General features: G+C 41.7%; 11 protein-coding genes and 1 pseudogene across 22 annotated transcripts; 6 read left to right on the top strand and 6 right to left on the bottom strand.

The window, feature by feature from the left end:
• Window positions 1-19,878: 19,878 nt before the first annotated feature.
• On the bottom strand, window positions 19,879-23,157 carry gfi1ab (growth factor independent 1A transcription repressor b). Its single transcript, XM_075484909.1, has 6 exons — window positions 22,708-23,157; window positions 21,944-22,132; window positions 21,062-21,435; window positions 20,646-20,783; window positions 20,334-20,499; window positions 19,879-20,182 (listed from the first exon to the last, which is right to left on the bottom strand). The coding sequence occupies exons 1-6, from the start codon at window positions 22,817-22,819 to the stop codon at window positions 20,004-20,006; spliced, it is 1,158 nt and encodes a 385-aa protein (XP_075341024.1). The 5' UTR covers window positions 22,820-23,157; the 3' UTR covers window positions 19,879-20,003.
• Window positions 23,158-25,118: 1,961 nt separating this feature from the next.
• evi5b (ecotropic viral integration site 5b) lies at window positions 25,119-74,336 on the bottom strand. 7 transcript variants are annotated; one of them, XM_075484902.1, is made up of 22 exons: window positions 73,120-73,357; window positions 64,025-64,056; window positions 63,321-63,553; window positions 48,264-48,453; window positions 45,045-45,269; window positions 44,779-44,853; window positions 44,524-44,649; window positions 44,276-44,419; window positions 43,789-43,878; window positions 43,433-43,530; window positions 43,196-43,256; window positions 43,049-43,102; window positions 42,006-42,038; window positions 41,456-41,608; window positions 39,162-39,293; window positions 38,902-39,042; window positions 38,527-38,685; window positions 38,060-38,206; window positions 37,767-37,862; window positions 32,765-32,860; window positions 26,561-26,838; window positions 25,119-26,329 (listed from the first exon to the last, which is right to left on the bottom strand). In XM_075484902.1, exons 3-22 carry the CDS (start codon window positions 63,470-63,472, stop codon window positions 26,185-26,187), a joined length of 2,595 nt encoding a protein of 864 aa, XP_075341017.1. In that variant the 5' UTR covers window positions 63,473-63,553; window positions 64,025-64,056; window positions 73,120-73,357; the 3' UTR covers window positions 25,119-26,184. The 7 variants fall into 7 exon arrangements, with proteins under 7 accessions (XP_075341017.1, XP_075341015.1, XP_075341016.1 ...); XM_075484900.1 differs by having other exon boundaries at window positions 64,025-64,053; XM_075484901.1 differs by lacking the exons at window positions 64,025-64,056; window positions 73,120-73,357 and adding an exon at window positions 74,040-74,336.
• Window positions 74,337-76,321: 1,985 nt separating this feature from the next.
• rpl5b (ribosomal protein L5b) lies at window positions 76,322-83,217 on the top strand. Its single transcript, XM_075484910.1, has 8 exons — window positions 76,322-76,427; window positions 76,907-76,976; window positions 77,068-77,183; window positions 77,483-77,617; window positions 78,233-78,435; window positions 81,957-82,134; window positions 82,734-82,822; window positions 83,060-83,217. The coding sequence occupies exons 1-8, from the start codon at window positions 76,425-76,427 to the stop codon at window positions 83,157-83,159; spliced, it is 894 nt and encodes a 297-aa protein (XP_075341025.1). The 5' UTR covers window positions 76,322-76,424; the 3' UTR covers window positions 83,160-83,217.
• Window positions 82,876-92,550, bottom strand: dipk1ab (divergent protein kinase domain 1Ab). The gene is made up of 5 exons (XM_075484908.1): window positions 92,286-92,550; window positions 85,022-85,156; window positions 84,825-84,932; window positions 84,571-84,747; window positions 82,876-84,485 (listed from the first exon to the last, which is right to left on the bottom strand). Exons 1-5 carry the CDS (start codon window positions 92,337-92,339, stop codon window positions 83,673-83,675), a joined length of 1,287 nt encoding a protein of 428 aa, XP_075341023.1. The 5' UTR covers window positions 92,340-92,550; the 3' UTR covers window positions 82,876-83,672.
• On the top strand, window positions 92,046-148,926 carry scinla (scinderin like a). Of its 2 annotated transcripts, none has more exons than XM_075484907.1 (18): window positions 92,046-92,419; window positions 138,608-138,745; window positions 139,687-139,876; window positions 139,983-140,137; window positions 141,490-141,651; window positions 141,780-141,929; window positions 142,040-142,126; window positions 143,227-143,359; window positions 143,565-143,653; window positions 143,751-143,957; window positions 144,053-144,186; window positions 144,872-144,962; window positions 147,245-147,415; window positions 147,512-147,686; window positions 147,776-147,891; window positions 148,027-148,104; window positions 148,190-148,250; window positions 148,324-148,926. In XM_075484907.1, exons 3-18 carry the CDS (start codon window positions 139,699-139,701, stop codon window positions 148,491-148,493), a joined length of 2,157 nt encoding a protein of 718 aa, XP_075341022.1. In that variant the 5' UTR covers window positions 92,046-92,419; window positions 138,608-138,745; window positions 139,687-139,698; the 3' UTR covers window positions 148,494-148,926. The 2 variants fall into 2 exon arrangements, with proteins under 2 accessions (XP_075341022.1, XP_075341021.1); XM_075484906.1 differs by having other exon boundaries at window positions 138,586-138,745.
• LOC142400918 (uncharacterized) lies at window positions 124,461-128,054 on the bottom strand (annotated as a pseudogene).
• A 176-nt stretch (window positions 148,927-149,102) lies between the features above and the next one.
• LOC142400991 (retinol dehydrogenase 8) lies at window positions 149,103-155,778 on the top strand. Its single transcript, XM_075486227.1, has 6 exons — window positions 149,103-149,307; window positions 153,967-154,128; window positions 154,301-154,480; window positions 154,556-154,649; window positions 155,131-155,314; window positions 155,432-155,778. Exons 1-6 carry the CDS (start codon window positions 149,211-149,213, stop codon window positions 155,666-155,668), a joined length of 954 nt encoding a protein of 317 aa, XP_075342342.1. The 5' UTR covers window positions 149,103-149,210; the 3' UTR covers window positions 155,669-155,778.
• Window positions 155,779-156,231: 453 nt separating this feature from the next.
• On the top strand, window positions 156,232-158,825 carry dr1 (down-regulator of transcription 1). 2 transcript variants are annotated; one of them, XM_075486226.1, is made up of 4 exons: window positions 156,232-156,530; window positions 156,891-157,130; window positions 157,223-157,386; window positions 158,044-158,825. In XM_075486226.1, exons 2-4 carry the CDS (start codon window positions 156,911-156,913, stop codon window positions 158,188-158,190), a joined length of 531 nt encoding a protein of 176 aa, XP_075342341.1. In that variant the 5' UTR covers window positions 156,232-156,530; window positions 156,891-156,910; the 3' UTR covers window positions 158,191-158,825. The 2 variants fall into 2 exon arrangements, with proteins under 2 accessions (XP_075342341.1, XP_075342340.1); XM_075486225.1 differs by having other exon boundaries at window positions 156,232-156,821.
• A 2,996-nt stretch (window positions 158,826-161,821) lies between these two features.
• On the top strand, window positions 161,822-238,660 carry gng12b (guanine nucleotide binding protein (G protein), gamma 12b). The gene is given in 4 exon segments (XM_075484897.1): window positions 161,822-161,980; window positions 168,929-168,991; window positions 235,173-235,293; window positions 235,407-238,660. Coding segments are annotated over 4 exon segments (396 nt in total). The 5' UTR covers window positions 161,822-161,894; the 3' UTR covers window positions 235,533-238,660.
• Window positions 238,661-239,165: 505 nt separating this feature from the next.
• Window positions 239,166-241,228, bottom strand: gadd45ab (growth arrest and DNA-damage-inducible, alpha, b). Its single transcript, XM_075484896.1, has 4 exons — window positions 241,073-241,228; window positions 240,525-240,626; window positions 240,220-240,427; window positions 239,166-239,958 (listed from the first exon to the last, which is right to left on the bottom strand). The coding sequence occupies exons 1-4, from the start codon at window positions 241,120-241,122 to the stop codon at window positions 239,845-239,847; spliced, it is 474 nt and encodes a 157-aa protein (XP_075341011.1). The 5' UTR covers window positions 241,123-241,228; the 3' UTR covers window positions 239,166-239,844.
• A 1,628-nt stretch (window positions 241,229-242,856) lies between these two features.
• Window positions 242,857-256,705, top strand: sec16b (SEC16 homolog B, endoplasmic reticulum export factor). 4 transcript variants are annotated; one of them, XM_075484892.1, is made up of 24 exons: window positions 242,857-243,336; window positions 243,756-244,014; window positions 244,294-244,385; window positions 244,483-244,585; window positions 245,504-245,718; window positions 245,805-245,956; window positions 246,680-246,741; window positions 246,906-247,044; window positions 247,185-247,415; window positions 247,928-248,025; window positions 249,204-249,285; window positions 249,404-249,521; window positions 249,606-249,717; window positions 249,926-250,031; window positions 250,128-250,265; window positions 250,377-250,490; window positions 252,246-252,330; window positions 252,839-252,998; window positions 253,129-253,286; window positions 253,396-253,424; window positions 253,622-253,717; window positions 253,786-253,878; window positions 253,971-254,085; window positions 254,432-256,705. In XM_075484892.1, exons 2-24 carry the CDS (start codon window positions 243,785-243,787, stop codon window positions 254,446-254,448), a joined length of 2,745 nt encoding a protein of 914 aa, XP_075341007.1. In that variant the 5' UTR covers window positions 242,857-243,336; window positions 243,756-243,784; the 3' UTR covers window positions 254,449-256,705. The 4 variants fall into 4 exon arrangements, with proteins under 4 accessions (XP_075341007.1, XP_075341009.1, XP_075341008.1 ...); XM_075484894.1 differs by having other exon boundaries at window positions 242,857-244,014; window positions 254,432-254,480; window positions 254,712-256,705; XM_075484893.1 differs by having other exon boundaries at window positions 242,857-244,014; window positions 254,432-254,480; window positions 254,652-256,705.
• A 1,187-nt stretch (window positions 256,706-257,892) lies between these two features.
• Window positions 257,893-261,308, bottom strand: znf648 (zinc finger protein 648). The gene is made up of 2 exons (XM_075486224.1): window positions 261,276-261,308; window positions 257,893-261,047 (listed from the first exon to the last, which is right to left on the bottom strand). The coding sequence occupies exons 1-2, from the start codon at window positions 261,276-261,278 to the stop codon at window positions 259,578-259,580; spliced, it is 1,473 nt and encodes a 490-aa protein (XP_075342339.1). The 5' UTR covers window positions 261,279-261,308; the 3' UTR covers window positions 257,893-259,577.
• Window positions 261,309-267,657: the final 6,349 nt, after the last annotated feature.

The following is a 267,657-nucleotide window of genomic DNA, read 5'->3' as shown; positions in this document are numbered from 1 at the left end:
TTTATTACCTTTTGTGAAACGTGGGCTTATCACCTATTCACAAATGCACTCACCGAAGTAGTTACCTAATTTCCTGCAGTGTTGGTGGGGAAATCCCACTTATTCATATTATGTTACCAAATTAGAAAGGTTTTTTTACATGCTGCACTGATATCTGGAATGTGTGTTGAACGAGTCCTTTTAACATTTAATTAAGTTTTACAGATTTACGACATTGCAATTAGCTCATAGTTTCCACCTGAGGAAATCCTATTTCTCTTTTTCATCAACACAGTTCTGGTAACCTTTTTACATGCCCGTCACTCTGCAAAGCAAACTATTGTTTTGTTTGTTTAATTCTATCAATTAACTCGTGCTCTCCATCTCACACGTTAAATCCTAATGAATAGATTAAAAAGTGTAGTCTTGTAGTCTGTCTCACTCGGCTTTCATTTTACAGAGCAGCACAGTTACAAAGTACAGCTCAACCATGAGAGGAATATCAGTTAAGCAGACATGACGCTCATTGTACGACATATATATATCTCAGTCAAGTCCTTACTCGAGCTTATTGTGACATGTTGTGTTTTGTTGAAGGAAATGAGAAAATTCACAAAATCTACACTTTGTTGATTTTTTTATTTTATTGGGTACATCATGTTTGATAAGATAGCCCTGCGATACTTTACGTTCTTAAAGCTTTTTTGGAGTACTTTTACATTGGGCTCCAATGAGGGTTATTTCTCGTCCCTCAAGGAAATACAGCATCCCAAATGATATTTGAAGGTTTTACTTATATATATCGATTATACTGAGACCTTAAAAACTTCTACTTTTGTGTGGACTACAAAAATGGCCGAATATGAAATTAAGTCAGCAGTAGCACACATGTATATCTGATTTGTAGTTATTGTCCTAAAAGAAGTCAAACTGTTGTTAGATTCCTAACAGATGAGTTTGGAAATGGATATTATTTGACAGAATATAAAACATACAAATCCACCCATGAGATGTTTGAGGCTGCAGACTTTTCTATGTAATTAAAAGTTGTAGCCCATGGTTGACAGACGGCCAGGGATTAAGACCAAATTTCCACAATTGCTTAATGACAACATATTGTTCCTCTGTGTAAACACAAAGGCTTCAAAGGCTGGGATCCTCTTTTCCCCTCAACGTTTTTGTGCGCATGTAATATAATAGAAGTACAATCACTGACTTCCTGCTCCATCCTGACAGCATCAGCACAAGAGCAGCTCAAGTCCTGATTTTCTATGAATAGGTGTAGAAGCTTGTTTGAACGGTTGGATTTAGCAGACATCTGCTGTTCAGGTTTGCTCTCTGTATTGCCGTGTGATGAAAGATTCAGACAAAAGCAACAAAGCAAATACAGAACACACACTGCCTCTCATTTCATGTTTGTCCCTGATTTAGTTGTTCTTAATTGCTGGCTGATGAGATTTTGTTTTGACACTGATGCTGGGTTCAGGAAATACTAAAGTAAGTAACCTCTAAGATCAGAATCTGATTATGACATCAAAGCCTCTCTATACCTTCATACACATACATTTTATTGTGCCAGATCAAATGAAGGATTTTGTAATTCATTGGAATACAAGGAACTGTCCGAGAATTTTCACACTCAAACGCAGCCAGAAGAATGCCTGGAGACTGAAAGGTCACTGGCCTGTTTTCCTGACCAGCAGGAAACAGCGTGGGCCTTTGAATAACCTACATTAGTGAGGGTATTGATTCATTGATTTAATTTACAGTAAAAAGTATCAATGGGTGAGTTAAAGGGATAGTTTGCCTCTTTTGACATGAAACTGTGACATCCCATATTAGCAATATCATTTATTAAATTTGACTTACCCCCTGCTGCATCCTGTGAGCCGAGTTCCAGCCTTGTTTTGGCGTTTGACGAAGGTAGTCCGGCTAGTTGGCTGGGGCCACAAAAATAAAGCGTTTTGCTTCTCAAAACAATATGTCTTCAAAAGAGTAATACATTTGCATCACAACGATGCATCACACAATCAAAACGAGGCTGGAACTCGGCTCACAGGACGCAGCAGAGGGTAAGTCAAATTTAATAAATGATATTGCTAATATGGGATGTCGTACAGCTTCATGTCAAAAGAGGCGAACTATCCCTTTAAAGCAAAGCTCGCTCTCTAACTCTGGAGGGCACTGCTTGTCTGGTTGGAGAAAGATATCATGGATGCACACACACAGCAGTGAAGAGGTTATCAGGATTTAACCTCAGTAAAAAATGCCACAATACAATCCATTTTATGACAAACATTTCAAGTAAAAGTTATGCAAAATTATATCTATATAAATATATATCTATATCTATCTATTTATATAGATATAGATATCCATCCATCCATTTTTTATACCTGCTAAATCCAATTTAGGGGGTCGTGGGGGGGCTGGAGTCTATCCCAGCTGTCACACATATATATATATATATATATATATATATATATATATATATATATATATATATATATATATATATATATATATATATATATATGTATAAGCAAGTAAAAGTATTCTGAATGAAGTTCTTTAAACATGGCTGATCTTAGTCATGATTAATGCTTTCCCACCACTCACTTTAGTCCATTAAAAAAAGAAAACCACTTCTAATGGGCATTCTGTGCAATATTTGTTTTTATTGTGTCCCTCACCTTTTTACAGAGTTACACAGATAGCAGTGGACTCCGGGGCGGATCCGCCGTCTTGATTAACCGCTCACCCCGCCTCCCCACAGTGTTATAGGACCCGTTGCTGACTCTAGGCGGATCCGCACATTTTACACGCTCTTTTCAAACCTCGGCTTTAGCTGCATTCGGAGTTGGGCAGTGACACGCCCCGTCCCCAAACAATGTACTGTGAAACAGCGGAAGCGCTGCACAGTCTAGGCGGATCCGCACCATTCTTTGTTACACTGTCATTAGAAGTTGGAAAGCAAAAGCGAAACTTCTCCTTCAGCAGATCGTACACTGTAAGTAAACTGTTAATATGTGCTTGTTTATGCAGATGGAAAGCGGGTGAATCTGTCTCTATGATTTAACTTTTAACTTTGTAATATAGCATAGCGATATAGCATATAGCATAGCGAGCGTGGTTAGCTAGCTCACATAGCATATTGCCGGTAGGTAATGTAGATTTGAGTTAAAGCTATGGTAGGTAATTCTAGAGAGCTAGCAAGAGAGCTAGCAAGATTCGAAAGTGGCCCCTCCTCTAAGCTCCACCCCCCCCTCCCCATTCCGTCAGTGCTTCATCCAAGGGAGTAACTTTGATTTTGACATTGGTGGGGACACAAAAGTGCTCCACGACAGTTTTTTTTTTTTTTTTGCATTACCAATCATAAGTTAATGGCATGCAGATGCTGTTAACGAGCCATCCTAATGTTTAGGGAGTTGGTCTTTAAATCACAGGGTTGCAGGCTCAAATCCCACGATTAGGCTACCTCTCTTTACACCTGGAGTGACCTTGAGCAAAACAACGAACCCAACATTGCTCCAGAGACTGTAACCAATAATGTGTTCTTATAAGTCGCTTTGGATAAAAAAAGTCAGCTAAGTGTTATGTAATGTAACTCATATAATGCAGGGCATCTGCACATTTTTTATCAACAAATTTAATGACTTTTAAGACCTTTTTAAGACCTCTAAGAATAAAAATTAAGACCATTACCACGGCAAAAATATATATAAAAACTACACTCTAGGCTGTTCGGTGTTGAAAAAAAGTCCAGTGTGAAATGTGTGCTTCAGTGATACTGAATCAGTGTGTCAACATGATCGCATAAGATTTGAACGCACAAGGGAACACCACACACTACAGGACAATCGTGCCCAATTGTCACACCTCTGCGAAGGAGTGTGTTTTCGCTGCCATTTGTCTGTCTGTTTGTCTGAGGCTCTGAGCAAAATAAATCCATAATTGAACCTAATTTTCGAGTTATGTCTACTGTGCTTTTACAACTAGCAAAACAATTTTACTACCCAAGTTAACTTAAACCAGAACTTTGGACAACTCACGTGAAGCACAGACTATGGACAGTGACTTTGCATTGCATAAACCACACAACAAAATTTAATTTCCTTCGGGATTAATAAAGTATCTCCAATCTAATCAAATAAATAAAAACGAGCACAGACCGCTCATACAGTCAATGGCACGAACCCATAGAAAAAATACACACTCACCCACACATCACACAACCTGACTATCAGTAACCTACACAAACCCACACACATAATGGCTCGGCGGCCAGCAATCGGATAAACCAATGAAGTGAATCAATCCTGTGAAAGAATGAAAACAAGTGAATGAAACCTGCACTCACCCATTATGAAGTTAACTCTGCCAGCCCCATAATCTTCCCCCTGCTCAGCTAACTCCTTGACGTCGGGTATGTTTGGTAACGTTACTGCGGCCAGCATTGGCAACGAGGCTGCTAGACTTGCTAAATCGGTAAGCATTAGGCTACTGAAGAAAGCTAGTCTTTTTAGCTACGTTATATTATCATCTTTCTTCTCGGCTATAAGTTAACCTTTGTTTACGGCCACTGGCCCTAACCTGACGCGCTAGCTGTCAAATCACCGGAAGTTTTCACCGGAAGTACTGGCGCACACACAAAACGTCAGCGGTCGCCATTATTGTGCACAGAGCGATAGAAAATCGTCTCTCCAGACATATCTTTCTTTCATTTCGCCCAGATGAAATTTAATGCCACTCTTCGAAAATCGGCGAAATTTAAGACATTTTAAGACCTTAAAAAAAGTATTTTTTTTTTAAGACTTTTTAATACTTTTTAAGGATCCGCGGAGACCCTGAGTAGGGGGCTGAATATTGGTAGGGACGTGACCCTAGCGTCCCTACCCAAAATTACGCCCTTGGCTTCATCCAAAGCCGGTAGAACCGCGTGCGCGCACGGAGCAGGGAGCCGACAGAGGGGGGCGTAGGCAGAAAGCGAGGCATCTGATTGGTTTTTTGTAGGCGCTCCAGTCAGCTTTTTCTCAGTCCTGCAGCTGCCACAGAGGTCTGATTATTTTCGTCCCTTTTTCTAAATACATCTTGTATAGATTTCTCTCAGGATAGACGGACCATTTCACCCAGTATTACAAAATGTGTTTCTGAACAGGATTACCAACCATGTCTTTAACCCTGGTAGTTTTGGTCACTATATCATTCACTCATCACTCATTCATCTAAGTTGACTATACACAGGTTATTTTTGTTAGTCTTAAACTGCATTCCTATATTTAGAAATTCTATGTCTGAAGTATGTGACAGATTGTCTATTTTGGAGTGCATCACTATGTGTATCCTGTCACATTACAAATTGTGATTATGATGGCGGACGATGATAACTTAATTGAAAATCTCCTTTTGTGATTACAGACTCTGTCAGAAAAAAATCCTGTCGCTCGTGCTTCCACTGAACATGATGTCTGCAAGCATGCCATCCGGGGGTTCAACTTGGCAGCAGATAGGGGAACCTCAAGGAGACGCAGAACACACGAGGTTCACCCTGCTGACGATGTCTAAGCACAGCACATCACATATTATGACAGTTCTTTTTTTTTTTTTTTTTTTTTTTCATTTAAATGAGTATGTGAGTATTCATAAATAAATGTAAGAATTTCCATCACATTTTTTCATGTTTTTTTTTGTCTATTATCTTATTAGTGTTGGTCAATCTGGTGTTTGTGCCAGCTCTTTTAAGTGAACTCAATTCCACTTAATTGGTTGTATCCAACCAATCATATGATCACAAAGATCATACTATAATGTCCCATATATCTCCAGGGAGGTTGGTGGAGGTTACTGTCCTGGTATAGAGGATGAGGGAGGCAGGGAGAGCAGTACAGCACAATGGATAGCAGATGAGATGAAGTACCCAGAGAAAACCCATGCATGTACAGGGAGAACATGCAAACCACATACAGAAAGACCCCTGGCTGGATTCTAACACCAGCAACAGTACTACCAACTGCACCACTGTGCAGCCTCAAAACTTTAAGGCTTTAAAATGTACTCGTAATAACCCAATTTTAGGTCTTTTGCAGCTTCACAATAAATCATTTTCCGGCTAAACTGGTGGTGTACTGTTCTCTCTATGTGTTTTGCCCTTGCGTGAACACAGATAAACAGCCAGCCAAACTCCTTACTCAAAGAGCCAGGAAGTGAGCGGCTTGCTCCTTTAATATCTACTCACACAAGTCAGCATTTCTGACTGCATTGAATTTGGTGTAAAACTAGAAAAGACAGATACAAAAAATGTCTTAATAAACAGCCATGTAAATATCAGTATCAACGTTCAACTGCTTAATATTAACTCAACAGGTATTAGCACAGCAGGCTAGAAAACGAGGCAAATTAGCAGGTAAGTATACACACTGCTGTCCCACAAGCCACGAAATTATACTGTTACTTTTATACACAAAATACTTAAAAGTCCTTAAAGGTAGGGTAGGAGATCCTGGATTTTGAGTCCAGCGAAGCTGCATTTTGAAAATACACAGGTCAAAAGTCCCAACCCCTTTCTTCAGACTTCCCCCCGAAGCCACGCCTCTACAGTGTTGCCAATTTAGCGACTTTGTAGCTAGATTTAGCGACTTTTGGCCATCTCTGGCGACAAAAAAAATAATCTAGCGACTTAGCGACTTTCGGGCTCAATCTGGCTGAATCTAGCGACAATTTAACTTGTTTTGTGAGTGACAAATCAGTTGCCCCGCGACACCATACAAGCCGAGACAGAAGCACTGCAGGACTGCGACAACCCGGCATACCGTCATCTCCTGTCAAAACGGCAGTTTCAAGCTAGCTACAACGAGGGTAGGTTCACTTCCTGTTTTCAAAACAAAAGCACCTTTTTATCGTAATGGCTTTCCCTATGACAAAAGGCAACGGGTATTTTATTTTGTCAAAATAACCGGAAGTGCGTTGCTCACTGCGGCTAGCTTTAGTAGCACCAAATTCGTGGGAACAAAATTGTAAATAGCCGGTATTTTGGCAGGTTTTTAACACGTTGGGGATCTAAACGACTACTTTCTGGCCTGAAAAGTTTCAAATGTTGCTAAAGTTTACAGAGTTTAGAGCTGAAATCAGCTTCAGACCGGCTGATTTCGGCTCCGGTAGGAGCGAAAATATATAATATGGGCGTGGTTACGTCACTTATGACGTCATGACGCAATCTAGCGATTTCTAGTGACTTTTCAGAGAGCCAATAGCGACTTCTTGTGATTTTTTATTTTGCAACACTGCGCCTCTAGAGTACATGAACGCGCAATGCTTGTTCACGAGCACGAAGGTGCACGAGCGCCGTTCTGACAGCAATCATCGATTGGTTTAGCTAACTTTTGCTAACTTTTTCTCATGGCGGATTCACAGGTAAGAAAATACCTTTCAACATCATAATGAACCGTTTAATAATGCTAGGTGCTAGCCAAGCTGGCTCTAGTTTAGCTTCCTGCCAAGCTTCTGGGCACGCGTAATTCGTTCACGAAGAAGGGTACGCGCACTGGGGGAAGGAGGGGGAGGGAGGAGCAGATTGCAGTTTGATAGACGCATCAGAATCCAATCATCGTTAACAGTCCGTTCAGTATGATTGGATAGTATTTTTCCTGGATTGTTCGTTCTAGATTTGTTTCTCTGCTCAAGCTGCTACCCCCGCGACCCGATCCCCGGACAAGCGGAAGATAATGGATGGATGTTCGTTCTAGAGGCCACTAACTTTTCATTTTTGTGTCAAAACTTTTTATTAATTGGTTGCAGAGTATTTCAAGCAATATGTAAAAAAATGCTCCAGAAAAAGAACCTGACTTTCTACATCCGATTCGTCGCGAGATTTTCAAAATAAAGGCGCCGCAAATACATATAAAGAAAGAAAACTGAATCAACATTTCAAAGTCGTTTTGAGTGTCTTTTAAACATATTCAGGGCAGAACAGGTGGGATTTTTATGGAGTCATTTCTAGTTGATAAGCAAGTTTTTATCTGTATCTACTTTTGTTAATAAATTCATAATAAATGAAGGTTCTGGACCAAATGAGTCCACCTCCGTTTATGAAGGAGACTCCAGTTTTGTGATGAATGTTACATGAGTTAGGCCTGTTAATGTATTCTTAAAAAAAAGAGAAATGTTACTTGTTTAAGTTAGATAACAAAGGAATATTATTTTGATTTAGTATTTATACTATTTTGGTTAATTATTTATATTTCAAGAAAATGTTTTTTATTCTTATGTTGAATTCAACTGAGGTTAAAAAAAAGAGAGAGAAAGCCTGAGAATTTTATGTTCAAGTTAAGGATATTAAATAAAATGATTTTTATGTAATAACCACTGTGTTGCTCTACTTTTGGAGAATCATCGCACGCGTTGTATGTGTGAGGGGGTACTCGGGGTGTGACAAGAAGGCTCAGGGGGAAACACTGATATAAAGGACAAATTTGGGGGAGTTTTTGAAGTGAACAGCAATTTTTTACATTAGCTTTGAACCTACGGATTTTAAGCAGTTTTCCAAAGTTGCATAGATCGAACAGTAAAAGTAATAAGAGAATAATTGCATCATGTCTGTGGTATCACTGTGTCAGGAGATAAAATGTGATGCATATACTTTTTACACATTTCATATAAAGCAGAGTAACAAGTGACTACTCAGATACCTTGACTGAAGGTATCAGTTATCATGAACGCACATCCTGAGCAGTCATCAGATCAGGTGGAGGTGCATTATGGCTCTTTGAGTACACTGTGTGGGCATATGGGGAGCGGCTGGCAGTGTTCAGAGGCATATCCAAGGTCACTGATATCACATATCCATTTATATTTCATTTGCTGAACTACAACAACACATTTGTGCAACAAGGTGTCAAAAAGGTCTTTCTTCAGAAGATTAGCGAAGGATAATATCATGATTAACATTGTTTGTTTTACAAGTTTTCTTTTAGATTGAAGAAATGAGGAAGACTGACTATCATTTCAGCGGTGCAGCAGCTGCGTGCAGTATTTATGGAACAGTCTGAATACAAACAGGCACCAATCCTATGAGAACAAGATAAAGCCTCTCCATTTTCCCCTTCCCATCTGATATTTCCTTGGTGACCTCTTACAGAGCAAGAGGTTTTAAGTGAACTATTTATCCTGTTGGCTCCCCCTGGAGACCTCTGAGGACTGCTGCACGCTGTCCCGACTGCCTCAAACCTCTCTAAGCCTTGCTGTGCTTGTCAAGAAAAAACGCCGTGTTCAGGGCCTCTCCCACGGGCCCCGCTTTAGCAACACTGCTGCTTTCTATGCCACAAAGGCGAATTTGATTTTCAGAATTTTTTCTAAGTCCAGATTTGCTTTTGTGATTTTCTTCTTTACTGTTTGATCTCAAAGATTTCAAGTGAAGTCACTGTCACATCATTTGAAGGGTCAGTTCGAGCAAATCACACATACAGTACATGCAGGCTTATACACAGTTGCTCAAAAGTCTTTTTAAAATCTGTGTATCTATTAAAATACCCAAATGCCTCATTTTTTGATAAGTGACACGCAAAAATGGATGAACGATTCACCACTCTTGTTTGTTGCATGTGTTCATCACCTGTGTCCCTTGCCAGTGTTGCTTGCTGGTACTCCTTGAGTCGTCCCAGTTTATAACTCATTTTGTTTTTTTAAGCTTTTTACTGAACTTTATATCAATCCTTCGTCTTCTCTCCACCTTTTTTTTTCTCTCTTGTACTCCTGTTTGTTGCATCATAATCTTAGTAAAGCTCGCTTTCTATTTTTACAATCTGCCTCCTGTGTCCAACAGTTGGACATCCTCACTTTTTACTAAACACAAAGCAGTACAGTTCAAAACCAACCAAAATAGACAAAGTGGACAATGATTTTGTTTAGTGCAGCCTGGTGGCTTTTTATGTGTGTGTGGGAAAGGACTGAGACCTATAAACCTTGGCTAATATCGGAGTATTTTAAGCGAAAAAAACCCAACCTCCCAACAGAATTTCTTCCTCTGCCTGTTTTTGTCTGTCTGTAGATCTTGGGCTGCCTGCTCCTGCTACTTGCCCTCAGCTCATCTACTCCCATCTGCATGAATTATTATTGATAATTATTTATTTAATTTCATCATCAAATATCAATCGGAGTCAGTGTAATAAAGTTTACTGTATGAAACTTAAATGTAATTTAAATGTAAAGCAAAGGGAAAAACCTCACAACTGAACCAGGCAGTACTGCTAATTATCTTCTAAACATCTATTAGAACTATTTATATAATTATCTGAATCTTAAAGAGTTGGTTTCACGAAATAAACTAAAGCAAATTTCGAATATATCAAAAACAAATATGTCTGGTTGTAAATATTATGATTGACCAATTTGCTCCTGTTTGGCCTACGATGAGGTTTTGGGTTTTAAAGCATTTGTTGTTTTCTTGCGCTCTTTTTATGATATTTACCTGTATATTATCTTGTGTGCAGTGCGTGCGTGTGTATTGTTGTGTGTTGTTGCTGCTCACCTGAGCTGCTACCTATCTTGGCCAGGACACTCTTGGAAAAGAGACATTAAATCAGAATAAATTAAGATATTTAATTTCCGGTTTAAATCAACTTTACAAATGAAAATGTTATGAAAATAAAAGATCTTTATGTCTATTCTAGCATAGATAGTTTAACAATTTCAGTCTCGGGTTTAGGAGGAGCACTATTTGATTTGATGAAAAAATGTAAAAATATATACAGTATATAAAGGAAATATTATCTGACATCTTAAATTCTCAGATGGTCTTTTGGAAAGATTTTTTCTACAGATTCTACATGTTTTATCACAGAAATTCCACTGCACACATATCCTAAACAATGTTGTTCCCCTGTGTGAGGTGCAATACCAGATCTTAACAGGGGTCACTTGTGTTTTTGCCAGTTAAGGGGCATTGTGCTTAACAGCAAACTCATAAAAAAAGAACAGTTTTAGTTAAATGAGTATAAAAGACATCATGCTGTGTTGCTCCATAAAAATATGAATTTAACTTGGAATAATCCATCAAGGTTGCTTCTTTGGTGGAGATCAATTTCAGTGCATCTATGCAAAAGCTCAATAAAACTGAAACCGTTTGTGGGAATAAATGCCTGGTTTGTCTTGTAGTCAACACATACATACTAGTCCTAGTTTAAATTCCTGTAGCTTAGATTTACATTTTGTTTTAGAGTGGTGCTAGTCTGGAAGTAGATTCAAGAAGATGAATATCTCTCGGGGGAAAGAGACACCCAAGTGAACTAAGAGCTAATGGAGATGGTGGTCTCACCAGGGAAAATCTTGACCTTGGACCCTTTTTGTAAAAGCTTTGCCCCCTGTAGCAAACAATTGCAGGGAGGGGCTTTGCCAGTGAGGTCTGAGTGTGTGTTTAGCAAACATCTGTTTTTTTTGCTCTGACGAAGGCGATTGCAGTAAAGTAGCTCAGTCTTTTTCACATCTCTCAACATGTTGTAAAGCTGCTTTATGCGCCAGTGTACGATGAGTTGAAAGCTTGGGGACAAAGGCCCGGGCCAGACGCCTTTGTCTTTCCAGAGCTGCTGCATCTGTTTGCATCAACAGATCCATACTCCCCGTACCATGCATGCAGACTTCATCACCGCCTGCTCAACCTTTTGTAAATCGGAATTTTGATGACAATTCCCAGTGTCAAGTTGTTCCCAATCAATACACACAAAGCGGACACCTTAATAGACACAGATAACTGCTGCTTGTCTGCTGTATCTCTGGGCTGTAGAGACTGACACCCTGTATGAATTTGATCAATAAGTGGTGCATGTCCTGGCTCACATGCTCGGCCCGGTGCACTCTACTATAACACACAAGGCTTGGTTTCCCCCAGCAGCAGGGCAAAACTGCCCAGCAACTCCCCAAGGTGGACAAATCGGAGATGTTACATGTGAACTGGCTGTCAGAATGATTTTGTCATCCTCTCTCCTCTCCTGTGTTTAAAGATGCTGACACACTGTGTTTGGGTACCAATGTCTTGTTGAAAGTGATGGAGGCTTTTAGCTTCTTTTTTTTTTCTAAACTCCCTTTATCCCTTTAAGTGTTCACTCAAGTGTTAATTTCTGTGTCACCTAGATGTCTCCTGGCACTTTCTTCCCACTTACAGCTTCCATTCAGGTCATCTGATCTGGACCCTCCTCTGAATACTCAGACTTTACAGCTTAATTATTAGAATTAAAACCTTTAGTTTAATTTTTTTAGAGACAGAATTTATGGTGACTTTTGTAATTTGTTAATTTAGCAAAAAATCAATGGACTTGCAAACTTGAGAGTCAAACCTCTCAAGATAGGTTTGACTCAGTTATCAGTATTCTCTTTGCGTTTATCTTGGATAAGTGAATATTATTGGTGGGAAGGTAGTTCAGAGTCAAGATGACATACAGTGTAAAGGAGGCAAGATCAGATTCAGCTTACGGCCATTAATGTTTCAGAGGATGCTAGAGGGAAAATGGGAGAGTCACTGCACTGCCGGGATCCATTTCCTTTGGCTGGGGCTTTGTTATTTTGGATCAGTCTGTTGCAAAGCGACTTTTCTCTAAATTGATTGGCAATTTACTGGCACTTGATAAGAAGAAGTAGAGATATTGGGTTAATTTGATGCTTTAAATGCATCATTTTATTGAATGGACCTGTAATTCATTAAAGAACAACACCCTATGCTATTGAAATAAATGTTTTCTCCTGTGGGATTTTAATCATTGACATCTTCTTTGTAAGGCTAAAATTTTCTCATTTCATCTTCCTCAGCCATGGCCCAATGCAGACCTCTGGGGCTGTGGAGGTACTTACCATCCACTCCTCTATGCTGTGATCCCATAGTGGTGTTACTCCTGCTTTGATCCTGCTGCAGTCTGACACATGACTACATAGACCCCTGAATGGGCATTAGTTTAGGCTTCAGTAAACCCAACATCTGTGCCTCCCAGCACTGCCACTGCTCAAATCATTCATTAAATCAGAACACAAAAAGTAACTTTACTTGAATGCCTCAGCATAAATATTTCATTGTGGCTGAGAATAAATCTTTGTCGTTTTGTACAGCTTCCTCTGGCTGCGGGCTTCTCTTATAGATCTTCTTTGTCTTTCACTTACTTTGCTATTTAGATACAAGCACATGCTTGGCTTGGTCATTTGTGAAATGGATCTTATGAATTTTTTAGAAAGATTCATAGCTACAATCAGACCTGGTTAAAGGTATGACTGTTTCACAAAGTAACATCTTGTGCTGGCACTCACGAATCATCTTCTGTTTGCATAGATTATATAAGCAGGAAGAGGTTTTTTGTGTTATTTTGACAGCGGCATTAAACTTTCCTGCATTATAACACATGTTCCTACCTGACTCACATTTTGGCTACACAGTTATGGGTCACGGTTTGTTTATTTGTGAATAGAATTCCTACAAAAGTGTTCTGTGTTTTCATCTTTTACTCTGCTGCATTGTAAGTATAATGAGGCTTTTGACATGGATTCACAGAAAAAAATTAATAAACTTCTTAAAAATAAAAAAAAATAGCTTTTTGAATCAGTTTGTAGATATTAAATCAAACTTGGTCACTTCAGGGCATGAATGTTTTAGGTCAGCCTTGTGCAGAATATTCACAGTACACCATTTCCATTATTTTGAGTTTTTAGGTGGGCTCTGTTTTGAAATGGTCTTCAATAAATCCCCTGACTTAGACTTAAACTGGACCATTGATGACCATTTCCATTCATTTCATTTAATTCTTAGAGCTATGTACTTCTAGATTAGCGTCTATAGTTATAGAAATTATTTCAGAACGAGGGACATTTGAAACAGTTTCACATAAAGCTTGAGGTACAGACTTGTGCCCTTTAAGTGTTGGGACAGCCCCAACTTTCAGCTTCACTTTCTCCATAAAGTCAGCATTGTACTGGGCCTTGTTCAGAAAAACGTGAAAGGTAGCAAACAAATCAAAATATTTTCACAACTGCGTTGGAATGACCAGCGAAAACTAAATGCATCCACTGATCCAAGATTGCTGGGTCTTTAGGGAAGTTTGGAAGGGGGGTCAACTTGCCCTTGTAACCAAAAGCACACCTTCTTAAAGACACCTCTGAAACAAAAGCAAAGTTTCGCATTCTGAGCGGTGGATCACTCATTCCCTGCAGTGCATAAACTTCTGCTTTCAGAATGATTATGGTGAATGACTTGCATGTTGTAGCAATCATGGATGTGCACTGACCAAATAAATAAATTGAGGAACAATGATGTAAAACTGGCTTCCTTTGCTTTGAAAAAGTCTCACAAGCAAGAGTTTGAGATAAATTGAAGTCCTTTTGCATAAAAATACTAAAACATGTGTTAGCTGTTTTTTTTTTTTTTTAGCTTTGAGAGCGATTTAAAGTGATGCAATATCATTTTAACATTGCAGGTAAGCCAGAAAACATGGATTTACATGTCACTGAATGTTTAAGACCCAATCCTTCCCCTTGGCTCTAACCCTTGTTTACAGGAATAAAGTGTCCCTCTACTTTTGGGGATCACAGAGTTGACATTTGGATTGCTAAATGACCCCTCTCCCCAAACAAAAAAGGGCACCTGTAAAATGTAAGTCTAGGGCCAAGCGACTCCAACAGACCTCTGTAGTTACCCTGTGGTATTGCACAAGGATGTTTGCTGCATATGCTTCAAAGGGATTCAAATATATACAAGTCCTGTCTGTAACAAGACAAGTAATATTGTGCCCAGGTTCAGAGGTGCTCCAACCCAGGTATTATTTTGCTTTTCGAGTCACTCAGATCTTTAGCAGGTGAAACATCGAAAAGACTGCAGCCAATACAAAACTCTGCGACCGTGTTTAGAGAAGTGACCATGTTACCCCATAGCTTTTGCTGCCCTTCACTGGCTACCTGTTTTCAAATTGATTTTAAGATTCTCCTAAGGATCCTACATTTATCTGCAATCTCTGGGGCCCCTTTTAGTCTGATTGCTGCTTGAGATCATCTGGGAAAGCCCTGCTGATGGTTCCTAAGAATTTTTGTGTCAACAATCGATGCTACTTTTGCGGCCCTTCTTTTGATGCTATGTATGTTTTGTATATGTTTTAGCTTTCATATAAAAAAAATAAAAAGGTGCTAGATTAATAAATCTTTTAAACATCATCTTTTACAGGTGCCCATTACACCTTTTCCACGGCATTTGAAACTTTTCCTGAGTATCCCCAGAGCTCATAGACAGGTTAATTTTGAACTTACAGTTTTATTGTTGTGGGTTTTTTTTCAGGTGTCAGTAACAAACTAATAGTTTGAATAATTCACAGCCATTAGGTGTGTTGATCTTTGTGTATTTAAACATGTATTTAAACAAAGCCTCTCAAAATAGTGATCAAGTTAGAAATTAGAAATACTTCAAATAAAAGTCTGACTTGATGTGTGTCAGTATTTTGAATTACTGATAGTGTGTTTCCATCACTACCAACCAACACTACCAGCTGCAACAGTATTTTACTGCACAATTCAAAGCACTGGAACACCATCGACACACTGAAAAGCTGCACAGCTCTGATACTTATCACTTGTGTTTCCATTTTGATGTGTGTCTTCTTTCCTCCTAAAGAGAAAGGAATCTTTTTCTGTCGAGACTCTTAATCCAGGGATCCTTTTAACATCACCTTTAGGATTTATATGTTATTAGATGCGGCTTCAGATAAAAGACAAAACCAGGCCACCAAGGTCAAAACAAGGTGCAGCAGCAGATAGAGTCAAAAGATTAAATACTGAGGGTAAAATCCGCCCTGAGAGGAGGGGGCTTGTGACTGAGAGACAGAAGTGCAGCTTTTTTGTTCCTGAGTGACAGCTCACATCCAAATAGTCTAGTGATATGTAATGCTAAATGAACCGAGTAAACATGTCTTTAAACAAGAGGACAGCCTTATGGACCCTTCTGCCCTCTCATCAAACCTGTAGGTTCCCATCCCAGTATACTCTCCATACAACCTCCCCACCCCACCCCGATGAGCCCCTCCTCTTCCATGGACTCATGCTGTTAAGGGCCTCAGACCTCAGAACAGAGCAGGCTAATGGAAAGCTTTCAAGGCGGCCAGAGAAAAATGTCGGCTTTCGTTTTGCCCCCACCATCTTCTGATGTCAGTGGTGTGTGTGTGGCCACGGCCTCAGCTACACACACACACACAAACACCCTGGGACATGATATTATAAACAGGCCTGGAAACTGAAAACAACAGCACTGTCCACACCCTCCAAACACACACACACACACACACACACACACTTGCATTGGCCTCTGTGAATCTGTCACATTATTCTGACCCTAAGATCAGTTTGTAATGCTGCCATATTATAATATCACGATTAGGATTTTGGATCAAAGTGATGTGTAGTGTATCAACCTGTAGTGTTTTCACAGCCACGAGACATGCATTGCAGCTATGAGGACAATACAAAACGGGAGCTGAGTTTGTTTGACCATCTTCAAATCAAAACCATTGGTGCTCAAATGTTTCATTTCTGGAGTTCTAGATTTGCCAATAACTGCATAAAAATCTGCCCTAAATAGCCATTTTGTAGAGATTTAAAGACTCTAGATTTAAATGGACTTCAGCATAACAGGGTCATTATTGGAAGACATAGTAGTGTTGTTGAGAATAAGAGGGGGGACCTTTCCAGTCCCAGCCAATACAAGACTACTAATATGATTAAGAAGATAACTAAGAACTAAGAAAACTTAGTTGTGGAAGAGAACAACTTTAGAAACTTTAAACTTTCAAAGCAGCGGCTGGCCCTGAAAGAATAGGCTTATTAACCCAAAGGGGTCGGCTCCTCTCACACGTGTTCAGCCTGTCAGCTGCCTCGCTGATGTCTCTTGTTATTATTTTCCTCTCATCCTGCTGCCTTTTCTTTTCAGCGTCATGAATAATTTGTGTCTACCCCTTGTTGCTTGATGACAGCTGTACAGTTGGTTTGCAGTCTGTTTTTCAGATCAGGTGAATAATGAATAAGGCTGTGCAACAAAAGAGCTGTGTCCTATATGAGCCCAGCTTCTCTCCTTCTGTCCTGGCTCAGTTGGTGTGTCAACGACCGGGTAGGAGGAGACAGGTGAGAAGGAAAGTCGCTTTGATGCAGAAACTTCCCCAAATGAAAGCGTAAGCAAAATGTATGTAAACAGTTTCCCTCCTTATCTGTTCGTCTTTCTTTGCTGCCCTTAATCACTGATTTTCCTCTGAAGCTTCCCTTCAGAAATCCTGCATCTCTGTCAGGTTATCTCATTTTGCAACTTGTCAAACCTGTGTGAAATATGCTGAAGAGAGCATGAGAGCAAATACCACTTTATTATTACAATATACACAACAGGCCTGCTCGCCCTCAGGGAAATAATCACATTTGTTCTCTATCTTCTTCCACAAAAAGTGAAACACCATCACCAGACACTGCTAGCTGCCAGCTGCGTATATGTTGTCTAGATCTTTTATTTTTAAATCCATGAGGTGCATCTTTCTTTCTTTGCTGTGCCATGTCACACATTACAGATGTAATCCTGGAGGTTGCTTCTGGTTTGAAGAGCAGCTTCCTGACCCGTTATGATTTTTCTTGACTTTTTTTTAATGTTTATTTGAAGAGTTTTGCAGGTTTTCGTGCCACAAAGGTCTGACAGTAAAACTCATGATAAGAATACAACCACTTTATGGCAGAAAATCTAAATCAAACACCAAAGTGGGTCTCTTGAATCGCTCTTTTATTATTCATGTTTAATTTCGGATTAATAATACATAATCCAAAACCACAAAAACCCAGTCCTGGAACTTTCTAATTGCACATCTATGTCAGGATAAATCAATCTATTCTCTGCATGTACAGACAGTATGTATGCGTGGTCGTCTGCACAGATGATGTGCGTTGTGTCTTTTTTTCTCAACCGTGTGCACCGATGGGCTGAGGTGCAGGCCTAGATTTGAGCCTCAGACTGCAACGTTCTGATTACTCGCCCTCTCAAATCGATCGAGCCGAATTCTATTCATATTTGATATGCCTCGGGGCAGTGGGGTAATGGTTTAAAAAGAAAAAAACATCCACCCGTGCCCTTGGAGGAAATCTGGTCAGCTTAATGGCTTATTTGAAGAGTTTTGCTTGAGATTGCACTTGGTGAGCTTCTCTCAGAGGAGGAGCAATGTTTTGGAAGACAGAATTCCACATACAAATTATTTCTTTTGTAAGCCGCTGTTCAGCTGCTTAAACAAAGTTTTTAGGACAACTATCCATACTACGGTTACCTGCTCTGCCCTGCAGTGAGCCATCACACCTTCACTTCCCTAAAAATAAGTCGTGGTCAGACCTCAGAGTGTTAAAGGCACTTAATGGTAAACTCAGCTTTATTTCCGTTTGATAAAATCCCCTTGTGACCAGTTATCTTCACTGATGCTTAGTAATTTCCTCTCACTTTAGCAACAGTTTGGAATGCTTTTTTTAATCTTTCTTTTAACTGGAACATGGGGTTTTCTAACACTATGTTTTACTTCACGTTGTGCCACAACAGCTCTGATAAATCCTGCTCTCAATGAGAATGCCTTTTCCTGTTCTCCTTTGGTCTGCTCATCTTGAGGTTTAAAATATTCAGTATTTTCGCAGGCCTGGATGTTGCATGATTTGGTGGGAGGTGAAGCATAAAAAGAAAAGAAAAAAATCCCTGTAAGTCAGTGATTTCAATCAATTTTGGGAGAGGAGGACTGGCTGGTTGTTCTTTTTGTTTTTGCTTTGAAGTTATAAAGAAGAGCACGTTCACATAGGCCAGTAAGTCTGACATGTGATCTCACCAAACCAGTTCCATCAAAGTATTCTACCTTCATGTGGAGAGGAAACACGAAGAACATCACCTATTTTTTTTTTTATTGTTGTTATTATTGCAGTGGGATCAGGATTTATTGTTTGCCAGATAAAATCATTATGAGCTGAGCATTTATCTCAGAATCACAGCTGCTGCACCAAATGCCGTTTCTGCCTTTTTAACCCGCCCCCAAAGAACATCAATGAGGGTAAAAGGTATTTGGTTAACGGTTAGATCTGTTCAGATTGTTTTAGGTCCAAACACCAGCCTGCAGTGGTCAAAACAAACAGCAGCCTCTGGGCAATCACAATCACGGCAGCAAGATGGTGAGACGTCCCTCCTGCAGGTTCCACGAACCTGCACTAACAAGCACTAAAGAGCACTTATAATAATAATAATGATGATAATGATAACCGACACATTCGGGAAAGTTTCTCTGTAACTTTGTTTTTGAGTGAAATTAAATAATGGAAGAGAACTAGATCATTTCACTCTTTTTTTTATTTAAACATTTGGTTTATTCAAAGAACAATCCACCACAAATTCAAGTCCTCTTGGGGGAAAGACGTGTTTATTTTGTAAAAAAAAAAAGAAAAAAATAGTGCAAAATAGACGATGGAAAGTAAAGAGCGGGGGGGGGGGGGTCAATCACACGGTGTGAGCAGCTTGTTTTGCCCACATCGCTGAAAATAAAACACCAACATTCTCTGGTGAAACGCAGAATATTATCTGATGCATCTATTGTCCACGGTACAGTTATTTCTACTCATGTTTCTCATAAGATAACTGCCTTTTTTCTCTCTCCCTGACCGTCCAAAGCTTATCTCTGGTTTTCTGGACCTTTCCAACATTGCGCAGAAGGATGGCGTGGTTAGTGTTGCTAATGTCTGTTCACCGCGGGCTCGTGATTGTATCCTGCTTCGTAATTGTTATATAAGAATAATCGTTATTAAATATGCTATATTTTCAATACACTTGGAAAAACTTATTATGGATCACATCATGGATCACATCGTATCTTGATCCATAGACATTTTGAACTTTTTGAGGGCGAAACGCCTCATCTAATGTCTTCGGAACAGTTTTTCTCCTTCTCTTCCAGAATATAGAATAGGCCTATAAACAGCCTTTAGTCAGATTACATAAGATGCTCTGTGCAGTGATTGTGTTGGGTCTTTTATTTCAGTCCGTGCTGCGTCTCTTTGTGTCTCCTCAGGTCCACTTTTCTTTGGAAACCTTTCCCGCAGAGGTCGCAGCCGAAAGGTTTGAATCCCGTGTGCTTCCTGCTGTGTGTGATGAGGTTGGAGCTCTGACTGAACGCTTTTCCACACACCTGACATTTGTGCGGCTTTTCACCTGAAAAACAGAACGTTAAATTGAGGTCACTTTTTGTTAAGCATGAGATAAATTTCGTTTTCTAACCAAACGAAAGGAACAGATAACTTTTTGCACCTAGATTTTTTTTTAAGTGTCCCAATTTGGTCTGTCTTCCTCCTCTCTAGCCTACCTGTGTGGATAAAGGTGTGTTTCTTCATGTCTGACTTCTGGTGGAACCTTTTGCCGCAGAAGTGGCAGGGGTACGGCCGCGTGTCGGAATGAATGAGCAGGTGAGTCGACAGCGTGGACGAGCGCTTGAAACTTTTCCCGCATATTTTGCAGTCAAAACTCCTCTCCTGAAACGTGAGCAAGAGGTCGTTTGTGTCGTGATTTGGAGTCGGCTCAGAATCCAACCCCAACTGCAAGGCGGGCTGGCGGCAAGTTGCACTCAAAACTAAATAAGTGTGAGTTGCAGGATGTGGTGTGAAGTGTGTTAACTTACCTGAGAGTGCACGGCTTTGTGTTGCTCCAGACTCACTGAGTGTCCGAAGGTTTTGCCGCAGATTTCACACGCGAAAGGCCTCGTGCCGCTGTGCGATCTGCGCACGTGGACTTCCAAACCGTGCGGAGTGGAAAACACCTGATGAGCGAACAATAAAATTAGTTTGAAGCAAGATTTGGAAAATAAACATGATCATGTAACTGGATAGTTGGGTCAAATCCCATAGTGAGGTCAGAGGTCAGCCACAAAGCAGCTGTGAGCGTTTGCTTAGGCCATCATTTAAACTTTCACTTGTAAATCAAACTATCTCAAATCATGGAGTTGAAGTGTTATTCCTTGTAGTCTGATACTGCGGAACCTTTTTTTTTCTTATTCTTATCCCTACAAAGTACAACTTGTGTGGGCAGCTTCCTCACCTTACTGCACTTGACACACTTGTAAGCACCATTCAGGAGACCAGAGCAGAGTAGGTCAGACTGGGCCTTCACATCGTGAGTTTTTCCATGCAGGCCTGTCTCAGGAAACAGCAAAGCGGCCGAGTGTCTCCTGTAATTTCCGTAAGGCTCCTCTCCCAGAGCTCGGTCTGCGAACAGAGCCGGGTAGGTGCTCCTGTCCCCGTAGATGGCCATCGGCGCCGGGCATCTGTCCAGCTCCCTGCTGGGATGGAGGCTCTGCTGTACCAGTGGCCTCAGCCCCGGTCCCGGGTAGCTGCTCCAGGCGTACGGCCGAAATGGAATGTTGAAAGGTTGAGTCTCATCCACCAGAGGAGAGAGGGATTTCTCTGAGTCAACTAGAGGGTAACAGATGAAACTTTAATGAAACCAGCGATACGGCTGAATGGGAGCATTTCCAGAGTCCCACGGGGCCACAGAGAGCTAATATAAGGAGTCATAAATGCCCTCCCAGAGAATTCCCAAATGATGATTGTTATGGAAACCAGAACTATAATTTAGAAATAAGAGGATACATTTATTATCATCAATCAATAATGGAAGATTGAAGTGTTTTCATGATTCATGAACAAGTAAATTCAGTGAACACATTATGACAATCAGATTTTAAAAGAAGTTATCTAAAAGCTGTGGCTAATAAATGGCATCCACAGAATGCTGAAAATAATGACTAGATTTCAATTATCTTGTGAATTTATGCAATGCAGTCGGTTGTATTTGGGAATCAAACCTTTGTTTCTTAAGCTCATTGTCGCCTCATGAACGCTTTAACCTGTCTGCTGTTTCCGACTTTAATGTGTCCATTCAGTGCTCAACACGATCGGAGATGTGTCTGTGTGTCCGTACCAGGAGATGCAGAGGGGGACGGAGGCCTCCAGAAATCCTCATATTTCGGGGAGTGACCGCACAAACTGTTCGCGCAGCTCAGCGGAGATCTCGGGGTGAAGTCAGCAGCGTCGCCCGGGGGAGAGTCCGGGGAAAGACCGTACCCGTCCACCGACACGTCGGTGTCCTCCTCTGGGAGCTTATCTGCTTCTGAGGGGACCCAGGGAAGACAACATCTCACTCAGTAAGGTCACCGTCATGTTTTTAGAGAGAGCGAATTCATTTTGAAGCTCGCGGTATGGTCGCTATTATTTAAAGGCCCAAATGAAATGTTGAATAATTTCCTTATTTAAAGAATGAGTCTCTACACAAAAAAGGACCTATCTTGTTTATTTAATGGTGGCGCAATAACAGACTAAAATACAAAAGATTAATATTTTTTTTATTTTATTTAGTTTCTCAATCTATTTGCCACATTTTTCTTCCAATGTGACAGTTATTTAAATCTCAGATCTCTGTTTTTGACAGAAACGAGCTTTCAGGCCCTTTCAGAAAGCGGCACCCTATTTTCTTTTTAGTCCTAAAATCATGTAGCCTAACAGCCCACAAGCTCTGGTCTTTTGATTCAGAGCTGATTGTTGAACGTATTTTTGCTGCTTTGACTATAAAATGTTTGCAATTATTGTGATCAAAATATAGATTTCAGTTTTTAGAAAGTTAGCCCCTTATGAGGTGTTTTACACAGAGAACAACAACACAGCAGTGAAATGCATCGCTTTACGTACCCGAGCATATGTGCGCCAGAATCGTGTCCAGTCTGCTGCAGTCATCCTCAAAACTTCGGGGCTGGTGATAACTGTGCGCCTTCTTACTCTTCACCAAGAAGGAGCGGGGCATCTTTGAAGTGAGAGCGCACAAATGACTGAGTTTAATCCAGCTATTGAAAGGAGGAGTCCCGCTGCTCGCTCAGAGATTTGGTCCGAAATGCGGAGGAGATTTTGCTCCAGACTGCTTTAACAGATTTTAACCTGACAACGGAGCATGCGCGCACCATCCATCCCGTTTGCCAGGTGTTAACCAGACAGGTGTCACACAACCCACCCCTTCAGCTGACTGGTATGTAAAGAATAGCAGTGTTTCATAGCAGGTAGCCTATAAGGAGAGCAGTCTGCAGCGGGGGCGACTTCTTGTCACGTCTCTTCAGCGCAAATTCACTCATCTCAGTACAACATGACGGAGTGTTTTATCTCTGTCCTGCTTCTGTTACAGGAACGGCATCAGAGGAATGAGCAGCTGATGACTGCATCTGAAAACAAAACTTTTACAATAAGTGACTTTTTCTTTTTCAGAGCCCCCTCCTCCCCGATTTCTTAGTTCTTGTCTGCGGAGGAGCTCTCGGCAATCTGGAGAGGTGATACATGCTGTATCGGTGACTTTCTCAATCTTTGATTGGGGGCAGGGGGAGAGGAAATACGGAGGCGCACCTCAAGGTGTCTCGCTCAGCGCTCAAAGGAGTAGGCTACGTAGTGGTAAAATAAAGAGGTGGGGGGAAATCTGAACACACTCCGTTCTCTTTTTTTTCTAGATGTCAATCACTTGTCGGTAAATCCTATAAAGTGCACCTGAGTCGCTCATTGTGTGCTCCGGGCCACATGACCAAGTGTTTTGGAGCTTTGTTCCGGTCCGCTGGTCAGTTTGCTGTTACTATGAGACAGTCATTCGGCCTGCGGTGGCAGCTTCACGTTGCCCCAAAATGTTTCTGTTCAGCCAGGACTCGCATCAGAGCCAGTTTGGCGTCATGAGTCACACGACCTGCTCCTTTTAATCCCACCCTGAAAAGTAATGCTGAATATGTCATTTATTACCAGTTAGTGTAAATGAAATTATTTTTATCTTCATTTGGCGCTCAGGCCATTTGTATTTATTTACTCTTAAAATTCAATCTTGGACCAATACCTCAATGTGACACACGGGGAGTTTTCCATCGACACCTTCAGTCAATCAGCTGTTATAATTATAATATAATAGTATTCCGGCAAAAAGGAAAGAAAAATATATTAGAGGGTTCACTCTCAGTTTTGAACTCTTTGACATATAGTGACGTGGAGACAATAAGGCTCTATAGCCCAAAGTCAGTCAGTGCGTTTGTACTGAAAGTTACAGCAAAAGGACAGGAAATCAAAGGGCCACTTTTCCCGGCTCGATTACAGTCACGGCCGTGGCATCCGGACACCGTTTCGGTGGAAGCCCGAATTGATAAAAGCAGCAGCAGCAGCAGGCCCAGGTAGAACTGTCATTTAGTAAAAACTAACAACCGCAGCCCTCTGCCATGGCAACAATCAAATACACACACCAGACTAATAATAATAATTATAATAATAATAACCTACAAGGCTAAAGCTTAAATTAGTTTCAGACTAGTCGCAGGCATTTAAACCATTTTATTTATGCGATCTGGAAGTAGTAAGTGTGGCCATTTAACATCGCAATTGTTTTTTTTGTCATTTCAAAAATTTATACAGATGTTTTCTTTCTATGAAATTCACCTGTAAAAACGCGTCTAAATGTGGAGACACCAAACGATTTCTCCGTCCCACGCGGCGCAGAGCTCTGATTTCCTCCCTCAGCGCAGGACGGACACATTACTGTAGAAATATCTGATGTGGCCTCACACCCGTTTAGATAAATTACATTTTCTTTCTAGGAAAACTTTCCGTTTATTAAATGAATATTCAAATATAAATATAATGACATAATATAATCAAGCGCGTGCACGCGGGACAGCTCTAACCGACTGTTAGTTCTAATTTTGACATGGCAACATGATGATAAACTGGTTCTCGCTGCGTGTTAACACCATCTTCTGAATACCCGCAACTAAAATCTGAGCTCTCTGGCCACCACATGCCGTTACTACACCAGACTTATTCAGAACTCTCCTTCATCAGCATTTAGTGATATACAGACCTGGATAATCTTTCGGTGCTCCGAATCGCTCTTAAAATGTGGTTTTCTGCATGAAATGATTAGTAGTTGAGGCTCTGAAAACCGCGAGAAATCACTTCCTGAAAGCAGTCAATCTTAGCAAGAATCTTCAGAGGAAGGCAGCTTTCACATGCACTATCCCACATGCGCTCACAGTCATCTGGCATTTCAGCCACACTGCCATCATTAAAACAAAGACACCAGGCCTAAAGTTTATCAAAAATTTTATTGAGAACTCATCACACACACACACACAAAAATCTCATGTAGAGTGTGCCGACTGCTCCATAGTGTTTCCGTTTGTCTTTACTGCACTACTGACTCACAAAGTGCCATAAACGTGTTCCTCTCCCATTAAACACACAGTGTCTTCATCAACAAGATATTGTCAATATCAGCATCTCAAAGTCCGAATCCTGTCCATTTCCTGGACACGACGGCTGCATGCTGGAGGACTTCAGCCGACTTGGATTTCCAGGTCCGTGAAAGCGGAGTGGAACTGGCTTCTGAATGAACACGATTCCGAACACAGTGCAAGCTATGGTGAGACTTTGCAGCTCCTGATGCGTCCTCAGATTGTGCATTTTTGTCGTGGCATCTCGCTTTTATTCAAGTTCCCCTCAAACTGTCATCCATTTGCCTACAAACTTGTTTTACATCAAACATATGATGGATATTATTCATGCTCGACTTGTCAGCAAATGTGCTCAAATGTCTCATTTCTTCTCATCATGGCTTCACTTCAGGGGAAGTCAGCCATGCTTTCAGAGAACTCAGTACAAATCCGGCAGAAGATAAGACGCAAATCTGCTCCTTCCTGCACAAGCTGAAGGACTAAAAACAGGTTCTTAGTTTTTCTTCATTTATAACTTATATCCCTTTTTTCTCTCAATAGGTCAATATATCAAAACATCAGATATGCAATAATACAAGTTTTCAAGTTCAAAAGAAGTGGGGGTAGGGGGGGAGGGGGCGACAAAATACATTTACATATCTACATGTGTGCAGATGACACACTGACTGTGGTACAGCATGTGCTAAGGCCCAAAAGTCATCAAGACGTTGCTGGCTGGTAGAAACAGCTTTAATACCAGGTTCAATATCAAGCTAATCCAGACAACACACACACACGCACACACACAAACTCATACATTTCTGCCTCTGCATGATGGACACTTAGTAGTAACGGCATTGATACACTTCATATATTCATTTATAAAATGCTTTAAAAATATAAAAACGGGTTGGATGAAGTGTGTGATGTAGCATAAAATGTTTCATTGCACAGTCTCTCTCTCTGTGTTGTACCTGTAGGAGGGCTCAGACAGAACCCTTTCCCCTCCACCCCCTCCTGTTGAGTTTGATACACTCCACGTTGTTTTATTCTCTGCTGAGCTCCAAACTGACCTCATTTTTGTCAGCCTTGGTGAAAAAAAGAAAAAGAAAAAAAAAATACAAAAAGGGGGGTAAACAAATAACCTATAAATCGGTAAGTGTGATTTGCATGATATGAAATGATGCAATTCCTTTTTTTGAAATTCAGAACTCCCGACCGAGACCTCTCATTTGAAATGGCTGCTAGAAACATCCTCTCTTCCTCAGAGAGTGCCGACAGCCCCCGTCTGAGCACTGAAGCCGGTGGGCGTGACTCACACAGTGGTGGACTTGTGGCTGCTGCTCTGAGGCACAGACAGCCGCAGGGCCTCCCCGTCGTCCTCCTCCTCCTCCTCGCTGTCAGTATCCCCGAGTTTGGGGTGCAGTTTGATACGTCTGCCGCTCCTCTGCTGGGGGTCCTGGAGGTTGGGGTCCTTGACTCCATCGTCATCTGAAGACTGGTAAGACTCAGTGGCGCCCATGTAGTGATTGACAATGTGGATCCCATCAAAAGTGGGCTGAGTGCTCAATCCCCTCTGTCCTTTTAAGCAGCAAATCTGTGAGAGAAAGCATGATGAGTGTTACCTACTTAATAATGTCAACTGTCCAATAAAATGCTCACAACTGCTGATTGATGGGTGCAACCTTGCAGTAGGATTTAAAATTGGAGAGGGTGCAGTGTTTTGTCATTAATGAAACTGTGGCGGTCGATCTTTGACAGCAAGATGATCAGATGGCTTTCACATGTCTAACATGCAGGAAGTAACCAAAACAAACAAAACAACAACATGTAGGAGAGATGATCTGAACCCATACAGCACAACAACAGTACACAAACATAAATACATGATCTGCTTTATCCATATGATGCACATGAAACTGCTATTTCTGTACAGCACTAACAGGGAGAACAAACTGCTTTCAGACATTAAACTGAAAGACGAAACAAAGCCTTTTGACCACCATCCACAATTGATCACCATTTTGTCAGTCAGGTATCCACCTCCACAGTGCATCCTGTGTGAATGCACTACAGTGCCTTACTCAAGTATTCAACTTCCTTCCAACTTCTTTTTTCTCATTTTGTTACACTGTAACCTCTAATATAACTAGATACATTTTGGGATCTCATGTAAAGGACCTACACAAAATATTCGAAATTGGTTAGGTCTTTGTTTTTTAAGAATTTTGATAATAAATTAAAAAACAAAAAAACTCTTTGAGAATGTCTCTGTAAGCTTGGCACATATATCCATCCATCCATTCATTCATTTTCTATACCCACTTAATCCAACTCAGGGTTGCAGGGTGGCTGGAGCCTATCCCAGCTGTCATTGGACAAGAGGCAGGGTACACCCTGGACAGGTTGCCTGTCCATCACAGGGCCACACACAGACAAACGAGACAAAAAACTCCTAGGGTCAATTTAGGCTACGGCTACACGGAAACGAAACAAGTTTTTTTTTTAAAACGGGTACGAAAATTCTTGCAACCACACGGCAACGCTGCTGTAAAGACTCAGGTCCAGACGAAAACGGACGAAAACGATGAAACGATGCAGTACACACGCCACTGTGTCACGCCACGCTGTGAGACAATAGAGAAGAGAGAAGTCTCACAGCGTCAACGTTTGACTGACGCAAAAACGTTTTCGCTGTAATAATGGAAACGAAACGACCTCGTTTTCAAACTTTCCCACTCTGGAACCCGTTCTCAAAAACTATCGTTTTGGGGTAGTGGGAACGCCGGCTCCGTGTGGCCATAACAGCGAAACGATAAGAAAAAGTATCGTTTACAGTGAAAAACGTTTTCGTGTAGCCGCAGCCTTAGAATCACCAGCATGTTTTAGGGCAGTGGGAGGAAGTCAAAGTACTCGGAGAGAACCCACGCATACACAGGGAGAACATGCAAACTTCCACCCCAGCCGGAGCCGGAGTAACCAGGAACCCTCATGCTGTGAGGTGACGGTGCTAGCCACCACACCACCGTGCAGCCCCGCTTGGCACATCTAGCCTCAGGGATTTTGGTGCATTCCTTAAACAGGCTTTCCTCACAGATTTGTCTGTATTTAACATCTGATTACCCATATCCCATACCCTACTGTTGAAAAACATCATGATGCTGCCATTGCTGTGCTTGACTGTGTGGATGTTTTTTCTTGGGGTAATTGGTTTGAGCCACATGTGATGTGTTCTTCGATGAGCTAAAAGTTCACTTTCTCATCTCAACTTACCAGATAACATTCTTCCATTTGGGGACTCGCTATTGCCTACTCATAAGCTCAAACATGCTCTTTTGTTTTCTTCTTGAAGCAATGGAAACTATTCTAACAACAACATCTAGTCTTGCAGTATTAAGAAGAAAAAAAAGAAAATGAGACAGATACTGGCATCCGTGTAGATAAATTGTCCTCTACAGGGAATCAGAATACAGCAGGAGGACATTCGAACATTTTTTGAGGAGATGTTTAAAGTGACATCATGGCTCTGTGAAAGCTCTCTGGCTTTGGAAACCTGGTTCATTGAATGTTCTAAAGTTGAACCAGAGCTCCTTAGTCTTCAGTGTGCTTGGGCAGTGAAGACTCTGGGGTTTGGATTCAAAACAGAGGGGGTGAATACATATGCTATGAACTACTTTTTTCTTTTTATTTCACTTTATTATAACAGTTTGTACAAGTTTATTACATAAAATTCAAACTCTTTAAATAACATGTTGCAAATAAAATAAAAAACTAGAAAGCTGCAAGCAGCTGTATGCGGGACCGAGGTGTGCGTACGTTGAGTTATGCGCTGTACGCCGTAGTAGCGCAGCTCTGCCCACACGCACGATACCCTCTGCGTACGTACGAGCACATAATAACCCCAATGCGGAGGGGATTTTGAAAATTTGTAGGGGGTGCTACTGAGCCATTTTTCTCCGCCCACACACGATACCCTTTACTAGTGCTGGGCGGTATACCGGTTCACACCGAATACCGGTTTATAATTTCATTATGATATGAATTTTTAATATACCGCCATACCGGTGTATTTGATTACACAACGGGGGAACGCTGCGTCGCGCGACATTGTTTGAGACGGGCCCCTTTTCAGTGTTACGCTTCTAAACACACGTTTACTGTCTATTTTTAACGCTATTTAAAAAATACTCGTATTCGTTAAGCTGCATTTCCTTTCCCTGCTCTCTCTCCTTCTCTGTCAGTCATGCGTCTCTCTCGCATAGCCTACTCACACACACACACACACACACACACACACACACACACACACACACACACACACACACACACACACACACACACACACACACACACACACACACACACACACACACACAGCCCCTCCCCTCCATGCACACCGCGTGTGTCTCCATCAGCGAGATCATGCCTGGAAGCTTGCTAGCTTCAGCGTCGCGTTAGATTAGCTCAACCGAAAGAAGACGGCTGGCGAAATTCACAAAAGGTTGGTATCACGTGCAACTTTATAAAATCACACATTAAAAAGTCCTATAAAAATATTTTATATTTTTAATACAATGTTGTCCCGACCCGACCCATAGCAAACAAGCTATTACGCCTTCTTTATAAAATTAACTAGTCGCAAGTTTGCCGTAAAAAAAAAAAAAAAAAAAAAATGTAATTGGGTTGTCGAGGTCAAAACACTAGCAGCTGTGAATCAAATAAAGTAGGTTTTTTAAACTCTTACACTGAATGTTTGCTGCTTCAATCCAGATGAGTATTGAAAAATATTTTCCACGATTGAAAAAGAGACGTGCGTGTTGAGGATGAGGAGCAGCCTGAACCGGAGGTATCAGTCTGAAACAGCTGAACAGTCCGACCAGTGTAATTAGCTATGTTATTAATTTGTTTACAATGAAGATGTGAATATTAATACAATAAAGTTCTGTGTGACCAATTATTAACAAAGGAATTATTTTGAAGAATTTTTTTTTTAATTTTTAATTCTGTTCTCAATCTGTAGAAAATGCTGTGAACACCTAATTATGCATGAAAAAAAAAATACCGTGATATACCGTGAAACCGTGGTCATACCGCCCAGCACTACCCTTTACATACGTACGAGGTCATCAGGGTGGACGTGTGTGCCAAGTTTCATTAAGTTGCGATGATGATAAGGCTTTCAAATCACAAACGCCATCACATGATTTTCACCGCCTTGCCACGCCCACACCATTCAGAGTTTGGAAAAGTTTCTTAAGATTTTTATTACCCCCTAGCTTAAGAGTAACCTGGCCAAGTTTGGAGTGGTTACCATTAAATCTGTAGGAGGAGTTTGATAAAAATTCGAGTTGTTGAAAAAAAAAAAAAAAGACGTTTCCGATCACCAGCAGGTGGCGCTGTAGGTGTATATCACTATCTTATATGTGCGCGTTCAAGCTGCGTCCAGCTATCACCATGTGAAGTTTGGGACAGATTGGATAATGTTTGTGGGAGTTATAAGCGACTTCATTTTTTATGACGAGTCAGAAATTTGAGGCGTCGCCACGGCCACGCCCTTTGAGGTTTGAAAAAGTTTCTCCATGATTCCCCCCCCCCCATGTCTTAAGAGTAACATGGCCAAGTTTGAAGGTTTTTGCATGAAATCTGTAGGAGGAGTTCCATCAAATGCGAGGTGTGGGAAAAAAAAAAAAGAGTTTTCCTACCACCAGCAGGTGGCGCTCTGATAATATTTACGCGTTCAGGCTGGGTCCAGCATTCACCGTATGAAGTTTGAGAAAGATTGGATAATGTATGTTGGAGTTATAACCGACTTAAATTTTTGTGGCGAGTGATGGCGAGTCATCGAACTTTGAGAAGTCGCCACGTCCACGCCCTTTAAGTTTTGAAAAAGTTTCCCCATGAATTTTCCCCCCCATGTCTTAAGAGTAACCTGGCCAAGTTTGAAGTCTGTAGCATTAAATTTGTAGGACAAGTTCGATCATATGCAAGGCGTGGAATCGGGCAAAAGTGGCGCCAAAACGCACTTTCCAGCCACAATGACCGCCTTCCTGTGGGCGTGGGATCATGGCGGTATGAGACTTTTTTGTGCGTCTGGGCAAGATGAATGAGTGTACCAAATTATGTTGACCCACGTGAAACTAACCCCAATGTGGATACCATTTTTAAGTATCGTAGGGGGCGCTACAGAGTCAATGAGCGACTCACAAAAATATAAAGTTTAGATTCTTTCATGTCGTCGACTGGCAGGTGGCGCTTGCAAAATTTCCTGACTTTTCGCATACCTTTTGCAAAGAATAAGAAAGAATAGTGGAGAAAAATAATAATCCTTACAGATACAATAGGCTCCTTGCAGTTTCACTGCTCGGTCCCTAAAAAACACCAAGGGGGGCAAGGAACTGTATGTTCAGAGAAGCAATGGTATAATATGGCTTTGTATAGTTATGCTGCTCATGTGGAAGATGGTCCCAGATGGTTACAAATTTAGAGAAGTGATTGTTTATTGGAGATGAAAGGTAGAAGACAAAACATAACTGTGGCTCGTCAAATGAGGTTTTTAAGTACAATTTTTGATGCCCATAAACTGGATTTTTAATTCATCTCAACTATATTCCCATAGTATGATCTGTCAGGTGAATAAAATGGAGCTGCACACAGCCACTTTCCAGTCAAACAGAAGCACTCAGAACTGTCTCTAACGTCAACGTTATACTGCACAAAGTGGGCCAATGAGGTGAGGGTCAACACAGTTTCTGGTTTGAACTTTTGGACATCACGACACATCTGAAACAACTCACCTGGATAGGCCTGCCACGCAACAGACAGACATGTAGGAAGAAACGCATTCAGAGGCCAGTATCAGAACACAGCACCCAATATACAGCACAAAAACAAGTCTGTGTTTACCTGCATCTGTGTAAAGTCTGCAGCTGCCCTCCTACTGTTTTCATCTTACCAACATCTGCAGTCAAAATTTCCTACTACATGATGAAGGTTTTACTTGAAATGGTGAGTTGGGGGAAGATGGCGGGATTTGTTATTTTAGCCTGTCAACTTTCAGGTTTGTTCACCGCAGACACTCGAGTTAACACTATTTCTAGCAGGTCACTCTCCAAACACAGAGGTGAAGCAACATGTCGGGGAAATGACTAAGTGCACAGCTTCTTTTTCTTACCATTTTCTCAGCCCCTGACACTGGTCTTAAGAAAAAAAAGTCAGAACTAAAACAAGACTAAAAGTAAATGTCTGAGGTAAATGTCAGGTGATTTTATCACTGCCTTACTCAAATGTAAATGTCTTTCAGCATGTTTATACTCCGACTGTACATCCTCTTTGCATCTTAGGTCTATGCTGTAAAAACCTTAGTAAGCCGTCCTGTGTAAACACGAGTAGGTTATGTTTGTGAAGGTATCTGCAAGAGGTGTGCAAAGGCATCTCCGCACAGGAAGTCTCTACCAAAAAAAAAAGAAGCTGCAAACAGATTAGCATGATTCGTTAGATCTGATGCTTTTTCTTTGTGGTCTCACCTCGTGTTTTAGCTCTGTTATCTGATCTTTGAGGTCACGGATGTACTGGCTTGAGTCTGTGTGGTTGAGCTGGCCTTGGACCTTTCCTTCTTCTTTCTGATGGGAGATGAGACATTACTGTTAAATGGCTACAACACTAAGAGGCATGCTGAGGAAGATGAAGTGTTTTCACAATCAATGAAACCATCTGCAGTAAGTAGCTATCAAAATAAATGGCATAAAAAGCACACATTTGAATAGCAGAAGTTTGTGGAAATTGCAAATATTTGTCTTGTTATGTTAGTGGTGGCAGACTACTATACAGACAGGATAAGCAGTGGAAGGCAGAGTACCCCCTCAGCTACAAACATAACATCACAAAGTGGCGTGCTTGTATGGTGGGTGACAGATGTGTGGGGAAACACAAAACAGTGTCATTTGTGCTTGATTTCCTCCTGGGGCCCAGGGGATGAGGCTGGTTGTTGGCTCCAACAGTTAAACAGCCCATGTGATGTTTACCTTCCTTAGTGAAGACATCTGCCGGCATTAGAGACAAACACATACTCTATTTGAAACCTCCATCATTCTCTGCCAGTTTAACAGCATGAGAAGCGGCAGGCGCACAGAGGAGTTCAAAACACACACCGATGCAAAAAAGGAAGATGTGTGCGGTGCACACAGCAAGGGGTGGGGTGTTGAGGTAAAGAGGTGACACTGAGCTTTCAGCGACTGGCCAACACCCCAAAATACAGATACGTTTTTTGATTCCTGTGGTGAGGCGAGGCTGAAATTTGTGGGTCCCAGTAGGCTTTTTTTTTTAAATAAGGAGAGGTCTAAACAAGTGAGATTATTCCAAGAATCAGTTGTTTTTGAGGTTTAGCAGCTCCAAAACACTGTAACGAAAAAGGCAGGCAGTTAATAAGACTTCCTCATGTTCAGCTGTGTGAATCACCAGGTGTCAGGCTGTGGCCAGGGACGTCAAACGTCTCACAGAAATGTGCTCCTCGTGTCCCTTCACTCCCAGACTGTTGCTTTGTTTAGCAGCACTGTGCAAGGGGCGCATTTTACGCCTTAAAAGGTCCCCTTTTTCTGAATACATGTTTAATATGTTTACTGCACTGGCAGCATTGAGTCGAGTATCTGATAATCTGGCAAAACATCCTATTGTCATCTTTGCTTTCTGAGCAAGTGCACACTGTCACAGCTCCGGTAAGAATTTGACATGAAATGCATTAGAACTGACATTTAACTGAACACAGTCAGCATATTTGAAAGATTTTGACATTTTTGCAAACATCTCCATTGTTGTGGCAACAGCGTTTGGGTTATTCAGAAGCTGCAATGATGTCAGTGAGATGGTGTGAAAACTCCCAGCTGTGGTGTGAAAATGCATGATTCAATTTTTCGCAATAAACAAATTGTCAGTTGAAGCTATCTTGGTGAAAAAATAGTCATCAAAAATATATCGATTAGAGCGATGAGACAGACACAATTTCCACATAAGTATGATAGTGCAGGTTAAACATCACGAATGTTTGGGTTTTTTCTTAACAGGCTGCAACATTCAGCACAAATCTCTGAACATGTCATAGAAACCTCAAAATAAACCATGCATGTCACCTTTGGTAGTCTCAGCTACAAAATGAGAAACCACTTCCTACCATGCCAGGAGACAGTGAGGCTGTGGCATTTTATAAGAGGCCATAGCTGTGATATACTGAAAGAGTCCTACACATAAACCTTTCTAGACATCATAGTTTCAGTGACAATGTTTTCCATTGTCACTCAGAGGTTGTCATCTTGTTTTGCCCTGTGCTAATGAAATCTCTGCAGGACAATCTGGGCTGATGTTTAAACGCATGATGTGACTACATAAACCACCGCTCTTACATTTATCAGGTCACAGCCTAAAAGCCATCAGGCTGATCTTTTTTTTTTTTTTTTATTGAACCCCCCCCTCAAGTAGAGAAGGTAACCAAACCACAGACCGAGAAGCCAAAACTTGCACAGTGATTTAAAACCCTGCCCATGAAAAACAACACGTTTAGTGTGAGTGAAAGTACGGTGTAAATAATGTGAAAGCCTTCTGCATGTTACCGACATACTCAACTGAGAGTTGATCATGCAGGTTCTGAAAAGTATGAGGGTGGTAGTTAATTTTTGTGCTGCATGTTTTTGCTCTTTCACTTAGTAACCAAACCTCAAACCACACGGTGTGATTGTGAGTGCGCCTGTGAAGGAGAGGGGGAAGATTTTTTTTTTGTCATACTTATAAATAGCTTGGGCCTCTAGTTTAGACCCTCTGAAACACTTTAAACTCAGAGTCAAAGCTGCAACTGTACTTTAAAAAGTCTTCTTGTCAAAACAGTTTCTAGGTCGGCTTAACCAAAGTGATGGTTTGACACTTGATTAAAGCAAGTGATATTCCCTGTATTAATTTTCACGCACTGTTACTTTTTGATTCATAAAAAAATTTAAATAAAATAAGTCCAAAAGTCTCGGCACTCTTCTACTCACGTGTGGCAATTTAATCAACTTGGAGCAGTGAACAGTTGCTCAGATCTGTCAGCTGATAACCATTTAGAGCACATTAGTTCTCTGAATCTCCGCTCCTCTAAGCAGCTGACAGCAAATGTGACATGAAACTATCCGATGCCTATAGAATAGGGGAAAGTCAAAGAAAGAAAGTTAAGGTTTGGTATAGCCACCGTCTGACAAGTGATTTCAGCAAATACCAGTTCAAAAGGAAACTCGCAGATGAAACTGGGAATAAATAATAAAAAAAAAACAACACGAGGCAGAAGAGCTACAGGAAGCTTTGTCCGATGCAGGCGTGCACAAACAGGCTCTACACTGAGAAGCCATCAGAAGGAAACCTTATCAGCTGCTTCTACACAAAAGTCAACACAAAAGTCGACACTAGATGTACACAAATCAAAAGCTTGATAAGGGGTTTAAAGTGAGCGCTGAGATTAGAGTTAAGTGGAGTTCTTCGTCACAATCTGAGAACTGTATGTAGGTCTTAAATGAAAAGACTTGAAGCTAAAAACAGGCTCACTTCTACAACAAAAGAAAACCTCAAAAATCAGCTATGAAAATAAATGTGCATGTGAACATACCTGAACTTCTATGGAGAGAGCTTACAGATGCAGGCACAAGCCCACAAATATCACACCTTTAAGCAATCTAAAAAGAAGAAATACTCTTAGATAAACTTTAGAAAAAAAGACCATGAAACACCACCACAAAACACTTTTTCTAACAGCTTTTTGTTTCTGCAGAGGGTTTTTGTATGCTTGAGTTTTAATTGTGAAATAATTTCTGGACTTGCCAAAACAGGATCAACACATGATTTTTAACAGGCTTTCAGACATTTTAGGCTGATTGTTTGGTCACTCGCAAGCACTCTCGTAGCACATTTGAAACCAGAAACGCTCAAAACAGGTGCCACTGATAATAAATGGCCTAATTGGATTAAAGGACAAAAATGAAAAAGAGGAATTCAAAGCGCTCTTACACGGCCGAGGTTGATATATCAAATCAATCCCGATATGACAGGACTTGAAAATGGCTGATCACTCAAGAGTCTCAAGACTCAAGAGCAATATAAGAGTCTGAAAAATACTAAATAAATTTAAATGTGGCTACACACATCTCTAGTAAGTACAGACTGGGTGGGAGGTTCTATTACTGTACTAGACTCAGCTTCTGGGATTTATATTGTTTGTTCATCAGTTTGCAGAGATATGTTCCACTGACTAGAGACGATCACTCAGCAAGCTTACCAAGTTATAAAGAAATCATGAATATTTCCAAAATACTGACACATAACTATCTGTATGTGGGTTCAGTGCCAAGCCATTGTGGCAGACGCTTACTCATTTGAGACAAAAAAAAAGAAAAGTCTCTTGCTTGTTTAAAAGCATTCATGTATTAAACACGTTCACAAAAGATTCACAAAGAAGGTCATGTGACATCAAATGAGAGTATTTCAAAGATTTGGAACAAAGCAATGACACCGAACTAAATTAAGAACCTTTCAATGGCTCTTATAAAGTCTTAGTTTAGAACAACCCAATTTAATGCAAGGACTCGCATGGTCACACACAGCGGTACGTCTGTTGCCACACCCAGCGCTAATCAAGTGTTGAGCAAACAAACAAGCTTGATCCAAACCAATTTGGGTTTTTAGATCACCGTCTGTGTTGACAGCTGCTGGATGTTGTCACTAAAAGAATAGGCCTGTATTTCTGTATTTTCTGTGGTCAGCCTTGTTGTTGTGCAGCATTTCACACTTGTGTTTGGGTAAATACTGGTTCCTTCATCTCTGTTAGCTGAAACTTGTCCATACAGGGAATCAGTGGATCAGTTAAGCTGCTTTTATCTTAAGTGCCTGTATAAAAATAAAAGCGAAACGCCATATCTTAAAACCAATAAACTAGGGACGAAATAAAATAAAGCAACAGTGTTTGCAGAGCAGGATATCACAGATACACACTGCGCTGAAAATAGTATTACTAAATAAACAACAGCTAACAACTTGACAGAAACCATCAGCTGATGTACCTCAGAGGTTAAATCAAACCCTCCTCCAGTCTTATAGAAGAAAGCTGTGGTTTAACCAGATATGACTGACGATGGTGTCTCTTTGGCAACGCAAGCAAACAACACAGCAACTGAAATCAGATTCAGATCATTCTATTGAAACTGTCTGATTAATGGAAAAGGAAATCCAACATCTTTTCACCCATCATGCCCCTCCTTTTTTTCCATCCATAATCTCTAGAAACCATTACTGGTCAAACTTCAGCTGCCACGTCCATATAATAACCTTTAGAAATAAATAAGAACTCTGTATCTTATTAATGAAATTAACTGCTTTGCCAATAGCACACTTTGCTGTAAGTGACATTTCCCTTTGTGGCAAAAAAAAAATAAAAAAAATAAGTGTGTTGTGGTTTGTGAAGTAGTTAAGGAAATCCAACACTCGATGCGGAGGCAGGCATGTGAGTCGGGACTTTACCTGAATCTCCAGCTCAGAGATCTGCTGCTGGAGCTCAGCCATAGCAGCAATGTTGTCAGCTTCCCGCAGCCTGACTGCCATCACCTCTTCCTTGCTCTATAGAAAACAAACCAATTTTTTTTGGTGACATTTTTCAAGTTAATGCAAACTTTGACTTTTTGCTTTTTTTTTTTTTTTTTTTTTTTTTAAATCCTGGGGTTGGACTTCAAAGATTATGCCACAAAAGAGAGCTATAGTGGTTTGCCCTTTCAGTAGCAGTGTTGAGTGGTGCAGATCAGCAGCAGAGTTTGTACCTTGCATTCAATCTCAGCTTGTCTGCGCTTGATTTCTTGCAGCTGTACATGCAGATCTTTGTTCTGCACTGTCAGAGTTTGCACACGTTCTTGCAGAGAGCGACTCTCCTGCTCTGCCCGACGCAGCTGGTTACTGTGAATCTGATTCTGAAGGAGCCAAGAGACACACACAGAGACAGAAAGTCGGGGGGGGGGGGGGGAATGCATCACACTTTAGCTTCTGGGTTGTATAGAACAGATACCTGCTGCCCTCTAAAGGAGACTGTTTGACATTACATGTATATAATTCTCTTCTTTTATTACACATCCTGTACGTCCACCTTATTTACAAATGTGCCTATACTATACAACACCTTTAATCACATATGATTACTATATAACAGGACATAAAAGCTAAGTAGAAACTGAAAGTATAGGACAAGGAAAAGGATAAAATGCATGTTGTTAAGAGGGATTTGACCTCTGACCTGTGTCTCCAGCTCCAGCATCCTCTGCCGTGTCTCTCTCAGCTCTGCCTGGGCCTCAGCTTCACGCAGCCTCACGCTCATCAGCTCATCCTGCAGCTCACTCAAGGTGTTCTTTTTCGTGCTGTCCTTCCAGCGACCAGCAGTGCGTGCCAGGTGGCGCTGAGGAGACCGTTCAAAGTTATTATTTTTTTTACTATCACTCAGTAAACAACAGAATGCTTGACTTTTTCCCTATTAAGTGTCAGAGCTCTGGAGCAAAAAGGGTGCATACAGCATCTACATTCTGCATCTGCAGCTATTCCATAATTTTGGTTTAGATCAGCCATTTGGTTTCAAACATTTAGTTTAATATTGGGCTGTAATGTTGGTGCTCACCTGCCAGTGTTCTTCCAGATCTCTGACCTGCTGCCGCAACTCTTTCAATCCAGTCAGAGCCTCCACCTCTCTCAGCTTCACCCCAATAAGCTCTTCTTGGAGTCGCACAACATTAGTGTCATCTGGTAGTGATGAGTTCCTCTAAAGAAGATGGGAAAGAAAGATATGGAATGATGGGGTACAGCTAGATCATGACTATTATTATTGTGTGCTGGTTATGTTCCAGAGTGTACCACACCAGAGTGTGTGCAGCAACTTACCTTCTCTATATCAAGGACCTTTTCTTGCATTTCCTTGAGGGCGCACTGCGACTCTGCCTCCTTCAGCCGGGCCTGCACGAGCTCCCTCTCCAGCTGCATGACAGACTCCTCAGAGAATCGAGGGGGTCCCTTCTGCAATCAAAATAGTGACAGTGAGCAGAGACAGCAGAGCATGGCAGAATACCTGTGTGTCTTTACTTCTAACAAAATGTTTGCGCCTCAGACATGTAAATAATTCCAATCTGTTAAACAGTCTCAGCTAATTCCACATATACTCTAAATACCTCTTTACATCCACCATTTAGCCTTTCACTTTCACATAAATAATTCATGAGCACTCACTGTTAAACAAGACACCAAATTATGTAAAACACAGTAATGCCGGCACATTATCATCTGAAATCCAACCATCAATAATTGATAATATGAAGTCATCAGATATGCACAGAGAAGATTCTGTGAACGGCGGGCCAAGTGTGATATCCACCAGCTGGTGAAACAGCTGCTTACAAATTCATGGATGCATTTCTGAGAATGCTGGAGACTGTAAACGGTGGCAGAACTGTGTAGCACCCTGTGTCCCAATTTGAATTCATGCATGTCAAATCAGATTATTACCCACAACCAATGTGCAAAGTGAGAAGAGAAAAGCCCCACTCGGCTACAGCTTGGGATTTGTTGCTGAGATTCACGTGCCAACTAGGCATAAGGAGGCAGATAACCTTGACACATCCAAACTCTAAAGGCCAATGTAAGATTTCAGCATCAGTGGACTGACTGTGCAAGGCTGGTTTCATACTATTAGTTAGGTTGTATTGAGGAGTGAAAATGGTAAGGTCACGACTAGGGAAATCAAGCCGATCACGTGGTTTCAGACCTGATCGAAATCGGACGTTACATCCCGATCAGCAATCGGATATATAGCCTATCTAAATATGTATATTTATTCTCATTATTATTTTTTCTAATCACAACTATAATATTTAAAAAACAAATGGGGAAAAAAATAAAAAAATCACAGCTTAGTATTTACTGTTATGTGGTGGTACAGAGTCAGACCGTCTCAACCATAGACATAACATACGTAGACGCCTCATAGACTGATGCTGCCTATTGGAGCTGACGCATCAGCACGGCCGCCATCTTGGATGGGTCTCCAATCCCCCCACATTGCATTTATTTCGACTAAGGAAGGTGTTTATCCCCAACTACAATAATCTTAACTCCCCGAATTTTTATGTCTTTGGTCTCAACTCCACACAGAAACAACGCATGCGGCATGTCACTTTGCTGCGTGCCGTAAAGCGAAGCAGAACACGGCAGCAGCTTGAAGCTGGAGGCGCGAATGTCTGCGGGGTGGAGGTATTTTAAAGTGGATGACAAAAACGTTGCGATTGCAAAATGTGACATATGCAAACTTGGGATTTCAAGAGGTGGCAAGGACATCACTAACATCCTTGATGAGAACAGGAACAGGCTCAAATAAGGTAGAGATGTTGGTTTTTATCAAGAAAAACGTACATTTCTTTCTGTGAAGCCAGAGGAGGAGAGTAAGAATTAGGAGTGCAGTTCCCAAAAGCACATTACTGGCCTTACTTTATAACACTGTGGCACTTTTATTTGCTTATTTATTTACATGCCTGCCAGGTATTTCAAGTTGAGCTGCTGCTCGTTTTTATATTAGACATTGTTGCACTGAACTACAATGTGAAGAATTTGTTTATTACTTGGTTACTTTTTTTGTTCAAGCTACCTCACAGAAGTGCTCTGTTTTAAATGATAAAATAGGTGAAGAAAATAAATAAATAAATCAGGGACATCCTGGATCTGTTCCTTCACCATTCTTAATTTTTTTTAATGTACTGTTGAAGTATCGGATTGGGATTCGGTATCGGCAGATACTCAAAATCAAATGACTCCAAAATGATTAATCTATTTCTCTTTAAAACAACAGTTTTTGTTTTCCTGGCAGTGGCTGTGTTTGTAGTCTCTACAGTCAGACTATGACATTAAAAACATTCTGTTACTGCACAGTGAGTGCAGGATAATAAGCACATATTACTATATGTGCTGACCCTTCTGCACATAGAAACCATGAACTGGCCCTTATGCATAAACGTGCACCGGCCCAGGTATCAATTTTAACAAACTGCATGATCTCAAAATAATCAGTCTGAGATTTCAAGCACTGCACCTCACAAATTTGGGAAGTATCCCACATGGATCCTGTTATACATTCGGCAGGACCAGAGCCAGTGCATCCTGTCAGCAAGGAATTCTGCAGCCCTCCTTACCGCTTGTGTCTGCTGCTGATGCTGAAGCTGCTTGATGGTTTTCTTGGCCTGCTCCAGCTGAGCACTGGCTTCCTCGCTCTGTTGTTTGACTGTGGCCAGCTCCCGCTTGACCAGGTAGTTTTCCTCTGCCTCTTGAGCTCGAGTCACTTGTCCCTTTGGACATAAGCAACCGAGGAGTAGTGGAGTGAGCACGACAAGACGTGAAACGAAAAGGCGGAATGATGGGGCAAATCAGAGAAGAAGTGGGAATGGGGTTTCTAACATGACATGCTTGTTTTAACTCTTAGCATCCAGTGATTTATAGTAATTCTTTAGCTTGTTTCAGCACCATTTGTGATTCTCATATTCTGTCACACATACCACGATGTGACCTTCCATGCACTTATTTAACAATGTAATCAGATATCATAATCTGGATTTGCTGCATTCATTCGATTCAGAATCATTACTTTCCATCATTGTGCTCATCATAAGCATGCAATGCAAAAAAGAAATAGGGAAAGAAAAAGGGAGGCTGCAAAATAAAGTAAAGAGAAAATGAAGAATATACCTGAATCAATCTATCTGCCAAGGAAGCACTTTCCTACAAAACAGAAATATCAACAGAGACAACAGAGAGAGACAATCCAGAGGACAGTTAAAAGCACACAAAAGAACAACTGATTGATTAAAAGAAGAACTGCAATGTTCGTTTTTTCCTCCACAAACTGTTTTTGACTGACTCCACAACATTCATATTTAGAGGTTGAAAAGGAACATTGCATGCAAGAGTGGTGGAAAGGTGGTGACAAAGTGAAGAAAATAGCAGTGCTGATAACACGCACAGGTTTCAGACAGGACACAGCAGAGGAAAACCCTGGTTAAAGGTGAGCGTTAAGAACGCTACAAAAACAGTACGTAAAGAGCTACAGCGAGAATTTAACTGGGCAGACACGCTGGGTTTCGAAGAGCTTCATCCAAGCTTTTGAACAACTTTCAGTTAGTGGAGAGTTAAAAAGGTCATAGAAGTTATGTGACAGAGATGCACCCAAGAGCAGCAGCCTCGTGTTAAATAACTAACATCTTTAGACTACAGTGTTGCACCCTGTAGGAACACGCAGCGCAGTCAACACCTTCTCTGTCCACGGCAGATGTCATGCATGGTGCTTTACCTGCCAGTGATAGTGCCCATCAGAGACACAATGCGGTGCACAACAACACAAACAGTGCACCCTGGCATGCAGTGCTTTGAGTCAGCTTCAAGCATCAAGCAGCTTCATAAAACAGTGTCTGTTTAGTTAGTGACAACAGGTCAATTTGAAAGAAAATGAGCCACAGACAGTCACCATGGCAACATGAAGTCCAAACGAGCAATGTTTCTGACTTGAACTACATATCAGAAAACTCAACATACAGGTCAGGCTTTCATGTAGTGTAAATGGGCAACTTTCATCAAACACGGGCCAGTTACTGAAAGACAAGACTCCATCATTCGGAGAGATGTATGGCGTATGGATGTTTGTAGGTGGATGGATTAAGGCGAAGTTAAAGAGCAGATTAAGTGTGTAATTTGTCTGGTGACAGAACACCAGTGACAAAGACTGATGCACTCACTTTCTCTAGGGTGTCTATCCTCTGCTTCAGAAGGCGATTCTCTGTCCGCAACCTCTGAAACAACCATTTACAAAACAAATTAGACAGGATAGCCACAAATTGCACATGTTGGAGCATTTGAGACAAACTTAAAACACACACACACACCTTTATCTCCACCTGTTCTTCCATCTCTTTTGTTTTGATTGTAGTGTATTCTTTCTCTAGTCTAAGAAAAAAAAAAAAAAACACAACAGGGATAAAAAACTGAAGCCCCTAATAGCAGAACATTTTGTTAACATCGTGAATACAGAGAACTTTGGGATAGTATACTTGAACAATAAATATTTAAGATTATACACATAGAAGGAGATTAACAACTTGTGACATGGCAGTTGTGCTTACTTTTTCATCTTTTTGGCATTGTATTTAACTTGATACGCAAGCTGGATGACCTTATCTGGTCCACTGTCCAGCTGATGTGGGATGACTTTCTGAAAGTGCTGAAGCAGAGGAAAACAGAGGCAGGAGAAGTGTCACACAACTACACAACCCGCTATTTAGTCGTTGGGTGTTTCTTTGACCTCAAAGCACTACATTCAGCACGAGGTATGAGCTGGCTGGACGTGTCTATCAATTAACTGGGTGTAGTGGAGGTTCCTCCCTTGAGGGTTCAGTTGTGAACCTAAGGTGTAAAATGCACCTATGGTGCAAAATGCACAAAATAATCTGAGTATTGAGTTCTGTTATGGGGGATATACCTGTAACATGCCCTCCATGTCGAGCTGGATGAGTTCAGCCTGGTTCATCTGAAGGATGGCCAGCCCTACACGGAAAACAATCTCTAAACCCTGAAAACAGAGAGACCACCGGAGATCGGAGAAGGAGTTTATGCTAAGTTTAGTGTACATTTAAAAAAAAAAAAGAGGAAGAGAAATAAGCATTAAAATGAGCCCAGTGATTAAAAAAAACCAAAAAACTTGCACATTCCTTTTAAGCATGGACTGTAATATCTGATTTCACCAACAGGTGGCACTATTGGATTACCTTTTTTCAGACAATTAACTGTATTTTTAGTATTTATTTCATATAAGTAACTAACCTACAGTGCAAACCTACAATGCAAGCTCATTAAACAGAATGACAGATATGCAAATAAAAACTCATTCTTGATAAACTAGCACAATTAAGCTGACAGAATTTCTCATTCAAAGCAGGAAATGGCTCCTCAGAAAAGCTTTAACTGACCTCGCACATAAAGATATCGAAGATCCTTGTTGCGACGGGCAAAGGAAAAGAAGTAAGGAAGATGGTGAGGAACCATGAGGAGGCATACATGGAGGTATGAAAGCTCTGAGCCTGGAAATGTATGTGCAGCTCTGGGAGTTGCTCCTGTGGGGTGAGAAAAATCATACAGATTCAAACAATTCCTATAACACAAGAGTAATTGACAAAGTGTTATCGCTTCATCTGGACACTCAGTATGACATGTTTACCTGGATCATGCACTCAAACTGGTACATGCAAAGTCCCAGCTCAGCCATACTGGGTTTGAAGAGTTCTCGTAATCTGTAGTCTTGCATCAACTTCACAAACACACAGAATGCCTCTTCTTCTGGCATCTAAAAAATACCCACAATGGATCAAACCTTAAGATCTGAGTCTTGTTCTGACACGTGTATGACACTTTTTGCTTAGAGCGATGGATTTCAGAGAGCTCGCATGCAAGTGGGGGTGAGTAGCATTTTTACCTGCATGAGCAACAAACCAACAATGAATGCACTTCCCTGACAATAGCCAACCTCACGGTCCACCAGAGAATATGCCTGAAATAAGAGGAATCATCTTGAGATGGAACTCACCGAAGTTGAAGAGCACAAGGTTTTCTGAGGGTCAAGTATGGATTTACATAGCTCGACTTACATTTTTGTAGCTTCAAAATGTTTCATGTCAAAACTCAGTTTCTGTCATCTGAAGACATGACTAGCAGTTCATCAGCAAACCAAAGGAGATATACCTTCATGACATTAAACAGCACTTCCTGGCCCAAGCTGTCCTTCTCTTTGAAGAAGTCGTGTTCAGGATAAGTGCGAGCGATGTCTCTGCGAATCAGCTTCTCGCATGGCGATGTCATCTTCAGAAGTTCGGAGTACTGATCCTTGATGGGCATATTCTGGGCATTACACAACAGCTGCCAGACAATTGCCCGAAAGTGGTGAGGAATCCCTTTTCTGACGAGATCCTGTGGAGAAACAACAGATACTTTTTCTGAACGGCTTCTACACTGTATTGGCGTGGGTGGAAGGTGTTTACATTTTCATGCAACTCTCAGTCATTATCATAATAATGTACAATAAAATAAGTTTAGTTTTCGACATCAGACCTCTTCAGCAGATAATAGGATGAAGTGAAACAAGCCCTTGTAGTAATCTGACTTCCATTGTGCCATTAAAAATACATTTTGCTTTAAAAATCACAAAAACTTAACTGCAAGATATGTTATGGAAATAAAACATGAGTGTGCAAATATGTGTAAAACTGACATTTGATTCCTTCTTCAAACAACTTGTATATTTCCAGTCCCCTCAGAGGAATCTGTGAGTGTTCCAGTGCCTGCAGCAGGCACTTTGAACCCCAAAAGGTTTTGTTTTCCCACCACACTGTTTATTATTAAAACCTCTCTCCAGGGTTGTGGAGTGCTCTGTTCATTTGGCCGAGGTGTGTTCAAAGTCCTTCAGAAAATCACGACTTTGTGAAATTGCCGTTATTCTAGCTTTGTTTTAAAATGCATAAAGAGGAGGTTCAAATGCACATACGGGGCTCTTCCTTTTTCACATCTGGATGTGGACAGAAACTGTAAATGCATAAGGAAACACAAGCCTGAGGAGAGAAATAACACCTTCTTTCAACAGGACAAAGCCATGCGCACACAATATTTTTTCTGCTGTTTCAGTACGTGTGTGCGTCTCATAATAATAAGTTTCCACTGCCAAGTATAATCTCATCAGTGAGGGGTTTCCAGTTTTTTTTTTTTTAGAGGAGGGGAGCCTTTAAAAAAATACAGATATTTTTGTCCGCTCCGTGGGGCACAACTCCACTATGCACAATACTGAGAACAGAGGAAAACTGTAAACATGCAGCGGCAGAGATGGGGGGGTGGGGGATCACGAAACTGATGTTCAAGCATGTGAGTGTGTGTCTGTATGCATCTGGTCAGTCCAGGGTGCATCTGGAGCAGAGGTCCACCCACACAGACTTCCAGCAAGGGGGATCCCTCTCCCCTCAGCAGAAGTTAGACCAGACAAAATGAGCTTTGTTCTGTAGTGGAACAACGCACCATCTCATATCCTGACTGATGAACAAAAGCTGCATTCTGGACCACGACAATACTTTAACCACTTCTACTCTACCCCCAACAATATGAAACATGCACAAACACTAATAAAAACAATACCAAAAATCTGCAATTATTCAGGTACAACACTAAACTAAATAGTTTAATCTTTGATAGCAGCAGCTCTGTCACTATCAATGAAATACTGGAGAAGCTGCTGAAAACATGAACACAAGCAGAGAAAAATCAAGGCTCCTTCCTTCATGCAACAGAAACTGTCAGTGGGGTTGCATGGCACTGAAAGGATCGGATAATTGGCTAAATTACAATAAGAATGAGTTGAGCAAGGGTAATTATCCTTGGATATATGGCCGTGAATTAATCAAATCAGAGGCACAAAGCATGTCATGAAGAGCAAGATAAAAGATACGTCCCTATACATTTAGTTTGTGGTGAGAATGCGTATTGCACAAACGCGATGCACAACGGCGCATTCTCCATCCCGTTGTTCGTTTCTTTCTGACGGCGACAACAATTGTAATATCGTCTCTTCCGACTTCCGGTTCACAACCACAGGAAAAAATCTCGAGCATGCGCAGAACGCAAAGTCTAATTCACCACGTACTTCACCCGTCTGCAAATACGTTTAATTTGACTTTCAACCGAGTTATCTCGGGGTCTTACTCCGATCGCGAGTAACCCGATCCGATCCAATTTCTTGTCAGATTAAGGTGTCTACATGCACTTGTCTACATAAATCAATTTATTGTAATTTAGCCAATTATCCGATCCTTGCAGTGCCATGTAACCCCACTGTGTGTTTCTCAGTAAGTCAAGGTGAAGAAAACATCAGTCAATACGATTAATACCTCAGCCTTGCTGCATTCATCTGGTGTTTACTACTTCTTTTAAATTACGTAATGACACAATGCATGTTCATGGGCCATTCGCAACATTTCCCCATTGACACACACAATGACTCCAACAACAAAACCCCCACCCCTGCAAAAGATGTTAGTCTTTCGCTCCCACTGCATACAGTATGAGGATCTTTATCCTTAGGAACTTTATGTCCACACGGATGTGAATTATAACACATGGGCTTTAAGAATAAGTGGCATGAGAGACACATAAGCACATGGCACAAAGTCTCATCAATTTTGATGCTTCATGGACTAAAACAATGTCTGCAGTTACAAGGTTACAGCTTGACTTGCATTTCCTTTAAATATGCATCGTCATTGAACAGGAGCCTGCATTAAGCAGTTTAACATCCAGAAGCAACAAGTTCTCTGCCCATGACCGGGATAGAATCATACCATTTACACCAAAAGTGCTCTGTGGACATGCAATTTAAATCAGAACACCACTGACAGTGACTGGGAACAGGATTATCTCAAGACTATGGAGAGTAACTGTAGAAACAAGCACGACTAAAATTAGCACCAAATGTCAAGACCTGAAATAACAACTTCAAGCACAACACCACAGGGTCACCCAGGACAAAGATAGCCGCAGAAATGATCTCTGACTAAGGTAAACATTCTTACAGTTAAAGCCATTGTACTGTTTGCCCCACAGCTTCATGCAAATGCCTGTGAAATGCAAGTGTATCACAAAGGTTGTGAAATTTAAAACTACATCAGTATGATTAGAGCTTCTGTTTCTCTCATTGGGATCTAAAATTCTTCTAAATTATTAATCTTGACAAATGGGAAAATAACTAAATCTCAACAAATCTGTAAAATGTGAATGAAGTGAGAGCTCCACAGATGCCTTAGCAGACAGGTTAAATGTGTCTCAGTAAGCCTGTTTATGCAGTGGAGTTCGAGTAAGCTCTTAAGCAGTACCACACGAGACCCGGCTCTCGCCTCACAGGTAGTCACCGTTCTCTAGTCTCACCTTAAGCTGCTTCTCCTTCTTCTTGCGCACCTCCTCCCACTCATTGACAATTCGACCCCACAGGATCCACGTGTCCTCCTCCAGATGGGAGAGGTTGGAGGAAGCAGAGGAGCTGGACACTAGGGAGGAGCCACTGTTTCGCCGGGAACCGTTCATGGAGCGTAGCGACTTGCTGTCTGTCTCCAACAACCTGTAGTGAAAGTAAGAACACTTCAGAAAAACTATTTTACCCACTTACATCCTTACTATTTTTATCTTTTCTTATCCGAGATGAGCAATCCTTTCCAAACACTTTTGAACAGAACATTTTTTTATTTTTTTTTATTTTGATGTAATAGAGCAACACATACACAGAGAGCTTTTTAAAAACATATACATCGCTTCTGAGTCCTGAGGAGGACTGTAAGAGTTGAATTGTAAATTTCTCTCACATCCACAGAAGAGAAATGAGAGCTCCTTTGCATGACTTTACTGTAAACAACCTTCAGACCTCAACCACAACAAGTAAACTGCAGCATCACCAAATACAGCAGGGGAGCCAGGATGACTCTGTTCTATATAGAATCAGTGACAGTTGTAATTAAGGCAAAGACACTGATTGCATCCAGAGTTCAAATCAAAGCTTTTCCAGGTCAGTGCTGAAAGTAAAATCATTTATTTACAGGAAAATTTATGATTCAGTTTTATGACTAAAAAGATAAACGAGTTCATCACAATAAGCCAGAGAAGAACCAATAAATTAATTAATTCAAATCTCAAATGATTCAATTCTAGATTCTTAAAAAAAGCCCAAATACAGAATAAATAAAATCTTCGTCAGAGAAAGCTGGACCATAACCTATCGTGGGTAGTACAAAGAGTTGCTCCTCAACAAAACTAAGGAAATTCTTAGAATTGTGGACGTTCCCGCTGAAAATGAACCAGTAGATCATAGTCAAGATAAAAGTTATTCATAAAGAGTCTTAAGCCTTAAAAGAGCTCTGAAGGTGAAAATGTGTTAAGCCCCATACACACACGTCGCTGCTATTTACTCGCTCAGCGAGTGAAGTCAATAGAATGTCTACGTGTTCACGCGAGGCGAGTAGGCGAGGAAAGTACAAGCGATGCGATGTGGGCGGATTCCGAGATGAACATATTTCAACTTCGAGCGATGCGAGTAAAGCGAGTAGCCAATTAAAATGCAGAATACAGATTATTGACAGGTGACGTTCCCCCAGTTTTCTCCAAACAGTGGCCACCCAACTTCTACACACCAAGTCAGCAAAAGCACCCAAGCGAGTGGCGAGTAGGCGAGTGAGCGAGTAGCGAGTAAATAGCAGCGACGTGTGTGTATGGGGCTTAAGGAGTAGGCAGGATGACTTTTAAGAGGCTGTGGACTCCTTTAAGAAGAGAAGAAAATAGTTAAAAGACAAGGAGGGAGAAAAATCCGCACCAGGCAATGGATGACAGTGACTTATTGAAATAAGTAAGAATTAGATCAGGCAGGGATTTTGTGTGTCAATCAATCAATCAATAAATATAGAACTTTGTCAAGCTAAATGCAACTTGTTTTACAAAATAATGAAAAGGGCACAAGCAAGTAATGAAACTAAATATGTAAATGTAAAATGACATTTATAAGAGTAATTTACAAACAGCTAAATACTCAGCAATTAAGCAGCATGATAACGCAAACTATTACAGCACTTTGATAACACTAGCATTCCTAATGCTGCGTGTACACCAAGGGCGACCTACGCTGCCTGGTAGCGGAGGTAGCTGGAGAAGCTTCGCTTGAGAATTCGCTTTGTTCGCTCGTGACGTCACATTTAGAATGTTCCATTTTTAAAGGCCCCGCGGCTGTGCAGCACCCCCGCGAAAAAGAACAAAGGAGGAAAGAGAGGGCAGGGACACGAATAAACGTGTTGTTATTTACAATTTGTTATACAAGATATACATCACGTTACAAATTATGTAAAACTACATTAGGTACACCTGAGAAGAGCAGGAATAGCAGAGGCAGCTGTGAGAAATAAAATAAATTCGAAATAAAATCCAAAATAAAACTTAAAGCTGCCGTCGGCAGGTTTTCAAAATTCCGAGTCTAAAGTCGGAAAATTCGAACTGATACAACTTTCAGGTCCCTCCCCCAACCTCTACCAAGCTCCAAACCGCCCCCCAAACCCCTCCCCCTCTGTGGACGAGGTTGTGCACGTGAGTTCACAGTGTGCGCGCACACAAGCACAAGCACACCGTTGTCTACCATAAAACAAGAAAGAGATTCATATAACAGCTGTAAATACCTGTCGAGAAGAAATATGGCCAAGTCTGCATCTAACTTGAAGCCTTTGAGGTCCCGTAGTTCTCTCCACCTCTCAAATGCTACTCCAATGTTGACCCGAGTTTTATTCCGCGCTCGGTCAATTTCTTTTCTTCGAACGTCCTTTTCTGCTTCTTTTTTCCTCTTCTTCGAAATTTTGGATGTGTACGCAGTAGTTGGCAAAGGTGGAATGGGAAGATTTGGGTTTTTCGGCTGCTGCGCCATTTTCGCTAAGAAGCCGATATCAATCTGGTCTCTGACCGGGAGAACTTTGTGCGTGTGAATGGGGGGAGGGGGGCGGGCTCGATAGCAGCGTGTGCACAAGCTGTGATTGACAGGTAGCGGTTCCTCCCCCCTAAGGTGATTGGTTAAAAACAGCCGGGAGCGTTCCATTTTTGCAAGCACGATTACAGGCTTTAGAGGGAGCTACAGAATTCGGGATTTTTCCTAAACAGCCTATTTAATATTCTACTTCCAGAATCCCATGACAGTTCAAGCTAATATGACTAAAAAAAAAGTTGCCGACGGCACCTTTAATTGCAGTGAGAAAGGTATGATGTCGTGGGGTTGTACAATATCTGGTGGGCGGACACCGCGGCGATTAATTTTTCAGTAGCCATGTTTAAAGGACGTAGGAACTAGGAACCAAAGTTTACACGTCTGTTTCCGCGAACCCCGCGGATTGTCGGACCCCTACAATCTGTGGATTGTCATTGGTTTTCGCCGAACCGCGTCATAGCTCATTACCATAATATTAGCTTGAGTTTATTCGCTGGAATTCGCTCTGGTCGCTCAGTTCGCTTCACCCCTGACGAATTCGCTCTGGTCGCCCAGTTGGCTCACCCTCCATAGAGAAATAATGATTTCCAGCGCTCAGTTAGCATAGGTCGCTCTTGGTGTACACAAGGCATTAGAATCATAAACTACAAACTTTACAGCTCGGTTCTTTTGTGATGGGGATGCAAATGTGTGTGTGTGTGTGTGTGTGTGTGTGTGTGTGTGTGTGTGTGTGAGAGAGAGAGTGAGGTTCAGCCCCACCTTCTCATTAAGATAAGACTTTTAGTTTTTTTCTTGCTCAGAATTGCTCAAAGATCTGGATCACTCAGTAGGGTTACATGGCACTGAAAGGATCAGATTATTGGCTAAATTACAATAAGACTGAGTTGCTCCTTATTTGAGCACAGGTAATTATCCTTGGATATATGGCGGTGAATGAATCGAATCATAGGCACAAAGCATGTCATACTCTGATACGATAGGTGGCGCTGTACCCATTTCAACTATTGCTAATAGAGCCACTTCCGGTTGACCGCTTCACCACCACCACCAACAACAACAACAACAACAACAAACTCAGGTATTCCAGAAAATGGCGAACGAAGAGCAAGATGAAGCTACGTCCCTCTACATTTCTTTTGTGGTGAGCATACTTATTGCACAAACGCGATGCACAACGGCGCATTCTCCATCGCGTTGTTTGTTTCTTTCCGACGGCGGTGACAACAATTGTAATATCTTCTCTTCTTCGATTCACGATCCCGGGAAAAAAATCTCGAGCATGCGCAGAACGCAATGTCCAATTCACCACGTGCTTCACCCGTCTACAAGAACGTTTAATTTGACTTTCAACCAAGTTATCTCGGGGTCTTAATCCGATCGTGAATAATCCGATCCGATCCAATGTCTTGTCCGATTAAGGTGTCTACATGAACTTATAACTCAGTCTTATTGTAATTTAGCCAATAATCCGATCCTTGCAGTACCATGTAACCCCACTGAGTGAAGATAAGTCTTCAAGACAGAAGTTTTTTAGCTAAGTGAGCGCTTAAGGAGCGCTCTGAGAGAATTTCTGAGAGTATGATCCATGGTGTCTGCTCATTAGCCCTCTATGGCATGAATTTTTATTTTTTTGGAAAAAAAATATTTCACCCCATTTTGTGGGAGCTTGGAGGTCCCTGATAACATATCCATTATAAAATCTGACCCCCCCACCCCCCCGAATCAGATTTGGGTTTGTTGCCTCAAGGCAACACTGTGCTATAAGGGTCCTAAAACTCCAAGGTTTTTGTGTGATTATGAGAAATGTTATACAAGTAAAACAAACAATATATTCATTAGAAAACAACTTTACTTTCAACATTGTGTGTGTCTGTGTATGTGTATAACAGTGTTAGAGAGAGAGAGCGTGTGTGTGTGAGCTACATGACATTTTGAAGTCACAAATATGTGAGAAGAACAAATATTCAGAAATTAATACTTTTAACCTGGAAAATGTATTTCCATTTATCTTCTATCTACAGTTATTTCTTTCTTTCTTTGTGTGTGCATGTCTCTATAAGTGTGTATGTGAGTGTGTGGGTGTGTGCATGTTTATGTGTGTATTAAAGCCTGTGCATATGTGGTTGGGTGTTGGTAATGCAAGTCGGGATATTGCCATTGCAGTCTCATTCTGTGTGGATTCTCAAGAAGCAGTTGCTTGTTGATGTGAAGCAGAGATGGCCATCACACTTCTGGCACTTGACTTTTGGTGTACCGGTGCATTTAGGGACTTAAAATCTCCCCTTCTGCTCATAATGGCTGGTTACCATAGTGATGGTATACCAATACCACAGTGATGGTAATACCAATACCATTACCACAGTGATGGTAATGGTAAGCCCACCATCCAGTGGGCTGATGTAGGGATCCACTCTTCCTCACTATCTCCATTGTCACTGTAACTCTCAAGCTCACTGTCCTCACTGTATGAGGCAATGGCCCTAACTCCCAGAACATTCTCCTGCTGCCCATAAAACATTCTTGCATCCATCTCCTGTACTTATCAATGGATGATTAAGTTAAAAACATGATTCTGATCATTATTTTGCAACTAAGAACATATCCACACTGTATAATGATATTGTCTGAACAAAAGTGACCTAACTGCACAGTGTTACCCTGAGGCAACGAACAAAAAACCTCATTTTTAGAATACAAATAAAGCTAAAATAAGTGTTAAAATGATCAAAAATACTCCTTTACATGTTCATACACATGAATATATTTTTTATTGTAAGATACTGGTAATTTAAACATGTTAAAAAGTGATATTCAACTTACCAATTTGTGGCAAAGTGCAGGTCGTGGCTCTGCTTCCTAAAATGCCTGCCCTCCCCTCAGAGACAAGCTCACATGCACTTCAAAGTCGCTTATTATTGGACACAGGCATATCTGGTGGTATTTAAAAAATATTTTTCCTCCAAAACAATTAAAGGGACACTTTGGGGTCCAGTTATGTGGTTCGTTGCCTGAGGGCAACACCATGCCATAGAGGGTTAAAAGACTAGATGTGACTTTAAACAGGGATAAGCCAAATACTTAATTAAAGGGGAACTGCGGTATTTTCAACATTAAGCCTCTTTTATGAGTCGTCTGCAATGTTTTAGAACCCCCCTCACCGCTTTTTTGAATTTTACTGCTGTCTCCGGTATTTGCCTAATTTTGATTCTTCTCAACCTGCTTCAGAATGGCAAGTCATTTGCATGTCCTAAAAGGTCCGTAAAAGCACCATAAACGTCCGTTTTCAAAATTATCAACTCACCGGAGTGGTTACTGGTGTGCACTGGTAATCCATATCAAATTTCGTTGCGAAAAGTTGCAGTGTTTTGCCAATCAGCAAACAGTTGCGAGTGGTGACGCAGAACTCACGCGCGGAGTCCATTGTAGTCCATATAATTGTAGTTCAACCGCAGCGGAAATAAACATGGCGACGGAAGAACGCTAGAAGCTATCCATGAAGTTGTCTCAACTCTGGAGATCATTACACAATTAAAACGAGAGCAAGAGGAATGCCTCGTCAATTTTGTTAGTGGCAAGGATGTCGTAGCTCTCCTTCCAACTGGCTTTGGGAAAAGTTTGATTTATCAAATGGTACCGGTATAATGAAAGCGGATGTGGGAAGCATGATTCGCGAGCTAGAGCCTCGCGAGAGTAAGCATGAACCTCGGCGCATAACCAACGTCATTTCTAAACATTATGATTGGTTAAGGGAACTCCGTTACTCCAATGAATTTAAGTTGCTGGGTAAGGTCCCGCCCTCCATGGAAACGGATTCCTCTTGGGTTTTCCCAGACTGTTTGACAGAGTCAACAGCCGGCTTTCGCCCAGGCTACATAAAAGAGGCTTAATGTTGAAAATACCGCAGTTCCCCTTTAATATAAAAGCCAAAAAAGGTTGATATTGATCAGATCAGATTGAAATTTTACACATGAAAGATACAACACTCCATTAAAGAAGTCAGCTCCAGTGAACTCTACTGGCAGCTGACCTCTCCTCTAAACCAGCCACACCGTTGCCACAAGTCCTTTTGATGTGTAAACAAACTTGTATCTTGGAGTTTGTAGGAGTGGGCTGCCATATAATTTTTTCTCCTGTTTTATTAGTCTAGGGAGGTAAGTGGTTGTCTTTTGTTTTGAAGTTGCTTTGTTTAGGTCAGCTTCCCTCTTGAAGATAGTTTTGTTTGTTTGTTGGGCCTTGGCCCATCCTGAAGCCTAGTAGTCGTATCTCCAAGTTGATATTATATTTCTTATCTGAATTATAAATAAATTTCATGTTAAATTCTAAATAATGTCTCCATGGCTGCTTGAGGGTTGAGGAAAATGGGTCACATTTATGTTGTGCCTCGGTTACCCCTAGACGGGACATAACACTCCCAAACTGTGAGGCACTGAGGAGCTCGTGACATAGAGACAAAGGCTCAGACATCTGATCTTGGAAAAAGACTGAGGCTTTTAAACAAGAGCCTGTGACAACACTGAGCATGCTCCCTGAATGGCTAGGGTTACAGCCAAATTTGGGTTATGTGGGAGGGAGTGAAAAGGATGGCAAGAAGGGAGAAAGAAACTGCATGAGAGCTTCTTCACTTGGTATTTAGCTTTCACATTGAGTTAAAAAGTTTATAGGTACATGTTATTGCTAGAATTTTGAAGAAACTGATATTTTTAAGCATTTCATTAGCTCATGAAAAAATAAAAAAAAACAATTTCAGTATTATGCTGTTACACATGAACTTGAACATACTTTGAGCTCTGCTAATAATTCACCACTACTCAAACACGGGTCTCAAGCTTTGTGAATACAGAATAAAAATGGAACTCAAACTAATTATGTTCATCAAGTAATTTGTAGTTAACAAACAGGCATTTCGATTGAATTTGAAAAAAAAGACTAAAAACAAAACCATTACAAATGCCCTTTTTTTCCCCCATATGTTAGTTCTTCAATATTTGTTTTTTTTATGTCAACAGATCAAGCCATGAAATAGTACCACCTTACCATGATAAACTCATGATGTACTCCACATGTCTCCGGTTTCTAAGAATGCTGAAGCAATGGCATGTCTGATTTACAGATCGTAGCAGTCAACGCAGGATTGTGTCGTCTGTGTGACGCTACAGAACAAATGCCCATGCCTTTTATCTGCTCGCTGGGGTTCAAAGGCCTCACCACACACACTTGGTAAGTGACAACAGTATATGCCATATAAACATGAAAACCAAAGTCCTTCCTGTTGCTCCTGTCTTACAAGTACTTTGGTGACATAAGGATAATATTTTGATTCTCAGTATGTTGCTATAGTACAGTTCAGAAAGCGATATAAAGAGACATGACACGACTCTGAAGAATTCCATTAAAACTGGACTTTTGAAAATAAATGTGAATCAAAATTCAGTCTGATTTTAGTCTGACCAAAAATCAAGCATCATAAAACCAGATTAACACACCAAGATAATGCAGTTGGAGTTTAAATCACTCCCACAGCAGGTATATACTCAACTAGACTCAAATGGGTCCAGAGTTCCATCTTTCATACATTCATACAGCCCAATTCCAAACAAAGCCGCTCCCATTCACATATGTTTGGTTTCTTTTGTCAGATGGCACATCAGAAACTGTGCCTGAAAATCAGCCCATAAAGACCATTTGTCAACTCATTGTTCAGACTGTCATTCAGCTCAAATGAAATCCTGATTTTAGAACCTCAGCATCATTCGTCCAAATTACCATTCAGGTAACTGATAGACGACGTCTGTGCAGTGTATTCAGCCATTCCTAAATGTTTGATGACCTCCCATAGAGAAAGTTAGAAGCAGTAGAATGTCTTGAACTTACATCAACTTACGTCAACTTGCGTCGAACGTACTTGGGTTGATAACTCGATTTCGCTCCGGTTCATGTATACTTGGACAAAGACAGCGGTATATCTAAATGGCAAAGTGGATATGTAGCCATAGCTAAACTCAGCTGATTGTTTGCTGGAGTGGAGAAGGTGTCAAATGGAAGAGGTCCGAGTGCTTCAGACAAGACATAAGAAGGAAGACTTGTTTCCATTTGACAGACATTTCATACATTTATCTTTCATAAAGAGGAAACATCACAACAAAAGTAATTTGGCATTCTGGTGCAGTAGTAGTTGTGGGAGTACCCACGAGCAGGCTAACTGTGAATTCTACAGAGCCATGTCATCTTAAATTGGAATTAAATGTGACACAGTCTCTGATACTCAGGTGCCTGCTTGGTTTCTACACAGAGTACACAGCCATTGGTGAGAGACACAACAGAGAAAGAATTCCCAAAGTTGGCCATAGATGGTCTATTGCATCATCCTCTAACAGTATGTTGATTTGATGTGAACAATGACCACCTAACAGACAGCTCACTGCACTGTTCTCAATTTACAATTCACTCTCAGTGCTTAAATATATCTACAAGTAGGCGTGCTGTGATATGGCTTTTTAGAGCTGACTTTTGAAGCCTGAAATAAGTTCCAGGTTTTGGTGCATGAAGCATTTCTAGCGAGTTATCTGATCAACTCTGACTAGAAACCAGTTTAACAACAAAACAAGGCCAATTGAAAACCTGTTCGGACTCTATCTCTGTGTGATTGTATGAGCAATCTGTTGTCACAGAGATAGTCCGTGTCCATAAAGTCAAATCCTGGATGTTCACCACTTTTTATTTTAAACATATATTTTGGCATGCCGTTTAAAAATCACACCTGTGTCCAGCAATTAATCTGGTGGTGTGGCAAATCGCAGCACAGTCCATTCACTCCATCCGGTGTTGTATCGGAATAAACAATAATACAATTGATTAAAGTTTGGAATTTGTTTTTCACCACAACAGTACATTAAAATGTTATGTTGTGTTAAGAGCATAAGAAAAGAGTCACACTCAATGGGTTTGCAGCCTTGGTAAATACCAATATTAAATTAGAAAAAAGATGAAAATAAAGAAAACGGGGCGGTCTGTGGCGTAGTGGGTACAGCGAACCCCCCATGTGCAGAGGCTATAGTCCTCGCTGCAGCTGGCCCCGGTTCGAATCCCGCATCGGATGGCCCTTTGCTGCGTGTTATTCCCCCTCTCTCTGCCCCCTGCTTCCTTTCTCTCTCTCCACTGTCCTGTACAATAAAGGCATAAAAAGCCCCAAAAAATATTTTAAAAGAAAAGAAAGAAAAAAATAGTAGAACAGTAGTTTCTTACTTTTCACAGCACCAGTTTATAAAGTACAATTATATTTATGCACAACTCTGTCTCGTAGCCAGTTATGTGTGAATCTGCTGAAGTGGAGCTTCATTCTACTGGCTGCGGCCTCACTCAGTGGGGTTACATGGCACTGAAAGGATCGGATTATTGGCTAAATTACAATAAGAATGAGTTGAGCAAGGGTAATTATCCTTGGATATATGGCGGTGAATGAATCGGATCAGAGGCACAAAGCATGTCATACTCTACGATAGGTGGTGCCGTACCCATTTCAACTATTGCTAATAGAGCCACTTCGGGCTCTATTAGTTGACCCCTTCAACAACCAATAAAAAACTCAGGCCTTCAAGAAAATGGCAAATGAAGAGCAAGATGAAGGTACGTCCCTCTACACTTCGTTTGTGATGAGCATGCTTATTGCACAAACGCGATGCACAACGGCGCATTCTACATCGCCTTGTTTCTTTCTTTCCGACGGCGACAACAATTGTGATATCGCCTCTTCCGACTTCCGGTTCACGACCCCGGGAAAAAATCTCGAGCATGCGCAGAACGCAAAGTCTAATTCACCACGTGCTTCACTCGTCTGCAAACACGTTTAATTTGACTTTTAACCAAGTTATCTCGGGGTCTTAATCCGATCGCAAGTAATCCAATCCGATCCAATCCAATTTCTTGTCAGATTAAGGTGTCTACATGCACTTAGTAACTCAATCTTATTGTAATTTAGCCAATTATCTGATCCTTTCAGTGCCATGTAACCCCACTGACTGTTTCTTGATGGTGGCTCAGCATTACCCGTCACACACACACAGATATGCAGCTCTGACAGAGCAGAGACCTTGTTCTTTCTTTTAATGAAATCAGCAGACTAATTTGGTAAATCCCCACCTGACTTTAGACCACGCTGGAATCATGAACCAATAATATTTTACCTAGGACATAAAGTTTCAGGTACCTGGCTAGAAAGGGCTGCTGCTCAAACCTATTCAATTCAATTCATTTTTATTTATATAGCGCCAAATACAACAAATGTCATCTCAAGGCACTTAGATAACAAAGTCCAATTCAAGCCAATTGGAATTCAATTCATTGTAATCATAATTATTCATAAAATAATCCAATTTGTTCATATAGAGCCAATTCAAAAACAATTTCCTAGCTAAGGAAACCAACAGATTGCACTGAAAACTTTTTCTTTTTCGGTCCAATCTCCCGTCCTGAGCGTGCCTGAGGCGACTGTGGAGAGAAACAACTCCCTTTTAACAGGAAGAAACCTCTGGCAGAACCAGACTCAGGAAGGGTGGCCATCCGCCTCGACCAGCTGGGGTTTGAGAAAACAGAAAGGGGGGGGGGGGGGGGGGGGGGGGGGGGGGGGCGGCACTGTAACACCATTCAAAGGATATCTGAGGATATCTGTTGGAACAGGGAAACACGAGTTAATGACCACAATAATGTCACATATACATAAAGAAAGTAAAGTGAGGAAAGGTGTGACAGATGAGGCCCCCCAGCAGTCTAGGCCTATAGCAGCTTAACTATGGGATGTTTCAGGATTACCTGAGCCATCCCTAACTATAAGCTTTATTAAAAAAGGAAAGTTTTAAGCCTGGTCTTAAAAGTGGAAAGGGCGTCTGCTTCCCGGACATTTACTGGCAGCTTATTCCACAAGAGAGGGGCCTGATAACTGAAGGCTCTGCCTCCCATTCTACTTTTAGAAACTCTGGGAACCTCAAGTAAACCTGCAGTTTGGGAACGAAGTGCTCTGTTAGGAAAATATCTTATAATGAGATCTTTAAGATATGATGGAGCTCGGTCATTAAGAGTTTTATATGTAAGGAGAAGAATCTTAAATTCTATTCTGAATTTAACAGGGAGCCAATGAAGAGAAGCTAAAACTGGAGAAATATGATCTCTCCTGTTAGTTCTCATCAGAACTCTGGCTGCAGCACCTATGTGTGCAATGCCCTTTGTATGCAGCATCTGAGAATGAGGTTGCACCGAGATATTTTCAAAGAGCAACAGACAATGAAAAATGTCCAACATTGAACAATCTAAACCTTCATCCCTCAGACAAAAACAAAGTAGCCAGTGGTGTAACTTTATCAGTGAGACAGCACCATCTGCAGATTATGAAGCTTTAGTTTATTGTTAACTGAACATTAGTTAAGCCAGTGGATGAGTCCAAATGGTACCAAATGGTACTTTAGCTTGCATGCTCACCTCATCTCATCATCCAAGCAAAAGTACCATTTTCAGCCAGTGGCAATCGACAAGATTTGAACTTTTTGCTTAATGAAACTAAATTTGTGCAAAGACCAACTCAAAGGCACAAAGCAGATAATTAACTATCTTACAACTTTGTATTTAGGTGAGCAAAAAACAATGACAGAAGAAGAAAGTCTTTCAGCCAGCTAAATGCTGGAACATCCGAACCCAGTTTGCTAGTTTGCAAGTTGTGACCTGTTGGATGTCATTCAGGTGTCTACGTGCAGATAAGAGGGGGATGGTGGGGATTTACAACATGACTCTGTGCCACAAGTACTGTGGCTGTGTAGTGGTGAACATAAACTACACATGCACAAAATAACAACAATTAGAGATAAACATTAAAATTTGCTCAATATTTGTGAGAATGTCACTGCAACATTCGCACACAGGCCAGCAGTAACCTCTTGAGGAAGTTTGTGAAGAAAGCGACTCTACAACATATCTGAACACCAGAATCATTCTAGTGCTGGTAACAACCTGACTAACATGTGGCCCCAACAACAAAATATAAAGTGGCCCCTTAGTCACACTCATTTTTAAAAATTGAGGTATAATGCCCACTTTATGAAACTTGTATTTAGTCTATCATAGGCTATCAGCACGCTAGTTAATTAGTGCTCCATAAAAACAAGGTTTAATGACTACGCTAATAAAGAAATGAATGGTCATATTTAGAGAAACTGAAATGACAATAAAATCCAATACATCCCACCAAATAAGTCTCATAATATGTGTACAGCTAATTGGAAAGAAAACTCAACACGATCATATTCATCGATACAATCGATTTTTAGCCTATAAAACATGCCATAATGCCATTTTATTTTAAAGGAAGGATTTAATATTCAGGGATTAATAATTAATAATAAAACCCTGTTTCAGCTCATCTTTTTTCTCTCACAAAGCCATTTTCTACTGTCATTGTCCCTTTAAAAAAAGGGCCTCACAAGAATCTAAAAATATTAAATAAAATATATCGGAGCAGATAAACTTCAGTTTTTATTGTAAATGATGGATTTGCTCATATATCAAAAAAACATTTTGTATCTTGGTAATGCTTGAAAGGTAAAAACATGCATGTGTCACATCAGGTCTAAATGGGTTAAATAGATGAGCTGCCCCTGGTCCAGAGACAGTGGTAACTGACTTATTGTACATCAAAGTGAAATGACCGTGGAAATGTGCGGTGCCTCACGCCAACTTTATGGCTTGCGTACGTACTTTTCTACGACACTCCTGTCGACACTTAGAGGAGATGTTGGGAAACTGTTATAATAAATAAATGTGAAAACAATTAGTCCTCAGACTGAGTGATGTGCACATTTGAGACACATGACCAATTAACACTTGTGAACAATTAACACACCCATGTGTCTGCAATTACACAAGTGGATATTAAAGCATGCGCAAATTGGTGCAATGTATACCATTAAAAACAATGGCTGCTTTAGCGTTATTAGAAGACATTGCAAATGGTACGATTTGAAGAGAGTGTGTGTACAGAGGATTTGCTGGCACATGATGACAACCGGCTAATCAGCCGCTTTTGAGGGAAATCCTCCTGCAACTGTGCGCAGAGCTGCAGCCAGCGTTGGAGGGCAACACAGAGGCCAACCGATTGGGACTGTGCCAGTCGACCCTGAGCAGAGCCATGCCAGCCAAGTGGGACGGAATTATATGCATCTCAGCCAGGTATATCAAATTCCCATACAATGCAGTTGAACAGGCCAATATTAAAGCGCAATTTGCAGCGAGAGCTGGTTTATCGGAGCCATCGGCTGCACACATATTGCTATAAAAGCGCCATCACATGATGAATTTGTATGTTAACAGGAAACATTTTAATTCGATCAATGTACAGATCATATGTGATGCGCAAATGTAATTAACCAACTTTCTATCCCGTCTTCACAGAATCATTACTAGTTGGTGGTTAAAGTTAGTGCCTTGCTGTTTTTTGCTGGTTAAACTACAGCTTAAGATCTTTCTAACAAGCCCCTGATTGTCTCTGTGTGCAAATGTTGATAACCCCGTGCATTAAGTGTGAAATCCCTTAATCAGCCTCACCTTTTCTCCGGCGCACTTCAGCACTAGGTTACTGTATGAACACGTTTGTTGTGAGTTACACAAATACATAGGTATTTACCTTGGGGGTAATCAGAGTCACCCACATGTGCTCCCACATCCACTGAGAGAGCAGTGTCACCCATAGTTGCGCCGACTCTCTGTTCAAACAGGGTGGGCCCCTCTTCTCCTGTCCCCCCTGTGTTGGCCACACTTTGGCGGTGGGCAGCCATTCTCCGCTTCACATCCACCTTAATATCGGACCACTTCTTTTTCACTTCTGCTTGTGTGCGCTTCTCTGACCCCACGGCACTAACAGCCTCACACACAATCTCCAACCCACTCCTCTTGCGTTGCTTATGCCAGAGGACAGTGTGCCAAAATGCACATTTTTGGGTGCCTCCACTTCATAGAGTAGCACCTCCTATTCGCTTTCCGTGAAATTCTTTTTTTTCCCGTCTTACTCATTCTTTTTAAAAAATGTTCTGATTGTGCAGACAGGGGAAGCTCAGGTGCAGGACTAATTTAAATATGTGCATATTTAAGCAGGGGCGTGGTCAGGGAGGGGTCGGGTACTCCAACATGTGCTCTCAATTCCACGTTGATTGGGATGTAAAAAGGAAATGTGCTTGAATTCATGCGTACGAACAGATTCATACATATTTTTGTGCATAGGAGGGCTTTTGGGTTTGAGCCATGTTTCAGAAGGAAATCCATGCAAGTCTTTGTACATGAGGCCCCAGCTCTTCTGATTATCTGCACACAAAGTCAACTACTTCTGTGCAACTACTATACATATAATATTGAAATTCTGTTTGATGCAAGTCTACACTGCATATCATCCACCCTTGATTCAGACCTTTCTAAATTGACATCCAGGAGAAAGGCCCACTGCTTACCTGTTTTGCTCCTCGAGCTTGGCAAGCAGCTCTACGTCATCAGGACTGAGCTTTACCGGCGTGGAAGGCGAGAGGGCAGGCGAGGACAGAGATGTGGAGGAGGAGTTGGTGGTGGTCTGTAGGGATGTGGGCGTGGCCACCTGGCTAGCCATCTGACTGACCGTGAGGGACACCGAGTTCTTCACCCATGAGAGAGTAGAACTCAGCTTTCCAGCAACCTTGTCTGTCGCCACCTGCATAAGATGAAGAATTTGCTTGATTGTACCACAATTATTACCTTGAATAACTGTCTTGTATCCCAGTCAAAGTTGATGAGTAAGTGCTGAATCATGGCTAATTTTAAAGTGAAATCATCTCTTTTGAACAAGACATTTCCCCAATTTTAGCAATTCACTACAACAGTACATTAGTCCGTTGTTTTCTGTCAGATCTGATTTGTCAGCTTTTTAGGAAGAGAGTCATGACTTGAACAGGACACATCAGCACAATGAATTACATTACTGCCTTTCCTGTTAATACTATCAACAGTAACAAGAAGATTAACTCACACATGCTAGGATCTGTGCTCAGAACTGAGCAACTTACACCAAAATACAGACTATAGCAAAATAACTCACAAAGGCTTGTTACTAAACAGATGTGAAAAAGAACTCATACATGACAGCCTAAACAGTTACTGCAGGGAATCCTCTACACATTCTTACCTGCTATTCCAAATAATCCAAACTTTCAGCTGCTTTCCATGGAGAAAAAAAAACAGTTTTTAATAAATATATTTATATAAAGAGTGACTTTAAATCTATGTATTAAATTCAACACCAGCTGAAAACCTCCAGTCTTTTTAACCTTCGACCGTCTTAAGAACACACAGCCATCTAAGTCATATGCTGATCAGACTCGAAGGAAGGGTCAAAGTTCTCCAGTAAAGATAGTCCTGCTCACATCAGTGTTGACTAGGAAGTGCATGTCAGTTCTGAGGGAGAAAAAAAACAAAAAAAAACAACCTCACAACCTGTAACAAAAACTGGCACTGCCTTCGCTTTCACCCAAACAGGAAGCCTGGATACTGCTACCCAGCAGGAACCAACTATTTCATAAACTGCACAATAAAATGATGAGTCATTTCTCAGAGAGTATCTGATCTCCAGAAGACCCAAGATAAAGCACAACAATGGAAAATAAGACTGTGGAACCCATACAGTCAATTGTGTGTAAATAATGCGTTACCAACAAGCATTTGGTGGGAGGTATTTGTGCTTTACACTAATAACTTCACCCAAATGCTTGTTTATTAACAAAGAAAGTCTCCATCAGGTTCTTACAGATTCTAATCACATCTTTTAAGTAATAGTCATTACACTGCAAATTCTCCAGTCCAAAGCATTCATAATTAACTCATCTTTGCAGGAAATCATGCAAAACTGCAGGCCCCAAAAGTACAATTTATCCATATCAATATGAAGCATCTTTCAGCAAACATTTAGTTTAAAGTGTGACATTTAGATTTACAGTCGAGAAAGACAATTCAAATAATTAAATGAGTCAATCATAAAACAAAAATATTGTATTACAAAGAGTGATCAGAGATCTCTGGGGCTTTTCTGGAATGAGGAGAAGCAGGAAGTTGGTACACCAATGTGATGTCCTGATTCCATTACAACACCCAGCTCCTGACCCGTCACTGAGAAACTCATAAACAATATACAGCTACACTAACAGACGCTTATCCTGTAGATCAACAGGAGGTCACACAGGGATGCTAAACACGATGATATTTACCCTAAAGATGATTCACCTTGCATCAAAGTATAAGACCAACAAATATCTACAAAATGAGTGCACGAGATCAAGTACAGAAATATTCCATAAAAATATACTTAAAAAATAGATAGTTGATCAGTATATAAAGAATTTAAAGGAGGGAAACAGTGAAAATTCACAGTCACAAAAAGGACTGTTAGAAAGTGGTCACATGAAGCTGAAGAAGCCTTACAGGGTTGTTTTGATGCAACTGATTGGATTTCTCTTTGTAAGCCACATGGAGAGGACATTAATGCCATGACTGAGTGTGTGACTGACTATATAAACTTCTGTGTGGACAACACCATCCCCACCAGAACAGTGAGATGCTTCCCTAATAACAAACCCTGGATCACCAGTGAGCTAAAGGAACTATTGAACAAGAAAAAAAGAGCCTTTAGGGACCGAGACAGGGAGTTACTGAGGAGTATACAGAAGCAGCTCAAAGTCAAGATCAGAGAGAGCAAGGAGGTGTATAGAAAGAAGCTTGAGAGTAAACTGCAGAGGAACAATATCAGAGATGTGTGGTCAGGAATGAAGAAGATCACAGGCCTCAAGCAGAGGGAGGATCGGATGGATGGAAGTCTGGACAGAGCAAATGAGCTGAACACATTCTTCAACAGGTTCAGTTCAGGAACAAGCTCACCATCCTCCCCTCCTGTTCCCAGCCAAAGAGACATCCCACCCTCCTCTGACCCACAGCTTTCCTGTAACATCTCCACCTCCACCTCAGTCATGGATTCTTCTGCTTCCACTAGTTTGTCTTCAACCCAATCAGGAGATGCTGCTGTCCCCTTTGCCTCCCCCTCCCACTTTTCTGTTTCTAGAAGTCAGGTGAAGAGGCAGTTGGAGAGACTGAACCGGAACAAGGCTGCAGGTCCAGATGGTGTCAGCCCCCGAGTCCTGAAGGCCTGTGCAGAGCAGCTCTGTGGGATTCTGCAACACCTTTTCAACCTTAGCTTGACCCAAGAGAAGGTACCACTGTTGTGGAAGACATCCTGTCTGGTTCCGGTACCAAAGAAAACTCACCCTTCAGACATCAATGACTACAGACCTGTTGCCCTGACATCCCACATCATGAAGGTCCTGGAGAGACTCCTGTTGACCCACCTGTGTAAGCAAACCAGCACATATCAGGACCCCCTGCAGTTTGCTTATCGCCATGGAGTTGGAGTTGAAGACGCTATCATACACCTGCTTCAACAAACCCACTGTCATCTGGACAAAGCAGGCAGCACTGTGAGGATCATGTTCTTTGATTTCTCCAGTGCATTTAACACAATCCAGCCTGATCTGCTTCGTCTGAAACTCCAGAAGACTCAGGTGGAGGCCTCAACAATCACCTGGATTAATGACTACCTGACAAACAGACCACAGTTTGTCAAACTGAAGAATTGTGTGTCTAACCAGGTGATCAGCAGCACAGGAGCACCACAGGGGACTGTACTCTCACCATTCCTTTTCACTCTGTACACTTCAGACTTCCAGTACAAGTCAGACTCCTGTACAAAAATATTCAGATGACTCTGCAGTTGTCGGGTGTATCAGAGATGGACAAGAAGCTGAGTACAGAGAGCTGGTGGACCGCTTTGTGGCATGGTGTGGGAACAATCATCTCATCTTGAATGTTAACTAAACAAAGGAGATGATTGTAGATTTCAGGAGAAACAGGGTCAGATCGAACCCCGTTTCCATCATGGGAGAAGAAGTGGAGGTGGTTGAGGAATATAAATACCTTGGTGTTCATGTGGACAACAGACTGGACTGGAGACACAACAGTGAAGCAATCTACAAGAAAGGACAGAGCAGACTGTACTTCTTGAGGAAGCTAAGGTCCTTCAAGGTTTGCAACAAGATGTTGCAGATATTCTACAAGTCTGTTGTTGAGAGCGTCATTTCCTCTTGCGTCATCTGTTGGGGCAGCAGCATCAGAACCAGGGACCTAAAAAGACTCAACAACCTGATAAAGAAGGCTGGTTCTGTTCTGGGGACGACTGTGGAACCTCTGGAGACAATAATGCAAAGAAGGATTTTGCATAAAATCAAGAGAATTATGGACAACCCTGAACATCCTCTCCATGAGACTGTTATCGGAAAACAGAGTCTCTTCAGTTTGGATGCAAAACGGACCGCTACAGGAAATCTTTCCTGCCCACAGCCATCAGCATCTATAATAACTCCTTGATTTAATTGAGCTACATCAACATTTAATTTCCCTCTGGGATAAATAAAGTATTTTTGAATTGAAAATTGAATTGAATTGAAAATTCACACATGCAGCATCAACTGTAAACCACTGATAAATATATGATAAATAAATCACTGTAACTGTATTACAAACTTCTACTTTCCTAACTAACAGTAACTACTGGAACTACCAGTTCCAGGTTAAATTCTCATGATCTTGCAAACCATTGACTCCTAAAGCACCAGACAACCACAAAACAGGATTAATCCCTAACCGCAACATCAATATGTGAAAAGAATTTAAAGATTTCTTCGCCATACATCCCTTTACAGTGATCACACAACTACGCGCAGGTTGCTCTAAACATCTTACAAACTTGTACAATCTGTTTTGACAGTCAAGACAAAAGATTTAGGACCCAGTCATCACCAGTTCCACTCATATAATTGTAAAGCACAGAAACAAGCCTGTTCAGATCGTTCCAGCTCCCAGTCTCCTTATTATCATGACTGTAGCGCATGAACAAATATGTACTTCCATTTGTGCAGCTTATGTCAGTTGGGTAGGGAGTCCCAGTCACATTGTAATAAGACCATGGCCGTAAGTGTCCCTAACGGCCTCTAAATAGGCGCATTCCCACTGTAGGAACCTTTTGCAGTTCCTATAACCTTTTCAGGAATAGGGCCGTTTATCCCCCGCATTCGGACATACAGGAACTAGGGACCACGGTCCTCAGTTCCTATAACCATTTCAGCTAGTCGACTAATCTAACGACTAATTTTACGATTAATCTAACAATTGAGGCTCAACTTAAAAAATGATTTATGGAATTTAAATTGTCAACTTGTAATGCGTGTTTACTACTTGGAACTGGTTGCTACTAGATCGTGGAATTTCGACAGTCAACAGGTAGACTAGAACTACATATAGGCAGAGTATAAAATCCACCGTCCGGTGTTAGCAAATAGATAACACAGAAGAAACATGTCGGGACTGGTAGCGCTAACAGCTTTAAACTTGGCAAACACGGGACCTGTTCTAGTCGTAATTAAAAGACGTAAATTTTATGCCGGGAATATAACTAGACAACAACTCAACAGTCTAACGTAGCGTTTATTCAGAGAGGATCTTTGGTTTAGCCAACTGCAACTACTGCTACTGCTTGATAAATTAACATCTGACGGAGGTGTTTGGTGGTCGGTAGCTACGCCCCTTGTCATGCTATCACAGCTGAAATGTTTACTCATACAACACGGACACAACCGGCGGGTGTTTATAAGTTAAACTTACACGTTGTCTCCTTTGTCTGCAGCGCTCTGCTCTCCTTTCTTCCTTCATGAAATGAAAAAGTATCTTCTCCTGACTCTCTCTGTGAGCTCTTCCAGCCGCCATGTTAGACGCCCGATGTGATCGTCCATGATTAATATCACCATTATGCAGACCATAAACACGGTGGCCTCCCCGCTCTCCATATTAGCTTCTTTGTGGTGTTTTTTCTTCTCTCCTTACTTTTACCGGGTTTTGTTTTGTTTTGTTGTTGAATGTGGCGCTAAACGGCTAACATAACACGTCACTGACGCAGACGGCTGCGCGCAGCACATCAGTCCCGACCTGGTCCCGACTCATGAGAGTTCATCTAGTAGGTCGTTTTGGAACGGGGACTTCAACCAAAAAAAATAAAAAATTTGCGACGCATCGACGCGAATTATTCATGGCGACGAATTTATGATGTCGAATAAGTCGAATACGTCGACTATTTGACCCAGTTCTAGTCCTTAGAACTGCTCTGTCCGAATGCAGCTAATGTAACCTGAGCCATCAGTGCATTCACAGCTGTATCTTTACTTTTAATTGGTTCAGCTTGGACACATGTTAGCACCAGCTGATAGGTCTTTAAATCAATCAACTGTGTAGATTACAATGAAATGAACTCATTCACCCGAACAGCACACTATATTCAGGGATTACAGTCTCACTGATGGTCATATAAATCAAATTTCCTGAAATGGAAAACTAAATACCATATTTTAAGATGATATAAAAATACAACAAATGCCATCTGTGAGAAAAGGATTAACTGTGTGTGTTACGAACACAAGGAAACAAAAACTGCTGATTCTAAAAAAACTCAACTTCCAGATTTGTATTTTCCATTTTCACCCCACCCACAGCTTTGTGCAGTTCTGACTCAGGCCCACATATACCCCTTTAAAGAGCAAAGAAAAGAATGTCAGGTCAAGTGGGTTGTTTGTGCAATTTACTTCCAATGACGGGCATCGATCAGAATTAGCAGAGGAGAGAAAAGATGGACATGGACAGTAAGCACGCTAATGAGTTGTGTTTCTCTAGCCTGATCTACATATGCTGTTAACATATCAGATTTGCCTATTTTATGAAATGTTGAAAAAACAAATCCCTGTATCTCTCAGCGTGGATATTTTTTTTGGCGTACCTAGACTTTAATCAACTCAGGCCAGGATAAAAGAATGCAGGTGCCAATGGTCAGGTGGCCCTGGATTACATTTCGCCCAGGCAAGCCGAGCCGACTGAAGCAAGGCTACCCTGTAAATCCTTGATACAGAGATTGTTACTGCTTTTGTTCGCCAACAAACTGAAAGGGGCCCTGAGATGCAGTGGGCATAGCTAATGAAGCCCACAGCCTGGCAAGAAGAGAGCCTCAGCAAAATAATTTCAAAGAAATTGGGGAAGTGAGAAAGACCAGATGCAGAACTGAGGAGCATTTCCTTTCTCTAAACTTATGATGCACGATATGTAACGGAAACTTCACACTACTCTAAAACAACCCAGACTGGCACAAAAATTAAAATGTTAAATGCGCTCGTGTAAAATTAAACCCTCAACTGCCAAAATTCTTATAGTCAAGTAATAGCTAAATAATCTAAAAATGTCTAATTTATAATCTTATTATATTATCACATTTGCTTTCATTGTTGACTCATCTTCGTACATATTTGGTAGTGAATAAATAAGTAAGTAAAGTTTATTAATATAGCACCTTTCTCAAATAAATAAAACAATAGAAAGACAGTAAATGACATAAAAGAACCATGCTGTAAAACCCTCTCACTCTGAAAGTCTTCAGCTGCTTTTTAAAGGAATCAGCACAGTCAATAAAAACGTGGAGCGTATTGGTGAGCCAGACAAATAAGAACAAACTATACACACCATGATCCTCTTCAGGGAAACACAACGTCTCTCTGCTGCATGAGAGGCCTAAACCCACGCCTGGCTTACACACTCAAACTGAGGTGGAAAGGCCTTTCACTTCACACACAGGGGAAACTCAATTTTTCCAAGGGTACAATCAACTTTCAATGGTCCTGCTGAAGGCTATTCTAATAAGGCATACACGTAAAGAGAGCAGCTGGCCTTAAGTCAGTGTGGGAAATTGAACGTACTAGCATCTCTCTATTATAAAACAATAATTACAAAATTTAAATGTCAACCGCAGCTCCTTTTATTTGTGGCAGAGCCAGCTGTAGTTAATATAATTGCCAGCTATAGTTAAAATGGCATTTGGCCATACACAAGCTACTTATACATCCAAAGCACTCCAATGCCTTGGCTATTCTTTAGCATCAGCATGTACAGGCCATGTTTATTCTCCAAAGGTGGGAACAGCCGGTCGTTTATACAATAAAGTGAGTCAAATGTTTTTCATCTCAAAACTGTTTTCTTTAACGCTTATGCACATCAAAAATCTACAGAGTGAAAGACGCTTCTGTAAGATTTTTCTATCTACATCAAACTTTTCTGTTGCAATTTCAAATTACATATTTCAAAACTTTAATGGAAACATGCCGGCTAACTCTTAATAGAAAGCAATCATCATTTTGTTCTAAGTTGGGCAGTACTTGTCCTCAAGCAAGTTGACGAACCCCCTGACCACTCTATCAAATTGTTTCGCCTAGGGCTTCAAAAGATGCATAATGTTACATTTTTCCCATATGTTGACATACTGCCATAGTTGACCAAACCACAAAGGAACTGTCTCTTGGGTCTGGTGTCCTAAATAGGAGAAACGCAGCCATATGAAAGAAAGAATACCAATTGTTACAAGATTTCAAAGGTGCAACAATTCTATAATGCTACTTTGATCAGTGCAGACTGACCTCACCCAGGTCACCCAGGTGACTAACACTTGCTAAGATGAACTAATTTTAACCTGAATGACACACCACTGCCACTCTCATGAAAATGAAAACTGTACAACAGACGGCTAACTAGAAGAAGGTGAGGAATTGTGATGATATTTAATGAATATTCTTTGATTTTGTCTTTTTTTTGGTACTAAAAATATAATAAAAAGCTAATACAAATAATTTTCTTTTAACAACATTACATTAGTTTAAGATGAATATTGTACTTCAGCCTAAATAACGGGAATGGTGCATTTTTATATTTTGTGAATATGTAGCAAACAGATGGACAGAACATTAAACATGTACAACCACATCTATTGCAGCTACTAGTAACAGATTTACTGTTACTTCGTTCAGCATCTCCGATCCCCACTGATGCCAGGGGCCACAATAAAGCTTGTGAAACTTACTGAAAAGTACTGACTTGTGTGTCCTCTGACCTGACTGGCTCTTATCTCACAAGTTACTTACAAAAAAAAAGTTAAGACAAGTTGTTTTGCGTTAATTTCAGAAGCATGTGGCACAGCGACTGAATTCAGACAACAGAAACTACAGAGTTTCAGCAGATGTCATTCTTATGCAGCCGTGTACGGAAATCTAATATCCTTGTCAAATGAAGGGGAAAACACAGGAGCACTAATGGTACGAGCGCATTTCTACAGGGTGAAATTTAAAACATGAGCTGAATGTTTTGTTTTAGGCAATAGGTAGCAATACCCTATATTCATATGACCTAGCCTAGGACCTCGGTTTACTTCCAACACTTATAAAGACTTCCAAACAGTGGAGTAGTTGTATGATGTATCACTTTAACAACAAACCCCATTTATTCCTTCCTCATAGTCTGATCAACAACCTGGGACAAAGCATTGAGTCATGTCAACTTACCAAAGAATAATTTACTTCCACCACAACATAGGCCTACATAATGCTTCTCGTTAGCTCTCCGAACATCTCAAATATATTCGTCAATCAGGAGTTTCCTTGTCCTTTAGTAATCAACCAGTCCAGTAAGCACTACTTTCAGGAGCTTTGCAGGTGTTAAACTAAAATGGGTTCATCGTCGCCTACATCATTTGCAACTCGCCTTTCTACTTACAGTTTGAGTTAAAGACGTTCTCACGTCCACCACTGTGCAGTTTAAATTCTTTGCTTAGACGACACATCATGCTCCTATCTTTCCAAAACATTTTGCTCTACAAACAGGGGACCAATGGATTAGCCGCTCAAGTCCACATTCCTTTTATAGCTCGTCTGCGTTGTAAGCTGAAATGGGGATCTAGCATCAAATTCAACAGTAGTTTATGTCTTCCAGAAAGCTCTAACGTCGACGAGGTAGACGACATAGCAGTTCAGTGTTCATTCGACATTCAGTTGTACGGTGTTTTTATTGCAGGCGACACCCGGAGTCCTTTATTATGAGTTCTATAGATAACCATGAACATTAGCTACACCAATGACAAGCTACAATAAAAACTAATATTGCGACAAACCATGCGTATAAGTTAAAATATGGTCGTCCCTACTACTTAATTGCAGTGTCACACTATTAACTTTGATGGACAGCGTCAAAGCTTGTAGTCGTTTGGTAAGTTTGAGTCCATTCCAGTAATTAGACAGAGCCCGAAAAAAAAAGAACATCCTTTACCTTGCCTCGTTTTTAACCAGCCACAGCGAACGTCCCCTGCTTCCCATGCACGAAATTATTTTCCTGCTATTTTGAGGGGAAAACGTGACTGGCTTGCAAAAAGTTTGCGCGTGTACGTATAAATATGAACCCAGATAGCCTGGCTAGGTTTGTTCTTGAAAGCTAGCCAGCGTTAACTTAGCTTGTTCCCATTGACTCTCCAGTACAGCCCATGCAGCCGTAATACGTGTACACAAATGTCTGCGAACCTCCGACCGATGATGACGGTCTAAGTGTTTACATCGCACAGAGCATGCGCAAACCTGGAACAACACTATCACCAAGTGTCCCGAGTTAAGAACTGCACTTCAAAGGCTTCATTGAATCTTGACATTCATTCGGAAAAATGAAGTAGTATCCTATATCCAAATAATGCCAAAAAAGGTATTATCAATGGCCCAAAGAATGAAGGGAGAGTTTGAGGAGTTGGATTAATGTTAAAGTTAAAGTTATCCACATTCTTGTCGGACAGCTTGGTTTATGTTTTTGGAGTGATCAACAGTACCATACCATCTCCCATTACATCCTTCTAACTAGTGTCCAGCCACAAAACTATGGTACCCTCTAACCCTGCTTGTCTCGGTAGTTACACTTGATGGGAAATGTTATTTAGAAACATGACCAATGATTTCAACCAATTTTCAGGAAATAGAATGCAAGTAAAGGAAATCTTTTACACAAAGCTGAACACCTTTGAATTTATTTTCAATTTCACCAGATATAGGACTGGATATTATCTCAGTTTATCAAATGTTTACTTTCAGTTAGACTGAGCCAGCACATCGTGGACTTTTAACTAGAAAAAGATTCCTGTAGCACACATTCTCGTCTCTGTATACAGCGCTTTACCCACTCAATATCTGGTCATCAAAACATCTTACCTGAAGCTCATTGCTGGGAGAGAAATAAACTGAGATATATTTCTGTTATAGCAAAGTTGATTTGGAAGTGAAGGAGCTCTTTCAGTTAAGGCATGTTGTCTTCATGGTAAACGCAAAAAATACAAGAAATCACCTCCTAAAAATGTTGTTGTATGGCTTCACTGAAAACCTATTAAGTTATTTCAATGTGTGACAAAAATAAACGGCTAAAAATATCTATAAAGTGTTAGTAACTGACTAAAAGTGTCCCAACATTGGTTTAATTAAGCCTGCTTTCACTCAGCACAAAATGTCGAAACAAAATCCGACTATGCCGAATGCCTCAATTCACATACCAAACAGTCATAGAACCTACTTTTCAGGTTATCATGAGAGGAGTGACGCAGATCTTTTGTTGGCTGGCTGGACACTCCTCTGCACATAGAAGGAACTGAAAAGCAGATGACGTTGTTGGAAACACCACAATGACTGTAGCCCTACGAATCTGGTACATCTCATGAATAGTTATGTTCAGCACTGAGCCATTTTATGGGCAACAGTTCTTTAGGCTTTCTGGGGGTCTCATGGAGCTTTTCTGTGGATATTGGGTTCTTAAGAACTGGACTAAAAATGAGTGAAAGCATTTGAATAATGCATATGAGAGTGTTGTTGGAACATTTTTAGTCAGTTACAAACATCATCTAGATTGTTTTAGCTGTTTAAAATCAATCAGCTATTAGTTTATTTGTATTTAAATATATGTATATTTAAAATTAAATCAAATCATGTACTGCATTTCTATTCATGTTTAAACATTTCTATAAATCACAAGGTTCAAGGTAATCTTTTAATCACTGCACCTGTATCCTGGTTCCCTGACAAGATATAAACAAATGACCAACATGCATGGTTTTGGACTGTGGGAGGAACCTGAAATACCCAGAAAGAACCCACACAGGCATAGAGAGAAAGTGTAAATTCCACACAGGAAACTCCCAGCCTAGAAAAAAATCAGAGCCCATCTTGCTGTTAATAATGATGCAAATAAATGATAATACGTATATAAATTTAAGTATAAAGTAAGTTAAAATTATTAAAGTAAGATTATTGCACGTTGAGTTAAAAATAGTCATCACTGTAATCTGATTCTGGCAGGTCTTATGGGTTATTTTCACTAACCAGGACTTTGTTTCTAAAAGAGGCATCACATGTGTTTTCTCAGTTAAGAATTCTATTTATTCCATAAATTTATTCACATAGCACCTCTGATAAAAACATCAAACTTGCTTCATGACTAATAATACAACACAAACAGGACACACATATACATACCTCAGTCACTACATTCTTCTCCTATATAATTTTAAATGTTAAAGGAATTATTATCTTTAATCATGACTAACTAAGATGTGTGATACAACTATTATTGGAAGTGTATTTCTATGTTAATTGAATTAATCATTTATGACATAAGATCTTTTTGATAAAACAACACAATCTTTCACTTCTGCCGACAACCAACTTCCAGTCTAGGACTACCCCAATTAAGAAAGATTTTGTTGTTTAGCTTTAATTTGCAGATTGCAAAGGTAACACAACTCCCTGTTTTTATCCATAACTTCATGATTGAAGTGACCATCATAATTGTGCCCACACATGAAGCGGTATTAAAGATTTATGTGAGACAATAAAAAAGTAAATGTATGGTATCCTTTGAGTTTTCAGACACGTGGGATGCCTGTTAGTATTGGACTTGGAAAAAGACCTTCTCTGAGAGAAGAATTTTAGCTACAGTCCATATTCTTAGCAAGAGGAGCACATCAAATGTTGCTATACATGTAATTAAAATAGGCTCTTTTCTATTTTGAGTCCTAGTTAAATATGGCACTATGATGTGTTCTATAAACAATTCATTTCTGAGGATGGTTTTCATAAAGTGCGTGCAAACGATGAAGGAAAAACATGCAGAAAGGTCTACATTCTTGTGAATGACAAAAAAGTGTGAAAAACAAAACAACCGTGTGTCCCAGTAACAGACTTAAAACCTGCAATATGATGGGAAAAAAAGTAAAAAGTTCAAGTAGGCTACAATTTATGTAAAGAAAACTGTTGAGATCATCAACTGAAAGCCAAAAACATACATGATACAGATAAAATGAGAAGTTTCTAAGTTGTTGACCTGCCTGGAAAAGTTTAACAAATGTTGACTTCCTTCAGAAAATGACCGCCCCAGATCGGTAGAGGGCAGAGTAGTAAATACTTTGCTGCGTGGGCTCATGAGGGCCCATCCTGTGCCACGGTACTTACTGAGCATGCGCACGACAATCTTCCTTTTTCCATTGCAGCGGAGTCAATCCCCAGTCTTTGGCTCCGGGCTCCTTCATAAGGAGACAAAAAGACTGCAAAATGGTTTGTAATTCGTCCTCATATGTGTCTATATGCATACCCAACACATACATTTTGGCCTGCGTGGTGTCAGTTGGGTAAAAACATGCTGATTGTGTGCCGATGAAGATAGATTCAGTCCTGCTAATGTCTATTCGGGTCTGCTTAAACGTGGCCTACACGCATCTTTCTCAGAGTTCATGCTTCCTGTTGTCCGCAAATTGCTATACTGTAGTGTTTCCATAAGTGATTAATCATACAACCCCTAAGCCCACTTGCCCTGACTTTTTCTCCGAAATAGTTTACCTTTAAACACATTGTCAAGCCTGCGTAGCAGGTGTGCTAACACTTCTTGTCCATTTTCAATGGCTACGGATGCTAATGTTAGCCTAGTGTAATGTCACGTTTTATCAGTCACAATTCAGCTGTCCATAGACACAGTGACGTTGTGAAGATTTTATGTCACTTTGTATTGTGTGTCAATTTGGTTAATCTCTTTGCAGGGTTTTGTTAAAGTTGTAAAGAACAAGGCCTACTTCAAGAGATACCAGGTCAAATTCAGGAGGAGGAGAGGTAAAACACCCAGCATCGATCCTTGACAAACATCTCATGCTTTGGTAATGATTGTCATTCACTAAGTAACTTGTGTTTGTATCTTAACCAGAGGGAAAGACTGACTACTTTGCTCGCAAACGCCTGGTTGTTCAAGACAAGAACAAGTACAATACACCGAAGTACCGCATGATTGTCCGTTTCTCCAACCGGGACATCGTTTGCCAGGTAAGCATCCGGTAACCTGCTTTCATCCATAGCAGCGGGGCTTGATTTATAACGTGACTCAAAATTTTAAGCAGACAATATTGCTTTAACTGACAGTAATCCCTGTGAGGACGACTGGTTAAAACTAACCCAGTTTACTTTAATATGGTCAAAATCAACATGGTAAAATACTGGTCTCGGGTGGTGTTGGACTTTCATGGGCTGCTGCAGCACAGCGTCAGTGTGTCCCGTGTGTTAGATATTTTTTTTTGCAGTGATATTGTTCTGTAATCATGCACATACTTGTGATTGTGTTGCAGATCGCCTATGCAAAGATTGAGGGTGACATGATCGTGTGTGCTGCCTACTCGCACGAGCTGCCAAAATACGGGATCTCTGTGGGTTTGACGAACTACGCAGCAGCCTACTGCACTGGTCTGCTGGTGGCCCGCAGAGTACGTATACACCTGCTCGTACATGCCGGGCTACTTCCTGATGTTGGCAGATTTTGTAGTGTCCTGTTTTATGTAGAGATTCAAAGTTGAGATTCGTCTCTTCAAAAGTTGCTTAAAGGTAGGGTAGGAGATCCTGGATTTTGAGTCCAGCGAAGCTGCATTTTGAAAATACACAGGTAAAAAGTCCCAACCCTTTTCTTCACTTTCCCCCCGAAGGCACGCCTCTAGAGTACATGAACGCGCACGAGCACGAAGGTGCACGAGCGCTGTTCTGACAACAAGCAGATTGCAGTTTGATAGACGGCATCAGAATCCAATCATTGTGAACGGTCCGTTCACAATGATTGGATACTGTTTTTCCTAGATAGTACGTTCTAGAGGCTACTAAAACTTTTCATATTTGTGTCAAAACTTTTAATTAATTGGTTGCAATGGGGCTGTGAAGAGTATTTCAAGCAATATGTAAAAAAATGCTCCAGAAAAAGAACCCCTACCCCACCTTTAAATTGGGTTGTGGCGAAGTTAAAATGGTAAAAACTTGAGTTTTAGGCCTGCTGAACAAGATGACTTCCTTGTGTTTATTAAAGTTGTTGCACTTTCTTTTTTTGTCCTCAGCTTCTGAACAAGTTTGGTCTGGATAAGGTGTACGAAGGCCAGGTGGAGGTGACAGGTGACGAGTTCAACGTGGAGAGCATTGACGGTCAGCCAGGCGCTTTCACTTGCTACTTGGATGCTGGGCTTGCAAGAACCACGACAGGCAACAAGGTGTTCGGTGCTCTGAAGGGTGCTGTGGATGGAGGCCTGTCCATCCCACACAGGTAGCCTGCCAGACATCTTGGGCACAAACATGCTTTGGTTTGATGAAGTGCAAATAATGTTAACAGAGGCCTTGTCCACAAGAACGTGGGTATTTAGACAGTATCATCTCCTTCGTTTCCCAAATAATTCTGTACAATCAACACCGCCTAAAGAAAAGAATAAAATCTATACCCACAAAACATAACCAGAACAACACATGTTCCACAGTGACAGCTAACTGTACACGGGGTACAAGTTGCACATATTTGCTTTATTTTCTAAAGCACTTGTCTTGACAAACCAAAGGTGTCGGTCATATGTGATCTCATCTGTTAAACGGTTCAGTGTGCGCATGATTTCTGGCAGCAAAGATGTCATCCTTTCTAACAGTTGTCTCAAGGCAACGCAGCCACTCAAAAACGCCAATTTTCAGGCTTTTCCAGCAAAAAACACTTTATTTTCACATTTGTTCCAACCAACTAGAGCTCCGGACAGGTGTAGTTCATATCCCGGTGACGGTGGAAGCTGTTCTTTGTTGGTTTACATAGCTGTGACAGCTGTAGTTCATGCTGACATCTCTGTTCTTTAATGTAGTTGGCGAGTACCTGTGCATTTATGTGTAAAAAAGTAAAAAAACCCTTTTAACAAGGTTAAATAAATCGCTATCAGGTGTTTTTAGAATGATTTGCTTTCAGGTGCAAACTCTACATTGCATATGGATGTTTGGAAACGCATTCACTGTCAAACACTTTGTTTGTGTGGTTGAGACGAGTGTGATTGTTAGGGTAGCATTAATCTGGTCTCAAAGTATATTAATTGAAGACTGCAACTGTGGCTTAATTCTGGCAGTTTCATAGAGTAGTTTAAAAGCTACAGATTTATTAAGAAACAGCATTGTCAAATGTAGAAACCCTTTTTGTTTCAAGGTACTCTTGTTCTTCGTCACACTGTGAGCCTCTTTCATTACTTCAGTTCAGGCACTTCTCAGTATGAATTCCAAAATTAGAATCAATCTGAATGATAGCTGTCGGTCTGCGTTATCTGAGGTTTTACTGTTGTTGGCTAAATGGGACGATTGATGGCGCATAATCTAAAACTCAACTTGGCTTTTAGTTTTTAGTTAAATATGTCTTCTTTCCAGAGTACTCATGTTGAAATTAAAGTGTGGAGGTACCCTGTTATAATAAATCTGTATTAGAAAATCCTGTCAGACGGTGAGGGTTTCTCAAGTAAATGCAGACTCGGAAAGAAAGGTTGGAGTTGTATTGTCTGCCAACTCTGTACGAATCATGCGGTTGGATGTTACGGTCACTGTAAATGCTAAAATCACAGCTGTTATCTGGATAAGTTGTGGAGTGTCACCTAATGCTGTTGCTGAACAGTGAGTGTAAGTAATGCTTGTTTTTGCTTTCAGCAGCCATCCTTGACCACAGGAATAGTTATTTCGAGTTTTTGAAAATATGAATCAGGTTCCAAAGAAGAACAGTTGTACTCATTGGTTGATTGCAGATTTAAAACTCTTCCACAAAGTTTGCGTTGCACATACGTATTTTTCTATTACGTATTTTCTATTATGCATATTTTTTTTGAGACGTTGTCTCAGAGCTTGTCAGTGTGAAGGGGGGCTGTAATATCTGGGTCAGCCAGTGGATCCGGTCCACAGTGTCCTTCTTGGACTGGATAGTGTAGTGGTAAAATTGCCACCTTTCATGTGGGTGACCTGGGTTCAAATCCCCTGCATGAAAGGTACTACCTTCAGTAGGGGTCCTTAGGCAAAACCCCGTTACCCTACTTGTAAGTCCTTTTGGATAAAAGCGTCTGCCAAATGCATAAACATAAACACTTATTTAGTGTGAGTATTTCTTACGATGTCTCATTTGCATCAGAAGAAGCAACTGTAGCCCCTTTCACACTGAGACCCGCTACCTTAGCGGGTCCAAATTGCACCTTCGACCCACTTCGAGCAATGTGAACGCTTGACGTATTAGGTGACCCGTGCCGCCTGAAGCCGAGTTCAGGGGGCGTTGCGTTGCATATGGCGTGATCTTTGTGCCACCAGGTTGAGCGCGCAGTGACACTGATTTGAGGGCACAGATCTATCTGAAGGAACAATAATTTTAAGCGTGTGCGTATGAATCTCACACACACTCGCTCATAGGTGCTCGGACACGCGCTCAACTCTGACAAACTGCTCGCTCGAACGGCTCACTCTGCTCGCGCTCGGCTGCATGTATCCCTTTTCCAACCCAGTTTAGACAGTCAAAAATGTCTCGAACTTGATGTAGGCTAAAACAGAGTGAAACTTGTCCTCACCTGTCACTGTTGTTCTGAATCAGCTGTCCATTCTGTCTTTTAAACTCCTCACGCCACGCCCGCGTCAATTTCTTTCACACCAAGCTCGGCAAAAAGACTAGGGTCCGACGCGGGTCGAAAGTGAGTTGACACGGCAGCCCGGGTCGTCAGTGTGAACGCAACAGCGGACACGCTAAATTCATGGATTAAACGCGGGTTATTCGGCAGTGTGAAAGGGGCTAGTGTGTTTGCTCACCTTGGAGACCTGAACAATCCACAGGGGAAGTGACAGTGAGTTGATGAGCTCACCATTTGTTATAAAAAGCTCTACAGGTTTTGATTGTAACCCTTTTTTGGATGGGCTGAAGAGCCCTGCGGTACAGGAAACTACTATGCGGAGTTTAAAATGCAAGAGAAAATGAGGACATGGCTGCTTTACAGGAGGACTCCAGACTTGTTTCAGCTGGTAGCACCAGTGTTAAGTGCTGAAAATATTCAGAACATCAGCACAAATTAAGATGCATCGCCTAAATCGACTATTCACACCACAATCAGTGCATCCATCCCTGCATTGTTTTGGCTTCACGCATCTGTGCTTTACAAGCGTCTAATATTAAAAGGTTGCAGTCAAGCACTCTTGACACAAGCATTGCGGATTCCTAATTTTGTCTTCAGCAATTTGGGACTCTGTGTCATAGCCTCTAATTAGTTCTTCTCACACACACATATGCATACACACACGCCAACTGTCACTCCCTACTTGTTTTTTATACGTATCAATGCATTTGAACAAATTAAGAAATTTGACACTTAGTTGCGGGTTGAATGGTGCTGCTGGTCATCTGTACTATTTGCAAAATAAGACTAGGTGGTCAGTCTGCTGCCCTGCTTCAAAGAATTTAAAGCAATATTTCTTAGTTATATTGTCTTTTCATTTGAAAGACACAATGCCGTTAATCACCTGGTCCTCTAATGTGAAATAAATGCAAGGTGTTCATACTACACTTGGCATTAAGATGTATTTTATTGATACACTTATGCACAGCAGCCATCATGATGCTTTTTTTCTAATTCGTAGAGTTTGGACAGATAACAGCTGCTGTCTATCGTTGCTCTCTGCCAATATGCAAAGAGCCTAAATAGTGTGCACGAATGGTCCCTACGTGTAAATGTAGAAAGGTTAACATTGATGTGAGAGTTTTCTCAGGAGCCCCTTTTGATTTATTTTTACTTTTGCCACCTGCTGCAGCACCAAGCGGTTCCCTGGATATGATACAGAGAGCAAGGAGTTCAACGCCGAGGTCCACCGCAAGCACATCATGGGCATCAACGTGTCCGAGTACATGAGCTACCTGATGGAGGAAGATGAGGATGCCTACAAGAAGCAGTTCTCCCGCTTCATCAAGAACGGAGTCGCCCCAGATTCGGCAAGTCTTTTGTGGATTATTTAATTACGCTTTTAGTCTTTCCAATTGTCATCTTGCATTGATTTATGAACATGGTGTATTTGTAGTTATGTTTTAATTTCCTTTGCACAATAAAGGTCTAAATAAGGGTTTAAAAAAGGGTCAAATTAGATATGCCAGCTTCTAAGTTGTGGACTAAATGGTTTGGACAATCATTACTCAATTGTAATAAGAAGTCTCAGAATAGAGCCTATCACATTGCATCTTGTGTGTGGGTGGCTTGCGAGTTTTAAGCTACAGTTGTTGACACAAAAGTTGAGATTTATGAATCTCAACATTCAATCTTGACTAAATTTGTTCTTAACAGTCAAGCTTGGAGAAGTGGCTCTGCGCAATGTTGGTTGAATATATGTACATGGACTGAGTGGTATTATGTAAAAAATGTTTTTCAGACCTCAGTCTTTTTTTGGAACCTACTATTTATCCACACCTGCAAGAGAAATGTAGTACTTTTGATACTATTCAGCTTAGCTGTTTTATCATTTAAAGAATATCTTTTAAGAACAAGATTCAAATGTGAGGTCAGTTTTTGATCATGAGATATTTTTTTTTCTTTCCAGATCGAGGAAATGTACAAAAAGGCTCATGCTAGTATTCGTGAGAACCCCGTTCATGAAAAGAAGCCTCCCAAAGAAGTCAAGAAGAAGAGGTAAGGGGATAGTAATGTTTCTGTGTTGGCACTGATGCTGCTGGGATTTATTCTTCGGTCTTAGAAATACCCTTAAAACTGAGGAGGAACTTTTTACTTGGAGCTTTTGATGGTTTAGATGGAATTTTGTGACTGTTCTGGCCCCTTTTTTTTTTTTCTGTCTGAATAAATTTTTTTCCAACACCTCTGATGCATGTAATTACTAGAGTGAGTACTAATTATGCGTTTGTGACGCAGGTGGAACCGTGCCAAGCTCTCTCTAGCCCAGAGGAAAGACCGTGTCGCTCAGAAGAAGGCCAGCTTCCTCCGGGCTCAGGAACAGGAGGATGCAGACTGAGGCGTCGATCTGCTCTGTTCCAAATGCAGAAATTTGTTCTAATAAATATAGAAAAGGAGTCTGTGCTCTGGTGTCCTTTTTCCACATTGCTTTTAATAATCAACTTTTGGAAAAGTATTGGGAAACATGTCTTTTTTTTTTTTAAAGTGATTTCATATTATCATTGAGTTGTGCAGTGGAAGTGACCACCACAAACCATGTTGCAATTTAACATGGTCTTAGAATCTGTGACAGTGGTCATGAGTCTGTGAAATTGGACTTATGGTTTGCACAGGCAACACAAATTAATACAGACAGTCCAGATTCCTTAGTCAAATTTTATTTTGCCTTTGGGGAAAAAAAGGCTTCTTCCCTCTGCTGCAATAACTATCTCTATTATACTTATTCTATTATTATGACTTTCCTACCAGCTGTAGAACTACCTCAGAATACATCATTTACAGAGATTAGGTGGGATGTGTCCATGAAACAGTCCATTTTAGAGAAACTTGTGTGCAGTACGGACTTAAAATTTTAGGAATCTTTAGTATGAGAGATTTTCTTCCACAGCAATGTTTTTAGATTGTTCAGAACAAGGGAATGCTCGATTTCCATTTGTTCTGCTGAACCTTTGAGTGTAATACAAGCATACAGCTGCTTCTCCAGTTCCTCCCTCACGTCGGATGGAGCACCCCTCAGAATATAATCCTTGAGAGTTTCACAGGCTTTCGCCAAGTTCGGCCTCATGACCTCGGGTGTGCAGCGATGCTTGGTGAGGTCACAAGAAGTGAGGCAGTCTGCCCCATAGAGACAATCCTCATCCACACTACAGCGCTGCAGCCTAATTCTTTCCTGAAAGGTTGCTTCAGGAACAATGAACCGTGCATCCATCACCTTAAAGTCATGGTGGTCATTGTAGCCAAAACTAGTAGTGCTCGCGTCGCATATGAGGAAGCTACCAAAAGTGCCGTGGAAAACATCCTCAACCAGCTCCAGCAGGCCGATTGAGATCTTGGCCTTTTGTGGCCATGATGGGGTGAACCACTGGTCCATTCGTCGGTGCAGACCAGCAGGAATCCACATTTCGATGATCCAAGGCAGACTAATCCCATACAAGGGAGAGTATGGCACCTTCTCTATCACATACAGGTCTCCACAGAAGCCCAGTAATTTGGGTGTGTGCCCTCTGTCTTGCAGCACCAACGCTAATAGGAACTCATTGAGCTGCAGCAGGGCCCATGTAGAGCGAGCCTCTGGCAGTGAGATGTGGCCGTCCTTATTGGCATCTGCAATGGACAATACTTGGGTTGCCAGGTCTACAAGGTTGGCCCGATCCCCCACTTTAGCCTGTAAAGAAACAGAACTTTTTAATACAAACCAATGTTTTGAATGTAGAACTCTCAATAGTAGATTAGAACAAAGCCCTCCTGACTTTTAGGTGGTTGATTATCATCTCTCTGAACTTTTCTACTGAGGTTCCCTTGGTGGGCTTGTTGAAGGCTGCAGCCTCCCTTTTAGGCTCTATCTCACTTCCCAAATTGTAGTGAGGGGCATCCTCCATCTGGCACTTAATGACTCCTTCTAAGTCCCCCCAGTTCCCTGAATACACCTAAAATCAAGAAGCAGAGCAGTTGGATCAATATCAAAAAGTATAGCAAGGAGTGTTATTTTTTAAAAAGAGCTGACCTGGCTGTTAGGATTGGCAGTGAAGCACTTTCCCAAGTAAAGTGTGTCTTTCTCACACAGGCTGCTGCAGGCTGAGCCATCAATGACTCCCTTTCTGTATTTGTCACACTGAAAAATAAAAATGAATACACATATCACAAAAGGGACAGCAATACAACCAGAGTGCCATATGATTGGAAGGGAAATAAAGTACTCACTATTGAATTTTTGCAGTCGTGCCCTCGACAAAGCTCTGTGTAGGATGAGTACTCCACATACACTATCCAGCTTCCCACAAACACTGCCAGCCACGAGATGAACAGGTACTTCATGTGCAGGTAGGAAAATCTGGCCTGTTGGCAACATGTTTCAAAGATTTAAAGAACTGCAGATTTAATATCTGCTTTAAAACTAACAATCAAATTGGGTTGTAGAATTATTGTAACACACTTAACATCACATAATTATATAGAAAACAGATGGCATTAAGCCATTTAATTTGACAGCTAAACCTTCTGTTTTTGTAAAACATTTAGAAGATAATAATGGAATAGAAGAAAAAAAAATAAGGAAAAAAATCGTATACATGCACAACTCTAAATATGTTAATGAGTCTGCAGTGCTGGCAGAGCTTATAATCAGCTGTTGCACCTGGCTGATTGACAGGAAACATGCCTCCAACAAGAGAGCTGTTAGTTGAAAACAATGGAAAAGATTGTCAAGCTCTTTCAAGAAGGTGATTCAACTCAGGATGCTGCAATAAATTTTGTTTGTTCCCTGTCAGCTGTGTCTAAAATTTGGAGCAGGTACAAACAAAATGGGAAGGTTTGAAAGGGAAACGTACAGGTTAACCGGAAGAATCAGAATCTTATTGCCAAGTAGGTTTTCACATACAAGGAATCTATGTAGTAGAATAAAAACAAACAAACTAGACACTTGAAAATAAAAAGAGTATAAAACTAAAATAAAGGTAAGTCAGATTTACAGCAGAGATGTGGAATATTTACATAAAGTAATGAGTAATAATAATAATCATGATAATATATTATTATCATGATTATTACAGAGTATTTACGCAGTGCAAGCCAATGGCAAAGTGGAATTTTTACAATAAAGATGCATTTTTAAACTTTGTAAAGTGATGGGAATGTAGTTCTGCTGTGGAGCTGGGGGTCAGTGTCAGTGAGGCTCTTTAACGATGTTGATAAGACTCACAGCAGGCAGGAAAAATTTGTTTTTGCGTCGAGCGGGACCGCAGCCTTCTGGGGAGGGGGAGCACCTCAAAGAGTTTGTGTCCAGGGTGGGAGGGGTCGGCCTGTCCAGGGTGTATCCCGCCTCTCGCCCATTGACCGCTGGGATAGGCTCCAGCCCCCCCGCGACCCGACCGACGGATTCAGCGGTATAGAAAATGGATGGATGGCTGGCTTTAAGGTCTTGGAGGCGTACAGGAAGTGGAGAGAAAGTAGATCACCACCGATCACCCTCTCAGCAGAGACGATGATACGCTACAGCCTACTCGGGTCCTTTGCAGTGGCAGCAGTGTACCATACCGAGATGGAGGTGGTGAGGATGGACTCAGTGATCGAGGTGTAGAAATTCACCATCATTGTCCTTGGCAGGTTGAACTTCGTCAACTGTCTCAGAATGTATATCCTCTGCCGGTCTTTCTTTATTATGGAGCTGATGTTGAGCTCCCACTTGAGGTCCTGTGAGATTGTGGTTCCCAGGAAGCGGAAATACTCCACAGTGTCCATGGGGGAGTCACACAGGGTGTTGGCGGCATGTGGGGCTCATCTCCACTGTCGAGCGAGAGCATTGCGCTCTAGGTTGTTCTGCCTGCACCAGGTCACCAGATGATCAATCTCCAACCTGTAGGCAGACTTATTCCCATCAGAGATGAGTCCAATGAGGGTGGTGTCACCTGCAAAATTTCAGGAGCTTAACAGATTGATGGCTGGAGGTGCAGGAGTTTGTGTACAGGGAGAAGAGCAGAGGGGAAAGAACATAGCTTTGGGGGGATCCAGTGCTGATAGTCCGGAAGTCAGAGACATGCTTTCCCATCTTCACATACTGCTTCCTATCAGACAGAAAGTCAGTGATCCACCTGCAGGTGGAGTCAGGCAAGCTGAGAGAGCTTGTCCTGCAGAAGAGATGGATGATGATGTTGAAGGCAGAGCTCAAGTCCACAAACAGGATCCTGGTGTAACCAAGGCGGATGTTAAAGCGTCAGTTGGATGAAAGTACCAGCTCATCCAATAAATCTGTGTGTGCTTGGGCATAAACCTGAGGCTAAATTGTTGCTGACCATCAGCCCAGCACCTTTAACTGAGGCTTGCTGTCATATTAATGTGAAAATGTAGCTAATTAGTCAAGTGTTTTGAAATATATCATGTGGTCACTCGTATTTTTATTTTTGCCCCAAGGTGGTTGTAGAACAACTTCCAAACATGTAATGTTTATATCATACCCTTCTGAAGATGTTACATTTACAGTGTTGCCTCCTACAGTTGCATACTTATGGACCTTATTGACAGAGAAATATTGATATTCATTTATCTCTAGCCACCTGTCATGTTTAATTTAGAGGGAAGTATCTGATTTTTAAGCACTTCTTGCTCCTGTTTCCAATTCAGCAGCTAATGTTGTCCATCCTTCCATCTAAAAGGCAGACACATACTTTGAGCAAAGATGATGAAAGTAAATCAAGACAGTATTGTTAAAGGTTGTAAAATAAAACAATGTCCTAAAAGACTCTCAGGTGACAGTTTTCTGTGTATGTATCAGCAGGAGTGACCTCTTTTAAAACACAGGAACGGGAAGCTATATTAATTAGAAGATAAGGGGGGAGAGTACAACAGCCGAGAAAACACTAACATTGTCTACTTTTAAAAATATCTCTTACTGTTTTGTACCTGTGAAGACAAAAAGTAAACTATCAAATAACTTTGTAAAAATAAATATCAGAATAATAAATATATAAACCAACCAGCATTGATTAGATGCATTTGACTCTACTTACCTCCATGCTTGGTTGCTCCTTGGACCATCAATAACAGAAAAGTATTGGGGTATTTTATAGTAAAAATCACGAAAAGCACAATATGATGAATTTCAATGATTCCATCTCTTATTTCATATCATTTGGCCTATTTGTGTGGTCGGTCAGTTGAATAGAAAATAGCTCCACACTGAGTTAATTAATGCAATTCCTTGAAAGTGAGATGCTTAATAATTCACAGTAAATGTTTGAAGTGACTCCAGACTTATTATCTTGTATTTTGATTTTCCTCTTAATTCCCCAGCTGATAAAAGATACAGTCTGCTTCCGTCCATCTTGACATTCCTCCAACTGGAGTGCATTAGTGAAAAGTAACATTTTTGTTTTCATTTGCAGTGCTGCTCCCCAGTTTTGACAGTGATGGACTAACTAACTTCAGCAGCTTTCATTTCCAGTTTATTTATTGACATAAGTCTCCCTATCTCACTCTGTCGCCTGTCTGTTTTTGTTTTCTTTTACACTAAGCACATCTTCTTCCTTTGATCCTCCAATAACAGTTTAAAAACAGCTTCTACTTTTTAAGAAAAGTCAGATACATCATTTGAATCTTTCCAAATGGAACTCCCACCCATTTTTGTTTTCACCACCACATGTATTGGAGAAATCTCCTCTCAGGAAGCCTCTACAAGTCACTCTCTAATCTAATTTCTCGATGTTGAGTGGGCTCTTATTTCAAGTTATTCTATATAATCTTTCAGTTTCAAAGAAAAAAAAGAACGTATTTTCAGGACATTGCCACTGGACCATTTCTGAACACACTAAAGCTGTATGAGTTGAGTTTTCTAGCCACTCGGGGGCAGCATATCACACTAAAAACAATATTAGCATGTTGTTTGGTGACAATGCAAAAGTGAAATATGCAGTTAATGTGATTGCAGATAATTCCCATGCACTGCAAAGATGGAATTTTTTCTTCTTTTGTGCCGTGACCATTTATATAGCGCCAAATTACAACAAATGTCATCTCAAGGCACTTAAATAATTGGAATTCAATTCATTGTAATCATAATTAATTTCAAAATAATCCAATTCATTCATGCCAATTCAAAAACAAACATAATGATCTGATTCTCTGCTAAAGTTGCAATGGATCAGTTCAACTTTGTTTTGTTTTTTCCCAGTGGTGATATTGAATGAATATGAATTGAATTAAAGAATTTTGTGTATTAACAGGATTTTCATTGAATTTTGCAATTGGGAATTCATTAATTTGTAAAAAAACAAACCAAAAAAAACATTTTTAACTGTGATCCACTAACATACCTTCAAAAAGCCTTTTGAAATTGTACTTTTCTAGGGATGCACAGATGTATCGACCTAAAATTAATATCAGCCAACATTCAGCTCAGTGTCTTTCAATTGGCCTAATGGCATTAAAATCTTTTTTTTTTTTTTTTTTTTTTTTTAATCAAACCTTGTGCAGAGTGCAACACATTTAAACAAATAAAAAGGATAACATCAAATAATGGTAGCAGCTGATATTTATCTGGTGTGTCCTGGTTGTAGATTATTGGCTTTGGCCTGATACTGACAAGATTTATTTTGTTCCATTTTGTTTGGTACAAAACAAATTCTTGTCAGGCCATGTCAGCACTGAAGAGTTATTGAGTTCGCAGTGGCTTAACTGTGAAACAGTTCTTTTTTTAAACACAAAGGATATTTTATATTAAAGATCAAGATAAAGTTTTGTATAAAATACTAAATTCAAAACATAGTGAAGAAAAGCTGAAACACTTCAGTTATTAACAGTTTCTGACAGAAACAATCAGTAGTGGCCAAATTATTATCTTTCACATTAGTATCTTCTTCTTCTTTCAGCCTCTCCCGTTATCAGGGGTTGCCACAGCGAGTCGATTTTGCATCATTGACTTGGCACATGTTTTATGCTGGATCTTCCGCATTAGTATAATTTTAGAATTTCACAACTGGTGCATCCTTAGTGTCTTTGTATGTTAGTTCATTTATACCATCAGTAGATGGAACACAAAAAGATCTGGTACTGATAATCTGTTCAACATTTGTAATATGAGTTTGACTTCTCCTGCTGTATCTATTGATTGGTTTACTTACAAATCTGACCATGACTGTCTGCAATAAACTTAACAGCACTGGTCACACAAGTAAGTGCTGCGTGTACCTCAAATCAAATTTTCTGTAGGTGGAATGTATCAACAGCAAAAGCATTATGGAAATAACACTCTATGGGGGAAACAAATATATGGTTGGGTATTTTGTAATCAATATTTTGTGGCTTTCATTTCAGCTCTAGCCGATGCATTTGTATCCATGGGATTATATATTGACCCGTGAGTGAAGAGAATTACACAAACATGGCTAATGAGGCAGTATTGATTGTGGCTTCTGTGACAGCTATTAATTAGAGACTGAGTGGGTACTGTGTACATATGCTGAGATGGGTGAACGGAAACAGGTCGTCTTTATCTGGGTGATCTCCCTCCTCTGCACTAACCCACAACCCTGGGAGAGAACTTTGTATTCAACCCTGAAGGTTCAGTTGAAATTACATGCAAGCAATCAAGGACATACTGTACTGTTACAAAGCACCCCCTGATGTTCAAGTACTAAGGCATAGAGGAGATTAAAGCTGATCATGAGCAGCACATTACTGTTCTGACACTTGGTTTTTGCAGCCTGTACACCACTCATCCATTATGTATGATTATAAAGCAATCCCTCAGAGGATGTCGTTTAATGGGCTGCTGTACAGAGCAAAGAAAGGTCTGAAAGTAGAGAATCAAAAGATGGAGAAGACATTTATTAGGTGTTCGTCTCATCTGATGGATATGTTGGCATCATGTTGCGCATATAAAGAGTGGCCCAGCTAAAAAGGTCCTGGAAAGAACCAGCTGACAGAAGAGTCCAGCGTGCTTCCTTCAGACTCTCAGATGGAAAAACAACACCACACTGTCTGAACAAACACTACTGACCTGACTCATCACAGTTCACATAGGAAGCTGAAAATGTAATGCTGTCTTTAAACTGAAACATCCAAAAACATCATGAGACTTAGTGGTTTGGTCTGCAATGAGGATAGAAATAGAAAAATCTATGATCAAGTAGCTTAGTGTTTTATCATTCACATAGTAGATGCATAAAGACTACAGCATCCTGGTGTTAAAATGCAAAATTCAGAATATTACAGTAACTGATGACATAACAGAGTCATTAAACAAAAAGGTATTAAATGGCAATAGATATTTAAAGCCAAGCTTATAAATTTGAGCTTACTGTTTTGAACTGGTAAGTTTTTCAGCCACTTTACCTTGATATATGTTTGAAGCATCTCGTCAGTATGAATTAATCTGTAGATTATATATACCTTCATAGTGCCATGTTCCTGATGGCCATACAATATGTGAACTGGATCTAAATGCCCTGCATCAATGGATTCAGTTTTTGTATTTCAGTGGAAATGTGGAAATAGCCTCTCTCCAAGGATCACTGAATGACACTTCTTAAGCTGTCACTGGTAGGCTGGGGTGGCCTAGAAAACTGAACGATGCTTGTAGCTGTCCCTGGGGACAGGCTGTCTTTTCCTCCTTTCACTGCACTTGACAGTTTTGTCCCTAATGTGCATACACACAGGAAGCGTGCAACAGCAGCTGAGATGTAACTACTCTGACTCAAAATGCTTCAGTCGAATGCTTTAAATTAGAAAAATCATCAGTAACAATAGTCTGAAGAAGAGAGCAGGGTTTCAAAGCCAAAGAATTCATGGTCAAGTTTCTACCTTTGAAATAACATTTGTGGATGCTGCCACTCAAGAAGTGGCACAGACCTCCACCTGTCCTTGAAGGGGCTTCCCCCACGCTGTTTAATCTTACAAATGAAGAAACCCACCGGGAACATCACCTAGTTTCACTCACATCAAACTGTTTCATAATGTTCTTCAACAGTTTTCCAGCAGAGCTTATGACTTTATACAAATTTTGTATGGAAAATTCCACAAACAACCAGCTCAAAAGAAACTCCAAATCAAAACTATGGTGAAATTAAATGATTTATGCCATATGGTGATGGTAAACTTTTACAGCGTCAGGAACAGTCTCTTTTAAATGTACGATGCACAGCTAGATACACCATGGAAGTGGTTGCTACAGCAACCGGGATCCGGATGATGGTTGATTCCCGTGCAGCCGTCGAGCGTCAAGTGACTTTATGAGTCATTCTGAGAAACCTCTTGATTATTCTGTCAATTGCCACCAATTCATGAGCAACGCAAAAATGCAAAAGGCTAAAAAACAAACAAACAAAAAAAAAAACATTATTGGAACAGTGATCAACCGCATCATCGCTTATTTAGCCAACATGTATCACAGTCCAGTGTACGGAAGCAGATGCTTAATAGACGGAGTGGATATTAACCTGACACCAGAGTGAAGAGGATTCTCCCGCGAGCTTACCTGGATGTACAGACCCTTTCTGAAGAACCCCCATGGAAACAGACCTCTTGCCATTGCAGACGCAGAACATCTCACGACTGCTGCCGACGAAATGAACTCGGCGCACACTCCACATTCGTATCAGACAACCCTAGGTGAGTAAACCGTGAGAAAATGTGATACAGAAAACATGACTGATCCCGTCAGCAGCACTGTGGATGTGCGTTCGGACGCAGCGACGAAGCAGACAGAGCTGCGCTGCCAGCGGCAGCAAAGTCAGACTCTTGTGGAGCCAAGATCACTCATGGGGGGCGTTTTGCACCAGTTACAACAGGAGGGTGGCTACCTGTTTGTACTCCTCAGCATTTGTATTGAAAAACACTTTTTTAAAAAAATCATTATTTTTCATTTACTTCAAATGAACCACAGCTAGGTGGTTCATTTGAAGTAACTCCAAAGCTAACTCATGAAATCGCAAATGTTCAGGAGGATGTGTCGCATGTGAATGTTTTAGGCCCATTGTTTCCTTTAACAAATCTTTCTGTTTTATAAGAGCAAACAGACAAATATTTTTAATGCACCTGCACTGCCACAGCATTTTTTTTTTACTGAGTGATTCAAACTGCTCTTTAGTCTTCATTCAACTTTGTTGATTGGCGTTTGCTTTGATAAATACATGTTGCTCTTCACTGCAAAGAAAATGTCTATTGATTGTTCTGAAAGACACCTTCACTTACAGTAACAAGACAATGTGGAAACTAGTCCAGTAACATACAGGCCAGTGAAAAAAAATGTACACTCTTACTCAATTCAGAGGTTGTGTGTATCAGGACATGACAAAAATCACCATCATCACCAGGTCTTAAAATGAGGTAAATACAGCCTTGAATGAACAGCAACATGTGACATATTACAGTGCCATTACTTATTTCAGTCATTCTTTTGTGGATTGGCTGGTGTGTTATGGGATCATTGATGCATGCCCCAATTTTGGTCAAGCTTTAGTTGTCTGACAGATGTCCTCATACTAGAATACTTTCGTATACAGAGGAATTTTATACATTAATAGGAGTGTCACAAAAAATAATAGAGTAAAAGAAGTGAATGAGGAAATATAACGAGGGATTAATTAAATATTAAACATGGAAATAAGAACATGCAAAATGTAAAGGAAAATAAAATAATAAATACATGTGGAAACATTTTTATAATGATTTTTTTATATAGTGTAGTTCATTTATTTATTTTTCCTTGTTTTTTCCGCATTGACTTTGCTTATCCATGTCTTGAATGGTTTTGCTGCTGCTTTTATCATATTTGAACAGCTTTTGCTTTAATATATTCTGTGCTGCTATTTCTCAGTTTCGTTTTCTTTTTCTTCATTGTTTTATAGTTATTTCTCAATAGATTTTTGACATTTCAATTTCTGTTGTGTTTGACATTTCTTATTGGCTTTGCTTTTGCTTCTTGACTGCTTCTTAATTGCTTCTTAATCACTATGACCTTAGCGTTTGTTCTTTGTCAGTTGCTCTTTCTTTTCCATTCCATGGATTGCTTTTTCTAGTTCCCCACCTCTGAAAACTTGAAATTCAGTTATCAACTTCAAGTCTTGAACCAACCAAGTACCCACGAGGCTGCACCCACAAATTGAGCAACAATTTCAGTGCAAGTAAATGCAAAATATGTGACGTGTATAACATTGTGTTTCGCATTATTGCTTGCAGCTGCATTAGGGTTACACATTAGGGTCACATAGGGTTACACATTGAAAGTTTCTGTTAAAGCTTGGCTGCACACACAGGGGAAGTACATTATGTTCCTCAAGAACTGCTACCATAGTCACACAGTTTGAAAACTCATCCTGGGTTAACCTGTCTATTGGTAGGTAAAGTCTAGGGGTTAGCTTCATTAGTTTGAAAGCTGAGGTTGCTGGTTCAAGACTAGGCTCAAAATTTTTTTTTTCTTCTGAGCAGGACACAAGGAAGGGAAAAGCAAAAGCCATTCAGAGAGGAGAAAGACAAAAACAATTGATAACAAAGGCGAAAATAATAGCAAAAGTGATACAAAATGGGGGAAATCAATACAGAAATAGAAATAGCAAAAGCTATGCAGAAAGATTAAAGTAATCCAGGTTTGCAAGAAAAGCTATTAAAAAAATAACAAAAACAAAAAGAAATAGAAAAAGTAGAATTCCTCATAAATAAGAGCAAGCATTACTGACTCAGCTCCAGTGGAATCTATGCAAGCCAATACCATCTCATCCATGAGTTTCAAGATAGAGTTGCATACCTCAGATAATTATCAAAGTTTTCGCCACATTTTATTCTTCCCATCAGGCTCATCTTAGTCTCATTTGTCCAAAGAATGTTGTCCCAGATCTGCTTTGGCGTCTAAAATGTATTTTTCAGAAAGTTCAGTCCAGTCAATTGGTCTTGGGTCAATCTTTGGGTCAATTGTCCAATTATTATGTTTTCAAAGAGCTGTCATTCCTGAAGCCTTTGTCAAATATAGTTGTGAAAACTTAATTTAAAACTAGACTACAGAATACAGAAAGTCTGTAAATTTTGATCCGCCCTCTAGACGGTTACTGCTTCATATTCTTCGCCACATGGTTTAAAGGTCAAAAGGAGACAGAAAATTTTGAATTTCTGAGATGATAAGAGCAGCTACCCTGCTTATGAGAACTGTAATCTTTCTTGGCTGTATTGTAAAGCACCAAAGACTGTCACACAATACTTCAGTTCCCCATTTTTACCACCTTGCCGCAGTCTTTCCATTCTCATTGGAGAATGAGACAGATCTCCTGTGGTGTTCCTTAGGGGCAAGTCTCACAGCTCAGAGAGAGACTTGTCTCATCAGAGGTGGAAGATAGAGAAGAAGCTGTTAGCTTCCATACCAATTTTAGTCCATGAATCATCTTATCTTTCTATTTAATGCATATTTTATAGGATTTAGCCTACATCTGCATCCCATGTATGGTTTTTGATTCTAGGGAAGCAGAAATAATACTTGTAGCATCCTCTAAAACATGTCCTCAGATCAAGAGTTGCATGTCAACGTAAAAAGCTTAAGCAGTAAATATTATTAAATATCATTTTGCACCAAAGACTCTTTAAGTTTTACAGGATTTCTAAAATTCTTGTCCTGTTATATTTCAAATGGCTTCTGTGTTTCATTTTGTTGTGAGATACAAGTCCCTCTGCTGCTATCTTCTAAGAAAATGAATGAGTGTAAGTCTGCATCTCAAGGGAAGGAGTTGGCAGAAGGCAGTGAGTACTGGCTCATACGGCACTTTAGCAGGTGCAGCACTATTATTTTCATTCATCACAAGTATTGCTGGTGTTAAAAGTACAAGAGAGCAATTTGTGTTTACAGTTGGAAATAGCATATACATTAGTACAAAAATAAAGGATTCGTGCAGTACATCAGAGCTGTTATAGGATAGCTGTGTTGTCCATTCAACAGTCGAAAGGACAGCAACGAAGCAGGTAAGCATATTGGATTTAACAGGAGCGCAGTTTCAGAAGGAGAGCAGTTAAACGAGGCTACAAAAAATATGGATAGAGATGAGGTATTTCCTGCAGTTATGTAATGTGGAGTACCTCGAGGCACTTTGAGTGGGCAGATAAAGAAAATGCTGTCTCTATGAAAGAATAAAAAAACAAAAACCCTATTGGTGCAGAGACAAAGCTGGTGGCACAGCCAGTGTGCACTAAGAAAATGGCCATTTGTAAATACTGTAGATCTATTTCAGTGCCTAATTATGATAAATATAAATAAATATGTGCCAAATCTAATATGTTGAAAGCTTTCCCCCCTACAAATGTAACCTCTCAGACTTAATTCACTCCCAGGATTTATCATCTAAATCAATTTTACCATTCATTAACCACACTAATCTCTATTTAGTCGTACAGCCCAAACCTGCCCATTATTATTCTATTTCATTATTATTAGGGAAATTATTCCATTATGTACTATCAAAACTCTGCTATCAATTGCTGGCTGTGGTGCAGAGGTCCTGAGTCCGCAGTCAGGCAGGCAGGCAGGCCGGTAGGTACGGCAGGTAGATAGCTGTTGCGACCAGGGCCGATGGGGGACCTCTGGAGGTTGCAGAACTCCGGAAGGTGGTCGGTTGCTACCTTTATTTCTGGCACAAATGGTGCAGGCGGACACATACTCCCTGGTATCTGTTTCAAGGGATGGCCACCAAAAACAGTGTTGAAGGAGAGTGATGGTTGAACTCCAGGATGACAAGCAAACTTAGCAGTGTGGACCCAATGGATGATGGTGGAGCAGGCTGCTGACCGTACGACCTGACGACCAGGGGGTCCATTGCCAGGACCTGGGTGTGCGACTAACTCCTGGCAGATCTGTTTCTCCATCTGCCACAAGACCCCAACCACGTGACAGGTCGAGGGAAGAATCCAGGCTGGTTCTTCTGACTCCTCTGTAGCGTTCTTACGATTGAATTAATTTAATATTTAATTACCTTTGTTGGGGGCACCACCTCCCGTTTGTTTTAGGAGGAAACAGAATTAGGAGTTATCCGTCTCAAGGTTTGCTACTTTGAGAGTTTGCGCTTGAATTGACTGAAATTACCTCAAGAAACATTCAACACGACTAGTTACTAAATATGGGTTATTTATTGAACACTAAACAGAAACAGAAAGCTTAAAGTCGCACTCAGAACATGGTGTAATAACGACTTAATGGTACCTGGAGTAAACATCTGGTAATAGAAGATGGTTCATGACTTGGGGTAAAGGCAAAATAATAGAGAAATATGGGGAAACTAATTCTAATTCTAGTTCTAGTTCTAGTTTTATTTCTTATCGGCCGTTGCTCAGTGGTTAGAGTTGGTCGTCCAATAACCAGAAGGTTGGCGGTTTGATTCCCACTCTTGCCACTCAAAAAGATTGGTGAAACTGACAGCTGAAGGGGTGTCAGTCCACCTCCTTGTCATGGCTTAGGTGCTCTTGAGCAAGGCACCGTACCCTCATGCTCCCCAGGCGCTGTGAATGGCTGCCCACCACTCCAGGTTGGCATCCAGTGTGTGACCCTGTGCCAACCTGGATGGGTTAAAAGCGGAGGACAAATTTCGTATGTATGCATGACAATAAATCTGATCTTAATCTCATCACGGCCTATGGCTAAGTACTGATAGGAGTTAGTTACGGTTGATAAATTAATGGTCATTTTAATTCAACATTTACATAGACACCAACCACAGACACATCACTTCCGAGGCCGGCAGAGATCGGATCTTACTTTGAGTTGCAGTTTGGCCCTCTCGTCAAACAGCTTTCTTTTCCTTTCTTTCACCAGTCGTCTGAAAAAGACCCTGAGCGTTTATTCCCAGTCCTCACTTCTTAGATGACGTGGTTCGTTCATTGGATCAGCTGGAGGGCGTTGAGTAAGATGATGGGGGGAAGACTCGCATCTCTCTTGGCCGAAGATGTCAAAAGGGTGCCAAGTAATGTCGATTAAAATAACGGCAAAATCATACGGCAGATGCGTTTGAAATAAACTTTATCAAAAAGGAGAAACTTAATTAAATGAAGTCACGTGGTCTACCAGAAGTTTACTTTGTCTGAGTGACAGTTTGCAGCAGCTAGACGGATACGAAGTGAAAACATAAAGCACGAGAAACAAAAGATGGCGCCAAACAAGACAAAAACACAAAACTTTGATCCTTTTCTTGTGAATTTTCATTCAGTCTGTCACATATAATTTCTTTGTAAGAAAGTGTTAGCCAAAAAGCAAGAGAAACCTTCTGGCATTGTTCCAGAGTTTTTACTAGTGAAGGCGGACTGTTGCTCGCAACTCTCAGCCAATGATATGTCCGCACCCTTATAGTTACGATTCTGGGCGTAGCGACTTGGCTTTTAATCTTAGTTAAACTTTACCAAGATAAAGACTTAAAAAATAAAAAAAATAAAGATTTCTCCATTTATTTATCCCAATACACATTCAAAGAGTTCTGAAACCAGTACATAGTAAAATGATCTAAAACAGACATGAAATAACGTATGGTCTAAAGAAAGCATTAGGAAATTTCATATTATTCATATAATAAGATAACTTTTGATTACAGTGAGTTTCAAATATGTACCAACTCCAGGTTGGAGTCTGTCAGTGGGTCTACATGATGAGATTAATTCGATTATAGCTATAGTCGGATTATGCTCCTTATTTGAGCAAGGGCAATTATCCTTGGATATATGGCGGTGAATGAATTGAATCATTGGCACAAATCATGTCATACCCCGGTACGATAGGTGGCGCTGTACCTATTTCATCTATTGCTAATAGAGCCACTTCTGGTTGACTGCTTCACCACCACCAACAACAACAATCTCAGGCATTCGAGAAAGATGGTGAACGAAGAGCAAGATTAAGCTACGTCCCTCTACATTTCGTTTGTGATGAGCATGCTTATGGCACAAATGCGAAGCACAACGGCGCATTCTCCATCGCGTTGTCTGTTTCTTTCCGACGGCGGCAACAATAACAGTAACATCGTCTCCTTTAACTTCCGGTTCACGACCCCAGGAAAAAATCTCAAGCATGCGCAGAACGCAAAGTCCAATTCACCACGTGCTTCACCGTCTACAAGCACGTTTAGTGTGACTTTCAACTGAGTTATCTCAGGGTCTTAATCTGATCGCGAGTAACCCGATCCAATCCAATTTCTTGTCAGATTAAGGTGTATACATGAATTTAATAACTCAGTCTTATTGTAATTTCACCCTTTATCCAATTTTTACAGTGCAATGTAACCCCACTGACTGATAACATACACATGTAACTTAAACAGAATATTATCCAGTGGGTTTGGGACCAAACTCCCGGCTGGTTCTTTCTGTGTGGAGTTTGCATGTTCTCCCCGTGTATGCGTGGGTTCTCTCCGGGGACTCCGGCTTCCTCCCACTGTCCAAAAACATGCATGTTAGGTTCATTGGTGACTCTAAATTGTCCTTAGGAGTGAGTGTGAGCGTGCATGGTTGTTTGTCTCGTTTGTCTCTGTGTGGCCCTGTGATTGACTGGCGGCCTGTCCAGGGTGTACCCCACCTCTCGCCCATTGACTGCTGGGATAGGCTCCAGCCCCCCTGCGACCCGACCGACGGATTCAGCGGTATAGATAATGGATGGATGGATGGATGGGTTTGGGACCACTGGACCATTGTAAAACACACATTACATTGTTTCAACCATGGAGTTCAGTTTTCCTGAGTATCTGATTACAGAATGATTTTTAGCTTAACGGTTTGGTACTACTGACCTCTAGATGGCACTGTGGCTCCATAGAAAAACAACTGATGTTATCGCATGATATTTACTTTCTTGGCATACCACGTACAACATTGTGAAAAGTCTTAAAATGAAGCTTGAGATGTCAGTGAGAATTTGTGCCAAAGTATGAAACATGCTTAATATAATTCCAATAATCTGGTTTGATGGTGACTCTGAAAGCATTGTTATTTTCCAAGAGTGTGGAATGGCTTGACCAAGCCTGGTTTCTGTCTGAATTAGATAGGTGTCAATTTTGATTTACAAGTTTCAGATAAGGCCCATCTGGTATGAGCTCTTTCCCCCGCTCCGCATCAAAAGGGAAATCCTTGTATATTCCAGGCCAATTATTTGTTGGCATAAACATGTTAATCTTTTCAGGCTATCGTGACCAAAAGGTGAAAGGTGGCGTGGGGGAACATTTTTCCACCCCTTTCCCAAGACTGTAAATTAGGTGATAAGCCAATACACAGAAAGCAGGGAGTGCTAAAAGTTTGCAAAACCAAGAAACTTTTGGAGTTGCTTACGGTTTGACAGAGTCGGACAATCTGCCACAGCCTTAACCTTGTCTGGATCCATCTTAAAGATATATAGGAAGGTTATAGAGGACGCTTGGAAGATTTCTCGGCGGTTCTCCAGGCCGAACGGCATTACCAAGTACTCAAAGTGGCCTAAGGGTTTGTTGAAAGCCATCTTCCATTCATTCCCCTAACAAATTCTGACCAAGCGGTAAGCGTTGCGTAGATCGAATTTGGTAAAGATATTCACCCCCTGGATGGGTTCAAAAGCTGATGAGATGAAAGGTAAGAGATATTTATTTTTGATGGTGATCTGGTTAAGGCTCTCATAGTCAATGCAGAGTCGCAGACTCTTATCTTTGCTTTTGCACAAAGAAGAATCCAGCTCCCACAGGTAAAGAAGATGGCCTAATAATTCCGGCTACCAGAGACTCTCGAATATAGAGCTCTATAGCCTCATGCTCAGGATGGGGCAAGTTATAGAGTCTGCTAGACAGCAGGGTCTAGGTAGAAGATCTATTGTACAGTCATAGAGGCGGTGAGGAGGTAGTGATAAGGCCCTGTCTTTACTGAAGACTGTGCCGAGGTCATGGTATTCACAGGGAACCAAATATAAATCTACCGGAGGAACTAAAGTATCTGATGGGGTTTGACTGGAGGGCTGATTTTAAACAGTTCAAGAGACAGTAAGTGCTCCAACTTTCAATCGGGCGGTCTGACCAGAGAATGTGTGGGTTATGTAAGGCTCACCAGGGAAAACCAAGGATTACTGGAACACTAGAGACAGGGAACAGGAGGAACTCAATTACTTCACTATGATTTCCTGAGACAATGTGATGGGTTTGGTCTTGTGAGTAATTGTGCTCAAAATACCTCCATCCAGGGCGGATACCATGATAGTATAATAGGCAGGGGCTCCAGGAGAAGATGAAGCAGGGAGGCCAAACCGGGGTCCAGGATGCTCTGTTAAGCTCCCGAGTCCACTAAAGTTAAAAACTCTTCTGTGGTGTTGCCCAGTTGAATGGTCACCAGAAGGGTTAGATGAGGAGGAGTTTCTTTTTGTCTCTCTTTCTTTCTGTTTCTCTTTGTCTTTTGGCCACAGTGGACAAGCAGGCAATGAAATGTTCCTTTGAACTGCAGTAGATGCACTCATTAGCCTTTAGCCAAAGTCGCTCCTCAGGACTAAGTCTCGCTTGTCCCACCTGCATGGACTCGGGAAATTCCCCAGAGGAGGGTGAAACAGTTATGGCAGTTCCACTGGGGGTTAGAGAAGTGGAAATATCATGGAGGGCCCGAAGAGGAGGTGGTTGATAGGGGCGAGACTTCTTTTTCGTCCTACGCTCAGCTGGCCGATTGTCAATGTGTATCATCAAGGTAACAAGATCCTCAAAAGAAGATGGCTCTTCCCTAGTGTCATGATCTGTGTCTTTTGGTATTTTTTTATTTTGTTTTTTCCATGTTGTGTATTTCTATTCTGTTGTCGTTAGGTTTTTTTTTTCTGTATTATCTCAGCTCTGTTCACTTCCTCACTTGTTTCCCGAAGTCTCTCTTCAGTCTGTGTTATTTTCCTCAGCTGTCTTCACTCATCAATCACCCTCCTCTGTATTTAAACTCCTGGTTAGTAACAGTTGGAGTGTGAGACTTTATCCAGATAATGATCAAAACAAACAAACACCACAGCAAAGCATGATCGTGACAGTATGTCCTAAAGCCAAGAAATAATTCTCTAGATTTTGAACTCTACTATGAGGTAATACAATAGTCAGGTGGTGAGGTCACATATCATATGGGCCCAACTGCAGTGAGTGGTCATTCCTCTCGTCCCTTTGTACTTTATGGAATGAAAGAGAAATTTATGATAAGTTTCACTTTTCATATAGATACAAACAGAAAAAACATTTGCACTTGTGAAATGTTGCTCTGTTAAGACCTGCACTGCAGAGAAGGTGAGCAAACTGACTTACATTAGTTTTGTAAGTCTTCCCCCTTATGGTGAAAGTTCTGTATTGCAGATTTACAGCCAGGGCTTCTAACCTCGCTGGTCTGAATGCAAGATACAGTAACATTAGGAATTTTCACAAGTGGAAAATATCAATTATTTATTAGATAAATAGGGAAACATTATTTATTTTTCTCTCTGTAACATAAGTGTGTCTGACTACAGCTCATTGCTTTATGTTTTCTAAAAACTCTAAAGCACATTATTCAGCCACACTGATGCTCTGGGCGACACATGCTTTCACTATGAGCACACAAAAGTTTCAGTTAATCCCACATACAATGCACTGCTGCTCAGAGCTTTAAGTGTGTATTAATCCACAGCTGAGAATAGTCCCTACAATATCCGAATTTCACTATGCAATCATCTCAACCAAAAGCATTCATGATAATGATATAATCATGACATCTGTAGAAAAAAAAAATGTATCAGACTAACTCACCTTGTTTTTAAAGTTTTTGTCTATGTTTCTGTCAGGTGGGGGTTTTTAAGGGAGGACACGGATTTTCCAAAAGTAAAAATAGATTTATTTAACAAAAACAAAGTAACAAAAGGAAAGCGCGGCTGAGCCGGATACAAAAACCTAAACTGTGGAAATATCTATGACGAAACAAAACAAAAGCATGGAAACTTATCTGTGGCGTGGCGTGGATGGTGACGGGGAAGGATCTCACAAGAACTGAAAGGAAACCTGGAAACTAAATACTGTGGATGGTGATTAAGGATGGAGTGCAGCTGATGGGGAAAACACAGGTGAGGGACGTGAGGCTGATTGCAGGGAAGGAGAGGGTGGCGTGACATGAAAACTAAACAAGACCTGAACCTAAAACATGAGAAAAAAAACTAAACTAAGACATGAACTATAAACCAAAACATGACCTAAAACTCGTGACATGGCGTTACAGAGCCCCCCCCTCAAGGGTCGGATCCCAGACGACCCTAAAAAAAAAAAAAAAATTCTGAGGGTGGGAGGGAGGGGCTCGAAACCGGTCCGACGGGGACCAGACATCCAGGCTGCGTGGATGCAGTGGCCAACCAGGCCTGCAGCTCGTACCGGGTTCGGGCAGCAGGAGACGGTGGTCTGGCGGACGCCCAGACCTCCCATGGCGTGGCGGCAGGAACAGGCGGTGGTCCGGCGGACGCCCAGACTTCCCATGGCGTGGCAGGAACAAGCGGTGGTCTGGCAGACGCCCAGACCTCCCATGGCGTGGCGGCAGGTGACGGCGGTGGTCCGGCGGACGCCCGGACTTCCGTCGGCGTGGAGGCAGGAGGCGGTGGTCTGGCGGGCGGCCAGACTTCCCGTGACGTGGCAGCAGGAGGCGGTGGTCTGGCGGGCGGCCAGACATCCCGTGGCGTGGCAGCAGGAGGCGGTGGTCTGGCGGGCGGCCAGACATCCCGTGGCGTGGCAGCAGGAGGCGGTGGTCTGGCGGGCGGCCAGACATCCCGTGGCGTGGCAGCAGGAGGCGGTGGTCTGGCGGGCGGCCAGACATCCCGTGGCGTGGCAGCAGGAGGCGGTGGTCTGGCGGGCGGCCAGACTTCCCATGGCGTGGCAGCCGGAGGCGGTGGTCTGGCGGGCGGCCAGACATCCGTCGACGCGGCGGCAGAAGGCGCCGGTCTGGCAGGCGGCCAGACATCCGACGGCAAGGGGAGAGCCCCCCCCTTAAGGGATGGATCCCAGACATCCCCAATATCTGGGGGTGGGAGGGAGGGGCTCGAAAGGCCTGCTCTGTGGCCTGCTCTGTGGCTGTGGCTTGGTCGGGCCCCGCGGCCTCTGTGGCTGTGGCTTGGTCGGGCCCCGCGGCCTCTGTGGCTGTGGCTTGGTCTGGCCCTGTGGCCTCTTGGTCTGGCCCTGTGGCCTCTTGGTCTGGCCCCGCGGCCTCTTGGTCTGGCCCCGCGGCCTCTTGGTCTGGCCCCGCGGCCTCTGTGGCTGTGGCTTGGTCGGGCCCCGCGGCCTCTGTGGCTGTGGCTTGGTCTGGCCCTGTGGCCTCTTGGTCTGGCCCTGTGGCCTCTTGGTCTGGCCCTGTGGCCTCTTGGTCTGGCCCTGTGGCCTCTTGGTCTGGCCCTGTGGCCTCTGTGGCTGTGGCTTGGTCTGGCCCCGCGGCCTCTTGGTCTGGCCCCGCGGCCTCTTGGTCTGGCCCCGCGGCCTCTGTGGCTGTGGCTTGGTCGGGCCCCGCGGCCTCTGTGGCTGTGGCTTGGTCTGGCCCTGTGGCCTCTTGGTCTGGCCCTGTGGCCTCTTGGTCTGGCCCCGCGGCCTCTTGGTCTGGCCCCGCGGCCTCTTGGTCTGGCCCCGCGGCCTCTGTGGCTGTGGCTTGGTCGGGCCCCGCGGCCTCTGTGGCTGTGGCTTGGTCTGGCCCTGTGGCCTCTTGGTCTGGCCCTGTGGCCTCTTGGTCTGGCCCTGTGGCCTCTTGGTCTGGCCCTGTGGCCTCTGTGGCTGTGGCTTGGTCTGGCCCCGCGGCCTCTTGGTCTGGCCCCGCGGCCTCTTGGTCTGGCCCCGCGGCCTCTTGGTCTGGCCCCGCGGCCTCTGTGGCTGTGGCTTGGTCGGGCCCCGCGGCCTCTGTGGCTGTGGCTTGGTCTGGCCCTGTGGCCTCTTGGTCTGGCCCTGTGGCCTCTTGGTCTGGCCCTGTGGCCTCTTGGTCTGGCCCTGTGGCCTCTTGGTCTGGCCCTGTGGCCTCTGTGGCTGTGGCTTGGTCTGGCCCCGCGGCCTCTTGGTCTGGCCCCGCGGCCTCTTGGTCTGGCCCCGCGGCCTCTTGGTCTGGCCCCGCGGCCTCTGTGGCTGTGGCTTGGTCGGGCCCCGCGGCCTCTGTGGCTGTGGCCTCTTGGTCTGGCCCTGTGGCCTCTTGGTCTGGCCCTGTGGCCTCTTGGTCTGGCCCTGTGGCCTCTGTGGCTGTGGCTTGGTCTGGCCCCGCGGCCTCTTGGTCTGGCCCCGCGGCCTCTGTGGCTGTGGCTTGGTCGGGCCCCGCGGCCTCTGTGGCTGTGGCTTGGTCTGGCCCTGTGGCCTCTTGGTCTGGCCCTGTGGCCTCTTGGTCTGGCCCCGCGGCCTCTGTGGCTGTGGCTTGGTCGGGCCCCGCGGCCTCTGTGGCTGTGGCTTGGTCTGGCCCTGTGGCCTCTTGGTCTGGCCCTGTGGCCTCTTGGTCTGGCCCTGTGGCCTCTTGGTCTGGCCCTGTGGCCTCTTGGTCTGGCCCTGTGGCCTCTTGGTCTGGCTCTGTGGCTGTGGCTTGGTCGGGCCCCGCGGCCTCTGTGGCTGTGGCTTGGTCGGGCCCCGCGGCCTCTGTGGCTGTGGCTTGGTCTGGCCCTGTGGCCTCTTGGTCTGGCCCTGTGGCCTCTTGGTCTGGCCCTGTGGCCTCTTGGTCTGGCCCTGTGGGCTCTTGGTCTGGCCCTGTGGCCTCTGTGGCTGTGGCTTGGTCTGGCCCCGCGGCCTCTTGGTCTGGCCCCGCGGCCTCTTGGTCTGGCCCCGCGGCCTCTTGGTCTGGCCCCGCGGCCTCTTGGTCTGGCCCCGTGGCCTCTGTGGCTGTGGCTTGGTCTGGCCCTGTGGCCTCTTGGTCTGGCCCCGCGGCCTCTTGGTCTGGCCCCGCGGCCTCTGTGGCTGTGGCTTGGTCGGGCCCCGCGGCCTCTGTGGCTGTGGCTTGGTCTGGCCCTGTGGCCTCTTGGTCTGGCCCCGCGGCCTCTGTGGCTGTGGCTTGGTCGGGCCCCGCGGCCTCTGTGGCTGTGGCTTGGTCTGGCCCTGTGGCCTCTTGGTCTGGCCCTGTGGCCTCTTGGTCTGGCCCCGCGGCCTCTGTGGCTGTGGCTTGGTCTGGCCCCGCGGCCTCTGTGGCTGTGGCTTGGTCGGGCCCCGCGGCCTCTGTGGCTGTGGCTTGGTCTGGCCCTGTGGCCTCTTGGTCTGGCCCCGCGGCCTCTGTGGCTGTGGCTTGGTCGGGCCCCGCGGCCTCTGTGGCTGTGGCTTGGTCTGGCCCTGTGGCCTCTTGGTCTGGCCCTGTGGCCTCTTGGTCTGGCCCTGTGGCCTCTTGGTCTGGCCCTGTGGCCTCTTGGTCTGGCCCCGCGGCCTCTGTGGCTGTGGCTTGGTCGGGCCCCGCGGCCTCTGTGGCTGTGGCTTGGTCTGGCCCTGTGGCCTCTTGGTCTGGCCCCGCGGCCTCTTGGTCTGGCCCCGCGGCCTCTTGGTCTGGCCCCGCGGCCTCTGTGGCTGTGGCTTGGTCGGGCCCCGCGGCCTCTGTGGCTGTGGCTTGGTCTGGCCCTGTGGCCTCTGTGGCTGTGGCTTGGTCTGGCCCCGCGGCCTCTTGGTCTGGCCCCGCGGCCTCTTGGTCTGGCCCCGCGGCCTCTTGGTCTGGCCCCGCGGCCTCTTGGTCTGGCCCCGCGGCCTCTTGGTCTGGCCCCGCGGCCTCTTGGTCTGGCCCCGTGGCCTCTGTGGCTGTGGCTTGGTCTGGCCCCGTGGCCTCTTGGTCTGGCCCCGCGGCCTCTTGGTCTGGCCCCGCGGCCTCTTGGTCTGGCCCCGCGGCCTCTTGGTCTGGCCCCGTGGCCTCTTGGTCTGGCCCCGTGGCCTCTGTGGCTGTGGCTTGGTCTGGCCCTGTGGCCTCTTGGTCTGGCCCCGCGGCCTCTTGGTCTGGCCCCGCGGCCTCTTGGTCTGGCCCCGCGGCCTCTGTGTAGCGCTCAGGCCCCGCGGCCTCTGTGGAGAGCTCAGGCCCCGCGGCCTCTGTGGAGAGCTCAGGCCCCGCGGCCTCTTTGGAGAGCTCTGGAACGGCTGGGGCCGGGGCCAGCTCTGGAACGGCTGGGGCCGGGGCCAGCTCTGGAACGGCTGGGGCCGGGGCCAGCTCTGGAACGGCTGGGTCCTGGGGCTGCGGTGCTGGTAAGGAGGAGGAGCTGTACAGCGCAGCTACCTCTTCTGGCTCCAAGCCGAAAATTTCCAGTGAGGCAGTGCGCTGTACAGTCCTGACCTCCTCCCAGATAGCTGACACCGTGGGTAAGTGCTGGAGGACCCGTTTTTGCACAAAGAAATCCAAAACGTCATTGGAGGAGTTTAGTTTCTCCCACGGATGCGGATTTTCCAAAAGTAAAAATAGATTTATTTAACAAAAACAAAGTAACAAAAGGAAAGCGCGGCTGAGCCGGATACAAAAACCTAAACTGTGGAAATATCTATGACGAAACAAAACAAAAGCATGGAAACTTATCTGTGGCGTGGCGTGGCGTAGCATGGATGGTGACGGGGAAGGATCTCACAAGAACTGAAAGGAAACCCGGAAACTAAATACTGTGGATGGTGATTAAGGATGGAGTGCAGCTGATGGGGAAAACACAGGTGAGGGACGTGAGGCTGATTGCAGGGAAGGAGAGGGTGGCGTGACATGAAAACTAAACAAGACCTGAACCTAAAACATGAGAAAAAAAACTAAACTAAGACATGAACTATAAACCAAAACATGACCTAAAACTCGTGACATGGCGTTACAGTTTCTCTTGCATTTATGAATTACACTCAACGTAAGGTATAAGAAACTGTAAAAATTGTACAAAAAATCCAGTCTACATTGATAATGTTCTTTTCAATAAAATGATAATATTATCACAAGTGTATTATCAAAATTATATCAATATTTAATTATTTTAATATCATGATTTTGTCTGTACAGTTTGATCGTGACATCAAAACTAATAATTTTTTTTTGTGTCTAATCAACATTCCTCTAAATCAAATGCCTAGCTGTTTGGGAGAAATTATACAGCTATTCTTTTAGCGAAAGGGGCTCATGGCTGCGTTTTGTAGAGTGAGTTTTTCACTCACACAGATGGCAGCGACCAACTGCAAATTTCTGGTCTGAGCAAGTTGAAGTTTAAAGTCTTTCCCGAGGGCACTCGAAACCCCAACCCTCATGACTGTACTATGTTTCTATAAAAGTGGGACCAAACTGTAATTATCTGGAACTTTTTCACATTGGCTCAGGGCTGAGTGTCACAGATAAGGGAATCAGGAATGTTTGCAAGATAAACATGTCCCAATCTATTCATCAGACTTGTTGACAAGAACAAAAGTAGAAAAAAATAGAACATGATCAGCCTTATTTTTTAAGCACATGAACTGATTGTTGTTGCATAGAGTGTGTCCAGTGAAGCATCTTTTATTTGTCAGTGACAGGCAGTCACAATGCTGCTTGGGCTAAATTCAGTTGGAACTGGGAAATCCTGCTCTTACACAGTAAGAAATACATAGAGAAAGCAGCTTATTCATGTGTGCTGACACAGCAGTCACCAGTATATACAGTGCACAACATGTAAAACTGAATTGTAAACCTAAAATCTGTTCTCAATAAAAACCTCAGAACATTGGGCCTTGTAAGAGCCAGTTAATGGGGAATTCATAGAATAGTAATTTAGATTAAAAATGTTTAAAAATGCTTAACTTAATTTGAAGAAATTCATAGTTATTATATTTTCTAGAATGCTTAACTTACTATAGTAGTAGTTAGTGTAAAAAGATGCTTTTATTGTGAAACGTAATTTTGCTTCCTCTACGTAATGCGTAATTTTGATATTGCCTGTATCCACGTTCAGGGTCAGATTGCAGTTGGATACGATGGAAGCAACACAGTTTTTTGACCGATCTGTACCTTTTAATTTCTTGTGTAAATGTATTTTTTCAGTTATCTTAGTAAACATCATAAAGGAAGACTTGGTTTCAGTCGAGTTATTCAAATACTGGTTGTTTGACAAGCTGCAAAGGTGGTACAACGAACTTTGAGGACACAGAGTGCCACTACATAAAGTCAAAAAACTAGCTAATGGAGCCTCGCTGCCTGGATTGCCTAGACAACGAGGCCGAGGAGAAAAGAAGCTTGCGCCTGGCCGGGAGAAAAAGAGAGTGAAACGGGTAACCCTTTGAATGATTCTCCTGGAAAACGAAATAACGAAAAGGCTTCTTTATCTTTGAATATTGTGAAGAAAAGACGACATACGGCTGAGTGAAGGAGCTCCGACGAAAATTAAAGCGGCACAATGCAACTTTTTCATGGTCATAAAATTGCTTGGCAATCATCAGATTGCTTGGCTGACCCGTTCTGATGAAAACGGTGACATTTCCATCTCCATCTGGGGTCCGTTTCACGTAGCATGTTCAACCAACTCTGAGTCTATTCCTGATCTCTGAGTTGATCTACTCTGAGATAGAAAACCCTGAGTTTTCGGTTCCACAAACGCTGATTTGAGTGAGGTTAATCAACTCTGAGTAAGTTCACCTTGAGTTTAGCGCGTGCACCACAACTTTAAAAAGCCAGCATCAATGGAGCCCCGATTCGATGAGTCACCTTGGCAACGGGGAAGAGGAGGGGCTACGTTTTTCACCAACCTCGAATTGGAAATCTTAATGCGCTCATACGGCGAGTTTCAATACGTTTTAGAAATAAGTGCAACACCGTTGCAGCAGCAAAAGTGTAAGTTTAAATGTAGTCCTTTGCAATCACAATAATATTACAGGGAAACTGCTTGAATGGTAGCCCATTCATTTATTTCATTTAGGTGCAATCCCGCAGGGGAGAAGCGCTTCTGGCAGCAGTTTAAGATGAAATATAAAAACATTGTTCAAACAGGTGAGACCTCGGCATGGAGGTACCTCATTTTGATCATGTTTTACACTGTAAAATAAATATTAAGTGGCTATTTGACTGTGCAGTTATTTTATTCCCAACATAATGCTGTTTTCACACACATAAACTATGTCTTCTCATCTATACCATCCCTCCATCCATCCTGTATCTATACACCGCTGAATCCGTCAGTCGGGTCGCGGGGGGGCTGGAGCCTATCCCAGCGGTCAATGGGCAAGAGGCGGGGTACACCCTGGACAGGCCGCCAGTCCATCACAGGGCCACATAGAGACAAACGAGACAAACAACCATACACACTCACAGTCACTCCGAAGGACAATTTAGAGTCATCATCTATATCATGTTCTGTTAAATAATTAAGCCTATTTAAACTAACACAGACTTCTACTGAGCCAACAGAAAGAAGGCAGATGCCCGTAAAACGGGTGGTGCCCAGCACCACCACCCCTAATGGAAGGCCAGTGGCTGAGGGAATCCACCCCCAAGACACGAGTGCCTTTATAAAATATAATAGGCCTATATATGTCTTTTTTAAGCCTATTCATACAAATATTTATTTGTCTTTTATGTCTTTTTTTTCTTTTGTCCCAACACATTCTGATGGTGCCGCTCAAAAAGATAATTGTCTGTAAATGCAAAAATCTATGCGCGGTCTGATAACCATCTCCGACGAATATTTATTTCTCTGCGCAATAATGCTGCACCTTCATCCACGGGATCGTTGTCAAAAGGACATGTTCGTGAAAAAAGTTGCCTCCTACTGTGCCTAATGGACTTATAGAAGTAGAAGAACTCGCTCTGCTGACTGAATGAATGAGGAAATCAAATGGCGTGTGTGGCTGAAAGAGGGCGGAGACAGAAAGAAACTCGAGGTTTCTTGAATAAAACCTGGTCCCGACCAGGTTAGGTTCAGAGAGTCTGTTACTCCGGTAACTGACCGTGAGGTTAACTTACCTCTCTTTGTGAAACAGGCTAGAGTTACCCCTCTTTCTCGGGGTTGAGTTACCTCCCTTGGTGAAACGGAAAACTCAGGGTTTCCCTCATTTCAGGGTTAACCTACTCAGAGTTTTCACTAAACCTGCTACGTGAAACGGACCTCTGGTGGCCCTAGACCGAAACAGCGCTTGCAACTTTGCCTGTGGCGCCGCGTGCTTTGTTTACCTCTGGAAGTCTCGCGACACACGAGAGCCGAGAACTACTGCTTCACGGCAGGTCGTAAAGGGCTCTGAGCCGAGCCAGGTAGCCTGATAAGACACACCCCCTCTCCATTAGCTGTCGACGGCTCTCCAACTCTCTGCCAGTGTCTTGAAAAATAAACCGTAAATTGCCTCTGGTGGGTTTACGACAGTCTGGCTAGACTGTCGCCTTATTTTCTACGGAGCTCCCCCTACAGCTTTGGGGTGTGTATTGCATGGTAAACAAACCCCGTATTACTGAAAGTTGCATAGCCCTGCTTTAAAGTAAAAACCTCTCGGTAAAATTCCACTGGACCCAGTTTAATTGTCCGAGATAACACGTGTGCATATCAGCAACGGATTCGGCCAATGTGGAGCTTTTTGTGAGAATTGTGGACAGTTTGTTTGCACTCAGTAGAGAAGAAAGGCAACTTTGAAATAAGTGCTTTAAACTTTGTGCCTGCTTACTGCACATTAACTCCGCGATTAAAAGATGGCTGACGGAGATGACACATGTGGCGAGGATAAAAGGGAACAGGGAAGAGAGCGCAAGCTAACCGAGAAGGGGAAGGAGGAGAGATTACAACGGTTCCTAACATTGAGAAAACGAGAGTTAGCAACTCTAACCAGCCAAATTAAAGAGATAGAGGCATTGAAGTGTGACACTGACACTCAAAATGTGGAAAGTGTTCATCTTAAAATGGAGAGTGATTTTGCACAGTCTTTAAACGAGTTTAATAAGCTCAATAGTGAAGTTTGCTGTCTGCTGTCTGAGGATGAAAGAATGCTCGACCAAAATAATTGGTATGAACCTAAAATGGATCAGATAACAGGCTTCATGAAAGAAACTAAAAGATGGCTGGCAGAAGTGCATGATTCCACAGAGAAGGAAAACTTGCTCTTAGATGAACAAGTGATAAATGAAGAAGATACTGTTTTGCCCAGTGACAGCGTTTCACAGATAGGGGCCAGTAATGTTGCAAAGGCACACTCTTGTGTCAGTAACACTTCCAATACTTCACGTGTATCGTCCACACGATCTAATGAAACGCGCAGAGGCGCTGAAGAAAAAACAGCAGCTTGAATTCGAAGAAATTAGGATTAAAGCCGAAAAAGAAGAATTAGAACTGGAGACAAAGTTAGCTGAAAGCCAAGCAAAAATACAAGTGCTTAAAGACTACGAAATATTGGAATATGGCAGGAGTAGTCACGTGTCAGTGCAAAAACCAATAAGTGGGAACATAAAGAAAGAAAGAGTAAGCATGTTGCTACCGCAACACGCTACAACGAATGTTCAAGCACCAAGACAAGTGCAGCGCTCACGAATACCACAACAGCCACAACCAGTCTCCAGTCCTAGAACACAAACAGGGAATGACATTGTGTCAGTCATGCAAAAGCAGAACGCAATTACTGAATTGCTAGTAAAGCAACAGCAGCTTTCACAGCTACCGACAAAGGACATTTCCGTGTTCAAAGGTGATGCACTCCAGTTCAAGTCCTTCATGAGAGCATTTGAACATGCCATAGAGCAGACAACAGACAACGACCAAGATAAACTATACTTCTTGGAACAGTTTACAGACGGTGAGCCCCAAGAGCTTGTTCGTAGTTACGCTCACTTGGCACCAAGCAAGGGCTACAGAGAAGCAAAGCGACTTCTGCATAAGCATTATGGAGACGAGCTTTGGATCGCCAGTGCCTACATGGAGAAAGCTCTCAAATGAAGGCAGATGATGGGAAGGTGTTAAACGTTTATGCAATGTTCCTGATAGGATGTCGTAACTCAATGGAAGACATTGAATTTTTAGAAGAGATGGATAATCCTACCAATCTGCATTCATTGATATCCAAACTGCCCTACAAAATGAAAGAACGTTGGCAAACAGAAGCTTTCGACCTCAAAGAACGACGTGGTTGCAGGGCCAGATTTACTGATTTGGTGAACTTCATAGACCGCCAAGCTAAGATAGCAATGGATCCCCTCTTTGGTGATATTCCGGATGTCCGCCCAGCCACAGCTGTAAAGACAAACCAAAATCAAAAAGGAAAGCAGTCTGTGAAAAAGGAGTTTCGTGGAAGCAGTTTTGCAACCAATGTTGTCCCTGAAGCCAAAGAGCCTCAAGAAAGGACTGCCAAGGTCAAGCCTGCTAGCAGTGGAAAAGCGGTGAACGCCTTTGATAAACCCTGTCTGTACTGTCAGCAGTCTCACTCTCTTGCTGCTTGCGGTAAGATCAAAGGCCAGCCCCATCAAGACTGAGTGGAATTCCTGAAATCAAAGGGTCTATGTTTTGGATGCTTGATCCCTGGCCATCTCAGCAAATCCTGTAAACGAAAATTAGAGTGCAAAGAATGTGGATTTAAGCACCCTGACATTCTACACAAACAGAAGGATGACAGTTCTGCCTCATCAGGGAGGAATGATGGCGCTACTGGTGAAGAGGTGCTAGCCGCTGAGGTTCCCATCACACAAGAGTCTTGCGGCCTCACAGGGGCCGGAGAAGCTGAATGCGTGCTGTGGATAGTTCCGGTGAAAGTCAAGTCGAAGAATAGTGACCAGCATGTGGAGACTTACGCCTTTCTAGACCCGGGAAGCACAGCAACATTCTGCACGGAAGACCTGCAAAAGAAATTGAATGTGAAAGGGAACCCAACCAGAATACGTCTCAGCACCATGGGTCAAGATGCACCAGAAAAACAAAAGCTCATGAACAGTCTTGTTTTATCTGAGCTTAAAGTGTGTGGGCTGGAGGACAGTATGTACGTCGAGTTGCCCAAGGTGTTTACTCACAGCAGCATACCTGTTCATGCCGGAAACATACCCAAGCAGTCAGATATCCAACAGTGGCCTTACCTTAGTGAAGTAAGCTTGCCAGAGCTAGAAGCTGATGTAGGCCTACTTATTGGAGCAAACTGTTCAGGAGCAATGGAGCCTTGGCGCATCATTAACAGCCAAGATGGAGGTCCTTACGCCGTCAAGACAGCCATCGGCTGGGTCGTGAGTGGACCTACAAGGAAAAATTAAACTGAGAATGAACAACCTCATGCATCCGTGAACAGAATCTCATTGGTGGAAATAGAGAACATGTTGATCCAACAGTACAACACTGATTTCCCGGAACGCAATTATGATGACAAGGAAGAGCTGTCTCAGGAAGACAAACAATTTTTGCGGTCTGTGGAAAAGACAACAGTTTTTGAGAATGGGCATTACTGTGTCGGATTGCCACTCCGAAATGAGAAGCTCCAGATGCCTAATAATCGTTGTGTGGCAGAGCAACGCATCACGTCATTGGAAAGGAAGTTCAGGAAGAGTCCAGAGTTTTTTGAAGATTACAAGAACTTTATGGAAGCAATCATTACCAAGGGCTACGTGGTACGGGTTCCAACACACCAACTGACCCGAGAGGACAACAAGGTGTTCTATATACCGCACCATGGAGTCTACCACCCAAAGAAGAAGAAACTTCGGGTGGTATTTGACAGCACATCCTCCTACCAAGATCGGTGCCTGAATAGTGAGTTGCTCCAGGGGCCCGACCTTACCAACACGTTAGTTGGTGTCCTCCTCAGATTCCGAGAGGAGCCTGTGGCAGTAATGGCAGACATTGAATCAATGTTCTATCAAGTTAATGTGCCAGAACATGATGCAGACTTACTCCGCTTTCTTTGGTGGCCCAACGGCAGATTGGATGAGCCCATGGAGGAATTCCGGATGGCAGTGCACCTTTTTGGAGCCACTTCTTCTCCAAGTGTGGCCTCGTATGCACTGAGAAGAACTGCGGAGGATCACAGAGACACTGCATCTCCAGATGCGATTCAGACAGTCCTGCACCATTTCTACGTAGATGACTGCCTGAAAAGTGTAGCCACAGAACACGATGCAGTGAGACTGGTCAAGGATCTTCAAGCTTTGTGCAGCAGTGGAGGATTCACCTTAACAAAGTGGATGAGCAACAGCAGAAAGGTGCTAACGTCTATCCCTGCAGAGCACAGAGCCACTGAAGTCAGAGACCTGGATTTACAACACGACACTCTACCAGTGGAAAGAACACTCGGTGTGCAGTGGGACACAGAATCAGACACTTTCACGTACAAAATAGAGCTGCAAGACAAGCCAGTGACCAGAAGAGGAATCTTGTCAATCGTCAACTCCATCTACGATCCTCTTGGCTTTCTGGCGCCGGTTATCTTGCCTGCTAAGCTTTTGTTGAAAGATCTCTGTAACGAACATCTCGGCTGGGATGAAAACATTGACGGAAAGCATGCTGAAGAGTGGAGCAGATGGCTTGAAGATGTCACTTACCTCTCCAACTTCCATGTGAGTAGATGTTTGAAACCCACCAACTTCGGATGCACTACTGCAGCGCAGTCACATCAATTTTCAGATGCCTCAGAGTACGCCTACGGCACTGTGTCTTATCTACTGCTGGAGAATGAGCATGGCGAGAAGCACCGTGCTTTCCTTATGGGAAAATCAAGAGTGTCCCTTAGGTACTCGATAGTAACCCTTTCCCTTCTCTCGGTTAGACCGATTGCAACATCTAAAAACGGCACAAAACTGAGGCATTTTGGGCAAAAAAGTGGCAGACAAAACACTGTGTTTTCAATGGGACCCAGCTCCAGTTGCCCACCACTTAGGTTCGCGCGCTTAGAAAATACAGAAGTGACGTCAAGTGAAACCCAGCTATTGACTTTCAGTTCCGGGACAGCTGTTTAAACCATAAATAACACCATAAATTTTACCATAAATATTTGTTTTACTCAGTAACGTGATGGGTTTCAAATGTAGCGAAGTAAAAGTACTTGGGTCAAAATGTACTCGAGTAAAAGTAAAAATTACACATTTCAAAAACTACTCAGAAAATTACAAATTACTCATAAAAAGTACTCAATTACAGTAACGTGAGTAAATGTAATTCGTTACTTTCCACCCCTGCTGTTCACACAGTCAAAGTTGAAGAAGGTATGGCACCAATGAACCAGCTACTTACCTATCACTCTGATTGGAACAAACTGAAACGATCAGTGGCTTGGATTGTTAAAGTAAAGGATGCTCTGAGGGAGCGTAAAGAAGAACGCAAAGAGGCGTTAAGAACAATCAGCCAAACTGAACTTGACCCTGAAAAACAAAGAAAAAAGTTAGAACAACACATGAAGAAATTTCAAACTGAAAAGATATCACTCACTTTGGATGATCTGGACGCTGCTGAAGCAGAAATAATACAGTTCAGTCAAAGACAGCACTTTGAGGATGAAATCATGGTCCTGAGGAATGGAAGCCAGCTCAGTCGTAACAGTGTGCTGTATAAGCTTGACCCGATTCTTCAAGACGACACCTTGAGAGTAGGTGGAAGACTTAACAAGTCTGCTATGCCAGAAAGTGCCAAACACCCAGTGATTCTTTCTAAACATAGCAAAGTTGCTACCTTGATCTTGAGGGATGTACATCAGAGAACAGGCCACTGTGGACGCAATTATATGTTGGCACAAATTAGACAGAGATAATGGATTCCACAAGCCAATTCTGCAATCAGAAAGATCATCGGTCAATGCACGGTGTGCCGTCGGATGACTGGCAAGGTTGGTGAGCAAAAGATGGCAAGCTTACCTGAAGATCGCCTCCTCCCAGACCAACCTCCTTTCACGAACACCGGCGTTGATTTCTTCGGCCCGTTTGAGGTTAAACGGGGCCGGGGTATTGTGAAGAGATATGGGGTAATGTTCACGTGCCTCACTCTCCGAGCTGTGCACATCGAAGTTGCTGACAGCCTCGACACGGACTCCTGCATAAACGCCATTCGTCGCTTTATATGTAGGAGAGGTCAAGTTACCACCATGAGGTCAGACAATGGCACAAACTTTGTGGCGGCTGAACGAGAGCTAAGGGAAGCCATCCAACAGTTGGATAATGAACGAATTGAGAGAGTCCTGCAACCAAAGGGGATAAAGTGGATATTCAACAGCCCAGCTGCCTCCCATCAGGGTGGGGTTTGGGAAAGACAAATTCGCACTGCCCGAAGAATCCTCAATTCCCTACTGAAAGAACAGTCAGTGAACGACGACTGTCTCCATACAGTAATGTGTGAAGTTGAAAGTATAATCAACGGCAGGCCGCTCACAAGTGTTTCAGATGATGCCAATGACATTGAGCCTTTAACCCCGAACCATGTACTGCTTCTGAAGGCTCAACCAACCCTTCAGCAAAGATGACACCTATACCAGAAGAAGATGGAAGCAAGTCCAATATCTCGCCGACCTATTCTGGACTCGTTGGACACGCAAATATCTTCCACTTCTTCAGGAGCGACAGAAATGGCTGAAGCCTAGAAGAAACTTAATGGCAGGCGACGTAGTGCTTCTGGTGGACAGTTCCTCTCCTCGCAACTCCTGGGTCATGGGGAAGATAGTTGAAACACTGCCAGACTCAAGTGGAGCGGTGAGAAGAGTGAAAGTGAAGACCAAGACCAGCACGCTGGAGCGACCTGTGAACAAGCTATGCCTGCTTCAGGAAGTTACGCCAAAAGACTAATGAAGAACAAGTTGATATTTGTGGACATTCTTTAGTTTAGGATTTTGGCTCTTAGTGTTTTAAGTTGATAATTGCTTAGTTTTCCAGCCTAACCAATTAGGGGCCGGGTAATGTAAGAGCCAGTTAATGGGGAATTCATAGAATAATAATTTAGATTAAAAATGTTTAAAAATGCTTAATTTAATTTGAAGAAATTCATAGTGATTATATTTTCTAGAATGCTTAAAGCTGCGGTCGGCAACTTTTTTTTAGTCATATTAGCTTGAACTGTCATGGGATTCTGGAAGTAGAATATTAAATAGGCTGTTTAGGAAAAATAACGAAATCTGTAGCTCCCTCTGAAGCCTGTAATCATGCTTGCGCTCCCGGCTGTTTTTAACCAATCAAGTTAGGGTGGAGGAATCCTACCTGTCAATCACAGCTTGTGCACACGCTGCTGAGTGTGAGTCTGCCCCAGCTTGTGTGCGCTCACACTGGTGTGAACTCACATGCACAACCACAGCCCTTTTACAGACAGCCGTTCCATTTCCTATTCGCCCCATTATAAAAAATTTGGCTGCAGTTCAGTTGATTTTCTCTGGGGGTGCTGGCGAGCGAGTGCAGAATGACCATTTTCCATAGGGCTGGCGCTAATAACTCAAAAAATGTCCCCGCTAGCGGCTGAAACCTGAAAATAATACTGTGATTTCTGACAGAGGGATGTGGATTTATATTGAAAGTACAATAACCTGGGAGTTATAGCTTTCTGTTTTCTTACAGGTCTGGCATTTGCGAGTCAGTATCCGCTAGCATCTAGCTAACGGAATCTGAAGAACGCACGGCTGATTACGACCGGCTGCTTTACGGCACTCGTCCACTGTGCCAGAGTGCTAACCTGGTGCCGCTAACAACAACCAAAGCTAAACCAGAGGCTAGTCAGAGAGTATGTAAAAGGGCTGTGCTGAAATCTGTAACTATTTGAGCTAACCCCTCTCTGCTAGCTCAGCGCTAGGACTGACCATGCCGTAAAGTGATGCCACATGCGTGACGTCACTCGGGATGCAATACTGACAATAAATGTGTATTTTAAACAAATCTAGTGAGTCTAAAAAATCAAACCAAGTGCTGTTTGAAAGGATAATTTATCCTGCCTTTAGGAAAATTAAAATGAAAAAATATAAAAAATTATATCCAAAGCAATGGCTGGATCTAAGGTGGATTTCATAGTACCACCATAGAGTTCGGCGTGCTCTGCACTGCTTCGTTGGCGCCCCTAGAGTGCAGTACCACCCGGAAATAGCCGCCAGTTTTCCCTCTCCTCATAATAGAGACTCTCTGGCACAACCTCGTCCACAGAGGGGGAGGGGTTTGGGGGGCGATTCGGAGCTTGTTAGAGGTTGGGGGAGGGACCTGAGAGTTGTATCAGTTCGAATTTTCTGACTTTAGACTCGGAATTTTGAAAACCTGCCGACTGCAGCTTTAACTTAGTATAGTATAGTATTAGTGTAAAAAGATGCTTTTATTGTGAAACGTAATTTTGCTTCCTCTACGTAATGCGTAATTTTGATATTGCCTGTATCCACGTTCAAGGTCAGATTGCAGTTGGAGACAATGGAAGCGACACAGTTTTTTGACCGATCTGTACCAAGCCTTTTAATTTCTTGTGTAAATGTATTTTTTCAGTTATCTTAGTAAACATCATAAAGGAAGACTTGGTTTCAGTCGAGTTATTCAAATACTGGTTGTTTGACAAGCTGCAAAGGTGGTACAACGAACTTTGAGGACACAGAGTGCCACTACAGGCCTCATGCAACAACCATTCGTACTGACAGATTTGTTCCTAGGTCGTTCATACGAGTGATTTAAGAGAATTTGCGCATTATAATAATAATAATTATATATTTTATCACCAATTTTTTGTATTTTAAGTTTTCTTTCAGGTACGAACAGAATTTACGAGTGATCCAGACCTGTCGTAGGAGTTTTGTTATTCAAGTCAAGTTTGCTTGACAAATGGATTGTAAATTTAATTACTTTGACATTATTCTGTTTGACTTAAAGGAGCCATGGCATGAAATTTTCACTTTTTAAGGTTGTTTAACATTAATATGAGTTCCCCTAGCCTGCCTGCGGTGCCCCAGGGGCTAAAAATGACGATAGACCTAAACCCTGCACTGGAAATTATTCTCCGCCTTTGGTAATGTGACCATGCAGGTGGCCTGATCGGGAAAGCTGCCTCATGTGACATCGAGGTTATTTCCCCCTAGAGCCCATATATGGCTATGCCCAAACTGCCTTTCCCCGCCCACAGCTCTTTGACCAGCTCATTGCTCTGTACATGGATGTAAAAAATCTGTTTAGAGCTCCTGCATCAGAACCTCTAAAGAACCAGTGGACAGATTTTGTTTTTCTGGGAAAGTGACGACAGAACCGAAGAGATTTGTGTATGTGTGCGCCAAACATTTCACCGATGAATGTTTCCAGAACTTGGGCCAATACCGAGCTGGCCTTGCCGAACGTCTGAAAATTAACCCTGGATCAGTACCAACTCTCTTTGGCCCAACTACAGACCTCGGACAAGTAAGTAATTTAACGCTCTATAACTGTGTTGCTTTCCTGTATGTACAGTATAGTTACATAGCTTGTTACCACAAGAAAGTGTGTGTATCGTTAACTATGCAGCTAATAGCCTCAGGTATGCGTGTGTCATGTTAGCAAGCTCTCATCTCTGCCAACTGGGCTGTTGGAGGTGTTTGCATGCCCATGAGATGGTTAGCTCGCTCATTTTAGACCAAAACCCCCTACTTCAAGCTTCCTGAAGAACAATGAATCCGCAAATTCAATGCATTTCATCAGGATAATGATCATTCATGGTTCCAGAGTCAAAATGGTCAGTCTGTCTGTGTCGTTAGCACTGCAGCTAATAGCTCAGTCACTGTCGCTAATGTAACGGTAAATAGCATGAGGTATGCGAGTGGACACCTCATTTACTGTAACGCGAGTGTTGTGTACTTATTTGTTGTTTTGATAGCCGTCCTGCTGTTGGTGTTTTGGCGCGCACGATATCTTTCTTTCCCCTGATTGAAATGACTAGCGCTACGTGCGTCTTTGCAAACCAGAGCAATCTTTGCCCCGCCTTTCTCCTCCTAATTTGCATTTAAAGCTGCAGACCCTAAACAGCTCATTCTGAGGATCCTAAGGAAAGCTCATTTTTGGGACTGGCTGTAATTCTGCACCAAGGCAGAATTTTGGGGGAAAAAACTCAGATACAGTATTAGGGGACCACTAAAGCCTATAAAAATATATAAAAGCCTCCATTTATTTTCATGCCATGGCACCTTTAAATTATGCACTAATTGAAGGTTAATTTGACTCTGTAACAAGGTCAATGGGAGGTGTAACCAGCGGCCAACTTGCTACTTTTGGATGCCTTAGCGCGTCAGGCTCTTGGAAGAGAGCGTATGTTCTGAGACCGTGTAGATACCCTTGCGGAGACAGACAGATGGCTGACATCGTGATTTAGATTGCCAAGGACTGTGCTGCTGCAAATATGCAGTTTGCAAGAGCCACAACTCCAGAGAGAAAAAGGCTGATCAAACCCAATTCCACCACACATCCAGGTCCTCACCACCCTTGGATTTTTGGCCACTGGAACCTTTCAGAGGGAGATCAGAGACAGATCGGTGTGTGTCCCAGTCCTCTGTGAGTCATGCACTCCCCATGGTCATCAAAACTCTCAATAGTTTATCACCCATGGTACACCAAATTCCCATACACCACTGTTGAACACGTACAAATTAAGAGGGACTTTCATGCTGTGGGTGGACTGCCAAACATAATTGGAGCAATAGACTGCACACATATGGGCATCATTCAAAGCACCCGTGGCGTTGTGGAGCGCACTAACCTGAAGGCCAGGTGGGTGTGTCTCGATACAGTGGTTGTTCTTGCAAGAGGCCCAATATTATTATGGGCTTACTCAGCATTTAGTAAACATTTCTTCTGTGACAGATGTGTAATTACTTATAGCTGATTTAAGTCACTGAGTGATCTCTGGCATGAATTCTTTCATATTTTCTTTTATCCCACAAATGGAAGCACGTTAAGCACGTTATCTACTAATCAGCATTTCTGAAAATATGCAGTTCTGGTCTGACATCACAGATGGTGTACATCGCTTTGAGGGTGTTTTATGTAAATGTGATGGCTAGTGTTTTTCGTGATGAGTCTGTGGAACAAAACAATTAAATATTATTCAAACTGACCCACTTATGCCTCACTGTTCTCCTGGTGAGCATTTTGGAGACAACGACATCTAATAAATGGAATGGTTGAAAAGACATTTACACAGTCAAGCATGGCCTGATAGGCAACATGCTAATAGCATATAATAGCTAATGAGCCAAATTCATGACTCACATTCTTTTTGTTTCAAGAACTCGGCAGCACAAAGGACCTCAGTTGCTCCAGAGGAGAAACTCAGCCACGGGCACATGACCAAACCTGTGGACATTGAGCTGCTGGCGGAGGGAAAAATGTGATCAGTAACTGTTAGTAACTATTTTATTTAGCTGCTACATTGTTCATCAAAGCACATCAAATTGATCTACTTGCAACGCTTCTTTTTTTTTTTCTTTTCTTCTGTTTTCTTTGTTCCTGTTTTAGAGAGACAGTGCTTTCTTGTTCAAAATAGTAAAAAATGTAGCTATGATTTAATATTTTCTTATTTTGTAAGAGTGGTTTATGGGAAAAGAGTTCAGTTTCTAGTATTTGATTAGGATAGAATTATTCTTATGCTGCATCTGTCTGGGGCGCTCCTTAGGAAAAAGCCAACAATGCTTTTAGCAAGCAAATTCAGTTCTCGGTAGAGGCCAGCTGGACATTATGTTATGCACTGTTTCACAAAGTCTGGTTTATGATTTAAAAAAATAGAGCTGATTTTGTTTGTGTTTCTGCATGTGACCAGCCTGCAGGATGAGAAAGAGTGCAAGTCACACTGCAGATGGAAAACATGGAACGCCTGGGAGGCGCGTGAGTTCATGCAGGGATGTGTGGCAAAGTAATAATAGATGATTGAAGCTGGAATCAGTTTTTAAACCAGAATATCACAGGAGCAGCTTGTAGCAGCTTCCTGTCATATCCTCTCAATATAAAGAAGCTACACAGCAACTAAAGAAAAGTTTAGATTTTGAAATTGCAGCAAAAGGAATTATTAGATTGGGCAGGTACATGGCTTATCATGTGTGTGTTTGCGAGAGAGAATGCATGTGCCAAGGGGATTTCAAATTTGCCTCGTGGTTTAGTTTGTTAAGGTCTTGTGTGTGTTTGTTTGATTGTGCCACATGCATGTGGATATATGTTAATGGGGTGAAGGCAGAGTTGGGCTCCTTAAGTGCTGAAGAGTCTAAAGGCTCTAGCATGGATGGCTCGCTCGAGCGGTGTTGATGACGTCATGGTTTCGTGCCGGCCATTTATAGCGGCGCGAATCGATGCGCCAGTAGTTGCAATTTTCTCCGTCACAGAGGTGTCACTGCTACGTGAAAGTTACCACTAACTACCCTGCAACGACGAAAGTGGAGAAGAAAACAATGCCACTGCAGCACTGTCATCAATGATACTGCTGCTTAGAACCTTGCTGGCGAAAAGGCGACGAAAGAGAAAGATTACTTGCATAATAGCTGATGAGCCTGCAGAAGCTGAAATTTCAATAGGCATGATGGTGTCCATCTCACCTCCAAATTCCTGAGCATTCTCACCCAGTACTTAGCTGATGAGCCCGCAGAAGTTGAAATTTCATTAGGTGTGTTCTCACCATTATAGTCTGATATTGTACTTAGAATATTGCTATAGGACTTTTGAGTGTATTGTGTTACCCTTTATTTGTTTGTTTGTTATGAAATAGTGTGCTTCAATGGACACACTTGGGAATTATCGTTACCTTTCAGGATGCAACAATAATAATAATAATAGATCGCTTTTATATAGCGCTAATACTCAACGCCGCTTCCAGTGAACACCAGTGAATGAAACAACAGCAAATTCCTAACGACATCATTTATTTACAAATAATTCCACAAAGTATTTTACATGACACAACCGTCAGCCGTGAGCCTGTTTTCGAGTTGGTCCATCCGGTTTGTCGTTCTCTGCGCGCGCCAAGTTACAAATTTCGACTGGTGCATGACAACGCGCTGCGCCGCCTTTTCATGGTGTGTGTTAGGCCAGAAACGTCCTTTTGACGTCACGCTTTAAGGCACAGCGTGACGTCAAAACTATAAAAACTATAAGAAAACTATAAAATAAATAGGTGTGTTATGACCATTATAGTCTGATATAGTACTTAGAATATTGTTATAGGATGTGTAAGTGTATTGTGTTACCTTTGGTTTGTTTGTTTGTTATGAAATAGTGTGTTTCAATGGACACACTTGGAAATTATCGTTGCCTTAGAGGATGCAATAATAATAATTCAATTAAATTCAATTCAGTTTATTTATATAGCGCCAAATTACAACAAATGTCATCTCAAGGCACTTAAATAATATAGTCCAATTCAAGCCAATTGGAGTTCAATTCATTGTAATCATAATTAATTTCAAAACAATCCAATTCATTCATATAGAGCCAATTCAAAAACAATTTCCTAGCTAAGGAAACCAACAGATTGGCAATGGTATGCATCTGTAAGAAGATGTGTTCAGAAGTCAGGATGTAGATGATTTAGAGAATGAAAGGAAAGCAAAATGGGCAGTGGTCTGAAACCTAACAACAACATCCTTTCATTTTCTATACCCGCTTAATCTAATTTAGGGATGTATGGGGGCTGGAGCCTATCCCAGCTGACAGGTCGCCAGGCCATTCACAACATCTCACCTGAAAAATAAAGTATTTTCGTCTTTTGCAAACATGAAGTTTTGAAGATGAATTTATCAAAAGGTACTTACATAAAACAGATTTAAATAGTATGCAAAATATAGGATAGTTATCATTTAAAAGTATATTTTTTTTAGAGTTTACATCTTTTGTAATATACATCAACTTGATGCACCCTGGACACATCATCAGTGATGTTACCTGGGGTCACTGAGTGTTTCGGGTCTTTCAAACACTCTCACCCAGACGACCCAGCTGGGGTTGATCCGGCCTCAGCTTGTGTCCAGGTAGAGCTACCCACCCACGGTTCTCTTCTCCTTATCCACAGCCACCTTGAGGCAACTTCTGCTGCCTCAGTGACCTCCTTGATGGCCCTTCGCTTACTGGCCCCTATAATGCCCAGGATGTTGTAGGCCCTGCAGAGAGACTGGCCAGCAAACCCTCTGCATTCCACCTCAATGGGCTCACACCCCGCACGCTCAGTGTATTTGGCCCTCTTCCTCTCATTGGCCTCCTCGATACAGTCCTCCTAGGGTACGGTGAGTTCTAGGAGAATGATCTGCTTAGAGGTCTGCAGTATTGTAGTGGCGGCAGTTTCTGGGAATTTCAGTTGCTTCCCCAGGTCAACTTACAACTTCCAGTCTTGTGCTGTTGCAAGCAGGCCCGATGAGGTGGCCCTGGCAGCTGATGATGGCTTCTCTCCAGCCCGGACGAAAACAATGGTGTTCTTCACTGGGCAGAGGCGCTTGCATTGGCCAATTCCACAGCTGATGGTGTTCGCTATGGCCTTCAGGACTTGGTCATGGCGCTAGCGTTAGCACCCCTCGCCAAGGGCTTTCAAACAGAAGCTGAGGATGTGTTCCAGGGTCCCCCTTTTCAGACAGAGGTTGCAGGCTTGTGACTCCACCAATCCCCAGCAGAACAGGTTGGATGGGCTTGGTAGTACATCATAGACAGCCCGGATCAGGAATTGTATACGATGGGGCTCTGCTTTCTACAGCTCCATCCACGGAATTCATAGCACATTGAGTTGCCTGTGGTATGAAATGCGCTATATAAATAAAGATGCCTTGCCTTGCCTTGCCTTGCCTTGAATGCTCCCATCTAGTCCACACTCCCTGCTGCCGCATTCCAACCATAATGCTGGCCCGCTCCTCCTCTACTGATGCCACCTCTTGCTGCACCAGTGATCTCCTGTCTTTCTCCTGTGCCTTGTCATAGTGAGATGTTGTACCACTGCCCTGGCCAGCTCTTCCATGAGCCACTGCTCACACCAGAGGTAGACCCAACCACTTTCACAGAAACCTGATGACTCTCCTCTCAAAGCCCTCGATGGTGGAGATTGGAACCTCATAGATCAGGAGGGGCCAGAGAAACCGTGGGAGGATGCTGTGTTGGTAAACCCAGGCCTTGATTTTGCCAGGTAGGCCTGACTTGTCAACTGCTGCTAGCGAGGCTTCCGGAAAGGTTGGTTGCACGGATGGCTGCCGTGTCTTTCAGGCTGACCAGTGATTGATGGTATCTGGGTAGTGCCAAGTGTGAAGCGAAACCTTTTGGTGATCTTTCCTTTCTTCAACGCCAGAGATCTGGGCCCTCATTTATCATTAGTGCATAGAATCCCTTCTAAATCCTGTCGTATGAGTGAAATTTAGAATGTGCCCAAGTACAAAAAAATCGGCATTCATCAAACGTTCTTACACAGGTCGTACGCACACTGGTAGGTAATCTGCAATGATAAATACCACACCTGCCAGTTCACCTTGCGCGGGCACGATCAGACTAATTTGCATCATGGAACGCCCCCAATTAACCATATATGGCACCAACATTCCCTTTAAAAGCCACCGGAACGTGCTTGCTTGCTTGCGCTTGACTCAGAGCGCGGATCTCGAAAACACATGAGAAGCAATACAGAATCATACGCGGCGGACAGCACAGCTTTATGCCAATTACGCACACAGGCTCCACACCTCCACACACGCATCGCGTCTGCAATCATAACTCATTAGGGGAAATCACATTTTGCCAATATTTTAGAGACCCCTCAACATTTCCCAAATCATGTTTTCGGGGGTCTCGTGTCAGTTTCAGGGGGTCTCAGATCCCCCGAGTCCCCCCGTAGTTCGAACACTGACCATACATATAACCAATGTTGCAAACATGGTGCGCAACACTCACCAATAAGCCATCCATCTTCAACAGCTCCTTCTTGTAAACGAAGGCCCACGGAGCTGTTCTGCAAAATAAAGGAATCGGACAGCACCTGTATATGCACAGGTATGGCTTGCGTGCGCTTAGTTTCTCGCTCGAGAAATGGCCCCAATTCACGGCAGAGGTCGAGCAATATATGTTTTGGAAATCTGAACCTGCTTAGAAGCCACTCACTACTTTCTGCCAATAAATCTGCACGCTCCCTAAACACGCGCTCCCTCCGTAGCGCACGGTTTTCCAGATCCTCAAGCAATGCAAGATGGGCCATGTTGCGTTCTGAATGGGATTCAATTCAATTCAATTCAATTCAATTCAATTCAATTCAAATTCAATTCAATTCAATTCAAATTCAATTCAAAAATACTTTATTTATCCCAGAGGGAAATTAAATGTTGATGTAGCTCAATTAAATCAAGGAGTTATTATAGATGTCCTACATGTGCCTTTTATACCCATATCAATTAAACTAGGCTGATTATTGTCAGGTCTTCTGGTGAAACAATTATTGTTACACTCTGAATGAAATGCAATGAATGCCAGGTAGGTCTAATGCACCGTGCTTTGGAATTGCATAGGCTACACGGACCCAAATGCCGTCAGACATACTGTAATGCAACAATTGAATGAACATTGTAATATTCCCCTGTGCAGCAATCAACACCATTTGCAGTTTCGTAATTCTACCACTAGGCAATGTGCGTAAGCATGGTCAAAGCTGTGCGTAGATTTAGGCACATTTCTAAGTTCAAGTACATGTTCATAAATCCAACACTTTGCTCAGGAATGATCGCACGCACGCTTTACGCACAGATCTGTTCCTAAGAACGCTTGATAAATGAGGGCCCTGGACTTTGCTGGCTTGAAGCACATGCGAGCCCAGGTGGTCATCTCTTCCAGGCCCTTCAGGATCCACCTGCTCCCTGGGACGTGTGGTGTTGTCACCGTCAGATCATCCATGAAGGCCCTAATGGGCGGCTGGCGGACACAGGACTTGGTGAAGGGACCTCTGTACTGGACCTCTGCAGACTTCACCAGCATGTTCATGGCAAGTGTGAATAGAATCACTGAAATGGTGCATCCAGTAATAATCCCTTTCTCAAGCTTGAGCCAGTCTGATGTTGTAGACCCAACAGAGACTCTCAAACTGAAACTATTGTAGTAGTCCAGAATGAGGTCTCTAAACTTGTCTGGGATATGGTATTGCAGGGCCTCCTCAACCAGTTTGTGGGGAATGGACCAATAGCCGTTTGTGAAGTCCGAACACAGCACCACCAGGTTCCCCTTGTTCTCCTGGGCTTCCCTGATCAGATGCATGACCACCCCTGTGTGCTCCAGACACCCCGGCACATTCGGGATCTAAATACAGGTCAAAGAAAAATGACAGAACGAGATTAACATAGATAAATGGTTTTGTTGTTGGTTTAATTTGTTACTGCAAAACTGTCCATAAGCTTCTGATTTTTTTCAGATCTGAGATTTGAAACTCAAAACTTCAAGTGCATCCACTAAAAAGTCCACAAAAAGTAGTTTTTTTTTTTTGTTTTTTTTTAACTTTATTTTTATTTTTTTACCAACAACACATTTCCACAGTTACATTCTTCTGTCTCTTACTGACATACATCTACAGCATTATAGCTTGGCAAAAGAAGATGAGACATCAAATGTTGTAATAACTGTAATAATCAATACACAACAGAGTGTCAAAAAGTAGTTTTGATGCAGTTTCTCCAGGTAAGGTCCCTTTTCTTTTTTTCCTCGCCTCTGTTGTGTTTCCTTTTCCATCAGATTCGATGATTTTGACCAGATATAACAAAAAGCATCCAGGTAATAATAATCCCAGGCACAGATAATAGAGTGCAGACTTTACAAGATGCAGCTCCCATCCCAACAATGGAGTCACATTCACGCCGTACATTCATGTCACGCCATGTTAAATTTTGATTCCAGTGTCATTGTTCTGGCTATATGCCATATTGTGACCATCTTTTCTATACAGGGGCACTGCATGCTAACCTAAAGGATGTCACGGCTCACCTAGCCAAAGTAAAGCAGACTCTTAAATCAGCACATTGGGAGAACTGAGTTTTTGTAAAATGGTTAATTTGAACTGGTGATGAGGCACTTGTCTGAGAATCCAAGGACGTGTCCAGATGGGAGGTAAAAGTCTCTGGGAGAGGAGAGACATTATTTTTTTTTTCCTGATTTGTGATTAGAGAAATTTCCATGGAGTAATCCAGAGGTTGAATTGAGTTCAAAATGTTTCTTCTTGCAGGAGTCCACTGGTTATTTGGGAAAGGTGCATGAGCCACAGGAGGGTGAGCAGACAAGTATAGAAGTGAAGTGAGCATTCCACTGAATGTCGTTTGCAGAACCAGATCTGAACAAGACTGGCGGAACAGTAACACAGGACAGATTGCCGCTTCCAGGAATAGAGGCGCGAACATCCTAGAGACAGAGATAATTTAGTGAAGGCTGACTGCTCCTCGTGGGTCCTTAAGAGACACTCCTGATAATGCTTGATGAGATGCAGGTGTGACGGCAGGGAGCAAGCCAGACTCCACCCTGAAGGAAAGGATTTTCAGCCTTCTCAACCCAACCTACGACTCAGAAGAACACCAAACACCACAACCAGAGCATAATTGCGACGAAGGATTGTGTTGACAGATATAAGGGACATGTCTCTTTCCATTTCTTCTTGACACTATAAAATCCAAAACAGCTTTCACAGGTTCCACGATGATAGCAAATCTGTTATTGCATCTGTTTAAATCCACTGCCTATGACTCAATAAGAGACAAAGAAACAAAGCTGAATGTTTTTGGTAGTTTTATAGTTCACTTATTCTAATAAATTAACCAAAAAGTGGGTCAGATTTTGGTAAAAGTCAGCTTGTGAAGTAGTAGAACTTTTACCCAGTATGACTATTTGTGAACTTCTTAAAATACTCAAGGATGCTGAAAGTCCTTGCAAATATGACTTACCAGAAAGCTCAACATATAAACATAAAGCTGAAGTAAGTCTAGAGGAGATTTGTTTTCATGAATCCCAACCCACAAGTGAACTTCTACTGTAATCGTGGTAGTCACAAAATACTCTAAATGTTGGCACAAATTGGGCACCACATCATCTCCAGTCAAAGTGCTTTTCTGTATCTCCACTCCCACCTCAACCAACAGAGGCAAAACAAACTGCCAAGAGACAGAGGGGTCATGAGCCACATGACAAAGACTTGGACGCATGCTTTGTGTTGAAAAAACAAACATGAAGCTATACAGATCATATCTGATGTTGCTTCTACACAGCGTTTCACAGATTTATCTTGAATTAAGCAGGAATTATTCTTGTTTTAGATGTTTAAAGGACCATGCTACCCAATACATAATGAATAACACATTTTTATCAACTAATGTCAACAATTTTATTTATCACTTCCAACATATTTTAGTTATCTCCAACTTCTGCTTTTCCCAAGAGCTTTGCCACCTCAGAGTAAGTGAGAAAATGATCAATATTCCCCCAGGGCTTTGCAAGGCCAATCTTATGACTTGCTAATTGTAATGGTTTGTACGAAGAGAGGGCTGTTTTCAGATGACTTCCAGACATGTGCTGAGGTTACGGCCTATAAAAAGCCATCTATCAGCAGCAGTACAGCTGAGCTACAAAACAAACCAGTGTTTCATGTGCAGTAGAAAGAGAGGTCTGTGCTGCTTGAAGGTTTCAAATGTGGAGCATTGTCAGATGCTGAAATTAATCTCTGAGGATCATCCTTTAGTCTTGTGTTCGCTGAGGCTGCTGGCTGTTGTGTTGCAAGTCAGTCAGTGTCCTGGTGTTGAATCTCAAATTTTGCAGTTCAGATTCTCAACAACCAAAATGAGCAAGTGTCACAGTGAGCTAACACAGAGGGAGCAGGAATTGCTGAGAATTCGTCGAGACAGCGACACTAAGGCTACTGAACTCGCCAAGATGGAAAAGATGCTGCAGCAAACCAAGAACCTGCTGGATAAGAAGACAGAATCAGGCTCAGAGAGCATGGGCTACCAGGACAACATGGGTTTGTATAACAAACAATGCCTTCTAACTTTCGAATCTTAAAAATTCTCATTGGCATGTGTGGTTTGTGAACGTGGTTATTTGTTGACTTGTTGTTATAGTTGAGGACCTGGAGGAGAAGGTGCGCTCCAGCAGACGATACAGGAGAAATTCCCTCCATCACACACAGATGCTGGAAAGCCAGATGAAAACAGTGAAAGGCGAGCTGGTGGGCACGCTGGACCATCTCCAAGAGCTGAGGAACGTCCTGCGGCGCTCACAGCAGAAAGCAGAAGAGCGCAAAGCTGCCATGGAGAAACTGGCGGCAGGGCTCAGGTGAGCCCTCCTCCGCTTTTTGTTTGGAACCAGCTTTCAACTTTTCCAAGCTCCAATACACCTGACATCATACATCCTGCCAAAAAGGCTGTGCAGAAAGAAGAAGCTTAAAATACCCCATCTGCATTTCATTACCAAGATGAAATCTTAGAAGATACTTGAGCTGCTTTCATTGCTCTCCTCCATTTCTACAGTTTATTGGTAAATAAAAGTACAACGTTTTCCTTCATTTTGCATGAATCCTGGTTCAAAGATTCTTGGAGATAAATTGTATTTCACAGCACTTGCTTCTCTGGGTTAAATTAACTGATATTTCTGTGTACTGTCATAGATGAATGTTATGTCAAGTATGTGTTTGTAGATTTAGCATAGAAAGTGATGTAAAGGTAATTTGAATCATTTGGGAAATAAACCAGACAATGCTGATGCATAATAAAGACCCAGACATCCATCTTTTTCTGAAGAAATTGTTATTTAGGAAATTAAACTGAACTACTTGTAGTTTTACCTTCACTTTATGGCCAGTTAAAAGTGGCTTTGACCGAGATATGCTTTAGAGGCTCACAATTAATGAGCCCACAGAGGGCACCAGAGACTTGTTAGAAATTGGTCCAGGAAAAAAATGTACTTCTACTCTTCTTCTGTTTAAATACTCATGTCAGGATACAGTTTTAATTAAAAGCAGTAAGTGTAACCTGAAACCATTAAGAAAAGTTTTTGCCCTTGAATATCCTTTAACCACTACTCAATGAACCACCAATTATACAGATAACTACTAGCAAGTTGATTTTTATCACAGGGTTTGTGGTTCAGGAAGCCATTGCCATTGCCTGATAAATACCAGAACAGCAAATTTAACCAAATTTCTGTTGCCTGTGCTTGATCAGAGCCTCGCTAGTATATTATTGAATAAATTCTCATGGATTCCACACACAGACTTAAAAAAAGGACACTTGTATCCTTTAATTTTCTCACCAGTTTAACCTGTTCAACCTTGGTGCTGGAGCCAGATGTTGTGTACACCCTACGCTTGAGGCACAAACAAACACCGTATACGCCCATAACTGTAGTCAATTTAGAATCATTGATCAAACTAGCATGAATGACTTTAAACTGTGGGAGGTAACCCTGAGAAAACCAATGGAAGCACTGGGAGAACATGTATATTCTCTTTGTGTTCAAATTCTACAAAGAAACACCTCAGCCGAGATTTGAACCAGAGGGTAAGAGAGGGTATGAAATGAAAAATTAAATCCCCTCCTAAGGAGTTTTTCTATGTACTTAAACTTGAGCTAGCTAGAAAATGTCATGAGACATAAGACATAAGAAGACATAAGAAAAATGAAAGGAGAAATTCATAGGGTGACATCTATGGTCAACAAGAATCTGACCACACATCACAGTGAGACTGCTGTACTGAAACTACAGATGTTCACAAAATATTCTTTAAAATAAACATTAAGTTATTTTCTTGTAATTCTTATCATGTTTTTTTTTCTGTGCCTAAATGATATTAAGAAGATCCTCATTTTATTGTCACAGGCTGCTCATTCTCACCCCTTGTCCCCATATTTGTTTACATGAATCACAGTTAGTATAACTGGATGAAATAACTGACTGTTGCTTTAAATGTTGGATGCAAGGAATTGTGGAATAATGGAACTATCTTTTTTAACAAAGTATTGCTCAGTGTTTCATATGCGAAAGGAACACATTTCAAGAGCATTTTGAGAATTCAACCAGCTGTTATCACGACTGCCATATACTTCCTGGTAATTTCACTCAGGAAACTTTCCAAAGCAAGAATGACTATTCTGTTGTACCCCAGGAACTTTCTTACTATGAGAATACAGTGCTATACACAGTGTAGACACACTTTTATTGTATATGTAGACAGCTGGAGTGTGAATTTTACTGATTACACCTTCTAAATAATTCTATCTTTGTACCCACATTCTTTATTTCTGTGCCTTCATCTTCTGTTTATTGTCTCAATTGTGTTGATTTGAGGCCTCTACACGTTTGTATAACTGGAGTTTAAATAAAGATTAGATTAATGCATATACCAGCAAAGCATAGCATAAAGACAGGAAACAAGAAGCAATAAAAAGTGTGTGTGAATTAAAGTTTAAAATAAGATTCACGGAATCAGTTTTATCAAATTATTCTCAAAAAATAGAAATAGAAAAGAGATTAGCCTGGCTGCAAACAATGGGCCTCATGCAAGAACATTTTCGTATTTTTATTCTAAATTTATCTCACTTTTTTCGTAAGGTCTCGTACAAACATGCCTCGTCAGATTCAACAAGCTTCGTAAAAAGTGTGTAAATGACCTGCGTAAATGATGAATGCCACCCGTGGGTATTTAAGTGCACGTGCACGAGGATAGTAAATTTGCATACTCCACGCTCAAAATAATACCAGGAAGTATTAAGTGTTGAGTCATGAGAATGGCATTAAGGCGCAAAAAGAACAACTTTACGGGCCCTGAGATTGAAGTTCTTCTTTCAGAGATCCAAAAAGGAAAATCTGTCATTTTTATTAGTGTCAGCAGTGGAATTACGAGACCTGCTAAAGCAAAGAAATGGGAAGCAATTACGAGTGCTGTTAATTCCGTGTCACCTGTAGTTTGTAATGTAATGAAAATAAAGAGCAAATGGTTTGATATAAAAATGGCTTAAAAAAACTTCTCGCCATGGCCAGACGCTTGATGATTGCCACTAAAGCCGTGCAATCAGTTGTTACCTCATCATGATGGCACTTTGATGGGGCGGTCCATGAGAGGGGTCTTCTGGCATGTTGTCTGCCGGCTGGGTCAGGTAGTGGGAGACCCTTGTTCATGGCAATATTGTGCAAAACGCAGCCCTTCTCTGGGCTATAGAACAGTCCCCCCCTCCCCGTTGTATCGAGACACATCCACCTGGCCTTCTTTCTGTACTTCCCTCAATGCCTGCACTCTATCTCTACACTGTCACCCCTGTCACCTGACAGAGTCTGACTAGTGCTTTCCTTCTATGTAGCTTATCGTTAGCTATAATGTTATATCCTTATTTATAAGTCACTTTGGTTAAAAGTGTCTGCTAAATGTATAAACAAAAACACTAGTGTGCTAAACAACGGCACAGGTGCTTTGATGCGTATATGTGTGCAGTCTATTGCTCCGATTATGTTTGGCAGTCCAGCCATGGCCTGAAAGTCCCTCTTAATTTGTACTTGTTCGACAGCGGTGCATGGGAATTTGATGTACCATGGGTGATAAACTGATGAGAGTTTTGATGACCAAGGGGAGTGCACGACTCACAGAGGACTGGGACACACCCGATCTATCTCCAATTTCCCTCTGAAAGGGGGATCCAAGGGTGATGAGGACCTGGACGTGTGGTGGAATTGGGTTTGATTGGCGAGTTTCTCTCTGTAGTTGTGGCTCTAGCAAGCTGCATATTTGCAGTAGCATAGTCCTTGGCAATCTTAAGGCTCGTGTATACTTCGCAGCAGTGTGTCGCAGTGAGCATGTCGCAGTTATTTTTGATTTATGCCTACTTTTGAAGCGCTGTCTGCGCTATGTTAATCCCACGCCACAACGCAAGAGGGACAATCACGAACAAGCTAGGATTGTGGGTGATACGGTTACGGAGGTTATTCAACAACAATGGCGACTGGACGAATGCGCACTTTGATTGAGATGCAGCTGATCGATCTAGAAATAGAAGAAATATTGCTACTACTGGAGCTGGCAGAGAGGCGAAAGAATCGTCACGGTTAGCACGGTTAGCGTCACCATTAGCCGGTTAGCAAACCGGAAATACGCATAGTGTAGAGCGGAGTTGACGCAGACATGCGGGGGCATGTCTGCGTTAACTGCGACACACACGCAGACGACCTGGTTTCCGACCATAAATCAGGCTTAAATTGCGATGTCAGCCATTCGTCTGTCTCCGCAAGGATATCTACACGGTCTCGGAACACACGCTCTCTTGAGCCTGAGGCCTAAGGCATCCAAAAGTAGCAAGTTAGGCGCTGGTTACACTTCCTATTGACCTTGTTATGTACAGAGTCAAATTAAACTTCAATTAGTGCATAATTTTTGTCAAACAGAATAATGTCAGCATAAATATGGGGTATAATGTATATATTTATTTATGATTGCTTCAAAGTAATTAAATAAACAAGCCATTAGTCAAGCAAAATTGATTCGAATAACAGCGGACTATTTTACGAAACTCCTATGACAGGTCTGGATCACTCGTAAATTCTGTTCGTACCTGAAAGAAAACTTAAAATACGAAACAATTGGTGAATGCGCAAATTCTCTTAAATCACTTGTACGCACGACTCAAGAACAAATCTGTTCGTATGAATGGTTGTTGCATGATGTGCTTACATGATGTGTTGAAGCCTTTAGGTATTGTAGCCCATCCTAAACATGTTAACCACACCTGTTATGAACTAGAGGAGACTTTTCAGTTGCCATATTATTCTGTTTGTGTTTACAAGATTTGCATTCTGAATCCACAGTGAAATGAGGCAAGCAATGGTGAAACAACATCAGTGGGTTTAATAAATAGTTTGGAATTGTTTGTGTGAGTTGGTGTTTACAGTATGTGAAGATAACAACAAAAAAACAAAAATATATTGTCTGCCGGAGCTATGAAAGATGTTCTTGTTATGACAGCTTTGGAACATTCATGAAAACCAACAAGCCCCCAAATAAGCATCTAAACAATGAATGTGGTCAACACAGCCACTTTACTTTGTTATCACTGGATTTTTTAAATACGTAAGAATATTTATGGAATATGTTATACAAACAGTTTAATGAGTTTACATTTGGAGATGTGTGCATATGAAGAAAAGAGTTTAACATTTATTTTCTGCAATCTGACATTTGCTACTTCAGCGGTCTTTAAAATGTATTTTATTATCTATGTTAAAAAACATCATATGTATCTTCTCAATGCAAATCAAGGAATTTAGGTCTTTCAACATCTACAGTGGATAAAATTGTGATTCATGGAGAAACTACTATTTCATATAACTTTTCCAGAGCTTAGGCAGCCCTGAATGAGAAAACATGATCAATATAGTCACACCGGCTCCAGAATACTTTGTGAAACAATTTTCATTCTTCACAGTCTGTTGCTGCATCCAGAAATGCTCCCTGAAAATGTGTAATGCAACGAGCCATTTTCAAAAGAGAGCTCATGCCACCAAGTTCTCTAGGGACACGCTTATGTAAAATGAATAAAAAGATGTTCACTGCGTCCAATGGCTTTAGAATTACAATGGTAAACATGTCTCCAACCCAACTTTTTTGAGTGTTTTGTTGGTATCAAATTTTAGATTTGTTTATATTTCTAAATAAAATGGAGTTGGTCAGAGAAGACAATGAAAATATTTTTTCTGTAACCATGTCTGTTAAATAAAGATTCAAATAAATTAAATGTAAAAGATTTGTTGCATTTTAGAAAACTTTTTCAAACATTCTGGTACAAAATAAGTTATTTTTTTGTTGTTTCAGTTTTAAGGTGATAGCAGAGCCATTTTCTAATGGTCACAATCTGTGAAGTGTATGATTACACTGTGGTTTCTGCAGATGAATGCTAAATTATTTGCTCTTTGTGACCAAAAACAGTTCTTACTCTTGTAACTCATGAAAGCTCAAAAACTACAGAAAATACACAGTTAACTGGGTAAAATTCCTCATTTACAAATTCCTTATAATTATTCCTAACATTGTTTGATGCAGTCAGAATACATTCACACATATCTATATATATGTGTAGATATACGCATATATTTCCACCACGTTGCTACAACAATAGCCTTCATACTCCCCTGACCTGCCTTTCAACTATACTCATAAGGTAAACTCAAATTCCTCTTCCTTTGCAGCATTATGCAGTATTCATGTCAGGTTATTGCTCTCCCTCCTTGAATCCACTATAAATCCTATATACATCTAAAGTAAACCTTGCTAAATGAAAGGCAGGGTGTTATACTGGGGTTTATGAGGTTTGCACATTATCTAGAAATATTGCGTAGCAGAGTTCATCTAAATGTAATATGAAAGCAAACTTACTGACTTGCTTTATTTCTCTTTTTAATAACCCCGAAGTTGCACTTCAGTCACTGCACTGACAGTTCTAATTTTTATGCACGTGTATGTGTGTGTGTTTTCTTTTTTTAATCTGCAAGTATCCTTGATAGAAAAAACATAATTATTGTTAGCTCTTGAGCAAACCTGGGCTGAGATGTGACAATTGATACCACTGTTAAATTTCCATGTTGTATTGCTAAAGCCACAACACGGAACACGTAACTCAAGTTGGTCTTATTGAGTCTTGAGGGAAAGTAAATTAATCTAATTCCATAAAATGTGAAGCTTTTCCTTGAACTATGTCCAGGAAACCTCAGATTCTTGCTGGAAGTGACAGACACTTTATAAGCAGCTCTGATCTTTTACCAGCTGCAAAAGCTCTTTTACATGAACAAGAGCTGTAGCAGGAAATTAAAATTGAGAGGCATCTGCAGGGAATTTTGACTCACATTTGTATGTTTCTCACATTTAACCAGAGAGAATCCCTTTTATCAGACAGCCCCATATGCTAAGGTAAAATACTGCTTGGGGCAATCTGTGCTTTTGTATGAAACCCTGCTGATTATGATAACAGCCCCATAACCCGAATAGTAACATGTATTGCAGGGATGTTTTATCTCACGCAAGTTAGAACAGGTAGCCTGCAGTTGAACAATTTTGTGCTGAGTCATTTTGCTGGCATTGTGTATGTGTTTGGTCTTGTGGCAGGGAGGTGGTATGTCTGAGATTGGGACTGGGTTGTGTGTACTCTGCACAATGAGGCAGAATGTGCTGATGCAGCTCTGATAGTGGGAGTGATGGAGCCAGCCCTGACCTGAGGCGACTGCCGGAGCTCAGAGGAAGGATTTGTGCCTTCGTTCTCTGTCAAGCTGCCACATGGGCGTCAACGCGACCACAACCTCAAGCTGCTGACAGGCCAATGCCAGACAATCACAACTGCAGGGCTCAAACAACAAGAAGGCAATTGCCAAAAATCATCTGTGCAAACAGAGAAGAGGGAGGGGTTAATTGTGGGGTGTACAAAGACTTCCAAGAGATGGGCAGCTGTTCTGGCTTTCACAGATCCTCTACTATAGAAGCAGATGAGCCCACATTTTTTCATTATTACAGAAATTCTGAGTCATAAATGTCTTAAGCATTCCCTTTAATGGTTACATCCAACCAATGTTCCATTTTTCTTATGAAGCACTTTGGTTTTGTAATATATTCAGAACAATATAATCATTTATCAGATTTATCTGCATCAGTTTTCAAACTCAACTGTTTCATTTGTTTTCACCCAAAGCACTGTGGATTACATGATGAAAAAGAAAATATAGATATATTATATTATAAATATATAACATGCTTGTGCAGATAACTCTTATACACCAGTTATATCAATTTTATCAACTGTTTGTCATTTTGAATAGCTGCTTGCAGAGAATGTAGACATGAAAGCTTTGCATATTTTAGAAAAATACTCATACCATCTACTGCTGTTACGCTGAAAGTTTAGATGATAAAATGGCTAAAAAAGTTTTTTTTCACAATGTCTGTGAAATCTTGCCAAATAAAAACTGCACTGTAAAAAGTGTAACATGTACACAGAAGCATGAAATGTAAATTATGTAATGTGCAAGTTCCTCAAAATTGGTTTTAACTAACTTCATATGTATAACTATCTGTTTACAAATCTTTGCTGCTTGAGGGAGGATTTGTGACCTTTGCAGGCTGGACTGGATCGGAAACACGCCTCTGTGTGAAGGCAGAGGTCTGACCTGTTTATAAAGCTGAGAGCAGACAGCCTGTGTGGAAACCTGGAAGAAACAGCAGTGCAGCTTCCCAGCATCTGACTTCTGTCCTCACAGGTAATGAAAAAAATCTTCTATCCTGTCGGTTTAATATTTTCTATAAGAAAAATAGTGTTTCCAAAACAGTGCTGCCGTTCTGACTGCATTTATAAAACGGCAACAAGTGCCAGCAAAGCTGTCATGCATTGACGCAAGCTTTTCCGGATTTCACAACAGTCTACACAAAATAGAGCTTTGATTGTTTTTTTTCTTTTTTAAAAGTTGTATTTAAGAAGAAGAAAGAATGCATTTATAAACTTACTTATAAAGATAAGCAGTGCTTCCTGCATGATGCTCAGAGATGATAACTACTGCTGCTGGGTGTGACAGCGCTCTTGTGTTTTTCCACTGTGATGCTATTATTACATTGAAGCCTGTAAACAATTAGTTGCACAGTCTTGTCTTTTCCTGTGGGGAGTGACTCTTAATTTCCAAAATACCACACTGACACTTTGCAGTGTTTGGCAGTAAGTGGAGTAGACACACCTTGGTATATCGAATAATTTTCTCCATGAGTAGGTCTCACTTTTAATGAAAGTGTAGTTTACCTTTTGGGTTTACTTTTAAATGCTTTCTGAGGTGCAGAACTAGCAGCTGTATCACGTGGAGGGAAAAAGTGGGGATCACACCAACATTATCAAGTCAAAAAGTTTCAGTGGCAGATGCCAAACCAGCATAGTTTCAGCAGTTTTCATCACTGAATAATGATTAAACCTCTAAAATTAAAGCCAGTCAGGTAATGATCATATAAGATATAGAGAGCCAGCAAATTATGTCTTTTGATAAGCTGCAGGAAGAAAGTGAATGAAATATAGGCTGTCAAAGTGAAAGACTGCCTGTCAAGATATCAATCCATCAACTGATTTTATCGAACGATAAAGCCCTGTATATAAATGATAGTTATTGTACTTGCTGTGACATGAGAGACTATATGTTAATTTGTGTATTTGTCCTCTCAGACTTTGATCACAATGGTACACAAAGAGTTCCAGACAGCAGGGAAGAAGCCTGGTCTGCAGATATGGCGGGTGGAGAAAATGGATCTGAAACCAGTCCCTACTACACTCTATGGAGACTTTTACACCGGAGATGCATACATAGTGCTCTATACCACCCCAGCTCCTTCTTACAATGTGCATTCATGGATTGGTAAAACAAATTTACATCCTCCTATTTTGTGTACTGTAGAATACTCTTGTATTCCATGGGGACTCACTTTTTTTTTCCTTTTTTCCGGTTATCTGTTGCACTGCAGGCGATGAAGCCTCCAAGGATGAGAGTGGGGCTGCTGCCATTTTCATAACTCAGCTGGATGACCACCTGAGAGGAGCTGCAATACAGTTTAATGAGTTTCAAAACCAAGAGTCAATCACCTTTCTGGGTTACTTCAAGTCTGGTATCAAGTACAAGGTGAAATATTCCTGTTCTCATGGGGGAAAAAGAATCAATTCTAAAATATATTTGCACAAATTTAAAAGTTATGATATTGTGACCAAGAGAGATTAATTCATTTCTTGATAATAAACAACAAAATCCTATTTTGAGCAGGAGAATGAAAGTCATCAATGAAAGTAATCATCGAGCCGAAAGTAGAGGGGTTGTTTAAGTATTGTGTTTATATGGGAAGCAGAGCTTCTAGAGCTATTCTGGGAGCTGTGGTGGGTTGCTTCCTCAGCTTTTCCGTGGAGGGTTGCCATGGAAAGTTTGAAAGAGCAAACAAGGCAAGCAGAAATATGCTCTCTGAATGCCAAAACACCAAATGACTGCAGATGTCATTGACTTGTTCTTTTTTTTGCCATAAAAACCACTGAGTCAGTTTCAAAGAATTCAAGATTTTTCACATGATCTTGTAATCCAGTATTCAGCTCCCATTATACTTAAATGGTTTTACCAGTGTACTTACACTGAGTACTTTGATATAATCAGCATTTTCATACTTTTCTTATTCTGCTCCATGTTGCCATGATTCATCACATAATATTTCTAGATTTGTGAGTTGCACATTTATGCTGTAAAAATTCTGTTCCAACCCACCCCAAAATATGTTCTGGTAAATTCAGATTTGTTAAGAAGTCCACTGAAGTCATTGCTGTGTTCATAAAACTTGTTTGAATTGATTTTGCTTTGTGACGTGGTGGAAATAGCCTCTAGAGGTTGGATTAACAGCATTTTAACTAAATAGGAAGCATTCAGCCATTATGCAGCAGATCTCATTGCAACTCTTTGAGATCTTCCTTAAAGCTCCCACTTGATAGTATTAGGTTCTCAACAATGGCATAGAAAACTGAGCAAAATTTAGCTAAACTATCCAAAGGAAAACAATGGACTATTTAATTAGATTTATTTGATTTGATTGTCAAGTTTCTCTTTCGTTAAATCCATACAAAAGAAGTTTTCATAGAGTACAGATGCCATGGAAAGTTGTGGTTTTACAGCTGTCAGTTATTAGACTATCATGTGGACAAAGGCGTTGACTTCCTAGAATCATGATTGGTTACCTGTCAACGTGGTGGTGACAAGGCTTCAATGGTTAAGAGAAACATAAAAGCTGCAAGAAACCACAAAGAAATCCTGTTTAAAGAGTTGTGGGCGTGGCAAGTGTGAGCTTTAAACATAAGCAGATCTTGAATTGTTTAACAGAATTAAATTGGTAAAGAGATTGTTTAGAACTTGTTTGCATTCTATGCTCCTCTACTTTTGATTAAATGGCTATCCTTTTACATGTAAATACTTGTATAATCATGAAGATGTTTTTTTTACAGAAAGGTGGGGTCGCGTCTGGCTTCCTGCATGTGGTGACCAATGACATGAATGTGAAGCGCCTGCTGCATGTCAAAGGCCGTCGGATGGTCAGAGCCACAGAAGTGGACATGTCCTGGAGAAGCTTCAACAAAGGAGACTGTTTCATCATTGACCTGGGAAAGGTAACCAAAATAAAAATAGATGCCAAGAAATCTTTCATTTAAAAAGAGACAGGCTTCACATTTTGCAGTGCATCACCACAACTTTATTTCTCTCTACTTTTCCCTGGCTCCGCTCGATGAAACAATAGGACATCTACCACTGGTCTGGCAGCGACAGCAATCGCTATGAACGCCTCAAAACCACTCAGGTGGCCAACGATATCCGTGACAATGAGCGAAATGCACGCTCCACAGTACACATGATTGAAGAGGGTGCTGAGCCAGAGGCTGTCATTAAAGTGAGCTTTTTTTTCTCCAACTTTTAATTAGAAAATGTCAACATCTATGGTGGTTATTAATGCAGCTTGTTAGAAAAGGATGTAAAAAACAATATTTTGTTTATTTTTAGGAACTTGGACCCTTGCCACAGCTCCCACCAGGAAGCTGTGATGTAGCTGCTGAAAAGACAAAGAAAAACCAGGCGTCTCTCTATTTGGTAAATATACACACACAGTAAGGTTCAGAGTGAGTGGCTGAATCTCTTGAAAAAGGTCTCAAATGAATTTCAGGCCAGGTGGAGGAAAGTCTTTATTAGCCAGCATTCCTTGGTCCTCTTTTCCTCTTAGATCTTTTAGATGTTCAAGGTATACTTAAATCCATGATCCTGTTGCATTCTGGGTTTTTGGTTTTTTTTTTCTTAGCAAATTCTCTGTCTTTAATGAAACAGTTTTTCTATCTTTCTGCCATTTGATGGCTTTTTTAATTTTGGTCTTCCTAATCATGATTTAGTTTCCACAGAACACAATCCACTTTCCCCCTTAGAACTCCCAGGGGTTTGTTGACCTTAATTGATCCATTTGACTACCTGAGGGAGAATATAGGAAATAGGAACCTGTGAATTGAGAGCCAGCCACTTGATGTATGATGAACCAAAATTACCTCGGAATTTTTCTGAGTTAAACTCAGACCTCAGTTTTGGTCAGTTCCACAGTGTTTAGTTTAATTATTTTTGAGGCTATTTGTTGTTTATATGGATTATGCTTTGTCAATGTTAATAAACTTTTAGTAATATTTGGTCACCGAGCTGTGTTCTTTTGTTCAACCAGTCAATGAAAAACTCATGTTAGGAAAGCTCTTACACAGAGGTAGCAGCTTAAAAAGACCCTGAAGAGAAAGTTCTATTAACTTCTATCAGCCACTGTTGCTGCGGTTCAGTAAAAGTACTGAGAACTATGAAAGGGTAGCTGTGGTCCAAAAGCTCCTTGAAGCTATAATGTAACGTTCCCCACAACCAAACTACTTCTTAGTAAGCAATGTTCTGCTGGAAACTCAAGACATAGCTACATTTAGCTGAAAAATGGAAATATGTCAACTTGAATAAGTCTCTGATGAGTAGAACAAGTCCACTTGAGTGTCATCTGTATACTGCATCATTGTTAACATGCAACTCAAGGAAATCTCTACTTTTGTATGGAGGTCTTAATGCTCAGTGCCACAAATTTGCTGTAGTTTGATTGGTGACTTATATATGGAGCCCAAGCTGAAAAGAGTATTAAAAAATATTTGGATAAGGAATTGTTTTTGATTTTTTTCTAGATTTCTGATGCTGCTGGCTCTATGAAGACAACTTTGGTGGCTGATAAAAACCCATTCAAACAAGACATACTCTCTCAGAATGAATGCTACATCTTGGACAATGGAGTCGATAATAACATATTTGTCTGGAAAGGTATAAGACTTTAAACTCTTCCTTATTGCAACCTCTTGCTCTTTATATGAACTTTGTTTAATATGTTTGTTAATGCTCAGCTTGTTCATAGCAACAAATTGTTAGTCAACACTCTGTGGTTCCTCTCTATTTGAGAATTAATGACTCATTCAAAGATTTTTCCAAATTTGTCATCTCTGACCACTCATCACACCCCATACTGCAGGGCGGAACGCAAACACAGATGAGCGTAAAGCAGCACTGACCGTTGCACACAAGTTCATCAAAGATCACAATTACTCCCCAAAAACACAGGTAACATGTTCATGCCATGAAAGCCTGTGGCTAGAACTCTGCTCCTCTTATCACCTCTTCCCATTTACTTCCTCTTATGTGTTTCTGCCATTGACAGGTCCAGGTGTTTCCAGCAGGAGGTGAGACTACCTTGTTTAAGCAGTTCTTTTTCAAATGGTTGGAGGGAGAGGCTACAGGCCAGACATACACTGTGGGCCGCATTGCCAAGGTGGAGCAGATTCCCTTTGACTCCTCCAAACTCCACAGCAACAATGTCATGGCTGCTCAGCACGGCATGGTGGATGATGGCTCTGGAAAAGTCCAGGTAAAGTAATTTGCTTGTCTACAATCATGCTATTTTTTTTTATTCTATTTTTTTTTTTTACTATCAATGTGTTCATGTCATGATGGTGGGTGTAGATCTGGCGCGTGGAGGGAAGTGATAAAGCACCTGTGGACCCATCCAGTTATGGACATTTCTATGGAGGAGACTGTTACCTGGTGCTGTACTCCTACAATGATGGAGGCAGACAGAAGCATATCATCTACACTTGGTGGGTGCAACTTGTTCAGCATGGCCAGATTTTTCTATGAGGTGGCCCTAAGCAAAAGAGTCACTATGGGCCCCCATTCAGATCCATTTCTCTATCCCAATTTAGGAATCTGCTCCATAGGCAGAGTATTAAAAAATAATTTCTTTATGCTTTTAGCTTAAAAACTAGCTTTTAGACTTGTAATTGGTTAAAGTACATGATTAGTGTTACAAGAGCATACAACCTGTGTGATAAAAGATTTATCATACCATTCACACGTGAAAAAGTTTGTAATGTAGCGTTTGACCATTTGTTGGCTTTTGACATATGGGGACAAGCAAACTTCTGATCTCTTTAATATACTGCTAATAGATTAATAGAATAATGGATGTGAACTTTAAAAACCCACAAAAGAGGAAATTATTTGATCATTTATTCTGGAAAATGTTAACAGATGTTCTTCTGTTGAAAAAGGAAACATAACCTTGGTCTCAAAGGTATCACTGCTTCATTTAGCAGAAATAACTCCTTGTAGACAATTTACGCTATTAATCACCACTCTCTCTCTTTCTCTCTATATGTATATATACAGATATATATATATATCTGTATATATACAGATATATATATATATATATATATATATATATATCTGTATATATACATATACAATATTAACATTACTATCACTGTGGATTCACTGCAGGCAGGGGCAGAAGTGTACTCAGGATGAGCTTGCTGCTTCAGCTTTCCTCACTGTCAACCTGGATGATTCCATGGGAGGAATTGCTACGCAGGTGAGATAATAATATTACTCCAATTTTATTTTCATGGAGCCTGTTAGTTAACCTCACTCACGTCATCTGGCTGCGTTCACCAACTACACGCGGGGGCGTTCCCTTTCCTCACACAACCATCTGAGGAGCCTGGGAGTCATATGTGTTTCGTCCGATTAGAAAATAATCAGAGCCAATCATTAATCGCTGGGTGGGACTTTGGATGAATGGGCGGCGTTATGGCCGCCCATATTCATGCTCCAGAGGGCAGGAGTCAGGTAAGCTCTGAGCTACGTCACAGGTTGAGTCATTGGGAGTGGCTGCAGTGGCGTGTCAGTCAAGATGATGGACAGATTCTTCATCCAATCACATGTACGAGTTTTAGAAAAAATAGCCCCATTTGAAATCATGTCGGTTGTGGGCTCGTCCCAGATGGTATGCGAATACCAGAGGGCGGGAGTCAGGTAACCTGTTAGTGGCTTTAAAAGGAAATAAAACATTATTTCAAGGCCATATTTTATTACATGGAGCAGCAGCCGAACAACCCGCTGGTGGATGTCAGCGGTGAGGGAAGCCGTCAAGCTAAAGAAGGCAATCTTTAGGGTTTGGTGGTCCCATGGGTAACCTGAAGCAGCTGGCAGGTAGCAGTGGCTAAAAGGGCTGCAGGACCAACTACAGGGGACCACATTACTCAGTCTCCCCGGGAAGGTTTACTCCAGGGTATTGGAAAGAGTGTGGTTTTTGCCCAGGTCATGGAACAGTGGACCAGATCTATTCCCTTGCAAAGTTACTGAGGGTATACTGAGGGAGTTTGACCATCCTGTCTACATGTGTTTTGTAGACTTGGAAAAGGCTTACGACCATGTTCCCCGAGGGATTCTGTGGGGGGGTGCTGAGGGAGTATGGGGTACCGGAGTCGCTTTTACAAGCTATCTGGTGCCCTATAACAAAAGCAAGAGCTGTGTCCTCATTCTTGACATTAAGTCGAACTTGTTTACAATGCCTGTTGAACTCCGCCAAGGCTGCCCCTGGTCACGGATCCTGTTTGTGATTTTAATGGACAGGATCTCAAGGTGTAGTAATGGAGAGGAGGGCGTCTAGTTTGGGAACCTCAGGGTCGAATCTCTGCTTTTTGCGGATGGTGTGGCTCTGTTGGGTTCTTCAAGCCAAGACCTTCAGCGTGCACTGGAGTGGTTCGCAGCTGAGTGTAAAGTGGCTGAGATAAAAGTCAGCTTTTCCAAATCTGAGGCCATGATTCTCAATTGGAAAAAGGTGGAATGTTCACATGTTAGGGATGAATTCCTGCCTCAGACGAAGGAGCTTAGGTATCTGGGTATATTGTTCATGAGTAATGGAAGGTTGGAGTGAGAGATGGACAGATGGATTGGGGCTTTGTCAGTTGTAATGAGGGAGCTGTTCCGGTCCGTTGTGGTAAAGAGGGAGCTGAACCAGAAGGCAAAGCTTTCAATTAACTGGTCCATCTTTGTTCCAACCCACACCTATGGTCACAAAATCTGGGTAGTGACTAAAAGAACGAGATTGTAGATACAAGCGGCTGAAATGGGTTTCTTTTGGAGAGTGGCTGGATTCAGCCCGGCCCTCCGGAAGGAACTCGGAGTAGAGCCACTGCTCCTCCACATTGAAAAGAATCAGCTGAGATGGTTTTTGCATCTGGTTAGGATGCCTCCTGGTTGCCTCCCTTTGGAGGTTTTCCAGGCACGTCCTACTGGGAGGAGGCCCCAGGGCAGACCCAGGACTCACTGGAGGGATTATATGCCCCTTCTGGCTGGGAACGCCGCAGGATTCCCCAGGAGCAGCTGGAGAGTGTTGCTGGGGAGAGGGATGTCTGTTTTTTTCCTGAACCTGTTACCCAACCTTGGATAAGCAGATGACAATGGATGGATGGACATTGTAGTTATACTCATGCAACAAGATTAAATATCTTGCATAGTAGAGCAGCAGTTCACTTAGACACGACAAAGAGTACACAAGGAGATCTGTCTGCTGAGAGAGGAGCACATTTTATCTGAATAAATAGCCTTATGAATTGATTGTGAGACTTATCACAGTCTTCTTAATGCTCAACAGAAAAGCAAATAAGAGTATTCCTGAAATGTTTTACTGTTTCTTTACATTTACATTCAGAAGAGGTTTTTATCCAAAAAACTGAACAACAGTCAAGCTTCGGTAGGGTTACAAACTGTGCTGCTAAGTTTTTTCTAGCATTCAAAGTTACACTTTACAGCTACAGCACACATAACTTGAGTAAACATACAGGGTGAGTTACTGCTGTCTCTCTGCAGGTTCGGGTCACTCAGGGCCAAGAGCCGCCTCATCTGGTGAGCTTGTTTAAGGACAGGCCTTTGGTTGTCCACCTGGGTGGGACATCTCGAAAGAGTGGCGACAGCAAGCCCAGCAGCTCACGTCTCTTCCACATTCGACAGAGCTCCACCAAAGCCACAAGAGCCGTTGAGGTCAGCTTTGTTGGTTACACTCAGCCCACATAAACAGACGCTATTAAATGAACAGTAGACCCAATTTCCCCCTCACTTTGTGTGTTACTCGTCCAGGTGGTACCCACAGCCTCCTCTCTGAACACCAACGATGTCTTTGTGCTGAAGTCCCCTAATTCCCTGTTCATGTGGGAGGGAAAAGGAGCAAGTCCAGATGAGATAGCTGCAGCTAAGTATGTTTCCAGCCTTCTGGGTGGAACTGCCACTGAGGTGGATGAGACTAAGGAGCCAGGTCAGTGACAAAAACAAAGTATTGATTACTACAAGATGGTAGTGTATAACATTTTCTGGGAAAAACTATTGTTATCTCTATGTTGCCAGCTGGTTTCTGGGCAGCACTGGGAGGGAAGAAAGACTACCAGACCTCCAAGTCCCTGCAGAAAATGGGCAGACCTCCAAGGCTGTTTGGCTGCTCAAACAAGACCGGCAGGCTGATAGTGAGTTTTCAAGTTTCCATCAATTTTGATTGATAGAATAACGTTCTTATTTATCTTATTTTGGATGTGAACAATCATATTGTTATATATTTAGATTTTATATGTACCCATAAGCAAGTTTTACTCAATATTTAGGCAGAAGAGGTGCCTGGCGACTTCTCGCAGATTGATCTGGCCACTGATGATGTCATGATTCTGGACACTTGGGATCAGGTATGCCACCAATTATGATGAATATCATGGGTCATATAAATCCCCTTTCTACCTCTAAACTGGTTTTATTTTTTTTATCCCCCAGATCTTTGTTTGGATTGGAAAGGATGCTAATATGGCAGAGAAAACAGGAGCACCCAAGATTGGTAAAATAAACAGCAAAAGTATAAATTATAGAACAAACTTCAGTTCAGAAATGTATCCTTGTCTTCCTTTTAGCCCAAGACTACGTGACTTCAGATCCCTCTGGCCGTCGTGGTATCCCAATCACCACCATCAAGCAAGGGCAGGAGCCACCCTCCTTCGCTGGCTGGTTCCATGCTTGGGACCCCAAGTTGTGGGAGAAAGATCTTTTGAAATGCATGCAAGCCTATACCAAAAAGTATTAGTTGAAAAAAGACAAAGAAATAGCCTCTATGAAACATTTGTTTCATATATTGTTGAACTTAAAGCATAATCAAAATATTGTGAGCTTAGAATTTCAGACCTTTACATATGTAGGGCAGCAACTGCTGCTGAGAAATGTTCTTGAATTTTTTTTTTTGTTGTTGTTGCTTGGTTTCATGAATTGATTTGGTTACAACAATAAATTTACAGGTTTCTACCATACACGGAAAAATATGCAATGCATTGCCTTCTAAGTTACACGTGATCTTCGAAAAGTTACAATTTACATGTTTCAGAGATGAGGTGATGGTATTCAAATAAAAATGATAAAATCATGTTTTTGTCGCTTTAAATTTGACAAAAGTATGCTATTTACATAATAGATCGTAATGAAAAATTCTGATACTGAATTTCAATAAAAACATAATTCTCTGATCCTGTGCTTTTGCAGTCAAGTCTTTTATGTTTTCCACATCTTCAGTTCACTGCAACAATAGACTTGTTATCACTAGCCTAAATCCTTCATATGCGGCAGCCCCATGTGTAGGCCACGCTTGATGATAATCTCCAGACCATGCGCACAAGGGTTCTGCTGAGTTGCAGGTTTGAGGATTAAGGAGTGGGCTTTAAGAGTGCCTCACGTCGCCTTTTACCTCGCTTCTTTTGTTCGCTTTCATTTTATGCTGCTGTTGCTGCAAGACAAACACTAACCGGGCACAATGAACCAGAAAGTGGTACTCATCACTGGCTGCTCCTCTGGGATTGGCCTTGCTCTGGCGACCCGCATAGCAGGAGATGAGAAGAAGAGATTCATGGGTAAATTTCTAAACGTTTAACCTGCTGTGGTTGACAGCTGCTTTTCTGTAACTAATAATAGAATAGAATTGAAAAATACTTTATTCATCCCGCAGTGGGGAAATTAAAAAAATAATGTCAGGATCATTTCAAAAGAGATCAATGTTCAAAGTTTCTGTTTTGCATATATTTCATATTGGGAGGGGAGAAAAAAAATGTTATGATGCATAAGTTGTATTTTTACTGAAAAGAGTGGAGAAAGAATTTTCAGGAGAGCATGGTAGTATCTTTTAAAATGTTTCATCCCACATTGTCTTTCAACTTTACCTTGAGCTGCTGCCTGGGCTCTTCACTTTAGCCCTCTTTACTAGAAATAAATAATCAGGCCTTGGGAGCACTACTCTATTTGTGAGAATGCTATTGTTTTCCTGTTTCCCTTTATTATTCCATATTCTTAATTCTTCCGTACGTTTTTCGCAGTTTTCATTTTCAGCTTTTTCTAATATTCAACTAAATTTTCAAACAAATTCCTCTAACTTTCATACAGTTTAACAAACAGAATCCAATTGTACCTTAAAATGTAGGAAAATTTGTCTTCTTTCAGCCAATATGTCAGGCCCCGGCTGTAATTCAGGACGCAGATGCAGGGATTACGGTTCTTCATTAAAGGGAACAGGGTCAAATCTCCGAGACAGAGAAATCAATGCAGGCGATAAAATGATCTCAGATACACTTCTTCTAAAAATGCAAAAAGCATGGCTATAACAATTACTAAAATAATAATCGTTCCACTAAAAGGAGGAAAACACTGTAAAACGTTACTAAAAATCAGTCCTGCTACAAAGGTCTAGCAGACTAAGGGCATAAAAACAGAAAAACACTCCTGAAAACTGGAGGCACTGGACTATGAAAAGTTTAAGTAAACAAAGAATCGCTCCACACGGAGGAAACAAAAGGCTACGATATCATTAACTAGATTGAACCAAACTAATATATGAAAATTACAACTCAAAATCTGTATCTAGGAGGAATCGGAAAAATCCAAATGACAACTGTGAACAAGGCTGTGCCTTAACTGTGGTACGGCTAGAGTGAACGCATGCAGACAGACAAGAACCAATACGACACACTGGCACAAGACAAAGAGAGACGCAGGCTCTTACACAGGGTGACTGGGAACAGGTGGAAACATTCAGCAGACAATCAGACCCATGAGGAAAGGCAAGTGAGCTGAAACGAGAGGAGAGTTATTTTTTCAAAATAAAACAGGAAATGACAAGACAAGACATGGAGACAGGACAAAAACCCACTTGACCTCACCGCCGTGTGACACAATGTGACTACTAAAGAGCTCACATTTACATAATTTCAGCTATGGGCCTTGAAGCGAGAGAAGCTTTTCAAATTCTCTCACTAACTCCAATGGAAAGTTTGGTCTGACACAGCAGACAGCTTCAAGTGTGTTCAACTCGCTGCCGTTTAAAAATCTTTCACTCCATTTAAATAAAAACTACATTACTACACTACGTTCCTTTTTTTTCTTCTATTATTACAGAATTTATATTGAATTATTTTGGACTGAATACTGACTTAAAGCTGCAACTTGAATCTCAGCTATTTTTATACAGTCTCAATGCAAAGTTTTAGAGGACACTCAAAACTTGAAGGATTAAATCCAGTTTCATAGTGATGAATATAAAAGATTGCAGCACTGCAATTGAATTACTAATTTATTTGTTATAGTCAAGCAGAAATCTTCACAAACATGAAAATACCTGTAACCTAGATTTATCCATTACCGAGCCATCTGTACAGTTATGTTGCACAACCAATCTACTTCTGACTGACCATCAAAAGATAATATACTATCTAAAACATGTAAAAAATGGCTGTACAACACCCTGGTTTTAGGTAATTGAGAGGTAATGAGGGCTTTTGGATTCTTTGGAGATGATTCATTCAGTGTTAGAACCAGTTATTATGTTAGAGTTACGATCATTTATAGATAGAATAAATAGATAAACAACAATGGAAAAACCCTTGTAACCTGTGCTTGTAACCCCTCATTTGACCAGATTTACATTCAGTTTCTTTTAAACATCTAAGTAAGAAAATATTTTATTACTTAAACTGAATATTGGCTGATTAGTTAAAATGTTACTTTTATCAAATCACAAAAATGGAAGCTTTTTCTTTTTCTCTCAGCTATATAAAACCCCATTACCAATCAAGTTGCGATGCTGTGTGAGAAATAGATCAAAACAGAATGCAATTACATATGATAAATCAATATTTTATTCACAATAGAACATAGAAAACATATCAAATGTTGAAAGTGGGACATTTTACTATTTATGGCAGCAGGGCTAGAAAAGGCTGGAAAAGTAAGTGTTACTCAAAATAAACAGCTGGAAAAATATAATGCAACTTATTTGGTTAATTGACAATAGGTCTGTAACATGATTGGGAATAAAAAGAGCACCTTCGAGAGGCAGAGACTCTTAGGACGGGGGCAGGAGGTTCAGTAATCTGCAAGAAACATCATCTACAAATTGTGGAGCAATCTAAAATTGTGAAGACTTTAAATATTCCATCATCTGCAGTACTTAGTATCATCAAAAGACTAAGAATCTGGAGACATTTCTGTGCACAAGGGACACGGCAAAAATTTGGGTGCCAATGATCTTCAGGGTCATGCATTAAAATCAGTGATGATTCTGTCATGAAAATCACTGCAAAGTGGAAGTCTTGATAACTTTCAATCAGGCTTCCGACGTCATCACAGCACTGAAACAGCTCTGGTCAAAGTGTTAAACGACATTAGGTTGAATACTGATTCTGGTAATGTTTCAGTCCTGGTTCTGTTGGACCTCAGTTTGATACTGTAGATCACAGAATCCTGTTGCACAGGCTGGAAAACTGGGTTGGACTTTCTGGAGCGGTCCTTAACTGGTTCAGGTCCTACTTAGAAGGCCAGAGTTATTTTGTTACAATTGGCAGCTATGAATCTGAGCGAGTGGCCATGACTTGTGGAGTCCCCCAGGGGTCAATTCTTGTACTACTTCTGTTTAACTTGTATATTCTCCCTCTGGGTCCGATATTACAGAACTTTAACATCAATTATCACAGTTATGCAGACGATACACAACTCTATGTGTCTCTGTCACCTGACGACTGCAGCCCAGCAGACGTACTGTGTCAGTGTCTGGAAGAAATAAACACCTGGATGAGAGAGAATTTTCTACAATTAAATGAAGACAAAACTGAGATCATTCTGTTTGGGAGCAAAGAGAAGAGGGTCAGCATTGGTAAATATCTTGACAATCACTGATGTTTGTAACCTTGGAGTGTTGATAGACTCAGATCTGACTTTCAGCAGCCACATCAAAGCTGTCACCAAGGCAGCTTTTTACCATCTCAGAAATATCAACAGAATTAAAGGTTTCCTCTCCCAAAAAGACCAGGAGAAACTCATCCATGCATTCATCTCCAGTAGACTCGATTACTGTAATAGTCTTCTAACTGGACTTCCCAAAAAGAGCATTAAAAATCTGCAGATCATCCAGAATGCTGCTGCTAGAGTTTTAACCAGGACTAAGAGATCAAACCAGTTTTAAAATCTTTACACTAGCTTCCAGTCAGTCACAGAATAGATTTTAAAAGCCTGCGGATGGTTTACAAATCCCAGAACGGTTTAGGCCCAAAATGCATCTGTGATATGTTCAGAGAATATAAAGCCAGCAGAGCTCTAAGATCCAAGGACTCAGGTCAGCTAGTCCAGTTCAGAGTCCAAACTAAACATGGAGAAGCAGAATTTAGCTGTTATGCTGCAAACAAGTGGAACTACCTGCCAGTGGAGATTAAACTTTCTCCAAATGTAGACATTTTTAAATCAAGGTTAAAAACATTTCTTTTCTCATGTGTCTATGCATGAAATCTGCACGATATCTTTTAACTCTAGACTGTTGCTTTGAATTGTTTTGTACATGAAATGTGCTATATAAATAAATTTGACTTTGACTTTGCATGAGCTCAGGAATACTTCCAAAAATGACTCTCCATAAACACAGTACCATCCACAATTGCACATTAAAGCTCTATCGTACAAAAAAGAAGTCATATGTGGATATGATCCAGAAACAGAGACATCTTCTCTGGGAAGAGTTAATCCAAAATGGACTGAGGCAAAGTGAAGAACTGTCCTGTGATCAGACGAATTGTAATCAATTATAATAATTGATTTGGAAATCCCAGATGCTGCATCCTCTGAAATAAACAGTACAAGGGACTATCCGGCTTGTTATCAGCACTCAGTTCAAAAGCTTGCATCTCTGATTTTATAGTAGTGCTTTAATGCATATGGAAAACAGCTGGTCCCCTCAAATCCCAGACATTTGAAAGATGTTGTTAAAATAAGAGGGGATGCCACACAGTGGGTAACATGGTTCTGTCCCAACTTTTCTGAGACATGTTGTTGCCATCAAAGTCCAGATTAAAAAAATGCTCTTCATGAAGTAGCACGATGGCTCATTTTTAACATTTGATATATTTTCTATGTTCTATACTGTACAAAATGTTTTATTTACATTTTACAGAGCTTCAAACCTTTTACAAAACTTGAGTTATAAATGGCAGCACTGCCTCAAATAATGTATTTTTTCTTGCTTTTTTTTGTTAAAGTCTATGCAACCATGCGGAACCTTAGCAAAGGCGAGGCACTGATTGAGGCGGCCGGTCGGACGCTGGGCAGGACCTTAGAAATCAAACTGCTGGATGTGTGTGATGAGGATTCTATCAAAGCCTGCGTGGACAGCCTGCCTGATCGCAGGGTGGACATTCTCAGTAAGTATTCTAATTTGGTTCAAAGCAGTCTTACAAAAGTTTTAAACACAAGGTTCCTCAGGTGTATTTATCATGTATCATTTATGTATTTGTGTATATGTTCTTGGTCTGTAACAACTGTGCAGCACATGCTTTCATAACATGTCTGACTCTTCTTGGTTTTCTGTTACAGTAAGTAATGCTGGGATGGGCCTAATTGGGCCCATTGAATGTCAGTCTATTGATGAGATGAAAACTGTCATGGATACCAACTTCTTTGGACTTGTGCGATTACTGAAAGAAATCCTGCCTGACATGAAGAGGAGGAAGAGAGGCCATATTGTGGTCATCAGCAGCGTTATGGGTATTCAGGGTGAGGACAACTGCTATTCATTATCATTAGACCATTTCTTATTTAGTGTATTAATAGTCTCCTTCTCTGTTCTAGGAATATTATTTAACGACGTCTACGCAGCATCCAAGTTCGCAGTGGAAGGCTTTTGTGAAAGCTTAGCAATACAAGCCCTGAGGTTTAATCTGAAGTAAGATACAGATTCCCTTAAACTGCCGTCTATAAAGAACACAGAAACTACTTACATGTTTGGCCATTTCATTTTGCACAGGCTTTTCTGTGATAGTTCAAATGTGCCAACAAAGCTGTGGGTCAGAGAAAGAACATCCCTCTAGTATTTTTGCTTGCATGAAAATACCCGTAAACCAGGCTTATCCATATCAGAAACATCTGTGCAGTCATGTTGCACAACCAACCCATCACTGTCTCACCATTAAAATGCTAGTTAAAGATTGTCATGAAAAGTAACAACAGCACAGTTTTATGCAAGTTCTAACACAGAACCAATGAGTTAGGGAATATCGAAGCTTAGCAGCATGGCTTCAATAAGGATTAGAATAACTGGAATGTATTTCATACACGTTACATGTCAGTAATTCTTAGTGCTTTTCACTTTTTGTACTGCGAGTAAAATGATTATGATTTTCATTGCACTTCTCATCCTTCCTCAGCATCAGCCTGATAGAGCCAGGTCCGGTGATAACAGAGTTTGAACGTAAGGTTTACGATGAGGGCTTGAAGACTGATCTCAGCAAAGCTGACAAAGTGACTGCTGATATGTTCACAAACATCTACCTGAAGAATTACAAACAAATCTTTGAAACCCTTGGGCAAACTGCTGTGGATGTAGCAGAGGTATGCTATTGTTCAACCACAAATACACCTAATCTCATCATTTGATATTAATTCCTTGCAACAGAGTGATCTTAAAGAATCTGCATCTAGGGTTTATATTTGCACTTTTCCTCTTAGCATACCCACAAGATCATCACCATGGAGAATCCTCCTTTCCGTCATCAGACAAACACTCTTTACACCCCGATGACCACACTCAAGTATGCTGACCCCAATGGTGATCTTCCAATTGACACATTTTACAAAATGGTCTTCGAACATGACAAGGTCTTCAATGCTAGCCTGAACTTCCTCAAGCTGCTGCGCTGGAGAAGCCGAAAGAGCTTTACCTTGGAAAAGGAGAAAAGCAAATGAGGGATTTCTTAGCAAGCACAGTCCAAAAATCATTCCTCTTTTCTTTTGTTTTGTTCAGCTTTAAGACTTGTGTGATCAAATGCTGAAATAAAGAAATTGATATTCCTGAATAGTGGTAATGGTCCCTTTTTTTATGTGTTTGCCACAGGTTTTAAACCACAATTCATATAATTTATATGCAGCCTCATTGTGTTTGTGTGTTTTTTAAGCATAGTCAAGCATGAAATTGAAAAATCATTCCATAGTACATAGTATTTTGCTTATCAGATGTCTCTGACAAATTGTGTTAATGACACTAGATTATGTAAGCCTTAAGGTATTTACACATTGCCTAATCTGGGATTCAGCTGTTTTGCTCTGATCCTCACACCATAATGAGCTCAACTCTATGAGAGTTTATTTTTAGTAGTTCTTATATTTCAGTGGTTAATTGAACAACAACAGGAACAAAATTATATAACGTGAAACAAGCTGTACTCTGAGTGAACGCTGAGCGGCGGTGAACAGTAGTTGCCCTACTTCAAAAGCCTCTCGGTGACGCGCAGTTTCCGAGTCTTTATTTGACGTTATATCCGGACAACTTTAAGCTAATGTTACCCAGAATACATAATGTTCAATTCATTGCTATAAGCCTTAAGTTTATTAAATGTTTTGGTTCCTTATGCGATGTAAACCTGAGCAACTTGAATAGTTTTGACAATTTAATTTTAGTCTTCGCCAACGTGAGGCTAACTATTAAGTTGCATATGCAAGGGGCTCTTTATTGTTAGCCTAGCTTTAGCCATGCTCTCAGCCTCCGCTTTCACTTGTCTTCAGCTGTACGGCTTGCTTGCGACAGGGACCACAGCTACTAGCTAGCTTGGTGGCTTGCATGTTAAGTTATTTTTTTATAGTGTTAACGTATTTGTATTCTGTTATTTGTGCTATAACTTTTGTTAGAACTTTACCTTTCTGTCAAATTCCGTATAAGGACGTCGATAAACAGAAACGGCCTATTGTTTGTTTTGACACGCACAAATAGCAATTAGCGTGTCTAGCCAGCTAACTTTTAGGAAACGTCTCATCGATTAATTTACTTCATGCATGTTGACTTACTATTGACCTGGATGGTATACTTTATCTACGGGAACTCAAGAAGGCTCTTTAACCACTGGTAAAATCCCTCCCTTACATTTTAAACAAGCGGAGTTGAGGGTTGTTTTTTCATCTTATCTTTTTTTAGGTAATTTTTTTCTTGCCACGATGGCTTCCTCCTCTGGAAACGACGACGACCTCACCATTCCGAGAGCAGCAATCAACAAGATGATTAAAGAAACTCTCCCTAACGTACGAGTCGCGAACGACGCCAGGGAGCTTGTAGTTAACTGCTGCACAGAGTTTATCCATCTAATTTCCTCAGAAGCCAATGAAATATGCAACAAATCCGACAAGAAGACCATATCTCCCGAGCATGTCATCAACGGTGAGCCCCGACACATTGGGGAGGGTATGTGTCCTAATTTTGAACCACTGAAAGTCATTCTTACACTTTCACCTTTTGTTTTCGCATTGCAGCCCTCGAGAGCCTTGGTTTCGGATCATACATAACAGAAGTGAAAGACGTTCTGCAAGAGTGTAAAACAGTTGCTCTGAAGAGGAGGAAGGCCAGCTCTCGACTGGAGAACCTGGGCATCCCAGAAGAGGAGCTCCTCAGACAACAACAGGAATTATTTGCTAAGGTATGATCCGTATCAGTAAATGACTAACAAACTTTGCATGTCCCATGCCTCCTACCCCTGTAGGATGTGTAGATGGATGCAATTGGAATGACTGGAGTAGCTCCAATTTGCAGGTGGAGATGCTGCCACTGTGCTATAAAATTCTAACATAATTTGCAAAATGGGCACTTAGATGTGAGAGAAACACTTTGATATACTCATTTAGTGTTGGACGCTCTGAAGATAATGACACGTACACTGGAAACATTGTGCCTGTGTGCCACCAACTTTGTTATCCGCTTTTTTATGGAAATGATAATGTACTCTACTTTTGGAATTATTTCTAGACAAACATATATATATATATATATTAGAGTCTCTGTGTTTTGAAAGTGTCGATGCAACACTCATGATGCATCAGGCTTTATGGATCTGAATGGGTTTGATACAGCAGCTCTTAAACTCAAGCACGTATAATTAATCAGTCTTAATGTTACATAATTCAGTTTTTTGTTATATATTTTTTTCAATACCCAATACATTGTAGTATTGGGATGATACATGTAAGGGGGAAAATAACTATGATGTTTTACCTCTAAAAAGACAAACGTGACCATCTTGGTCATTTGTTTCGCTAAGTGTTTTGCCTTCTCATGTCTCTGAACTGTGTTTGTGCAGGCGCGGCAGCAGCAGGCCGAGCTCGCCCAGCAGGAGTGGTTGCAGATGCAGCAGGCCGCCCAGCAGGCACAGATGGCGGCAGCATCTGCCAGCGCAGCCCAACAGGCCGGCTCCTCTCAGGATGAAGATGAGGATGATGACATGTGATCCCAGGATATCATTCAACTTGTCCAGATTGCGTCCTGGGACAGTGCTGGCACACAAACCACCTAGTGCTGTCATCGGCAGAGACATGAGACGTGTTTGACTCCTTGAAAATGCACTTTTGAAATGAACAGTAAAGAGAGAGGTAGGAGGGGGTTTCACCGAAGCCCCACATTAAGATACCAGAACCTGAAAGTGATTTCGATTGAAAGACTGTTAATGAAGTTTATGATTAATCTAATTTTTCCTATTTTTTTTAGTTTCCTCTCTTTAATAACATCTTGATATCACGTTGTACTTTGTATATTTCTGGATGTGTTATGACCACACTGAAGGCAGACGCACATGTCGGTGAATTTAGGTGATTACGCAGCAAGTCTGTGCTCCTTCAGGTTCTGCACCAGAAGACTTGTGTATGGCATCCTTAGTGCTCACTCACATTCAGTGCTTTAGGAAAACTGCTCTTGAATGATTCTAGAGTATCCGATTCCTCCTCATTTGGTCTTTGGTGGTCCTTTTTATTGTAAGGATTTTCTTTTCCCCCTCCTCGGAATATTTGTTAAAAGTGGATTGTTTGAGAGGTTGTGAATATTGAATTTGTTATGTCACCTTAAAAAATAAATGGACATTTTGTTTAATTTTAGCTTATTTGGATACTTTGTTCCATTTTCTTTTCTTATAGAACCACCTACAGTATTAGTGATTAGCTACACCTATGAGAAGCTGAATATTTTTGTTTAATAGAACCAAAGACGGAGGACAGATAACAGCCCAAAGTTTGTTTTTAAAGGTGTAGGTGCTACTGTGATTTTCACTGCTGATTCCACATCAGTGTAGAAAAAGTTAGGGATTATTAACCTACAACTTTGATATTTAAGGGGACTTTGTTATTTCCCTTCTTCTTGGGTACAGCATTAAAACATTTGCATCATGACTTTGGTCAATCCTCCGTGTAAAAACAAGTAACCTAGTTGTGATACACATTCACTTGCCTATACTACAAATTGTATTCTTTAAGCAATAAAGGAATCATTTTTGTAGACAACTGTTCTGTGTTCTTTTTTTTATATTTTTTATTAGCTAATGCTGTAATGTTTCCATGTCTTACCCACATACTCTGCACACATGCTGTTTGATGGGAGCAGGGGGGCAAACTTCAGTGGAGCACTTTGCTTGACAGGACCACATAAGAACATGAGCATTTAAAATGTGCCTGCATTTGGGTTCTTTATTCTTGTTTTTGAAGGTTTTTCTCTCACCGGATTAATTGATAAGTACTCATTTTTATCTGCTTTGATTGCAGATGTTGGTGTTTGCAGAAACATTTAATCTGTAGATTTCCCCCAGTGCAACTGAACCAAGCTTTATTGTTTAGAGGTTTTTTTTAAAAACTACTGAAACCACGTGTCTGATTTCCTTTGTTCACACTATACAATCTGCTGCTTGGCCACAAAATTCTTTAATCGGCACAGGACACACATCTACCTCATGCCATGAGGTTCAAAGGAGTGCCGGGCAGAGCCACAGGTTAGATGAGCCTCAACAACACTGTTTTTGCCGTGTTTGTACCTCTTCTCAAGGAGATTAGACTCAAGTTTCATTTGAAATAACACAATTTGATGAATCTGTTGAAATTAGAAATGAAGAAAGAATTCATTTGACAAAATTCCTAATGTTCTTTTTTAAGGCTTTATTAATTTTGTTTATTGTTTGTGTCATTTTCAACATTTTGTGTCATCTTTTATTATGTATTACCTTTTATAAGGCTACTTAGCTATTCTCCCCAAAGGCAGGCAACAGCTCTTTGGATTTCAAGCACTTTTAGCGTTACGGATAGTGAGAACTTCAAATCCCATGCAAACCCTCCGGCATCCTAAGTGTAAGATGCTTCAGGATGTCATATGGTCAGCAGGGGAAATGAAAACTTCTAGATCTTGAGAGTATGATTGCCTAAAACTAGGTCAACACTCAACTTGCAGCAGAGGAGGAGTTGCTTGTCTTTTTAGACAACTGTTTCCATTCTGCAGAGTATCAGTTTGACTGTTTTGTAGGATGTATTTGCTTGGCTGAGGATGATTTTTGCTCTCAGTTGCTCCATGGTCTTTGAGTGGATGTGCTTGCTACTGCCTGAAGATGCCCAGCAGGGGGCGTTCTCCTCCACGTTTCTCTGTTTTTCAAATATCTCATGGCCGGTATCTCAGTCACAACTAAAGTTTTCTCTGCACTTTCGTGCACAGTAATACTATATCTTCCACCAACATATTATATAGGACCAAAGCCAAAGGACTCAACTTTCAGTGTAAATGGTGGAAGGCTGGACTCATTTGTTCTCATATCTGATATTTTTGACATATTTGAGTCAGAGGTTGATGCATTTTGCTCCTGCAGTGGACTGCTTCAAGCATTGTAAAAGTTGCATGAATGTGGGTCTCTCAATGCTGTCCAAGGGTTTTCCTTAGTTGGCATTAAATACTACATTTTTTTGGTAAGTATTAAAACATGTATTTATTATGTATAGTGTATCTATGTTCATTTCCCCCCTATTTTGCATGGTTTAAATAATATAAAGAAAACAAGACAGAAAAGCTGCCTACTATTACCAATCTTACCAACTTTGGAAGGGTAGAATCTTCAGGTTTAGGGTTTTTGATGTTAGCAACTCATATTCAGCCTTGACTATCATCTTCCTGATCTTGAATCAAGTTAACTCCTTCAATTATTCTACAATCCCAAATCAAAAGAAATTGGAAAGTTATGTAGAAATGTAAAAGGGAAACAAAAAATTAAGTTAATAAAAAAAAAAAGAAAATTCAGTGATTATTAGATTTATTTTGACTTTATTCTATTACTGAGACTAAGTCCCCAAGAAATGTGATGTTTTGTATCATAAACCACTTTTGCATTTCAGGCCTACAATATATTTCAAATGGAGTTGTGATAATAAAGCGTTTTCCTTTATTTCTAAGTTAATGTGCTGAAGCACTGAGCTTCAGGAGCAAACCATGTGTAACTGTCATTGTACTTACCATGAGAAGAGAATTTGTATGTGCTGAATGCCATACACAAAATAACCCCATAAAGAAGAAGTATGTGAATTTTAACTCTCACAATCATATAAGACAGAATGTAATCAGAAAAAAAATGCATGTAAGCTATATTTGAAGCATTTTTGTTCTAATAAAATATCATTCTTTTTCACATAGTTCATGGTGAGTGATACCTCTCTTAGGATAACAGACTAGATATGCTTATCTTTGAAGAGAGAAAAACACCAAATTTACACTGTATATCAAGAAGATGCTGTATAAAACAGAAAAGGAAAAAAAAAACTTAAAGTACCTGAGCTCTGAAAGAAAACATCGCTCTATGGGTTATTGCATTTGGTCAATGATTTCCCTTGGTAAAGACATGCATATTATCATTTTCAGTTTTGCATTGATTTACATACAACCTAACTGATATCTGTATACAACTAAAGAAGGAAAATCGCAATTTGGCTGTATACTAACTACACGGTACAGTGTTCAGAGTGGTGTCAAGTGTTAAGATCATAGAAAGGTCACCAGAGCTGCCGGAGGGGGGCGCTGTTGTGAGTTCAATTTAGAGAGAATCAGCCCAGCAGCTCCACAGTCTGCCGTCACTGTGTGCCTCACCTCGCCACGGCTGAATGTGCGTCTGACCCAGTCTAACTTTTCAGTCGACATTTTATGCGAGCGCAGAAGCGTCTAGGAATTATTCTATGGCTCGACTTTGAAAAACAAAAGACAAACAGAAAGTCCATTGGAGTCGAGAGGTCAGGTGAGAATCAGCACAGAGATTACATTTAGAATCTTTCTTTCTAGCAATTTGTGGACATGAATGTTGCAGTTTAAATAATGGTACATTGTGAGTTCCAGTTCAAACACATATCCAAACAGCAAACAAGAGGCTAGGGTGATTAAAATAAAAAATATATGTATATACAGTATGTGTATCAGGTTGCTTTAAAGGCTTTTAAAGGAACTTTTAAAAGGAACGTCGGTTTTAAAGGCTGGTATATACACTAAGCAGACAGGAAGCTGGGATATAAAGACGAGACAGTCACTTACCTCTCTGTGATGCCAAGGTAGAGATAATTAACTTGTTAAATTCTTTGGAATCGTAATAAAATGTCTGACAGATCTATGTATAAATGATGACATATTGTAGGTCTATTTGATGGAAAGCGTACGAGCTATTCTGGAACCTGCACTACCCATTTATAGCTTTGATTGCATTGAATGATACAAATATGGAATTAGAAATAAACTATATGTGTGTATCACACATGAAAACACTTGATTGTGGATACTCAAAGGAAGTTACAGCATGTCCACAGTGGAAACATCAAAGCAGATTTAAATTTCTTTGTATTATGTCTTATTGTAGACTCACTGTCACCTCCCTTCAGCTGATGGAAAGCGTTGATCTGCAATTCTGAAACATTTGTGGTTAGTTGAATGTAATCAGTGTCTAAAACCTAGAACACAGATTTTGAAAAGATCACTCAAGCTATTTTTTTTGCAATCGTAAGCCTGTCTTCAGACTGCAGTATCTTCAAACAAAGTCTATTGACACCTTAAAGCCCCCCTCCACTCACCCCACTGTGTATAAGGATGTATTTTCAGACACTTCCCGCAATTCCCGGCATAACACCGCCAGTACCTGATCGCTGCTCACTTCCATCGTGGCTGATTTGGTGTTTTGTGGGGACTTTAGTAGTGCGTTGACCATTCTGTGCTTTTTAGGACAACATGTTTTTATGTTATTGTATAAACATGTTTTAAACAGAATTTGTGTTCACAGCATCTCAAGTTCATAATGTGATTCTTGTGTAACTCTTAAGCTGACTAAGTGTTTTCAAAGTGAGTGTTTGTGTGACACATTTTTCTCAGCTTTTAGAATATCCTGTCATGGTTTGTGACTTCACTTTAGTGGGGTCATGGTGCTGATGTGGGTTAGGGTCAGGTTGCCTGGTTATCCTGCAGCCACTGGTGCAGACCTTAGCGTGGTTTAATCTTGTGAAAGTGTTGTCCCCCTCCCCTCCTTCTATCCCTTGACTCAAATTCCATGCCCTGCCTCAGGGCAACTTCTCTATGCGTCACTGCTCTGGTCACAAATGCTTCTACTCAACATAGCAGAGCCGCCACCGTCTCCCTCCAGCCCTGTTTGTCCACAGCTATGTGTGAAAAATGTTGTCCTGCTTTGACACACGTCAGAAGCCTCTCAGCCTCCTAACAGGAGCGTGTCACAGTGATAAAGGGATTAGACACTCACTGACTATGAGGGGAATATGTCACAAGTAGTAAACCTGCTTAGTGTACGACGCAGGAACTGCTTATCACCAAGCGATGTAAGGCTTTCACAATGGGCTCTAATCAGTTCTACTCACTGATTTTACTCACTTTGATTTTTAAATAGCCAACTCTGTGCCTTCTGTGAAATTGCAGTGTCTTTTGTTTTTTATTTGTGACAGTGGTGCAGTGGACATGTGTCTTCATACTACAAAATTGTGGAGGGAAATCATTTAAGCAATTTAATAATTAACTTATAAAAGACATATACGTTTTCTCTTCCAGTGTGCGGATTTCTTGCTTTTCTTGTGTTCTATTTTATAGACAGACCTCTTAGGTTTTAAACTGTTATGTAATTGAGCTGAACATCAGAGCGTAATTAGAAATGCCTAATTGCAAAAGGATAGCAGGTAAGATATGACTGTCATCGCTCCAACACAGACTGTTCTTATCTTTTTGGAGTAAATGTGAAAGGTGAGGACAACAAAATTTGCTTTTGGAAGGGATTGAAAAAATCGGCTTCACAGGGATATGGATGCTAATGTCAAAAAGATGTTTGCCACAGTTAACATGACAGCACCACAGATGAAATGAGCCTTCTGTGGCTTTTGTAATGTATGATACTTTGTTATATGGTTGCCACAGACACACTTGCCATAAGTGGATTATTTATTCTTACTGTCAGTTCCCCATCCAGCTTTGAATCAAGGCAATTTGATGAGAGGTCACACTTTTAAACCACAGACCTGTATGATTAAATGTTTAATTTCAAAGGAAAGTTTTAATCAAATTTATTTAAGAACAAGAGCAACGGAAGCCATCTATGTTAAACTAGATAGACCATCTTTAAACAGAGGAGTTGGCAGCCTTGACTCTCCTCTCCGGGCAGTTTCACAACCATTCACACGTTGGATCTTGTGACCAAAACATGCTTGGTCAGGCAAGTAAACAATGACTCAAACAACCCACATGAAGGTCAGATGAGTCAGTGATCAACCAATTGTGAACGCTCGTTTAACTGCTTATAAGTCAAAACTCCCTACAAACTAGTTTCAGATCTAGTTTTTTCAGATCTTTAGATCTAGTTTCAGATCTAAAGAAGCCTCTTCGAATGAGAGGTTAAACATCTTCAAGAGCCTGGAAAAAAAAGCTTTCTTTAAGCTCGTAGAAGAACCAAAGTGCAGTCACCCTTCATCCAGTTAAAACTCTCATGAAACAGCAAGCAGTGTGCTAGATGCAGAATCCAGATTTCCTTTAAAAACCGAAGCAGCAGTTAGAAGGTCTTGCCCTTTACCAAGAAGCTCACTCTGCTTTGTTTGTTGAGCTATAACGGCCTGACAAGGCTCTGCCCACATTGCATTATCAGCTCTGGTAAAATTGAAAATTTGAGAGATTGTTTAAATAAAAAAACTGTGTACGTCTTTTCCCTATACCCCCGACTTCTCCATAACTAGTGGGATACTAATCTACCCACTTTTACTTTTTTCTTGGTGGTGAAAACTCTGTTCTAATACTCATTATTCTCAGTAAATGTGTTTTTACCACATGAAGAATAAAACAGAGGAATGGCAACAAACTCTACTGATGAAATATTTGGAGCTGAAAATGCTGCCTCGCTGTTGCTCGGTCCGTCCTTGTGGCAGGATGTCCTTGCAGCCATTTTTTTCCTCACTGCCTGCAGAGTGTGACAGTCATCTGTTTGAGTCATGCTCTGCCTGATCTCACTTTGTGGGACCTGCCATTTTCCTGCTGCAGGATATTTATAAGCATATGCTTTCTTGTGCAGTTCAGCATGATGTGCAACTTAACTGACACATTCTACAAAGCAACTCCAGGTCCCTGTGGTACATCCGTGCATCAAGGGACTGACCCTCTTGATAAAGTCATTGCCATAAACGTTATTATCTTTATGCTTCCACTACTTCCTGTGATTGAATTATTCACTGACTTGTAGTCAGTTTGGTTGGTATATGTAACTTGCATATCCTGACTTTAGTGCCCGTGTTTATCTGGACATGGATATTATCAGAAATTTTGCACATGTTGGATCTTGAAAGACCTCGCACCAAAACTTGATCCCGTGCAGCTACAGCTGACCAAACCATTCCACAACATCTAATCTAGTCTAGTCTAGTTTCATGACCCTGGTACACAAGGCCTGCTGCCTGTTCAGAGCTCAGTGTGCACACTAATGACCCATGATTTTTGCTGAGACCTTTGATGATGTAGATGACACGGTGGCAGTACTGTGCCTCCTTAGACTTGGAGTTAGCCTGAGCCTGACTTAATGGATCTGCAGCTTCATTACTGACAGTCCTGACCGAGTGCACTTCCTGGAACATCTCTGGTTGCAGCACTCCATGTGTGAATCTGAAGGGAAGCATATTGGAGCCTATTGCTCAAAATAATTTTTGTCTGTCTTGTTGTATCTTGTTTTGTTTTTGGTTTATTAAGCGTTTCATGGTAACAACACATTTTTTTTGTATTTTTAGTGTTAGATATGAATATGTAATAGTGCTCTAGTATTGGACTGGCTGTAGTTTGATGACTTATGCCATAGTGATACTGTTACAAGTGGGTTACAGTTTGTGTAAAACTCTTTTTTTAGAGGAACTCCACAACCTCGCAAACCAACTTTAATAATCTATTATCAAAATCCCCTGAAATTTCAAATATCAAAATACAGGTATTAATGTAAATTAGGCGAGTCTGAAACATGTTAGATTAAGCAGAAATACAGTGTCAGTGACCTGTCACAGCAGCCAGCTGGAGCGAAGCTTTCCACAGAGTCCATGCGTCTTTTGCATCATATGCAACATTAATAATTGCAATTACAGACATCAATGACAGCTCACGTGTGTCGGACGTCCCAGTGCTGCAAATAAAACCAATTTCATATATTAGGCTTTTTATTAGTTTATTAGTTTTAAATCAATAAGTGAACAGTGTTTGTCTATGTTTGTCGCTCCTTTTTGTGTAATAAACTATCCATCCATTTTTTATACCCGCTGAATCCGCCGGTTGGGTCACGGGGAGCCTGTCCCATTGGTCATCGGGCGAGAGGCGGGGTACACCCTGGACAGGCCACCAGTCCATCACAGGGCCACAGAGACAAACAACCACAACCACACACACAATCCTAAGGACAATTTTGGAGACACCAATTAACCTAACATGCATGTTTTTTGGACAGTGGGAGGAAGCCGGAGTACCCGGAGAGAACCCACACTTACACAGGGAGAACATGCAAACTCCACACAGAAAGGCGCCAGCTGGGAGTTGAACCTGGAACCTTCTTGCTGTGAGGCGACGGTGCTAACCACCACACCACCGTGCAGCCCGTGTAATAAAGTATTTGAATATAATTAATTTGCTTTTGGAGTGGTTTTGAATATTACCACGGACTCATGACATTGTCAGGATCTGACGGTATCCGACACACCTACATGACAGCTGTTACACGCACAAAACAGATTTATAGTAAAATAGTAACAACACAGCCCTTATGGATGGATCCTGAGTGCCATCATCTTTTAGTTTTAGTTTTAAAATCTGCAATAAGCCCACATCCACCTGATCCTGCCCTCTGACTTTAGATTTGACCCTTAAATTATCATTCAGTATCAATTTAATATCATGCAAACATCACAAGCTTTGAAGAATAACAGGCAGAGAGAGAGAGTGGGGGGGGCTTTGATTATGCTTTTAAAGACTGTATCCCATCTGTACACATGTCTTAAAACATGTAAAATGCATGAACAGAAAGAAGGGACTGTTACCTGTTGAGTACGCATATTTCCTTATATGGAAAGCCTTGTTGGAATGGTGGGACGTTTGCATGTTGGAATGGCGGGATGTTGCAGGGCTCTACTCCGAATCGCCCCCCAAACCCCTCCCCCTCTGTGGACGAGGTTGTGCACGTGAGTTCACACTAGTGTGAGCGCACACAAGCTGGGGCAGACTCACACTCAGCAGCGTGTGCACAAGCTGTGATTGACAGGTAGGATTCCTCCACCCTAACTTGATTGGTTAAAAACAGCCGGGAGCGCTCGGTTTTTGCAAGCATGATTACAGGCTTCAGAGGGAGCTACAGATTTCGTTATTTTTCCTAAACAGCCTATTTAATATTCTACTTCCAGAATCCCATGACAGTTCAAGCTAATATGACTAAAAAAAAGTTGCCGACCGCAGCTTTAAAGGAACAATGTATTGTATATGTTACTAGAAAAAAAAAAGCTGTATAAGCAGTAGCCTACATTCCTGATCCTGGAAAAAAACATAAAAATAATATAAATAAAGTTGAAAGCTTTGCACCGTTAAAGCTTTGGGGTGTTGTGTTTGCAGTTGATAAATATGTGTAGCACAAGTGAACTCTCTTTCTAGACAACATGGACTGACACTCACAGCTCGTTATCTGGCGCAACAAGATGCTCCTATTCAGTAACATTCTGGTTTACACTGATTTGATTTGATTTGATTTGATTTGATTTGATTTGATTTGATTTGATTTGATATTCAGTAACATTCTGGTTTACACTGTCGGTAGTTAACAAATACCGATAGTCCTCAATTTTTTTTACTTTGTGCAGTCTCTGTTTGGCCGGTCTTTGTGCTGGATAAAGAGGTGTAAGGAGTCCAGAATTAGTTCCTGCAGCAATGTCTCAGTGAAACCCAGAATATCGTATTTCTGATAAAACAGTCCTCTTTGGTTTCACAGTGACCCCATCTGTACACGCACAATTATTCAATGAGTACAGCACAATAAAATTCAAGAAGCCAAATTAACACCGTCTTTGTCTGCGCTTGTCCACTTTATTGCCAGTTTGAGCGGTGAAATGGTTTAAACATATCTTTTTGAACTTCTCTGCATTTGGGATCTCATTTCAGACATTACTATCAATACTTTGCCTTTGGAAAGCTAAGTCAGTTATAACAGATGATAGAAAGTGCGGGAATCTCTAAAGGAGCAAAGCATCCAAGCAACAAAATTATTTTTGTAAAAAATGAAAAAAAAAGTTCAGTTGAAAATGTGAAAAGCTAATAACTCTTAGGTTATAAGTTCTTTGTGGAGAAACACGAGTGATGAAAGCAAATAAATGTTAGAAAGTACTGAACTCTATTTTGGACTGATTTCTGCAGTTCACATCAAATTCTGCCTCCACTAGGTTGCTGACACACAGAAGGTCGTCAGACCAAAGATAGATTATACTCCACCCACAACAGTTGGCAGTCAGTGCTCAACATTTGATGAAGAAAGTGGTGTCAGTGAACAGGCATTCATCACACTCTGGAGGCTCAAGCCCTCTTGTTTACCCTGTCTTGGAATAATTACCCATATTCACACAAATCCATCAGTGTTTATGATTGTCTCACAGTTTACTTAGCCCCCATGGTAAATTAGTTACATTTCCTTTGCTTTCTCTTTCCAGATTTAAGCCGAGCACGCAGACAGGAACAAAGGAACATGCTCCTCGAGAACATGTCCCACACAGGTCAGTGTGTTTGTTGCCACTGGTGTTCTCAGCTTTTGCTATAATTGTAGGGCAGCTCCAGTTGCTTCCCTACATATTGCTTCCCCAGCTTATCCATTATTATTCAGGCCTGGTTCCATCAAGTATTTCATACATCCAGTCCAACTGTGAGGACCGTCTGTGAGGTGCTGCCCTCCGGAGCTTGAAACAGGGTTTACAGTACTGTGGCAGAGACGGAACAAAATCTCCTGACTGCTGAAGTTTTTTCTCATACTTTGAAAGAGAAATCTGTTATATTTGAAGAGTATTACTCTGCCCATCACTTGTATTAGCTTACAAGCCAGGAGGAGTGTTGTATATGAACATATATTAGGGTTGCCTTATTGTTAAGCACCAAATGTAATAATGTCTAAAACTAAATATCTCAAAAATCTTGGACATATTTACTAGATTGTTTGATTTCATGTCTTTAATATCCTGATAATATATTTATGAGGATTTTATTTGCAAACGGGTCTTTGTTTTCAAGGTTAAAGCTACACAGTAGACAATGCTCTGTATAAACTGCATCATTTAATAATCTTTTGATTATTAGTAAAGTCGTTTACTACAAAGGAAGCTTGTACTTTACAATCTTTATTGTGACCGTCAATTATTTGAAAATTTTTATCATTTCAAATCATAATACTTTTTTGTTCAACTTGACAAACATTTCCCATTCTACAGATATTAATTTCTGCATTAAAGAAAGTGTAGGATAGTTGATAAACTGAGAATAAGAATAGGTAAAGAAAAAAGAAACACAGCTAGAGAGCAATTCGGACAGACAGTGGAGTTAGAAAGTGGACTGAAACAAATAAATGTTTAAATAAAAGATAGTAACACATAAATGAATGAATAATTCCCCACATGGTGGCAGTATTGGGCAGCCTATTAGTTCATTTAAAGCGCTTAAGTCTGAGATAATATCCTAAATGGTCACACTAAACAGTTGTTAAAATGACCCACTTTAATTAAACAGAAAACTTTTTCTCTAATGCAATTGAAACATTATGAATCAGAATCAGTTCAATGCCTGAATCAGTTCAAAGTGGCGCCTGTTGATGACGTCATCACACTAGATGCGTGTGTAGAAAGCCCCTGATAGCCCCCAATAACAACAACATGGCAGCTCTGAACTAACAGTGCAATAGTACGTGCTCATTCATTCATTCGGCTTAAAGTATTGGTGAAATAAAGACAGATAATGCCTTATTTAGAGGCTGTATTGTCAATGCCCTGTTCACTCCTGTTATATGGATATACGCGGATCTTGAGTGATCTAAATAGCGTCCGAAGGACACCGATTTCACCAAACTGTTATTGGTGAGTAGATGAACGTATTTTATACCAGAAATAAGGTCCAGGTTTAAAAAAAAACGAACTTCCCCTTTAAGCATTCTTGCACGTACCCCTCTGTTTCCATTTGGGTTGGAATTTTCTTGTGTGAAGAACATTCATCTTAGGTTTCATATTGACCCCATCTGTACATACACAGTTATTCAAACATAGTCTTCATATTCATGTAGGAGTACAGCATGAGAAAATCCAAGAAGTCAGATTAAATTAAATACATACTACATGCAGGGCAGTCAAAATTGCAAACCAACCAACAAAACAAACAAAGCTTTAGAATAAGTATTAAGTAAAAAGAAAGCAAAATTCTTAAGGCTGTGTGTGCAATTTTGAACTAAACTAAAAGTGACCCAGTTGATGCAGCTGTTATAAAAAGGCCCTTTTTTTCTTCTTCAGTGTGCAGGTGTGTTGCTAATTGGCTGCAGGGCCTCTGCCTGTTGTGCATAGTTGGCAGAAACAGAAGGCTGCCAGCTGAAGAGCTTACATGATAATTAATAAAACAATTTTTAATAATTTTACAAGTGTGTTTACAAGTGTAAGAGGTCTACACATTTACTGAGTTATTGTCACACCTAAGGGAGATCCCGGGCTTCAGGATTTAGAACAAGCCTGTGAAACATGTCCTCCATCCTGTTTTAGAAGCATCTGCTCATATATGGACATCCTCCCTTCTTCTGGTTGCACACACACACACACTTCTAAAAAAAAAAAAAAGAAGCTTCCTCTTGAGTAGTGAGTAGGAGTGTGTGATTGTGTATATTACACAATCACACACTCCTACTCATACGGGTTAGTTATGGGCAGAGGCGGGAGTGGCTGTTCTCATTCAGGAACTAGTGTGGTTAATGCTCATTTGATCACAAGTTTTGATGGCTTCCTTTCATAACCAGCAAACCAGCACTGGTTGTGTGTATTTTGGCTTGATTTATTTATTTATAATCTTGTTTTTGTTGGAAGCAAATTCTGTCCATAACCATATATTCAGACTGATGTCCTATATCTGCATGTGAGGCTCTTCCTTTCTTTCATACCACGCATACCACACTTCAAACTGCTCCTGGAAGTGGTGGGGAAAAAACTTTTTTTGATCTGTAGGACAAAGAATGAAATAAATTCAAGACCTTTGATTTGTACATGCCATACCCTTTTCAGCGTTCCTCTGTTCCCTGTAACAGGAACATCTGTGTTGCTTGTAAAAATAAATCTTACACTAACAAAGATTTATGTAGATGTAATTCTGGGAATTCAAAGCAGGATCAGTGTTTCTCTGGGTGGCCTTTGAGAGCGCTGGGTGCATGTGGATATCACTTAGATTAGCTGTCCTGTCTGGAAAGCTACAATGTGGACACATGCTGACTTTGAAATAGGACAAACAGATTCATCAAGTTTTTGCCTCAGGGTAGTATTACGATGGTGTCTCTTAAAGTAATGGTTCGGAGTAGATTCATCCTAGGGTCATTTGAACCGTGACATCCAGCCAAGTAGCCCACCCTAAGTTTTTCCGATATTGGCTGAACATCAGCCGAGTTACTGAGTTATCCATGCATTTGGAAGTTTGTACATAGTCCAGGAGTTTATTATTATCAACACAAGCCTGATAGCTTCTCTGCTGCTAAAGCTGAGTCGACGTCACTTCCTTGATCTGGAAGCTTCAAAGTAAGATGAGGGTTGATCTACTACTGTAGACAACAAAGTATATGCTATATTCTACATGAATTTTTATGAATATTTATGTTGTAGAGTTGTGAATTTATTTTATCAATGGAGAAATTGAGCAGCCTTGCTTTGTTGTCTACAGTAGTAAATCAACCCTCATCTTACATTGAAGCTCCCAGATCAAGGAAGTGACATTGAAGCAGCTTTAGCAGCAGAGAAGCTATTAGGCTTGTGTTGATAATAATAAACTCCTAGACTATGTACAAACTTCCAAATGCATCGTTTTGTGAGTACAGACCATATTTGTACTACTGTAGAAGTTTGGTGTCATGGCATGTGATTTTAGTGTGGTAATTTTGGAGATACTGCCAGGGTCCATTAGCGCTTGTACTAAGCTATTCGGGATAACTCAGTAACTCGGCTGATGTTCAGCCAATATCGGAAAAACTTCGGGTGGGCTACTTGGCTGGATGTCACGGTTCAAATGTCCCAAGGGTGAATCTAGTCCGAACCATCACTTTAAGCCACTGGATTCTTCTTTTTTCTTTTTCAGCTGTAAAAGTATTTACAATGAGAACAATTTGCACTCAGTAAATACTTTGAATTAAACTACTGAGCCTATAAACAACATGTCTCCTGATGTCCTTCATGGTATCATAACAAAATGTGTAACATGGCTACATAGAAACATTTGCAAGACTGAATTATTATTGCAGTTTTAGATGTGTAATTACCATGTCACCCTCCTTTTTGTCCCCCTTGGGACATTATCAGCCCTCGCAACAACTGGGTCATGGCAGATCCTGTTTCCATGAATAGGATTTTCCCACAACTGCCTGCCAGGCTTTGACTTCACCTCTGTGTGTGAAAGGAACTGCAAGCACCACTTTTATGTATTATGTATGTAACAGTCCACTTCTGGTCAATTATCTTTAATTAGACTATAATAAATGATGACTGGATGGCCATGTGGCTGGATTTTTGCACAGACTTTCATGATCCTGTTAGGCCAAACCTCGACTGACTTCAATTTTTTCACCTGATGTCAGCTCAATGTTTTTATTGACTGAGAAAAAAATGCTCTTGTTTTGCATATCACCCTCTGTGTAAATTAGAAAGCTGCACAAATTGTAGAGCTGCTACAGCGAAGTAAAAAGATGAAAAAAAAAAAATGTAAAAAGAAATTAGAGGCTGATAAGTTATACAGCTCTCCATTTCTACATCTTCAGGCCTGCAACACATTGCAAAAGAAGCTTGGACAGAAAAGCTTTTACCACTTTGCAATGTTGCTATTCCATCTTACAACATTTAAAATCTCACAACATATTGTCTTTTTTTTCCTCAAGCTGACACAATTTTCTGAATCACCCCAGACAGACACTACAGCAACTTCTTTTTCTTCCATTGATTTTTATACCTCATTCAAGCTGATCATTTTAGGAGCTTGACCTGACCTAGTTTTTTAATGGGTAACATTTAAACTGTTACTTATATGGGCTACATTTCAAAGCAAATAACTTCAGCTTACCACTTCCAAATTACAACAAATGCAGCATCATCTAAAGTTGCTAAAATGAGCAAATATAGATAAATGTCCAAAGAAAGTTATTAATATTCAGTAAATATAATAATGGAAATTATTACCTTCAGGGCACCACTGATGTAAGTCAGAAGCTAATAACTGAAACCCAGTATCGGTCTCAAAATATGTTTACCTTTAAGTACTGTGAAACATCATTCACCTCGCGATAGTCCACACAGAACCGGATAGACCCATCCTTCTTGACCACCAGGACAATGGGGCTACCCCAGACACTGTGGGACTCCTCTATTACTCTCATATCCAACATAGCTTCAATTCTGCCTGAACCACTTTTATCTTGTGCTCAGGTAACCAATAGGGTCGTGAACGCACCGTTATGCCTGGGTGAGTCTCCACATGGTGTTGAATAAGGCTTGTGCGTCCTGGCAGGGGGGAGAACACATCAGCGTAACGCTGCTGCAACTGGGCTATGTCTGCTCTCTGGGACGGTGAGAGGTGGCTTTCACAAAGGAGCGAGGTGGGATTGGTCGATTTTGGTACCTCAGGCCTGTCACCAAGGAAACAGTCTCCGCCTCTCTCCACGCTTTAAGGAGGTTGAGGTGATAAATCTGTGTTGCACCTCCCCTGTCAGATCGCACAAGCTCATAATCAACGTCACCCACTCGTCGTGTGACCACAAATGGACCTTGCCACTTGGCGAGTAATTTTGAGCTGGAAGATGGGAGCAATACAAGCACTTTATCTCCCAGTGAAAATTGTCTTAACCTAGATCCTCTGTTGTACAGCCGCTGCTGACGTTCCTGGGACCGGAGCAAATTCTCACGTGACAACTGCCCTAGTGTGTGGACTTTTGCTCTCAGTTTCCAGGACGTACTGAACTTCGTTTTTACTTGGGGCTCGGACCTTCCTCCCAGCTTTCTTTAACTAGGTCCAACACACCGTATGGTTTTCTGCCAAAGAGCAGTTCAAAGGGAGAAAATCCCGTGGAGGCCTGGGGTACCTCGCGCACTGCAAACAGCAGAGGGTCTAGCCACCTGTCCCACTTACAACTATCATTGTGCACAAACTTACGGATCATGGACTTCAACGTCCTATTCAGGCGCTCAACAAGGCCATCAGTTTGAGGGTGGTAAACACTAGTTCGAATGGACTTGATTCCAAATCACATGTGCAGTTCTCTCAGTGTTTGTGACATAAATTGGGTGCCTTGATCAGTCAGGATCTCTTTCAGGATCCCGACTCGGGAGATAACTTGAAACAGTGCCTCTGCAACACCCTTTGCAGAGATGGTGCGCAGCGGCACTGCCTCTGGATATCGCGTTGCGTAATCCACCAGAACTAACACAAAGCGATATCCACATGCGCTTCGGTAAAATGGCCGATGAGATCCATCCCAATACGCTCAAATGGGACCTCGATCAGCGGTAATGGGCGCAAAGGCGCTCTCGGGATGGCCGGTTGGTTAACCAACTGGCATTCAGAGCAGGACGCACACCAGCTGCATACGTCTGCCCGAATGCCTGGCCAATAGAATTGGGCCATTACACGGTTCAGTGTTTTTTCATACCCCATATGCCCAGCCATCGGGTTATAATGAGCCACCTGGAAAACAATTTCCCGACGGCTTTTCGGGACCAACAGCTGTGTTATCATTTCCTCTGTACAACTCACTCTTTACAATCTATCCCTGCACAATGAAAAGTGCGGATAATGCTGTGTCTGGGCGCACCACGTGACCATCAATTTTCATCACTTAGTCAAAGGCACAGCATAGAGTATCATCACAAGACTGCTCAAGTGGAAAATCTTCCAAGGAGTCGAACACGGGAACCTGCAGAGCCTCCTGTGAAGGCAACACCAGCTCCCCCTCCCTGTCTGCAGTGTTGGACAACCTCGCGTCACCGCTGAGCACAGTGCACATATCCCATGTCCCTGATGGTCGTGAGCGCACCCCCACACACTGCCCCACCAATTTATCAAACCCAGGCCAATCAGTACCCAAAATCAGGGGGTGCACCAGGCGGGAGGTAACCGCAGTCTTCACACTATGCTTTTTTCCCTTATAACAAATTTCCACTGGAACCACCGGGTATCTGTGAATATCCCCATGTGTACACCTAATATCCACCCACCCTGCCTCTATTAAAGCCCCGGGTCGAATCAGGTTCTGGTGAACTATGGACTGAGTGCAGCTTGAGTCCACCATCGCCTTATATGTACCGCCCTGAATCCTTACCGACAACCCGAATCACCTGTCCGACTTCCATCAGCGGGCTCTTGCGGCGAAAGTTACTGGGCTGCCCGCCCCTCCAACACTCCTGCCCTGCCACCTGAGGGACCCTCTGCAGGTCGGGAGCAGCACCTGTATAGGCTGGAACCTGGGGTGGAAAGAGAGGACAGGGGATGTTAGTGCGGGGAAGGGGAGATGTGTGGTGTGCAGAATGACAGCCTCCTTCGGAGCGCTGGTGTGGGACGACCGAGATTTGTTGGTCAAGCCTCCGGTGTCAGGCCCCGGGAAAAAACAGCCATATGATCCTCCACGAGGGTGATTGTGGCAGCCAGGTTCGTGGGTCGGTGGCAGCGCGCCCACTCTGCCGTACCAGTCGGCAGCCCCTCCACGAACTGCTCCAGGATGATTTTTTCAAGCATCCTCTGCTCGCTGTCCGAGTCACCTGGCTGCAGCCATCGAGTCTTTTAGTTGCTGAGCATAGGTGAATGGTCGGTCAGTGGGACCCAGTTTTGTCCCCCTGAAACGGCGGCGATGGTCCTCCGCCGAGTATCCGAGGCGATCCAGGACGGCCCTCCTGATGTCTGTGTACTGTCCTTGAGAGCGAGCAGGAAGGCCCAGCGCCGCTGTTTGAGCGTCCCCTGACAGGAGGGGAAGCAGTCGCACAGCCCACTCTTCCTCCAGCCACCTGCATGTCGCCTCCGTTGCCTCGAACATTTCGAGGAAGGACTATGGGTCATCTGTTGGTGTCATTTTATGGAGGGCGACTCCAGCGAGTGAGGGAGTCAGTGACGTTGTTCTGGCTCGAGCCACCATCGCCTCCAGTAGCTGGGTCTGCCTCTGCTGCCAGCTGCTGCCTGCTGAGAGCCGCCTGGTCTTGATTTATCGCCTTTAACATCTGGGCTGGCACGGCTATCGGTTGTTACGATTCCATCATCTCCTAGTTTTTTTTGCTGAATCCAGTCAGGTGCCAATGTGGCATTACTGATGCCACTGCGGGTTTGTTTCAGCAACAGATACTGCAAGACTTATTATACGGTACGTCAATGCTTTTATTTATACAATAATCCAGTCATGTGGAGTCTTCACAGGCCTTCTTCCAGGGTTGGTGCTTCCGACTCCACATGTGCTTGGGTCTCCTTCTTCCTCCCCCCAGGTCCAGCACGCTACTGTGTTTTAAAAGGAGAGAGTGATTAGACAATTGGATGCTGGTGTACTAATCACTCACCTGGTGCTGCTCCCCTTAGCTCTCTCCACACCTCCCTCTTGCAGCTGATGCACCACGTCCCTTCCACAACCACAAACAACTTTAGAATTTATTAAAGTTGGCACAATAATTAAATCAATGGTAGTTTCATTAATAAACACTATTGTCTACTAAGCTAATACTATGTACAATATTTGTGTGTGTGTGTGTGTGTGTGCGCGCGCATGCATGTGTGGACATGTGTATTAGAGAAGAGGGGAGGACACTGAGACAAAATGGCAGCCGTGATTATTACTGACCATGTGTCCAGTAAGTCATGTGTTAACAACAAGGTACAACAACGGGAATGTGTAGCCCATGTGTTGGGCAAGTCCCCAACATTCCCCTTTTGATATAACGATGGTACCCAATGCGCAATATGGACATTATCTGATTTGGTTAAGCATGAACAGTCACCAGTGGTAGATACAAAATACAAAATCTAACAAAGAAACAAATAACCATGTAACAGTTTAAATAGAATCAATGGTCTTCATTCGGGTTAGTGAGAACTGGAATTTTAGTGAGGTAAATGCATTAGGCCAAGAAACAGAAATTGGCACCTAAAATGATAAGGCCATTTCTGGAGTGTCCAAGAGTGTCTGTTTAATCACAGATTTGATGACATACTAATACTGAATATAGAATGCTGTCTGATCTAGACAAACATATTTTGGCCTTTCAGGCAGGTGCTGGTTCAGAAGGCACACATCACATTTTAAAATCACATTTTAAAATCACATTTACAAAACTCAAAATCCTGGATAATAATGGATTGAAATAATAAAATGTGTAATGAATAATTAGGTCTGGGATGGAGAGTGAGCTTTAAAAAGGTTGTCTGGTGTGAAGCTCTGTAGTTGCTTTTAGTTAACCAAGTTTAAACTAAAGCAGTTTTGTTTACTATAATGCTTCTTCAGAGACTTTGTGATGTGGCTGGGAAGTACACCAACTTAAGCAAGCACTCAGTGGGTGTACATGGTGAGATTAATTCAATTATAGCTATAGTTGGGTTATGCTCCTTATTTGAGCAAGGACAATTATCCTTGGATATATGGCGGTGAATGAATCGAATCATAGGCACAAAGCATGTCATACTCCGATACGACAGGTGTGCGCTGTACCCATTTCAACTATTGCTAATAGAGCCACTTCCGGTTGACCTCTTCACCACCACCAACAACAACAACAAACTCAGGCATTCGAGAAAATGGCAAACAAAGAGCAAGATGAAGCTACGTCCCTCTACATTTAGTTTGTGATGAGCATGCTTATTGCACAAACGCGATGCACAACGGCGCATTCTCCATCGCGTTGTTTGTTTCTTTTCGACGGCGGCGACAACAACAGTCTCTTCCGACTTCCGGTTCACGACCCTGGGAAAAAATCTCGTGCATGCGCAGAACGCAAAGTCTAAGTCACCACGTGCCTCACCGTCTACATTCAGGTTTAATTTTACTTTTAACCGAGTTATCTCTGGGTCTTAATCCGAGTAATCCGATCCGATCCATTTTCTTGTCCGATTAAGGTGTCTACATGAACTTAATTACTCAGTCTTATTGTAATTTAGCCAATAATCCGATCCTTTCAGTGCCATGTAACCCCACTGATTGATAATGCACCAAAGGGAGTAGCTTTCTGTGTTACAGAAGTAGCTACTGCTCCTACCTAGTGGGCCACAAGAAATTGCAAATGATAAATTGCTTACCAAAATCTCAAAATGCAGGGCAGTAACAGTTAATGGGAATAATCTCAAAGTTAACTCAAGCTGTAACACATAAAGTAACAGCAAGATACTTAATTTACACAGGGCTGGTAGTACTCTGTGTCTCTCTCAGGCTCTTTCCCTCTCCCAGGCTGAAATGCTTGGCAGTAACAGCCAGGTAAAAGCTCTCTTTCACAGGGCCTTAGGCATGCTGTGAAGTGTTAATTATGAGCTAATTAATTATGAGTTAATTACTTTACTCACTTGTCCTCAAAGGTCTGGCAGGAAAGAGAGTTGGATAAGCAGTCTCATGGTTTTTTTTATTGTCTCAATTGACATTCATCCACAGATGAATGACTTCAGTTGGGTGTCCCAAACACTCTCTTTTAGGCGCCTTGAGATTTAAAAAAACAACAACTATTATTTAACCTTTATTTAACCAGGAAAAGTCTCATTGAGATTAAAAATCTCTTTTCCAAGAGTGTCCTGGCCAAGAAAGCAGCACGCTGTACAAATAGAATACAAACTTACTGATGTATCACAATCAAATCCGAAAATCAGGCAGAACGTCTACAAAAAGATGTATCTGCCTCTAAGTCATCCAGCATTTTTTAAAAGGCCTCCAATGAGACCATGTCATGAAGTTTTAAGTATTTTTGCAGTTAGTTCCAAACAAAGGGAGCAGCATTATTGAAAACCTTTCTTCACATCTCAGTTTGTACCTTTGGGACTGAAAAAGATTTTTTTAAAAACCAGTGAACGAAGGCTATAAGGCCCTGAACTCTTCAGGTGGAGGAAGGTCGAGAGGTGAGGGAGTAGACCAAGAACAGCCTTGTAAACAAGATTATGCCAATGTGTTAGCCAACATATTGACAAGGAGGACCATCCAGTACGTTCGTATAATAAACAGTGAGTGAGAGCATCGGCTCCCCACAGGGCTGTGTGCTGAGCCCCCTCCTCTACTGCCTCTACACCCACGACTGCAGACCGGCCCACAAGGACAACCTTATCGTTAAATTTGCTGACGATGCTACGGTGGTTGGTCTCATCTCCAGGGGTGATGAGGCTGCTTACAGGGAGGAGGTCCTGAAGCTGGCGGAGTGGTGCTCAGAGAACAACCTTTCTCTGAACACCAAGAAAACCAGAGAGGTCATCATCGACTTCAGGAGGCACAGCACGGATACAGCCCCCCTTCACATCAATGGCGAGCGCGTGGAACAGGTCCACACGTTCAAGTACCTCGGCGTCCTCATCTCTGAGAACATTTCCTGGTCAGAGAACATCACAGCCATCATCAAGAGGGCTCGGCAGCGGCTACACTTCCTGAGAGTTCTCAGGAAGCACAACCTCAACTCCAACCTGCTGCTGACCTTCTCATCCATCGAGAGCCTGCTGACATACTGCATCACAGTATGGTTCGGCAGCTCCACCGCCGCTGACAGGGAGAGGCTGCAGAGAGTCGTCAAGGCAGCACAGAAAATCATCGGCTGCCCTCTCCCCTCCCTGATGGACATTTACACCTCCCGCTGCCTCAGCAGAGCCAAGGCAATCTCCAAAGACAGCTCCCACCCTGGCTCTGCCCTGTTTGACCTGTTGCCCTCAGGGCGGCGCTACAGGTGCATCAGGACGAGGACAAGCAGACTTAAAAACAGCTTTTTCCCCAAAGCCATAACCAGTCTAAACTCTGACACTCACTGATCATCCCTTGGACAATCCCAATTCTTGTGCAATATTCAAATTATGACCAGACTCTGTTGTGTGCAATATATCCACATCCACATACTTGAACCTACTAACACCTTATTTTATTTTATTTTATATGTTACCACTAACACCATATTTGATTCTATTTATTTTAGTACTATAAAAAACTGTGCACCTTACATCCTCCCTTTTTTTACATTACTTATATATTTTTATATTTTACATTTTTTATATTTGCACTCTTTGCACTGTTTTTGGTGGCTTTGAATTTCGTTATACCACGTATGATGACAATAAAGGCATTCTGATTCTGATTCTGATTCTGAGATGTAAAATTAGTGATGAACCTCAGAGCCCCTAGATACACAGTTCAATAGCACGTAGACACTGAGACATGCATGTACAAAACATCACCATAATCCAAAACTGACAGAAAAGTTGCAGCAACCAACCTCTTCTTGGATTCATATCAAAGGATTTAATCCTGAAATAAAAACCCAGCCTCAATTTCAGCCTTTTTACCAACTGATGAATATGTGGGGTAAAAGAAATTCATCAATTAAAATACCTAAATATCTATAACATGATACCAATTCAATCTGTGAACCCTGCAAAGTGACAATTGAAGGCAGGTTCTGTGTTTTGTCCTTCGCATTTGAAAAAAGCACGACTGGTTTTGTCTGTATTTTTCAAAAGTTTTTAATCGTAAAAATTTTGCTGAACTGTGTTACAAGCCAATTGTGAGTATCTGGGTTAAGGTGGGGACTGTGCAATACATCACAGTGTCATCAGCATAAAAATGAAACTTTGCATTGGACAAATTTCGGTCACTATTGGTAATATAAAGGATAAAAAGAAGTGGCCTTGGAACTGACCCGTGAGGCACTCCTTTTGTTACTTGAAAACGCTTAGAGGTATAACCTGCAGCCTGCACACACTGCTAGAATAATTTTCAAACCAGCAGAAAGTTTCAGTAGACAGATCTGCTTTAAGTAAACTATGCATTAGCAGTGAGTGGTCCACTAAATCAAATGCTTTAGAGAGGTCAATTGTCAACATAATAAAAAAAATGTTTAAAATTTTAAGAGCTGCTGTTGTTGTCTTTTTCTAAAACCAGACTAAAAATCAGATATAACCTTATTGTTAACTAAAATCTCCTTTAGTTGATCAAGGGACTCAAGAAGTTTGGCCAGGACACATAGCTTGGAGATAGGCCTATAATAAATTAAAACAGAGGGATCACCCTCTTTTAAGAGGGGAACGGCAGAGAGATGACATTTGTGTCCAAGCAAAGATTAAAAATGTGTGTTAGGGGCTGGGCAATAAAATGTGCAAATTTGATTGGTGCTACATCAATAAACGGAATTGAATATCTTGGGTTTATACTTGTCATGTCTGTGGGTTTTTGCCACATTTTTAGTTTCTCTTTAAGTTCTTAGTTTTACCATGTTTTAGTTTTTCATGTCTTAGTTTTGTTAAGTTTTAGGTTCAGGTCTTGTTTTTAGTTTTTGCCATGCTATGCCAGCTCAGTCTTTCTACTGCCTGCCATCAGCTTCACTTCCCTCACATGTGTTTTCCCCATCAGCTGCACTCACTCACCAATCACCCTCCTCAGTATTTAGTTTCCAGGTTTCCCCATGCACTTTGCCAGATCATCACCGTCACTCATGGTCTCAAGTCAAGCCAAGTCATACTAAGATAAGTCTTTTGATTTCTCACAATCATCATGGTCATGTTATGTTTTTTCTCAGTCTAGTTTTTGTCATCCGGCTCAGCCGTGTTTTGTGTTAAGCGTTTTTTTTTTTTAAATAAAGAACAAAGAACAGCTCACAAGACCCTCTATGATGTTTAAGAAAAATGGACACCGTGTACCCTTGCCCGGACGTGGGTTACCGGGGCCTCCCCCTGGAGCCAGGCCCAGGGGTGGGGCCCGCTGGCAAGCGCCTGGTGGCCTGGTCTGTGCCTGTGGGGCTTGGTCAGGCACAGCCCGAAGAAACTACACGGGTCCCCCTTCTGACGGGCTCACCACCCGTGGGAGGGGCCAAGGGGGTCGGATGCTTTGTGAGCTGGGCGGCAGCCGAAGGCGGAGACCTTGGCGGTCTGATCCTCGGCTACTGAAGCTGGCTCTTGGGACGTGGAACGCCACCTCTCTGCTGGGGAAGGAGCCTGAGCTGGTGCGCGAGGCTGAGCGGTTCCGGCTAGATATAGTCGGACTCACCTCGACGCATGGCTTGGGCTCCGGAACCAGCCTCCTCGAGAGGGGTTGGACTCTTTTCCACTCTGGAGTTGCCCGCGGTGAGAGGCGTAGAGCAGGTGTGGGCATACTTATTGCCCCCTGGCTGTGCGCCTGTACATTGGGGTTTACCCCGGAAGACGAGAGGGTAGCCTCCCTCCGCCTTAGGGTGGGGGGACGGGTCCTGACTGTTGTTTGTGCTTATGCACCGAACAGCAGTTCAGAGTACCCACCCTTTTTGGAGTCCCTGGAGGAGGCACTGGAGAGTGCTCCTCCGGGAGACTCCCTCGTCCTGCTGGGAGACTTCAGTGCTCACGTGGGCAATGACAGTGAGACCTGGAGGGGCGTGATTGGGAGAAACGGCCCCCCCGATCTGAATCAGAGTGGTGTTTTGTTATTGGACTTCTGTGCTCGTCACGGACTGTCCATAACGAACAACATGTTCAGGCATAAGGGTGTCCATATGTGCACTTGGCACCAGGACACCCTAGGCCGCAGCTCGATGATTGACTTTGTGGTCGTATCGTCGGACTTGCGGCCGTATGTCCTGGACACTCGGGTGAAGAGAGGGGCGGAGCTGTCAACTGATCACCACATGGTGGTGAGTTGGCTCCGCTGGTGGGGGAGGAAGCCAGTCAGACCTGGCAGGCCCAAACGTATTGTGAGGGTCTGTTGGGAACGGCTGGCGGAATCCCCTGTAAGGAGGAGTTTCAACTCCCACCTCCGGCAGAGCTTCAGCCATGTCCCGGGGGAGGTGGGGGACATTGAGCCCGAATGGGCCATGTTCCGTGCCTCCATTGTTGAGGCGGCCGACCGGAGCTGTGGCCGTAAGGTGGTCGGTGCCTGTCGTGGCGGCAACCCCCGAACCCGCTGGTGGACCCCAGTGGTGAGGGAAGCCGTCAAGCTGAAGAAGGAGTCCTATCGGGCCTTTGTGGCCAGTGGGACTCTGGAAGCAGCTGATGGGTACCGACAGGCCAAGCGGAACGCGGCCTCGGCGGTTGCTGAGGCAAAAACTCGGGCTTGGGAGGAGTTCGGGGAGGCCATGGAGAACGACTTCCGGACGGCCTCGAAGAGATTCTGGTCCACCATCCGGCGGCTCAGGGGGGGGAAGCGGTGTACCGTCAACACCGTGTATGGTGAGGGTGGGGCTCTGCTGACCTCAACTGGGGACGTCGTGAGTCGGTGGGGGGAGTACTTCGAGGGCCTCCTCAATCCTACCGACACGCCTTCCGATGAGGAAGCAGAGTTGGGGAGCTCGGACGTGGGGCCTCCCATTTCTGGGGCTGAGGTTGCCGAGGTGGTTAAAAAAACTCCTCGGTGGCAAGGCCCCGGGGGTGGATGAGGTCCGTCCTGAGTTCCTCAAGGCTCTGGATTTTGTAGGGCTGTCTTGGTTGATACGCCTCTGCAGCATCGCGTGGACATCAGGGGCAGTGCCTCTGGACTGGCAGATCGGGGTGGTGGTCCCCCTCTTTAAAAAGGGGGACCGGAGGGTGTGTTCCAACTATAGGGGGATCACACTCCTCAGCCTCCCTGGCAAGGTCTATTCGGGGGTACTGGAGAGGAGGATCCGCCGGATAGTCGAATCTCGGATCCAGGAGGTGCAGTGTGGTTTTCGTCCTGGCCGTGCAACAGTGGACCAGCTCTATACCCTCGGCAGGATCCTGGAGGGTGCATGGGAGTTCGCCCAACCGGTCTACATGTGTTTTGTGGACTTGGAGAAGGCGTTCGACCGTGTCCCTCGGGGACTCTTGTGGGGGGTGCTCCGGGAGTATGGAGTGCCGGACTCCTTGAAATGGGCTGTTCGGTCTCTGTATGACCGGTGTCAGAGTTTGGTCCGCATTGCCGGCAGTAAGTCGGACATGTTTCCTGTGAGGGTTGGACTCCGTCAGGGCTGCCCTTTGTCACCGATTCTGTTCATAATTTTTATGGACAGAATTTCTAGGCGCAGCCAGGGCGTTGAGGGGGTCCGTTTTGGTGACCTCAGAATCGGGTCTCTGCTTTTTGCGGACGATGCGGTTCTGTTGGCGTCGTCGGGCCGTGACCTTCAGCTCTCACTGGAGCGGTTCGCAGCCGAGTGTGAAGCGGCTGGGATGAGAATCAGCACCTCCAAATCTGAGACCATGGTCCTCAGCCGGAAAAGGGTGGAATGCTCTCTCCGGGTCGGGAATGAGATCCTTCCCCAAGTGGAGGAGTTCAAGTATCTCGGGGTCTTGTTCACGAGTGAGGGACGAAGGGAGCAGGAGATTGACAGGTGGATCGGTGCGGCGTCTGCAGTGATGCGGGCTCTGCACCGGCCCGTCGTGGTGAAGAAGGAGCTGAGCCAGAAGGCGAAGCTCTCGATTTACCGGTCAATCTATGTTCCTACCCTCACCTATGGTCACGAACTGTGGGTAGTGACCGAAAGAACGAGATCGCGAATACAAGCGGCCGAAATGAGTTTCCTCCGCAGGGTGTCTGGGCTCTCCCTTAGAGATAGGGTGAGAAGCTCGGTCATCCGGGAGGGACTCGGAGTAGAACCGCTGCTCCTCCGCATCGAGAGGAGTCAGATGAGGTGGCTCGGGCATCTGGTGAGAATGCCTCCTGGACGCCTCCCCGGTGAGGTGTTCCGGGCCCGTCCCACTGGGAGGAGGCCCCGGGGAAGACCCAGGACACGTTGGAGAGACTATAGCCCTATTCGGACGGGACTAGTTTAATGGGGGGACCTGGGGTAAAGTAATAATAACCGGGAAATCTAGTCCCGTCCGAACGCACCATGTCAGTAAAGATAGCGGAGTATGTCGGTAAACTTTGCCGAGAATTCTACCTCCTGTGAAACGGTCCGGAGTATCTACCATAGGTAATACTAATCCCGTGCGAATGCGACCTTCGGTAATAAGTACGGAATATGTCGTCACATCCTTTTAAAGAGAGAAACAATTAGGTGTGTCTGTTTGCAAACATGGAGGTTCTGGATGAAGCGCTGCTTGCAAGCACGCATGGTCGGCGCCATGTCTGTTTACAGATGGGGTTTACGGAAGTGAAATGAAAACGTGCATAGCATCCAGGATGTGACGGTTGTGCGTAACCAACAACTCCTCCCATGTTAGATGAATATTACAGGGATTTCTTGTCCCGTCCGAATTGGTCATTTCTTCTCCCTGGCGTCATCTGGTTAACCAACATTACCATACGTCCCCCCATTGAACTGGTCCCGTCCGAATAGGGCTTTAGACTCTCGGCTGGCCTGGGAACGCCTCGGGATCCCCCCAGAAGAGCTGGAGGAAGTGGCCGGGGACAGGGACGTCTGGGTTTCTCTGCTTAGGCTGCTGCCCCGCGACCCGATCCCCGGACAAGCGGCAGATGGATGGATGGATGGATGGAAAATAAATCAAGTTTGATTTTTGAAAGTCCGCATCCGTGTCCTACCTCACCACCCCATCCTGACAATACTAGCTACAATGAGAAAACAATTGACAAAAAAAAAGCCTCTGCTGCATTTATTTGATTTACCTGTCCATCAGAAGAGTGCTTTAAATTATTACTGGGTTATTGACAAGAGGGTGAATGCTGAAAACTAATGGGACAGTTTGGCACAAACTTTGATTCAATTTGCTAACGATGTTAGCATAAAAAAAAACAAAAAAAAACTTCCCCTTTAAGAGAGGAAGCCCAAGCAATAGGCAGGATGTCACCCTGCCCTGAAAATTTGTCCAGCCACCGGTTGCATGCCTGGGATTCTTCTCTACAAGCTGGTCTTTCCTCCTTTAATTTTTTTTCTAAAACCTTTACCCTCAGAAGACAGTGGCAAAGGAAATATTTTCCAGTCCAGAAATAAGTTAATTGCTTTGCCTTGCAAATATACACTTGGTGGTCTGTAAAAATGTGCTTTTGATTGATGTTCATTAGGGGCGAAACAGGGTGGTATGTTGCTCGGCATTGCAGTTGCGTTCCATTGGAGTTACACTGTTCTGAAAACAAACTGCTCCAACCAGCCCGCACATACTTTCCCTGTGAGATCCTGGTCGGTGCTTTAAATTAATACAGCATTATAATGCTCTAAAATGTATGACTGAAAAAGGCTCAGTCACTATCTGAATTTTCCACCAGACAAGGACTGAATCAAGTAGTTGATGATCAGTTGACTGGAGTAAAGCAGATCTCATATTGTACAATGAACTGGTTTGCAGTGCCATTAAACTACATATTTCTTCCATTCTAAAAAAGCTGACTTGTCTAGGTCTCCATGACCTAATGTTGGCATCAGTCTTCTCCTCTCATGCTAATAATTCACTGGTTTCTGATTATGTGTATTCCAGAGTGCTGAGTTCAACTTTTATTGTCAAGTCAGTGACAATGACACAGCAGGTCAGAGCAAGCAGACCAGCTCACATTGAATATGTGAAGTCTGCAAATTCTTTAACTTGATTTCATAAACTGTTTTAGTTGATGTACATGCATGCAGCCCTTTGTTATGAATGCCTATCTAGTAACAAATATCTGTGCTTTACATGTGTATGTTTTTTTTTAATCTTATATTTGCTCTAACTGTAATGACAACTGTCAGTATCAGGTGGCATCACTTGTTGCTGCTGTGCATACTGCAGACATACCTTTGTGTATGAGTGATACACCACAGAGGACATACAGGTTTACGATGGAGTCAGTCCTGTGGATTGGTCTAGAATGAATGTATACTTACATGTTCCTAGAGAAAGTAATATATTTAGTTTCGCAATTTGTGCACAAATTGTGCACACTGTGCACAAATGTCAAGAGTAAAAGTACCCTTACTTACAGTGAATTTATTTAATTATTTATGTATTGGGGCTGTGTGAAGTACTTATGAGTTGTCAATAACCATTTTCCCATATGCACTGGCGTCTTGAAATGTAGAGATTTTCTGGAATAATGGCATGTGCAAATTTCCGCATCATTCACTTCAGACTCCTTGTGGAGACTTTCCACCCAGCTCCTTAGTAAAATCTCAGAAACATCAGAGCTGGTGAAACAACATATTAACATCATAGCAAATATTCGCATGTGGATATCCTGGTAAGAATTGCTCTTTCACTCTCCTCTTTGCAGGGCAGTATTATTGTGGATACATACAAAAGCATGTAATATTGATACCAACACAACAAGGAGCCTAATCTCCATTCCTAATGTGCTGTAAAGAATTCACAGCATTTTCCGTAGCCTAATTTCTTGACCTGCCTCCTGCATGCTGTTAACAGAGGTTCCCCTCTCAATATCTCCCTCACATTTCCAGCTGTGAGAGCGCATCTCCAGCAGAAAAGCTTTCACTGTGAAACACGTGTCATACTGCTACTCTGAAAAATGTCCGGACCACATTGCCTGTACATTCTCCTGAAAATCTGTGGTGTTTGAGTGTGAAAAAGTCTAATGTCTTACCTGTAGTATACAGCAATCTGAGTGCTCTCAATTTGGAAAATTGGAAACAAATCTTGAAAGGCAAGCCATGCTAACAGCTACTAAGAAGGGGGCCATGAGAAGAACAAATGTTAAAAAGAAAAGATCTTAAAATATTTAGAATAAGTCATTTCATTTTAAAGAGAATCACTTACATGTAGTTTCAAACAACGGGCCTCATGCAACAACCGTTCATATGAACAGATTTGTTCTTAAATCGTGCATACTAGTGATTTAAGAGAATTTGCACATTCACCAATCTTTTTGTATTTTACGTTTTCTTTCAGGTACGAACAGAATTTACGAGTGATCCAGACCTGTCGTAGGAGTTTCGTAAAATAGTCCGCTGTTATTCAAGTCAAGTTTGCTTGACAAATGGATTGTATATTTAATTACTTTGAAGCAAACATATATTTATATACATTATATCCCATAATGATGCAGACATTATTCTGTTTGACTAAAATTATGCACTAATTGAAGGTTAATTTGACTCTGTATATACAGTGCCTTGCGAAAGTATTCGGCCCCCTTGAACTTTTCAACCTTTTGCCACATTTCAGACTTCAAACATAAAGTTATAAAATTTAAATTTTTTGTGAAGAATCAACAAGTGGTACACAATCGTGAAGTGGAATGAAATTTATGGATGTGTCAAACTTTTTTAACAAATAAAAAACTGAAAAGTGGGGCGTGCAATATTATTCGGCCCTGTTTTATACATATATATATATATATATATACACATACATAAAATCTATTTTTCTGGGACAACTAAATCCACAGTGATGTATTGAAATGCAACTTTGAACTTCCCTTCGTACTTGTTACCTATGGTGAGTGACCCATGTCCCAAACTGGGCGAGGTGAGGTGAATTTTTGAGATTCCTTTTGAATTAATAGTACTTATTTTATTACAGGTAATTGAGGCCAAAGGGCAGGTTACCAATGCGTCAAGATTCCAAGCTGACAATCGGGTGGCTTTCAGAAAAGAGGATCACATGCAAGTAAGCTGCAGCCACTTGAGTCTCCCTATAAGGCACTCTTACGTCTGCAGGCCTCTCCTCTGCCTCCCCCACGGTTACTCATTATGTGCACTTTAATGCTCACTCAGCTCTGGGGTACTCCAAAGTTCACAAGGAGGAGGAGAAGGAGGTGGAGAAGAGGAGAGTCATTCTTTTTACTGAGGTCAGAGGACTGTGTTTTTTTTTTTCCCAATCGTTCCCCCTCTTTCTGTCTCCTCTTTGCCACTTGTTCATCGTGATAAGAGATCTGGTGGCAGTGGAAAGCTATCATTTACTATCACCTAAATCACAGGCATGTGCAGATTAGATTAAACTTTTTTTTTGCCAACAAAGCTAAAGGTTTCTCTAATTTTATAGCTATTCTGACCTTGATATACTCACAAACAGGTTTTGCATGCTTCATATGCATGATCTGATATTTTTTTTATCCTAGCTGTTTATTGCAACAGAATCTTTTTACTTTTTTATTACAAAGTGAGCAAAGTTTTCTTTATGGAATAATGCACCTCCCTAAGTTAAAAAGACCTCCCACAGAGAGGAGGATACAACCTAAGTTCAACTTGGCCAGTTGATCCGAGATAGAGATTTATGAGTGAAAGGCTCCACTCTGGTTTTCATTTTCATTTTTGGCTCTGTTCATTGGTTTAGTTACTGCTATTCAAGCATGTTACACAGTAGTCTCCTAATTTTGTACAATATACCTGGAAGTGTACAAAACCTTTAATAAAACAGCTTCAACCTGAGGTTGCTAACGTCAAGTAACTTTTTAATGTGGTTTATCACATTATTTTAATATAATTTTATAATATACTGAAGTTTTACTGTTAATGGATGACTTTTCATTGAAAGGAAATTATTATTAAGAAGAGTGAACGCAACATTTCTTGCATTGGTACTGAGGGTAACCCCTGTGTGATATAGCTGTTAAGGGGAGTGTGTGTGAGTGAGTAACGGTTGATGCTAGATTAAATTCGCTGAAGGGACGCTGCAGAGCAACACTTAACGGCAACCAGTTGAGCTGAAAACAGCCAACATGCAGCTTCAAAAAACTGAAGTACCTTGAAAGGCAACTGATTTAAAAAAAAAAAAAAAAGCCGACTTGGTCCTTTGTGTAACAGCTGTGCACAGTGTTATGAGCCCTCATTTGTCAAGCTTATGGATAAAATGTTCTGAGCTCTGTCTTGTGAATGTGTAAAACATGGGCTGCATGACTGTGTGGTGGTTAGCACCGTCACCTCACAGCAAGAGGGTTCCTGGTTCAAATCCTGGGTTTTTTTTCTTCTGTCTAGAGTTTGCATGTTCTCCCCATGTATGCGTAGGTTCTCTCCAGATACTCCTTTCACCTCCTCCTTCCTCCCACCGCACAAAAACATGCATGTTAGGTTAATTGGTGACTTTAAATTGACCGTAGGAGTTGTACTAGCGACCTGTCCAGGGTGTATCCTTCCTCCAAGGGCGAAACCATAGTGTAGATATTGGGGGGGTCCAAATTACAACTGTAGACCATATTCCAACGGGGGGTCTGGGGGTCCTCCCCCAGAAGATTTTTTATTTCTTAGATGCCGTTTCCTGCATTCTAGTGCATTTTAGGGTGACCTGTACAAATCCTAAACCCATGAAATATATACTGTATAGAACAGTAGATTTCAGCCCTTGGTCCAAATGTGAGCCTTCCCAAAATATTTATATTGAAAATGTTGTACAATTTTCATATAGGTGTATTGATAAAGATGTGCTCGGTCTCTGTAAAACTCATACAAATTTGAGGAGAGTATTTATTAAAGTGTGCAACACATTGCTATATTTCTAATTTGCATTCAGTTTGGTGTATAGGTGTATAGCCAATAAGAATCGGCGGTGAGCTACGGCATCTTAGTGCATTCATTGAATATAACATAGGCTTACTGTGCGCACGTTTGACAGTGTGTTGGACTCTGTGACGATTCTGTCGGATTAAAATGGATTACTTCATGTCATGCTACAGGGGCGACACCAACGTCCTGGGCTACTTGATGTTTTCGGGTTGCCTGTCGTGTTGTGGATTACAAGCTATCTGTAATGTGAACCATGGCAAGATCCTGGAAGGTAGGCTAATCGACAACCAGTGTTTTCTGTTCTACTCGTGGAAGGACAGTGTGACGGTGTATCTGGGTCCGTAACAAGCAATGAAAATGGTGATTGGTCCTAAGATTAATAGAATTTAGTTTTGACGAATCGCTGTGTTTTTCACATCTGGAGTAGGCTTCCACTTTACGTGGACACAGCTAGACTGTCACTCCCACCTGCGGCCACGCTGTTGATTCTGGCACATCTGCTGCATTATTCTGTCATTTTCATTTGTCTACTTTTAATTGAATTAATCGAGGATGGACATTTGACACGGAGTAGGCTTTTACAATGACCCTATCTGCTAATGTTGTGACATGACGTTCGTGAATGAATGATTCCCTTTTGTCTGTCTGTTATTATGTCCACAGGCACAGACTTAAGTTCTCTGCAACTGTTCAGTAGCCTAGCTCTAACGTTGCTAAAACCTGTCTAGTACCTAAAGAGCAGAAGAACCATTAATGCTTTTATGAAGGTTTCCATTCATGAAAGGGATTTTGCTTAGTTTTTAAAGCATTAGATGGACCCTGCACTTACATTCCTGACTTTGAAGAATGAACGAATGTCTCGTTTCTTGGGAGGGGGGCCGTCCATCAATGTCACCGAAGTCTAGCTCAAGAGAGAGAATGAGATAGGGACGGGGGGACGGGGGTCTTTGGGGGGGTCGATGGGCGGGCGCGGCCACTGTGGGAACTGTGGTGCTTGGAGTGACAACCAGGATAGCCAATGAATTCGTTCAAACAAATCCGCAACTTGACATTCTGGGCTAAACCAAGTTCACAACGGGGGAAGGGGCTCGCAATGTTTTTTCCCTTGATTGTTTGGTTGATTCGTTCTCGTTTCCCACATTGAAAGTAAATCTGGAACAGCAAGGGACTGATCTAGGAAAGAAGGAGGACTTTTATATGTCACATACTAGACAAAATATTGGAGGGGACAGATTGGTACTTTCCCAACATTGGGGGGGACGTGTCCCACTCAATGTCTATGGTGGTTACGCCCCTGCCTGCCTCTCACCCAATGACAGCTGGGATAGGCTCCAGGACTCCCTCCCGCGACCCTGAGTTGGATTAAGCGGGTATAGAAAATGGATGGATGTATAAAACATGCCCATTTTGGTCATATGCACATTAGTAAATAATCAGATGTTGCATTCAGTAAAAATGCCCTCAGTCAACCATATAAGAGAGTACAAATGTGATTTAAAAACTACATGGAAGATTTTATGTTCCTTCCTTGAATAGTGGCCAAGAGAGTGAAGAGAAATTGAAGAGGAGATTGAAAACAACCAAAAGCTGCTGTTTAGTTCACAGAGCTCAGTGAGGTCAAATTTATTTATGTTGTGCATTTCATACATGAGGCAACACAATGGGCTTTATGCAAATAATAATTTTGGTCTGTTGTCTATTTGTCCAGAGGAACTTAATGTATTTTAGGCTCAGGTAACTGACAGCATACAACATGGATGTAAGAATCTGCCTCAATGATCTTATGCTGGAAAGTGCTTGAAGCCGAAAAACCCATGCTGGACAAAACATGGATATTCACCAGAATAGCTTTCATACAACGGCCTAAATCCAACAAGATCTCTTTTGGGAAGTGTTTTTTGCTCAGAAGCTTCTGTGCTTACACAAAACAGATTAGTGCGCTCTGTGAAAACATAGGGCACAGTGCAGGGAAAATCTTTTAATTTGGTCAGATCAGCCATAATATGTTTTCAAATACAGGTGTCACAGGTGTCTTTTCTAAGTGATGACAACATTTAGGCAATATGTCTGTTTCTAATTAAACACAACAGCTGAGTAATTATTAATTTAAGGAAATAAAGAAATGCAGGTGTTGAAATTGCATGCTCTGATTCCAGCAGTGATTTATATCTGCAGTTCCCCTGTTCTACCTATAGATTATGTGCGAAAGCATTGTCAGAGCTATGCAAATTCTTTCCCACATTCCTAAATATACATTTCTAAATTCTACATTTTGCATGGAAATGTTCTCATACACATTATGCACATATAAGTGCATTAATACAGTTGACAAATAAGGGCACATGGGTCAATCAGATCCAACAATCAAAAACTAAATGCTAAATTCAAGGCCTCAAAACAGCAGCTCACAAACCCAAGGATGACATCACAGTGGCCACATCCATCTTTTAGATACAGTCTGTGAGCAGAACATACATACAGCTAGTATATAAAGAATAACCCCAAGTGTATTATTATGGAGCAAATTCAGTCTCAATATTCACAAATGCGCAGGACAAGATTCACAAATGCGCAGGACGATTTACAAATGTGCAGGACAAGATTCACAAATGCACATGATGATTTACAAATGTCCAAGGACAGTTATTAATATTCAGTAAAATTACTAATGAAAATGATTACCTTTGGGGCATGTGTATTGGAAAAGAGGGGAGGACATTGAGATAAAATGGCAGCCGTAATGATGTGATGGCAAGGTTACAAGATAGCAGCTGTGTTCTCAGTATGTCACATGTCAGCCAGAGAAGCTACAGGAATGGGGACGTGTTACCACTAGATTTCTGGTCACTTTCTCTGTGTATGTGTTTGCCAGCTTGTAAAAGCGAAAGGCAAAATGATACATGACAGAAGTACCATGGGATGTTCAAATCCCTGTCTTGGAGTGCAGCTTTGGTTAACAAAGACTTCAAGGGTTAATTTGTGACTTATGTTAAGGTGCCAGGTTAAACTAAGGAGGATGGTTAGTTTGCATTCAAGATCAAAACTGACATCAACTCTACTCAAATTAACCTTACTTTCTGAAAATTATTACACTAAAACCTTAGAGAAAACAAGTCACGGTAATAATAATGGTGATAATACATTTTATTTGTATTGCACTTTATATTTAACAATCTCAAAGTGCTATATAAAAGATATTTTAGAAGTAAGCTTTCTTAAAAAGGTGAGTTTTTAGGTCTCGTTTATAAACCTCTGCAGTCTGTGGGGCCCTCAGGTGGTCGCGGAGGGTGTTCCACAGTCTCGGAGCTGCAGAGGAAAACACCTGATCGCCTATAGTGCTGATCTTGGTTCTGGGGTCTTGGAGGGTGTTCTTGGTTGCAGAACGGAGGGTGCATGAGGAGGTCTGGAGGGTGAGTAATTCTTTTAGGTATTGGGGGGGCATATCCGTGATTGCACTGATGAGACCTTGAACTCAATTCTCTTCGAGCTTCTCTGCATCTGCCAGGGTGAGTGTTGGACAGAGTTTGGCGATGTTCCTGAGGTGATAGAAAGCTATCTTACAGAGGTGTTTGATGTGGGTGTCAAAAGTGAGTTGGGGGTCCATTTTAACAGCTAGGTTGGTGACTGATGTGGAAAGGAGGATGTTTTGGCCGGAGAAGGTGATACAGGTGATGATGGAAGAGCGGAGCTGATGTGGTGTGTCAACTAGGATGGCTTATGTTTTTGAACTGTTTAGCTGAAGAAAATTGAGCTTCATCCTCTATCTCCTCCAGACAGGTGGTGAGTGTAGATGTTGAGAGGGAAGCAGGAGAAGTGGGGGTTGTCCTCAGGTAGAGCTGTGTGTCATCAGCGTAGCAATGATAGGATACCCCATGCCTGCTGTTGATATTGCCCAGGGGAAGCAGATAGTGGGTGAGGAGGTTGGGGCCCAGCATTGAGCCCTGAGGGACACCGAAGGTGATGTTGTGGGTGTGTGATTTTGCTTTGCCCAGGGCAACGTGTTCTAGCCTGGGTGCCAGCCGAATTTAGCCCCGCCCATAACATTTTTGGTCGGGAAGTTCGGTCTGGCTCTGCTCAGTTGGGAAATCATTATGCCCGACATGGAATCAGTCGACCCAATCAGATTGCCAGGGCGGGCTTTATACGATGATGGACAGATGATCAACAGGGACATTATCGACTACGTCACTAAAGAGCGCTTGGTTTGAATTCTGATTGGTTGTAGGTCTATCCAATTGAGCGAAGAGGCATTTTTTCTCCTGGTTCAGTTGAAACACGCCCCATACTCAAATCTCTATTGAGCGGTATCAGACTCACATTCTGACTAGAATCGTGAGTATGACGTAGTCAGGCTAAACGTGTTCCGTTCTGTCGGTCAAATATGAGGTGAATCAGTTATGTATGTTATCAGAGAGTCCAATGGTGTATTTCAGACAGTGAAGGGGGATGTTGTGGTCAACTGTGTCAAAAGCAGCTGTTAGGTCCAGGAGGATGAGTAGAGATGGGGAACTGGTATCTGCTGCCAGGAGGTCATTGGTGACCCTGACCACGGCTGTTTCAGTGCTATGGCCAGGGCGGAATCCAGACTGAAACTTCTCAAAAATGTTATTGTGTTTGAGGTGATACTGAAGTTGTGCTGCAACTTTTTTTCTAGAACCTTGGATAGAAATGGAAGATTTGAAATGGGCTTGTAGTTGGAGAAAACTTTTGGATCCAGGGTGGGTTTTTTCAGTAGTGGTCTGATGACAGCAGTTTTTAACGTTGGGATATGGCCGGCCAGGAGGGAGTGGTTTATGATCTGGGTGATGAATGGAAAGATGGCATAAGTGTTTGCCTTCAACAGAGCTGATAGAAAAGGGTCCAGAGCACAGGTGGTTGGCTTCCTGTTTTTGATCATGTCCTCCACCTCCTCCTGTGTGACATAGGAGAAGGAGCAAAGAGGCTGGACAATCTTAGATGGTGGGGTTGGCGGTAGGACAGCAGCGGTGTGAGCGGATTTTATCAACTTTTTGTCTGAAAAAAGTGATGTGCATATTGCACCTATCCTCGGTGGCCTCAGAATGATGATTTATAGTTGAGAAAAGTTTTTTGTAGTTAGTGGGGCTGTTGTTGATGACGGTGGAGTAAAACCTGGACTGTGCATCCCTCAGAGCTTCTGCATAGGCCTTCCTGTGCTCTCTATATGCCTGTTTGTGAACAGTCAGTCCAGAGGCCTTGAGCCGCCGCTCGATGACACGCCCAGCAGCCTTCATCTTACGTAGCTCGCAGGTGCCAGGGTGCTGAGCGCGAGAAGGAGACTGACCTGGATGTTATGGGGGCGAGAAGACTGCTCAGGGACTGGTTGTAAGAATCCACTAAGTCAGCACCAGAGAGGAAGTTAGTAATGTACTCTCAGAACATGGATGTCCTGTGCTTAGCTGAGTGGCACTGATGCTGATGCTAATGCTCATTAGTCCAGTGTGTTCTATTGTTACTACAGTTGTTGGAAAACAGTCCTGTGTTCAGTCAAGGTCCAGTCTTTGGTGTGAATCCCGTGCTCTCTAGAAGACAGAATCTGGTCGCTTCTTCTGGTCCTGTTGGAGTTGGCACTCAAGCTAACTCTGGGGCATCTCTCAGTGGACTCTCAGCTGTCTCAGCTTGGCTTGGTGAGCTGTAAAGGGTTTCCTTGCAGGCTTTGTGTGCTAAGAGAGAAAGACAGAGAGAGACAGAGAGAGAAAGAGAGAGAAAAGGATCGGGCCACTGGTAGGCCTTGGTCATGTAGGCTGTGAGAGCAAATTGAGCTGAGGTTAGCAGGCCTTTGTTAAATATGGGTTTTTGGGTTTGTTAAATGAGAAACTAAGGTGGTGTGGAGGGGGAGTATGCAACTTGTAGGAGGTAAACACACGTACAAAAAGAAAATTACACATGAGAACATACTGAACACTTAGTAATGGGGAGAGTTAATTAATACAGGGTAAACAACAAATTAAACCATATAAATAACATGAATTACACAATCAGTATGCATGTATCTATTTATTGATTTACTGAGAGAGTATAGGTGTGAACATTAGTGTATAAGATTGGCTCGCAGACAAAAAAACAAAACAAATAATTGATAACTATTGTGAAAAAAGACTGTCATAAATAATAACTTAGATGGTAGGGATTTTTTATTATTAATGTCAATATTAAGTCAGATGTTTAGGTAAAAAAAATAATGAAAGCTGACCAGACAGATTGCGGTTCAGTTGTGTCCGTGGAAGGAGATGATAAATCAGCTAAAGAAATGTGGTCTGATAGCAGGTTTTTCCAAATTGATAAATTCACAGTGTTCCTTGATTTCCAGTTCATGAAGATAGTTTTCTTGGTGATAGTTAGGGCTGTGAGGAGAAGTTTATTCTTACTTGTATCAAGATCACATTCTGATGAATCACCCAGCAGTCAGTGATGGAGATAATGGGATGAGTTAGCCCAAGAAACCAGATAATGTTTCGGTGACTTTTTTCCAAAAATGTTTAATGGGTGTGCAGTTCCACATGGCGTGAATATATGTCAGGGGTGTTTTGTGAGCAGTATGGGCAAATCTCTGATGAAAAACCAATTTTGGCCATTCTTTGTCCAGTGTAATGAATTCTATGGAGAGTTTTATATTGAATGGTTTGTAAGTTTGAATTTTGGACTCAAATCTGTAAAAATGACTAAAAATATAGTGTCAGAAGTAAAAGAAGTCTTTTTCCCATTTTAGTAATGGGAGATAAATTATTTTATCTGAGAGAACTATTATTGTGTATATTCTAGAGAGGATTTCTTTTGTTGAAGAGATATTCATGAATCCGTTGCTACAGGAGGGAGATGCAGGTTGGTCATTTTTATCTAAATTTTAGCTTGAATCTAAAATTCAGATTGTTCCTGATGCCATACTCCTGGACCAGATAGGAAAATGAAACCAGACTATTGGATTGAAAGATGTGTTTGAGATGAGTGACACCCTTTTCAGCCCATGTGTGAAAGTTAATTGTTTTTTTGTTGCTTACAAAATCGGGGTTATTCCAGATGGGAGTGAAATTTTAAGTAGCAAAAGTTGAGTTAGTGATTTTATAGAATTTCCACCACACAGTTAGAGTAGAAGCTATTGTTATTGCTTTGAAACATGCATGACATTTAATGGATCATCATCTCCTATTGTTTATAATAATGGGGTAAAATTCTGATAGCCTGGAGGAAACTTTGATGCCTAAGTAAGTGACGTGACCTGTGCTTAGAGGGATGGCTGATATTTGAGCTGCCTCATTCCATTTAGTTTTGTGCAATGGAAGGATGGATGGCTTATTCCAATTTATTGAGTAATCAGCAGTTGTGGAGTATAAATAAATCATTTTAATTACTTCTTGAAGGGATCGTTGTTTTTTTTAAATAGTAGAATCCCAGATAGCAGTGGACTCCGGTGCGGATCCGCCCTCAAGCCGGGCAGGTCCGCCGTCCTGATCAACCGTTCGCCCCGCCTCCCCACAGTGTTATAGGACCCGTTGCGGACTCTAGGCGGATTCGCACATTGTACGCGCTCCCCAGATAGCAGTGGACTCCGGGGCGGATCCGCCGTGCTGATCAACCGCTTACCCCGCCTCCACACAGTGTTCAGCAGACCCGTTGCTGACTCTAGGCGGATCCGCACATTGTACACGCTCTTTTCAAACCTCGGCTTCAGCTGCATTCGGAGTTGGGCAGCGACACGCCCCGCCCCCAAACAATGTACTGTGAAACAGCGGAAGTGCTGCACACCCTAGGCGGATCCGCACCATTCTTTTACCCCTTTTCCATTGCCGAGCTAGCCCTACTCTACTCGGTTCGATATAGCGCGAAACTACACGGCACCAGTACCATTTCCTTTTCCACACAAACCGTGACCTGGAAGTGGGCGGAGTCAGCCCGGTCACCACTAACGTGACGTCGGTTTCAGGCGACTACAAAGTGTCACGCCGGGGTTAATCAAAAGTAAACACAACGATGGACTGTAATGTGTAATGCAGTTGACAATTCATATTGTTTAGTTAAACCAAGCTCTTTATTAAAAAAGACAGTACAAAAGTGAGTAGCAGGAGTTGTCTCAGATACAGGCGTCGACGCCAGTGTTGGTGCCGGTGGAATGCAGATAGCAGCTGTTGCCTCAGCTGTAGATTGCGATGCCAATGTCGGTTCTGAAGCCTGCGGGATTGGAGGATCTTCGCTGACCTCAGCAACCGAACACTCATCGGTTGCACAAACCGAGTCTTGAGGGGAAAAAAAATAAAAAGTGTGAACATACGAAACGCATACACGTAAACCGCATAGGTGAGACACTGTGCTAGCCTTCCAAAACAGCGTTGTTTGCTAGCTCACTCAGAACAACTTACATGAGACACCTGTGTAACTTTTTACACAAGTTAAAGACTGAACATGTATTTGTTACGGTATAAAACATGCATTTGTTAAGATATAAGCGTTGCACCAAGGGGATAAGAACAACACTTACCATTTTCCATCGCCTCCAACAAAGACGTCGCCGTATCCACGCCACTGTCCTTGCCCCGGTTGGCCGGGCGGTGACCGTAAATGCCGTCCATTTGGTTGAACCACTTCCATGTCTTTCGGTTTCTCGCAGCTGTGTTTTCATACATGGTGGGTGATTATTTAAAGCTCCCCGAGCTTCGTCGCGTGTATGACGTAATTTCACCTGACCAATCAGTGGACAGCACTGATCACCTGACGTTTTAGTGTCGGCTCGGCCCGACTAGACCCACCTGTGAAGCAGGTACTAGCCGGTACTAAAAATCGTAACAGGTCCCACCTTCAACCCGCAGTGGGAAAAGCTCTCAATCAGGGTAGAGTCGTACCAAGCCGAGCCGTAATGTTACGAAAATGTTCAGTGTAAAAGGGGCATTTGTTACATTGTCATTCGAAGTTGGAAAGCAACAGAGAAACGTCTCCTTCGGCAGATCGTACACTGTAAGTAAACTTCCTACACTGTAAGTAAACCGTTAATATGTGCTTGTTTATGCAGATGGAAAGCGGGTGAATCTGTCTCTATGATTTAACTTTTAACTTTGTAATATAGCATAGCGATATTGCATACCATAGCGATATAGCATAGCGAGCATGGTTAGCTAGTTCACATAGCATATTGCCGGTAGGTAATGTAGATTTGAGTTAACCCTGGTAGTTTTGGTCACTATATCATTCACTCATTCATCTAAGTTGACTATACACAGGTTATTTTTGTTACTCTTAAACTGCATTCCTATATTTAGAAATTCTACGTCTGAAGTATGTGACAGATTGTCTATTTTGGAGTGCATCACTATGTGTATCCTGTCACATTACAAATTGTGATTATGATGGCAGATGATGATAACTTAATTGAAAATGTCCTTTTGTGATTACAGACTCTGTCAGAAAAAATCCTGTCGCTCGTGCTTCCACTGAACATGTCTGCAAGCATGCCATCCGGTGGTTCAACTTGGCAGCAGATAGGGGAACCTCAAGGAGACGTAGTACACACGAGGTTCACCCTGCTTACGATGTCTAAGCACAGCACATCACATGTTATGCCAGTTCTTTTTTATTTTTTTTCATTTAAATGAGTATGTGAGTATTCATAAATAAATTTAAGAATTTCCATCACATTTTGTCATGTTTTTTTGTGTCCATTATCTTTTTTTTTTGTGATCAAATTTTTCTTTATTCAAGAAATTTTTATACAAAAAGGAGAAAAGAAAATGAGAACATGTCATAAAATGAAAAGCAAGTACATTAGCAAGTAGTAAATAAGGTAATCACCAAGATCAAATAAACAGAAAACAATAATGAAATACATGAAAATAATCAACAACCTAAACTTAATCTGAAATCATAAAAATTAATATAAATAATATACGAGGGGGTTTGCCCTGCCAGACAAATTTAGTCACTGCAGTCTGTATCTTGCTCCAGTACTGGGCTGGGGGCATGAGAGGAAGCATCGAGCTTATAAAGTTAACTCTGGGGAGAATATTAATTTTAATAATGGAGACTCGGCTACGCAAAGAATTGGGAAGTGAGGCCCATCTGTTTAGGTCTGTAGTGATTGTATTGAGGGTATTTTCAAAATTATGCTTCGCTGTAGTGCTGGTTGATGAAAAGATCTCAACACCCAGGTACGTAAAATGTTTGACCACTGGAATACTCGGAGGAACGGGTGCACAGGCCATCGCGTTGTTCAGGGGCAACAGGGCGGATTTCTGCCAATTTATTCGAAAACCAGACAACTCGCCAAATCTGTCAAAAATAACAAGTATTCGAGGAATAGATTGCGTCGCATCATCAACATACAGTAATAGATCGTCAGCATACAATGAAATGTGATGACGTGTTCCGTTGATCGAGATTGGAGACAAAAGAGGCGATTGTCGAATCGTCTGGGCAAGCGGCTCGAGGGAGAGTGCAAATAGGAGTGGGCTTAAGGGGCAGCCCTGTCTGGACCCCCTTGCAATGTCAAAGAGATTAGAGCAGGTCTTCCCTGTGAGCACCATAGCAGTAGGATTCGAACATAGCACCTTGATCATGTTGATAAAAGGAGAGCCAAAGCCCATAGCTTCCAGCACCGACCACAAGAACAGCCATTCCAGCCTGTCGAAAGCCTTCATTGCGTCTAGCGATAGAACCGCTGCAGGAGAGTCAAGATTGCGCGAGCCATCCAGGACATGTAGAAGCCTTCTTACATTGTCCGAAGCTAGTCTGGTTCTTATGAAACCTGTCTGGTCGCTGTGTACCAACTTCAACATATAGCCCTGAAGGCGACGGGCCAACACTTTAGCATAAATCTTAAGGGGTGCATTCAGCAGTGAAAGGGGTCTGTAGCTAGCACATTCCACTGGGTCCCTGCCCTTTTTCAAAAGCAAGGAGATCAGTGCAATGTTCACATCTCGTAGAAATGAGCCCTCCTGTATTGAACACTGAATCATATCATGAAGTAAGGGACCAAACAGAGGCCAAAAAGCGAGGTAAAACTCCGGTGGAATTCCATCCAGACCCGGCGATTTGCCCTTACGCATATCCTTTAGAGCCCGCTTAATCTCCTCCAATGTAATAGGCGCATCCAACATTTCAGATTCCCTTTCCGAGAGCTGCTCTAAACCAATGTTATTTAGGTAGCTATCATATGTAGGCTTATCCTTGGCGGTTTCAGAGCTATACAATTCTTTATAAAACAATCTAAAGGTGGAGTTTACACTCAAAGGATCGGTCAGAACAACCCCCTCCTTTGACCTAATGCTAAATATATCCGAGAAGTGTTCGCTAGTGCAAAGTCTCAGGGCCAACAAGTGGCTGGGCCTTGCAGCATGGAAATAGTATTTCTGCCTGGTTCTATGAATAAGAAATTCGGAACTCCGTTTAAGAATCGAGTTGATTTCTTTTTTAACCAGCTCCTTTTGAAGAGAGACTGCTTCAGTATAGGTATGCTGGAGGATGGCATCCAGCGCAGCATATTGTGACTCCAGAGTCTGGAGTCTAGCGGTGCGTTTTTTGTTTAGATTTGAGGCAAAGAGAGTAGAGTTGCTTCTCACATAGCCCTTCACTGCGTTCCACAGAGTCCTAGGATCAGCAACCGAGCCCTTATTAAACTTCAGAAACTCCCGAAAACCAATTTCAAACTGTAATTTGTAAGCTTCATTGTTAAGTAGCGAAGTATTAAAACGCCACCTTGGAGCTTTAGATGGAGCAGGCTTAATGGAGGCAGAGCAATAAACAGGCTTGTGGTCGGACCAGGTGACCGGAATGTGAACTGCGCTAGTGACATTTTGAAACAAATCTTTGGAAGCAAATAGAAAGTCTATTCTTGAAAACGATCTGTGCCTGGCCGAAAAACAAGAATAATCCTTTATGGAGGGGTTCAATAAACGCCAGAGATCAACCATCCCCATCCGGTTAGCCCATTGCCTCAACGCCCCAGACGCGAGCCGCTGCTCCCTGGTCTCCGTCTTACCCGACCTATCAATATTATTGTCCCACACTGCGTTAAAATCTGCTCCCAGAAGTATACGAAAGTCTGTTAGATCAAGAAGAGTTTCAGTGAGGAGCTTATAAAAATCTGAGTCATGTGTATTTGGTGCATAAGCGGAAACCAATGCTAGACTCCTTCCATCCATTCGGATTTTGGCTAACGCAATCCGCCCCTCCCTATCCGACCACGATCCAATTAAATCAAATTTCAGACTGCGTTTGCAAACCACCATCACCCCCCCAGTCTTTGTAGAGGCCGAAGAAGAAGCAATTGAATGATAAAACTTATTAGCGAAGCGACGGACATCTTTACTCAGGAGGTGCGACTCCTGTACCATAGCAAAATCAACCTTTTTTTTTGCGAAAGAATTGTAAAATAGTGGCCCTTTTGTGTGGGATATTAAGACCCCTGGCATTAATGGATACAAAATTGAGATTGGTCATGGAGAGACCGCCGAAGAGGCATGTGACAACATTTTAAAAGGGAAAAAAAGTGCCATCTGTCCCTGAGGTAGCCCCCCCCGAAACCAAAAAACCCCTGAAAAGTAAAAACACATAACAAAACAATAGAAAGTAAAGTGAGGAGAAACCTTGCTCCTCATCGTTCCTGATAAGTCCGATACTGGACAACTAACTCAACTCAAACCTCAAGATGACTGCCTGAAAGAGGCAGTACCATCACCTATTAGAAAACACAAGATAACTGTATAAAACTATCATCCCTAACGAATGTAAGATAAGTATTAGAAACCATCCCTGTTATGTGCCATCTATTAATTAAAAGTGCTTATGCCTAGAGCAAGATATCAATTTAGCTCAAAAGAAAAAATAAACTTTTAGATGGTCGTTCAATCTGCACACCAGCATGAAAAACATTTACACCTCGCCTCCTCTGCACTCACCTAGCCAACATCATCTTACATTATATATCCAACATTATATATATTAACACATACACACACACACACACACACCTCTATAAAGTGTTCGGTGTTGGCAGAGAAAGGCATACAAACAAATATAGAATACCAGTCATGTTAAAACTAAACATGAAATAAAAGGTGAGAGAGTAAATAGTTTTTATCCCTGTAGCAGTGTAACATGTTGTCAAATAAAAATGAAAATGATCCCATCTAATGAGGCAGAACACACGGAATGGATATAAAAACCAATAATGTCCGGTTACTTTACCGGACATCATGCCACAGTCACAAACGCAGAGTCAATATGCGGGGCTCCCTCACGGGCCAGCACAATTGTAATAACAGTCACAAACTTAGTGCCGGGAAAATAATATAGTTTCAAACCAGTGCGAATTTCTCCGAGAACACGGATGTAAATTCAGCATGTATGCACCTGACCTGTATGTAATGCAGCAGTGCCGAGTCAGAGCGTTTTGATTAACTGTATCGCCTTCTTCGGATCATCAAATTGGTGTTTGGACCCACCGGAGGTGGTGAAGGACAAGACAGCGGGATATCCGATGCCAAACGGGATCTTGGCCGCATGGAGTAACCGCTTACTATCCAAGAAAGCGTGTCGCCGGTCCTGAGTTGCCTTTGAGAAAACCTGATAAATGCTGATCCGGTTCCCTTGCCAACGCACGTCGCCGATCTCCCTAGCTGCTTTCCTCAGGCGTTCTTTCTGTTGGAACCGCAGGAAGCGCACAACAAACGGCCTCGGCGGAGCTCCGGGCTTGATGGGGACCAGCGCCCGGTGCGCACGCTCCAGGTCAAGGCCGTCTGGAAAATCAAGGTGAAGGATTTACGGCAGATTTTCTTTTAAAAAAGAGATTGCGTTCTTCTTCTCACAGTGTTCCGGAAAACCATAGATGCGTAGATTAACACGTCTGTCTCTGTCCTCATACTCGGTCAATTTGGCGTACAGTTTCTCCACCTCCGATGCAGGTGCCGCCGGGTGGTCATGGCGTTGTTTTTCAGCATCCTCCAGCATGTCAAGGTGGGCTTCCGCGCTGGTTATTCTGGTTAAAACATCCGCCAGCTTTTCTTCGACGGCCGAAATGCCTCTCCGTGTCTCCGACAAATCCTTCCGGATATCAGCAAAATTTGTCTTTTGGTCTTCCGCGAGTTGCTGGAGAAACCCCATAATCGCCATGTTAGATGGCGCCTCAGTACCACTCGTGCTCTCATCTGCGCCAGCAAGAGAGGCCTGGCTAGCCGTAGCCCTCGTCTAAAATCTACAAATTCCTAACAGTTATCTCCAGTATTAGGGCTAAAACAGCTAAAAAAGTGGCGATGAGCTCGTTTCTCAAGCAGCCATCTTCCTTAACGTCATCACGTGACCCCCCCCCGTGTCCATTATCTTTATTAGCCACTTATAGTGATGTGTTGGTCAATCTGGTGTTTGTGCCAGCTCTTTTTAGTGAACTCAATTCCACTTAATTGGTTGTATCCAACCAATCATATGATCACAAGGATCATACTATAATGTCCCATATATCTCCAGGGAGGTTGGTGGAGGTTACTGTCCTGGTATAGAAGATGAGAGAGGCAGGGAGAGCAGTACAGCATAATGGATAGCAGATGAGATGAAGTACCCAGAGAGAACCTGTTATGGAAGTTACTAGTGTTGACACTGCTACCCTGTGGTCATGTTGTATTATACCAGGGTATAAAAAGGCTGTACGGTTGCATTGTGGGCATTCCAATAAAGCATGATCTGAAACATGGTGTCAGAAGTGGTCTAGCTGAAATTGCTAGAAAGACAAAAATGGCATACAGCAATTCGATTCCAGCGCCGGACGGCATGCAGATGTCCGGTGATCTGGCGAAAAACTGGGAGTTTTTTCGGGCGGAGTTCGAGGACTACGTGTTGGCCTCAGGACTGAACGAGAAGTCTGGAGAAGTGCAAGCAGCCGCGCTGAGGAGGCTAATGGGTAACGAATGCCGCCACATTCACATGCACAATGTGATGCTAACGGATGAGCAAAAGAAAGACACTATTGCTATACTTAACGCTGTGGAGGAGTACTTCAAGCCAGCAAAAAATGTTATTTATGAGCGATACAAGTTTGGATGCTGTAAACAAGAGAATGATGAACCTATTGATAGTTTTCTGACTAGATTGCGAGTAGCCGCCGCGTCTTGTGAATATCGAGGGCTCAAGGACGAAATGATAAGAGACAGGCTCGTGCTAGGTGTAGCTAGCGAGAACACTCGAAGGAGCTTGCTTCGTGAGCGGGAGCTAATGCTACCAACGGCTATTGAAATATGCCGCCTGGCGGAACTTACCGAAAGCCGGATGAGAGGGATGGAGACCCAACATACACTGATAGACAGTGTGAACGCTGCAGACTAGCGCAATGATAGACGTTCATATCAAGACAGACGAGGGCGAGATATACAGGCTTGCAGGTACTGTGGGAACAGCCACAAGAGGGGCAGAGAGCAATGCCCAGCCTACGGCAAGACATGCCGTGCGTGCGGCGTCCCAAATCATTTCGCTAAAGTGTGCCAAGCTAGCAAAACAAAGAAAATCAATGTTATGGAAGAGTCTGAGCAAAACGACACAGACATGTTTTTAGCCTCAGAATGTGTCAGCAGCATGAACTCAAAAGGGCTTAAGTGGTTCGTGCACTTACGTTTAAACAAGAAAAGACAAGCATGTCAGCTCGATACCGGCACCACCTGTAATGTCATGGGTAGCAACATTAAGGAGAAGCTGTCACCGGGCACGGCGCTCCAACCAAGCACAACTAGACTGAAACTTTATTCAGGCGAAACAATGCGATCACAGGGGAGATTTCACACAGACTGTGTCATCAGAGGAGAACGGCACAGCCTGGTCTTCGAGATAGTGGAGACACAGCAGGAGCCTCTCCTTTCCGGGGCTACGTGCCAGCGCCTAGGCTTGATGACATTCACCATTCCGGACGAGCTACATAAAGTCGAGGCAGACCAGTGCACGCCACTCGCAAAAGAACAGCTACTTGCCACCTACGCCGACGTCTTCACTGACCCCATAGAGTCAGTCCCAGGTGAGATACACTTCGAGCTGGACCCGAGCGTTACCCCCGTACAATGCACGCCTCGGAATGTTCCGGTTGAGAGAGTCAAGGGTGAGCTGGACAGGCATATTAAAGCAGGCAACATCGCACTGGTGAGTGAGCCCACCCCTTGGATAAGCAACATGGTGACAGTCGCTAAACCCGACAAGATAAGATTATGCATCGACCCTAAGACGCTCAACCGGGCATTACTGAGGTCTCACTACCAAATGCCAACCTTGGAGGATGTACTGTACAAACTGCCCAAAGCCCGCCTCTTCACGTTGGTGGATGCCCGCGACGCCTTTCTGCAGTGTAGGCTCGATGAGGAAAGCAGCCGACTGACGACCTTCTGGACGCTGTGGGGCCGCATGAGGTGGCTCAAGCTTCCTTTTGGTGTGTCGGTAGCACCGGAGATTTACCAACGCAAACAGCACGAGTTACTGGCTGGCATCGAAACAATAGCCAATGACATCCTGGTGATAGGGTGCGGCGACACAGAGGCGGAGGCGGAACGCGACCACGACAACAACCTACATGCGCTCATGGAGCGATGCAGAGCCGTGAAGCTGAGATTGAGCGAACGCAAGCTGCAGTTCCAACGGCGAGAGGTCAATTTCCACGGACACATCCTATCCTCCGAAGGGCTTAATATCGATCCAGAGAAGACACAGGCGGTGTTGGAGATGCCACCCCCCACTGACGCTAAAGCCGTTCAGCGCTTCATCGGGTTTGTGACCTACCTGGCAAAATTCCTGCCAAAGCTTTCTGAGGTATGTGAGCCACTCCGGAGACTCCTCGACAAAGACACCGAATGGCACTGGCTAGCCGAACAAGAAGATGCAGTGAGTGAAATAAAGCGGCTGGTCTCAAACACACCTGTTCTCCGATACTATGACGTGATGAAGCCAGTCACTATCCAGAGTGACACCAGCATGAATGGGTTGGGATGCTGCCTGATGCAGGGAGGGCAGCCCATGGCGTTTGCATCGAGAGCCTTGAGCCAAACAGAGCAAAATTAAATAGTTCAACACACAGACACGGATGACGCACTCCAAGAGCTGAAGACCATGGTCATGATCGGCTGGCCCGACTTCAAGGAGGACACCCCGTTGGCAGTGCGGGACTACTGGGCTTTCCGGGATGAGTTAAATGTGCAGCATGGTGTGCTATACAGAGGGCAGTGCGTCGTCATCCCAAAGGCACTGAGAGCAGAACTCCTCAAGCGCATACACACAAGCCACATAGGTGGTGAAGTATGTTACAGGCGAGCCAGGGACACGCTCTTCTGGCCAAACATGAGGGCTGAAATTAAAGACTTCGTAGCCAGCTGTTCTTCATGCAATGAGTATGCGAAGAATCAGCAGAGAGAACCCATGCTGTCACATGAGATACCCACGCACCCCTGGGAAACCGTGAGTATGGACATCTACTCCTACGCGGGCAAGGAATTCCTCATCATAGTGGACCACTATTCGGATTATTGGGAAATCGACATGCTTCCTAACCTATCCGCCAACACGCTTATCGCGCGCTGCAGGGCACAATTCGCACGCTATGGGCAGCCTGACAAGGTGATCACTGACAACGGACCCCAGTTCACCGGCGAGCAATTCAAGACGTTTGCGTCAAGTTGGGGGTTCACTCACGTCACATCCTCCCCTTACCATCCAAAGTTGAAATCACTCTGCAAGCGGGCAAAAGCAGACGGGACAGATGCATGGATGGTAATTCTCCACTGGCGCAACACGCCCACGGAAGGCATGGACAGTAGCCCTGCTCAGCGCTTAATGTCACGCAGACTCAAGACCTCGCTGCCAGTGGCAGACAGCCTGCTGCAACCGCAAGTAGTGGCCGGAGTGGCCGAGAAACTGCAGTGGAAACGGCGGATGGCGAAATCGACCTACGACAAATCCGCCAGAGATCTCCCAGAGCTAACTGCGGGGGGCCGGATCAGAATGAAACCACTGCCAGGGGACCGCACCGGAAGGTGGCAGTTAGGACAATGCGTTCAGAAAGTGGCCCCCCGGTAATTCGTCGTGGAGGTCAACGGCACGCTCTACAGGCGCAATCGGGTGGATCTTCGGATGGCAGAGCGCTCGGCGGAGGCGCAGCCAGCCAACAGACTGGAGCTGACATGGCCAGAACAGGGACGCATTGCTGAGAGACCAACCTCAGCTGAGACCGGCCATGGCTCGTACCAGGACGAACCAGAGGGTACCAACGTGCCACACACCCCAAGCAATCCAGCTCCGAGCACACCTCGCCCTGTGCTGTGCCCGACGCCAAAGAGGCACAATGGCACATCGAGTCGCACAGTCTCCACGGGCGCATCTCGCGACCACCACAAAGACTGAACTGGTGACTTGTTTCGCATAACACTACACTCACACATGACATGAAAACACTTCACACATGACATGAAAACACGGGCTCTACTAGGGTGTAGGCGGATCGCTGCCCTTACCAATGCCCCACACGCACACACTCACTATACAAATGCCTATCACACACTGGGCAAGGAGGGTGTTGGCGGATCGCTGCCCTAACCAATGCCCACGCACTCACGGACGCACGCACCACCACAAAAAAAAAAAAAAGAAAAAAAAAACCTGCAATGAGATGAGATTTGGAAGATGAGTTAATGTTAATGGTAAAGTGTAGTGATTACTGCAATTAGTTTTGACTGATGTTAAAGATGTTTTGACAGTAATTAATTGCTATATTTTATATTAGATTATATTGTTATATATGTTATATTGTTATCGCTAGGACTCAGGAACTTCCCTTTATTAACAGAACCGTAATCTAAAGAAAGGGAGATGTTATGGAAGTTACTAGTGTTGACACTGCCACCCTGTGGTCATGTTGTATTATACCAGGGTATAAAAAGGCTGTACGGTTGCATTGTGGGCATTCCAATAAAGCACGATCTGAAACAGAACCCATGCATGTACAGGGAGAACATGTAAACCACATACAGAAAGACCCCTGGCTGGATTCTAACACCTGCAACAGTGCTACCAACTGCACCACTGTGCAGCCTCAAAACTGTAAATTTACTCGTAATAATAACCCAATTTTAGGTCTTTTGCAGCTTCACAATAAATCATTTTCAGGTGTATAAGGCTAAACTGGTGGGATTTTTATGGAGTCATTTCTAGTTGGTAAACAAGTTTTTATCTGTATCTTTTGTTAATAAATTCCTAATAAATAAAGGTTCTGGACCAAATGAGTCCACCTCCGTTATAAGGATCCGAAACGGATCCGGGCCGGATGACATGTTCTATGAACGGATCCGGGCCGAATGATGTGTTCTATGAACGGATCCAAAACGGATCCGGGCCGGATGATGTGATCTATGAACGGATCCGGGCCGGATGTAGCACTTAATGTGTGGATCCGGATAGGGTCCGGGGCGGATCTGACCCGGAGTCCGTTTGCTATCTGGGATTTCATCCGCATATAGACTGATCTTATGGTGCTTTAGAGATGTATGGATTCCTGTGATGTTGAGGTTCTAGAGGATAGCTGCTGCTAAGGGTTCAAAGAATATAACGAATAAAGAAGGAGAGAGTGGACATCCCTGCCGAATTCTCCTATGTAAAGTAAAGCTTTCCAATGTTATTCCATTGGTGGTCACCGTCTGGCGCGAGAAAGGTATTGTCTCATTTAAAGATCTCTACATAGCAGATATTTTTCCCTCATTTGACCATCTCAGATCTAAATTTGATTTACCAAAATCACATTTTTTAAGATTTTTACAGGCCTGGGATTGGATTCGTAACCAAACCAGAGCATTTCCTGCATTCCCATAACAACAGCCCATAGATACTCTGTTCCCAACAGATCTATCTCACAAAGGCATAATATCTATTATGTATATGAAACTCTCCTCTTTTCAGACGACATCTCTTGATGCTTTGAGAGAAGCGTGGCAGGCTTATCTAAACCTACAAATTACAGATACTGAATGGTCAGATATATTCTCAAGGATACACTCCTCATCAACTTGTGCCAGACATGGCCCACTTCAATTCAAAGTAGCACACAGACTGCACTTATCTAAAGCCAGAATCGCAAAGATGTATCCAACAATTGATGATTCATGTAATAGATGCAATTTTTCACCCGCAACCTTGGCTCATACGTTCTGGTCTTGTCCGAGGCTCTCAGGTTATTGGTCCTCTATATTTGATACCCTATCCAAGCAGTAGCGGCTCGTCGTCTGGAAAATAGGCGGGGCAGATGATCTGCGTTATCAAAATGCAAGCTTTTATGGAGCATACGCAATAGGCCAATAGTCTATGCAACCATACGCAGGGGGAGATGTGCGCACTCGCATAAAAGTCAAACACAAAAGCCCCATGAAAATGAGCGAAGAGAAGGTTTGTGAAAGGAATTAATACTGCCTACATTTCAATTAGAGGGAAACTTGTCGCAAAGCATTACCTAGCATGGCTAATTTCATGGCACAATTCAGATGCGCCTTGCTGGACTCGTGTTTTTTTGCCTTTTCCGAAAAATGCTTCATGTCACACATACCGACAGTGCTCCACATATCCCCTTGTCCCCCCGTGCCAGGCGATTGGAAGAGCAAGCATGGGAAAACAGAACATTTTATTCCTATTGGAACAACTAGAGAGCCAGGGCTTTTTGTCATACCACGCACGGGAAAACGTCCGATTGAAAGACCTACCCTTATCCATTGTTTGCTGAACTATATTAATATCAGGTTTATGGGGGCCGAGGTTTTTAACCCATTGGCGCCTAAAGCACCTGCAAAAAAAGCTGCTCAATGCCTAAGCCAGTTTTTAGAAAAGGTCCCCAATGCCTGAGGTTTTTTTTAACTAAAAACAATTAATTGAAAACACTTAAGAACAATTCAATAGTCTCAGCCTCTGAAACACATAAAGACATGAAATAAGTTGCATTTTAAAGGTTAAATTCTCTGCTTTTATTCCGTCATGTTCATTCAGCATTAACACCAACACATTTTCATAAAAAAAAAATGAAAAAGATGAGTCAATACACACACAAACACACACACAGACACACACATGATTCAGGATCATACCCAATGCTGCTATTTATTATACTACTATTACTATACTATAACTAATCATGATTACTATTATTATCATCATTATTATTATTAGTATTAGTAGTAAATGTAGGCACCACTTCAGCTACATTTCTGGCCATGATAGAGACGTCATTGCAAAATTATAATATCAGCAATAATAATGAATGATAAAAAGAAACTGCAATATATCTTGCATTGTGCAGTTATACTGTATACTTCAGTGACACGACTTCTAAAACATCATAGTTATACTGCAGTAATTCGCACCGGGCTCTCTCTTTTTTTTTTACATAAGGGCAACGCCACTCAAATAAGAATGAGAAGTCGTCAGAATGCAGCGCAAGAATAAATAATTACCTCCAGATCATGTCAAAACGATCTCGTGCCATCACTCGGGCGACATTTGTCTGATACAGCCACTTGCTCTGCCTCCAGTAATCCCGGCGAGTTAGTAGTTTGATTATTCCAAAAGTTAGGCAGATACCGATGAAAGATTTCATCTCCTGCTTTGACACGGGGCTCCACTTCGAGTTGGGTGGTGTGTGGCCGCGTGCCTGATCCGCATATAAGTTTGTCTGTGTCACCAACATATCCCAAACTTCATCAGTGAAAATATGCGAGAACACATCTAAAGGACTTGCATCTTCAGATATTGGCACCTTCAGCCCCGGTGTACGAGTAAACTTTTGTTGACGTCGGGGGCGAAATCCAGCGGACTGCCAGTCTACTTGAAAGCCAAAAAATTCCTCGTCCTCGTCCTCATCCTCTCCAAACAAATACCAATCATTGTGCATTACATGCGCCTTGAAAATAATGATAAATGAACAATGTTGCGCTACGCAACAACCGGCGTTAGGCACAATGTTGCGCTACGCAACATCCGGCGTCAATGGGTTAATAGCCAATTTTGTTCCCAAATCTAGTCTTTCAAATGAGTTCTCCAAGAGAAACTCAACGCCATTGAGTACAGGTTCGATGCTAGCAGCCATGGTTAAAACTTCACTCACTGTAGCCTACTATCAGACTGACTCGCTCCTGAGCTTGTGCAGAGTAATATAGCAGTAGGCGGGACAGTGTGTAGCAACGTTTTTAGCTAGTCTTGGGGAAACCTAAGCTAGCAGACAAGTAACCTACTGTACATGTACAGTAGGTTACTTGCGAGAAGAATAATTTTACTTAATTGGAAGCAGGCTGCTCCACCCTCCTACAAACATTGGGTTAGAGATACACTACAACTCTTGAAGCTAGAAAAGATTAGACTGGCTTTACGACATCATAATAATAATTTCAGCAGGTTATGGCAACCTTTTATTACATACTTGCTCGGACAAGTATGAAGTTTTGACCTATATGTCATGTATATATTGTCATTCATCATTACTGAAAACCACATGAATGTTCTCTCACACACCTTTGTTTTGTCTTCATTTCTTCAATTGATATTTTTTTTCTGCTTGTCTCCTTGGCAATGCCGGTTTGGCAATGGTATTATCCGGGACCCATCCCGGCCCAAACCATCGACCTAGGCTGCTTGGCCCATGGGGAAAATAGTTGTAACTAATTTTTGTCACTTATCTTATTCTTGCATTAATATCAATTCAACTGTAGTCTGCATAAATTCACCATTGCAGCGCAGCCGCCTGCTGCATCACAGCAGATTAAATAGGTTCTACCATGTAAGGGAATTCTCTCCTCCCAAATGTTTCAGATGGTTTGGCCCATGGCTCGTCTTTTAAATAACAATGGCGTGAAACAGAGCGCGTCAGTGATGGAGGGTAGAAAGAGGCCAGGTGGAACAGAGAGGGCTAAGCTCAAAAAAAGACAGGAGGTGGCAGCCAAATGTGCCAAATTGACAGATATCTTCTCAAGACAAGCTGGTAGGTTACTGAGAGATATGGATAATAGGCCTGGTTGTGAATTTGATCAAATAGGCTATAACGTGGCAAACGTTTTTCAATGTCAACTCAACTGTCATGTCATCTGACAGCTTTTGTTGTTAAATATGTAAAATCTCACAATTTATATGATTTAGAAGTGTATTCCTATATTCAAAGAAGAACCGAACACTTTCTTTACATTCCAGTTCTGATGAACAATTAACGCTTTATCATGCTTTATCTCCTCATCAACTGTAGCCTGCATTCCCACAGGCGCGCACGGCACATGGTTACTAACGCAATATTAAATAGGGGCGATCACATTTGTTGTTTGATATTTGTTATTAAATGCATCTCAAACATGCAATTAAAATAAATATAATTATTTAGAAGGGCTGTATGCAAATATTGTACATGGTTCGCGTGCGCAGGGACAGGGGCAGTATGGCAGGGCAGGGCTAAGCGCGAGCACGTTGGGGTGTTTAGTTGCCTTTTTTAATTACTGGAGAGTCTGCACACGCGTTATATCCGCGGGAATCAGCATCATGTTTCATGTTCAAGCCTTCCCCTCCTATTTATTATAATGTGAGCTGAGCCCGCTCACGCCCGTGCAAGGAATAGACTGTTCTATTTTCAAGTTGCAATGAGCACTTATCCGGACACCGCGCGGGCACGACGCTTTGATGTGAAAGGAAGAATCTGTTTTCTTGTTGATTTCTATCCATTTCGGACTGAACACGAATGTTTTTTGTTTGTTTTATCTTTTTTCATGGACTCAAATTCCTCCTCCATATCAGAGTGGCCTGAATTTGAATTAAATTCCCGGACTGAGAAAATGGCCCACCCCATTGGTGGGGGGTGGGGGGGATGTTCTTATATTTCTGTATTTCTGATGTATCATTTTCAAATATGAAAACCAATAAATAAAGTGGGAAAAAAAAGATTCTATATGGCAGTTGGGTGGGACTGAAAGTGCTGAATTATTGTGACAATGGGAGCTGTGACTTGTTTGTTCTGTTCCATGTGAGAGCAGCAGGCTTAAGGTGGTGTGAGAAGCTGTGGGTTCACTAAATTCCTATCCGGTGAGCAGAGCATTTGTTTCTGTCTAGACAAAGCTCAGTTGTCGGGGAGACCCATGTAGATCAAGGACTGCTCCAGGAAGTAGTTAGTTGAAGAGTCTTTTTCTCCTTCTCTTTCCATCCCGCTCACTTTTCCTTCATAGGGGGATTTCAACAAAAGCAGACTATTGCTGAATGTTTTTTTTTGTTTTTTTTCTCAGTGGTGGGAGTTTTTCTCCCATGGTAGGGTGGAGACAGCTTGGTACATTTGTGCAGTGATAGCAACTGCACAAAAAATCTCAACACTTTCATGTCTCCAACTCCAAGAAAAAAGATGGCCCACCTTGGATGTAGAGAATTTACAAGTACCGATGCACAGAAGGCCACGCACACTCACTTGTGTGTTATCCATTACATTTCCGACTTTTTACCTAGATAGGGGAACAGACAGGTCAGACAAAAAGGTTCATTAACTGTTACACTCCGCTGTTCTCTGAGGACTCTCTAATGGAGCCTGTGCCATTCCGCTGGAGCCAAGAAACTTCCCTGTTTTCAAAAGATTTGCTGTGTTAAAAACCGAGTTTCTAACAGCGTTAGGATAACAAAGTCTGGGACAAGACAGAATTAACCCCAATCCCAAACTGCAGTTCCTTGGAAATTGTTCTAATTTCTCCATCCTTACAGGCCCTAACATGGCTTTTAAATTAACCAAAGTCAGGTGAAGACTTGTACTACAATTGCCTAAAATTCACAGGAAATTGCATAACTTTTAATATTTTGTTGCCATTACCTTGTAGGTGGCCACTTGATGACTTTTTATGTGTAGACTGTTTTAAATATATACAGTTTTAGAGATAAGATGGTCACCCTCTTACTAAAAACTCCAAGGCAGTCTGTTCCATTACGAAGAATGTTCCCTTCCTTTAAATAACTGGTGGTTCCAAGATCATTGCTCAGTAATCCAGTTTTCTTTGTCATCAAGAAACTGATTTAAAATTGTATTTACTTTTCCCCCAGACAATAGTTCGCAATTAAACCTCTTCATCACTTCATGACAAACAAGGAAATACATATATACATATTATATACATGTGTGTATATATGTATATGTACACCTTTTATCATATCAGAGTATTAGTTATCATTCAAATGAATGGCCTTCATCTTGTCCCCCAAAATATTAAATTTGTTTGCTTGCATTGAGTGTCCCATGTAAGTCTTTAGTCACTCTAGCAGCTCTTGTGTTGCTGTACGGTGGATTTAACCATGTTTGCCATTATAGTATGTTAGCATCCTAACATCTGCTAGGAGTAACATAGAGCAGGGTAAGGCTTCCATTGCTAGCAACAGATGCCATCGCGCATTTGGTGTTGCTAGAAGGAAGGTTAGCAGAACACCAAAGTCATTACAAGTCATCCACTGGGAAACACTAATGTATGTATAAAAAGTTTGAAAGTCCAGCAAGCAGTTGTAGTGATATTCAGTTTTTCAACATGACTTCTGCATGTAGTGGGTTTGTTTAACTCCCACCCTCATACATCTGTTTGACAGCATTTCTGTTTTTATAGAAGCAGCTGCTGGCACATTGTGTTGCATCTGGCAGTCCAGATTTAACTCCTGACATGGTGAAGCACTTTATTCATGTCAGCCTCTTTATTTTTCTGCATGTACCAAATAAAAGCTATGTAGCCGAGAAAAACTGAAGCTACAGTTTTTGGAAAACAATCAAAGCACAGCAGTGAGGAAACTGAGCTTTTGCATGATGTGATAGTAGAAGGGAGCAGTGCCTGATTTGAGGCTTTCTTACTGCTTGGCTTCCATTGAATTACACGCGTGTAAACGAAAATTTGCCAAAACTTCAAAGACAGTGCTAATCCATGGATGTCATTCATTATAGCTCTCTGCAGGGAGTGTATGAAGGGTTGGAGGATAATGTCTTTCTTGTGGAATCAGAAGCCCACTACTTAAATCTTTGAACTATAGAATCGCTGTGACAGAGCACAGGCTCAAAGGAACATGTTTTTTCTGCACATGGGGCCCAGGTGGGAGGAAATGACAAGATGACAGAAACTGGACTGAGAATAGGTTGTCCTATAGCTGACCTCACCTTCAGCAAGATGTTGCATGCTGCCGCAGAGCTCAGGATAAAAGAGTATCGTAAATTGTGGAACCCAGAAAGAAACAAGCAGCCTGTGACTCAGCTGCTTGGAAAACTCATCTTCTGTTTTAGTCTGCAGTGCAAACACCTTCTTTGTTTCCTTTCACTTTGGCCGACTTCACAGTTAGGTCTTGAAAGCACTTTGGACAGCACCCATGAAACTTTTTTAAAAATCCGTCACAATCAAAGCTGGTAATTGATGATGTTCTACACATATTGGAATGCTGCAGCCTTAGTCATACAAATTTTCACCACTAAAATTTCACAGAGACACTGTGTGTTTGTTTCTGTTTGGGAGGCCTCTGTCTCTTTCCCCTGCATGCCTGACTGGACAGTCTGGCTCCCAGATAGTATCAGGCTGTCTGAGATTAGAGCTCATGAGGGTGCAGTTAAACTTGTAAAAACTCTGGACTCCCTTCCCAGTTGCCTCTGTTCTACACAATGCACAAACAACTGTTGCGGGTGTGGCACAATACAGATAGCCTGTCTGCATTGTCACAGTGCCTCTCAAATGTGCCTAAGCCTCAGAGCTTATTGTAGAGGCAAACACAGATCCTGACTCGGGAGTGGACTTTGGAGGCCACCTCTGTTGTTGCCAGGCAGTTTAGCAGTGTATCGGACAGATAACAGAGCTGTGTCCCGGGGCCAATATTTTTAGAACTGGGCAGCAGATAACTAATCATTTTGGTGGTGACACAAAGCCTGCTTTTACTATGGGCAGACAATGAATAACAATGGACAAAATGCACTGTGGTTTCTTTTGCATGGTCTTTTATTTCACTATGAATGCAATTTATGCAAGTGTTTGAAGTTCTTTTTTAGTTTTGGTGTGAAACATTTCAGCTATAATGGTAGAATGTGAACAACAGATTGATATGATATAGTAGCATATTACTACTCTATATTTGTGCAAACCACAGGTACACATTATCTTAATGTTCCTTTGGTTCTTTGGCATCATTCATATAATGCACCAACTGCAGTATTTGATGCAGAGTGGAAATTGACGTCACAAAATGTTGGTATGTGAAAATCTTAAAAGTAAAACGGAGCTCTTTTGGTTGAGAAACACTTAGTAAATACTAATTTGTGATTTATAGAGATGTAAGATTTCAACATTTTCTGTTTGCAGCATTTAGAGGATCTAAAGTACCTGGTACCATTCATGCTTTTTTTTTTTATTATTGTTTAGAATAGAAATAGAATAGAATAGAATAGAAAAATACTTTATTCAAAAAAATTAGTCAAATTAGTCAAGTAGCTCAACATTTTTTTTAAATATTTACAATGATTGTATTAACAACAACAATAATAATACCAATTCTAGTAAAAAATACTACTACTAACTAATAATAATAATAATAAATGACTAAATAAACAAATAAATTAAAAAAAATCAATCAATCAATTTGAGAAGAACTCAGCAGTCACTGTTAAAAAGCCTTATGGCTGTGGGAACAAAGGACCTTCTGAACCTTTTAGGACAAGATGTTCGCAATAGATTTGTGCTTGATATTCTCTGTCATCAAATTTTCACCAAAAGTCTATGTCCTTGCCTCCTGGAATGAAAAGTTCAACCTACATCTGCAACATTTTGGTCATGCACCAGTTGTCCGCTATAGAATGCTTGTTGAATTAGTCCGAAAATCTTGGCAGACACTGTGATCCACTCATACTCCACGACCAGCCAAAATAAACAATGCAGCCACTAAAACCAAGGTTGAGTTCGCACATTAACAGTTTCAATTCAGTTTATGCCGAGAGGATGGCTGTGCCCTCAGTCTTGAAATAATAATATGTGCAACATACTGGGCTTGTCTCGATGGACATTTTTGTTTTGCATTTCTTTTATCTTCTCTGCTATAGTAAAAATTTACGAAAATGAAAATAAAATTGTAAAAAAATGTTTATGCTCAGCTGATGTAAAACTTTGGCATATTACTAAAAGAAAAATGGAAATACATGCAGTGATAACACTAATCATATAATTTACAAGATACTTAAAGCAATACTATGTAACATTTCTACCTTAAAATAACAGCTTGAAAAAAATTGTGCGGCTAGAATGAGTTTTAATATTACGATTGGCCTGTCTCCTATGCCCTTCAGGGGGTCTGAGTTGGAATAACTGCGCTATGTAACTTTGCTGGACCGGCCCGGGAGCTGAGCGGAAGTACTTCGACTTGCTTTCTGGCACCCCTACCGCAAAAACAAATAGACCCCTCTCACGCTCCCAGGTACATTTGATTACTCTTACCTTCTCAGTCGACATAGCTTGCACCTTCTGACTCCTCGCCGGTTCATCAACAAACGTGAAACGTGAAAGCGAAAGGGTGTTGTATTTACGACAGTGTAACCGTACATTACCTCCAAGCCTGTAGAGGGAGCTCCATAATGGGCTTTTTGAGAAGTTACATTGTATTGCTTTAAAATACTGATACCTAAGTTGCTTGAGTTGTCCAACAAACTGTACAAAGACTCAGATGATGACTGAGTAAATTCTGTGAGGTAATAAAGTCCATTAGTCCTGGATCATTTTAATCCAGTGAAAGAATGTTAAAAGAGTATTTGTTTAGGCAGCAGATCTAAGCACTGTGTAGTGTTACAAACCGCAGGGCCAAACTCTTCAGGTCCTCTCTGCTGGCTCAGCGAGAGCCCTCCTGTGCAAAACCCTGAAGCCACATCAAAGAAACATCTCTGATGAAAGACTTCAAAAATATTTTTTATCAATGCTTTCAGTGTGCCACATGTTTACGTTTGCAACGCATAAGCACTCACGCTAGATGCAGACACGCTCAACACAGCTGAAGGCATTGCAGACATTCTTTCAACTAGTAGAATTTTAAAGTCACAGGCAACATCTGGAGAATCACACAATCTGCCATGTTAAATGGTCCCTGCTTGTTTATGTTTGTTTTACTGGAAAGTGGTTTCCTTTTTCATGTATTTATTGGACTGAGTTCTTATTTAAAAAATAGAAATACATTTAGGTCGTAAAATCTCTTTATTTATCGACGTTTTCCTTAAACAACCTCAATTTTTGCATGGAGTGCTAATTGTCGGATAAATTAGTTGTAGAGAATAGAATAGAAATAGAAAGAATAGAAAAATACTTTATTCATCCCCCAATGGGGAAAATTCAAATTAGTCAAGTAGCTCAAAAATATGATAAATATTTACAATGATTGTATATTAACAATAAAAAAAAACAACATTAATTTGAGAAGAACATGTCAGCAGTCACTGTTAAAAAGCCTTATGGCTGTGGGAACAAAGGACCTCCTGAACCTCTCAGTCCTGCAATCGCAGAGAGATGAGCCTCTCACTGCAGCTGCTCCTCTGTCCTGCCAGGATGCTGTGGAGAGGATGTTTATTGTTCTCCAAAACAGATTCTAATTTCCTCCTCATCCGTTGCTCCACCACAGCACTGAGAGGGTCCAGCCTTCTACCTACAACAGAACCAGCCTTTTTAACCAGTTTGTCCAGGCGCCTACAGTTTTTGTCTGTAGTGCAACTCCCCCAGCAGACAACAGCATAGAACAGTGCACTCTCAATGATAGTGTGATAAAACATGCACATCATATCACTACAGACATTGAAGGACCTGAGCCGTCGAAGTAGAGACGGCTCTGGCCCCTCCTGTACACTGCTTCCATGTTGGCAGACCACTCCAGTTTATTATCCAGCACCACCCCCAGGTATTTGCAGGTCTGAACAGTCTCTATCTCCCCTCCATCAATGCAGACTGACTGGTATGGAGTTTTAGTTCTCCTGAAGTTCACCACCAGCTCTTTGGTCTTGGTAGTGTTCAGGAGCAAAACAGTTATTTTTGGTCCAGTCATAGAAGGACTCCACAAGGTCCCTGTACTCCTTCTCCTGTCCACCGCGCACACATGCAACAACAGCCGTATCATCAGAATACTTCTGTATGTGGCAGGACTCTGAGTTGTACCTGAAGTCCGATGTGTACAGGGTGAAAAGAAAAGGAGCCAAAACAGTACCCTGCGGAGCCCCAGTACTGCATTGCAGTGTTCCAGAAACACATCTCCCCATCCTGACATACTGTGGTCTGGCAGACAAATAGTCTATAATCCATGATCTCAGGGAGGGTACCACACCCATACCTAGAAGCTTGTCTTTTAGTATGGGAGGCCGTATGGTGTTGAAGGCACTGGAGAAGTCAAAGAACATGATTCTCACATATAAACCAGGCAACATCCAGATAAGCATATGCCCGATGCAAGATGTACAGAATTGTGTCTTCCACTCCTATGTCTTTCTGGTAGGCAAACTGGAGGGGGTCAAGAGCCTCAGCAACCTGCAATCTCATGCGACGAACAAGGATTCTCTCCAATGTCTTCATGATATGAGATGTCAAAGCCACCGTAGTCATTCAGCTCCACCGGTTGCCCTAATTTGGACACTGGTATGAGACAAGAAGTTTTCCACAGCACTGGGACTTTTTCCATCTGAAGGCTCATATTGAAAAGCCTCTGAAGAGGGGGTGTAGCTGGACAGAGGAGGGCTAGTGGTGGGAGTTGCTGTAGATGTGAAGGTGCAGCTGTGCTCAGGATGCCTGGAGGTAGAAGCTGCCGCAGAGGTGGATGTGCAGCTGGGCTCAGGAGGTCTGATGGTTGAAAGTGCCGCAGAGGTGGAGATGTGGCTGGGTTCAGAAGGCCTGACGGTGGAAGCTGCCGCAGAAGTGGATGTGCAGCTGGGTTCAGTTGGCCTGGTGGTGGAAGCTGCCACAGAGGTGGAGGTACAGCTGGGCTCAGGAGACCTGGCGGTGGAAGCTGCCATAGAGCTGGACGTACAGCTGGACAGAAGAAGCCTGTTGGTGACAGTTGCTGCAGAGGTGGAGGTGTAGTCAGGCGGAGGAAGAGGCTTGGCGATGCAGGTTGCCATTGAGGTGGAAGTACAGCTGGGCAGTGGAAGCAGTATAGAGGAAGCAGCTGAAGTGGTGGGGGTGGAGGGAGCAGCAGCAGAGGTGGAAAAAGCCACACTATCAAACCTGTTGTAATATTGGTTTAAAGTATTGGCTTTGTCCACATCACCTTCCACAGACTGATAGTACTTGACTCTGTATCCAGTGATGGTCCTTATGCCCCTCCACACCTCCTTGGTGTTATTGATATCCAGCTGTCTCTCTACCTTTTTCTTGTACTCCACCTTAGCTCGGCGTAGTGTCTTTTTAAGCTCCTGTTGTACACTCCCCCACCTCCCAGATAGCAAACGGACTCCGGACCGGATCTGTTCTGGATTTAGGGTAGGCTCAGGAACGGATCCGCCAAACGGACCCGGATCGGAGTCCACCTGCACACCGGAACGGATCCAGATCCACACATTATGTGCCACATCCGGCCCGGATCCGTTTTGGATCTGTTCATAGAACACATCATCCGGCCCGGATCCGTTTTGGATCCGTTCATAGAACTCATCATCCGGCCCAAAGCCGTTTTGGAACCGTTCATAGAACACATCATCCGACCCGGATCCGTTTTGGGTCCGTTCATAGAACTCATCATCCGGCCCAAAGCCGTTTTGGAACCGTTCATAGAACACATCATCCGGCCCGGATCCGTTTTGGATCTGTTCATAGAACACATCATCCGGCCCGGAGCCGTTTTGAATCCGTTCATAGAACACATTATCCGGCCCGGAGCCGTTTCGGATCCGTGTATGATACTTATAATGGAGGTGGACTCATTTGGTCCAGAACCTTTATTTATTATGAATTCATTAACAAAAGTAGATACAGATAAAAACTTGCTTACCAACTAGAAATGACTCCATAAGAATCCCACCAGTTTAGCCTTATACACCTGAAAATGACTTATTGTGAAGCTGCAAAAGACCTAAAATTGGGTTATTATTACAAGTAAATTTACAGTTTTGAGGCTGCACAGTGGTGCATTTGGTAGCACTGTTGCAGGTGTTAGAATCCACATTTCTGTATGTGGTTTGTATGTTCTCCCTGTACATGCATGGGTTCTCTCTGGGTACTTCATCTCATCTGCTATCCATTGTGCTGTACTGCTCTCCCTGCCTCCCTCATCCTCTACACCAGGACAGTAACCTCCACCAACCTCCCTGGAGATATATGGAACATTAGAGTATGATCCTTGTGATCATATGATTGGTTGGATACAACCAATTAAGTGGAATTGAGTTCACTTATAAGAGCTGGCACAAACACCAGATTGACCAACACATCACTACAAGTGGCTAATAAAGATAATGGACACAAAAAAACATGAAAAAATGTGATGGAAATTCTTAAATGTATTTATTAATACTCACACACTAATTTAAATGAACAATAAAAAAAATAAACAAGAACTGGCATAACATGTGATGTGCTGTGCTTAGACATCATCAGCAGGGTGAACCTCGTGTGTTCTGCGTCTTCTTGAGGTTCCCCTATCTGCTGCCAAGTTGAACCACCGGTTGGCATGCTTGCAGACATCATGTTCAGTGGAAGCACGAGTGACAGAATCTGTAATCACAAAATGAGATTTTTCAGTTATGTTATCATCATCCGCCATCATAATCACAATTTGTAATGTGACAGGATATACATAGTGATGCACTCCAAAACAAACAATCTGTCACATACTTCAGACATAAAATTTCTAAATATAGGAATGCAGTTTAAGACTAACAAAAATAACCTGTGTATAGTCAACTTATGGCGCTTTTCCACTAGCTCGCCACGGCTTGGTTTGGTTGTGTTTCCATTACAAACGAGTATACTTCGTGCCTCCTCGACGTGGGCGGGGTCGTCGTAACACGGCTGCGCGTGTTGATGCTCACCCTGTGGCTTTTTGTTGCACAGAAGGCAAGAGAAGAGAGCCAGAGAAGACTCCTGGCCGCCAGACAAAACAGTATTGAAAAGTATTGAAAAGTATTGAAAAGTATTGAAAAGTGAGTTTTGTTACGAGCTTCAAAAAGACGACGTCTGGAGGTAAGCTATTGGTTGCTAACGCTAGCTTTTATTTTCCGCGTTATGACGCTTCCAGTGATGACACTCATCGCCCAATCAGTGGAAGGCAGTCGGCTGACGTCACGTTGTAGTAACGCTTCGGCCCGCTTGGAACCAGGGCTGACAGTGCGTTCAGACTGGACGCGGCGCAAATTATTCGCGCGGCGTGATTACATACAAAGTCAATGCAAAGAAGCGAATAGACACGAATTTGCGCCGGTGGCGCGAATGACAAGACGCGAATGACAAGACGCGAATGACAAGACGCGAATTTGCGCGAGTTCAGAAAATCCAACTTTGGCGAAATATTCGCGTCACGACAGCCTATCAGTTCAATGTCTGGACAACAAACCCTCTCCTTAACGGTCACATTGCAGGGATTTACCCATCTCTGATTAAAAAACAGGATAATACCCCCGCCTTTCCGCTCACCGCCGCTCGTACTCAGGTCTCGGTCTGCTCGTACGGCTGTGAACTGTATGTCCACACATGAGTCTGGTGTGTTGTCGTTCAGCCAGGACTCAGACAGACAGATCAAACTGCTCTCCTTATACAGCCTTATAGCGCCTCTAGCTCATCACACTTGTTTGATCGTGAGTTAGCATTTCCCATAATCACCAAGGACAGAAAAGGCTTGTACCTCCACCTCCTTTTGTGCCTCTTTGCCTTTAGTTTTTGCTCCAGCTCTGCATCCACAGTACAGCTTTTTTTTAGCTCGGTCAGAATTGGATGTTTGATTCCGCGTCCAATCCTTTACAGTGCCAACAGTTCTTCTCTTGTGTACACTGCTCTAGTAGCAGTGCACATTGTCAAAAAATAAAAATAAAACAAAATATAAATAAAAAACAGATCACTAAAAATAACTAAAAATGTTTAGATAAAAACAAAAAATTTAAAATGACATATAATCATATAAACGACGAAAAAAATTGAGAGCCACACAGACTTCAACAAATCTGTCCATTTTCTACACTTGCTTAATCCATTCAGGGTCACAGGGTGTCCGGAGCCTATCCCATGGTGAAAGGCAGGTTTCATCCTGGACAGGTCTCCAGTCTATCACAGGGCCACACAGAGACAAATGAGACAAACAAGCATGCACTGTCACACTCAAACCCAGGGTCAGTTTAGAATCACCAATTAATCTAACTTGTTTTTGGATGGTGGAAGGAAGCCAGAGTATGCTATCATTTACCATAGATGCATGATGGTGTGGTGGTTAAGACTGATTATTTATTTTTCTTTTTTATTTGAAACTATGAACAAGAAACAGAAAAATAAGGCGTGACGCCTTGATGACACTGCCAAGACATCCCAAGACACAGCTTTAAAACAAACTTCATTAACTGGCTTAATTCATTCAGTTTTTTAAGAAGAGAAAGTTGGCCACTTTCCCATTTGTCAAAGTAATCATCCTTTTGACACATTTGATTCTAGTAGCCATAGGACAGTCAAGTGAACCACTGAACTATAACCAGCAACTCAGAATCAGAATTTTAACACATTTCTCTCACATTTCCATTTACAACGCATAAATGTTCTTACCCCTATTTTTTAAATGTTGCAGTGTGAAAATATCTTGATATGTGAATCACATTGAACAACCTCATTTATTGCATTTAATGGTTTTCACGTCTCTCTTGGAAGCTTGTTTGCAAAAATTACCAAAAGCTGAATCATGGTGCATGGTTTAGATACTTCTACTATCAAGATAAGCGTATGTGAGATGAAAACAATGTTAAATACACATTGTCCAGCTGGAGTAAGTGTCAACTACACACCAACAAGACCAAGAGATGCAAGCAAGAAAAGAAGATATGGGATGGCATTCTGACTCAATATATAGACAATATGCCAAAACAGGCAACCCTGCACTGAAAGAATGAGTCTTCTCTGTCTAATCCTGACCCACAACACATAAGATAGCCCAAATAATTTATTTAGACTTATCATTCCAAATCATCCCACTGTTTACTCACAAATTAGTTTAATTAGTTTATGAACCAACAATTTTGGAAACACATGAACACAGTCATGATAGTATAATGAAAGAGGTCACATCCTATATAGTTACATGAAACATTCACGTGCATATAAAAAGATATTTTAATCTGAAGCCTAAATATTGTAATACTGTGACTTTGTGTGGGACAGCTTACGTGCTGAGGTGTAGAGAAGAACAGTTAGATCCTTTCTTTGTTAGGAATATATACTTCTGAATATTTAATGAACTTATTCTTGTGTCTCATGCTTGAATACATACACTGATCTTGCTTTGGAGGTGTAAATATGAATCCTGCTGTTGTATGATACTTCAGTAGAGTTTATTAAGATTAAGATCAGATTTATTGGTCGTGCATACATACGAAATTTGTCCTCCGCTTTTAACCCATCCAGGTTGGCACCTGTTGACACACACATGCACAAGGAGGTGGACTGACACCTCTCCAACTGTCAGTTCCACCAATCTTTTTGATTGAACGGCTGCCGTTATTGTGTTATTGATTTTACTATCCTAGGTTGTTGACATCAATATGCCGAAGGGACTAAAGGGACGTCACGGTTTCGTGCCGGTGTGGGTACCAGATCGGCTCGGCTGCCAGATCGGCTCGGGTTCTGCCGTCGTCTGATTACGTCACACAATATGGCTGTCCGCTTGAATGGGAGTACATTGTGATTGGCTTTACATCAGACAGTTGTGATTGGCTGTACTAGCCAAAGTAACCGTAACTTGGCGCTGTGCGTCGGAGAGTTTTTTTCTCGGTCTTCCGGTGATCGGCAGCAGCTATGGAGAGCTTTTACGAAGAAATTAAATATTTCCTACAAAATAGTCCCAGATAGCAAATAGTTATTGAAACGATGTTAAATCAACATCCCGCTGTCAACGATAAAGCCATTGAATCAACGTCGAACTCTGACGTTGATTCAACAACATTTTGCACCCTCTATTATCATTGAAACAACGTTGAAATCATACCTAGAGATCAACAAGATTTCAATGATATTTCGATTACAATGGATATTGAAACAATGTTGAAATCATCAACGAAACTTCAATGGTATTTTAGTAAGTCCTATGCCTATACCACAGGTTTAATCTAAAAAGGTCTAAATTAATATATTAAAAACATTATTATTAGACTATTAACATTAATATCTTGTAAAGCGACCTTGAGTACCATGAAAGGCGCTATATAAAATAAATGTATTATTAATCCTGCTATCTACAGCCAGAATGGGCTATGAGCAAAATATAGAAACTATAGCAGACTAAGCCTGTAGGCTATATCGCCTTGCACAAATAACACCCCATGCATTTTTTTTTTTTTAAATCAAACAATCGTTTTTATTGCATTTTTCTTTTTTTTTCTTTTAATGCGCGAGGCTATCTCCTGCAGTGGCCGTCGTCCAGATCCCCCCGCCCGGTCTGGAGCGTAGCGCAGCCACTTCTGCACAGCTTGTGCGAATTCATGTATTTGCAGTACTCAGTCGTTGAGTCAGGGCATCTAAAATAAAAAAACAAGCAAAAAATACATTTCAGTTTAGCATATCAGACTTCTGCCTGTGAAGGATATAAGCATATAGGCCATGTAGACAGAAACACTATGTGTGTGTGTGTGTGTGGTAGCTATCTTTCCCTCTCAAACATAGACATAGAATATCCTATCCATATTTTAAGATGAAGCTTATTAAACTGAGGACTTACTTGACGATGTGGACTAATGATCTGAAAAAAGAGAAAAAGTAAATCACAATGTCAGTAAACAGCAATTTAATTCTGAATCAATAAACCACTAATTAAAAAAAAAAGACGAGAAGATAGTGACAGCCACTATCCAGGCATCACGCAAGCTGACGTGTTGCTAGCGCATGCTAACTTATTCATCCAGACAACGTTTAATTCACGTCAATCTTCTGATAGTTGTGTAGCCTATTCAATCGTTTTATTAGACACCTTGCCTCTTTGATCGCTGATCCTAGTTAAAGGTAGGGCAAGGATATGCAGATATACTGTAACACCCCTTGCTGGGAAATAAACCGGTGAATAAAGCATTGCTAGCTAACTGACTATTTCGTCAGGGTGTTTATGAAGCCTGCAGTTAACTTGCTTTTGACAAGTTGCAGTGTTGTTGATCGGAGGAATTCTGCTTGATTTATAACAGAATGCTATGACAGTATCTAGCCTATGCACCATGTAAACTATACATTTAACTGTGTAGGGCAGTTCAGCATTCAAAAGATTAAATCAAAGTGCTTTCTTACCTGAAATTGATTCCGAAATTAATGGGATGGGGTGCAGTACTGCCGGTCTACCACATGATGGTCTCCCGGTCAACTATAAATCCATGACTTTTCGATCATCTTTCCCGGTCAACTATAAATCCATGACTTTTCGATCATCTTTCCCGGTCAACTATAAATCCATGACTTTTCGATCATCTTTCCCGGTCAACTATAAGTCGATGGCTTTTCGATATTTCCTGATTTCCCGGTCAACTCAAAATCAATGACTTTCAACATTACTATTATCACCCGGTAAACCAAATATCAATGATGCATCAATCATACTAAGGATAACTATGTATCAATGTTGTTTCAATATCACTGCGGTCAACATTATGTTGTGTCGGGTTTTCATCAGTTTGCCAATATTGATTCAACATTTATTTTGCATCAAGATTTCAATGTCAACCATTCTGATGATTCAGATGGAAAAACAATATCATTTCAATGTCAGCTTGCTATCTGGGGTGTGTACCACACCTTGAGCACCACTAGCCCCAAACCTTTAAAATCTAGTTTGTTTTGTTTTATCATTTTGGCCTTGGTTCACTCTGAAGAGAAGCTTAATTTTCAGTTTTGTATATTGTTTGTGTGCTGAGCAGCAATAACCTCTTTGACTATATGCGTGTGGACTCCTGCATATAAATGTACATAAAACATAAGCCGATCTGGTACACCGGCCATTTATAGTGGCGCAAATCGATGCGCCAGTAGTTGCAATTTTCTCAGTCACACAGCTGCAACGTGAAGGTTACCGCTAACTACCCTGCAACGACGAAAGTGGAGAAGAAAACAATGCCACTGCAGCACTGTCATCAATGATACTGCTGCTTAGAACCTTGCCGGCGAAAAGGCGATGAAAGAGAAAGATTACTTATAGCTGATGAGCCTGCAGAAGTTGAAATTTCAGTAGGCATCACCTCCAAATTCCAAGTTCTCACCATTATAGTCTAGTTATACTTAGAATATTGCTATAGGACTTTTAAGTGTATTGTTACCCTTTCTTTGTTTCTTTGTTATGAAATAGTGTGCTTCAATGGACACACTTGGGAATTATCGTTACCTGGATGCAACAATAATGAGATCGGTTTTATATAGCGCTAATAGGGCTCGGGCACACGCGTTGCATTCTGGGATATGGTCGCCATATTTGATGCACAATCTATCGTAAACAAACCAAGGCAAGACAGAGATCAAGGAACAAACAGTGAGAGAAAAGTGAGAGAAAAGCATGTTAAAACCGAAGAAAGGATGTGGGATATACCGGGATACATTACAGAAGGAAGCCAGAGATCGGTACATACAGAAGATTGGCGTTATAAACGGACTGGACCCTTATGAAATACCGAGCAAGGAATGGAGTGTCGACGAAGATTTACTGCCGAAGTTCACCCTTTCGGACATAATTGCGTATATAGTATGTGGTGTCAGTGCTTATACTTTGCAACAGTTTCAATTATAATGACACTTTACACTTTTGTCATGTTACTCTACTTGTAAATAAATAATGAAACACACACACTTGGCTGTATCTCAAAGCATATTTATTTCAGACGACTTCAACTTTGCACAACACTCCTGCTCATGGTGGTCAGAGTACAACATACAGACACAATCTTGTCAAAGAATGTTTTGTCTTCACCTTCGCATGGCAAAACTATGTTGATAGGTACTTTTGCTGACAAAAAGGTGTATTGTTTCTGACAGTTCCAATCGCCCTTTCCACGTGAATTCGGAGATGGGCAATTTTCCTTGTATTTTCCACATTAGATTAAGATTAAGATTAAGATCAGATTTATTGTCATGTATACATGCATACACACAAAATTTGTCCTCCGCTTTTAACCCATTGAGACATCCCTTGCTTCCAACTGACAGTGTCCTCTTGTGAAGGCGGGGATCTTTACCTCAGCACACAAAAGTCTGTAACTTACCAGAATGAAAATGCAGAGAACACACTCTCATCGACACCGGGATTGAGTGGAAAGTTATGCTTGGTCGTCTTACAGCAGCGATCCATGCTAGTCGACGACGCTTTGTTATCTCGGACACTTGGTCTCCGTGGGTGCGCCTCCAAGCAGGAAACCGGTAAAAAGATAAACCATTTACGATTTCCCCCCCATTCCTGTCACGGCTTGCGCTATTGCACCCCACGACACAGCAACGTGCGACCATAGACAATAAGTAAGATAGATAAACCAACGAAGAAAGTTCCAAGACCAGGCGGGAGTACGACCTGCGCGCAGTGGAAAACAATGTAAACAAAACAGTTCTGCGCTTCCAGTATGGCCGCCGCTCACGTAGTGACGTCACATGCCCGAGCCCTATACTCAACGCCGCTTCCAGTGAATGAAACAACAGCAAATTCCTAACGACATCATTTATTTACAAATAATTGCACAAAGTATCTTACATGACACAACCGTCAGCCGTGAGCCTGTTTTCGAGTTGGTCCATCCGGTTTGTCGTTCTCCGCGCGCGCCAAGTTACAAATTTTGACGACACGACAACGCACTGCGCAGCCTTTTCATGGCGCGTGCCAGGCCAGAAACGTCATTTTGTCGCCATATGAGAGAGCAAACAACCTGAGAGTTTTCACTACCACGCACCACACTGAGTGGAGTGGCAGGAATATTCTCAAATACCTGCATTCCCATCAACTGCAGTACAATCACAGAGTTCGTATGCATTTCTCTTTTTGACACAGTCACAGAACTAGCTGTGTTGAACAGGCACAGACTGGTAAACACATTACTACAAATAAGAAGGCTGAATTCACATGCACATTTAATCTGATATAATTTTTAATAATCCTTTAAAATGCAGAAAAATGTACCAAAAAATCCTTTATAATTTGAACAAAGTCGAAGGTGATGTCATCAAATGGCCTGTTTTACCCAATCAACAGTCTAAAAACCTAAAGATGTTCAGTGTTCTACTATGTAAGAAAACTACCATTGTCATCTGGCATTGTTCATTTTAAACAGATTCTAATGATGTGCTAAAGTATCAGCTAATCTATAAATCAACTAACTTGCTTTTGTTTCTTGGTATATTTTAGAATATTTTAAATAATTTCTTGTGTAGTATTGGCAGCATAGTGCCTTCTGCTTTAACATAGAGTCATGTGAAAACGAAAGTGCACCTTTCTTGCTATTCTTTTTTACCACATATTTAACAAAAAATTAAGCCAAACTGCAGAAGCAGTGTGTGTAAAATTAAGTGCACTCCATGACACAACAGCTTGTAAAACCATAGCAGCGAAACTTGAAAGTAACTGTTTTCTGTATGATGTCATCAGTCTCTCATTTTGCTGTGGAGAAATTATGATCCACTCATGTTTGCAGCATTGTTTCATTCACTGAGACTCTTTTAAGCATTTCAGTTGGGTAAACTTTGTGAAACTAAGATTTGCTGCTGTGTTCTTTTTAGAGAGAAGAGGCTTTCTCTTGGAAACCCTTACAAAAAAAGGCTATTTTTTCTTTCTTTTTCTACTTGTTAACTCATTAACTGACAGTAGAGTCTGACATAGAGGTGTGAGGGTTTTTACAACTTCTCTGAGCATTAAGGCCGAAGGGTGAACTTGCACATCCACTAATGAGGAGATTAGCATTGTGTTTTCCACTTTTGAATAATCTTTCTCACTGTAGAATGGACTCCAAATTGTTTGGTTATTGGCCTTATAACCCACCCCAAGATTGATTTGCAGCAAGATAATTGCTGATGTCTCTCCTCCTTGGCATTGTGTTAACACACACCTGAATAATCCAGACCTGCAAACTGAAACGACATTTGTAACATTTTTTGCTGTTCATCTAAGGTTGCATTTACCTCATTTTATGACCAGATGAGGAACATATTAGTATTTTTAAATGATATCTTTATACTTGAAACTTAATGAAAAGAAAACCACCTTTCTTTTTTACTTGACTACAGAAGAATCCACTTAACTTCAGCTTTTAATTTACCGGTCACACTAGAACAGGTATGGGTGCACTAATTATTGTCTGCAACGTCTTTATTTAGATGTAACTACTTTATTTAGATTTTATCTCATGAAAGGGATTATTTAGGATTGCATATCAAAAATCTAAAGGCTAGAAACATTTGACCATCAACTACTGTATGACCAAGTGCTCTGAGGTCACAAGTTTGGAAAGTTGCACTTTCAAGGATCTTGTATTATAGCAGCTGACGTCACCCAGTGTCTGTGCAGACATTGTAGAGGGCTGATCACCAGCACTGCTATGACGTGGTTCTCCCTTGCAGGCACACACCCCTTGCTGCTGCAATTCTGTATTTAAACACTCCAGCTTTGTTGACACAAGAGGCACAAGATGAAGTGCGAAGTTCCTTGAAACAGCCCAAAGGCCACGAAAGCAAAACCTACAGCAACAGATTATGTACTCCAGTCTGACTGTAAACTGTAAATTGCTTGTGGTTTTAATGTCAGCATGTAGTCTTGAGGAAAGCTACCTTAAAAGTTGTTGCAGAATTCCAACATTCCAGTCTATTATTTATTGCAGCTACAGCACTCTTTCTATTTTCATGGTTACTACTCTCTGTGTAGCTTCTATTAAGCCTCCACCCCACATTTAATCATTTATACACTGTAGGGTAACTGCCAATACTGTTTCCTGTGCAGGAAGTGGAAGGGGAGTGGGTTGGGGGATTAGATGGACTCGGTCTTGTCTCCTCTCTGTAGTCAGGTCTGCTGTTGCCCATGATTCATCTCACTTCCGTTTCACTGTTTCCCTTCCTCCATGATATCCTGCATCAGAGCACAAAACAAACATTTACTCCACCACATGCCAGAGATAATTTTGGTCAATCCCACTGAGACACTTTCCAGTGGGTTGTCTTCATTTGTTCCAGGAACATGAGCTGCGACAATGGATTTCTTATTTATTGCACAGTGCACTGTGTTCCACTATAAGCTAAGAACACACCATGGTCTGTTTGTCTTGCATTAGAAGCAGTTGGTCTTTTTAATAAGTGACAGTGTGTGCAGAAAACAGACAGGAAACTTCAGGCTTTAAATAGGGTCTGCTTCTCATTCGAGTTATTAGAGCTGTGCTCAGCAGTTGGCTCAAATGAAATGTAGAAAATAGCAACTGTGCAGCCTCCCCTTTGAGCAGTTCAGGGAGTGATGTAAAAGCACAATCAAGGAAGTGGGAATTGTGAAATAGGAGTCTGTTGGGTCACATCTTTTACGTACAATGAGTCAGTTTCAGATTAGGTCAACAGTCACTTCTGAGAAGTTAAACAGTACATTGAGTTTAGACATTTCTTAGTCATTTCTAAGATCAATGGCTTAGAAATGTTGAGAGAAATAGTAAAGACTAAATTGTAACTTTATTTCCTATATTAACAGTCATATTGCTAAATCTTTTTTTCCCCCTACTGGATTTTTATTATCAGCTAGTCAGCTATTCAGTGACCAGACAATCTTAACTGGTATAAAAACAGATTACAATGGCATTTTGTGTAAACGTGCATTGTGTGATAAATTTAGTGATAAAAGAAGGTCAAACTCTACATGTTCAAGTTTCTGTTTTCCAACATTTAGTTTTAGATGTTGAGAGTTTCCTGTTGAAAAGATATTAAGGCACATAATCTGCAAAAAAAGCTTTATGGTTTCCACATGATGGATCCTTACTTTTTTGATTCGCTTCTACTCTGATACCTATGTGGGATAAACATTTCTGGCTTTAAGAGAAATACCTGTAAAATTCCCGAGGCCTATATGTATGTCACTTATGTGGTTACAGTGCTAAACATTATACAGCTAATTATTAGCATGTTATTAGCAAGATAAATAATTTTGCAGTGCAAAAAGCTGCTAGCATGGCTGTAGACTCCGATGTCTTGCTCAAGGTTGAAGTAAGAAAGTTTATTTAGTTATTTGTTTTTTAGATTTAGGTTTAAGATTAGTTTTCATTCTAGCAATTAAAAAAAATAATCTGAGCAAATGTGAGGTTTCAAATTTAGTTGTCAGTCTGGAAATTGATTGGCTAATTTTTGATAGCTTAGCCTCTGGAAAGAATAGTCAATGTTCTGATTGGCAGAAGAAAGTTCTTCAGTAAAAGTCCCAATACTGCAATGTAAAAAAAAGTCAATCTAAATATCCCCTTAGCCTAAAGGTGCTTAAGTATTAGCACCAAACTGTAAAAAGTCAAAGTAATAGTACTGGTTTGATCCCACTTACTGATAAATCTGATTCGTAGTCAGATCACTAACTGAATAGAAAAGAAGAAAATCAAACTTTAGACTTTTCCTCTAATCTTTCATTTTTGGTTAAATTAAATGTGAACAATATTGAGTAGGAAAAGAATCCCTGTTTACTGGAGCTACACACGACTAGTAACGAAAATGAGATTGCTAAAAAAAACTTTGGGGAATCCACTGGGGGAATCTTAACTCGTGTTGTAATGTGAAACTTTGTCATATTATAATTTATTATGTCAAATCTTTTTCCTAAAAATAGTAACTGAAATGGTTCCATAATTAGTTGGCTGGGAAGTTGGGAAGAACATGACATGAAACGGAAGCATTAAACTAAAGGACAGCGAGTACCACGATGTTCTGTCTTTTGCATCCTGTTAACATTATATTATCAATTAACGAATTGATTTTTGGTATTTGTTCACAATTCAGAATGTTTCCTCTTTCCACATCTCAATTCATCTAAGCCCCCCCCCCCCCCGTGGTATTGTTGCTCTCCTTTGTAGAAATACCATCTGCATCCCCACACAAATGAATATTCATTTAGTAAGTGTTTTTTTTTTCTCATGCAGGTTTCAGCACAGCTGTGTGAAAACTGCGATGTCATTATAAATGCAGAGCTCCAGTAGCAGAGCTCAGGCCAGGCGGACAGTGCAGCAGTTGAGGATAGAGGCCAGCATCGAGAGAATAAAGGTGTGTCTGTCTATACTGACAGTCTGACCCACTTCTTTGTTTATCCTACTTTTTGTACTTTTGAAACTTGCATGTGAAAGTTATATCAGTGTGTGGACTGATTTCCCCTGCAGGTGTCCAAAGCTTCATCAGACCTGATGCACTACTGTGGAGAGCACGGCAAGAACGATCCTCTGCTTATGGGTATCCCTACTTCAGAAAACCCTTTCAAGGACAAGAAGCCCTGCACTGTTTTGTAGCTGAATACTTGAACTCTCGCTGTTTTGATCTTCATGTACAAGTGCTGACAGTAACTCTGCTCACAACTTGCCTTAAGGCCAGTGTGTTCCTTCACTTTTATACATGCTCACTGCAGTTTGGTAAAGAATAAATCCATTTTTGCCTTTTGTTCAAATAACAGTGACACCAAAGAAACAGGCAAACTTATGTAGCTGTGGCTTCACATTGAAGCTTTATATCCAACAAAGATGATTAAAATTGTGCATGGTGGCTCAGTGGTGACGTTTGCGTGTCTGCAATGGCGCCGCAAAACCTCGGACTGAGAGGAGTTGTGTCATGAATGGAAGAGCTAATGGCTGTAATTATCACAGCATGCATAAACAAGCCTCCTTAATCATTGGTCCAATCAGATGTAATTTTTTCGCTTTCACCTCTTACTTTGATCTCGCTCGCTTGAGGAAACTGTTGTAGTTTGTATTTTACTGATAATGAACACCCAAGATAATGATATTCTGTGGATGGAATGGCAGACTGCTGTTCATACCAGAGCAACAAATGCAAAGAGTGCTACGAAGCTCATGCTTTACAGTCAGAAATTTGCAGTCAGTAGTAAAAGTCCTTAGAAAACTGATCATTAGATTGATTCCAAATCACAGACAAAGCAATCACCTTTGCTCAATTTTCCTGACATATAGTTTTCATATAAGCTTTTCAGAGATTGGATTAAAATCTTATGACGTATTACTTGCCAGGACATTTTTTCACATCCTGCAGTGCTCCAAAGTTAACTGAACTCAATGCAAAGCTAGATGTCGTGAATGAAGGTAGCAGCTTTCAGCATGAATAAGAGTGCAAGAAAGAAAGAAAGAAGAAAATAAAAATGTATCCGATCAATGTGCATTGTTCTTTGTACATGACATGAGGTTTTCCAATTTAAATTATGGAGAACATTTTTAGCCATTATCTGAAATGAAAATATTTAACATTTAAACTTGTGTAATCTTATCAGATCTTCTTCCTTTGCTTCTGTCTGCAGACCTGAGGTTTCATCCTGGACTATTAAGGCACTGTGAAATAGACTGTTATAATTTGAGGCATTCAATGTTAGCAGCTGCCCTATAAATATAGTGTTGACTTTGCTGAAATTTTGTCATTTGTGCATTATACCCATGCAAAAACACGAGTATCCTATTTTGCTAGTTTTACTAGACAGGGCCTTAACAATGTAGGGAACCTGCTTCAACCTCTTGAAATCTTTTAGTCACATAAGTGCTTTTGTCTAACACATTAACACATAATTAACTCTTTAGGTAGGGTAAGGGAGTATCTTACTGTTGATTTCAACTGTATTATCACATCGTTTTTCAAAATGATCCAGTGCATATATGCATTAGAATATACCATCTCACGTGTCTATAAATATTGGTGCAGAGCATGGGTGTCCATCTCCCACAGTATGTGTTGGCTGTGACAGTTGTGTGTACTTTTAAGGACTGTACTTAAATCAAACCTCACATGTGTGATGTTTGGGTTAATGATATCACTTTTTTCTTATTATAAAAACAGAGCGTGACTATAGTGACTAAAGGTAACTTGCTGTCGTTTTTCTGCATTTTGTTCTTTTTGACATCTTTTTGTTGTAAATGCAAATAAACATTGAAACGTGTTATTTGTAAGACTTTAAGCTAATACCTTAAAGGATTTGTTTTCTGTTGTATTTACTAAGCTGCAGTATCTGATAATAACAGAATTTCAGTAAGAGTATCACGACACTAGTAAAAAACAATCATTGTGTAAATGCTCAATTAGACTCAAATGGGCAATGGCGCTCTGTACATGCTCCAAAGTTTCATTTTATGCATCTTTTTGTAAAAACAGTAAGTCCTAAGTGTGTATTTCTAATCATAATACTGCTCTCATTCCATATTTTTTTGTTTCCTTTGTCAGACGGCTAAACATGTCAGCAATTGTGACTGAAAATCAGCCCTTTAGGACTATATGTAAACTTGCAGTTACTTAAAGGGTACGCAAACACTCCATTAAACCCATTACATGCAACCTGTCTTTAGAAAATCTTGATACTGCGTATTGTATAAGGTGAAAACATATTTTTTGTCAGTCACAGGTCACAATGTTCAAACAGGTAGATGAGCCAACTGGGTCAGAAGCACAAACATGCATGTTTGCTCTCATTTCTCAGTGCAAGTGTTTATGTGTCCCAAGCCATGAGATGCTTGTTATGTAATAATCCTCGGTCCCGTTCCCAGCCCTCTCTCTCCTTTCCCTGTCTGCTCAGGTGTGATGTTACATCTACAATCAGGTCAAGTGATTTTTGTTGGCCCACATCGATGTAATCCTTACATGGATCAAAGTATGGATGGACTTGGCTTTGTAGCAGCTTTATTTTAAACAATTGTGTTTCTTGAAGAAGCCACCAGCAAGTCTGGTATCTCCAGCATCTACCCTACTTTCAGTGGCCACTTCTCTGTGTGACAGGACAGCCTTCTCTGTTCCACATCCTTAGAAACATCAGATCTCAAACCTTTGGCACATAGTGCCCTCCATACTTAAAACTGTTGCATTTCTGCTGACTGGCAGCTTCCACAGAGAAGTTTAAACCTGACTGACCACACAGAGACTCTGATGTGTCTGCATGTTTTGGCTTCTGTGCACATTTCATCACATTTTTAACTGTCAAACATTGAACAATTATGAGTACAAAACCTCCAGCCACTATCAGATCCCTCATTACTCTCTAGCTTTTGACTCAGCCCTGCGTTTTGACACAGTTTTTTTGCCTCCCCATCTGTTGTCCTCCGTTTGATAGCAACATGAGAGAGGCTTGCTGTCTTGTTGATATATCCTGGTGGCAAACTGGCATCTCTGCAGCAGGTCTGCCTTTGTGCATAAGCTGCCTGTTGATTGCAAGTGCTGCTGTTGTCGGTGTGGCAGTGGTTAGCGGGAACACCTCTATTCATGGGGCTATTTTTAGCCATGAAGCTAAAGTACTGTACAGCTCTAGCAACAGAGACCTGAATAGCCCTGACTCATGCATCCATTGTCGTGACCCTCTGTATGGAACGCTTTGTCCCTCCCTTTTTTGCTCAGGCACCAATAAATTCTGGTTTTCTCTTTTTGCAGCCTGAAAGGGGTCTTCAACTGTTTTTTTTCTTGCCTCTGCTATTTTTAACCCAGTCAGCAGTAAATTTAGCTTGGATTGCATAAATGCAGAGGGCTGTAAAGAAACAGCTAAATCCAACACAGACTTACACAGAGAAACTGTCTTCGTCTCAAAGTCACAAGGTTTCAAAATGAGCAAATTGTCAAATTCTACTTGAGCTCCCATGTGAGTGTGAGGTTTATTCCAAGGAATCTTCTAACTGCAGAAAGGTTTGCTGTATTATGTTGCAACAATGTATTTCAACTCAGGACGCAAGCTGCAGAATGATTTGCCATCTGTTAAATATGTCGTTTACCCCTCCCAATGATGTGCCAGAACAAAATCCAAATGCTGTGGGGCAACAAGCTGAGCTTCACACACACAATCACAAAGTAAATCACACTACGAAACGTCAAACAACTACTAAACCTGTAGTGACTAGAAATCATGGACGTAAAACCACCCTAAGATCTGATTGTTGTTTTTATTTTATTTTATGCAACTTAACAATGCAGAATCCTGTAAACTATGCACAATAAATATTACTCATTAAATTAATAACACAAACAAAACATCAGGTAATGGACAAGTATAAACATTATATTGCCCTTAAGATAATATTATTTATAATAAGTGGTGAAAACTTTCCCTTTTCAGTTATCAAAGTGACAAGTCTTAAATACCATTAAATAAATGTGCTGTTAAAGAAATGTCTGTATTTGGTCAATTTTCACTCAGCCCTTCCTTCTTGAGTTCTTGAAGCTGAGAGCTGACTGGTCCACCCCAGCATGGTCCGATTCTTGGAGTAGTGTCAACTCTGTCTGCTTTTCCCCAGTCCCTGTTCCTGTGCTCACCACCACGTGCGCTTGTCGGCTCACATGAATCAGTGCTCTCAAAAAGGATTCTTTCTCAGCAGAGAGGGTGCAGTCATGGGCTGGAAATCCTGGAGCAGAGTCTGCTGAATCACTCTTCCTTGGCCTGAAAGTTCATCCTGACCTGGTAAATCTGTTGGAATGTTTCTCTTCCTTGTTATTTTTGATTTATTTTCCCCCCACGACTCTCCCATCGCTCTCCAGGGTGCGTTCCAAACCAGTCCAACACAGACATCGACACAGGCCTTGTGCGGTTACTTTCCCCTGAATGCACACAATATATTGATATTCCAGATAATTTCATCGATCAGGAAGGTTGATAACAGGAACCCACTGATCCAAACAGCGACTGTCTCTGCAGAATCGGTTGACTTTGCTCAGTGCAGGGTCCTTCCACAGGGACGACTGAGGATTCTACAGAAGGAACACAGCAGTTTACATATGCTGGTTTATTAAATGTGCACACATTCACATTGTATAACCAATGCTATCAGCCGTGCCTTCCAAGAACTTAAATGAGCAGCAATAAAGAATAATAAACATGTAAAAATGGGATGAATAAAGTATTTTTCTATTTTATTCTATTCTACAGCCCTGATACAGCTGATTGCTCATTGGGTAATGAACATTATACAACAGGTCTAATGGTGAATGGACATGAGCAATGACACTTACAGTAACTAAAACACAGTGCAGGTCCATGGGCTCTCCTCCAGGCTTCACTCCATCAAGTATCTCTGCCAGACGCCTCATGTTGCCCACCCGCAGGATGTTGATATCATTCTCGCAGCAAAACGCCTGGATCAACGTGAAGTGAATCTGCAAAGCCACATCCTCCTCATCATCTGTGGCCAGTAGACACAATACCACATTGTCTGGATCCCTAAAAGCAACAAAGAAAAACGGGTGGTGAGGAAACCGCCATTTCACAGTCATAGTGTCTCAATTTTCAAGAGCTACTAGGGTTATTAGCATCTTACGCATTGAGGGACTTTGCTGCCTCGTAGACACCGACAGTGATGCAACCCTTTGGCAATGCAGAGCTCAGGACGTCCTCTAAAGCTTTTGCCACCGATTCCATCCTGGGGGGGTGGGAGAGAGAGGGGGTGAGTCGAATACATACAGCTAGCAAAACAAGAAACAACATTAAGAGTTAACTGTTACTTCTAGTTTTGAGAACAAGTTGTAAATACGTGTCACATGAGGTTATAATGTAACGTTTTACGTCGAATACAACTGTAGCATGAGCCCATACGCATCCATACACAGCAGCCCGTGAAGTAATCATATATCACAATATTAACGGGGAAACAGTCACATAGTTGGGCTAATAACAGCGCAAACTAGCATAGCATAACTGAAGCTTAGCAGACGTATGCTCGACGTAACCACATGACAGTAAAAGCTGACAGTATATATATATATATATATATATATTTTAAAAAACATTGAAATATAAGAGATGTACATATTTTCAGAATGAATTTGAAGAGGAATGGAAAACCTGCACATTTACATACGAGCTAACCTTTCGGTTGAGTTATCTCCGCCGGTTTCTTCAAAAGTCATATTGCACATCCAGGCGGTTTGATGTCCTACGATGTCCACAGCTGATTCTGAGGTCCTCTGTGTAATGTATACTCACAGACTCGCTGTTTGCCCGGCTTCAACTGAGTCTTCAGTAGTAAGACAACCTGACAGCACAGAGGTGATTTGCATACAACCATTCCATTGGTGATTTATTGGTCACGTGCGAATATCATTTTAACTCGTCGTCAGAGACAGTTTCGAAATCTGCTTGTTCTTGTGAATCTAGCGACAACCCGTGGCCAGAATAGTATGAGCGTTGTCAAAACACACAGGGAGACCTCTTTTCTGATCTGAGAATAGAATCAAACAACACCAGCAATAGTTCGACATTTTCTGAATTATCAGCTTTAGCAGTTTATAACTGCAAGTTATAACTTTTGTTCCTTGGTATGTTTATTTTACACTACTTCAAACTTTCATATCATCAGATTTAATATAAAAACAGTATGTATCATCATATCGTCAGATACAGATTTAATATAAAAACAGTATGTATCACAGTGTGTTTCCTAACACGTGTTAGGAAAAGTGAGAAAACACGTCAAACCTCTATGAATTTTGTTTGAACTTTCGTAAAAGTTCAAAGGAGCCTTCAAAGGAGCTCTGAAATGTGCAGAGCTGGTATCTGTCATTGTGAGGATGTCTTGTAGTGAAAACTTCCTCCCTTAGAGTAGTCCAGGTTGACAACATTGTCAGAAATTTGTGTAATTTAAGTGGGCACTGGCAAAATGTTATAAGATGTATTCATATTATGAATATCCATCTTCCCATCCATAATAAAGCGTAACTGAAGCTTGCATTGTTGTATATATTACTTATATTATTAACTTTGACAATGTGAAGTTAATATTAAAATATTTTTCCATAACTTAAACTGATTAAAAAATTTCTCCACTCTATTCAGCCAAATATTTGTGACTTTTAGCTGATTTAACCCAGATTAATATTTTTTCACATGCAGGCAATTTAGGGATTTGCAAGATGTTAAATCAGATTTGGTGGAAATGTTAACAATTTAACAACTCTGAATGTTAACAACTCTGAAATGCGACCACAGCTAGACTACCATACTGCTTTTCTTTCTTTTTTTAAGAAGTCAAATGCCAAAAAGGTTGGAAAACAGTCGTTAACTTCCTAATATATGTTGTAAGTACAAAAATGGACATTTTCAAGTGTAGCCTTTGAACCTCCCTTCCTTGACTCAATTAAACCTATTGACCTTATTCCACTCCCCATTTACAGGCAAATTATTTAATTAAATCATCTATTTATCTATTGTCTATTTGGTTATTCCCAACTGCGAACAATTTGAAGTCTAAAACCTGGATTCTGTCCACACTATGTGTAATAGTGCTCCTCCGCATCGAGAGGAGTCTGATGAGGTGGCTCGGGCATCTGGTTAGGATGCCTCCTGACGCCTCCCTGGTGAGGTGTTCCGGGCCCGTCTCACTGGGAGGAGACCCCGGGGAAGACCCAGGACACGTTGGAGAGACTATGCTTCTCGGCTGGCCTGGGATCGCCTCGGGGTCCCCCCAGATAGCTGGAGGAAGTGGCCGGGGACAGGGACGTCTGGGTTTCTCTGCTTAAGCTGCTGCCCCCGCGACCCGATCCCCGGAGAAGCGGAAGATGATGGATGGATGGATGGACTATGTGTATTCAAATTGCAGTTTCAGATTAGCAGACACTTCTATAGCAGAAGTTTCAAGTAAACATTACATGACTGATAGGGAATTTGGCTTTCTCATTAAAGATGGAACAAAAGACGAATGAGAGAGTCTAAATAAGACTTGAGGCTGTGTACAAACTGCTTTAAATTGAATTCGAGCGCCTCTGGGTGTTTAAAAAAAAAAAAAATTAAACAATTTGAGGCTTCGCGCTCGGTCTTTTTCGGTGCTGATTTGAAAACAGTTTCCATTCGTCCCTCTTCCCAGAAACATTGCTGAACCTGACCGGAGACCAGCCCACTCTGAATGACTAAGAGCGACAGTTACCGTCCTTGTTACCGTCAACGTGGCAAAGTTGCACATTTTCTCGGTGGATACTTATAATCTGAGGATTAAGTTAGCCATGCCGAACTAACAGATGAGAGAGATAGGGACTGTTTTTTCTACACTCAGCCAGAGAATGGATGTGATTTCTCCCTTTCCTGACTCGGACTGCAGCTGTAAAGTAGCCTGGGCGTGCTCCACTGTTTACTTTCAGGTCACCGAGAACACAGAATGCCAACAGAGAGCCTTCCTGAATAATGGAGCTATGATTTGAAACATTTTTGGAAGGAAATGATCTTTTGTATGGTGTATTTGAAAATATATATATATATTTATTGCTTAAGGCTAATTCAGACTGTATTCAATGACTGCTGAGCAGTATTAGCACACTGTTAGAAAGGTCACATAGTATGAACTTTATCCTACTGTTATCACTGACATGTTATCAGCTCATGCTGCGAGTTTCCCATGAAGTGATGTGGCATTTATATATGTACTTTGACTTCATCCGGCATATACAAGCTGCAAGTACCCAAAGCAAAACTTGAAAGCAATTTTTCATCTGAGTTGCATTTTGAAGACAAAGTCAAGACTGAATTTAAAAAAAAAAGTGTTTTCTAATATTTGATTCAGGTGTTAAAGTCTCATCTTGAAGAGTCATCATGGATCTGAGAGGCTTGCCCGATTCTGACCGCCAATCTCACAAAACAAAAGACAAGGAGCACTACTCACCCCAGAGAGAGGGGTTGTCATCGCGACATTGGGGTCATTCCGATCCCCGCTACCCTGCTCATTTCACTGGTCCACCTACTACACATGAGCAGTTTCCTTACAGCACTCAGCAGTATGCTTATGGTTATGGGTGGCCAGAACACCAAAGACACAAGTCCAGGTGAGTACAGCTATAGCTAATTAAAAGTGGTTGTAGTTCAATATTTAGATGGTGTTACTGAAAATTGTAGCAAATCTAATCATGATTAGGGGAAAGGTTATAACACTTTATAGTTATGATGTATTGATGCAGGGACAGCAGGTGATGCAAAGACTGGATTCAACCCACTGAGTTTATTTCCCTTCTTGCTGACCCGTGCATGCTGGGTTGTGTAAAACCTCACATCTCAACAACATGCACAAATGTATTTACTAAACCAGGATTCTATTTTATTTTCAGTTTTGGTTATGACTATCCACCTCACAGCCACTGGGACTACAGAGACAGTTATGGTTATTACAACTATTACAGAGGACAACATGAGCAACAAGGTACACGGATACAAAACAACTAAACAACTCAAGCAAAGCTTTCAAGGGGTATCTTGTAAGATGTATGTAGACAGATGATGTTACTCTGCTTATTAAGATGGAGGACAATGGAGACCTCAGGAGTCATGGAGAGGCAATCAGTGCCATGAGAGAACACACAAGCAGGATCACACAGGAAGCCTGAGTGCAGAGGAGTACAGGTGAGCCACAGCTGATGGTCATATCAGATTGATTTAGTCATTTCAGTGCGGAAATGCCAAAGTATTTATTTCTTGTTCGGTATGACTTAGATCTCTGATATTTTTTAGTTCTCTCCTTTTAAATACGAATTTCTAACAGATGATGAATATTATACATCAATCAGGACCATGCAAAGCAAAGTTTGTAAGTCCAAAATTTGGACACAGCTGATTCATATTAAACAGATTAAACCCTCTTCATTAAAATGATCAAGAATTATGAAATTATATATTCATATTATTGTTGTTTTCTCCCTGAAAAGCAGCTGATAAATGTTTTGCAGTGGAAAGATACAGCAGTCTGCAGGTGTTCTTACCAAAGCTTGTGTTGCTACTCTTTGTGCATTGTGCTGGGGCCTGCACTACAAGCAGGATTAGTGACTTAACGAGGCAACTTCAGGTTCAGCTCTGGATTTTCAATGTCATAAAGCTGGTTCACTTCTTACTGGGTTGTTTCACCATGGTAACTTAGGCTGGAAACCTAATCTGCTTCGGAGCAGGTTGTGTAAAGGCACTAGGTCTTGACCAATAAATCCTCTTAGAAAATGAAATAATAGAAGAGACATCAGTGAAAGGGTCCCACTCTGGGTGGCGTCAAAGAGCAATTACGCTTTTTAACTCGCATTTAGAACTTTTTTTACAAGAAATATAATAATTAACTAATTAATAATTAACGGATAAAAATCCATGAATAATATTTTACAATGAACGTGAAAGCCAACATAAAGCCAGTGCAAGTAGGTTTTATGGGTAGAAACTTTGCACGATGGTGGGGACGTCTGACCTGTGCTACCTGCTATATCACAATAAGATTTGTGTTATTGGCCCAAAGTAAGTGGCAAACCGACATCCATTCATGTGTAAATGTCATTCTTTCAGGTATGATCATAGGAGAGAAAGCTCACTGCACCACCTCAATGACCACAAGCATTATCCTTCTAGAGAAAATGAGGAGATTTCCTCTTACTACCTTGGGATGCTAGAAAGTTCCAAAGATTCCGGACTGTCTTCCAGTAGCTATGAGTTAAGTCAGTACATAAATGGAGCTGAACACAGTGATTCTGACCCACAGGCTGCTCCCACTTCTGATGGAGGTGAGTGGACCATTGAAAGCTGCCAACGCGTAAACACTTCACTCAATGTTTATCCCTTTCTTCTCTTTTGCTTCAAACCACCTCAGATAATGGTCCTGTGCATAAGATCTCAGTTCCTCTGAAATACTCCATCCCTCATGTGGTCGTCAGCTTCGGGCCTTCAGGCCAGCTCATACGAGTCACTCCGGGCTTGTCAACACAGGAGAATATCAGTCAGCTGGAGATTCACAGTATGGAAGTAGGTTCAAAAGTAGTTTATGTTGAAATTGAGCATATATTTGTTGAAGGGAAATACTCTTAAGCAGAACACCCAAGGCGGGTCAAACATCTTGTAAAAAAAAAAATTTCAGTTAATTTCTATTTAGAGATGAATTACAAGTTGTTTAAAAAAAACTAAAACAATTTTTAATGCTATTTGGTATCAGTTATTGTCATAGCACAGAGGACCAGTACCTGTTCTAAACAAAGTGATCCAAATCTGGACCAAAAGTTAATGGGCTATTGCTTTCCTAGTTTCCTATTCCTAGTTTCATGAATTGCAGATTGGTGTGGTCTTTCTAACAGTAAGGCTAAAAACCTACAATGAACATATCCAACCCCAATTCTAAAAGGTTGGGATGCTGCCATCAAATTCAAGACAAGCTTCTATTTTTTGTGAGAGAGCAAAATATCTCACTTTCAACATTTGATATGTTTTCTATGTTATATTGTGAATAAGATATTGGTTCAAGAGATTTCCAAATCATTGCATTCTGTTTTATTTTACATTTTACACAGGTTTACTCTTTTTTTTAAAATTGGGGTGGTATAAATCTGCTATAAATCTGTGAAGGTAAAATTGAAAAAAAGTTTTTTTTTCTTTTTCCATTATTCTGCACGACCTGTAACAGAACACTTGCAACACAATAGTATTTCTTCAGTAAGGATGCAAGAGATTATTACCGTTTTTACGTCTGCGCAGGTAATTCTGAGTGAGACAAAGGAACAGCAGGAGATGAGAAACTTCCCAGGACCCCTGACCAGGTACTGCTTTGTCATTTTCTGTGCAGCACTACTAGCAAAAAAAATTTCACAATCATGAATGTTTTAAAAAAAAGATTGTATTCAATTGTAAGACAAATCTGAAAGTGTTTAAAATCCTGTTGTAAAATGGTGTATGTTTTTTCTGACTCTACGTGGTTTTTAAGGGAAGATTTGCACAAAATAGATGCCATAGAATTTGCCCAGCAGAAGGCAGGAACCTGCATGAGAGATGAAAACCTGCCAGATAAGAGCTCTGCTGCCCTCTTGTGGAATGTATTGATACTGCTTTGCAGACAGAATGGAGTAGGTGTATCTTACATTTTAAATATGTTATGTAGAGATTACCATAAAAAACACAGAGGTAATAATCATTATGTTTTCATAATATTATCATAATGTTTTCATAATTCATTTCAGTTATCACCACTTTCCAATTGTTTCAGCAAATAGTTGGGTCAGATATTGCAGAGCTGCTGATGCACGACTCATATTCAGATGGAAACTGGGAGTCAGTGGCTCCCACCCTCATTGACTTCAATGAGGACATAACAGCTGCGGCGCCATCTTCGAAAGGAGACGACCTGCTCACAGGAGACCCGAGTAGCTTTAACTCTGAGTGCTCTCAAAAGGCCCTGGAGAGCTATACTGAACTACTGCTGGCTGGCAGAAAAAAGGTTTCTATAGTTTTATATTTTGAGCATTTCAAATGATCTTTTTTTGTTGTTGTTGTTGTTTTCTTTATAATTTATTTGCTGTGGCATCTAATGTTTCCAAAATAATTGACATTGGTCATGAGTTTGACATAGCAGGAAAGAAGTAAACCGAATAAGTGCGCTTTACCTCCTAAGACCTTGAACAGTTTTCACAAGTCATCATTCCTCTATGAAACCTAATGTGGTACAGTAGTAAAGTATAGTATGAAATAACATAATAATAGTTTTCATCAGAAATATTGCAGAGGATAAGTATAAAGTCTCATGAAATGGAATCATCCAAAATAAAGAAATACCTCAAAAATATACTACAGCTTGTAGTTAGCTGCATTCACTGGACCAATGGAAATGTTGTTATGCCCTGATTAGGATATGAACTGCTTAACCAACACGTTATTGCTAAACTCTGATTGTACGGTGTTGGGATGTTGGGCTCTGAGTGTTCCTCTCACTTTGTTCCATGTGGTTTTCAGGAGGCCCTGGAGTCGGCTATGACCAGCGGCTTATGGGGACACGCACTTTTTCTGGCCAGCAAAATGGGCAGCAGGTCATATACCACGGTACTGAACAGGTGAGAGGAGCTAAGTCATTTGAAACACGACAGCTGCAAGAAATCAGAACACAACTCTATGCAGTGGTAATTTGTGAAAAAATCCTCCCTCTGACTAAACTTAGATATCCATGGTCTGCTCTAAACTTATGTTACAGCTAGAATGTGTGCAGTATTTCGATCAGGAAGCTATACTGGTCCAGACTTGATTTGATTACTGTGATGGAATTTAGAGCAGACAGTCATGGTGCACAGATAATAAATCAATGTGACTGGTGATTGTTTGACTTCTCCTGGAGCACCACCGTGAGCATTTAATGACTCTTTAATGCCGTACTTAATACTTACTTTTTAATACTTTTAATGACCAGTTCCCTGAACGATGAGACAAATCAAAGAGCTGCAGCCATAAATAAGGGACAAAGATTTAAATTATGCACTTACTTATGACATTGTGTTGCACATGATAAGGAACCTGTTTGAACATCTGCACTGTGCTGTGGCTTTCTCACAGTGCTGTTCAAATAGAATAAGCTTTATATAGAATTTGTTGAAGGAACAGTAATGCAAACAAGAATAGGTGTGACCTTGGAAACACTGACACGCTTCGAGTTAAAAGATAAATTAGCTTTATATGTTTGCATAAGATACATAAGATGATTAAAAAGTTTAGTTGTAATTCATCAAATAGAATCTATTTTCCCTTATGACATACAGAAACCATCAACACTTCCTAGTAAAGTGTAAATCATTCGTACAGACATATACAAATCTCTAAATCTGCACACTTATGTATAAAATGTGGTCCATTCAGAACAAGCCACAATAACCTTGTATGTTGAGGATCTTTCTTGAATAAGAAGAAATGTTTCACCATACAACTAAACAGCATTTTCTACAAACTGTTCATCATGTAACCCTGTCCCATTTTTGCAGACTATTTCAGAATCAGCCTGCTGTGCAGCATATGTCAGGTTGTCAGTGGGGAATGTCTGGGGACAGGACTGGCAGATCTCCTTGCTTATTAAGATTTGTGATTGACAAGAGGGGCAGAATTTGAGCTATCAGTGTGGTGTTTCACTTTTGTAACCACTGGTAGATGGGATGCTTTATAAATAGGATGGTTTCTGTTTTAGGATACTAGTACCTCTGCTTGCCTTGGTGAGGATGTGAAGTGACATAAAAGTTTCTGTTGGCAGGTTTACAGGCCAGCTAACGGCTAGTGATCCCCTCCAGACTCTCTTCCAGCTGTTGTCTGGGAGAATCCCCACTGTAGCCATGGTAAAATATCCAGAACTTGACAAAACTCACACACATCTTAAACATGAATTGTGCTCTAATATTCCAAACAGTCTTATGACAATCAACAAGACTTCTAACACTGACGTTCTGTGCTCAGTGCTGTGGAAACGAAAAATGGGGAGACTGGAGGCCCCATCTGGCTGTTATGCTCTCCAATGAGACAGGAAATCCAAGTGTACAGCAGAAGGCCATCATCACCATGGGAGACTCACTTGGTATAGATACACAGAGTGACTGACTGACAGATTGTCATGTGTAAACATTCAAACTGATGTTTCGTGTTGCTCTTCTCTGTGCAGCCTCCAGAGGCCTTATAGACGCTGCTCATTTGTGTTACCTGACAGCCAGTGTTCCCTTTGGGATGTTTACACAGAAGGCAGAGAGGCTGGTGCTTCTAGGCAGCAGCCACAGGTCAGCCATGCTTCCAACTTCCTGCCACTCCTCACTCAAACTGCTGCTCAGCTTGTCATATTTAGAGCAACGCCTTCCTTTATCACTGAAAAACATCTCTCCTAATCCTTCTTTTTAAATCTTAATCTTTTTTTAATCTTATAAGTTTCATTGTCATTTTGTTTTGAGTTGAGAGTTCTCGCCGACATGCTTTTCTGATCCTTTCTAGGCAATCTTTTGAACATTTTGCCACAAATTCTGCCATCCAGTGCACTGAATTACACGAGTACTGCCAAACACTTGGGGGTAAAAGCTTTTCAATACCATCCTTTCAGGTAGTTCACACTTATTCAAATTTGCATCAGCAAAAACAATCAATCAGTTAACTCTTAAATAAGTGATATGCTGATGATGTACTGTTCTGTGTTCAGGTGTATAAGTTCCTGTATGCTAGTCGTCTGTTGGACTGTGGCCTTTCATCCCAGGCCTTCCATTACTGTGAGGTGGTCGGAGAGGCGATCCTTAGGCAGAGAGAGCCTTGTTCTGTGCTGACAGGAGAGGTTATAAAGGTAGGTATGCATACATGTTACAGGATATCGTACACATCAGACTACTCTTATTAAAATGATCTGTAAAATAAGTTGTACTTTGATATACTTTGCATATGTTTTCTCCTGCAGCTGTCAGACAGACTTAGATACTCATATGGTGAGTTCAGTGAAGGAGGCTTTAGTGGAGCTGGGGAGGAACCAGAGTGGCTGAAATGTCTACGTGCAAGGTGTTACAGTTTACAGGTTAGCAGCTTCCTCAGTTCTTTAATTTCACACTATGTTTACCAACCCTTTATAAGAGTAGAAAAGCTTAAGGGTTGTACGTCAAAGAATTGTATTACTGAAGAAAAGAGGGTTAAAAAAAAATTTAATTGCTGTAACAGTATTCAGTAATATCCATAATCATGTGTTGGACACCAGTTGTTGCCTAAGAAAGAGTTAGTATTATATCATGCCTGCCCCATTTTCTTTATTCATACATATTCATACTTTCATTGGGCAAATATTATCAAGCACAGAGTATTTTATTTTGTAATGTAACTTGTGAATGTTAGTGGAGCTTTTTCAGTTATTTGTGCAGATGATTGCTGTTTGCATTTTGCAATACAAATGAATAATCTGTGGTTTCACATATTTAATCCTCTTTAATTTTTTTTTTCTTGCTGTTCTCAGAGGCACAGGCATCTACAAAGTCAAAGCCCACAGCGCCAGTATTCTCATCAGTTCGCAGCACAATTTGTCACAGTAATTTTTTTCATAAGAATGCATGACAGGAGAAATTAAAGAAAGAGGTGGAATGAAGAGAGAGGAAAGGAGAGAGCTTGAAAAGATAGACACCAAAAGCCAAAAACCAGATATCCAACTGCATCTGTGGAGAGAAAAGAAAGCACACTGCAGCCATGCACAGAATCGTTAGGAGCACCTGCACACACATAGATAGAGAGACCAAAAAACCAAAGAGCAACAATTAATTTTCACTTTAACAAGACCACCATGTTCTAGTTCCACAATAAATCCTTTATTTATTATTAACCAAAAAAAAATCCATTAATCAATCAATCAATTAATTGTAAGGACATAAAGCTATTTTAATAAGCATTTTAATGAGACAATCAATGATGGAATTAATGGGTTAGATAAACAAAAAATTAAAAAAAAATTCTTCTTGGCATTAGGTATTTTTATTATAGTGCATTTATTTGTGCTGACAAGACAAAATAATACTGGATTAAACTAAAAATCAATTTCAGGATTTAAAAAACAAAACCATACTTCAACTAATGAAAAAATTATTATTTTTATTGAAGTTCAGAGTCAACGTTTTTTTTTCTTAACAGCATTGTGTTGGTGTGTGCGTGCTTGTGAGTGCGTGCACGTGCGTGCGCGTGCGTGCGCGTGCGTGCGCGTGCGTGCGTGTGCATGTGTGCGTGTGTGAGAGTAACTGATGTCATCCTGTCGACTGATGTGTTGGCTGTCCACCGCTTTGGTGCAGTATGAAGTATCTCAACAGCTCTTGGATGGATTACCATGAAATTTTATGTTTACAACTCCCAGATGGTTTATTGATATGTCTTATGTTATGACCAAACAGTATGCCATGATGCTGATATAATTTTCAGTTTTATGCCTTCATATATTGAGTGGCTTGACAAGAAACTTCATTCAGAGATTCATTTCCATGTCAGCCTAAAATAAAGTAATCGACTCCCAGATTTTTTTTTACAGCTACTATCAGATCAAATTTTTATTATGCCCACTAATACTTTATGATCGAATGCCTTCAAACCAATCACGTTCAAATCATCTGTAATTTGATATTCATTAGGAGACTCATTTGCTTAACAACTGTAGTTAACAATGTACCTAATGAAAAGTTGTTATGAGTGTGTTAGCATGCTGACATTCCCACTGGACAGGCTTACAGAGGCGCTTACACAGCTTTTGTAACAGTTTACTGTTGGCTACACTTATCTGATGTTTGATTTTTATCATACTTAGACGGGGAGTTACGACTGTAATGAAACATACCAGCCAGCTGTTCCAAGCAGTGCTTTGGCCTATGAGGATAGCAAAGTTTGTGCAGGTAAATCTTAGTGCCCCCTTTCCTTTAACAGGTGCCTTTGCGGCTTGTTTAATTCGGGACAACATCTCTTGTTTTTCTCATTCACAACCCAAATTCCTAAAAAGGTGGGATGTAGTATAATATGCATATAAAAACAGAATGCACTGATGTACTGTAGATAGGGAAATATTCACAATTCTTTGCAATTGTATGTTGAGGAACATTATTTTTAGATGACCAATAACCCAATTACAGTAGTTGCAACATGTTCCTCTAGATGTTTCTTTTTTGTGCCACTTACTTTTGCAGCCGTTTGTGTTACTGCCATCAAATTAGAAATGAGCAAAATCTTTTTATGAAATTAAAAAAAAAGTCTCAATTTCTGTTCAATAGCCATTTAGATATTAGTTTATAAGACTTGCATATCATTGCATTCTGTTTTTTTTTTTAACATTCTACACAGCACCCCAACATTTTTTGCAATTGAGATTGGATATGTCAATGAAAAATCTGTATTTTTCCAATACAGATTCTGACTTTGATGATTTAGGATGTGACATCCAGAGTCCAGAGAATGAACTTCTTTATTATAGAGAATCTGAGGACCAAGAAAGCCTTCTCTATCAAACTGGACAAAACACTGAGGAAATGACAGCAATGTCATGTGGCGACAGAGGAGCTCAGGACTGGTACAGGATTTTCAGAAATTTAATGTTTTCACTTATATCATACAGACAAATGGTAACTTGACTTCACATATGAAATCTTTTCCTGACAGAACCTGTAATGCCACCATTCTTTCTCTGTTGCTCTGTCTAGGCCACACGCCAATTCTTCCTCTGTGCCAGTAACTGTTGCTTATGCTGTTCCCACAGTGGCTGTGAGCCAGAACTTCAGTTATCATAACACAGATAGTGCTGAAGTCAAAAGTGCTTTGCCACATTGTCCTCTTAGAAATGTAAAATCCGCAGCTGAGGGTGAGAACCAAATGATAGACACCATTCATTCCTGTCTCTGTCCTGATATTTACTCTGGCCTGTGGGGAGTCAGCACGTGTGTGATGAATTGATTTTATTGCCCCTACAGAGGCAGAGTTGTCTCCTGGAGCAGCAATGGTGAGACATGTTTTTTAATCTTCTCATTAAAATAAGCAAAAAGCAGAAAGATGCTAAAATCTTGTTTTCATGATTAAATCGTATAACAACAATTGTAGTTATTACATTTATTTGCATTTACCTTTGATAATTTATTTGAACTAGATGTCTGTTTCTATACTTATTTACTTGTGAAAATACATGCTGTGAAAATGCAGATGCCTGAGGTCAACATTAGTCAACACAAGCAAAGCCAACAGATCATTCCTCAAGCTGTGGGGGGTTCCAAGGGGGCCATTGAGCCTCCTAAACAGGTGGGCTAATGTAACCTGTTAAGCCGCAGAATAATTTAACATGGATAACACTTTTTCTGTGAATGCAGAGTGCACAGACAGGATGGTTTAGCGGTTGGTTCAAATCAAAACCCAAAGACATCCAAAAAGAAAATTCAGAGCAAGGAGGACCAGCTCAGACGGTAAGATTCAATGAGATGTTAAACTGCTTAGTGTTTATAAAAAGTTCCATCAGGTAATGTAAATGGTGAGCTTTCTTTGTGTGTGTTTACAGGAGCTATCACCCACTGCTGGCCTGTATCCAACCCCCCCACCTGCTGCAGTCCCACCCGGCTTGTTTCCATCCCAGCCTGGCACTGCTGGGATAAATCCTTCCTCAAGAAAAGCATGTGAGTCATGTTACGAGTTACATAATATTGTGACACTGTGACCGCTTTAAGCAATTATTGCAATTTATAAAATATTTAAACAGTGAACGTCATCAACATGTCACCAACATAAGACAAATGTGTACATTTGTCTGTGAACTGATCCCTCTGGAGGATCTGCATCTCCTCTGTGTCATTGCCATTAACACATGTAGTGGCCACAGTGTCCAGTTTCACTTGTGATTTGCTGCTTGCAACTTTTTTAGTACTGAAATTTAAAACATTGCAGTGGTTTTGCTGTTGTTGATGACATTTTAACTTCATTTAACTTTGCAGTTTTCTATAAATATGCATGTCTTTGTTACAGGGCAGCAACTGGGGTAGTAACTGGTCGCTGGCACATGCTTCCATCACAGGTAAACTTACCTAAGGATTAATATAGCCCCACATTATTACATAGATATTATTGAAAGGACTCAACTTTAAGCGTTGTGTTGTAGGATTGCTGGTGTCATGAAAACAGAAATGAGGATGTAACACTTTGGATCATTAACAGTGCATATTTACCTCATTATTTGCTTTACCAGAGGCTGGAGAGACAACAGTGTGATCCATAGTATTCACCAAGGCCTACATTCCTTTTTTAGGGATGTCCTTCTAAACCCCCTCAGTGTTCCCACCACCATGTTGCATGTTAGATACAGAAATACTAGCAACTCATATTGCAGCGACCAAAACAGCTGAGGTGTATTTCCTGAAAGCTGACTGTGGGGAAAATACCAGTGGATGCAGGACATATTTTGGGAGAGGCATAGCTCCACTGAGCCCAGAGATCATTTCTATATGAAGGGAAGGACTGGGACCAACAATGCAATGATGTAACTTGCACTGTGGGAGAAAAAGTTGGTGGAAAACTTGGTGACCTATGGTATATAACAGCCCACTGAGGAAAAACAAATTCATGCTTCAATCTGCAACTGTATTAGCCTGGCTGACGCGTCCACAATCTCGATGAGATGGTGGTCTGGGAACTAGGTGTGCATTTTCTCGTATTTGAGGCGTGGTTTACGAATGCCTAGAGCCGTTTATTGGGCGCTACGAATGTCTATGAAATGACGTCAGGTTCTTCCCATGCTGCTTTGCGCGCGATTCATAGCCAATTGTATCACTTATACCAGATGACGACAGAAATTCGACGAGGAAGAAGAAAAAAATGGAAAATAAAAGTAAACTTGCGCTCTAAGCTACTTAAATTGACAACAAAGTAGGCCTATATGCTATATTCTACATGAATTTTTATGTTGTAGAGTTGTGAATTTATTTTAATAATGGAGAAATCGAGCAGCCTTGCTTTGTTGTCTACAGTAGTAGATCAACCCTCATCTTACTTTGAAGCTCCCAGCTCCCAGAAGTGACGTCGACGCAGCTTTAGCAGCAGAAAAGCTATCAGGCTTGTGTTGATGATAATAATAAACTCCTGGACTATGTACAAACTTCCAAATGCATCGTTTTGTGAGTACAGACCATATTTGTACTACTGTAAAAGTTTGGTGTCATGACATGTGATTTTAGTGTGGTAATTTTGGAGATACTGCCAGGGTCCGTTAGCGCTTGTACTAAGCTACTCGGGATAACTCAGTAACTCAGCTGATGTTCAGCCAATATCGGAAAAACTTCGGGTGGGCTACTTGGCTGGATGTCACGGTTCAAATGACCCTAGGGTGAATCTACTCCGAAACACTTTCTAAGGCTGCATTGAATGGTAACGTTGTATCCGCTGTCATGTTGGATTAACACTCTACAAGCTTCGGTGTAGCGCATAGACGTCGTCATTGTCTTGCTGCCCCCCCCGTTCTGTGATTGGTTCCCAAACTCTGGCAAAAATAAGGGCGGTGGTTTCCAGGCTGACTTTGCAGTGAGAATGAAATCGAGCGCAAAGCAGCATGGGAATTCCCAGGCTACAGCTGTATAGCAATCATATCAGTATATGCTGGAGCTATAAATAAAGGTAGGACACATAGTAACACATTAAATGCTGTGGTCATTTGCTAAGCTCATGAAAACCCCTTTTCAATCTTAGAAGGAAGGTATCTGCAGCCCAACTTTACAAGTCTGATAAATTTCTAACAGTGTGGCTTGTGCCACATTTTTTTATTTATTTTTTATTTTTTATTATTTCCATCTGTAAAGTTCAGTAGCTGTTAAACAGGAAATATACAGAAAAATTAACTTGGAATAGTATGTTCTCAAGTTGTTGAGCTGCCACGATTGATGATACCACATGTTAGGAGGGGGAAGGGGGTCAGGAAAGACCCCCGCTGCCTCTTCTCCCAGGCCAACTCACAGAGCCCAACTGTTTATGTGCTAATGATTTCTGCAGTGCCTTCATCTGAGAAAGGGCTTTAGTAATTTAGTAATTCTGTTATAAAAATGTTTGTCTACCCACGAGGATCCTTGAAAATGTATATTTTGCTATTATATGTAATATATACCCCTTGGAATTAATTTTAGGACTACCTTTTTTATTATCATCTTGTAAACATTCTTTAATGTAATTGAGATATTATTGAGTTAATACTTTCAGCTTTGTGCTGAAAGTATTGTATATAATGTATACTTTATGCCTTTTTTGTGCCTCTGTACTAGCACATGAAATTAATTATTATAAGTTTATCAATGAATTTTTGCTTTAAAGAAAATTCCGTTTTGTATTAGTATTCAGTTCTATAAAATGTTAAAGTCTGTGTCCACAATCTTGATATGACTTTATTTTTTTCTTTAAATACCACTGGTATGTTATTTCATTGGTACAGATTCACAGATACATTTTGAATAAATCAATCCTTGCCAAGAAATAACTGCAATTCCAATTTGGACCTCTAACTTAAGTGACAACATGGCAGGTGCCGTCTCCTTTTACGATTAGTTTGCAGTAGTTAAGTTTGTGTGGGACACACTGGCTAGGAATCCAACACACACAGACAGCCAGCATGTGCGTCACTGCCTTCGGCCTGCCAGTAATGTGCCACAGCACAAGCACTTTCAGTATGCATAGAATGATTAACAACCATTTCAACCAGCTTCCAGACAGTAAAAAAAAAAAAAAAAAAAAAAAAACTTTTTACCCAGACTTAAGTCAGTTTCCAAATGACTGCATACCATGTTTTTCTCCTTAATGTTAATAGTGTGGTTCCATAATCTTACTGTGTTCTGTGGCTCTTCAGAGACTGTCATGTTTGTTTGTCTGAGAGAGGAAATACAAACTCCAAGTCTTGCTCAGAATTTATTAAATGGTTCAAGTTACACTTTGCCAGGCAGTCTGATCAGAAAGAAGGTACCACTCTTTTGCAAAATAAGCTTTTATATCGCCATACAAACATGATGTGAATATTATTGGTCCAAAAGTTGGGGAGAAGCCGTGGTTTAGACTTGGCTTTCCCTGATTGGTCCTCAGCGTCGTACCCAATCTCTGCTCCAGTCAGATGTCTTCTCCCTGAGTGGGAAAACTCCTCCCTATCTCCCTGGGTCCGGTAATTTTCCACTATTGGCTTCATTCAACCTGTTTTGAGTCTCCCTGTAAGCAAGTAGCAGTTTCTCTCAACACTCAAGTCCCTATCCTGTTTTAACCCTCCACACCGTGTGGTCAATGCTTGTTCCCTTCAAAAAGGAGTGTATCAACTCTGTATACGCACAATGCATAAATATGTACAATAAAAGTTAATATTAAACCGTCAACAAGACCGAACATTTTGTAAAGAATATTTATTGAAATTCTTTCACAGAAGGATGGACACCTTACAGGTTTTAATCTTGTTTTATGTTGTTCAAAACGTCAAACATGCATTATAATTAAAATTTTTTGAGCAGATGACAAAGCATGCACAGATATTACAGAATACAATTAGACATAATATATACATATATGATCTCCAGTACATCTTACAGAATATGGGTTCTTACAAGATCAAAAAAAGGTAGAAATTTCAACATACATTTAATTAACGTTTTAATTAAATTCCCACTTTATATAAAAGATAAACTACTCGTTTCGTTATGGTTGACTGAAATAAGCTGAAATTAATTGTACTGGCATAGTTAACCTTGAATAAAAATAATTATTAATACAACATTGTGCACTAACTTCACATGCAATGCAGACGCAATGACTGACCAGTTTCACTGAACCATCTAAAACTAAAGTGGAAAGTGTCAAAGTATCTAGTTATTGGAAATACAGTGCTGGCGTTCTATACTGTATACACACACACACACACTATTTTCATTTGATAGTTCACTTGTTACTATTTAGGTTCAGATGGTTAATATTAAATGTATGCAACTAATAAATTAGCTTGTGCCACTGTGGGGTACTGATCCCATAGAGAGGAATTTGCACACTCATCGTGCAAAATCAGAGTGATGAACTTAAACATGGGAATATTTTTGTACTTCCAAGAGCCTATATCACTTCTATGTTGCTGCGTACCAAGTTATAACTAGCATACAAGCACCTGGTGTTTGGTTTCATTTCAAGTAGCTGCTGGTTGTAAAGTAAAGGTACAGTGTCTGCCCACAGCAAGCAAATATTAAAAGCAGCATGCAGCTGAGAAGAGGTTAGGGCTGATGTTGGTTGATGTACACTGGACACAATATGTTTCCTGCCATGTAAATTGGATACCAATCCTGTCATTACCGGTTTGGCTGATTTCACTTATGCCAAAGTGGAGTATTTCATTCTGTGTATCTTTAAACCCAGGATGAGGAAGTCATAAGCCTTGAAATATCATTCTCAAGAAGGGACGGCCTACTTAAAGTGAAAAACTGTGTCCCATTTTGGCCACCAGATTCAGAATGACTTGTTTATGAAGGTAGGTAGGTAGGAAGGATAGATAGATAGATAGATAGATAGATAGATAGATAGATAGATAGATAGAAATGTATTAATACCTTGGTGAGGCTCTCTCTGGGAAATGAAGGTTCCAGCAGCAGTACAGCGGCATAATATTGATAGTAGTCAAGAAAAATAAAAAAAACAGCACTCTCACTTACAGAACCAGTGACCTCCAGTCTGCAAAAATGCCTGCAATCTCTAAATGCATAGAGGCAATGTTAATATGCGTATAATTGTATTTGTTTTCTCGCTTTAAAAGGGTCTAGTGCGCCTTGTAAGCAAATCCATATCATGCCATAAAACTGGCAGCTCCAGTATCAAAGCTGTGCTGGGGGAAATTTTTATCTCACAACATTCTCGTGGGAACCCAGCACCGTGGTGGAAGGGTTGTATGTTTTACTACTTGTGATATGCAATAATCATAAACATATTTTCACATATTTAATTTAATCTGGTACCCTATCACCTCAAATGGGTCCATGTATATGCAGCTAAATATTTGATCAATATTATAGAGCAGCATTAAGATATACAGTTCCATCCTTCCTTGCCTCCTTCCCTTCCCTTCCCGTTCACATCCTTCCCTGCGCTCCAACAGGAAGGATGAGTCTGGCAGCTGTCCTTAAAGGGGCTCACACACTTTTTCTCTGTGTTTCAGCACATGCTGCGCAAGCTTTGTGGCACACTGAAAAGACTTGTCACACTCTACGCAGACGAAGATCCTCCCAGCACAGGTTTGCTCCTGGTGAAGCTTCAGTTGTGCAATGTGGCTGAAGTTTTTGCTGCAGACCGTGCAGCTGTGGGGTTTCTGTTTATTGTGGATGAACTGGTGACGAACCAGGCGTGAAGCCATGGCAAATGCCATACCACACTCCGTACACTTATACGGCCGCACTCCGCTGTGAATGGCCTCATGCTCGGTCAGGTTGGAGGATTTTGTGAAACACTTGGAGCACACGGAGCAGACATATGGACGTACTCCTCTGTGGATTTTTTGATGCTCCGCCAAGCGGCTGGCCAGTGCGAATGCTTTCCCACAGTCAGGGCAGGAGAAGGGCCTCTCTCCCAGGTGCTTACGCTCATGACGCTTCAGGGAGAGGGGTTTATTGAAGGTCTTACCACAGTGTGTGCAGGGGAAAGGCTTGTCATTGGTGTGCATGTTCCTTTCATGCTTCCGCAGGTCAGAGGAGCGAATGAAATCCTTGCCGCAAGTATCACAGATGTAGGGCTTCTCACCAGTGTGTGTGCGGATGTGCTTGCGGTAGTCTGAGGACCAGATATATGTTTTGACACAGAAGGGGCAGTGATATGGTCTTTCACCTGTGTGCAAACGCTTGTGCTGCTGCAGCGTGCCTTGATGAGAGTAAGACTTGCCACAAATGTCACATACATGTGGCTTGAGGCCGGTATGCGTTTGTAAGTGACTCTGCAGGTTGCAGAGCTTCTTGAAAGCCCAGTGGCAGTGTGTGCACTTGAAAGGACGGTCCTCTGTGTCAACTACACTCCTTTTTTTCATTGCAACCAAAAGTCGAGGGATTTTTTCATCTTCAAACTTTTTAAGTAACTTCTTAACAGCTGGAATATTTACATTCTTCTTTTTGATCTTATTCCTTCCTTCGTTTGGAGAATATTCCTTAAATTTGAGCTCTTTGAGATTAGATGTCCTCTGTGTGGTCGGGACATGGCTTTGGCTTTTTAAGTGTTTGAGGTAGTTTCTTTCTTTCTGCTGCAAAGCATCCAACAGCACTTCATTAGGGTTATACATTCTATTGGTCTCATTGTGTTTAGTGCATTGTAACAAGGCCCTGTTGTAGTCTTGATCATCATTCATTTCTATTTCTCCTGCTGGTGAAAGCTCAGCAAACTTCTCCACAAGAGACCAATTTGGTGTTTGAGGGTTCAGATAAAAGATTCCATTGTCACTGCTCTCTTCAAGTGAGTCCACACCTGGACCAACACTGTCAAATGAAGAGTCAGTCCTCCCACTGTGAGTGTCACCTTTGCTGAAGCCATCTGAGGGAGAATGAGTCACACAGTGTCGTCCTTGGCATTTTCTTCTACTTCTTCTTTTAACAACGGCCCTGTTAGACATCTGCAGGATCACAGAATATCTCATTTTACTCACAATTGTTGCCACTTATACAGCAGTATGTTGGTTAAATCCTACACGTTCTGGCACATTGCAGTCAAATGACACCTGAATACCAAAACTCCAACATAAATCACAGTTTGGAAGTATCTTATATCGTTTTATAAAAATAAAAGGCACTCATAATTATGTAGGTTCACAGAAGGCAAAATATCAGACAAAGCTGCTTACCATGCGGTCTCCCTCAGAACAGGTCAGGTCCAGGAGATGCCACAAGATATACTAGCTCTGGGTCTTGAATAACTATGGGAAAAGTCAAGTGGCACTTATGGGCGGAGTTTGGCAGCAACCGTCTCTGGGTCAGCATCTATCCTGCAAGTCAGCAGCAGCACCAGCAATGATATCCTCTCATCTTACCTCCACCGACAGCCTACCAGCTGTTTGCATAGCCTGTGAACAGAGTTATACACGTAATATCAGAGATGAAGACCTCAAAAACCCCGGTAACACACAGCCAGATAGAAAGTTACTCAAGTTTCAGTGAATTTAGCCCACAGTTTGCTCGTATTCCAACAGTCTTTTTTTGGCTCTTCGGTTTGTTAAAAGCAAGTTGATAGGCTGAAATGAATGATTTCACCCATTTAAAAAGGCTGATGGCAATGTTGATGTTGTTTGAACATGCAACTTTTACGTGATCCCGCCTTGATGTTACTACAGCAATGATAGTAATGATACTATCACAGCCATCCTTAAAAAACCCTGAGGGCATTTTGCAATGATTAATAAAATACATTGAATAATTAGGAAAAATAAAACAAGCGTGTGAAAGCTTTGTTTAATTTCCATATCCAAGTGGGATCAAATACGATGTATGTGGTGGTCATTTTCAATTACCTGTAAGCTTTTTAACATTTGTTAATAAAATGATGTAAAAAGCAGCTCACTTGCTGATGGTGACATTCAGTATCACTAATTATAGTCTCAAATCAAAACAAAGCAAAGAAAAATGTTCTGTTCTATTTTAAGTTGAAGCACCATCATATAATGGCCTCAAGATGTCGCTGTACACCAAGCATTTTTCCCAGCTCATGAGCCATAAGCTTGAAAATCACTGCTCCCATAGAAGTGAGAACAGAGTACATTTCATCTTAGAAAGCATCCTATGTGTGCGCGTGTGCTGCTTAAGGGCCGAATGTTCCCTGTATGCATAGTGCGAATTTCTGGGGGGTTTGACCCCCCCAATTACGACTTCATCCCCCCATAAAAGAGGTACAAATAACAGATTGTGGGGGTTGAAACATTTATCTTTCTTATCCGTAATCATAAATATTACAATACACAGTATAATCCATATTCATGCCAGGAAGATGCTTGTAGTAAAATGTCAGACACCTAAAGCGGACTATATAATTTCATTGTCTGTCTGTCTGTCACTGGCTCACGTCCGAGTGCACAAAAAAGAATTTGCGCCACAGCGCTGTGTTGCAAGTAGCTGTAGATGAATGTAAGTAGCTATCTAACTAGTTTATTACACTTAAAGGGGATAGAGAATGGTTGAATGGGGCATTAATCCTTGTTCTGTGATGTGATATGTAGCCCAAAAAAAATTGGTTGGGTCTGTAATGGCTCAGAACCTCCCTAAAAGGCTCTCTGAAACAGCTGTTACTATGCTGGGTTTAGAATGCATCTTTTTCTCTTATTGGCGTCATTTCAGAGCTTATCTGGCAACCTCATTATGAAATGCAGGTAGGTGTTGGCGCTATTCGGTTGCCGTTGCTTGATTGGCTGCCCTTGCTCTCACTGAAAACAGAGCTATAGAGTAATACACTGACTGGAAAGAAAGCTCATCAGAATCAGAATTCGTTTTATTGCCATTGTTAGTGAACAGTGTTCACTAACTAGGAATTTGCTGCGGCGTAAGGTGCAAACATGTAACATAGGATATAATAATAAAAAATAAAGAATAAAAATATATGAATATAAAATGTACAAGGTGTGTACAACAATACACAGTATCCAATATACAGAGCAACAACAGTGCAGCTTCATTAGTGCAATTTTAATGATGGTAAAGTGACTGGGGCAGGTTACGAGGTGATTATGAAGTGTTCATAAGTCCAACTGCAAGGGGGAAAAACTGTTTTTGTGACGGGAGGTTCTGGTCCGAATGGACCGAAACTTCCTGCCTGAGGGGAGTGGTGCAAATAGAGAAGGGTCAGCTGTGATCCGACCTGCTCGCCCCATAGTCCTGGAGACGTGCAGCCGATCACCTTCTCAGCGGAGCGCACAGCTCGCTGCAGTCTGTGTCTGTCCCTGTCGGAACTGACCATCTACTGAGCTGCTCGGAATCGTGCAAGGTTTGTGAAACTGTACTCCGTGAAATGCGCAGAGCAAAGGAAAAGTCGGCGGTTGTATGTACAGGGGATGCTGTTAAAAATAAATAAAAGCCATTGATCGCGAACATTGCTTTCCGGGGGAAGAATATATAACGATCGTAGTCCGCTTTCACAGCCTTGGAAGGCTCACCTGTTCCTGTTTCTCGCCGAAGGGGAGAAACGTCTGAAACGGGGTGGCTGTGGACTTGGGTGTGGGGGGGGCGATTGCTGAAAAAGTGACATCACTTTTTCACAAAAACGGATTGGGGGATATTCTGGGGGCTATTCAAAAAAGGGGAGTACTTGAAACAGAGGTTCTGACACTTGCTGGCAATTCGTGTGTACTCCCCACAGCGGGGAGACTCAGAACTAACACCAAAAACGTGAAAAAGACGATTTTGATTCTCTATCCCCTTTAAGTTTCTCACTTTCAGATTTTCAGAATTATATTGTGTCAGGTGACTTCAGACAAATGCTAACATGCATCTATGGCTTTCCATCTAAATGTAAAATGTCATCATGTGAATGTTAACTTACATGTTATTAAATGTGCACGTCACTCTAGTAACCTGCAGGCATGCGCTGTGGTCAAGTTGTAAACAATGCCTAAATCGTGCTGCGTTGCCAGGTTGGACAGACCTCTATGGTCTCTTTAAAGCTGCAGTCTGCAACTCTTTTTCAAGCATAATGCCTGGAACTGTCCGGGGATTCTGAAAGTAGTACATTAAATACCCCAATACAAAAAAAAAAAGAGTTCTCTAGGTCCCCTATATGTCCCGCTAGGTCCCTCCAAAGCCAGCAGGTTTGTTTACAAAATTGCAGACCGGACCGGTAAAAGGTAACCAATCAGGTTTACGAGCTGGGCTCTGCTGCCTGTCAATCACCGATTGTGCACGCGCGATACAAGGTAGGCTCGTCCCCACGCTTATTTATCTAGACTATTGAACTTCATTACGGGCTTGTCTACTTACTGTGTCTTCCATGATCGCAAATGACAGGTGAGTTGATGAATGAGGAGTCGTGTAAGCGCATCTGGCGTGCACGTCTACGTGCACGAGTTCTCATGTGTTTTGATGGGGCGGGACAGGAAGTTGAATAACTTTTTAGTTTTCGGTTAAAAAATAAGCATTTCTTGCATTTTGCGACTACGGAGGTCACCGTTTTCAACTTCAAGCGTTCTGATAGATCATGTAAACTAAATGCCAAAAAGTAGGACTTTACGTATGACAACAACAAATCCTGCAGACTGCAGCTTTAAGGTAAGACTGATTTTCAAGGCAACTTTTCATTCATATTGTATATTTTGAAAACAAGGTGCATAGTGCTTTACATATAAATATTAACACACAGAATCAACTTGGTAAAAAATAAGCAGCAACACAAAGGTAATATAAAATATTATTATTGAAGTAAAAAGTTTTAAAAAGTTAAACTCAGAAAATTAAAAACAAGGATACGGTTGATAAAAGACTGTGAACCGGTAATTGTCACCGCTAAATCTGACTGTGTAAATCTGTCCGTGGAAAAAACAATACCCTTTGAAGCCTGAAGCAATTAAAGGAATTAAGCCTGTTTTTCAATCCTTCCAGAAAAGAGGGATAATTTTTCCTTGTGATCTGTCATCTGTGCGCTTCTCCATTATTTCCTGTTACAAAGATTAAAGATGCTGGCCAGCTATATGAATGGCGTTTTGTACAGGGCCTCCAAGCCGTGAATGCTGCAGTTCTGCCACGTGCTCCCACTGTGTCCAATCCACACACTATTTTGTCTCAAATTCCATCAGATGCACAGTTTTTCTCAGTTGTTGACTTGTCAAAATTTTCTCTGTCCCTGTGCACCCTGACAGCCAGTTTTGGTTTGCTTTTGAGTTTGAGGGGAGATCTTGGACTTTTACCCGTTATGCCAGGGGTACTGTGAAACAGACCCGGCTGCAGAAACAAATTAGAGGGGGGGCATACTGTTTCAACGTACATTTTATCTGCCTCAGACTGAACAGTGGCTCTGTAGCCACTTCTACAGTGTTGAGAAATCCTTTTCTCTCACTAAAAATAGGCAGTTAATCCTAAAATATATAAAAAACAAACTAAGTGCAACTTTAGAAAATTTTATCCAGGAAAGAAAGGCTTACTAACATGGACCAAAACGGCTCCATAATATGCACAAAAATCCAAAAGAAACGGAACTGAAAAAGCAACTAAACAGCATCAAGTGGTCAGAATTAGTGTTTTACGCATGCCTTTGTGCGTCTGGCACATGCGTCTTGGGGCTCTCCCACGATGGTTTGTGGATGAAATCTATAGCCGCTTTCGGACAGACCGTTCTAAGAAAGTAGTTATCAGAACTACCCTCCTCGAATTTCGTTCTGATAACTATCCTTCCCCAGCGGAACTGTTTCAGTCTGCATTCGCACATGAGTCGGGACCTGATAGGGACTGATGCGCCGCGCGCAGCCGTCTGCTTCAGTGACGTGTTAGCCGTTAGCCGTTTAGCGCTACATTCAAACACAAAACAAAACGGTAAAAGTAAGGAGAGTAGAAAAAACACCACCAAGAAGCTAATATGGAGAGCGGGGAGGCCACCGTGTTTATGGTCTGCATGATGGTGATATTAATCATGGACAATCACATCAGGCGTCTAATATCGAGGCTGGAAAAGCTCACAGAGAGAGTCAGGAGACGATACTTTTTCATTTCATGAAGGAAGAAAGGAGAGCAGAGCGCTGCAGACAAATGAGACCAGTGTAAGTTTAACTTATTAAACACCCGCCGGTTGTGTCTGTGTCTATGAGGAAACATTTCAGCCGTGATAGCATGACATGGGGCGTAGCTACCGACCACCACACACCTCCGTTAGATTAGTTCTATAAGAACTATGAAAAGACCCGACCTCGGAGAAGGAGCTAAATAGTTATAGGAACTAAGGGAGAAAGCCCCGAGTTCCTGTATGTCCGAACACGGGAGAAAACGGCCCCGCGGATTAAAAGGTTATTAGAACTGCCAAAGGTTCCTACAGTCCGAAAGCGGCTATTATGTTCAGCTCCCCTTACATGTAAAAACAATCTCTACATGACATTTTGCTCGGCAAAATCCACAGACAAGACGTCTTTTGTCCATGCTCGCAATCAGGTGCGTAGCACCAAATTTGGGGCCCCAGGAACAACCACTACCATGCATATTTGAACCAACATCGACCCTATGTTAGGCTTTTGGGACACTTGTATAGGCTAATAGTTATTATGAAAATAAATACATTTAAGACAAATATGGCTTCTATTTCACAATTATGTGGTAGCCAACAAAATGAGAGATTATTTTTTAATTATTTGACTTCGGCTGCTATCAGGGCTGTAGCCAGGATTTAGGAATAGGCGAGGTCCATGATGCGGGCAAAATTTTTACAATATATATATATATATATATATATATATTTTAAATTATATAGTTTTTAATATATAGCAGTGTTGCACATTGAGGCTAGTAGCAAAATAAACCATTATAATGTAACAAGAACCCATAGCTAAAAAGAACCTGATTATTTCCCAATGCAAGCATACAAATGTTTGGTACAAGCAAAGGCCATTTGGCCAGGCATAGAGTAAGGCTAACTAACCAATATAAAAAATTTAAATATAGATGGATAGATGCATATTGTAGGCTATAGCTGTTGCTAAACAACCTATAAAGATTTATGGGCTATATTGAATTCATTACTAAATTAGATGTGAAAAATTGTCTCCAGCCTACATAAATGTGCATTGCTATAACAAGGTGCTGTCTTCTTTATTCACGAACCATACATGACATCGATATAACAATCAGGCCCGCCGCTCCGCATACGCAGAGTACGCAGAGCGCGTAGGGCCCCAAGTACCTGGCGGGGGCCCCCAAAATTAAGGTTGTTAAAAAAATTTCATGATAGTTATTACATTAAAGAAATTATATAAATTAGTTATGAACAGGCCCAGCGTTGTTTTTCTTAATTGTGTGCCCTATTACTCGATTCGGGCAAATTAGATGTGTTTACCTTATCTATACCCCCCCTTCCTGAAATGGTACAGTCTTCAAAGTTACCGCATCGGAGGTGGTGGAGCATCCTCCTGACGTTTTCCGAGTTATGCACGTTAACAGTGAAGAAGATTTAGAATGTCAAGTAAAATATTTTACTTTAGGCTCATTACCACATGATTCTGGCGCTGACAAAAGAAAGAAAAGAAAAGGGAGAGATGACGCTCGTGCATC

The sequence above is a fragment of the Odontesthes bonariensis genome, chromosome 15 (genome assembly GCF_027942865.1).
Source record: "Odontesthes bonariensis isolate fOdoBon6 chromosome 15, fOdoBon6.hap1, whole genome shotgun sequence".
Lineage (NCBI taxonomy): Eukaryota > Metazoa > Chordata > Actinopteri > Atheriniformes > Atherinopsidae > Odontesthes > Odontesthes bonariensis.
Note: the sequence above shows the minus strand (reverse complement) of the source record. Positions and strands in the feature narration are given on the sequence as shown.

Coding starts and splice junctions, on each gene's coding strand:
- gfi1ab (XM_075484909.1), bottom strand. CDS start 22,819: ATGCCCCGCTCCTTCTTGGTGAAGAGTAAGAAGGCGCACAGTTATCAC. Junction 22,133..22,707: donor TCTGGCGCACATATGCTCGG/GTACGTAAAGCG, acceptor GGGTCCCCTCAG/AAGCAGATAAGCTCCCAGAG. Junction 20,784..21,061: donor AGTGTGTCAAGTGCAGTAAG/GTGAGGAAGCTG, acceptor TTCGCTCATCAG/GTGTTTTCCACTCCGCACGG.
- evi5b (XM_075484901.1), bottom strand. CDS start 63,472: ATGGCTAGCCAGGTGGCCACGCCCACATCCCTACAGACCACCACCAAC. Junction 43,103..43,195: donor AAGAACAGGTGGAGATAAAG/GTGTGTGTGTGT, acceptor TGGTTGTTTCAG/AGGTTGCGGACAGAGAATCG. Junction 38,207..38,526: donor TGCTGGAGCTGGAGACACAG/GTCAGAGGTCAA, acceptor TGGCTCCTTCAG/AATCAGATTCACAGTAACCA.
- rpl5b (XM_075484910.1), top strand. Junction 77,184..77,482: donor ACCGGGACATCGTTTGCCAG/GTAAGCATCCGG, acceptor ATTGTGTTGCAG/ATCGCCTATGCAAAGATTGA. Junction 77,618..78,232: donor GTCTGCTGGTGGCCCGCAGA/GTACGTATACAC, acceptor TTTTGTCCTCAG/CTTCTGAACAAGTTTGGTCT.
- dipk1ab (XM_075484908.1), bottom strand. CDS start 92,339: ATGGCAAGAGGTCTGTTTCCATGGGGGTTCTTCAGAAAGGGTCTGTAC. Junction 85,157..92,285: donor GAAAGGGTCTGTACATCCAG/GTAAGCTCGCGG, acceptor TGTTGCCAACAG/GCCAGATTTTCCTACCTGCA. Junction 84,933..85,021: donor ACGACTGCAAAAATTCAATA/GTGAGTACTTTA, acceptor TTTATTTTTCAG/TGTGACAAATACAGAAAGGG.
- scinla (XM_075484907.1), top strand. CDS start 139,699: ATGGTACACAAAGAGTTCCAGACAGCAGGGAAGAAGCCTGGTCTGCAG. Junction 142,127..143,226: donor ACCAGGCGTCTCTCTATTTG/GTAAATATACAC, acceptor ATTTTTTTCTAG/ATTTCTGATGCTGCTGGCTC. Junction 148,105..148,189: donor TTCTGGACACTTGGGATCAG/GTATGCCACCAA, acceptor TTTATCCCCCAG/ATCTTTGTTTGGATTGGAAA.
- LOC142400991 (XM_075486227.1), top strand. CDS start 149,211: ATGAACCAGAAAGTGGTACTCATCACTGGCTGCTCCTCTGGGATTGGC. Junction 154,650..155,130: donor GCCCTGAGGTTTAATCTGAA/GTAAGATACAGA, acceptor ATCCTTCCTCAG/CATCAGCCTGATAGAGCCAG. Junction 155,315..155,431: donor CTGCTGTGGATGTAGCAGAG/GTATGCTATTGT, acceptor TTTTCCTCTTAG/CATACCCACAAGATCATCAC.
- dr1 (XM_075486226.1), top strand. CDS start 156,911: ATGGCTTCCTCCTCTGGAAACGACGACGACCTCACCATTCCGAGAGCA. Junction 157,131..157,222: donor TCCCGAGCATGTCATCAACG/GTGAGCCCCGAC, acceptor TTCGCATTGCAG/CCCTCGAGAGCCTTGGTTTC. Junction 157,387..158,043: donor AACAGGAATTATTTGCTAAG/GTATGATCCGTA, acceptor GTGTTTGTGCAG/GCGCGGCAGCAGCAGGCCGA.
- gadd45ab (XM_075484896.1), bottom strand. CDS start 241,122: ATGTGCAATATGACTTTTGAAGAAACCGGCGGAGATAACTCAACCGAA. Junction 240,627..241,072: donor GGAGATAACTCAACCGAAAG/GTTAGCTCGTAT, acceptor CCACCCCCCCAG/GATGGAATCGGTGGCAAAAG. Junction 239,959..240,219: donor TGCACTGTGTTTTAGTTACT/GTAAGTGTCATT, acceptor TTCCTTCTGTAG/AATCCTCAGTCGTCCCTGTG.
- sec16b (XM_075484892.1), top strand. CDS start 243,785: ATGGATCTGAGAGGCTTGCCCGATTCTGACCGCCAATCTCACAAAACA. Junction 245,719..245,804: donor TGCTCCCACTTCTGATGGAG/GTGAGTGGACCA, acceptor AAACCACCTCAG/ATAATGGTCCTGTGCATAAG. Junction 250,266..250,376: donor TGACAGGAGAGGTTATAAAG/GTAGGTATGCAT, acceptor TTTCTCCTGCAG/CTGTCAGACAGACTTAGATA.